We start from the raw sequence: 240,398 nt of genomic DNA, 5'->3' as shown, positions 1-240,398 counted from the left end.
AAACAACACAGGATCACTATTCTCCAAATAGTGATTATTATTTTAATGAATTCTTATAACGTTTGAGTCGTGGGATGATAATCGTTTTAGTGAAATATTAAATTAAATAGGTCTAGGATTAGGCACTAGATGTCAGTATTTCATATGAATTTTTTTCTTTTTTTTTTTTTTTGTTTCGAACAACAGTACTAGTCTACCTTGTTGTGCTGTATATTTAAATTGACATTTATCAGTGCAAGCCATACTTAAAAGACTTAAAAGTATCAGCAAACGTAACGCAGATACATTGTACGCACATATCGTCAGGCTTCGTTCCACACGCCCTCGTTTCCGGAAGTGCAACCAGTGCTAGTTTAATGGACAAGGAAGGAATAGTTGTTTAGGTTCATGTTCCGTCACACTTGGATAATACCCTTATTCTGACTTTAGCGGTAAAGACCTCGAATTTAAAATATGCCTTTATTTGCCCAAAACTCATTCGATCAAGATGTGGGTAAGTCATACGTTTGTTGTGTCGGAATAATAGTTGAAAAGCTAACTATACTAAAAGCTAGCATTAGCTTAGCATGACTTGGTTGTATATATCTTGAAAGTTGTACTAACATCTTAAAGTTTCGTCAACATTATCACATGTCGCAGTTTATATGTCCCGATTAGAAGGATAAATTCTTCTGGCTATTAAATGTCTCGCTAACGTGTATTGATCAGTTTTTGTCGATTAGACATGTCAAGGTTGGTAAGTACATGCTAATACAGGCAAATAAATGATACTCTGATTGATATGTGTCTTATTACAATAACAACTTAGTCAGAGTGCTATGGTGGGGTGTATATATAATATATATATATATATATATATATATATATATATATATATATATATATATATATATCATAGATGAGTGTTTAAATGAATCATTATATTTTATTATCATTAATAAAATAAATTCCATCACTTACCAATGACACTGAACTGGAGCACTTTTATTATTTTATTTTTTATTTCGGCTCCAACACTATTCTTCAGGTGCCTTTTTAATATGCCACATACACAGGCTTAATTTGTGTCATGATAGAATGAATGCCGGATGTAATGTACGTTTAATTTTTGCTCTTATAGATTCTCTATAAAACTTTAATTGTATTCCAGATGTTCTTCAAGGCTAGTGGAAAATTCAAAATCATACTATTAAAACAATAGAATACCTTTTTACAGTTATTGTACAAACATTGTATGCTATATTTAAATGCTCACCCTTGGGATAAATATCAGTTAGAACCATGGCATGAGCACTGTTTTATGTGACGCAAGCGCCAGCCCAGGTGCTTTGGGCATCACAAGGAGGTCATTCGGTCAACTTCCGCCTAGAACCACCTATTTGGATCTGCTACTTAACGTTAGCCGTGGAAAGCAAAGTGTGTCCCTCTCTCAGGGCTGAAGTGGAATTCTGCCGTTCTATTTTGGCAATTTGTCCCTTCATTGTTTTTATATACTGTATATTGCCATAACTATGCCATGTACTGTGTTGTGTCTATTACAACAATTATGTGACGACATTTACAGCTGTAAAGCTTTAACCTTATCTGGATAACAATCCGTGCTGATTGTTGCCGTCTGTTGTTTGGTCTCATACTACTGTTTCAGTGAAGTTGCCAAGTTACAGTAAAAAAAAGAAAAAAAACTTGGAACTTGGAACTTTTTTGTAAGCATTGTATGCTTACTCTATATTGTAGCATCAGAAGATTTAAAAATGAAATGTCATCATATTATAAAGTTCATGTTTCATTAGGACATTTTTGGCAGACCTTTTGAATGACTCATCATTTAGCGGTCATTACACATGCAGCTATTCTTTGATGGTAATTTGCTAATATTGATTAGAAGGTTGACGAATTGATATCATTCCTCCCTACAATGACTTGTGTGTTATGTTTTATGAATATTTATATCTCTGGTACACTGGGATTGGCAACACAAATGTGTTGGAAGAAAAGCAGCTGAGAGCTCAGTTTTCTCACTGGACCATATGTATCCTTGTGTGCCATATTTCCAGAGAAGGCAACCAATGAAAACAACACAACAGACGACTGGGGACTCATTATGGACATCTGTGATCGGATTGGAACGACACCCAATGGGTAGGTTGGCAAAAAACTTGAACAGTAGCATTTGAGCTGTCTTGTTGTAAATCGGCCTGCACATGTTTGTGTTATAAGATCTAATCCATTTTTTCTGTTTTGTTTTCCAATAGTCCGAAAGACAGTCTGAGAGCCATCATGAAGAGAGTTAACCATAAAGTGCCTCATGTTGCCATGCAGGCCCTCAATGTAAGTTTGCCACAGGATGCAGCATATGACACTAGAGTTAGTATTGTTAGTAGGTCATACATGGCAGTAATGAGATGTACTTGTTTCTAATCTTAACTTTGTCTCGTCTTTCTGTTATGACAACTATAGGCAGTTATTACTGTCCTATGGCGCTTTTAAATTTACTGTGTGTGTGTGTATATAAGCCACAATGCCAGGCTGCAATAGATTTTAGCACAGTCTTTTTAAGCACTAATATGAGCAATTAATTTATATTTGGTTTGAAATCAAAGCAACATTCGTTGATGTGCAAGTTATCAGTGAAAATAAATCAATATCAATGAAGTTGTTATAATGTATGTGGTATGAAAGGGTTTAGTGCTTTGATCCAGTTAAAATGTTCATAGCTCACCACAGCCTGTGCCAGTCTTTACAGTCCATATTCCACTTCACTGGGAGGCTGACCTTTATTTTGGCATGTTGTAATAGCTTCTGTGCCAAACTTCTTTGGAGCCAAAGCTGCATCAACATTTTTCTTTATTGGACTGATATGGACTTCTCATGAGAGCATCTTTGTATTTGCTGCGTTGTATTTAGCAGAAAGCTGTCTGCTCTCCCAGCACCTTCAAAAAGCTATAATGGTGGTGACATGTCTCAATATTTTAAGCATTTCACTGTCTTCAACTTTTTTTTCTCATGTTTGCCACTAAGTATTGTGCCCTAACCGTGTTAGACTACTCTCTGATGTAACTGTCTAATAAGTGTTTTGAACGTAAATGGAAACCATTAAAACTACGTATTGTCCATGTTTTGCAGTTGTTGAGTGCTTGTGTATCAAACTGTGGTAAGATATTCCATCTGGAAATCTGTTCAAGAGAGTTTGCCAGCGAAGTGCGGACTGTATTGAGCCGGGTGAGTATGACAAACGCTCTGCAAGTAGCATCAATTAATCAGCTATTTGCCATTAAGATCGAAACAATTAGCTTAGATATTGTGAGGCTGGATTCCATACCAGCTACATACAGAGCCAAGCGGGTTGTGTTAATATGAGGAAATCTGAATCTATTTTCAGCCTGGACATATTTACAGTAATTTCTATTTCTCCCCTTGACTGGCTCTGTGGTTCCAGCACACTAAATAAGCATATAAATGAATGCTCTGACTAGACATAGCAATTGTTGCATGATCACTGCAGACTATACAAAAAACACCTCGAAGGTTGAGCCTCCTATCAGACAGAGCAGCCTGTTGGTCCAAGCAAAATTCAAAATTTGTCGAAGGTGGAACCCCCCCTCCTTACTCTTATGCTTCCTCAAATGCTAACAGACATTTTTATTTGTTGAAGGCCCATACGAAGGTATGTGACAAACTGAAGGCTCTGATGGTGACGTGGGCAGATGACTTCCAGAAAGATCCTCAGCTTAGTTTGATTGGTGCCACCATCAAGTCTCTGAAAGAAGACGGCATCTCATTCCCCTCCCCCATGACACAGGTATGCTGTCATTCCCACAACTTTTGTTTTGTGTTCTACCTGTCTATTTTAAAGTATAATTAATGTTACTGTTTTCTCCCACTTTTTAAAAATTGTATGATTTGCAGTGGTTTGGCATGGAGCGTTTTTCATGACTGTTTTAGACACACCTGCTTCTTTATTCCTGTACGGTATTGAGTTAGTCAGTGTTGCTACGTCACTGCTTCCAGTTGAAGATTTGAAAGGGGTCAGGTTGTTGGCAGGACTGTTTACCTTTTTGGTCAGTGCATTTGTCTTGTGCAATACCAATGACATGCTTGATATATAATGTTGTTGTTTTTTTGCTGTTGTGGTGTTGATGTATATCTGCTGCTTCATTGGAGGTGAGGCTGAATCACTGCGTTTTTAGACGATAGGAAATGCTTATTCAAAAACTAAAATCAGTGTGCACACTTTTAAAGTAGCGAAATACTACTCAACTACTAAGCTTTATATGCTAAAGTCTAAACGTGTGACATCTGTAAATATAAAATAGTAATTTGGAAGCTTCTCATTTTTGTCAGTCCATTATCTGTTTATTAAATTGTGTATCTGAAACAGACAACCATTAAATATTCATTTTAAGTAGGTCTGTGAGAGTAATCAGGATTAATTAATTACTGACAAAAATAATCGATCCAAATAACACAGATTAATCGCGTATAAACAGTTTTTCTGGGAGTGTTGCTGTTGTTGCAGCAACTTATAGCTATTACTCCAAGCATCATCCCTGGGCAAAACAGAACATTTCTAATCAGTTGATTCAGTTCAGTCTATGTTGGCGTTATTACGCTGTATGTGATTTTCCTGACCAGCTGACTAAACATGATGAATCCTGTTGGACCTCAATACCATTACCATCCCCCTCGTATGTCAATACTTCTGTTCACATCGCATCGACAATGAAAGTGTGAGAAGTGATTTTTATGTTGCATGCATGATAGAGTGCTCTTAGTGACCAAGAGCACATAGATCTGGTATGAAGGAATAATCCTTGTAAACAAGTCATCAATGACACCAACAGAACGTGCACACCACACGTGTTCTCAAGTTTGCAATAGCACAGACAATGTAAACCATCGCATTAGCCACACTAGTCACACTACCAGTTGCTGTTTGCTCAACAGCGCACAGATTAAATATCATGCCTGCTGCTGTATGTGACACCTGCTCAGCCTCTCCCACTTTGTTAAATAAAGTCATCAGCACAATGGCTAAGTATTTTAGGTAATTGATTTATAAATGAAGGATATGAACAAATGTCTGAACAAAATATTCTTTTTACATCGTTTCTTAAAGTCCAAGACAGTCTCCTATAGATATAGTATCCTTAAAAATAATACAAATTCTAGATCCAAATGCCAAACTGGCACAAATGCCGAAAATGTTTCTATCTCCCAATGTCAAAGAATCCTCAAAAACAATTCCCAGATCCAGAGGCTGATCTGGATCACCCTCAAAATTGAATCACATACTTCCTGAATTCAAATCCACCCATACCTTTTTGAGTAGAGGTAATGGTCATGGCAATCAATAAATAAGCAGAGTTCAATGGGAGTTTATGAGAGACTGTAAAAGTGGGTGCTGTAGTTGCTATAATTAATTGATTCCTTTTGCTTCTCCTAATGCGGCTTAATAAAGATATTATAATTGGACATTATATTTTCAAGAAAAATGGAAACCAGTTCAAAAGAAGTAATCCTCTAAGCGTCATTTTAAATATAGTGTTATCATTTGCTATATCTATAAACCTTTACAAGCACTGTGTTTTTGTGTGGTGAAATCTCTAACATTAATGTAATATCTCTGGTCCCTCTTTAAAAATGCTGGAAACTGACAGATAAAAATTAATCTGCTTTTGAATTGGTGGTGCGGAATGTCAACATTGAATTTGTAGGTTGTTAGTTTCACATGAAATAAACAAAAGTAAATGTACATAAAGTCTATGCAAGCCCAAAGGTTTATACCGTGGAAGATTTAATTATGAATAGGTCCTCTGTTTTATCAATGTGTGGAATTCGGAGCTAGAATTAAAAAGATAAAATGCCACTATAACTGCCCTCTGGGTGTTTCATTTAGTGTACGGCGTTAATTTCACAAGCTTATTACATAATTAAATAAAAACACATTGCCTGGTACCATCCTCCTGGAGTCCAGACAAACAAATTGCATTCATTAAAGTGGAAACAGTATTATGGTGAAGGGCATTTATAACTCTTCTCCCACTTTCAGTAAAGTTATTATTTAAAAATAAGCAGTTTATTTCTTTGGGGTATGGAGTAACTTAATAAATTGCTTGCAGCATGGCAGAAATGGAATCCACAGAAGAAAAGTCACTACATTCTGCCATAAATGGAATACTGACACAAACAATGAATACCAATTGCAGTTGGTGCAAGAAAGAATGAATGTATCTTTCATAACAATGACACATGAAACAATAAAATCCTGTCATGCCATGACACTCAGAACCCGTCAACAACAATAACACCTCAACTAGGTGAGCAACTATGAGAGATTAGCATGATGTAGTCTAGTGACTAGTCCTTGTCTTCTAATGAAGCACCTCTAACCCTGAGGCTCAGTAACTGGCTCATGACAAATTCGCTTTTAAAATAAGCTTGTTGAACTCAACAGGGAGAGAAAGGAAATGATATGAAACCCATAATGATGCAGGTAGCAGCAGTTTTTATATGTAAATGAAAGCATTGCTATACTTATAGAAAGGTACTTCTGTATGAAGGGTAATGAGCTGCTGTTTCATGAACTAAGTGTCCTCCATTTTGGGAACGGTTAATTGGACCTTCTGCCGTCTGTGTAGTTAATGTGACCCGCTGATTAAAAATAATGTGTTTTCGCAGCCACTCACCATTAATGGAATTCTGATAGGAATGGAAATCATTTCCTTTCAGGACACACAAATGTTTCGAAATGAGCTCTGTATTTACCAGTTATTCCACCTAGTTGATTCTTTTGGAAGAACAATAATAAGGTATTGAAGCTTCAGCTGGAACACACCTAGAGAGTATTGGAGAAAGTGAATCATAAATCTTGGTTGCTTTTGGAGTAGTGCACTCGGTTTATGACTTTGGATTTAATGGAATTATATTTCTGGTTCACTGAACAGATGGATAGATAAGAATTAAAAAATAAAAAAATGTCTGTTTTTCTTTTACCGAATGAATATTCTGTGTTTACGAATGTCCCGTCTATAGCGGCTTATATACGAGCATCCTTTATTGTCAAAAATAGAGTGGCAGTGACTCAAGTGGCACTACTGACTCACACAATCTATTTTCTCACCACAGGGTTCTAACTCAAAGGTCAGCACTCCTGTTGTCAGCAAAGCTTCTGATGATGACGACTTGGCTAAAGGTACTTTAACTTCAGGTCACCTACATGATGGTGCTGTGATTGTTTATGGCCAAGAGAAGATATTCTAACAGACTTTATTTTTCAGCCATTGAGCTGTCCTTGCAGGAGCAGAAGCAGCAAGCAGAGACCCGGCCAATCATCTCTGACCCGGTCAACTACACAAATGGAGGTGTGGTGCAGGAGGCCAGGAAGGTGCGGGCGTTGTATGACTTCGAAGCTGCTGAGGATAATGAGCTGACCTTCAAGGCAGGAGAACTGATTCTGGTTCTGGATGACAGGTAGCACCTGAATAATGACTCAGCTCTATTTCATGCTGAAAATGTCAGTTATTTATGTCTCCATGTTTCTTTCAAATGATGAGTCATGCTTTTCTTTGGAGCACTCATGATGTCTTCTAGCGGTCGGTAATTCAAGGGCGCTTGTGGTGAAAAGATATTTGTACTTCTTTCCCCACAATGTTCTGTGTGCCCTGGAGAAGGGATGGGACATGCTATCATATAAAATGAATAATGTTTTCATTCTAGAATGAAGCTTTTACTTCAAGATAACCAACAGCCTCAGGGTGTGTGTTTTTTAGCAACAGAGCAAGGTTTAGCACAAAAGATGATGAAATCCGTGAAGACCTCGGCAAGTAGTTAGCTGCATTATTCGTGTTATAATCTTCTTTAAAATCGTCATGTTTCAAGAACTGAGCTAATCAATAATGTACTGAATCCTTATATGTTCATTACTGAAATCAGAAATTGCTTCATTTGTTTTCATTTTACATCATTTGGGCTTTTAAACAACAACAACCATTACAGTATATATATATTTTTTTATCTTGGTGACAGTGATCCAAACTGGTGGAAAGGAGAGAACCACAGAGGAGTTGGACTTTTCCCCTCCAACTTTGTCACAAGCAATTTGAATAATGAACAGGAGACGGGTAAGTGTGAGAATTTAATCTTTAACGTACAGTTGACTCTCTCTGAAAGGGCAAATGCTCCTCATCTTTACTTCACTGAGCTACTCATTTTAGAACTTAATGACTTTTTTCCCATTGCAGTGGCTTATATTGAGAATACGAGCAGCCCAGAGGAGACTATTGTGGAGGCCATAGCAGAGCCTGAGCCTGTTTACATTGATGAGGTAATTCTTCTGTATATACCAAATATATAGAATATAAAAATATCATCTATATATAGATGAAATGTTTACTCGTTGCATAATACACCCATTGTGTATTATGCAACGAGTAAACATTTCATCTATATATAGATGACTAAATATAGTGACTAGGTGTCCTAGTCACTTGGCCTGGCCACATGTGAATAAAATCAAGCACCTAGGCATGTTTTAACAAACATTTGTGAAAGAATGGGCCGCTCTTAGGAGCTCAGTGAATTCTAGCGTGTAACTCTCATATCTGCTCACATATCTGCCACCTGTGCAACAAATCCAGGCGTGAAATATCCTCACTCATAAATATTCCGCAGTTAACTGTCAGCTTTATTATAAAAAAATGCAAAAGTTTGACGACAGCAACTCAGCCACGAAGTGGTAGGCCATGTAAACTGACGGAGAGGGGTCTGCGGATGCTGAGGCGCATAGTGCAAAGACGTCGCAACTTTCTGCACAGTCAATTGCTACAGAGTTCCAAACGTCATGTGGCCTTCAGATAAGCCCAAGTACAGTACGCAGAGAGCCTCATGGAATGGGTTTCCATGGCCAAGCAGCTGCGTCCAAGTCATACATCACCACACAATTACAATGCAAAGCGCCGGATGCAGTGGTGTAAACCACGCCACCACTGGAATATATAGCAGTGGAGACGCATTATCTAGAGTGATCAATCATGCTTTTCCATCTGGCAATCTGATCGACCAGTCTGGGTTTGTAGGTGTCCAGGAGAATCGTACATTTCGGACTACATTGTGCCAAGTGTGAAATTTGGTGGAGGAAGAATTATGGTGTGGGGTTGTTTTCCAGGAGTTGATAGGAACATTGTATGCGTCAGGATACCAAAACATTTTTGACAATTGCCTGCTCACAACCTTGTGGGAGCCCGCTCCAACCAGTGCACAAAGCAAAGTCCATAAAGACATAGATGACAGAGTCTGGTGTCTGTGAACTTAACTGGCCTGCAGTCCTGACCTGAGCCTGATAGAACACCGAATTAGAGCTCAGACTCAGAGTCTAGCCTACTCCACCAATATCATTGTGTGACTTCACCAATACGCTTTTGGAGGAATGGTCAAAAATTCCTATAAACACAATCCTCGACATTGTGGACAGCCTCCCCACAACAGTTGAAGCTGTAATAGCTGCAAAATTTGGACCAACATCATTTTTTCTTTGTAATTGCATGAATTCAAGCACATTGCCGCTCATTTTCCTCATTGCATTTGTAATTTTTCCTTCAGGGAAAAATGGACCAAACACTGACGTTTCTGCAGAATGCTGACCCAGCAAATCTGGACCCCGACTCCCCAGAGTTGATCCAGCTGGAGGGTAGGAAGTAGTGACGCTTGCATTTTCTGCTTTTATTCTTAGGTCTGATGTGTCTGATGTAAATCTATACGACTGTACCAAAAGGTGCGTGTGAGCAGATGAACCCCATGATTGATGAGAGGCTCCAGGAGATTGACAGGTAATCTGAGGATTCTATATCCTTCCACATTGTCCTTTGTTGCTTATGAACAAGCAACTATTTATCCAAAACTGTGTCAGTCTTAATTGGCTTGTAGGATCAATGGACAGTGACCTAAACAAGCCAAAATTAGGGGAACAGTACACTGTCGAAGTATTTTAAAGCAATAATGAATTGCGTTGTTAAACAGACTGCATTCTTTAAAATGTGAAATACACACCCACAAAAAAGGTATGGTAGAAGCATGATACATACCCGAGTTGACCATACTACTGTATTAACAGAGATATTAATGAGTCCCAAGTCCAAAGAAAAGTCTTCATAACATTTCTGTAAGAACAAGTTTTCTTTGGTTGTTTTTATTACTGATATGACTTTTTTTCTCTACTCTTTGAGCTGTGTAACATTTTTACTGGCTAGCTCTAATGTTAAATATTTGCACTACAGTGGTTTATTAGATGATTTCACATTTTAGACTTCTTCTCTACAAAGAAGGCACCTAAATAAATTCCCCCAACCAAGTCATAATGCCACTCTTTGCTATGAAAATAACTTGTGTCAGTATACCTAAAACACAACATAATGCATAATGCAGTTTTTTCGCCAATACCATCATGCCAAATCCTCATATTTAAATATTGTTTGAAAGTGGTGTCGTAATAAAAACATGCAAACATAGTTCAAAATCTATTTTGTTAATGTAGGTTTTCCATTCTCAAAGACGTTTGCATTAAATATTTAAAGGCTCTCCATGGAACAGTTAAAACCACTGGGTTAGAGCTCTACCCTTCTCTTTTTTAAACCTGCCATAGAGGGGAGGGAGGGTGCAGTCTGCTCAAACCCTAGATAATTGTATTTACAGTCCCTGTGATGCTGCTGCTCCGCCCAAATAACCAGACTGACAAATACAGAATGGCTATTTCCAGATGATGGTAGATTTTATTTTACACTTGCTCTATATTATTTTTAGAATATACAAACACTATTGTACTATGAAATGCACGTTGCAATTGTGTTGTATTGAGAAAAAAAAACATAAGTAACTGAAGTCAACTAAATCATGTTTAGAAGAACAGACACTACTGTTCTACTCCAACATAGAGTGGTCATCTTAGTAACTGATATTCAGCAGACTAGCTGCATGCCCGTAATCAGACTAACAATGATACCTGAACAAACCTTAGGGAATGAAATTTAGTTTGTCTATGACTGGTGGGATTTAGCTTCTTTTAATAGTTAGTTTTTATCATCAACAGTGTTTGGGGCCTCCTTCTCACTTTCTGTTTTTTAAATCTCATGTTGAAACTCATTGTTTTAGTGTTTCTTTTCACCAAGTCAATTCTTTTTGCGTAATTTTTCACCTTCTAAATTGGCCATTTAAAATTATTGAATTGGAATTGCTTTGGGAAGAAAAATGGACTCTGAATAGTTTGGTTGTAAGATCAAATAGATGATGCATATTTCAACTGGAGAACACACTCACACTCGAGAACACACTTAAGCCTGTGGCCTCCTGGCCCTGCCACACCACCCAGCTGAACCTTGTTGGGTGCCATTCTAAGCTATCTTAATTCATATATCACTTATTCATATAGCAAACAGTACTGTTAAGGACAAGGTGGGCTAGGAATATAAAATATTATCAAAACAAATGTCGCAAAAGCCAATATAAAATTCAAATCATAAAATAAGGTGTGTGTTTAGATGAACATTGGTTATAAAACGTCATCCAATGTGAAGTGAGGGATGTGGGCTACTAACTGAAGAGGTCCTGTCTCGCAGCTTTCTTTTCAGTCCAGGGATCTCAAGGAACTGCTGGTCAGAGAGTGGGGCAGGACATGGCAGGCTTGCTGTGGAACCGTTCACACTTGTTTCATGAGAAACAATGTCTCTATGTTGAATATTTATTTCAGGGAGATGCCTTCCACTGGCTAATGGAAAATGATTTCCGCCTCTAATACTTAAATCTTTTGTACTTTTGGCCAGTTTATGAAGGACCATGAATGTATGGAAAAGTTTGTTTAAACAATTATGACTGATATCTATTTATTCAGTATTGGGGATCAGATCTGACAGGAGACTCTTGTTACACTCTTTTTGGTGCTAGTTGATTTCTATTGCTGTTAAATCTGTCAGTTTATGTGTTGCAGGAAGCACTCTGAGCTGTCAGAGTTGAATGTGAAGGTCTTGGAGGCGTTGGAACTTTACAACAAGCTCATGCACGAAGCACCATTCTACTCAGCGTACTCAAAGATGCAGACACAGTACGCCCCAGCTGGTGCAGCTGCACCCATGCAGGTCCGTTCTCAAAGACTTCATTCCCTTTCTCATCAAAAGGAGGGAAATTACTGCTGCAAGAGAAGAGTTGCAGTCAGATATTATTTCTGAACAGTTTTGTTTTATTCATGAGACTGTGACCCATTTCAAGTAGATGGTATTAGGTAGTGGACACAGTAGTTTCGCGAGGGTAACTGCAGTTTCTCTCTACTATAACGTTTCCACCAGTTTGTAATGAAATAAAATTGACATATTTTCAATTAGCATTTGAGATAATAAGATTAATAAGTTAAGTAATAAGTCAACGCACTCATGACAATTGTCAATGAAGAATCTTACATGAACACAACAACCATGAGCCTTTCTTCTATTTGGTATACATGTGTCAATTTGCTCTCGTTCATCTGCAAATTATTAATAAATGAAAAAAATATATTCAACAAAGGTCAGTTAGATGGTAATAAGAAGGAAGAAATGTTTTGCTGACTATAAATGACCACTTGTCGGGCAGACGCTGATACTGGAGCTGCTGATCCAGGGGCTAATATAAAGGACCGTCTCTGTTGCTTCCCCCAGCCGCGATAAATACCGTGGGGTCATTTTACTCTAATAAAATGACGGCCAATAGCACAGCAGCCAACCTCTCTGTGTCCTGTCGAGCGTGCTGAGTCAATAAACCGCAGCGAGAAGTCATGCATAATTAAAGTGCTGCTTCATCCAAAGCTTGATTGGCAGTTCAAGTGTGAAGGCTGGAGGTGTTGAAGGGAAGGTGTTTGACTCATCATCACTCCACACTGCTTTCTGTCCACTGCCCTTCATATTTAAGTCTCCCACATCCACCTCAATTATTCCTGACCTTTTCATGTCACTGAGCTGCAACAAGACTTCTGTTTTGGTCTATTGGTTCTATTGATCACTGAATTTTTTACGAGGTGAACCCACCTGCTCTGATTTATTCAGTTTGTTTTTTCAGTGTTATATGCGTCAACATATTTCATCCGCCATCACTGGCGTTCAGCTGGACCTCTGAAGCACTAGATTTCTATCCTGACAGCGTTAGCCATTTCTCCTCCCTGGAGAGGCAGATGCTGCATCTGTCTTTTTTCTCTGCTGATTGATGTCACTTCCTCCTCAGAGATTTAGAGAAGTGTCCTCTTCATTGAACAGGTTTGCTGTGGGGACTAGTGCTGCCTCTTTGTTTACCCATCTATCACAAATCCTCGTTTTCATGACAAGGTTTAAATGCCCTTAAAACATCCAACATTATTCATATTGTTGAGTCTATTGAAAAACGATAAATCTACAAAGACATGTAATATAACACCTAGACCAAGATGTTGAAGAAAAAAATCTGTAGGAAGGAATCTCGAAGGAAATCTCAAATGCTTAAGACTTTGGTGAACCAGATAAACCAGATTGGTGCAAAAAAATAAAAATAATAACTGTAACCTGAATGCAGTTCATTTTCATAGGCATTGCAATTATGCTATGTTAGTGTTATATAATACAATTCTAAATCACTTGTAAAATAGAATCTAAAAAAGAATAAAAACATAATTCTATACATGTTAAAACTCAAAGCTATCCACACTGAATAATGACATGCAGAAAAATGAACAAGATAAATAAAATCATAAATGTTAAATATTGTTAAATAATCTGCATCATTTACATGGTTATCATCACGAATGTGTGACCAATTCCTTTGGCAAATGATGTACAGACATGAGCTGTAAGAGATTGTTCAGGGCAGCACTCCATGTTAACACCACAATTCTCTCTTGCACTTCCAAAAATGTTTCAGTGGAATCTTGTGATGTAAGGCTATAACTCAGATTATGTTTATTCACAAAATAGAGAAAATCAAGAACTTGTACGCTTTGTGTGAAGTTTAGATTCATGCACAGAATTTCAACAGGCATTAGTTTTTCTTTGTATTGCTGTTTGTTTGTGGCATCCGAAAATAAATCCAGTATTTGCTGTGCTTTCGCCTCAAGAAAACTACCAGTTTAGACTTGTGTCTTGTCTAAACTAATTCAGTTCCACTCGTGGATGTAGATGTGATTCGACACGACAGGAGGACCGTGAGGCTGTTTCCTCTTTATTGACTGTCAAATCTAGTTTTTTCAGGATTATAATTTCCTGCTGCTGCAGCAATTGCTTATAGACACAGATATTATAGTGAAAGTGATATATAAATCCAGCATGCTTCACTTTCCTGTACCTGATGTTGTGCTGTGTGTAATTATTTTTTGCCGTTATCTGGATAGATTTTGCAGATGGATTTTTATCTTCAGTATGTTTGTTTTAAATACCATAAAATATAAATTTGGCTAAATATGTATAACTAATATCATGTGTCTCCATTACTGGGATTGTTTTAGGGATACTTGGGGCCATCTGGAACATCCTACATGTCCCCAGCGATGCCTCAGGTTGCAGTTTCACAGCCCTACTCTCTGCCTAATGACCAACCCGGATCTCTTCATGTTATGACCTCCAATGTCTCAGCTCCACCCAACAGCCAGGCCCCTCAGCCCTCGTACATGAGGTGAGAGACAAGACTGAGTGACATGTTTGAACTTATCTTTTTTTTTGTTGTAAAACAGCCATTTTGTCCTCTGATCTGACAAACCTACCTTGTTGCCATTGACCTGGTGTAAAACCAGTATTAGTTTTGTGTTCTCCAATTGTTAATTGTAGATGCAGAGGGGTGTCTTGTGTCTTGACTACTCTATCTCACACACAGCGCTGCTGTAAACACGCAGTACATGGGCCAAGCCCCTGGTGCTCCATATCCACCCCAGGCAGGTGTGCCCATGGACATGTCGACCTACAACAACGGCAACATGCCTCCCGTCTCCTACCCCATCAGTGCCCCCCCTCTGCAGCCCCCGCCTCAGCATCAGCAGCAGGCGTCATATTATCAGCAGCCTCTTTTGTGAAAGTCATCAGCACCTGAAATGGTCTTTCCTCTTGTTCATCCACGTGTAAGTGATCACTGAAGATTTGGGCTCTGTTCACGTGTACATCATGAAACACAAATGCATTATTCGCAGTATATCATCACCACTTAGTCTTACAAATGAACGAAGAGAGACAACGTTCCTCACTTTAAAAGACGAAACAGTACATGTATACAAAATGAACGTTTGTGTCCATAATGTTAGTAGAGAGCAAATGCAAGTTATGTTGATGACATGAGATGACATGAGACTTGTATGCACTGTTTGGAATGACACGATAAAAACAACATTTTTCTCATTTCTATACTCTTCATCTGTGCAGAGCCTGTCAGCGGCAGCTGCCGCCTGACAGTGACACTGAATAATTTCATCAGCATGAGCGCCATATAATATTTTGTTATATCCACATGACATATTGAAGCTTTTCTATGCAAAGATTTACTTGTCAACATGAGTTTTGTATAGTAAAATATTGATGTTGCACTGGTATGGTCAACTCCATTGATTATTATATTCACCATCTCAATTTCAACTCATACTCTGATTTGTTTGCGTGTCTGTGTAATACCAGTAGAATTCTTTTAATTGAGACATGTAGAAGTCACCAGCAGGAGTCTTGAGAGCTTCCATAACTGCTGCAATTCCACTCAGTCATGTTTGCAAAGGGCCATCTCTGGTTGGTTTGGTGTTCTTAAGTCTGACCCAACAACACTATTTGATTCTGGTTCTTGCTTCTTCTTTAGTGTTAGTGCAAGTTAGTGTTCGCATACTGACTTACTGTAGATATATAGGACAAGATTTTACTTGTGTTATGGGTGCGGTTTTGTATAATCAGGAATCGTTCTCTCCTCAGCGTGAAATACAGTGTGAGGCAACTGCTGGATTATTGACTCTAGAGCTCTCAGAAGTCAGATTTAAAAAGGTTCCGCACCATCTCAGAATCAGGGATAAATCTATTTTGCAGAGGCCACAATACTTACTCAAACAAGGATGAATGACACAAAGGTCCCGGTGGATGTTTTCCCCCCATTTTAGTTTCTCACTCAGATCTTCCTTCAGGTCTGCTTTTGTTGACAGTGATGTTTAGTATCTCCATCATCGTGCCTTTTCATTCAACCTAGGTTGCTATGTCACTCACCTTTCCCACAAGTTTGGTCTGATACATTCATTAAGTCCAAGTGTAGCGAGTGACCTCCAGCTAGGTGCAGAAGAATTGACCCTCGTCTTTCTTCCACTTCTTTCCCCACCAGCACCCGCCTATGAAGGTCATCTGAAGTGCTCCTTTTCATTATTGATCGTTATTGACGTCAAATCACTGCCTTGCTTCACCTTCTATTCTTGCTTTTCAGATATTTAAGACAATGTGTGTGTTTGAATATGTATATTCAAATTTGTGCTCAACCATTGTCATTGTTAATTCCAACTTCCATTCTTGGCTTGAATAATTCCATGCAGCAGCATTGACTTGAGGTTGTGCTCATGTGTTCATACTATCCTGTACTATATATATTTGGGGTGGGGGGGCTTTCATGTGCAACATTTCTATGTCTGTGTGTGTTTCTGAACTGAACAAACGTATAGAGCCAAATGTGGGCTTTCTTCGGTTTCATCAAATGCTGCTTTCAGTTAGTCAAAGCTGGTGGCAGCCTCCCACAACGTGAAGTGTACACCTTGGTGGGTGGTTTTATTGATATGGAGAGTGCACCTTAGCTTTGTAAATATTCATGTACCGCTGGATGCCTTCTTCTATTAAACAAACAAATCTTTGTCTCAGATTTGGCTGGTTATGTGTAATAATGTGCATTTTAAATATCCCATGCAAATATCCTCTGTCTGAAATTAGACTCCTGGTTTTCTAACAGCATCCTTCAAATGTTCTTTGGAATAAAAAAATGAATGCTGACAACAAATCCTCATCCTTTATTTACCACACTCACCCTTTGCCACACGACATGCTTAATTAATAAGCTTGGCCTTTTTATACTTCCTGGTCTTTACCATGAAAAGATTATCCACTAGGGATCCTCCCAGTGTGGATGTGTCCAAGGCCCTGCTCTCCGCAGGCCTGACCCCGCCACCCCATTATTTACAGGATTAATTGGAAATTACACAGCAGGTGACCTTGAATGCATCATATGTGCACAAACAAAATGCTTCAGGGGCCGTATCATATTACTGTGACCATAGGAAAGAATCCAGCTTAAGAAATGCAATTTAAGCATGCATTGTTTGCAGTAAGCATGTTTGAGTTTATTTTGTTAATTTCTATCTGTGGACAGTGAAGTCAAACATAATTGCTGTTTTTTATTTTATTTTATTTTTCTTTACATGCAAAAGCAAACATAAAAGCTCCAAACCTCCTTTGGGTTCTAGTTCCTGGTCCATCTTTTATTATTATTAATATTATTTAGAAAATAATGACAACACTTTGTTGGCTACAGTTTTTGTATTCAGTTTTATATGTATATTCATGTACGTCTATATTTTATTTATTTAGTTAAATATAGAATTTCAAATAGAGAGTAAAAGAGCCATTAATACCTAACGATTATTTAAGGCTGTCTTGTGAGCCTGAGATTTCTGTGGTCACGTGAATGCAGCATGAGTTGAGCAGCGAGAGGTTGAGGGGGGAGGGAACAGGGAGGTGCGTTCAAATGTGTATCACTTGTTCTGAAGAGCATCAGCGTCAGTTCAGCGCGACTGTACAGTTACACGCCGCTGTCAGCGCTACGTTGCCCCTTTCCCTCTCTCAGCTCAACCTAAGTCAAGCTGGAGCCGTCGGTCCAATGCCAGAAGCCGGAGCAGCAGCAGTTCCAGTGGGGCGGAGCGGAGCGGCAGCCTCCACCCTGGACCGACGAACTGGCCGAGATGTCCCGCCACATCTACACTCGGCACGGGGTGGCGGATATACAGAAGCCCGTCTTCCAGGTACGGACCGTCTAGCCTTGTCCCCGTGTCCATCCAAAGTGTCTTCATTTTCATTCAAACAAGTGAGACAGAAACAAATCCCACTTGTGAATAATTAGAAGTTATGTTTTTAAAACGCAATGAGATCTTTTTGGCTAATGAGGAGGTCCAGAGAAGTCGTTAGTCAGGGTAACGACAGGTGCTGCAGCAGGACTACATGATTTATGTTGCCTAAAATGATACCTGGACTCAATTATTCAACACACAGGGCCACCCTTCAATACCGGGGCTTGACTGGAAATCCATTTTTGACTCAACACCCCATGTCTCTGTAGCAACTGCAGCCGTTTCTAACGAAGTTACCAGTGTAAATAAATGATTGGTTTAAATCACATTCACACATGTATGACAAATTATACTAGTATCCTGTTTATACAGAAAAAGAATGAAGTATAACCAGCAGGTTACTAAGTATGAACATCCTAATAGCCATGCAAGTGTATGTCGTCACAACACAAGAGAACATAATGCAGTCTCACCTGTTTACATTTATAAGACATCTCTAGAAGTACAGACTTGCTTGTGGCTTTTTTTTTTTTAATAGATATATTCCTCCTGATTATCCTTCACTTGCATCATAGTCATCCCATTGAGAGCCGAATGTGGTTGGCTTGGACTCTTGTTCCCAGGACACAACCTGATCTCCGAAAGCAAGGTTGCTAATTGGACAAATTCTCCTCTGCACAGCCTTCAGGTCTGACTCTCCCCGAGGGCCTGAGTAATTGTCAGAAGCATGAGATGGATGTTTTTTATCTTCTGACCGGGAGGCGACAATATCACATGTCGTCGGAGTAATTACACCCGATTGATTTGCTGTTCAGCGAGAGCTGGTTAGAATGGTTTATTTACAAATACTGAAGTCGAAAATAAAAATCTGTTTTTAAACAGAAACCTCAGTCGTCACTGTTGGTAGAAAAAAAAAATCAATAGTGTCCAAGGTGATTTCATGTCAATTGGAGACTAATAAGGCGCTGATTTACTGGAGGGTTGTGTGCACTGCTTGCAAACTGCTCTTGCTATAAACTTTTTTAGCGTCAAATGTCTGTTATGTGATGCCCCTTGTTGTGGTTACATTTGATCTGCGTTATAGTGTTATAAAATACTGATTCTGGATTCTGATACTGATTTATTTTGTATTTAGGTCATCCAAAGCAGGGAGTGTGATGAACTAATTGGTTTACTTTAGTGCAACAATAGTGATATACTTTTCAAGGAATTTTATTTGTAACCAATCCCGAAATGTTACTGTATACCATCTATGCCATTGATGCCATTGTTCTATCTGCTGCACTCTTCTCCCCTTCGGCGACTGGTCATTCGTCATTTTACATGAAGTGTACCTCATTAGCTCCTCAAGTGCGGAAACAAATCGGCCGTATCTGAAAGTAGGTCAGCTACCTGTCCTTCCCCGCAGTTTTGACGCTGAAATGATTCATGGACTTTCATCAGCAAATTTCATGGTGAGAGAGGAAGAGACTGGTTTAGCAGGTTATAGCAACGATGACCACAAATTCATAAATAAAGGTGGCTTTTCCAAAATTATGCGTGTATTTCAATGGACTAACTTAGAAGTGATGCGATTTAGCTTTTTTCTTCTTTTGGATTTTTGCACATTGTATAATATTGATTCCAAATCAGTAGCTCTGTCAGTCACATTACCAGCTGTGGTGATCTTCGTGCGTGCGTGCGTGTGTGTGTGTGTGTTTTATTGGAGCTCCATAAATGCCACCTGCTCTCTGAATTGCAACACATTGACAAAATAATGTAGGGCAATAATATTTGGGGATAAGTACCCTCCTCACTGATTTTATTATTGTCATTGTTGCAGCTTAAAATTCTTGTTTTTTTGTCTTTAAATTGTATCAAAAGGAAAATCCAACAGCAATGAACAGAAATGATGAAAAATGAATATTGTCAATATGGATCAAGGTACTTGATTGGCTACAACTCAAATGAGCTTACGAAAGACATTTTTATAATATAATAGAAACCTAAGGGTGGGCGATATGATGATGGTGACATGGTATCAGATTGTGAATGATTTGAATGTAGCGAACAAGCCGGTCGAAAAGGCAACTTCAAGTTGTTCTTTGAATCCTCTAACTCTAACACACCTTCATGGCAGAATGACAGTGTTCTTTTGTCTGAGCAGCAAAGTCAAAGATTGTTTGCACCGCAGAGCTAACGGCTAGTGACATCTCACTTGAAACCTTCATTGACACTGTGTTTGTTCAATAGTTAGCCTATAATTACAGCATCCCCATGTCAACACTCAGTAGAATTATTTTATCTACAGTATGAATGTTAAACATTTATCTTCCCAAAACTAAAATAAAAGAAGGTACATTAGGACCTCAGTGCCCATCTTAACACAGTGCAAGATTAAGGAGTCAAAATGTTTTTCCTGGCTAATAATCCTTGATAGGATCTGTTATGATGTCTACTTTGTAGAAGATGAAAATAGATATTTTCTGTTCAAAATTGTTAAGTGTGCATTTTCATTTGACACTTTTAAAAAAGCTATTTGGTGTTTTGGTGCAATGCTGTTAGAATGACTGTGTTGATGAAAACAAGTTCCACGTCTGTTGAAAGCCACAGTTGGTCCCACAGTTTTATGCTGCGAAAATGATCTTTATCAGTGTTTTTTACCATCTGTTATGTTTACATTCATCGCACATGTTGGCAAAAAGGACATTGTGGTTGGACAGACAAATTCAAGTATGAAATGAGAGCCCTGTTTTGCTACACGTTGAATCTCTGTACTGCCAACTCAGCTGTTATCTTGTTCACTGGCTATGTTTTCTCGTGGTTCTGCCCATTCACCATGCATGTTCTTGAACGTAAAGCCTCAGGAAGTTGGGTTGTCACCTTAATTGACTTCACCACATTTAAGGTTTACTGGAGTGGTTGGCATCTGGCTGTGAAGTTCAGGGCTTCAATAAAGCTTTGGCTCTTTTCTCAGCAAGACAGGGTTAGTTTTGAAAAAGTGAAGCCACGAGCAGAACTTGTTGAATGATGGGACCAGGAATGTGAGCCAGATGAGAGCATCAAAGATTTCATTCCATAAAAACAAAGTTAAAAGTTTAGTGCTGTTTCAACCCATTTTTCTTTTTGTTCAAATCAGTGAGCTGGCTTGCCAATTTTTCATTGATGATGTTGACATATTTTGATTGTCAGTGTTTGTAATGTTTCTGATTGATGACCTACAACTTTATTTGTGTCCTCCAGCAGGCTAACAGAGGAACATACTCCAGACGCAGTCGACTGAAGCGGTCAGACGGGAGCACCACCTCTACTAGCTTCATCCTCAGACAGGTTTGACAAGTCTTCTGTCTAAATACAGTCCATCTGCTCATATTTACAGTCTGTCTAAAGGGAATCAGCTCTTCCAATGTGATCAATGAATGAATGAATGAACAAAGAGGGTTCAGCACAAGTCACCTGTCCGACTGTGATATGTTTTTGTTCTTTGACTGAATTGCTTGAATATTTGTGTTGTGGTTGGTTTTCACTTTATAATAGGTACTTTGTCACTACCTGCATTTGAGAACCCCCTTTTTTCACTTCATATCTCTTCTCCAAACAGAGCAACAATGTCTCAGGAGATTCAGCAAATTAAAATAGATCAGGTCAGATAGGTTTTTTTTTTTTCCTTTTGTGGGCGTGCTGACAAAGGTACACACCCCTTGTCAAATCTAATAGCCCAATGTGATTTATGATTGTCTCAATGGTCAGACCTCTGGAGGCAGTATCTAGGTCATCTTGTGTGTGTGTGTGTGTGTGTGTGTGTGTGTGTGTGTGTGTGTGTATGTGTGTGTGTGTGTTTGTCTTTGTGTCTGTGTGTGTGCTAGCATGTGTGTTAACCAGTGTGTGTGAATGTCTATCACCCAAAATAGAGTTTAACCCTGTTAAACTCTATTTTGTCTACTATGTGTTTGTTGTGTCTTTCTTGCTTCAATCTCAATCTTGATGTCAATCTTGGAATATTCTAATTAAATGTGGTCAGTTTGTCTTGGACTAGACTGTGTCATTAACTTTGATACCTCAGGGATGGTGCAAACAGGACCAGTAGAGTAATCAGCCATGACTCTTGTGACCAACACCTATGAGTTCATGTCTGGAAAAAAAATGATCTGATAGCAGAGGAAGTTGTATTTGAATACTTATTTATATTTTTCTTTTTTTTATGAATTAGTTTTGTGGATCTCAAACTTTTTTCAACTCATAAAGTATTAAAGTGTGCATGTTGTGTATCTTTAATGTCATTGATACTCTATGTGTCTGTGTTGCCATTGGCTGCTGTGACACATTGTGTTTCCCCATTGTGCAACTAACAAAGGACATCTAATTTAATCAAATCTAATCCCCTGACAAAGACAAAGAATTTGTTGTTCAACAAATCAACAACAAAATATTGCATTTGCTTACCTTCTTCTTGTCATTATTAATGAGCACATAAAAATAAGTAAAAGCTAACCTTTGTTTTTTTTTGGTCTGCACTCTTGCAGCAGGAAGGTTGCAGGTTACATACCCGGGTCATGGAGTTTGCATGTTCTCTGCTCGGTTTCGTTCCACAGTCTAAAGACATGCTCAGTAGGTTAATTGGACACACTAAAATTGCCCCAAGTGTGTGTGTGAATGGTGTGTGTCACCTTCGATGGACGGGTGACCTGTCCAGGGCGTATTCCTGTCTCTCGCCCAATGACTGCTGGGATAGGCTCCGGCACTCCCTGAACAGGACTAAGCAGTGGTTAACTGGCAGTGTATGTATTCTGCTATTGCATTTATGCTATTTATTATGCATATACAGTATATTTCTATAGTTTTTGTACCACATGAAGCGTATACGTTTTCTCTGGACCATTCAAGCACCAGTACTAGATTTGGCCTCTCCAGTCTTGAGGTGGACACCTAGCTGAACACTTGAGACATAATCTGAATACAATAATAAACAAATGTAATCAACCACGTTTTTTTCCTCCCACAAACATATGTGTGGACCATTCATTTGAAAAAACCACTGGTGTGTTGCGAAATCATTTTCCACTGTCAATTGAGAAATAAATAATGATCATTTCATATTTTTCCTGCTTTTGACTGTCTTTGACGTGGTTCATCACTTATTCCAAATAGAGTCAATATTTCTACTTCTGCTATCTATCTATGGCTGCAGACATTACAGAAGTCAATAAAAATAACGGCAAGGAATGAACACAAACTTGTCAGCTAAGAGAGTCAAAATGACCACCATAGCCAGCTACAACAGTACAGTAGTCCAGTTGTTGGACAGAACTTTTGCCCCCTTCATGAATTACTGAATGTTTGCTTCTTACACTGTTGTACTTGAGAATTGCATGGTGGCTGTGTGGTGTTAAGACGACAAAAGGATCTGGCATATTTAAACATTCGGAACCATCATCCCCTGCTATCATCATCACTGAAGTGACTCACAGGAAGCAGGAATTGTTATTGCTGACACTTTTGTCTTACTCATGAGGGTCCTCCTTCACGATTCATGCTGTGGTTTGTCATCAGGAACATGGTCTTCGTCAGGTGAGAAGAGGAGCAAAGGGCTTTCTTTGATATACTCATGTAGCCATGGTAACGACCGGTGATGATCAACTGCACCCCTCCTCCTATTCTTCTACAGAAATGTCCGCTCTGTTGTGAACAATACAGGGAAACAAACTAAACACTGATTTCTCTTCAACAAGATCTTCTGAATGAAAATCCGGGTGCCACATATGTAGTTGTTGAAGCCTTGTGTGTGCACTGTTATACAAAGGACTGGAGGTCATTTCATTTCAAGCAAATTAGGGTCAATGAAACCGTTGCTGCCCAGTGTGACTACAAGAAAGCTCAATTAGGACGCTGAATGCATGTGACTGCAAGACAGTAATTACAGCACAAAATCTGTCACTCGTCCCATGATACGGATTTGTCATTTAGCCACAGTTTGATTTAAATAAAACCTGAACTTCATTTAATCGGATTAGGCCCAACAGACATTTCACCAGCTTCTGCTCTGAATGACTCTTGCTCTTGGATGCTGATAAGTTATATGAGAGGCCAGATGTTTCTCTTCATAGATGGAGATGCTTGTGCTGATTCTGGGTCAACATCCATTGTACAGTAAGCTGATAGTGCATGGCCAGAAAACAGATGTTCACCCTCAGAACCGAGAATTTTATGATGAGATAGTATTCTTTGTTTATATTTATCAGACATTCTGAACAAACAGACAGAAAACTGAACATCTGACCAGTGGAAGTTAATGATGCCCTCAACTGTGATTAAAATGACCATGTGTTTATTTTCTAAGGTTTGCCATCATGGCTGGAATTTGTCAATATGATGCATATCCCGACACAGGAGTGACAGTGTGGTGTATTCCAAGTACAGTGAGATACTGTAATCTTGTCTGAGCTAACCATGCTAGCTGAAAGCTACATCTTGTCTAGGTTTGTTGTGTTCCATGGATATTTGAGTCCAGCATGGCACTTTTTGTCAGTGCTTCATTGTATATATGTTTGAGTGTATCAGTATTTCTGCTACCCCAACTTTGAGCAATATCTTGAACATCGTCATTGCTCAATAATATTATAATATTAGCACCGGTAGTTAGTTTTTTTTTTTGGATTTTGTAGTGCTCTGAAGATGTGTCATTAGTGAGCCAATGTGGCAAGTATCACAAGTAATGTCATTGATGGGTATCGTGAACATGGTCATTGGTGAGAGACCCATCGTGAGTTATTGCCTATAGAAGCTTGTAGATGCATCAGTTCTCATTCTTGCTTCACATGGTCAGTGGAACGCTGAGAGGAACAAAACACCTCTTCATATCAATTGAGCCACTGAAGACTGAGATTTTATGAGTGACGTTAGTTATAGCTGAGGAAATTAACCAATATTAGGAGTGAGCTTGTGCCCTCCTCTCAAAAGACTTCTCTTTAACCTACATTTCCTCTTTGTATGCCTGTAAAGGGTCACTTCACAGACCTCTGCACTCAGTTAATCTTTGTTATGTAGGTCAGCGCTGTTTAATTCTTGAATTACTGCTGTCATAGCTGACCTGCTGCTGGCAGGATGTGACAGTCTCAGCTGTCAGTCTTTCTCTTTGAGACAGGGTGATGATCGCAGCTGCCCAGTTCTGCTCTGTGTGTGATGAGGAAATGTCTCGGAGGAAACACTGATGGATGCACTCTGGCTTAACCAAACACATGGGACATTTGTTTCTTTTCCTCAACAAGGAAGTCATAATCACAAAACAACATACTGAATTTAAGATGTTCGAATTGATATGTTAAAAAATCTATTTGCCTAGAAAATCTACTTCACTACGATTAAATTAGCGCAATCCAGCTGCAAAAAAGCTCACAATCCCACAAAGCTTTGTGTTCACAGTACATGAAACAACTCCAGTTGTAAATCCAGTAGTGAAGTTATATGTGCTGTGTCCTTCCTACGCCAGCAGAGGTTGCTATTGTACCGAGTTGAGCCTCATTGGACCTGACACTCGTAACATTTGTTCGTATGGGTTTTTTCATCATCGTCCAATGTACCCATTTTTGTGATAATTAACGTAGTAGTATCCTTTAAGATTTACGCATTACACAAATTATGACTTCGTTAACTTCCACCTGAGCTCTTCCATTTCCTTCCAAGTCCAGTGACATCTGCATTTGAATGTTTGACACCCATTTTTTTGACTGCCATTTCTCATTTTCACAAAGACTCTTCAGGTATTAGCTTTACACAGTAATAACAAACACCAAAGACATTGACCGATACAGTAGAACATGCATTCATAGGTAAAGATTAGTTGTCACGATTAAAATCTACAGATTGCTATTCATCATTAAGTAAAATTGATTTTTAAATTTGCTTGTACAGCTGTCCTGATCTCCACAGTTTCTTTGTTTCATTCTTTTTTCAAAATAAAACTACCAGGTACGTTTTGAGACGACAGCCTCAAATCAAATCAATCCAAATTCTATCACTGGTATTATAGTATTAAATAGCCGATTGCAAAAGACTTAACTAGAATTAATTACAATATTCTCTGGTTTAATTTTAATGATTTCTTGGTCTGTGATCTATCCTTAATGTATCAACAATTCAGTTAAATGATCAGCAATGAGGAAATCATGGTGTAGCTCCAGTGAACAGTCAAAGTATTTCTGTGATAATTTAAAGGCATTTTTATCTTTGCTGTTTAAACAATAAAATGATTCGGTTTCACATATCTTTTATAGGGAACATGTACAAGTATAAGGTCCAATTAACATAAAAGGTTTTATAGCACTTGATGTGGGTCTTTAGATGGAGAACATTTTGCATTTGAGCTCTGCCTGTGGGAAGAAACTAAAATGCAAAATCTTCTGTCTGCTTGTTTTAATCTGACGGATCTGCCTTCACTCTGGGAGCGTAGAATAGAACAGGCTGTGAGAGCTGAATGAGGTCTTGATGTAGCAATGTAGTAGCTGGCTTTATGTAGTCTGCCAGGAGGAAGGTCTTTCAGGGGTAGTGGCGTCCCAATTAACAGGTTCTGCTGCCCTCATCACCTGCTGCAGGCTCTTTGGAAGATAGTAATAGTAAGTCAGGTGGCTGTCTTTTATTGACTGGCAGAAGTTGGTGTGTATGTGATGGGAAGACTCATATCTGATGGGCTTTTCCCACTTTATGGGATAAATATTATCCAGATGAAATCAGTCATGATGCATGCACCACGGAACTGTAGCCTCCTTGTGTATGGGGAGGGAACAGGGCTCAGGATATTGTCTGAGCACCTTTCTGTCAGATTATACTTCTTGACTTGTAGTTAGTTTTGAGTCCCCCTATGACTGTTTAATCAGTAAATCTGACAAAGCTGCATGAGGCTGTTATCAAAGGATGTGTTGACCTGTAGGCAAACTGGTGTTGGTCCTTGTCCTCAGGGTCTTCATATTTGATATACAGGAGGACGTGTCTCAAACCATTTTAGGCGTGAGGGCAACATGGCTACTGATAGGATGTTTTGGTTAAAAAAAAAAAAAAAAAAAAAAAAAAAACACCACCTTTTCCTTAACACATGGTCTGGGGCCCATTCAAGGAATACAACTGATTCATTACTGTGATTACTAATTTCTGATTTCAGAATTACTGATTTTGTTTGTGTTCAATAACCATACATGTAAACAAAACATAACCTTGCAAAATGACCATGTGATCAGTGCAAAGATAGTTGTCACTGAAAAGTCCAGCCAGCAGCAGAACCAGGTGCAAGTCATATTCATCAAATTTACCAAAGAAAAAAAGAAGAAATAAATACCCTTGATGCAAACTGTTTGGAAAAACTTCACGGCATGAATACAATTCTGAGGAATATAATAAAATATAATAAAACAACGTCCAAATATCAGTACACATTTTCTTTTTCATAAACTCTAAATAAGATAAGTAAAGTTTCATTGAAAGTATTGTCATAAAATTTTCTAATTCATTTTAAAATTGAGCAGTTTTTACTGTTGGGGGCGCCATCACCTTCTTTATCATTATTTATTTTCAAGAACCCAATTTTCAGCTGTCAAGTCAATTCAGTGGCGCACTACTGCCACTATATGTGGCAAGTGTTTTAAACCTGAGCGTCTCGCGGCCCTCCAGGAGGTGCTCGCGACCCAACCATGGGCCTCAGCTCTATGGTTAAAAATCACTGTTCTACATGTTTTTCCTTCTCAAGCTGCTTCAAAAATCATTTCACTTCAGCCTTATCTTACTGATTGTTCATCTTGATTGTGTTGTACAGTCTCGCTGGCTTTTGGCGCGTCTCCACCAGAGTGGTTCTCTTCTATCCAAATAACAACACTGTTGCATTCTGAACCTGCATGCATATTGGTTCATGTGCGAACTTTATTCTTCGCCCATTGGTTTATTGAGGGTGAGAATGTAAACCAGCCATGTAACAGAAACCATGACCTTGTAGCTCTTTACCTCTCCTACTTTAACTTCTCTTTTCATCACTCACCACCATGTTGCTCATGTACTTGAAGAACAGACATTTGAATGACAACCACAGTTCCAATTGGTGATCAATTTGACCATTTTGCATACGACTGTAAACCATCTGTGCTACTGGTGTCCATGTATTAGGTTCTAACTGCAGTTAAAAAAAAACGAAGTTCATGGAGGAAAAATAAGGGCGTGGACAAATCTCTCTCCTGCTGACAAGACCTTTTTTGCCATAAGAAGGTATTTTATTTACTGCACATTAACATTCAGAATTGCAATCGTCTTATTAATTTCCAGGGTAAAGTATTTTCCAGTTTACTTACACTGTGGTTCGTTTGCAATCTTTGGAATGGACTTCCACAGCAAACTAAAACTGTTGACTAACTGATAAAGCCATGGAAGTTACGCAAAGCTCTTTTTTGCTATAAATCACATGCATACTAAAAAGCATGCACATTATGAGTTTAGATTCATAATACACGTCTATGAAGCATGCATATGCAATTTGTGCACCTGACATACGCATTCACACACAAACGTGTCTTTCTATCTTAGTTCGGACCGTCATTGCCATAATGCTCTCCCCGTGACCGTCCAAAGCAAATGGCTAAACTTAACCTTCACTCTTAACCTAACTTAAGCCTAATTGTAATGACCTAGTTATTTTTTAAGTCTTAACCCTCAAAATGAGGCTTAACAAAGTGAGGACCGGCAAAAATGTCTTCACTCTATTGGTTAAAAACTCATAGCAGTTCTCACAAAGGCAGAAATACTAGTACACACACACAAAGCACGCCTCATCCACACATGGCTTCTCTCTGCTTACTGGTGTACAGTCTGCAGACCCCCCACCTCTCTTCCTCATCCACAGCCAGCCAATCGGATGCCTGGATCCCACCTCTGTCATCGGCTTGTGCTGGAGAAAGGGATTGGCTCGTGTGATGTGAGCAAGGAAGGCAGATGGAATGCCAAGTGTGCTCTGCCTCTGGGACCAACCGGGCTGCCTTATAATGGAAACCTACTCCCTGTCAGCTCGGGGGCAATAGCGTCCAATTTCAGGAGGTACACGACTCCACCTTCTTCTGCCCTGCGCAGCACCATTCCTCTGGCTGCTCCGAGCTGTACCTTCATGTGGACTCTGGTGGGCTCTGTCACTCCAACATCTTCCATCCTTTCTGGAGCAGGTTGATCTCTATCGAGCAGACGTTGCTATTTTTTGGGATTCTCGTTCCTCAATGTACGATAACTTGTACCTGCATGGATTTGAAGACTCTGAGGGGGTGAGTGCAGAGTGACTAAGGGGATTCCTGTGAAGACACCAGTTAGTGGGCTCCCTAAACTGGGGAGTTGGGACCAGTTGGGGGAAGGGTGTGTGTGCAAGTGTGTGTAGATAAGAACTTGTTTCAAACTCTCACCAGCCTCATCCCTGTAACTGCCGTCTCACTGCAGCAGTGGCCGCGGCTGTGATCCACTCCTCATCATTTGTTTTTTACACTTCAGTCAATGAGACTATTATCATCATCAGCTCATCATCTGCGCTTGAGACAACAATTCACTCTCAGGTTCATGTCACGAGATGAAATAGTTCCCTTAGAAGACTAGCAATCGGGACTCAGCCATGGGGTTGTTGCATTGATACTGGAAGGCAAACATTTTTATTGACGACTTAATGGTAATTAGTAACCTATCAGAAAGATCCTCACCGGGGCAATAAATGCAGATTATTGCCGCTGCTGAAGATTAAAACAACACATTCCTCATACCTAATAGCACTGGCTGCTGCACTTCTGCGCAATCTGTGGCAGTCATCATTCACCATATTTTCCTAAATGCTGGAGATAAATACCAATACTATCAATATGATGAGAAGATTTCCTGCATTAAAAGTTTGTCAGTTAAAATCATTAAAAAAAAAAAAAATTGTGTTCATAGCAATGAGAGCGACTGAAGTTCATGAGAAGGGTTTTTTGTCATGAAGTATGACTGTATTATCTTTTTTAGTTCCTGTGATTACAAGTTTTTTTTGTTTGTTGGTATTAGGATTTTATATCTGCTGTGTTGCAGATGATGACCTCATGCCATCATATTAGCACTTTAGCTTTGTGGTCGGAAATAATTTGTGATCCATATGAATTTTCTTGTCATGAGATTCTTAGTCATTCATTGATGGCAATGTTCTTCAAAAAGAGACAGATTTTTCTTTTATTTTGGGAGTCATGTATGGTAATGAATATGAAATGTTTTATTTTATAAGCAAATTTGCATGGAATCTTTATGTTGCTTTAAAGTTCCTGTTCGGTTCCTCAATGCATTGCCCTCTTTCACTGGAGATGATGGTTCATGGAGATTTGTTAATGCAGGTAGAGCCACTCCATACGAACTGGCACCACTTCAGAACTCCTCAGTTGACTCATAAGTATCCGCACTTGTGATGGTCTGGACTTATCAGGCCTGAGTTTTTGTCTTGACTTAAACGAGAGAGTGTTTTGCTGTTACTAAGTAAAAATGCGATGAAGGAAGAAAGGTGGGATGAAGGAAGGTAGGAAGAAACGTTTTTGGCTTCCGGCTTCATCATAGTATCTCACACACTATATTAATGCCTGATTCACTAGAAATGTGGGTCCATTTGTTCTTCTCAGAAACGTGATCACATCCACACATTCTGAGTGGCCTGATTCACTAAAGTACTCACAATATTAAGCCAACTCTTGTTTGATGTGTTAGAATATGAAACTCTGAGAGCACAAACATCTAGATGATTTCATTTATTATTTGTGTTTATTATATTGTATATTATCTTTTCACTCTTGCTGTTTTTTTCGTGGTGGTTTTCAAAGAGCAGTGTCTTTGACATTTAAATTGAGAAAGGAATGCTTTTAGTTTGGAAATTCACGTCGATCTGTGCAGAGCAGGCAAGAAGGATACAGATGACAGCGCCGAGACAGCCATGTGCGACGGGATGGATAAGACTTGAGTGTGGCAGGATAGATTCAAGACCAAGCACTCAACCATGCAGGATAAGGAACCTGCCAGTGCGTGTTCACAATGGCCGGGTTGTGGCTCATGAAGATGTCCTCTCAGATGTACTTATGGATTTGAGTCCTCCTTTGTAAATTCGATCTTTGTAAATGACCTACGGATTAGGGATTGTTGTGCGTTGCTGTGAGGTGTTTGCTCTGGCCTGTTCTGGCAATGCTATAGGAACTGGTGACTGTTGAGAGACAGTGTGCCTGGCTGGTGTGCTTCCCAGCATTCTCCCTCTTTGTGGACCTAGAGTTAGTTGCACAAGAAGGCAGTTACTCCGCCTTCTTGTGCCTTGTTCAGTTTGGAATTAAAATTGTTCGATCTTCATTGTGTTTGCTTGGTACATCTCTTTATGTTGTGTTGTGTTTTGATCATGGTAATACTGAAATGGTTCTCCATACTCCTGGAGAGTAGAATGGCACTTGAGAGAGCCTCTGATTTCCTCTCACATTGTGATTCTTTTTTCACCCAGTTATGAGGCAACATTTATTTTTTGATATAATCCACAATGAGCTCAGCTGAGACCACAGGGGGCATGTGAAGAAGAGCTCCCAGTGAAGCAAGGCAATACGATATCCAAGCAATGATCTTCATCCATACCTTAATCTGTAAGCGCTCAAAGGCTGGCTGGTTTTTCCGCTTCTGGCGTGACAGCTCTGAGTCGATTATGCAGCCAGTTCCAGTTGCGGTCTGGAACTTTTGTCGTAGGCCATGCACTTGCTGTTTTTCAATGGAGATGGTCACTTGGAACTTCATTTAAATTCTATATAATTTAAACAAAGCTACAGAACACCACCAAGATCGAATGCCTGCTAAGATAGCCCATTTCCAACCAACCCTCTAAGTTTATTGAAATATGTATGTCCATTTTGGAGTGATTGCGGCTACAAACGTTGACTGACTGAACAAGAGACCCTTGCATAGCCCTCACTACTCCATGATTGGTGTAGGTCACAAGTGTAAAACAACAACACATCTAAATTTCCTTGAAGGAAGGAGTTTTTTCCTCCCGAGGAGCATCATAGTCCAGTGACATGCTGTCTAAGTGACTCACATTTGCACCATTGGTGGACCATGTTCAGACCCTGTTGTGTCCAATCAAGCCAATAGATGGTAATAATAGAAAAACATCATCATCAATATCCACTCATCATCGGTGTTCATCCGTCTCAACAGTGGCTCTATTTGCTGTAATCCCTACTGCTTGCTGTATTGTGTCCACTGTTGTGACCAGGGATTAGCTGCTCATGTTTGCACTGCAATTAGCATTGATCATTGAAAAGCTTTCAAATGGACCCCATCCAATTTACTCTTACATGATTGGCTTTTATTTTAGTCTTGTTTGATACATGTGCTTCCTAAACCTTCATTGCTGCGTCTCCATGAGCTTGACTAGGTAACGGCACACACCCGGAACCACACAGCAATGCTGCATTAAAGCGCCCTGCTTCCAATTAAGTTTGCAGAACGTCTCTTAGCTTGCAGATCTTTTCCCTTGATTCTGTTTGTGTTTCCCTTCTGTCCAGTGGCAAGATTGGTTCAACTTTCTTGCTGTCTGTCTTGTTTTGTCATCAATAAAATTAATTGTTGAAATTTACTGTCATGGTCTGAGATGTGGTGCGAGACTGCGTCTGTTCCCTTGTCACCCTACATACTTCAGTTCAGTCTGTTATGGATCCTGACACGTTTCTGGAACATTTAAATGACTATTGGATCTGAGTGGACTCTATGAACATTACCGTCATTTTGTCCACGTCCAAGAAAAATATATGTATATGTATAATAAATGTCAAAAATATGTATTGACATAGGGAGGGGGAGAACCTGTTATCACAGCATCTCAGTCCAGAGAAGTCGTACTGTACGAGTTAATTCAGTTAAAAGCTCCTCCAAATACTTTGATTAGTAGATTGTGGGATTGTTGTTGCTGCTATTCCTGTAGCCTGTGTTGAGTTTCAGCAAAGCAGCCATATTTATCGATGTTAATATAACTTGACTGTGAAGGCTCAGACGAGGAGAGGAGGCCAGGTAAAGGAGTGTGTGGACATGAAAATTAAGAAAAACTTAATTGATGTCCAGTATATAAACACATGATGAACAATTACGTGTGCCGTATGCATGTATGCAGAATGGACAAATTCAGGTTGGCAGGCATTTGATATCCTCATTTACATATTCATGTATCATCATGTTACCTCATGCCATAATTAATCGGAAACTTTTGATCATAGAGAACCTGTGTGGATCTTGGGGTCCTTTTCGTCTTACACTTCAGTAGCTAAACTAAAACATGCAGTATAATTTATTTATTTATATTTTTATTGAGCATATTTACTTAGTTATTATTTATAGTATACTCTCAAATAGAGAACAGAGCCACTGTTTCCCTCAACTGCATTAGTGGATTGGGACAAAGAAAGCGTTGCATCACATCTACTGGAAAGTCGCTGAGGATGCTAATTGAACAAGATGCGTGTGGATAAAGAAGGTGTTATCAGAGAAACTGATGAACAGAGCAGAATGCAGAGTAATACATCATGTCTCATTCCTGATGTCAGGCAGTGCTTTGTAAGCATAATTCCATCTCCCCTGAGTGGCACCGTATTATGTGTAAGCACGTGTTTTGTGTGTCATTGTGTATGCAATGTATAACCACTTACCCAGCATGGGCTGAGCTTTTCACTTTGTCACTCCGTGTTACTCCGTGTTTCGGGACAAGCAATTCAGTGCTCTGTTAAATGTCTTAATCCTTCCAATAGTTTCATTTTGAGTAACTATTTCATAGCCATATAAAACACTATGTGGCATTGAAATCAAACTGTGTTACCTTTTCATTTAATGTGATTTGCACAGAGATAGACAAGAGATCTTACAGAATGAGCTTTATTTGGTGTATACAACTACATGGAATTCTGTGCCGGCAGATGGTCAGCTTAACTGTAAGAATTAGTGGTGGGACTTTAATGGGTTAATTACGATTTATTAATTGCAACATATTTACGATTCATGAATTACAGCAAAAGAATAATTTAATTTAATGTAACAGTTTCCTCTCCAGACAACACAGAACCTTTGCAAGTGCACGAGTTCCTGGTCCAATGATCACAATAACGCACAAGACATGTCGCAGCTAGGATGATAACAACAACAACAACAAACATGGAAGAATCCCTGAAAAAAAGCAAACAAAAGCATCTGTTTGCTTTTGTTCAGGGATGTTTATCGCTACAAAATGGCCAGGGTTTCCACTACTCTGAATATATTTGAAATTCTTCAAATATTTTCAACATTAAAAGCGCTTTAGTTTAAATAAGGTTGTATAAAAACTTGAATATAGTAACCCTTGTGATTTATTGTGCTATTGTCAAACTGATGCAAAATAAAGAATATTTTGTTGTGTAAATGTATGTATTAGTCCATCAATTGATTCAGTAATATACCAAATTCATTCAAATTGAAAAATGTTCATATACCATTAAACTGCGATTAATTACAAATTATCTAATTAACTAGATTAATTTTTTAAATCGAATCTCACCCCTAGTAATAATATAAAGCATGCAAAAAAAACCAAAAACGCTTAGTTCAGTTCCCACACTGGTGACAGCCCCATCACAGTTTTCAGTGCAAGCAGAGTAATTTAAGAAAGAGCTAAATACATCTTTGTGGGCAGTGGCCCCTTGAGAGACAATTAGAGACAATATGTTGTGAGTTGACTGATATTTAGCATGCTTTGATGTTAAAATTGTGTTGCCTGTGATAAACTAAGTTCCGGTGATGAACAAGGAGTCACTTTTCACAATCAACTCCTACACACATCTGTGTGCTGCTTGAACTCTGTTAACCTGGGAATTTTGTTCATAAGGGGAACAGCATTTTCCCTTTTTACTCTTCATTCCATATGAATATGTGGCTGAATGGATATCATGAAAGTCATGCCTTTCTGATGTGAAATACAAACAGTTGATTTCTTTCTGTCCTTTGAAGGTGAACAGTGAAAGTAGGACTGCTGTCATTATATGTGCACAGTGAACAGCTTTGATTCTGTGACATGAAAGTAAATAGGTCATTAAAATTCATGAGCTGATTTATGTAGTATATCATGCGTCACATTCATGTTTGCAGCTCTATGTAAAGCTTTTTTTTGCCGCAGGCTTTGTTAGCATGGTCACTGTACAAGCATATATTTTGTTGCTCAGACATATGCTGTAAATATGAACTGACAGCCAAGCGGATGGTCACCCAGCTGAAAGCAAATGACGAATGAAAAGCATCACTGTTATTACTAGTAGTACTCAACTGGGAGCACAGTAAGCGATCTTGTTATTATGTTTTAGTTTTGTTCATATTTTTCCAATATTCAAAATGTACACTTTAATTGTAAAATCAGGATTGGGAAAGCTTTTCAATAATCTGTGAGACTACATGCTGCAACAACCATCATCGTAAAATTCCAGTAAAACATTCCAAAGCTTTGTTATTTCCTCTTTTTCATACTAGTGATTTTGGAGTTGATTTAACAAGCTATCATTGGCGCATGATAAACAGAATGTGCAGAATCCACAAACCACAGATAGCTGCGCATGAAAAACAGGTGCGAAGTGTTGGAGACACATCTATTTGAATCAGGCGTTGCAAGATTCCTAATTTGCAACATGATGAGTTTGGCATGAAGTTAATTTTATGAACTGTTTCACAGACACAACAAAGCCTTGAGCACTTTGGACAATACAAAAAACAGGATTATTTTAAGAACTAAAGTGACACACTGGTGTCTTTCATGCTGTCGGAACGCTGTCCACCCCAAAGCACTCATGCTCTCTCAGAATGTGGACTTTAGACTTTTCTAGGCCTTTTGAGTAAACTCACTCTTACAGAAACACTGAGGAAATGCATGAAATGCTTTACTTGACAAGTTGTGCGAAATTCAACTTGAATCAAATAAAGCTTTTTAAACCACTGACTTACTTCATGTATTGGTTAAACCTCAACTACACAACTGCCTCAGCAACTGCGACACCACACTAAAACGTTCCTTTTTTTGCTTTATAGCTTTTGCTATATCTGGGTCAAATGCCTTTTGACGATAAATATAGATAAGTATTTCGCTCCTGTTTTGTTTCTTTCTGAATTTTCCTCATAGGTGTCTGTGTCAGCCAGAGGAAAGCAGGTGGGTGGATATGCTGGTCCTCCGAGCCACTGCCACTGACTTGTAGCTAATCAGGTGTGTGGGAGTGGATGATTTACAAAGCAGAGAGGTCGACTGTAAGTGATGCTGTGAGGCTGATCTTTAGCATCCATGCACTTAGTCCCAGAGGATCCTGCATACATACACACATTTCTGAGGAATCACCTTCTAGTTTTCTGATCGGTTCAGTGTCCTGGATCAACAATAGATTCTTGATTCAGACCTACTACTTTTGATAGGAGAGAATTCAATCTAAAAGATGAAGTTCATATTTTTTATGTTTATTACATGGAAATGTGTCAAAGTCATAGCAGTCTCAGCGACACCCAGCAAGTATACTCACATACACGTATTCCAAACAGACCTGGAGACCGTCTCAGGTGGAAAGGCTTCCGACTGATTGTTATGTTGCTCAGTGGTACCTCCCTTTGTTTCTGTGATCAAGAATCCCCACAATAAATTAATCAAAAGTGACACAGCTAAGCACTTGAAGAGATCTTAGATAAAGGAGGATCCTGTCACTTTTTTATGTGTATTAATCTGACCAACATTTTTTCAGATACAGTTTAATCAATCAATAAATCAGTGTTTCCAATGACTTAATGAGGTGTCTGCATCTTTCTGAAGTTGTCAGTTCTTTATCTTGTCTGTCTTTGATCCAGCATGTGTGTGTGCGTGCGTGTGTGTGTGTGTGAGCTCTAAAGTCATTTACACTACAGAGGCTTCACCGTCACAGTGAGGTGTTCCTAGCATCAGGCTATTCATCCAAATATAGGTCCCCACGGCACGGGGTATCCCTAGGAAACATCCACACGTAATCACAGGTGCCTGTATAACCCCTCTGTATTCCTATATTTGACCAAGTATTGAACTTCGTCAAATGATGAAAATGAAAACATGTCGGGGAACTACTCTCAGCTTCTCCTCATGTTCCCCAGGGCTCAGCTGATTCCTATACAAGCCGACCCTCTGACTCAGATGTTTCCCTGGAGGAGGAAAAGGAGGGTGGGAAGCAAGAGAGGGAGCAGCAGGCAACTGTCCAGCTGGAGAGAGCAAAAGTAAGTGACTCCAAGAGCTGTCAATACTCTCTTTTGTTTCTCTCCTGTAACTGCTTGTGTTTGACGGAGTGACTTATATTGGTAACAGTCATCTTCAACATTGTTAAAGAAACAGTAATAGGTCCTACAGTTCATTTTGCAGTTGCAATCGACTGAGGCAGAACAATATAGCAAATGTGTGTCGCAAGTGACTGGGTGAGCAACCTAGTGGGGAATGTAGCAAGAACATGAGGTAAGGGAGTAGAGTAAGAGTATTTGTATACATTGGTCCCAGAGATGGTAATGAATTCATACAGTATAACACTGAGTTGGTGATGACAGGGTTGGTGCCATGGATTAAAGTTAACAGACAGACAGTGGCAGAGGGACTAAGTCAGTCGGTTGAAGAAGGAGGAAGTGATTTACTAAGATTTGGTGATTTGGTTAGTGATTGATAGGATTTGTGTGTCACTCAGTCACTGAGGAGTTTGGTAGTTTATTGAGTGAGAAGCACTAAAGTAAAAATGTGTGAGAAGCAAACACAGTTGCTTAAAGCAACTATTCCTTGTCTCTTCTGACCTCCAGACGAAGTCTGTGGCCTTTGCTGTGAGGACAAACATCAGCTACTGCGGCGCTCTGGACGAGGATGTTCCTGTTGCTGGAACCGCTGTCTCCTTTGATGCCAAGGACTTCCTGCATATCAAAGAGGTACGTTTCACTCTCCGTTGATCTTATTACATTTTCTTCCCCCTCTTGGTTCCTGCTCAAATAATTCTCCCCTTGTATGTTTTTGTTCGTTAGTTAGCAGTTTATTTGGATTGAAACGTGATTTCTAGCACTCTTATTGACTTAGTTTTGATGGCTTAATTTCATTTCAGAGTAACCACAAAAACATGTACAATGCCTCAAGTGTTTCATTTCAACCCGGAACAGAACGATTCAGTAATGAAGTTACTGAAGTGTAACATCATCAGTTCACAGGTCATAGAAGTAGTCAAAAAAATTAACACGTAGGAAAGAAGTAGAAGATTGCATGGTGAACTGTTCAATAAATCAAAAAGACACTCTGTGTTGTATAGCTGAGAACTACTGCTAATCCACCTGCGGGAATTAAGTTTGTCAAATGGCTAACAGATGTATATAATCTTTAAGGCAAAGCCTTGTGAGGTGGGAGGTTTAGTTGGAGCTGAAAAGATTCAACACACTCAAGGGCAGTCATCTCACCATCACTACTTTTGGGACCAATTTCTTTTAAGCTCTGCAGAGGGAAATCTGTTTACAAAGAGCTATGCAGGATTCTCTGTATCAAGCTAAGCGGTACAGGACAAAACAGGAAATTAAATTAACAAAATAAAACCAAACCATAGCATGATGGCCGGCATGGGAGGCAGAGGGAACACCTTCCTGATCGATGGTGACTGATGAGTTTTTACGTGTCTTTTCAGAGCAATTTCCATGTTTGAAAACAGAAATACTCAAAATAAATACTCAAAGAATACAATTATTGATGTGAGAATAAAATACCTTCAACCATGGGAGATGACATATTGCAACTTTGTTGTTTTCGTAGCATAAATCTAATGTTTTAATATCTGCAGAATAGCTCAGAATAGCTGTAACATACTTGTAAAGTACGAATAAACGCAACACATCCTCATCAATGTCCGTATTCAGTGAGGTGAACATTTTTTAACTTGCATGTGCATTGTCCACTATCCTTGAAATATAGTGTGGATCATTATTTCCCCCTGTGTGTTGATCTGAAGACTTAACATATTGCAAATTATGCCGTAGTTCATTCACCATTTTGCCTCTTCCGTTCTGATGGGTGCAAAGCCTCTTTTTCCATTCACTCTTGACTGAGGAAAGACAAGAGTGACAAAGTAAGGAAATGAAATGGGGGAAAAAAAGAGAAATGGGCAGAAATAAAGATGGATGTGTATATACTGTATATATATATATATATATATATATATATATATATATATATATATATATATATATATATATATATATATATATATATATATATATATATACATAGTTTCCTCATTTCTCCTGGTATTCCTTGCAAATGACATTGCATTCGCAGTGGCTTATGTTTTCATTCACTTGCTTCTCTGTGTTTCCCGTTGTAATCCCTGTCAGAAGAATTCATAAAATACATTACAAAGGATTGGAGTGAAAACGAGTTGCTGGTAGTTGTCTTGGTGTACTATAAATGTGATTATGTTTACTTTGCTTCCAGCTCTGCCACACGCAGGTCTCAGCCTGATCACAAAGCAGCTGTGGTTGGGGGAGATGAAGGTCTAATTCCAAGGGAAATCACAGCATTTGAAGACAATGCTTTGAATAATTTGATATTTCTTTTAGCCACAACACAGAATTGATTGTCTTACATGACGGTCAGACAACAAAGACATCTAAAAACTAATTTTCTCATTTTTTAGATGAGTAACCTCTCCTCAGGCATCCTGTGACTATAGATGAAGAGGTCTAGAACCACTTGCCTGACCTGAAGCGTTCCTGTTTGCATTGTGTTTTATTGATCATTTGCAGAAATACAACAATGACTGGTGGATTGGGCGTCTAGTGAAAGAAGGCTGTGAGATTGGCTTCATCCCGAGTCCTTTGAAATTGGAAAACATCCGACAGCAGCAAGAACAGAAGAGAGGACGATTCCATGGGTGAGTGAGGCAGGAGTTGTGGAAGATACATGGGGACGCGAGATGGAAAGGGTGACAGCAGGAGGACTAGCAGGGGAGCTGTCGAGGGAGGTGGGATAAAGAGCTTTAGATGATCTCAGGTACACTTTTTGGATGAGTGGAGAGTGACATTGTTGAGTTAGCAGATTGTGAGGAAGTGGGGTGGACGTGTTCCAAACCTTGTGTAGTGTTCAATCTCCTCTAAGCTTCTGGCCTCTGGCCAGCACTCTTTTTCCATCAGATGGTGTGAGGTGGACCAACGGCTGAGGAAACATATTCAAAATGATGTTTCCAATGAAATTAAACAATTTAACAAGATCAGAATTAATTGTTATAATATTTTGATTTGATTTAAAATTATCTGGTGATTTTGGTTGCATTAGTTAGTTAGGCACTATGATCTATTAAAGTTGTCATTACAGCATTTGTGAAGTTTATGTACATGTTTATTTTCATCAATAATATTTTTGTAACCAGTCTCATCAGACCTAGTACACTTGTTGGAAGAAGCTGTTAGTGCGTTTTGCTGCATTTACTCAGACATCTAGTTGAATAGTTCTTGTCTTTCCTTTTCACAATTGAGTTCAGGCATTGTCTGTTCAATTGCAGAAGCAAGTCCAGTGGGAATTCCTCCTCCAGTCTGGGCGATATGGTCTCTGGAACCTTCAAACCAAACCCTAACTCAGCAGGTCGGTTCCCAACTTGTGACATTTCCCAGATCTGTCGGGAATGTCAACTAACTGGTGTATCGTTACTTTCATATCTAATGTGTGATGACTGTGTGGACTTTACACACATTTACGTAATTGCTGTGTTTTGCTTTCATTTTTACAGGAAAGCAGAAGCAGAAAGTGGTGAGTGCAGCAATATACTTTATTATTATTAAAAACATTTGGACAAATACTTGGGGGGTACCTAACTTTGATGCCGGTGACAGTTTGTGGTTAAATACAACGACAATATACGTAAATTCAATGTGATTTCAGTGATCTTCCTACATGAGTGAGTGTTAAAACATCGTTGCCTGTCCACTTCTTCAGGCTGAGCATGTTCCTCCGTATGACGTGGTTCCATCCATGAGGCCAGTCGTCCTGGTTGGACCATCCCTGAAAGGTTACGAGGTGGGACTGTCTTTGCTTGGTTATTGATTCTGAGTCAGCCAGTGACACAGCTGAGTCACTCCCATGGCACGACATCACAAATGCTTCACCTCGCGTGATGCATCCCAGCAGAAACAGAAGTATCTGCTGAATAATTGGTGCTTTATCATCAGCAGAATATTTCTCATGCATAGATAATCCTTGAATGCCAGCAAGTGACAAACCAGAAGGATAAACTGCGGGTTCTGTACGACTCCAAATCCACACATTTTTGGGGTGGCAAGTTTGCAAGCAGCATAGTCCCAACAATGACTAAATGAAAAAAAAAAAAACAAACAGGAATGTCTTTTTAACTTCCACCCTTAGTCGGTTGTCATGGAACTGAACTCCTCGCCTCCCATTCTGTGTTGCCATAGCAACAGGATTGTGGATAAAGTGTGTCACTCTGAGAAAATGGAGCAGAGTTGGAGATTATAGCAGAGAATATTGAACAGAAATTAAAAGCATTCGCGGAAGACAGTTTATCCCATTAGACAACTAAATTGGCTTGTTGCTGACGGAAGTGCCAAGAGTGACAAGCTGATCCTGTGAGTGTGAGTACACTTCAGACCTCTGCACATTTTGACGATATAGTGACGTTTATCTGCCATGATGAACTCTTCAGGATCAACTTGGTCAAAATGTAAAAATCTTTTCGGACGAAAAGGGTGCTGGCAGAGGACGAAGGATGTAGGAATAGAGGGAAGGAGAGGCAGAAAAAGAGAGGAGACATGGGTCAGTTAAGGTGATGAACCATACTGATCATTAAACATTCACACGCTCATCTTTGAAGAAGTCATAAGATCCATTTAAGTTCAGTTGTGGACTTGCCACACGTATTCCTCTTGTCTTCAGTTAGGGTTTTAGAAAATTAGGGTAATTAGGGTAAAATTTAATCTCTTTTTGAATTTACTAATTCACTTGGCATTTATTTTCCCTCCACCTGACCTTCAATATAGGTGTCAACTCCTGTTATTGACAAGTAATTCATTAAAATGTATTGGCTTTATGATGAAAATCACTGTTCGGACACATCAGTAGTCACTCATACAGTATTACTTGTCTAGCGATTAACTGGAGTCTGAAAAACTGTGACAGTGAAAGTGGATTTGATTGTGGTTATGTATGCCTCACCAATCCTCTTCTGCGATTGGTCCTTTTGTCAATGTAGGTGACAGATATGATGCAGAAGGCGCTCTTTGACTTTCTGAAGCACAGATTTGATGGCAGGTGAGTGTCTCATCTACAGTAGGGCATCATGCTCCCTGTTTAGGAAGCGTAGATCAGATGTCCTGGATTGGACATATGTTAGACACCAGGTTCTGCACTGACCCAAGTGTGCCGAAGAAGAATGAACAATATGAGCATGTGATAAGAAATGAATGATGATAATCCTTTGATGACATATTTTTTTTAGTTTAGTCATCTGAGCGTTAAGTCTTATAGGCTGTGTGATCAACTAATAAATGACTCCCTGTTTGATTCTCATGCAAACAAAATTATAATCATATATTGAGTACCACCAGTTAGTCACCCGGTAAGCTATTTCTAAGTTTGATTGAAAACTATGGTCCATTTTGTCTAAATTGTCTAGACAAGACAAGTCTAAAGTGTTGCATCTCGTTGCAGGATTTCCATCACTCGGGTAACAGCTGACATATCATTGGCCAAGAGGTCAGTACTAAACAACCCCAGTAAGAGGGCCATCATTGAGAGGTCCAACACACGCTCCAGCCTTGGTAAACTCTTTCACTCAATGATGTGCACGTCTGGCTGAAGTAGAGACTCAATGTCTGTGTAACAAAAATCTGAACTCTCAAATCCTTATCCTAAAGAAACATGTGGTGTTTCCCCTTGTAGCTGAGGTCCAGAGTGAAATAGAAAGGATTTTTGAGCTGGCCCGGTCCCTGCAGCTCGTGGTGCTAGATGCCGACACCATTAACCATCCAACGCAGCTCATTAAGACCTCATTAGCGCCCATCATAATCCACGTCAAAGTGTCCTCACCTAAGGTAGGAGCACGGCACTCACCGCAGCACAAGCTAAATAATAGATCACACTTTTAGGGCTTTGAGAGCTCAACAACTAGCTCTGTGTTGGCCACTATAGGGTGCAATGTCCGATTGAATTTTTCTTTTTCATATCCTAGTTATTTACACTTCAAAGTAAAATGTAACCAAACCTACTGACACTGATGCTTTATCAGTGACAGGCTTTATATTGCCTGTATGGATTCACTGTTTGTTGTTTTTCCTTTCAGCCATTCATAAAGATATGTATTTGGGTTGTTAAGTTAGTATGTTTATATTGGTGAAATGAGACACATTTTAATTAGCTTACATTACATTGCCTTGATACGAATATTAAAATAAACAGTTTGAGTGATGCATTGAATGATTTAAGGGGCTGATGTTCATGGCGGCACAAACCTGGCTAGCTTCGCTGACATGGCTCAAGGCTTACCTCATTGTTGTTCGTTGTCATCATCTGAAGAGTGAAACTTGCCCCAGTCTTTGAAAAATAAACTTGTTGACTACTTGATTTGCCAGGAACAGTGAACAGTGTCACGTCTGATCAATGGCTGAATGGAATGTTTTTTTTTTTTTTTTTTTACAATTTCATTATTCAAGTGATGAGACATTATATTTTGCCCTTTTTTCCTTCTTGGAGATGCCGATACCAGGAACTCCATTTTGATAACGCTCACCTTACTATTTGTGCTGTACTCAGGTCCTTCAGCGTCTGATCAAGTCTCGAGGAAAATCTCAAAGCAAGCACTTAAACGTGCAACTGGTTGCAGCCGAGAAACTGTCCCAGTGTCCCTCTGTGGGTAAAACGTTTCAGTTTACGATTCCACAGGCTCGTGGTGATGCAGGAGCCCATCCATTTTTCTCTCCTCTCACCACAGGATATGTTTGATATAATCCTGGACGAGAACCAGCTGGAGGACGCATGTGAACACCTGGCGGAATACCTGGAGGCCTACTGGAGAGCTACACACACTTCACTGAGTACACCGCTCAACCCTCTGCTGGGCCGCAATCTGGGCTCCACTGCCCTCTCACCAGTTCCAACTGCCATTCAGGTGAGTCATATTAAGTCCCTTTGTTGACTGTTTGTCTTTAACTCTGGGTGTGTCCGCATTTATGACTGCACCACTGGTAGACGCCTTTGTCAAGGTCTGACCTGTGTGTCCGGCCGGTCTGATCCAGAGGTGCCTAGAATTGATGTTTGAATTGCGACGTAAGTGGGAGATCTGTGTTTACATTTTTTATCATGTCGGTGCCAAAACATCTCAGTTACAGGGAGGGACAAACTGCCCTGCTACCTGTCTTGAAATGTAATACGCATTTAAAGGGACTTGGTAATCTGTTTTTAAAGACAAAAACAATCAAAAATAATTTGAATAATGAACTGAATTTGTGGTTCAGGGTACTTCAAGGGTATATGGGAGATTGGAAAATATAGTTTGAGATATAGTATAAAATATAATTTGATCTTCACATGCCTATTGTTTCTGACTGGAGGTTATTTTTTCCACACACAGCTTTGGTTAAGTTGTTTTGATTCGTACTTCAAACTGTTTAAGACAGTGATTGATAAGTGGATCTATGTGTTCATCAGGCTCAAAGAAACCGCAACAGCCAACAAGACAGTTCAGCTGTCGAACGCCAAACCTTAATGCCAGCTGATGAGAACTACCAGAACGAGCGGGCGAGGAAGAATCGCAACAGGCTGTCTTCAAGCTCGCAGCACAGCAGAGACCATTCACCTCTGGTTGAGGAAGACTACCAGCACCCCTACCAGGACTCTTACAAGCCCCACCGCAACCGACTCCAAGATTCCAGGCAGAGGTTGTGAAGATGGTGACGGCGCTTCAATTCCAGCTGCAACGTTGACCCCATTATCCTGTTGGACATGGATCCTGCCAAATAAAGCATCCTGCGCTTTGTCAGAGAACGCAAGGGCTGGATTTAACAGTAGCACAATAGTAGGGTTAAATAGTAAAGTTTGTTGGTTTTAAGATGCTCCATGTTTGTTTGTGAAAGGTTCTTCTGAATCAAGGTTTCACATGTGATGCTGTAGCGTGCAGGAGAGCACTCTAATGCTGCTTTCAGTTTTGAGGTGAGGAACAGCATACACAGCTTGATCATGCGATTGTTTAGATTGGAGAAGCTCATTATGAGTTTTTAACGCCCTATTAAGGCAAGCTGATTTAGAACTTTTAAATGCGTAAAACTTTTCGGTTCATCTACCAGGTTATATCTTATTACTACGTCATTATTACATATGTCTCTGGTGCCATTTGTTATCAATCATGACAGAACATAACTCGCAAACTCTGGATGAGAATAACATCAGATGCAAAAGAAACAAGAAGACTCTTAGGCATGTTATCGATGTTTCAGCCATAAACACATGTAGCTCGCTAGTCTACTAACTACAGATGGCGTCAAATGAGGCGATTGGTTTAATTTGAAAATGTTTTACATGTAAATAAAGTCGAAGTTACTGAACTGAAGGTCGCAAGACTGGACTGGACTGGTACCATACATAACTCGGTAGATCTTCAATAACTTATCCTTTGTCTGATCAGGGATTCCTTCTTTTTTTCTGTCCCCAGTCACTCAAGCCAGGTGAGAGAACCCAAAACATTCCAAAGTTGAGATAAAGATGTTATTTGTCTGTCTCGTGGTGGGTCAGCCCTCCTCCATGCTGGGTACTTGTGGAAACCTTTCCATTGAGAAGCAGCGGCACTACTCAGTCTCCATCTGGATCCAATTTCTGAGTAAAATAACACCTAAAAAATATGTATTTTTGCTGCTTGCTTTTCTATATCTGATAACAGGGGAGCAGAGATTTTAAAAAGCTATTTTTCACCACACTGGTGTGTTAAAAAGAACACTAGCCTCTGCTGCCGTGTGTCTCCGTTATGTGACCCATCTCAGTTCTGTCTATTGCAGTGACAAGATGATGATGATAGTTCACATTTTAAAAGCATCACAATTACAAAGATAATACAAAATTTTAGTCAACATGTTTCCTTATTGACTTTTCATTTATTGATTTATCTACAAAATATGGTGGCATTTCTAGTTGTTTGAAGAGTCAAAGACAAAAATACTGCGTGGCAATGATGCATTTGTTTGCGTTTGCGTGCAATGTCATTTTACACTGAATGGAGTAATGAAATAAATTTCGGTCATAGTGTTTAATGGTTGTTTTTTTTCACATCGATATATATATATATATATATATATATATATATATATATATATATATATATATATATATAGGGTTATGTCAATGACGGTACTCACTAAGAATGTGTGTGTGTGTGTATGTGTGTGCCAGGTGAGAGAAGAATGTAAGTATATATATGTGTGTGTGTGTGTGTGTGTGTGTGCCAGGTGAGAGAAGAATATATATATATATATATATATATATATATATATATATATATATATATATATATATATATATATATATATATATATATATATATATATATATATTATATAAATTAAGGCAAAATATAACAACAATGACGTTAAACAAATTGTTTCGCTTTCAAATCTACGCCTCGTTGTCATTTGTAGTACGCATGCGCATCACTGACAGCTAGCCAGTGTGTTGACCGCAGCCAGCTGATTCTAGCAGCTTCGTGGTTTGTTTTCGTATTTTTCTCTCCTCATGCGAGAACAATGTATATTGTGGTTTGTAAGCGGATAGCCATTTGAATTTGCCATTACTGTACGTATGGCAGTGTTAATAGAATGTCGCTGTTCGCCGTATTTCGAAGCAATTTTCCAATGTAGCTGGTTAGCTAAAGTTGATAGCACAGTGTAGCATCAAGGCTAACTAGAATTCCAACAAGCTGGCTCATAAGCTCGCTGTTAACCATGGGAATACTTTTTACAAAGTTATGGAGGCTTTTTAATCACCAAGGTAAGAATGCATGTTTTTTGTCTGGAAATGTGAAAATAGAACACAGCTCGATGGGTTTTTCAAGGGCCCCTGCGAGAAGATTGACAGCAACAATTAATATTTTTGTTCATGAAAGTAAATCAAAAGACTATTTAAAGGTCGACGGTCTTACAGCCGTCTCTGTGCTTTAATGCAGTGTTGTACACTGTTATGTTTCCCTTTGAGCTCTCTAGAAGGAGCAGAATGAATAATAAACCATTTGTCCCCTTCTCAAAATTGTTTTGATTTCTCGAATATTGCCAGTCACTGCTGATTTTAATTAGCCAGGTTTTTACCAGTCAACACGCAAGTCTATTATGGAGAAGTCCTGGCTAGGTTGTATTGAGTATTGCTGGTTTTGGGATTGTTTTAGGCAGTGTTTTCACTGTTGAATCCCGCTAAACTAAGTGTGCTAATTAGACAAACATGAGGTTATTTCTGTGAAACTCTTTGCAAGTGGAATATTATTATTAAGGCAAAAGCCCAGCGAGGAACATGATGCCTCATGTGATTTCATTTTTCCTTCTTAATAATGTTTTTAATGTCTGATTAAAAAAATAGATTAAATGATACATATTTCATTGTTAAAATGTAACCCTGGAATTTTATGGCGCTCCAGATTCCCATCAAAATGAAACTCTTTCTCACCCCAACACTTCTTTCGAATTTCCCGTCACTGTGGCAAAGGAAGTAAAATTGTGTGAAATAAAACTCATCAAGTTAGATTAGTGTTGTCCAAATCGTGTATGCAATGTATAAATTAGTCTGAAGTTGTGCATTGAAAACCTGCACCACCCGATGCCTTGGGGACCGGTTAGAAGACCTGTGCTCTGTTGCTATGGGCAACCACCATCACCATTTTTCACTGTAATATTTAAATTAAGTGTTACGTCTCATCCGACAAGTTTTATATCCTTAATGATATAATTAAAGCAGAACATACTTAAATAAAGAATTTTGTCTCAGTGGTCTTGGAATACCAGAGGACAACATGCTTGACATAAATCGACTTTTAGACAGCAGGACACAGCGCTGATACATTAGTCAGCACAGCTATTTATTGTCATTGTTTATTCTTTCAGAGCACAAAGTTATCATTGTGGGCCTGGACAATGCTGGGAAGACTACCATTCTTTATCAGTTGTAAGTAACTACTGGTACATGCAACATATATGTAATATGTTTACTGAGCAGCACTTAGCAGAGAGCGCTAACATGTTATGTTAGCACAGTTCAGCTATGTGAAATCCTGCAATGAGTCCTTGGTACAAGTATTAAACTTGTGTGTTTACCAGAAAACAAATACAATGTTGCATCCTGCCGCCATCATAATATGGGGGAAAATGGATTCTGGGCAGAAATATAAATGTCTAATATTTTCATGAAAAAATTGAGCTATATTTCAGAATCTTTTTTTTTTCTTCCAGCCCTATAGGTTATTGTCATTAAGGATGCTCTGGTCGATCGTGATTTTTTTGTGCATGTGCTTATTATATATTTAATATATCATTTAGCACTTGACAGAGCACGGAGAGTTTTGCAGGGTCTGGAAGCCGAGACTGCTAGTTCCTCCGCAGCAGGCTGTTAGCGCAGCAGGCTGTTTAGCGACTCCCGCAGGTCTGAGCATGACATTCAGAACACTAAGCTAATTTCCCAAGAAATAATCATTAATTTCACCGAGCTGGATGAGCAGCCTTTTTCAGGTGTCATTTATGTGGAGACGGAAACGACCGGATCCGTTGCCATTATGGAGTTGGGTGCAGCGTTCACAGCGCCACCTGAATCTGAAACTTTTGAAAACATCCGGAGTGGAAACTCTGATAAATGCAGTGCTCTCTGTCTCGGAGTCCCGCTGCAAGCGGCTAGTATGTAAATATTTCACGGACATAGCAAAGTCTCAAGAGATTCACCAAACTGCATAGTCTCGCATCAAATGTAATGTTTTTCAGTTGTCCTTTTGACGGAATAGTTGCTGCGTTCATCATGTTTTTGTTTTTTTTCCCTATTTTTTGCCTTCTTGAAGAGGTATAATAAAACGTGCCTGAATTAAAATGATTTAATGGTTCATCTTGTAACATCATGTACACAGAACGTCTCATCATTTTGATTACAAATTCATTGTCAATCCATGTGATTGGTATCTGTGATCGGTGGTGATCGGCACTCTGGCTGATCAGTATTGGTGATCTGCGGCAAAAACCCTGATCGGAGCATCCCTAATTGGAATTATATTTTTGTGAAACATACTGTGCATGTACATTGAAATTGTTTGACCTTCCTTATTTTTGTGTAGTTCCATGAATGAGGTGGTGCACACGTCGCCTACTATTGGAAGCAACGTGGAGGAGATTGTGGTCAAAAACACTCATTTCCTGATGTGGGACATCGGGGGTCAGGAGTCTCTGAGGTCATCATGGAATACATACTACACAAACACAGAGGTACTAGAGGGGCATTAGTGATGCGTTAGGACATAGGGCATTTAGACACAATGCATGACAGGGAATTTGTTCTGAAGAAAAAAAGAACCAATAACAATGGGTCGGTTATGTGACACTATTTTGGTTTCGAAATCACAGTTATGGCGCCGCAAGGTCCTGAATACATTACCGCTAACCTGTTGTATCAATTGGTTGGAGCAAGACAAATCTTTTTGTTAGCAGCAGAAACTTCTGGGCAAGCAAGCGGGAAAGCCAGCTGATGTCTTTTGTTGCTCTTGCAACCTCCAAGTCTATCTAAAACATATCATATATCAGATGGCACCATGCTGGCAAAATGTATTGGGATATTATTTACAGACCATAGCCCCAGCCTTTCTCGCCCAACCGCTAAAAATCATAATAGGATGCTTCTAAAAAATGAAGCCCAGATTATTTAATGGTTTGAGAGAAATAATTGCTCTAGCAACTGCAGGTCACATGTTTCCACTGTTATGTGAAAATGTATGGGAGAAAAAATTCTGCCTAAGCTCCCAGTGACTCTAAGACCAGGATGATGTGATGAATTTAGTTTTCTTTTTATGCTTATGCATATGTCTTTCCTTATATATGACTTATTAATTGTTTCGGTTTGTGTTATACCTATGGAACCCTTGGATCCTCATTTTTGAATGTGCTATGAAATGTGAATTATTATTATTGTCCTAATAATTAGTGATTTAACAATTCTGTCTCCTCTGTCTAGTTTGTAATTGTGGTGGTGGACAGCACAGACAGGGAAAGAATATCAGTGACAAAAGAAGAACTGTACAAAATGCTTGCACATGAGGTGAGGTTGTTACATTTCTGTACTTCTGTACTTTTTGTGCTCTGTACATTGTGGAATCAAGCTTTACCAATAACAAGTCATAACCCATTTCTCCCATGTTATTCCGTAGTTCACTTTTATTTTTGTATTACACATTGGCCTTAGTAAATGTGTCAACTTGGTTATTCATTTTTGACATCCTGTAGGATTTGAGAAAGGCAGGACTTCTGATCTTTGCCAACAAACAAGATGTGAAAGGTTGCATGTCAGTGGCGGAGATCTCACAGAGCCTCCAACTGACCTCTGTGAAAGACCATCAGTGGCACATTCAGGCCTGCTGCGCCCTCACTGGGGAAGGGTGAGAACTGTGTTCTTCATAGCAATGTTTTTTCTGCCTGTGCTAATAAACAAGTGGATTAATGCATCTATTTATGTATGTGACTTAAACATTATTAATCAATCTTCTTTCCCACCCCCTCTCTGTCCCTGCACTCTTACATGATGATCTGCAGGTTGTGTCAAGGTCTGGAGTGGATGATGTCACGGCTTCGTGTCAGATGATGACTCCTATTTCTGCCTTGGAGCCTGCTGTCTCTCTTTTTCCTCCACAAATGAACTGAGCAATAGGATGGCAAGTGTTCTCTCCTGTCCTGTGAAGTTGGCACTGTCTGAAAACTCTCTCATATTTTCTTTTTGGTGATAATTTATTTTATAATAACGTCTTAACTCTGAAAAACAAACTTTTCTCCAAAATGTGACTGCAAGAAAGATTCCCAAATATTTTAAGTTGACTTTTCTGCACGGTTTTAGAAAAACACTAGTGTCGAGTTTGAGTCTTGGAGCCAAACTGGGACTATCTGTTGAGCCTGTGTGAATCCAGCCTTGTGGCCTTGCAGTATTGCCGGACTGGCTGTGGTACTTTTAATGCCTCCTGTGTGTACAGTACAAGTATTCTCCTTAAATGTGGTGCCTGCAGCAAAATGATCAAGACGCAAGTCTTGACAGTGACTGAAACAAACCCACAAGAGGGTTAAGTAACAAGTTTGCCCTTGACCTTTTTTGTTTATAAATTCTGGGTGAAATAAAGTGTTTTTAACTGTTCCAGGGAATTCTCCTCATCATGAGTGTTTTTTTTTCCCAGGTTGTGCTTGTGCTTTTATGCCTTTACCTTGAAATGAAATGTACTTATTCTGGCTTATTATTTTTTTATTTTACAGAGCATTTGAAGAGCAGAAACATGATTGAAGTGGGTAGAGCAGGAGAGGTAGAAGGAAACCACGTCATACATTGAGCAAAAGTTAGTGTAATCTTTTGTTAAAAACATGTCATTCACAATGAGCAAAGATTATTGTCAATCATTTATTTATTTTTAAGTAACTCAGAGAATCATGGAAAAAAAATTACTTAAGTTGAGGAGCAACTACTGAGCTTTAGTTGTTGGTCTTTGTATTTTCACCTTAGTGATAGTTTAATGTATATTAGACAATATTTAGCATTTTTTTTCGTGCAGTGGGTGGTGGGACAGTCCTGCCCTGCCATGTTCTGTAAAATAATGTGAAAATTAGTGCACCCTTGCAGACAAAGCTTCCTAAATCAACCCCAAATTAGAATTGTAAAAGCCAAGAAGAATTGTGCCCCATTGTACTCAAAATCTGGCTTTCAGTCCTTTTTTCATTAGTATGCGTCATGTTTCATTTTAAGCAGTGTCGCAAGGGATGAGGTATGAAAATGGCTGTCAGTGTCTGTCCTTTGAAAACATTTAACTAACTCCTACTAACTCCTCAGTCACCACCTGTCAGTATTGGGGTTGATGAGAAAGTCTCCGGTAAATCTGGTCTTTTCCAAGTTAATCACACGGACAATCAACCCAATAAGTAGGGATGGCCTCGACATTGCCTTGATGTAACGCATCACAAGACTCAAGACCGGTTCATTTCCAAGACCTTTAAACGTCACCATCACATTCTATGAGTCATTTTACACCCAGTAAGTGCTGACTTGTACTGTGAAACAGCTGTTTACAAGATCTGCTTTCACACTGAAGGAACCTTCTCTTTGATTAAATGGTTTCAGAATGCATTCAGAATGCTTAGGTTCTAGGCACCTTTTTAGCCTTGTACCTCTGCCATGTGTGAAAGCTGACACCAACTCGGAGGTAACAGAGGAGTCTGGAGGACTGTCGGTAAAGATAGTTGTTTTAAACCTACTTTTTCATTTGTTGTAAAAATCGTATGTTGTAAGCCTTTAATAAAGAGACATTTAATTATGAAAACCTATAAAACAATGCTGAGAATAAGTAATGTATTGCTTAGAAAATGCAAGTATGAAAAAATAATTGAAATCAACTCAAGAATGACGCAGGGATGGCAGAGCTCCAATATATACAAGCAGGACAGTACTGATGAGCCTTACTAGCAAAATACAATGTTATCCTTACTTGTTTACTCTCCCCAGACTACTGAACAAAGCAGCATATCAGTTATTCAACCATCCAAATTTCTGTCTGCTTAGTGGTTTCATAATGAAAATCAATGAGTTGATTTTGTTACAGATAAGTATTTCAGGGGTTGAAGAAACTGTGTTGAAAAGGGTTTGTTTGATAAGTGTAAAAAAAAAAAAAAAAAAAAAAAAAGAAAAGTTGGGTTGACCATTGAACTTGAATCATCATCGGTATAATCACGTGTATGAGAAATGACAACGTGATGTTGATTGTTGATTGATTGTTGTCATTTCCATGAGTAATCAGGATGCACCTTCAGTCATGTCTTTCAGACGTCAATGCTTTGATTTTAGCATTGATGTCAAGGAAACAAACACCATCAAAACAACAAGTGCATCAGCATCAGTCTAACAAATCTTTTATTTAAGGCTCATTACGTCAGTGTGGTGTCTTATGGGACAGCTGCTTGTTTATTGTGCTACAGCTGTCGCGTTTTCAGTCATGTTTTCCTGTGACAGTGTCATGTAGCTTCTTTCTGAACTCAAGATTGGACAAAGGTAAGTCCGTCACTCTACTATTGTTAAGTACAAATGCAAATACAAATTTCAAATATAGTCGTCTCTCTTCAGCTACTCCTCAGTGCTGATTTCCAATATGAATTATACTTTTTTTTTTTTTTTTAACTCACAACAACTTCACAATATTTTTGCGTTTAATGAAAGGTATGTGTAATTAACAAAAAAGCTTGTGAGAATGATTTTATTGATGACCAGAAATTGAATATAACAAATGTATTTTGTCTCACCATTAAAATTACATTATGCTCTTATGTCATTGTCAGTTGTTACCACTGATTGCTATGGACACATCTTCTTGGAATGTAATATTTTCCTTTTTGTACTTCAAGCTCAAAAGCTAAACTTTTGAATTTCACATTCGTCATTTATGTTTGGGTTTCAGTTGGGTGATGACTGTTGTGATTTTAAAAACAAGACAAAGCAAAGCTGAACGAATATTTATATCAGTCCCACATCAAACATGCGTACACCAACGATCCGTCATCTTAACCTCATCTGGGGGATCGAAAAGTCACAGAGAGAAGGACATGTTTTTATAATTCCTTCCCCTTTTTTGTATTTTGATATTTGGTTGTATTTAGGGGTTTCTTAATGAAATTCACTTTGATTTCCAGGGTTGTGTGAGAAAACTTAAGTGTAGATAATTTGACGCAGTAAGACTCTGTTAAAGATCACTTTAACAGAGTCATTAATCTTTGTGAACGTGTTGTTACACTTCTTTGTCCATTATTTGATGACTTTAAAAAGTTTCTGAGCGTGTAACTCTCAGTCATTATTCCTCATTCCTTGCGTCCTTTGGTAATGCGGCACTAGACATGATTAGCCACCTCTGGGTTTTGGTTTCCTTTGTACCATCTTGGAACCGAACTTTCGACTTCATAGAGAGCTAGAACAGCATGTATAAATTAATAAACACTCAATTGAATGTAAATTAGGGAGGATTTGATGCTACTCTTTACTTGTGGCTATGACAGTTACTTTCAGTGGCACAGCTGCAGGAGGAGGCAAATAAAAATGGAAGTACACAGTGTTGAACTTAAAAATTGTAGGACTTTTTTTTTAAGTTGAGAAATTAGTTTTAGGATTAAGTCTAGCTTGTAGAATTAAGTCTAGAAAAGAACTGCATGTTCCAACCCAATACAATTGTTTAAAATTGGTTTTAATTATTGTCACTACGCCATCTTCTTATAGATCATATAAAATGCAATAACAATGTGTTTATTGAGGTTGTTAATGAAAGGGAGAGTGGATACATGTGTTGCCTTTTACCATTCAAATGAGGTCAGACCTACAATGATGCTAGTTATGACAGGCTAGCCAGGATCTCAGGCTGCATCACAGGAAGAGGGTCATTGCCGAGAGAGAGCGAGCAGGAGTCTTTCAGCTGCTGCTGTCCATCTCGTCCCCTCGTATCAACCTAGCTCAACAAGCTGCAGTGATAACACACTCCAGGGCATCATTCAAATAGAGATTCATATCAAGTCTCTCTCAAATATACACTAGATGATTAACAAAGTGTCAAACGTTCCACATTTATGTGATTGAGTGTAATGTTGACCTGGTTCCAGAGCAACCCATGGTCAGCAGGGGATTGATCTCGGGACGCCCGGAATCCCTCTGAAACTTGTAAGAAGCTGCATTTACATTCTAGTTGGAATTTATTTTTTCCCACTTCTATATACATTTGTCAACATTGCCACAAAACCTACCCACTCACATGGGATGGTACCACTGTCAGGATCCCAATGCTAGTGCCCCAATGCCTTCCTCATAACTGGACCGCTGATGCATTAGTCTCAACAGGTGCTCTTTCTGAGAGTCTCACCAAGGTATATTTAGATTTTGAAACCTGAGAGCAGCGGCCGGTGATTGGTTGTGTCGTTCACATGATAACCTGGGTTGAAACCGCAGCTGTGTGCTGTCGCCCAGCGTTTCTCTGGAGGGAAGCTGGGGAGGCTTTGGCGGCTTGGGAGACCTTTTGACTCTATATCAACTGGTAAGCAAAGAAAAATAGGATATACATTTGTATCCACATTTCCCAAAAACTGCATGGCTTTCCATAATCTGGGATGTTCCTTCCCCCCGAGCTGATGCCCCTTGGACCTTGGATGACACCTGACTGAGGATTATATCATTTGAAGATTCGGCAGCGCATTTTTGTGACCTAGAAGACCGGAAATTATTCTTTGAAGCAAGCTCTGTCTATTTTCTGGATTCTTTTTCTCAGCAGAAGACTAAGCATCTTTTTTCTCATCCAAACAATATGGCTTGCTTTCCTTCATCAGCAAATATTTTTTTTCTCTTCCGTCTTGCTGTTAGAGCAGCACATTTTGTAAAGAATTTAAATTGAGTGAAAAGAAGCGCAAAAAATAGGTGGTTAGTGTGTCGACCTATATTTAACCCGCAGCCTCAGAAGGCATTGCATCTAAGTTTGCTAAACAGAGTCAACCAATCAGGATGTGGCATTGGCTTACATGTCAAATAGCTGAACGCTGTTCTGCAGCTGTCACCAACCCTCACCCAAGAGGCTCCGCTCTCTGAGCTGTGTTGTGGCAGGCAGAGGTGAAGGGGCGCCTGTCACACATTCAAAACTAGAGGCCTGTCTCATGCACCAATCTTGCTCATCTGATCTCATTTGTGTCATTGCTGATTGATAGTTATTGACAATTGTGCAGCGGTCATACTTTACATATTTGTTTTACTTTGTTTAGGCTTGAGGCCAAACACAATTGTCAGTTTTAAGACCCTAGCGGATGGCAAGTGAGGAATTCTCATTCAGGATTTATAACGACTATTTCTGGTATGTTGAAGAAGCCGTTGAATCTAAAAGTGTGTTTTAGTTTTTATGTCATTCGTTCGCCTCCCTTTGGTCTTGAATAATGGCAATCCGTCTTGAAATAGATGGTTTTAAATCCTAACTGAACCATCTGTTCTTCATGTAGAACTTCTAAAACCTTCCCAAAATGGCGGAAGTGGTGGAGGAATACGAGGAATATGAGGAGTATGAGGAGGAGTTTGAGGAGGAGGAGATTCTGGACGAGGTAAGTGGCTGCTCATTACCTGAGATTTCTAAATTGGTGGTTATCCAAGGCAGGTCCAGTCTGAAGCCCTATGAATAGTTCACTTGATGACGATATTCCCTCCAGCTAGTCAGCAGTTCGTAGAAGCAATGGATACTGCTCAAGGATACTGTTTCAGATCGACATCTTCTGATTACCCTTACTTAATAGCTGTAATCGTGTTTTAAAACTAGATCACATTTCCAAATACACAGGTTCATAACACATTAGTTATCCAGTACAGGTACCACAGTGGAAACACATCATTCTCAGATTTACATTTTTTTTTATCACTGGTAATTTTAGTTTTCAGTAGTCACACACATCTCACTTTTCAGGACACAGTACTAATATTTTTAATTGTGTTGTGAACAATTTCCTGTGCTGTAAATTGTCTCCATGTCAGTGTCCAATGGAAGAGTGAAAACAGAAGGGTGGAAGTTTAATCCCCTATTTCCTGGTGAAATAGGATTAAAGCCACCCTGGAAATAATTCATATTTATGTTGCTGATATCTTATAGGGGAGTCTAAATGATACGCTTTGGGTCGTACACAGCCAGTATCATTCCACTCCCTGTATAATGTATCAACTGTTTCACTTGATTTGTCATCTTTACTGCTAAGATGTAAATCAGCCTGGGAGGTGGGATGAATGAGACGAATACACTCTGATTTCACTCATACTTTCATCTACACTGTGGAGAAAAAGTGCATTTCTTCTGATAAAGACATCTTCATATTTAATCTAAAGAATGGAGAGAAACATAGTGATGCTTCAGTATTTATAAGCGACATCATTGCTTTTTTGTTCATATGTTTGTACCTACCTATGGTGCGTATGAATGTTATGGAAAATGGTGGAGGGCTAAGTTTTGTCTGGCATTCAGACAAATTTAGAAGCTGACAGCTATGGCAGAGTAGGAGCACGAAGAGGAGCATGGACCCTTTGGATGGAACCTATAAATGAAACCCTGATAATCTGAGCGATTAAAGCAGTTTAAATTCTAAAAGTTTTCTTCTAGTTTGGGACATGTTCTGTTGAACTGCCTGGTTTAATGGATAGTTGGTGCAGCTAAGCAGCGATGTATGGCTTGACAGTTTTGTGTCATAGTTTATAGTTTATAGGATTATAGTTTAATCCTTACAAACTATGGTTCTCTCCTGTCTGTTAGATTCAGATATTGAAGGCTGTCATAATGTGGATTAAGGTGTTTGAGATGTTTTTTCACTCAGCTCTGTTACCTTTTATTAGATGTATCATTTGGTTGGTGAATAGTCTTTGGAAAGAATATAGTTTTCAGCTATGCCATTGGACAGATTGATATGGGCCATTTAATTAGTGCAAATAAATGAAAATGCTTTATTCCCTTGAACAAATGATGAGAGTAAATTATTGATTATTAAGCTATGTAACGAATGAAGAGCCCATGTGTACTGAAGTTGGAAGTCCTTTAAAAGCATCATCCATTTAATTTAAAAGGGATTCTTCAGAAACTATTAGCGTGTCATAACCAAGAAACACGGTTAGAAAGCAAATGCAGTTTTAAATCTTTCTAACTTAGGTGAACTGACAAAGTATTTTCATATGCATTCTCATGTTCTCCTCGTGAGCACGTGGGTTTTCTCCAGGTTCTCCGGTTTCCTCCCGTATCCCAAAGACATGCTCACTGGGTTAATTGGACACTCAAACATCGCCTCTAGGTGTTTGTGTGTGTGTGAATGGTGTGTGTGCCCCGCGATGGACTGGTCCGGGGTCTATTCCTGCCTCTCACCCAGTGGCTGCTGGGATAGGCTCCAGCATTCCGTACCACCCTGAACAGGACTCAGCGGTGGTTAATTGACTATGTATGTTACCTGTACTGGTAAAGTCTGATCAGAAAGTGGAGCCAAACTCAAGAAGAAGAGCCCATTGCTCAGGATAATCTATAGACAGACCAGAGAACACTAATATTTCTCCTATAGTAACAGATTTGACATTGAGTAGAATTTGAAGGACTTAAACAATGAATGGCACCAGAGATGCAGCTGTCTCTTGTGTCTCATAGAGACTTAATTAAAGTGTAGAAACAATTACATGGAATACAGAGCTGTGGGAAAAGTCACCCTCAATCCTATAAAAGAAACTGTGCTGATTCTCCTATAACTTGCTGAAACCACAGAGTGTGTCCTGTATTTATAATAGCAGATCACAACGGAGACTGTCACTGAGCAAACCTCTCAGTTCCATCAGGTAAAACATCTCCTCCCATGAGACAACAGTTGAAATGGACTCTTCTTTATGTCTTGACAATGGTGCAAAAGGATCTGTGTGCATGATTATGTTTGCCATTGGTCCTCGCAAGGTTGTGCTTTTTCTGAAGCCTTTGAATCTGAGCTGTTAGTTAAAGTTTAAAATGCTGCATGAATAAGTTTTCCCACCAGTGTTTATATTGCTAGTAAAAGATTAAGAATAGTTCCTGACATATCCTGTTGTAGCTGCATGTAAGTATGCCATTTTCTTGCCTGTCATTTAGTTATCTTGCTTTTAATTGTGCAAACCAGTGTCTTCAATTTTCAGCCCTTGCCTGCTCATTGTTACTTAAATCTCGTGTTTTCAAAATAATGTTATAACGGGTGTCTTATAATGAATTTTTATTTATCTTGAAAGTTGTCTGGCCAACTGCCCTTGTATAAGGACTACCTGTCGGTGTCTTCCAATATTACAGACATAAAATGTGCTATTCTTCAGAAACTTGACTTCTATCTATGAAGGCTGATCGAATACCCTTTTTTTTAACTGAGTATGTTACTAAGTGGGATGAAGCACCACATGCTACAATATGAGATTTTCCAAAGCCTGAAACCAAATATATCTCCTGCAGCGTGTTCTTGTCTGTGGACTGTTTTTAGCTGAATATGCGTCAAAAACCACTGAGGAAAACTGACAATCTCACCTGATACCAAAGTGACTCCTGAGGTAAAACTGAAGTGACAATGGCTAAGAAAAAATTGGCAGCCTCCTTCTCTTTTGTGTTCTGCCATTTGCTTTCGTCTTTAGAAAAAATCTCACATATATTGAGATATACTGAGGGAACTAGTGTTTCACTAGTGTTTTACTTGCTACATAGATGCTCGGACGATCCCATATTGTTCGTAGAACACTTATACCAATACAGCAAAATGCGTGTTACACTAATATTAATTCAGTGCAGAATATCAGGCTGTACTTCATCACACACCTTCCATGTAATCGTTATACTTACACAAGTTTAACAGCTTAGCTCAACTCATCAATCAGTTGGACCAGTTGTTGAAAGTATCATTAAGTTATTAAAGGCAAGTAATTTCAATTGCATTTCATTTTGTGATATCCAGATGCATTATTTATGTCCAGTTCAAAGTTATGCCCTACAATCACATAGTTGGGGTTGTGCTGTTTTTTTTTTTAACATAATTTTAATTCATTGTGTTTTCCTCGACCATCCTGCAGTCCGGCTTGCCCACCAGAAGAGTAAGAAAGGCTGTGAAGGTGGATACTTCCAAGTTCATGACTCCTTACCTAGCTCACAGCCAGAAGATGCTGGAGCAGTTCAGCCACGTAAGTAACAGCTTATTGCTTGGTTTGACTTTCATTTTGGTTTGTGTGCTGTTTTACCCCAAATGGTTCTTATGTGAACAGAATAAGTACCGGCACGCTTATGACATGTCCAGAGGGAAGCCTCCTTCCATCAGCACTGACACACCAGAGATGCTGCGTATCAAGAAGGCCCAGGAACAGCTCAGTGAGGTAACATACACAATGGGGAAATTGTTTTGTGGTGACTTTGTTGTCTTTACTCATGGTGACTATCTATCATTCAGTGGTTTTTTTCTGTCATTCTATTTACTTACTTTTATTTTTTGGAGGGTTTCGGGTTCGGGAACCTATAGCTTGTGTGCCAGATGTAACTCTTTCTCCATCATGACTCATCGCAGTTTCTCTGTCTTAATTTCAATCTGTCCATTCTGTTTGGCCACTTTCATCTAAGCATTAGCAGATAGGGTGCCCTCAACAGCAGACTCAGTAATGGTGACTTCCCATGATGCTCTATATCCCAGTCAACCAATCACAGTCATTCACTGTATGAAACTAAATGACATATGAACTACTCAATAAGGACCAAATCCTCCAACCTGGATATCGGTTTCTTTCCATCTGCTGTTCACACTTCCTTGAACCCTCTCTGACCCTGGCTTATGGACACCAGAGCAGTTTTGATTGTTCATGTGCCCTTCAGACGCCCACCACTACAGTTTACCATTGTCTTTGCGATTTGTCTTGTTTTTTCTCATTCTGATTTAATTCTTACAGGTTAAGTACCGCATGGAGGGTAACAAGGTTCGCACCACCAGCATGTACGACGGCGAGGCCAAAGAGATCGCCCACGTCAAGCATGTTTCTGAGCTCATCAGCAAGGTGAGATACATACTTTATTGTGACTGGTTAGTAATAATTAACGCTTGACCCACACAACAACTCACACATTCATGTCTTCAGGTCCTGTACAGACAGAAGTGGGATGAAGCCAAAGATCGCTACCTGCTGCCTCCTGATGCTCCCGAGCTGGTCTTGGCTGTGAAGAACGCTGCTAACTTCAGCAAAGTAAGCACCGCAATGACAGTTTATTAGGTTTCCAGTTGGACTCTTAAATGAATGTTAGAGACCTGTAAGCTGAAAAACATATTTTTTTAAACATTGCAGAAGCTCTACTCAGAGGACTGGAATGAGGAGAAGACTATGTTCTACCCATATAGTGACAGCCCAGAGCTGCGCAGGGTGGCCAAGGCTCAGGAGGTTCTCAGTGATGTGAGTTGACAACATTTGTAACTATTTGTATTAATTCATTTTATTGTGCCCAATAATAAAATGAAAACAAGACAGTTTAATTGCATACATATTTTTCCCATTCACGGCAAAGACAACCAAATATTGTCTCACTTATGGTCTCCACAAAATATCAGAGGCATGTCAAAGTAACATCTCAATCAAGGTACAATGAGTCACAGTGCTGAGCTATTATTCAATGGTGCCCATTTTTTGTAATGAGAAGTGGCAGAGAGCCAGGTTTTTTTTAGGTTTTTGAATGATGCTCCTCTGTGTTAGTGTGCTAACACAGAAAGGCCTCCAAGTCGGGCAAACTCAGGCAGCATGGCATGGATACTCTAAAGGAAATTTTTGTTTCCGTTTTTTGGGTCCTGGCATGGTAAAGCCACGCCTTTGCATTAAGGCCACAGTACTCTCTGATAAGTGTCATAATTGATAGACTTATTGATATTGTTATTTACCATGGGTTTTCCATGGCAGGACACCTTTATGAGCCTGCTTGTCCATCAGTGATTTTTAACACATTATGAACTAACAGCATCAGTAAAATTTGCCCCATCTCACGGGGCAATGACTGGAATCTATCACCACTGGGCGAACATTAATGACTTTGCACACATATTTACACCAAAAACTTACCAGATATATATATATTTTCATCATTTTTTTGTCCATTTAATTATTTTTTAAACATTTTTATTATTATCTGATCTTATCTAATCTAATATTATCTAATCTTAAAATGCAGTTATCTAATTTCTTATGATTAGATATTTTTTTTGTGATATTTTGCATGCCACTTGTTGTTCTGCGTGGAGAGAATCATAAATAAATCTTCAATTGGAAGGTTTCTGTTGTAAATTAATTTCAAAGATAAATTGACTGAACATCACCAAAGCTTATCCTGTTCATTTTCTTTGGATGTTTTTGTTGTCTTGTGTCGTGCGTCTGAGTTAGCTGTAATTCTAAAGGAAAAATCAAAACCCGATTTCAACATTGGTGTGTGCCATCACAGGTTCAGTACAAGAAGGGGCACGATGAGCGCAAAGCCAAGTACACCTCTTTGCCTGACCCTCCTGAAGTTGAGCTGGCGAGAAGAGTGGCCGATCAGCGGAGTGATGTAAGAAAATCTACAGTTTTCCAAAGGTTTTGCCCAACAGTCATTGAATGAGTAACATCAATGATAGCAAATTACATACCAAAGTATTAATGGCTTACATTTACAGTATATAACGATACCCAAAGCTCCTTGCATGACCATCATTTTCTCATGACACATTACCACTTGTGGTGGCTACATCTGCGCAGCTGCCAATGTGCACCACAAGGTCCCCACCAATCACCACAATGATCGTTCATACACATCTGAGTGATTATATTCATTGGACATTTATATAATTTTACTTTTACAAATTGCTAAAGATAGACTGTAAGAACGTTCTATGTATTTTGTTAGCAAGCACAGGTGGTAGGATAACTAGGTTTTAAAAGCAGTCTCTCAGGGAGAAAGAAATAGCACTCTATTGAGCGTCCAGGGTACAGAGAGGCCAAACAATCCTGAGCTCCTGCTCAGAATAACCACTCAGCTGCTCTGTGGAATTACTGACCATATCATGCTAAAGGCATAGTTCAACAATGACATGCATTCAAACGATTACCATATTCACGTTTTAATTCAAACCATGCTATCAGAGCCCGTAATTTAAATACATCACAAAAATGAGGTGTGAGCAAATGTATTCATTAAAAACAAACGTCGCTCTGTCTGTAGGCAACGCAATATATTGTTGGTGAATGAATATATGTGAATATGTTCCTTGTCATGTTTTTAATTGGTTTGATTTACTTTATCAAAAGAAGACATTTTTGAGAAGGATTCATCGAAGCAAAGGTCAAATTTGAATCTGTGAAAGTTTTTCTTGTTTATAAACATGCATTGTATGCATTTATGGATCAACTTAATTGCCATTGATCGTGAAAATGTCTGTTTTCTTTTTCCACAGCTGAAATACAAGGAGGACTACAACAAAAATGTGAAGGGTCAATGGTGTGAGACCCCGTACTTTGACGTGGCCACTGCCAGGGTAGCAATGGAAAACTTAAGTGATGTAAGATCCTTATCAGACATTCAGTAGAATGTTATTATTTTGTGGCACATTTTATCGTTGTGACTTTTGACTCATTTTATTTTAGAGAAGATACACACAACACCATGAGGACACCAAAGACCAAATTTATTTCATGCAAACAGAAACGCCTGTCTATGAGACAAACAAGAAAGCACGCATTGCTGCCAGTGAGGTGAGTCTTTGGCTCAACTACTGCATTGTTTTTATAGGAATTATCTCATGTGGAAGACATCAGAGGGAGATGACCTCTGTCTCTATGCAGCATGTGAGTCATCTCTGACACGGACACACAGTTGCTGTGCCCTCTTGCAGTATGACTTGGTGATCCACTGTCAGTTTTTTGCCACTGCAGTCTTATCAGGACATTCTTGCAACTGTATTAAATTCTCCCACGGTGATGAATCTGGGCAATAACCTACAGACTTTCTTCTCCATCAACAGGTCCAATATAAGAAGGAATATGAGAAATCGAAAGCGCAGTCGGACTACAACACGCTCCCTGCCACAGAGAATCCTCTGCTGCGACAGCTACGTTACGCTGGCACAATCCTCAGTGATGTAGGCATATTATGCCATATTCGTGTGATTTATTATATTGTTCCAAGGGGAAATGAAAAAAGTGGTACCTAAATCTAGCCGGGATAGACGTCAGACCCGTTGATCCCTTGACTCTGTGTTGATGTGTTTTTTTTGTTTTTTTTATTGTATGCAGAAAGTGTACAAGTCCAACTATGAGAAATCAAGAGGCTTCAGTATCAACTACTGTGACACGCCAAAGTTCCAGATGGACTCAGTTCTCAAAAAGTTCTCAGATGTAGGGACCTCTCATATTTTCTCTCATTCTAACTTGTTGTATGCCCTGTTTTAATCAATCTTTCTTTTAATAGGCACAATACAAAGAAAAGTATGAAAATGAGGTGAAAGGAAGTTATATTGGCAGCTATGAGGATGTCTATATGCTCCACTGCCAAAAAGTAGAGGAAATGAAGAACGATGTACGTTCCTCTCAATTTTCCACAATCTTCCTCTGCTCTGATGTCTATTTCAACTTATTGATGTTTGTCTTCTCAGCAATTATACAAAGCGGAATATGAGGATATAAAAACAAGGTGCTTCTTCCCTCAAACAATCACTCCTGAATATGAAGCCTGCAAAAAGCTTAATGCGTGCAGTGACGTGAGTAAAAAAAGAGTCTATTGACCTTTTTTTTTTTTTACATTGTAATTGTTTTGTAATCACATGCATTTATTGACTCTTTCAATTTGGTTGACAGAAAGTCTATCGTCAACATCCAGACCAAGTGAAATTCACGCAAGTGGTGGACTCGCCGGTGCTTGTGCAAGCAGCCATCAATGCCAAGCAGCTGAGTGACGTACGTGCCTTTCATCATTGGCATTTATGCAGCAGTCAACTGTCATTGCCTCTAAAATCTGATAGGAAATAACATGTTGCTCATGCCCTGTTCATATGATCATTAGCTTATGTGTTCATTTGAATATCTTAGATATGATAATTAGGTAAAGATCTGCCCAATCATCCTGTCTCTCTGTCGGCACCATGGAAACTGGAGAGGCCTTTCTCTCTTGTATAAATAACAGCGCGCGTTCACTTGGCCTAGAATAAACCCTGTGATCAGAGCCAGCTGAAGGGGAGGCGAGAGGAATCGTTGGGTTCGCTCTTTTCAAGTTTGCCGTTACAATGCTGCTCCCCTGTGGCAGATAAGAGAATTAAGGCTCACTGCTGCAGCCGACCCTAAGCCTTATATACATAACGACATAACTAGGTAGACGTCTAACAGCCACAAATGATGTTTTTTGAAGATAATGTCTGCTTTTCAGCACATTAGTTAGTTTTTGTCTAACTACAAAATGAGCTGTTCCCCACCTGAAGTCAACTTGTATCTAGCTGCCAGCTGTATCCTTTAATGCTGTCGCAAGCTTTTAACAAATGCAGAATGGCTTAACAACATTAGGTCACAACTGAATCCCATGACACTGCTCACTTAGATGCAAACCAGGGTAGTCTAACTGTGGTAGATAATGGACCCAAGGTCAGAAATGTTCAGTTAATGTCACTCATCTGTGTTTTTCATTGCAGCTCAACTATAAGGCCAATTATGAAGAAATGAAGGTCAAAAACAGTCTGCCCCCAGACTATCCATTCTTCATCCAATCCAGAGTTAACGCTTTCAACATCAGTGAGGTATGTCATCTCAAAATACTGAATACATTTATTTATTTGATGACTATTCTCTTGATTTATGCCCTTTTTTCCTCTTTAGAACTGTTATAGGTACGACTGGGAGAGATCCAAGGCAAAGAAGTTTGAAATCAAGGGTGATGCCATTCCAATCCTTGCTGCCCGTGCGCACACAAACATTGCTAGTGATGTGAGTCTGCTAATCAGATAAACCAATCTGAATCATCTTTGCAAATTCAACTTCATTTTTTATTCTTTTTTGACAGGTAAAATACAAGAAAGAGTACGAAAAGAACAAGGGACAGATGGTTGGAGCTCTCAGCATTAATGATGATCCCAAAATCTTGCACTCTGTTCACGTCGCCAAAATCCAGAGCGATGTAAATATAATTTATCCCTAAATATGATCCTCTTTGATGTCTCTGAAGGTGAAGTGACACTGGAATTGTTATCTCGACAGCGTGAATACAAAAAAGACTACGAGAAGATTAAGACTAAGTACCACACACCTCTTGATATGATGTCGATCACCTCGGCTAAGAAATCCCAGGCCATATCCAGTATGGCCGGCTACAGAAGCATCAGCACCAACTTCTACCTGCCATACGACAGCGTGCTGCTGGACCTGGCCAAGAAAGCCAACATTATTCAGAGTGATGTAAGTCAACAAACTGATGCCTACATGAGCTCAACAGTACTGTATGTCTGAAAGTGACAGTTCTTTTTTAAACATGTTAAATAAAAAGTTTAATCATTTTATGTGTACTTTTTGTATTTGGTATGTATAATAAAGTATATTATATGGATGAATATAAAGTTAATATTATGAAGATAAATAGATGATATGACATAAAATACACCCATTGCCACAGTGATTTCATATGGTTTCAATTTATACTGAAATTTCTTTCTTATCAAGTCTTAACTGACATGATCTCATCTTTTCTTCAACAGAATGAATACAAGTCTGACTACAACACTTACACAAAAGGTGCACCATGGGTGACCTTTGGCTCTATGGAGATTGAAAAGGCCAAGACCGCTGCTCGTATCCTGGATGAGGTATGCTCATTAGTACTCAGCATTGTCACTATATAAAATGTCGTATTTAATAACTCTTAACATATTCCACAGAAAAAATACAGACAGCATCCAGACACAATCCCTTTCACATCTATTGATGACCACCCGATCATGATGCAAGCCAAAGTCAACCAGCTTCAAAGAAGTGATGTAAGTTTTCAAATAATTGTTTACATTAGAACATGTTAGTTCTCTGAACACAATATGACTGTTTGATAGTAAAAAAAAAGTAGCAACTTGCCCTTTTGTCATCTTTATATTCTTGTTTATATTAGTGTCATTATTCACCTTTCACCTGATCCGAATGATCTGAATCAAACAAAGTTTGGGTGATGGGGTGGTGTTAAGCATGACTGGACTTTGAATATGTATTTGTAAATTAAAGTCTGCTTTCCCCAATGTTAGTGTTGCTGAAACAAAAATGTAACTTGAGTGCATATAATGCTTTTATTCTCAACTGATTTACACTAATTATTTTGGCAGTGTTTTATTTATGTATACCATTTATGTGTATGTTTTAGAGATAGTTGCTCTGACACAAAGACAGGAAGTTGAATTTGAACAAGATGAGAAACAAGTATATAATTGGGACAGCTCATGTAGATTATAATTATTATTATATTTGGTTTGTAACTATATCATTATTTACTCAGACAATGTTTAGAAAAAAATAAATAAAAGAAGGCATTTATTTTGCCTCCAGACGTTTCTGTATTTTCAACTCAGGATTAGGATGGTAGATTGACATTTGGTGGTAAAGAAAATGCACAATCAGGTGTTCGTTATTTATTACAGTAACGTCAAACATTTGAGGGATAACAAATTAATGGTGGACTCCTGTTTTTCGTCCTAGATTTTCTACAGGAGAGGCCTGGAGGAGATACACCAGAAATACTCTCTACCTCCTGATGTCCCTGAGTTCCTTCAGGCCAAGTGCAATGCTTACAACATCAGCCAGGTAACTGAGATAGTCATAGAGTTGTGCGCAGTGCATTGTCTCAGTTTATGTCGCATCAAAATAAGGGAAGTTACTCATTCTCTTCATGGTTTCAGAACTACTACAAGCAAGCCTGGCAGGACTTGATCGCCAAAGGTTATGACCTGAAGCCTGATGCCATCCCTGTGGTGGCTGCCAAGGCTGCCAGACATGCAGCTAGTGATGTAAGTTCCCTCAAACCTTATTGTACTTTAGATACATCAGCCATATTTGCGCTTCATTGCTAACATTGCATTACTTGTCATTCAGGTTCAATATAAGAAAGCATATGAGAAAGCCAAGGGCCACCATGTTGGTTTCCGCAGCCTCCAGGACGATCCTTTACTGGTCCACTACATGGAGGTGGCCAAGATGCAGAGTGACAAGAACTACAAGAAGGACTACCACATGGTCAAGCTGAAGTTCCATTCGCCGGTTGACATGATGAGTGTGGCCCATGCCAAACATGCCTCAAAAGTTCAGACTTTTGCTGGCTATAAACAGCTCCACCATAACTACTGTCTTCTCCCTGATGCCATGAATTTGGATCTTGCCCGCACCATGAACTTCAACTCAAGTGATGTGTGTTGATTTATTAACTCCCAAATGAATCATATTATTAGTCATGAGGTTCATCTCAAAGTGCTATCTCTATTTCTTTAGTTCAACTACAAGCAAGATTATGAGGCATCGGTCAAGGGAACAGGCTGGGTCCCCATTGGTTCCCTGGAGGTGGAGAAAGCAAAAATGGCAGCATCAGCTTTGGATGAGAAGAAGTATAGACAACACCCTTCCAATTTCAAATTCACAAGCACAGCTGACTCCATGAGCATGGAGCTTGCCAAGACCAATGCCAAAATAATGAATAATGTAAGCAGAATAAGAAAAATCATGTATATTTGTTTTTATAATTGGAATGAGCAGTAACTTTGTTACCATGTGCAGAAAGAGTACAAGGCCAGTGGAGAGAAGTTCATGCACACCTATCACCTCCCTGCTGACGCTCCAGAGCTCATGCAAGCCAGGTACAATGCAGTCAACATCAGCCAGGTTGGTCTTTACGCTTTCATATTTTTCTTTATTTCTTACAATGTTACTGTGTCTGTGTAATGGTTTTCTCTATTTGATGTAGAATTACTACACTTATGCGCACCGTCAAGATATTCTCAAAGGACATCAGTTGAAGGAAGACGCTATTCCCATTGTTGCAGCAAAATCCTCAAGAGACATTGCCAGTAATGTAAGGAATGAAATTTCCTTTACATATATTAATGTTAATTTCATAGATATGATTAAACGTCTTTGATCTCATTTTTAGTTCAAGTATAAGCTGGCACATGAGAAAGCCAAAGGTCACCACGTTGGCTTCCGCAGCCTCCAAGATGATCCTTTGCTCGTCCACTACATGGAGGTGGCTAAGCTGCAGAGTGATAAGAACTACAAGAAGGACTACCACAAGTCCAAGCTGAAGTATCACTCCCCAGTGGACATGATGAGTGTTGTCCATGCCAAGCAGGCGTCTGCTGCTCAAACTATGGCTGGGTACAGGAAGATCCCTCACAATTATTTCCTGCTGCCTGACAACATGCACCTGCAGCTGTGTAGAGGCATGATGGAAATTCAAAGTGATGTATGTTCAATGTAGTACAATGTTATAGGAAATACATATGAATGCACACTGACCCTTACTTGTCTTTGATTCCCCACAGAATGTTTATAAATCAGATTACGCTCAGTTTTATAAAGGTGCTGGCTGGGTGCCCATTGGTTCACTTGATGTTGAGAAGGCCAAAGCTGCCAAAGCTGCTTTGGATGAGAGGAGCTATCGTCAACATCCCAGCGGACTTAAATTCACAAGCAAAACTGATGATATGAACATGGCCCTAGCCCTGACAAACTCCAAGCTGTTGGACAAAGTAGGATGCTACTTTACTTTTTTTTAAACACAGTCATGAAATGCATGGCAATCTTGTAACACATGATTTAATAATGTTCTCTGTTTGTAGGCTTCATATAAAGCTTCAGGTGAAAAGTTTATGCACACATATAATCTGCCAGCAGACAGCCCAGAATTCCTTCAGGCCAAGTTCAATGCCCAGACCATGAGTGAGGTGAAGAAACGTGTTTCTTTTACCACAAGATGTGTCTGCTGAATTGCCATCTATACGTTCTTATTGTTTTCTTTCACAGAGTCACTACAAGCACAAGTGGCTTGAAGACATTGCCAAAGGATACGACATGAAGCCGGATGCTATTCCAATCCTTCATGCTAAACAAGGCAGACATATTGCCAGCAATGTGAGTGAGTCTTAAACCATGTGAATGCATTTCTTGTATATTCAAAAACATCTCCCTCGAAGCTTCTCTAATTACTGTTATTTTCAGGTTCAGTACAAAAAAGAGTATGAGAAGGCCAGAGGCCACCACGTTGGCTTCCGCAGCCTCCAGGATGATCCTCTGCTGGTCCACTACATGGAGGTGGCCAAGTTACAGAGTGACAAGAACTACAAGAAGGACTACCACAAGTCCAAGCTGAAGTATCACTCCCCAGTGGACATGATGAGCGTGGTTCATGCCAAGCAGGCGTCTGCTGCCCAGACCTTTGCTGGCTACAGAAAGATCCCACACAACTACTTCCTCCTGCCTGACAATATGGAACTGCAGCGGTGCCGTACCATGAACACACAGTCAAGCGATGTAATTATCCCTCAGAAAAACTGAATACAAAGTGAAAACACTTTATTGTTAACCTTTGGAACACTAAGGAAACAATGTTATGTTTCAGAGCGATTACAAGTCTGAATGGAACAGCTTTGTAAGAGGCACCGGTTGGGTCCCCATTGGTTCACTTGGAGTTGAAACCGCAAGGGTTGGTGGTGAGATTCTGAGTGAGAAGCGGTATCGAACTCATCCATCCAACTTCAAGTACAGTAAGCTGATGGACTCAATGGACGTAGCCTTGGCCACTGCCAACAATCAGATCATGAATAAGGTAGACATGATCTGAATCAATATTTCATCAGTACAACAACTCAGCATCTGCATTAATTATTTCTCTGATTACTTTTTTTTCATAGAAAGCCTACACATCGGCTTGGGAAAAGGACAAACTCACTGTCCATGTAATGCCAGACTCACCAGAAATTGTCTTGGCCAAGGCTAATGCGATCACCATGAGCAATGTATGAATCCTGCTGACTAATATATTTCCATATTTCTATGCTTTTCTGTGACCACATGTTCCTTTTATTCCACAGAAACTTTATAAAGCTGGTATTGTGGAGATGGCCAACAAGGGATACAATCTCAAAGCAGATGCCATCCCAATTGTTGCTGCCAAACAAGGAACACATATAGCTAGCAATGTAAGCTGAACAAAACAATAGCCATGTTCAATGTGATCAGATGTTAATAAACAATTGTTTTCTACAGTTCAAGTACAAGCTGGCACATGAGAAAGCCAAGGGCCACCACGTTGGCTTCCGCAGCCTCCAGGATGATCCTCTGCTGGTCCACTATATGGAGGTGGCTAAGCTGCAGAGTGATAAGAACTACAAGAAGGACTACCACAAGTCCAAGCTGAAGTACCACTCCCCAGTTGACATGATGAGTGTTGTCCATGCCAAGCAGGCGTCTGCTGCTCAAACTATGGCTGGGTACAGGAAGATACAGCACAGCTATGCTCTCCTCCCAGATGCCATGAACCTTGTGCTTGCTCGCACCATGAATGCCCAGGCCAGCGATGTACGTGAAAATCATCTTTACATACCAATTATTTTTGTTGCCACAATCTAGATGTCTTTGAAGCATAGCTCAGAGCATATCAATGATGTACTTAGGAGATGCGTTTTCCTCCACAGTGTGAATACAAATCAGACTGGAACACCTGTGTGAGAGGCACTGGGTGGGTGCCAATTGGTTCACTAGGTGTTGAAACAGCAAAGGTTGGCGGTGATATTCTCGCTGACAAAAAGTATCGCACACATCCCTCCAACTTTAAGTTCAGCAAGCTTATGGACTCCATGGATTTGGCTCTGGCTACTGCTAACAACCAGATCATGAATAAGGTATTTCTGTCGTCTATATTTATTGACATTTTTGTTTTTTTATTGACGTCAACTTTTTGTGGTTTTTCTTTGTGTTCTTGTGTGTAGAAAGCGTACACTGCTGCTTGGGAAAAAGACAAGCTGACCGTCCACATCATGCCAGATGCTCCTGAAATTGTCCTAGCCAAGGCTAATGCCATCACCATGAGTGATGTGTGTAGTTAACAACACATGTAATTTATGAAATGTATGACTTGGTTACATGTGAATGTCTTTCACAGAAACTCTACAAAGCTGGTCTTGTGGAGATGGCCAATAGGGGGTACAACCTTAAGGCCGATGCCATCCCAATTCTTGCTGCAAAGTCTGGCACAGCTATTGCCAGCAATGTGAGTGATCGACACCATACTTAGCCTTTACTATGGAAAGACCTTTTTTCCAAATCTTGTAATTCTCTGTTTGCATCACAGTTCAAATACAAGTTGGCTTATGAGAAAGCCAGAGGTCACCATGTTGGCTTCCGCAGCCTCCAGGACGATCCTTTGCTGGTCCACTACATGGAGGTGGCCAAGTTACAGAGTGACAAGAACTACAAGAAGGACTACCACAAGTCCAAGCTGAAGTATCACTCCCCAGTGGACATGATGAGTGTGGTTCATGCCAAGCAGGCGTCTGCTGCTCAAACTATGGCTGGATACAAGAAGTTGATCAACCACTACACTGTGCTGCCCGATGCTATGAACCTTGAGCTTGCTCGCAACATGCAGCTCATTGCCAGTGATGTGTGTATTTTGACCACTAAATAGAAACAATTCGTATTCGAGTGTTGCTACATTGAAAAGCCAATTACTTTTTTACCTCTTGCTTCTGTTTAGAACCAGTACAAGAGTGAATATCAGCAGTACATAAAAGGAACTGGATGGGTTCCCATTGGCTCACTGGATGTGGAGAAAGTGAGGACAGCAGGCCTTGCGCTGAGTGAGAAGAATTATCGTCAGCATCCTAGCAACTTTAAATTCACTAAGGACATGCACTCTATGGATCTGACTCTTGCCACTGCCAATAACCAGATAATGGATAAGGTATATCCATGGAACAAATATTTCTTCATTTTTATTAAGCATGATCTGACCATTTTTTTGTTTGTTTTCCAGCAATCTTACACCAAAGCCTGGGAGAAAGACAAGACATCAATTCATATCATGCCTGATGCCATGGATGTTCTTTTAGCAAAAGCAAATAAAGTAAATTACAGTGAGGTAAGCACTTAGCTAATGTTCTAAATGAGGTTTGTTCAAAGTTTATTTGTATAAAATCACAGATGGTTTATTATATTCCCCCGTTTAGAAACTCTACAAATTGAACAACGAGCTGTCTAAGAAGAAGGGCCACAATGTCCGGGCTGATGCGATTCCGATTCAGGCTGCCAAATCGTCCACTATGATTGCCAGTGATGTAAGTTACACTTGAAAACTCATATTTTCTCAGGACTGTTTACAATCCAGACTTATTGTCCTCTCTCATAGTACAAGTACAAGGCAGGATACCGTAAGCAGGTCGGCCACCACATTGGTGCCCTCAGCATCCAGGACGACCCTCTCCTCATGCTGGCTCTGAACTCAGCCAAGATCGCCAGTGATGCCCTGTACAAGAAGGACTTCAACAAGTCCAAGACCAAGTTCCACCTCCCAGTTGACATGATGGCCTTTGAGCTGGCCAAGAAGAACCAGATCCAAGTCAACCATGCCAACTACATCACTCGCCTGCACAACTGGACCTGCCTGCCAGACTCCAATGATGTGGTTCAGGCTAGACATGCATATGACCTCCAGAGTGATGTAAGTATCACACAAGGTCATTAATGAATTAACTAAGTAAATATTTTTACTTGACTTTTTACTGATAACCTTTTTTAAAACATCAAATTTGCATTTTTTCCAGGCTGTGTACAAGGAGGAGCTGAAGGTTCTGAAGGGTATTGGCTGGGTGCCCATAGGTTCACTGGATGTGGAGAAGTCTAAGAAAGCTGGCGAGATCCTGAGTGAGAAGCTTTACCGTCAGCATCCAAGCAACTACAAGTTCAAGAGCACCACTGAAGACATGCCCATGGCCCTGGCCAAAGCCAATGCTCAGATTATGAACAAGGTAAGTGTTCTCATGCTTATTTACACTTGGCATTGTATTCTTTAGTACAACATTGTTTAGGGTAGACCTGATCCCATATTAATAGCTGGAGTCAGATCATTTCAATTCTTATTTAAATGAATGACACATTGTACTCTGGATTCTGTCTTAATTATTTTTAAACAATAAATAAACCTCAATTTTACAGTCAGCCTACACCCAAGCCTGGGACAACGACAAGACCTCCATCCATGTCATGCCAGATGCCATGGATATTCTCCTTGCCAAAGCAAACAAAATCAACTACAGTGTGGTCAGTGTGAAACTCCAAAGATTTTCATTCCTGTCTAAATAATGCATTAAATAATTTCATTCTTTCAGGAGATTGTTTGTGGTCTAGTGTTGACTTTTTTTCTTTCTCATATAGAAAGCATACAAGCAGGCAAATGAGGATGCCAAGAAGAAGGGCTATGACATGCGCAACGATGCAATTTCCATTATTGCAGCAAGGGCCTCCAGGGACATCGCCAGTGATGTAAGTGCTTGAGTTTGTTGTGCACTCATCTGTACCACTGCAGACCTCATTTTTTCAGAGTAAAATAAAACTGTTATTTCAAATCTCTAACAAATACAAACGTCTGTGACTGTTTTACTTTTTATGCTTGAACGCTTTGTAGTGTTAACAGTGTTTTGATGGTATACTGGCCAGAAGTACATTGATCATTTATTTCTTCCTTCAGTACAAGTACAAGGCAGGATACCGCAAGCAGGTCGGCCACCACATTGGTGCCCTCAGCATCCAGGATGACCCTCTCCTCATGCTGGCTCTGAACTCAGCCAAGATCGCCAGTGACGCCCTGTACAAGAAGGACTTCAACAAGTCCAAGACCAAGTTCCACCTCCCAGTTGACATGATGGCCTTTGAGCTGGCCAAGAAGAACCAGATCCAAGTCAACCATGCCAACTACATCACTCGCCTGCACAACTGGACCTGCCTGCCAGACTCCAATGATGTGGTCCAGGCCAGACATGCATATGACCTCCAGAGTGATGTTCGTAAAATCTTTTTTATCATTCATTCTTTCTACATTGCACTCTTTAGTCTTACTTTTAAATCAGATTGCCATCATGTTCTCCAAATGCCAATACTTTTCTTTGTCGTCAGGCTGTGTACAAGGAGGAGCTGAAGGTTCTGAAGGGTATTGGCTGGGTGCCCATAGGTTCACTGGATGTGGAGAAGACTAAGAAAGCTGGCGAGATCCTGAGTGAGAAGCTTTACCGTCAGCATCCAAGCAACTTGAAGTTCAAGAGCACCACTGAAGACATGCCCATGGCCCTGGCCAAAGCCAATGCTCAGATTATGAACCACGTATGAATTCCTTTCACATGATGTTTGATCTCAATTTTTCATAAATCATAGTATAATTACATGCTCACTGGTATTCAAATGGTATTGGTACTGGTATTCAAACTGGTGTGCAAATGTTCCTGCTGGCCCCTGCAAACATGTATGATTGTTGTTATGTAATTATTGCAGAAAGCCTATATTGACGCCTGGAATAATGAAAAGACCAAGATCCATGTCATGCCTGATTCTATGGATGTTGTTCTCGCCAAAGCCAACAATGTCATCTACAGCGAGGTGCGTCAAAGTTTAACTGTCAAATAGGCTATTTTGTGGAAGTAAAAATGCTTATTGTCAAAAACATGTCATATTTTAATATTTAACAATGGGAAATATCTTATATGGCAAAACAAAATCTATGTTTGTGTCTGTTTGTACAGAAAAAATACAAGCAAGCTAATGAAGATGCCAAAAAGAAAGGCTACGATTTGCGAAATGACGCCATTTCCATCCTTGCAGCCAAGGCTTCCAGAGACATTGCCAGTGATGTAAGAAGTTAATTCTTCACGGCTAATATTTGCAACACAATGGAAACACAAATATAGCAATTGAAGTTTTCTTCTTTTCCCAGTACAAGTACAAGGCAGGATACCGTAAACAGGTCGGCCACCACATTGGTGCTCTCAGCGTCCAGGACGACCCTCTCCTCATGCTGGCTCTGAACTCAGCCAAGATTGCCAGTGATGCCCTGTACAAGAAGGACTTCAACAAGTCCAAGACCAAGTTCCACCTCCCAGTTGACATGATGGCCTTTGAGCTGGCCAAGAAGAACCAGATCCAAGTCAACCATGCTAACTACATCACTCGCCTGCACAACTGGACCTGTTTGCCGGACTCCAACGATGTGGTCCAGGCTAGACTTGCATATGACCTCCAGAGTGATGTAAGTATCACACCAGGTCATGGATGGATGGATGAATGAATGAACAAAAACAAATCTTAGATCACCATTTTCAAAACATCAAATTTGCTTTTTTTCCAGGCTGTGTACAAGGAGGAGCTGAAGGTTCTGAAGGGTATTGGCTGGGTGCCCATAGGTTCACTGGATGTGGAGAAGACTAAGAAAGCTGGCGAGATCCTGAGTGAGAAGCTTTACCGTCAGCATCCAAGCAACTACAAGTTCAAGAGCACCACTGAAGACATGCCCATGGCCCTGGCCAAAGCCAATGCTCAGATTATGAACCAGGTATTCAATTGCAGCGTGGGGTTGATGAAAAAACCCCCTCATGTGAATGCGTTGACCCTTGTGGCTATTTATCATTACAGAAAGCATACACTGAGGCCTGGCACAATGAGAAAACCAAGATCCACATCATGCCTGATGCTATGGATGTTCTTCTCGCCAAAGCTAACAATGTCAACTTCAGTGAGGTATATTCAGAAATCTTTTATAAAATTCACTACCTTCTCCTTTGTTGTTAAACCTTGCTGTTAACATCAATCAAATGTGTGTCTTTGTAACAGAAACGTTACAAACAGGCTAATGAAGATGCCAAGAAGAAGGGCTATGATATGCGAAATGATGCTATTTCAATCCGTGCTGCCAAAGCCTCCAGGGACATAGCCAGCGATGTAAGTGCAGTTTTTTTTGTTTCTGAAACATTTCCATTGTATGGCATTGAAACAGACTACTACTGTAGAAACAAAAAAATATTATCATATATTGTTAACAATTATTGCATTTTTTATAAATCTATACTGCATTTATCATTTATTAAATTTCTCCACCAGTACAAGTACAAGACAGGGTACCGTAAGCAAGTTGGCCATCATATTGGTGCTCGCAGTGTCCAGGACGACCCTCTCCTCATGCTGGCTCTGAACTCAGCCAAGATCGCCAGTGATGCCCTGTACAAGAAGGACTTCAACAAGTCCAAGACCAAGTTCCACCTCCCAGTTGACATGATGGCCTTTGAGCTGGCCAAGAAGAACCAGATCCAAGTCAACCATGCCAACTATATCACTCGTCTGCATCAGTGGACCTGCCTGCCAGACTCCAATGATGTGGTCCAAGCCAGACAAGCGTATGACCTCCAAAGTGATGTAAGTGTTGCCTCTCCAATTGTCATATATGACTTATCCTCATACACTGACTTGATGACTGACTTTCTTCATAGGCTGTCTACAAAGCGGATATGAAGTGGCTCCAGGGATTAGGATGGGTCCCAATTGGCTCACTTGAGGTGGAGAAGGCAAAGAAGGCAGCAGAGATCTTGAGTGAGAGGAAATACAGGCAGCACCCTAGCACTGTTCCTTTCACCAGCACTGTTGATGCTATGAGCATTGAACTGGCAAAGAACAATGCTTTGACCATGAACAAGGTATCAGAGTTATCTTTTAATAACAATGTTTTACGGAACCTATTCCATTGTTATTCAGATGTTGTGTTTTGTTTTCTAGCGGCTATACACTGAAGCATGGGAAAAAGATAAGACCAAGCTTCATATCCAGCCGGACACCCCTGAGATCATACTCTCTCAACAAAATGCCATCAACATGAGCAGGGTTAGTGTGATTGTCTTTTTTCCCAGGATAGACTTAATTGTATATGCTAAAAGCTAACCGTTTAAACTTAACCTTTACAGAAACTATACAGAGAAGGTTTTGAAGCCACCATAAAGAAGGGTTATTTCCTGCCTCCGGATGCAGTCTCTGTGAAATCTGCCAAAGCTTCCAGAGATATCGTCAGTGATGTGAGTTAACTCATATTCTCCCATTCATGCTTGATCAAAGATTTAAAACTAAACATTCAGGAGTTAACCCTTGTCTGCTAATTCCACCAGTACAAATACAAGACAGGCTACAGGAAGCAGGTTGGACACCACATTGGAGCCCTCAGTGTCAATGATGATCCTCTGATTGTGCTGGCCCTGAACTCAGCCAAAATTGCCAGTGATGCCTTGTACAAGAAGGACTTCAACAAGTCCAAGACCAAGTTCCATCTGCCAGTAGACATGCTGAGTCTTGAGCTGGCAAAGAAATGTCAGATACAGGTCAACCACGCAAACTACATTACTCGCCTTCACCAGTGGACCTGCTTGCCAGACTCCAACGACGTTGTACAGGCCAGAAAAGCCTACGACCTTCAGAGCGATGTGGGTATTACAGAGGATAAAAATACTCTTATATGTTGTACGCTTGTTGTACTAACTATTAATATAATTTATATTCTATTAGGCTGTATACAAGGCTGACTTGGATGAGATTGTTGGTGTGGGATGGATCCCCATTGGTTCACTGGATGTTGCTAAGGCCAAGCATGCAGCAAATATTCTCAGCGACCGCCTTTATAGAGAGAAACCAGACAAACACAAATATACCACTGACATGAGCTCAATGCCCATGCTGTTGGCCAAAGCAAATGCTGAAATCATGAACAAGGTAAACAGTTCTATTCTTATCTTTTCAATATCTACTCATTCATGAGTTTATTTCTTGTGTTTGTTTCTCATTTATTTCTTCAGAAAAATTACATTGCTGCATGGGAAGCTGACAAAATGAAGAATCACGTTTCCCCAGATATGCCTGAGATGCTGCTCTCCAAAGCAAATGCTCAGAACATAAGCAAGGTATCATTATCATGTTTAAACTGAGGCTAATTGTAAAAGACATGAATTGAATGTCTTGTTTAATTACAACTTTTTTATGACTTCCAGAAACTGTACAGGGAGGCTGTTGAGGAGATCTTCAGAAAGGGTTATGATCTCAAAGGCGACGCTGTTTCGGTTGTTGCTGCAAAGCATGGAAGAGAAATTATCAGTGATGTGAGTAACAAGTGACCATCCACATGTTTTCTGTCTTCTCACTTGTATGCATAATTTGCATCTGACACAATACTTTTGTTTTGTCTGTACAGTACAAGTACAAGACCGGATATCGTAAGCAGGTTGGCCACCACATTGGTGCTCGCTGTGTTGAAGACGACCCTCTGATCATGCTGGCTCTGAACTCAGCCAAGATTGCCAGCGATGCCCTGTACAAGAAGGACTTCAACAAGTCCAAGACTAAGTTCAATCTTCCAGTTGACATGCTCAATCTTGAGCTGGCCAAGAAATGCCAGATCCAGGTCAATGACTTTAACTACAGAACCCATCTGCACAATTGGACCTGCCTGCCAGACTCCAATGACGTGGTCCAGGCCAGGAAGGTCTATGACCTTCAGAGTGACGTAAGTAAACTATTGCAGATGTGTATTTTTTTACTGGAATTGATCTGCATTGTCTTTAACCCGTTTCTTGTGTTACAGGCTGTATACAAAGCTGACATGGAATGGATCAAGGGGACAGGGTGGGTGCCTATAGGCTCACTGGATGTAGAAAAGGCAAAGAAGGCAGCAGAGATATTGAGTGAAAAGAAGTACCGTCAACATCCGAGCAACTTCAAATTCACTGCCCAGACCACTGACATGCCATATGCTCTTGCTCAGGCCAATGCCCAGATCATGAATAAGGTATGTTTTTCTTCTCTTTTATCCAACAGTATGAAATGACTGACTTTTAATTATCTACTTTCAGAAAGCCTATGTTTCTGCTTGGGAGTCTGACAAGACCAACCTTCATGTCATGGCTGACACACCAGAGATCGTCCTCGCCAAACAGAACAAACTCAACACCAGTCTGGTAATTCATGTTTATATGACATTAAAACGGTTTTCCTGAGTGATGGCTGTGCTACTCAGAGCCAAGCAGACTGTGTTTTCATTTTTAATTCATGTTTTTTCAGAAATATTACCGTGAAGGCTACATGGACACCATCAACAAGGGCTACTACCTTCCCAAGGATGCAATCTCAGTTCTGTCAGCTAAGGCCGGAAGAGACATCATCAGTGACGTAAGTTTGATTCAGTTTCCTAACAATCAAACTGCGTTTATGAATACTCACTAATTGCTTTCACATTTCGTAGTACAAATACAAAGCTGGTTTCCGCAAGCAATGTGGCCATCATATTGGCGCTCTCAGTGTAAATGATGATCCGCTGATCATGCTGGCAGCAAATGCTGCTAGGATCTCTAGTGACAACATTTACAAGAAGGACTTCAACAAGACCAAGACCAAGTACAATCTGCCAGTGGACATGCTCACAATAGAACTGGCCAAGAAGTGCCAGCAGCAAGTCAATGACTTCAACTACAGAACTCATTTGCACCAGTGGACATGCCTGCCAGACTCTAACGATGTTGTTCAGGCCAGGAAGGTCTATGATCTACAGAGTGATGTGAGTATCTTTGGGACATTTCATGAATATCTTCAGCATCAGAAGCTCTGAAAATTAGGTGTAACTGCTTGAAACATGGCATTATTGACATGTGAAATCTGTGTTTAAGGCTGTCTACAAAGCTGACCTGGAGTGGCTGAAGGGATGTGGCTGGTCCCCCCAAGACTCTGTGGACGTTGTCAAAGCTAGAAACGCCCAGAATGTTCTTAATGAAAGGCTCTATCGTCAGCCGCCAAGCACTGTCAAGTTCACCAGTGTAGTTGATCTGCCAGCTATCGTCCTGTCCAAGCAAAATGCTGACAACCTCAGTGATGTATGTATCAAACAATATGTGGTTTGTGGGGAATAACAACCCATTTTTGCTATTGCTGTATATTATTGGTTATCACAAAACTAATCTGTTTTTTTCATACTAACAGAGAAAATATAGAGAGGCGTGGGATAAGGACAAGCTCACCATCCACCTTCCATCTGACATCCCTTCTGTGATACTTTCCAAGGCCAATGCAATCAACATCAGTGAGGTATGTTTAACGGGGTTCATTCTATAAAATGATTGCTCTCAAAATGATTTTTTTCACTTTATCTTTGGTCGTGTTTGCCATGTTTGTTTGCTCTCCACAGAAACTTTACACAAAGGACTGGGATGACCAAAAAGCCAAAGGGTACCAGATTAAAGAGGATGCCATCTCTGTGCTGAAAGCTAAAGCCTCCAGAGACATCATCAGTGATGTAGGATGAGCTCCATGATTATGAATTGTATGCCATCAATGAGTCAATAAATTAATCTTTGTTTTTGTAGTACAAGTACAAGACCGGATACCGTAGACAGGTTGGCCACCACATTGGTGCTCGCTGTGTTGAAGACGACCCTCTGATCATGCTGGCTCTGAACTCAGCCAAGATTGCCAGCGATGCCCTGTACAAGAAGGACTTCAACAAGTCCAAGACTAAGTTCAATCTTCCAGTTGACATGCTCAATCTTGAGCTGGCCAAGAAATGCCAGATCCAGGTCAATGACTTTAACTACAGAACCCATCTGCACAATTGGACCTGCTTGCCAGACTCCAACGACGTGGTCCAGGCCAGGAAAGCTTACGACCTTCAGAGCGATGTAAGTGGCCTGATTTAACATGATTTAAGTCAAGTTTTCAAGTTTAATTTGGCGCTACATTAAGAACATGACACACTGTCTCCTCAGGCCGTATACAAAGCTGATATGGAATGGATCCGTGGGTGTGGATGGATGCCACATGAGTCTGTGGAAGTGCTGAAGGTCAAAAACGCACAGAAAATCCTTGCTGATGTAAGTCCAGCTTCTGGATGGTTTCATTTTTCATGTTGAAAGTGTTAAACTTGGATCTTTCTCCTTGACAGAGAGGCTATCGTGTCAAGTTGGATGAACAAAAATTCATTGTTCCAACTGACAGGGTTGACTTGGTCTGTGCCAAGAATGCTGCTGCTGCCCTTGATGAGGTAACTGACTGCTGATATCTTTTTCTTATGTCTCCTAAGGCATAACAATGAAACAATCTTAAATGACTGCACATTTTAATTTTTATCCTAAAATTCTTCCTAGGCCAAATATCGCGAGGCCTGGCACCAGGAAAAAACAAAATACTCACTGGTGGAGACGCCAACAATTGTCACTGCCAGAGAGGTGGCGAAGAATGTCCATCCTGTGAGTAAAAGTGTGTGATATTTTTAGGAATGGGGAACATAATTAAACAAAACAAGTGTTGTTTTTGTTGCAGAAACTGTACACCAAAGAATGGGATAAAATTAAAGCTACAGGTTACTTCATGCCTGGAGATGCTGTGGGAATTAAGCAGTGCATTGTAACATCTAAAGTTCAGAGTAATGTAAGTGCATTCACCTCTCTTTAGAATGATATTGTGAACTACCCTTCAGATTAAGTCATCTCTGTCTTCTTTAATCTCAGCATAAATACCTCGAGTCATACCGCAAGCAAGTTGGCCATCATATTGGTGCTCGCAGTGTCCAGGACGACCCTCTCCTCATGCTGGCTTTGAACTCTGCCAAGATCGCCAGTGACGCCCTGTACAAGAAGGACTTCAACAAGTCCAAGACCAAGTTCAATCTTCCAGTTGACATGTTGCAGTTTGAATTGGCAAAGAAATGCCAGATGCAAGTCAATGATGACAACTACAGAACTCGTCTGCACCAGTGGACCTGTCTGCCTGACCAGAATGATGTCATTCAGGCTCGAAAAGCCTACGATCTCCAGAGTGACGTGAGTGGTGTCAGACAAGACAAATAAACGTGACTCCTTTAATGACTCTGCCTAAACCTCCTGTGATATCTGTTCTTGTCTTCAGTATGTTTACAAGGCTGATCTGGAATGGATCAGGGGCTGTGGATGGATGCCAAATGAGTCTGTGGATCATGTAAAGGTCAAGAAGGCACAGCAGATTCTCAACGATGTATGTATGTTCTTCTAAGGAAGAACACATGTTGGCTATTCTGTATCCAGCTCTTGATTTCACCTGTCGTGTTTGCAGAGACTTTACACCAAAAATGCCAAAGAATGCTTTGGAAAATTCACCCTGGTTGTTGACCGTCCTGAAATCCTATTGGCTAAGGTTAATGCTGCCAATCTCAGTGATGTGAGTAAAACTTTAGTTCAAGAAAACATAATCAGAATAATGGTACACCTAAAATTTAAATATTATTATACATATTTTTAACAGCTGAAATACAAGGAGACCTTCAATGCCGAAAAGGGCCATTACATTGGTTCAGAGGATACTCCTCAACTGGCCCACAGCAGGGAGGTGTCAAAGATCATTAGTGAGGTAATGTAGAGCCTTTTCTTCTATCATTCTTTTGTTTTATATTACAGTCTTTTATCAGTTCTATATGTAATAGCACGTTAATATGCTGTTTTACTACAGAAAACCTACAAATCAGCCTGGGACAAATCCAAAGCTACAGGATACCAACTGGACCACGAATACATCCCTCTTCTGTCTGGAAAGAAGGGCAGAGACATTGCTAGTGATGTGAGTACTCAATTTCAATTATAGTGGGGATAATATTTATAATATTGTGTAAAATATTTTATTCCGATCATTTTTTCTGTTCAGGTTAAGTACAAGGATGTGCATGAGAAGGCCAAGGGCCACTACATGGCTGGTACTTTGGTGGACTTCCCTGAAGTGATACGATGCGGCGACCAGGAGAAGAACAAGGGTCTGGTAAGGGAGGATCTTTTTTTAAAAATCTTATAAATCTTGTCATGCAAAAATATATTGAATAAAAATCTTATTCTAAAATGACAGATATCTTATCAACATTAATCCACAATGAAATGAACAATATCTCTGTCCAAATTTACAAAGATGATCAACAGATATTGTATCACTGACACCATATGTTGTGAATGTTTTACAGAGGCTGTACCAAAAGGACTATCACCAATCTAAGACCAAGACGCACCTGCCGCCTGACATCATTGCTAACCAGGTTGCAAAGCGATGCCAGGACATGCTGAGCGACGTCCTCTACCGCACATACCTGCACCAGTGGACATGCCACCCCGACCAAGAGGATGCCATCCGAGCTCGCAAGACCAATGAGATTCTCAGTGATGTGAGTGAAGATTTGTTCTTGCTACTGATCCTTCGATGTGTGCTGCCTACATCATACATGAACAACTCACTTTTGTCAAGTCATTGTTTTAAATTGTTCCCAGGCTCACTTTAGATAGTTCCTCTCTCACTTAGATGAATAACATTGAAATAAATGTGCAGGTTGATTTGTAAATCTCATATTTTAATTTGCATGTCCAAGTGTTTTTTGTATCTTCTGTCTCTTCTGTTTTGCATCTTCTGAATTATTTCTGTCATTCTATATTCCCAAGTCAATTGATTTAACTTTTTTTATATATATAATAGGTCTTCTACAAGGAGGACCTAACATGGATGAAGGGTATTGGCTGTTATGTGTGGGACACTCCTGAGATCGTTCGTGCCAAGAAGTCCTATGAGTTGCAGAGTGATGTAAGTCATTAATTACTTTGAAACTATTTTCTGCTACTGCATGGGATTTAGAGTCAGATTCTGTGTTTTTTCTCCACGCCTTCAGCTGAAATACAGAGATGAAGCCAAGAAGGAATTCAATAACTATTCCATCGTGACGGACACTCCTGTATATGTGACGGCTGTACTGGGTCACACGTGGGCCAGTGAGGTAAGTGAACTGCATTTTAATGAAAATAAGTACATATTTTGCCTGATTTGTCCAAATTGTCTTATTTATTATACATTAATAATATCCACAGCTGAACTACAGGGAGGCTTATCACAAGGAGAAGCACTTGTACACCACCGTTTTGGATACATATGATTACGCCAGATGCCACAACTTCAAGGAGTTTTTCAGCAACGTGAGTTCCCCCCTTGTATTTCCAAGTAATCGTCTCTCACTTTGGATAGCACACTACTTTTTCCTCAATTAATGAACAATGCATTGTTTCTGTTTACAGAAAAAATACACTGCCACCTGGGATAAAATCAAAGCTAAAAGCTACCAAATTCCACATGACTCTCACGCTTTGCAACATGCTAAAAGCCAGAAGGTCATTCTCAGTGGGGTAAGTGATTAAAAAAAATTTAATGAATACATCCAACCACAAATTCAGTCCTTTTTATGTTCCCAATCAAACAAATGTGACTTGTTTTGTTGTAGGTGAAGTACAAGGAGGACTATGAAAAGTTCAAGTCCCTCTACAGCCTACCAAAGTCCCTCGAAGACGATCCTGCCACTGCCCGCTGTGTTAAAGCCGGAAAACTGGTCCTTGATGTAAGATTCAGTTCGCTGATTTTAATGGAGGAACTGTAATTCTTTTGTAACATCTAATTTGTGATCACTTAAATCATCTCTACAGCGTCTCTACAAAGAGAACTACGAGAAGACCAAGGCCAAGAACCACATCCCACCTGACATGCTGGAGATCCTGTCGGCCCGCAACACCCAGTCCACTGTTAGCGGAATTCATTACCGCAAATACCTGCATCAGTGGATGTGTCTTCCAGACATGCAGATGTACGTTCAAGCACGCAAGGTCAATGAGCAGCTCAGTGATGTGAGTATCCAACTCAATAATGATATTATGTGGCGGCCGTTTATTATTATTTTTTTTCTTGTAATCATTATTGTGTGATGGTGATGAATTTAACATAGGACAAAATATTGTTCAAGCCAAAAGTTGAGTGTCATGTCCATCCTCCTCAGATCTTCTACAAGGATGACCTGAACTGGCTAAAGGGAATCGGTTGCTATGCCTGGGACACACCGGAGATTCTGAGAGTCAAGCAAGCTGGTGAAATTCAAAGCGAGGTCCGCCCAACGAATCGAATGACTTTAATTACATGACTTGTATGTTTTATGGTCAGTTTGGGTCAAATATTGTTCTTTCATTTCAGCAAAAGTACAGAGCTAAGGGTATCGAGGCCTTCAAGGATTACTCGGTAGTGACCGATACCCCGGTGTATGAGACAGCTAAGCAGAATGCTGTTAACCTCAGTGATGTAAGTACCTCTTTTTCCCAAAGCTCTATTGGCCTCTGGAACTCCAACCACTTATCAGTTCATTTCCTTCTTGTCCTTTTGTTCAGCTGCACTACCGTTATGATTACAACACCAATGTAAAAGGAACCAACACATCACCGGCTGTCACCGTGGAAACAGAGAGAGCACGTCTGGCCAACCACATCCAGAGTGATGTAAGAAGTTTATTTGTAATACAGCAGCAGTCAGACTCTTATACTATCGTGTGTAATGTATAATGATTCTGGAACTTATTGCACATTATCATAAGCAAGTCATCAAATGTGAATCTCCATTTGTAATATTTTTGGTTTGGTTTAGTTTATAATATATACTGTCTTTGTGGTTCATCTACTCATAATAACCATAAAATATAAATGTCATCTCACTTTTTCTTAGAACTGGTACAAAGAAGCCAACAAGACCTTCATGCCGACTGGATATTCACTGCCTCATGACACTCCTCTGATCAAGCAAGTTAAGCACAACTCGCTTGTTGCCAGCAACGTGAGTCTCATCTGTTGTAAATAATCGTGAATATGTCCTGGTCAAATATTTTAAAGTTGAATTTGACTTAATTTCTTTGTCTGTGGTGACTAGGTGAAGTACAAGGAGGCTTATGAGATGATGAAGGCCAAGGCCTACACTCTTCATCCAGAGGGTGTCAACTTTGTCAATTCGAGAAAGGCTCACAAAATCAGTAACGATGTAAGGGACCATACTGGATATAAGTTCCCTCAAAGGTATGCAATCTCTCTACCACACAATCTTATGTGAACAATTCTTCCCAGCGCCTATATCGCGAGGCCTACCACAAGACAAAGGACAAGATCCACACAACATATGACACTCCTGATATCAGACAAGTCAAGATGAACCAAGATCACCTGAGCGATGTAAAACACATTTCATTTCATTGATGTTAATTTGTTTTGTCCTTGTTACTACTCACCTTGTCTATATCGCTCTCCATAGTTGTGGTATAAGGAGAAATACAACAGCACCAAGGGCCAGCTGATCTCCATGCCAATCACGCCTGAGCTTCTTCACTGCTACCATGTTAATGAAATCACCAGTGATGTAAGAACCTATCAACTTTGTATCCTATATGTAAAACAAGTGTTCTCTATAATCGTCCTGTGCTTTTAGCTGAAATACAAAGAGGATCTGATGTGGCTGAGAGGCCTTGGCTGCTTCCTGTACGACACACCAGAGATGGTCCATGTCCGTAACATCACCAAGTACAGGGTATGTTTTTTGTTCCTTTATTTGCGCAAGTCACTAACTGTGATTGCAGTCACTTATATACAGTTTCTGATCCTTTAAAGACAAGCTATCCAGTGGAAGCTAAGAAGAACCTTGCCAACTTCTCTGTGGTCCTCGACACACCAGAGTATAAGCGTGTGACAGAGCTGAAGAGCCACATGAGCAATGTGAGTCACTTTATTTGCAGTATTATGTTTCTACTTTGTATCATGAGTTTCCACCTCGCCTCTTTACTTTTGCTTCAACACAGCTCATATACAAAGCTCAAAGCAAAGAGGAGATGGCTCGTGTCACATCAACCCTGGATTCTGTGGACATCAAGAGAGCCAAATGGGCCCAACAACTGACCAACAAAGCAAGTGGTGCCCGAACTAGAAGCTTGAGGTGTAGTGAATGTTTAAATGTGACTTAGTTTTGTCCCACAGTACTTGTACACTGACCTTGCTGCTAAAGAGAGAGCCCACTTCACACAGGAGATGGAAACTCCGCACATAAGTCATGCCAGGAAAATGAAAGTCATTTCCAGTGAGGTTGGTACCTTTGTTGCTTTTGATTTATTGATACATGGATGCTAGAAAAAATATACGGGAAAGTATTGCTAATTTGAATATCTCCACAGAACAAGTATAAGGAGCAGTATGAAAAGATGAAGCACAGGTACACTGCCATTGCTGATACACCCCTGCTCATCCGCTCCAAGAAAGCCTATCTCCAATCAAGCGATGTGAGTATTCTTAAGAGTGCCAATGAAAATACGTTAGTAGTTTTCTCTGCTTTCTAATATCTAAATAAAGGTAAAATGCATTGTTATAATCACATTCCATCAGACTTACTCCTGGATTACTCTGGGTTTACATGCGCAAAAAAGAACTAATCTCAATCACATTCGAGTATTAATCAATAACCTCTTTTTCTCTTCTAGCTGCGCTACAAAGAGACCTTTGAGCTGTCTAAGGGCCACTACCATACAGTCAAGGATGCCCTGGACATCACATATCACCGCAGAGTTACGGACGATATCAGCGAGGTCTGTCCTGAAAATGAGGCTGCACAATATAACTGTTGTTGACTCATCTCATTTGTCTATTACAGGTCAAATACCGAGAGAAGTACATCAACTCTCTGGGCACATGGAAGTCCATCCCCGATCGCCCCGAGTTCTTCTTCAGCAGGATTGTCAGTGACAACGTCAGCTCTGTACGTGTGGATCGGGTTTTAAATTCTATGCAGAGGAGCAATCAAGCAGGGTAAAACATTTGATTACTCTCTTAGGTCAAGTACAAGGAAGACCTTGACTGGTTGAAGGGAATTGGCTGCTTCGTATGGGACACACCTGAGCTGGTGCTGGCCGAGAATAACAAGAGCCTGTACAGTGAGGTGAAGTGCAATTTTATTGACAGTCACTTTTTGTTGTTGTGGACTCACAGATGTTATCTGTGATCTGTGATCTTTATTGTTGAACTAATGTAATGTGTTATCTTCAAAACAGAGACTCTACAAATCTTCCTTTGAGAAGAACAGAGGAAACTTCAAGTATACTTGTGACACACCTTTCTTCCAGGCTGCCAAAAATGCTTCTACCCTCATCAACGATGTAAGATCTGGTTTTCTCCATCACAGTTTATTTATTATTATTTACGGAAGAATCAGCTAATTTACATATTCACATATTGAAATACTGTACGCTATTGATGATGAGCTAATCATGCGTTTTCCTGTGCATTCCTTGCGGGGCTTCCCTTTCAGTCAAACAATGAAATCTTTTGCTGCCTTTCTAACTTTCTCTTCTTCTTTTTTAAATATCACTGCCCTTTTTCCCCATTTGTTTTTATACATGCCACATCACTTATCTCAGACTACAAACATTTTTTCCTCAATATTTAACTGCCTTATGACGTTCTGAGCAGAGAGCCTACAGAGCTACCTATGAGAAGACCAAGGATAAGTTCACAATTACCACAGATGATCCTAGGTATCAACTGGCCAGGGCAAACAACATGATGAGCCAGGTAAACGTCTCGGCCATGTGGAGCGATCAGCCTGCATCCTTCGCTACTACCCGATCAGATCTTCCTGACCTCTGATCCTGGTGCATGAGGTCAATGACAACAGAGCATGGTTCAACTTTTTGTCGACTCAAATTAAGCAACTGATTTGAGTAAGGACTGTTCAAACTGAGGTGAAGAATCATATGGACACAGTGCTTCTTCACACTGGGCTTTCTGCCTTCGGTCCTCCTGTGACACTACTGTTTTTACAATCCTTCTCACCTTTTGCATGCCGTGTGTGTGTGTCTGTATAAATAGGTGTTGTATAAATCCAAAGCAAAGGGTCTGCTAAAGAGCGGTTGCAATGAGCTGCGCCGCCCTGAAATCCTCAGAGCCCTATTCCAGACCACTATTGGCAGTAAGGTAACTAGGTGTTGATAAAACTCTCCACCAACAATACCATCTCTTATATGTCAGTGTCACGCTTTGTTTTTGTCATTGTGAATTGCTGATGGAAACCATCATTCATCCCATCATACGTTTTGATGCTTTCCTTCACTCATCGTTCATTCACCTTCACTGACTCCCACCGCATTGCTTCAAATGAATTATTGTAAACTAAAAAATAATGTACCACAATCCCCATAATAGTCTCAGTTAGAACAAAGTAGACGATCGACAATTACTTCCTACATTTCCCATCAGTAGTTGCCACAGCAAGTTAGCGTCCTTCAACAAACCTTTAACCTCATTCAATGTCCAAAACTGTTACCGCATCATTGAACTAAACTCCAGCATATTCCTTTTTTCAATCATGGTTACATGGTCGGTTTTGACTTCATGAAACTAATACTGATACTAACAGTTTTCCATGCATATATTTTTACGTATGACCTGTTAAGTGCATCTGATATGATCCTTGCATGAGTGTGGTGACTTGCTTACTTTACTGTAAAAAATTAAGTTAGTGAAGTGTTTTGTCTTTAAACTGTCCATTAGGCAGAATTCATCTCATGATCTTGATATTATGTCTTGCTATTCTGTATTCTGCAAAAAAAAAACAAAAACAATACAATATATTTAAATAAATAAACTGTCCATTTGAGATACATTATCTCACATGTTAATAGTGGAAGGAGATGTGTATTTCATCTTTTTTGTCAAATTATTATTATTAGATTTTAGATTATTTATTATTAGATTAAATAGGTATCAAGAAATGTATTGTCAAATATTACACTGGTAACTTATTTATTTAGCCACTGAATTAGGGAAAAGAAGCACTTGTGAGTGATTCATGATCTTGGTGATATTAACTTTGTGTATGTTCTGCTTCAGTGGCGTTATCGGGAGCAGTATGAACGTGCAAAGGATAAGTTCACTTCGGTTCTGGAGACACCCGAGTATGAGACCCATAAGCGCAGCAAGAAGATCACAGATGTAAGTTTTGCCTGCACCTTTTTTATTTCTTGGGCCTGTTTATTGAATGCCCTCCAACTGTTTACAATTACTTTCAGATAATTTACAAGATGGAGTACAACAAGACCAAGGCAAAGGGTTACACTTTGCCCTATGACACCCCTCACCAGAACCACATGAAGAAGGTTAAGGAGATCACCAGCAATGTGAGTAGCCAGCTTACACTAAGCTTCCAAATTAAATGATATGAATCTGCTACTTCATTTTTGTTTCTTTTCCCACTTCCCAGCTAAAGTACAAAGAGGTGTATGAGAGGAGCAAGGCCCAGATCAACATGGACCCTGAGGCACATGACATCCGTGCCGCTAAGGAAGCTTATAAGAACATCAGCAATGTAATTACCGAATGATGACTGTTCATTTTAAGAAAGGACAATGTGTCATTGCTCATCCTGGATTTTTCTTTAGCTCGACTACAAGAAGAAGTATGAAGCTACCAAGAACAAGTGGATTTGGACTGCAGACAGACCGGACTTTGTCAATGCTGCCAAAAATTCCCTGCAACAGAGTGATGTAAGCTGGAGCTCCCACTTTAAAGATTCTCCTCAATTTTCACCTGGTCACACAATCTTAACTCTCCTCTTTGTTATTACCCAATGATGCCTTCTCTCTACCAAATATAAACGTGACATGTGATGGTGTGATTTGTTTCCTCCATATTTACGCTGATGTTACTCATATGATGTCATATGTTGTGATTTAACTTGCAGGTTGAGTACAAGTATGACAAGGAGATGATGAAGGGCTGTGTGATCCCAGTGGTGGACGACAAGTACACTGTTCTGGCCATGAGAAATGCCGAAATGGCCAGTGATGTAAGTTGTCCTTAAATATGTGACAAAATGGTTAACATCCTAAGATGATGTTTTGAAAATATCCTTCATTGGTCTCATGCATTTTGCCCTCCAGGTGAAGTACAAAGCAAAGTATGAGAAGGAAAAAGGCCACTACATGCCTGTCCTGGACACTCCCCAAATCCTCCACTCCAAGGCTGTGCGCACACTGGTATCTGAGGTGAGACTGCAAGTGCTGTTTTTAAAATTATTAATATTACTGCCTGAACCCAATGGCTATGTTCACTGGATGACCCAAAACAATTCTCTCCTGATCATCTCATGATGTTGCACCTCAGAGCAAATACAAGGAGGCCAGTAAGAAGGACATGCAGAGTGGCTCGTTCACCACATTGTCTGAAACCCGTGACACTGCACACAGCAAGTCGGTCAACAAGCTCGTCAGCGGGGTACACCTGAGACATCAAACATGTGCTCCATTGTCTATTAAATGTTTCTTACATTGTGTAATATGCTCAACAGATTGTGTACAAGGAGAAGTTCGAGAAGGAGAAGGGCAAGTCTTCGTACAATCTCATGACTGTGCCACCAGATGTTCAGCATGCCATGAATGTGGCCAAGAGTCAGAGTAATGTGAGTCAGCAGATCATTTTGTTTCCACGCAGCAGTGACAAAGCACAATAAACCAAGTAAACCGTAACCACCAATACTGAAAGAAATGATAATTTATCATCTTTTCTGATTAAAGGGATGCATGTGTTTTTTCATTTTAGTGTTTATTTTTGAATAATTATTTCAACGTTTCTAGGCTGCTGGTCCCCAAAACACTTTTACGTTTTTTGACACACGGACAAGCCTCCTTTGATGAATAATGAAAGTCTGTTTTATGAGACCACATTGTTTATGTATATAATGTGCTCACTTTCTCTGCATTTCACAGGTGAACTACAAGAAGGATGCCAAGGCCAACCTGCACTACACCACTGTGGCCGATCGCCCCGACATCAGGAAGGCTACCCAGGCTGCCAAACTCATCAGCGGGGTAAAAATTTGATGTTGCATTCTCTCATTCATTTTGTTATTTTCATAACTAACTTTTTTGGAAAGTGTGATTTTTTTTTTTTATACCTCTATGTGTACACATTTAAGTCGCAATTAAAAGCGGCTTTGGCGTACTTAAAAAAAAACTAGTACGATTTTCTTTGTAGCAGTCAAAGAAAAGAGGAAAGATCAGTATGTAAATTTCACCAAACAATTTCTTGCCTTAGGTTCTCAAGGGGTTTTCTTTATATGAGTGGAACGGCATTAGCTAACTTGTTCTTTTCTCTCGTGCACCGCAGATCGGCTACCGTGATAAGGCCCGTGAGGAGGCCAGCCGCGGGGGCTCACTCACCCACCGTCCTGACATTGCTCTGGCCACTGAGGTGTCCAAACTGACCAGTCAGGTAAACTAAACTGGAGTTGAGGAAATACATTCCCCTGGATTCTGTTTTATGCCATCGAGGATTCTTTGGAGTTTCAAAAAAGGAGTCACTGATTCTTGGTCTTGGTTGATAGATTTGTGTTAGTAGTTGCTTACTAGAAGTTCATTAGGCCTAACTGCTAAAGCTAGCTGCTCCACTTTATGGCTTCATCTCTCATTGTATAATCCGCGTCCTTATACCTTAATGAAAGTAGTTTTTCATGCTTATTAACTGCCATAATCACAACCTTGTACATGTTTCATCTCCACCCTGTCGTTATCCGTCATACTTTTTCTTTCCTTTCTAATCCTTCTCACTGTTCTCTTCTCAAGTCCTCCATAATACTGTCTTTGTGTTCTCATCCCACCATCTCACTGCGCTTTATAGGTGGAGGCCATGCCCTCCCTCCATGGAGCTGCCTCCTTTGATACCCCCCAGATGCGCCACATTAAGAAAATGAGTGCCGTGACTAGTGATGTAAGGAGGTTAATGTACCCAGACTGAAGGGCTGAGTCTACATGTCTGTCTTTACTGTCTGTCACCTTCTGGTTTCACTGTTGCACCACAGACTACATTACACGCTTCCATATGCTGAGCATGCCTTAGTTGCATTAGCGTCTAATATCTTAATGGGTATCTCGGTATTTCACAGTGTGTATGGGTTTGTTTGTGAAAAAGTTTGAGACACCTGATTTCTTTTTGTAAGTGTGTACATCCAGTACATCCAGTACTCATTTTCTTTAGACAGTAGAGCAGTGTAAACTCTGTGAGTAATATATCTATATTGGGTAACGGTTGCTCGGGAATGAAGATGGTTCCTCTTATTGAGGAACGTCTTTGTGAAAATAAGATCATATATGTTTGTCTTTACTGTTGATGTTATGACACAATAGAAGAAGAAATAAAATGCAGCAGCATGCATTTAAAATAAGGACCACTAATAAGTGACATAAGTGACTAGTAAGTTGACAAATATAATACATATATGACCAAGACAACAAAATGTCACCACTAAATATGAAAATGAGAAATCACATTTATATTATTGGTGGTATTCATTTCTCTCATTCACTCACACACGTTTAAAGAATATTACTGAAAAAAATGAATGAGGAAAACTATCCTCAAGACTCCATATGAAGTTTGTCCTTGTTTGTTTCAACGTATCCCAGATGGAATGAGAAATGACAACATACTCAGTATTGTATAACAAGGGATGAAATTCAAAGTTCAAAGAGTATTTGTCTACTCATTTCTTTTTATACAAATGTAGGTATACATAGTTCATACAGTTTCTGACATCACTCCAAGGACATCTTGCTCCTCTGACACCAACCTGCATGTTGACCATCCTTTCAGGTGAAATACAAGGAGAAGTTTGACAAGGAGGTGAAAGGGAAGAAGCCGCAGTATGATCTGAAGGAGAGTAAGATTTATCAAACATTGAAGGACGCAAACACTCTGGCTAGTGAGGTGAGCTCTCACTGAACATATCTATAAATGTTTCCACTCTTGTATGGTAATTGCTTCACAGTTTTAGTTTGAATCCACATGTCCTTATATTTTCTATATATTTATCGCTGAAATCAGGTGATGTTACCTAATCCAAGGTGCCTCTGACCTTTGATGTATCATCAAGACCTATTATGAAAATGTTTCTCTGACAGAATGTAATGGAACATAGCCTACAATTGTAATAGTCAACTTGGAAAATGGACATTAGACTCAGAATGACTTTCAAGGTTCATATATGTGTGTGAACAGGTGAAGTACAAGGGTGACCTGAAGAAGATCCACAAGCCTGTGACTGACATGGCCGAGTCCCTCTCCATGCAGCACAGCCTGAGCACCAGCAAGCTGTCCAGCAACGTAAGACCTTATACGCATTTAACCCACTGGAAAGCTTCAGCTCTTGGTTAAAGTCTGTCCTCTTGGACATGCTGAAGTAAATCTGACCGCAGTTTCTGTGTCATCAAGCATAAAAACCATCATGACTGTAAGTCAATAGTCATGTCATCCTCACTCTTCATCCATACTTCATTGCATCTGCTAGTGACCTTTCCATGCCCTTGATGAGTTCCTACCCCCTCCTCCTCACTTCACCTATAACCTTTATTATGTCCATTTCATTTAATTCAACTTAAAAAATACAGTCCTCCTTATTAGCAAATTAAAGGCCATTTAACCTCCATTTCTTTGCATTCAATTTAGTGACATGTCATGTCACTGACATCACCCATATTAATACTACCAATTTGTCTAATGATGCCCAAGAAAAGACTTTCCTTGTTCAATGAACTGAGTTTTCTCGGCTGGAAATCCCCTCCTGTGTAGTACGTCTACAAGAAGAAATTTGAGGAGAGTAAGGGTCACTACCACATGATTGCTGACACACCAGAGCAGATCCATCACAAGGAGGCGACAGAACTCCAGAGTAACGTAAGTGAGGAGGACGAGGGGTCAATACTCACCACATCCTCGGCTTCTACATTTGGCCATTTCCCCACTTTTTGCCACAGTTTCCCCACAAAGCTCACTGCTGTCAGATGTCGGCCCGAAGTTTTGTGTGCTGTAAAAATATCCCAAGCAGAAATAGCAAAACCTCAGTACTTTACATATCATTAGTAAAGTCCTACAGACGTGAACATTCATGGTCTCAACAGGTTTATTTATTTCAATAAAAATGTTAACTTTTTATTTAAAATCAATACAAAACTGATGCTGTTACTGTTACTGTTGGCACAGCTTTACCAAAAAATCTAATCAGAATTCCCTTGTGTCCTTTCATTAAACAGAGTATAACAAAGTTTGTAACAAAGTATGGCCACTATCATTCATCATGTTTGTATCTCAGACGGCACATGCAAAGTGACAAATGGATTTTTCAAATATTTATGAACTTGTCTCTTCTTTGTAGCTGGAAAATATTTGAACCCCTCCTCTATCCCTAAGAGTTTGTGTTTTGGCTCAGGTGAAGTACAAGGAGAAATATGAGAAAGAGAAGGGCAAGGCCATGCTGGACTTTGAAACGCCCACTTATGTGACGGCCAAGGAAGCACAGCATATGCAGAGCCAGGTAAGCACATCTTGTCTCTTCAGTGTATGGCTTGCTACAAAACCTGTTCATAATGCATTTAAAGCAGGTTCAATGCTTCTTGTTTTATTTTGAAACCTGTTTGGGACAGCATTTCTTTTTACTTTCAGCTCACAGTTTCTATAAATGCGAATAACGGTTCTATGTTGTTATGATTGTACTTTCAAATTATTGTATAAAATTGTAAGATTGTAAAAAAATAAAAATCTAATACAATGAGAAAAGCATTGAACACAAATATGTTGACAAACAGATAGATTAATATAAGACCAATTGTGTCTAGGAAGACTGTTAAAAAAATCTTGTTTCAGTAATTTAACTTTTCAGTCGTAGTAGCTGCCAAATATTTACAATAAAAGTGCAATCTGTAATACACTGCTATTGTAAAAGAAATGAGGAGGAGGTTGATGATGATGATGCTGGTAATGCTCAGGTTTGTGTTCTGTTGTTGTCTTAGCTGCATGTTGTGATCTGAGTTCTGTCTGTTCATCCTTGTGGCAAATAGAAAGACTATAAGAAGGACTTTGAGGAGTCCATGAGGGGCAAGAACCTCTCGGGCTTGGAGGTCACCCCTGCCATGATACATGTCAGACACGCCACCAAAATAGCCAGTGAGGTAACTGAAAGACATTTGATACCTGACACGCCCCCGTCTCACTCATTCTCCGTAATCGTACTAAGATGGCATCAGTACCCATACCACCTTTTGTTCCCTGAAAACTCAATATTTGTTTTGTTTTTATTGCCTGGGTTTACGCCCATAATCATTAATCAGACCACAGTAAGTTCCCTGAGCTTATTTTGTAAATGACCTCTGTGTTCATACCTGCATCCTGTAACATCGACCATCCATCTCCGACAGTTTGACACAAAACATGTTCGCATGCTGTTTTTGTTCTCTGATGTAATGATGTTCTGCCAAAGTCACTGATGTCTCAACCCTGCTTGATCTGTAATGTCTGAGAGGCCCAGTGACTTTGAGCTCTACTGGATTGTCTGTCTGATGGTCTTGGCCTGGCCTGCCTTGTGTGTCTCTTCTTCTTGCATCCTGTAGAGAGAGTACAGGAAGGATCTAGAGGAAGGGGTGAAGGGTAAAGGGCTAACTGTGCTGGAGGAAACTCCGGAGCTCTTGAGAGCAAGGAATGCCACTCAAATCCTGAGTGAGGTATGATAAACAGAGGGGTGGTGGAGGTGGTCTCTTCACATCAGTCATCCGAGTCCTTACTCCATTCACTAAACCACTATGTGTCACTCTTCTTGCCCCTGCTGACTACATCACTAATGTTGAAATGCTCTCTCGACCATCTGCCAAAAGTGCAAAATATGTATGCTGACTCAGCAACTCTTCTTGTTTGTTTAACTTAATGGAATGATTTTTTCTCAGATTGCTCCACTGTATTATTGACTGCTTAATACTTCCACAGGAATTTCTCACTTTTTAAGCATGGCACTACTGTTAAAGAAGACCAAGAAGACAAGTTTGACCAACTGAAAATAAATACTCTTTAAATAAATAATATTGACAAGAAATTCTTTAGAGCTGTGGATGTGGAGTGAATAGGTGAAAAATACAGAACATACAGAATATTTCATGTTTATATATGTCTGGATTAAGTAATCCACAGACTTCAGGAGGATAGTTGCACCAGTGTAAAATAATTTCTCAATGGACTAATCATTGTGTTGCATTTATTGTACTGCATTTGAGTTTATTCCAAAAGCTTGCAACACTCCCTGTAATGCTGCATGTCTGAAGATGCATGATTTTGGTTTCATGTGTTGTCTGTTGTCTTGTTGTGGTTGAATTAGAACTGAAACATTTACACTGATTTGACGCCAGTTGGAATACATATATATTTTTCACCACAGTTTTGCTTTCCAGATTGACACAAGCTGCCGTCCACATGACCAAGTTGGTCTTCTCTAATAGATTCCCCTAAACCTCCTAACCGTCTCCACTCTCCCCTCCAGGCTTTTCCGTTTGCCCAGTTTCTTTTCATTTAACCATGTTAGCCATAGTATGTCGATAGATGAGTCCGTCCATTGAAGACAAAGATTGTCTCGTCTGACTTTTTATTGGTGTCTGTCACAGAGAGAGTACAAGAAGGCACTGGAGCAGGAGATTAAGGGCAAGGGAATGTTGGCTTTGGCTACAGACACCCCTGACTTCATGAGAGCGAGGAATGCTACTGATATCCTCAGCCAGGTTTGACTTTTGATTTCTTTGTGTATTTAGAGACCTTCTCTGTTGTTGGTTTCGCATCTCGAACTGATCAAGCTTTATTTTCTTCAGTCTAAATATAAGCAAACTGCTGAGATGGACCGAGCCAGCTACACCACTGTCATCGACACCCCAGACATCATCCATGCCCAGCAGATGAGGAACATTGTCAGCCAGGTGATTTATGGGCTCATGCTTTTCCAGGATTAAGAAGTCATGGTGACATGACTGACCAAAACAAGACTTTAGTTAGCAGTGAACTTCCTTGCGTACAATGTTTCACCCATAGATTTGATGAGACTATGTTTATTCTTCCCCGCAAAAAAGAAAGATACAAAGTTACAAGTGCAGAAATGTCAAACATGCCCAACAATCAACAGTGTGTCTAGTCAGAGCAAAGTTAAGGATGTTTCCAAAAATATTTGAGATGTCAAGTCATGCTTTAATTCCATGTGATCATGGTTTCCTTTTTAATTTGCTGATCAACAGAAAAAGTACAAGGAGGAGGCTGAGAAGACCATGTCTCACTATGTGCCAGTTCTGGACACCCCAGAGATGCAGAGAGTCCGTGAAAACCAGAAGAACTTCAGCACTGTAAGTGTAGCCATGAATCAACATGCATTTTGGGTCTTCAATATCATCACAGCCCATTTTCAAAACGTCTCTGTTTTCTGTGTTTGTGTTGCTAATGTTGCACATACATTCATGCATGTATGGAGCTGCTTTGTTGTTTCTGTGACTGTTTTGTTTGTTTTTTCTTCAGTATTTTAATGTAGCTCTAGTATAGTGACCTTGCCTTGTGTAAACTCTTGAAACTCTTGTTTTCTGCCTCCCATAGCTTCAGTACCAGAATGACCTTAAAAACATAAAGGGAAAAGTGTCGGCTGTAATCGACACACCAGAAATGCTTCGTGTTAAGGAAAATTCAAAGAATTTCAGCATGGTATCTACATCCCTTTATATTTTATTTAACATTTTAATATCACATCTCCTTTGGGGATATCATCATTTTAACAAATTGCCATCCTTTTATTGTGAAATCACTCCTAGAGGAAAAAATTACTTTCCTAACTTCATGGCCTCATGTAGTTTCAGGCAACTAATTTTTGTGGCCATCATGTTCCACTTTGGTTCCTCTTCATGTTGGTGTGTTTCTCACTTTCATGTGTGTCTGTTAGACAGTCGTGTTTGTTGTAGTTTTGTTGTCTTCTCAGAAGATCAGCCCATTTACATCTGGCTGCTGGTTTTACTCCTCATCTATGTTAAGATTCAGTACAAAGAAGAATTGGGGGGAGGAACAGCTCTGCCCGAAACCCCAGAGATGGAGCGAGTCAAACAAAACCAACGCAACATAAGCACGGTACTCCACTGAGTCACCCTGCCCCCCCATCAAATCTTTGAGTCCCTACCACCCTGAAACTTCCTCTGTAGCGACCATGTAACTCCTACTTTCCCAGTCTCTTATCTGCTGGTTTTGAGCTCACTCTGACTAACTTTTAATTCAACTCATCTTTTGGCACATTTTTTTTGTCATAATCATGTTATGGCTCATGGTCATCCTCCTTTTGTGCCATCTAGTTATTGAAAAGTGGTCATAATGAAGTGAAACAAATCCCCATGCTTTCCTTCCATCAATTATTTTCCCTGCACTGTATTCTCATAGTAGTTGAGTGGGTTGTCAACTAGGACCGGGAAGAGAAGGGAGATTTGTTTTTACTTTTCCCTTCAAACATTCTGTTCCGATTTATTTTCAAGGAGGTAATTATTTAGAGAACTGACCGTTTTACATTGATAAATTGCTAATAGATCACAGCCATTACAAAAACCATTGTAATGTTGTTGTGTACACCTAAGTGTGTCGCTGCTCAGTGCCTGTCTAAATCAGTGAAAAAGTGAATCTTGTTCCTGTTTCATGGCAAGATCCAGTACAGAGAGGAGCTGGGAGGAGGAACAGCTCTGCATCACACCCCAGAGGTGGAGAGAGTTAAACTAAACCAGCGCAGCATTCGCTCCTTACTCCACTGAGTGACTCTGCTTTCTCTCACCCTTCCTTATCCTTAGTAGTTTCTTAATTACCACGTTTTTTTTTTTTTTAAACCGATTTTATTTTCTTTTTCAAACAGGAATACACACATGTTGATTAGAAAAACCAACAATACATTACGAGACAAATAGCAAATAGAATTAAAATAACAATAAATACACATGTATACATATAAAATACCAGCATACAAGGAAATATTTTAAAGGCGCCAGTTTCCACATTGCAGACAATTAATCCGTATGCAGTTCACAAGTTTGTTTTAAATCAGTGGTTCTATGAATTATTGCGTGTACTGTAAGTCACAATGGTCCACCTTAACTGCAAATCATCTTTGCCGCAAGTCATGAATTTAATTTCTCTCGTTTACATCCGGATCTTGTAATATAAGAGACTTTATGCTCTGAAAGTATTAAAAATACTGGCAGGGTTTCAGTCCCTTTTGTGGAGGTGCACATCATCTGCCATTATCTGAATAACCACTTCACTAACTGACGAACGGCTAACTTGTTTGTTTGGAAATATTAAAAGACGTCAAGGTACCCTGCTACGTATATAATACAGTTCATTCACCCTGTTGCTGTGTCTATGTCTGTGTGTCCGTGTGTTTAAAAATGTATTGTGTGTTTGTTGCTGCGAGAGTTCGTATTGAAATCTTGTTCCGTGTTAAGATTCAGTACAGAGAGGAGCTGGGAGGAGGAACAGCTCTGCCCGAAACCCCGGAGATGGAGCGAGTTAAACATAACCAGCGCAACATTAGCTCGGTACTCCACTGAGTGACCCTGCTCCTGACCCTCATCTGCTCCCCCAAATATTAATTGTTCCCTTACCACCACTTTAACGGTTGACTTCAGTTTTTTCTCTCTCTCAGTAATTTACTAATTTGATATTTATGTGATAAGATGTCTTTCCTGCCCTGGTTTAAATATGTATTCTTGGAAACATAAAGTTATTTGATCTTGTCTTTTTGCGCATCAGGGAAAAGTCGGACGACTGCTAATAGAAAAATGCTAAGTAATGTAGCGGTCAGACGACTGGAGAAGAGAAGGCCAAACTGCTAGTTCATAGACGTGAGGAGACAACACGCCTGTGTTGGTCTGCTGGAGAGATGGTTTGCACCATCCACTGCACTTGTCTTTGTAGAGACAGACAACTGTCATTTAATATTATGCGTAGATGAACGTCACAGTCATCTAACATCACATGATAATCACATTGCTGTTGTCTCCTCACTTATAGCCTCAATGAAACATTATGAGGTGTTGCTATTTGATCACGTACCATTTACGTAGGTTTCTCAGGAGACCTTTCTCTGCTTTGTTGTGTATCTATGTGTGTTTACTTACGCACATATATGTGGTCCCGTGTGAAGATCCAGTACAAGGAGGAGCTGGGAGGAGGAACAGCTCTGCCTGACACCCCTGAGATGGAGAGAGTTAAACTAAACCAGCGCAACATTAGCTCGGTACTCCACTGAGTGACCCTGCTTTCATTTGCTCCCAAAAATCTTTATTGTTCCCTTACCACCATTTCAAACAGTGGACTTCAGTTTGGACTTCAGTTTCACAGCTTTTTTACCTTCTCAATAATTCTACTAATTCTGCAATAGTGTTTGGTGGCCTGGTTTAAGTGTGTGTGTTCTTCTGAAGAGATATGTTGCTTTCTATTGACGCATCACAGCCAAAAGTGAAGAGTTCTGATTTGAAAATGTTAAATAACCTAAGCCTGTGTTGGTCTGCTGAAGAGAGATGGTTTTCAGTATCCACTGCACTTTAAGAATGCAGACATCTGTGATCTTTTATTTTGAGGTCAAGAACTTAACATAGTTGTTCTAAGCACCCTTCCTCTGGATTGATGTGTTTCTATGTGTGTTTACTTACGCACATATATGTGGTCCCGTGTGAAGATCCAGTACAGGGAGGAGCTGGGAGGAGGAACAGCTCTGCCTGACACCCCTGAGATGGAGAGAGTTAAACTAAACCAGCGCAACATTAGCTCGGTACTCCACTGAGTGACCCCGCTTTCTCTCATCTGCTCCCTATATTCTTGACCGTTCCCTCACCACCATCGTAATCGGTCTTGATGTTGGTGTTTTAGCTCTTAATTCTAGTGTACAATAATTCTACTAATCCATCGTGTCCCTGAACATGCCAGATAGCTGTTAACGTGTCATCTGAAAAGGATTCTTCTTCATTCCTAGCACTTCTTCCTAAACTGTAAAGATCTATATTATTCTGTCGTCGTTGTCGTCTTGAACACACCTCCACTACTGCAGTGGTGAACATGACTTACATCCCTGCGATCATCGTCCAGTTTGGCCCAACTTTGCTTCAGACACTTGTTGTTGCTGTTTCTCAGCAAATGTGTTGAGTGTTTCTCAACATGCCATTGTTTAAGCCAGAAGGTGTTCTGAGAATGCAGACCTCCAAGCTGCTCGTCTCCCTCATCCAAAATGATTGTCCTACATTTTAGTTCCATTTAAATAGCGAGATATCTTTTTACTGTTTGATTTATGATTGATATTATGGATAATCCATTTATCAGTTCACATTCTCGATGTCATAGTAGTGTCTTGTTTTTGCTGAAGATTAACCCAGACGTCCTGACGTTTGTCAACACAGACCTTGTCTTGTCTGACTCTGTGTACGACTTGTGTGATGGGCAGATTCAGTACAAGGATTCTCTGAGTCAAGGCACAGCTATACCAGACCTGCCTGAGGTGAAGCGGGTCCGAGAAACCCAGAAGAATATCAGCTCGGTAGAACACCAGTGCTGCAGTGACCCTCTCCCTCCTCACTATCTTTCCTCTTACTGGCTCAGTGTTGAGTGCGGAGCCCCTCCCCACCCCGTCCTGCATCCTAACTTTCCTAAGTTCCATGTAGCTGCCCAGGCTCCCTCGACTCAGGCTGACATCGACTCTAAACTTCCTGCTCATCCTCCCAGAATAATACCCTCCTTTTCGCTGTTTCTACTGCTTGTCCTCTTCCCCCTGCTGCAAGAGTGTTTCCACCATGTGACATGTCTCTGCTGTCTCCTTCAAAGCTGCAATACAAAAAGGAGGTGGGACAAGGCACGTCCGTCCCAAAGACCCCGGAGATGGAGAGAGTTAGACGCAATCAGCAAAATATTAGCACGGTACTCGGCTGACCCTTTGAAGTTCTTTATCACGCCCTTTCACCCATAAACTAGTAGCTCTCCTCTTAGCTGTGTCTAGTTGCTAGCTGTTTGTACCAGGCCTATTCAAGCTGAGCCCAGGGGCCATATGGGACCCCGGACGAGGCTCCTGGCGGCACGTTGCCGTGAAAACATATTATCTCTTCTTTTAGTAATTCAGATTTATGACTCATTTTTAATGGACTGAATATTGGAGTCATAATTAGGTCCCATATTTGGGTGTCTTTCATGGTCCGCTTTAATGGTTGAATAGCCCTGGTCTTTAGTGTCCACTCTGCGGTAACACCAGTGACCACAACTCCCTGTTGCTGCTAACATGAGGTGCCTCTTCCTTCTTCCCTGGAACAAGTGTGTGTGTGTTTGTCTCTGTGTGTCCTTGTACTTATACTTGTAAATGACGCTGTCTTCTCTCTCTTCATCATCTCCTGCTCCAAACTTGGCCCTGGAAAGATAAAATACAAGGACAGTATGGATCGAGGCACAACCATAGCCGACCTTCCAGAAGTGAAGCGGGTCAAACAAACCCAGAAGCACATCAGCTCGGTAGTTGACTTTCGTGTGCTCCTAACAGTGGACAGTAGCGTTAGTGACCATCCACCACCTCCGGGCTTTAGCCCTGCCATCATCACCTCTCCTCTGCTAATCCAGCCGTCTCCATCCAGCCGTCCCTCCTCTCCATTTTTAATCTTCCTCCACCAGCCATCACCTGTGCAGTCTTTTCTAACCCGTTGCAAGGCTTATTCTTGGTTGGTCGCTTCTTCACAGCCTGCCGATGTGTGCGAAGAGTGCGTTTATCACAGGATGAGCACAGATGAGTGTGTTGTTGGAAGTGTTGCACATACACAGTCACTCTCAGTCAAAAGCACATTGGTAACCAGCAGATGATGAAAACCCAGTTAGTCTAGTTCAGCTCATGAGCTGTCTCTCAGGAGGTCCGTTGACTGTGTGACTCGTGGAGTAGTAAGAGGTGACATGACTCCTGCTGCCTGTACAAGACCCTCTCTGTCACAATGATAACATTGCACTGTAGAGACGGATAGCCATCGAAAGTGTGCACTGACCTGCAGTCATTTGAAGGAAAACATTCTTGTTTTTCGATGCTCTAGATCAGATTTCTTATCAACAGTGGTGCTGCAGTATGGACAGATAACTGTGTCCAAGTCACTCCGCCCGTCACTAACTTGAGCGAGGATTTTGGCCTCGGCTGTGCAGGTGTGTCTGTGTGATCCGTGTGTGGTGTCTGACCGGCTCCTCGGGCCGTCTGCTTCTGCCCTCCAGGTCATGTATAAGGACAGTTCCGCCAAGGGAACGCCTGTGGTGTTCACTCCTGAGATGGAGCGGGTCAAACGGAACCAAGAAAACATTAGCTCGGTATTCTGGAATCACCCCCTGAGACTTAACCCTTCCCTGTTAATGGCATTAATTCTCAGTGCACCGACTTCACACTAACCTCTTCCAGCTCCCCCACCTCCCACTGCAGTCTGGGATGTGTCTCTTCTGATTCCCATTAAACCCGCCCTCCTAATTGACCTGGTCTAGTCTCCCATTAATTCCCCAAGTCCTTCTCGCAGTAGATTGTCTTCACACCACCTCCTGGCTGTGCTGTGGACGCTAATGCTAATCCAAGTCTGCCGCTGGTCTGCTCTGCTCCTCATTCTGGGCCTCTCTGTTCTGCAGGTGCTGTACTCGGACAGTTTCAGGAAGCAGGTCCAGGGCAAGGCTGCTTTTGTTCTGGACACACCTGAGATGAGACGAGTCAGGGAGACTCAGCGCATCATCTCTGGAGTGAGTCTACTGTTTTTATCTTAGAGAGACCTTCTGTGTCCGCCCATGTATTCTCTCCTGGTCAGGCTAGCAGGCTTTTATTTTGAAGGGGCCTGATGAAACTTTGCATGATGTCTCGCAGGTCAGGTACCATGAGGACTTTGAGAAGAGCAAGGGCAGCTTCACCCCCACCACCACTGACCCAGTGACTGACCGTGTGAAGAAGAACACCCAGGACTTCAGTGACATCAGCTACCGCGGCATCCAGAGACGTGTGGTGGAGATGGAGCGGAGACGTGCCATGGAGCATGACCAGGAGACCATCACCGGTACGGAGTTAAACTCTTGCAGCTTCCTACAGTCAGATGATCCTCAATTAAGCAGACGTGGTCTCCTCAGATCTACGTGTGTGGCGCACAAACCCTGGCTCTGTGTTCGACTATGACCCTGCTGAAGACAACATCCAGTCCAGGAGCCTGCACATGATGTCCGGTGAGGAGAGACCAAACCAACCTCTACATCCTCACACACACGTAGGAACAAGCAGTTACAACCACTCAGGTGAAACAGTGCAGAGAAGACACGTTTGAAAGACACAGTTCATCCATAATAACATTGTTTAACGAATCACTTTCATTTGAAATGAGTTGGTCAGCGGGACCTAGCAGAACCACAAGTGTACAAACATTTAGCTGGACTCTGCCCTCGACTGAGTGAACTACGAAAAACTACGTTTGGTTGTTAGTGTGTACTAGGATGCATTCACAGTGCTGTTCTTCGTGTCTGCCATTTTTGATTTTTTTATCATTGGTCTTCTTCAGTCCAAGCTCAGCGCCGCAGCAAGGAGCACTCCCGCTCCACCAGCGCCCTCAGTGGCCTGGCTGATGAGAAGTCTGAGGTGTCCCAGGACGCTGACCACCACATGTCCCTCTACAGCAACGGATTCATGACCACTTCCATGGGTAAATACTCCAAACTCTCAGTGTGAGCAGTTAAGCTGGTGCAGCAGTGTTGTCATGGTGACCTCCTCCTGCAGGCTACCAACATGCCAAGACTGTGGAGCTGCAGCAGAGGTCTTCTTCTGTGGCTACCCAGCAGACCACCGTCTCCTCCATCCCCTCACACCCCTCCACCACTGGGGTAAACACTCAGTCCTTTCATCCATCTCCAAAGTTGAATGACAACTGACCCCCCTCTTGTCCTGCAGAAAACGGTGCGTGCCATGTACGACTACTCTGCTGCCGACAACGACGAGGTCTCCTTCAAGGATGGAGACGTGATCGTCAACGTTCAGTCCATTGACGAGGGCTGGATGTACGGAACCGTGCAGCGCACCGGCAAGACCGGCATGCTGCCTGCCAACTACGTGGAAGCCGTTTAAAGAGACGCCACCCGCCCGGCATCCCCCCCCCAGGAGGTGGGCGAGACCCATCCGCAGGTCCTCCAGCGACCCCTAATGTGGCTTAGTGCAATGTGTAGTTTAGTGTGTCTGTGTACTGAATGTTTAGTTTAGAAATGCTGCTGTTGTTGCCTGTGGATGACTGAACACCGAAGACACTTAAGCAAGACCCGTCGCTGTTTCAGCTCTAGAACATCCCGGCCTTCAACTTTGTAAATCTCAAAAACATTTCATATGTGAAAGCATGAAGAATGGAATTGAACCAGGTCAGGAATGGTGGAGAGCAATACGAGTTGTCTGTGTGAATAATCCAACAGGAAGATGTCCGCCTTCTTCTTCTCCATGATCAGACCACTCTTGATGAGAGTTCACGAAGACAAGCCCCTGAGTCCCCCCTCAGTGAAGTGTGTTTTTTCCCTGCAGATGATCGTGCTGTAGATGCCGTCTGCATTTACTCAGTAACTCACTAATAAAGCACACCCCAGTCCTCTGTGCCTCCTCTTCCTTCTCTCTGACAAATCTCCATATTGTTGGATGCTTGATTACATATGAGTCACTGTTGGAAAACACACCTCCATGGCATCTAGCGTGCGTCAGTTTACTCATGAGAATGACTACCAAAGAACCAAGTTATATCCAAAAGTATTTATTCCCTGACAGAGGTGTCTAATGCAGAGCTCTGGGTCCACAACTACGCCAGGCGTAGCCTTAGCCTTAGCTCAAGTGGTGTAGAGTGACAAAGACTCTCTCTGGCCCTGACCCTTTTATACGTATTAAATTCATCTTGGTCTTGTCTGATTGGTCCTGGTCTCTTGAGGTCCGGCTCCCATGGTGCCAGATTCCAAGTCCTATGTCAAATCCCCTTGGTTTGGGGCGACGTTGATGCACTTTAACAAAGACGGTCCATTGTGGGTCCTCGTCCATTCTTATTGCTTTCACCTCTGTTTTCCTGTCGTGTGCACAAAAAGATGCAAGCAAGTTTATCCCAGTTGGGATTTCCAGCCTCAAGGTGTGTCATCCACTTCTGGCTGGATCAACAGCAAGTCTGGAGCAGGCATCAGACGACCGGTCAGGAGTTCCTGACGTGTGAGCCCTGTTCGACGAGTACTGACTGACTGGCAAAGTGCCAGTGGCAAAGCCTGAGCCCAATTCATGCCAATTTGGGTGCAGGTCTCTTGCCAATTTCTATTTCAGGTTCCTGTTCATACGTTCAACATGTACGTGGGATTGTGGATGATATACTAAACCCAGTCTCAGTCTGTGCTGTAGCTGCAAGAATAACCACACAGACCAAGGAAAGAAAGCATGTCTCTCACCGTCTCTCTCTCTCATGAGATTGGGCCCAGCGGTAGTGCCGCCACGACTCATGCCACTGCCTCTCGGTATAGAAAGGACCTTGTGCTCTCCACATTTGATTTAACACTTTCTCTTCCTTGCCATCTGTAGCTTTTTTCCTTTGCCACTGCAAGATGCAACGTCAAGTGCTGCTCCTGCATCCCCATCACTTCTTTTCTGCTCCTTTCTGCAAACATTCTCAGATGGTGAGCGACGTCTCTTTTAAAATAGCCATCAACATTTTCTATCAGATCAATTCAATTCACCCTCCTCCTCGGGTAATGCTCCTATTAGCGCCATTCTACAAACTCCACGCACAGAGTTTGATTTTGTCGGATGAGATCCTGTGTTCTCAAAGCTTTGCACTGATGAAGATAGGTGCTGGGATCAATGCTCACTCTAAATGGAGGCAGCATTCCTCGCTGCACTTCAGTTTTGGGGCAAACAGGGCAAATTACAGGATAATTTTCAGAGGACACCAGGTGGCGCTATTGGTATAGAAATGATGTGAGGTTCCACTGAACACTAAGCGCCATCTGGTGGCCTCTGACAAACAGGACGCTGTTTGGCGAGATCTCGTACTGAGTTATGAAACTTCATCTGTCCGTGACTTTCTTGCGTCCACTTGAACTTGTTTTATTGATTCGATTGTATTCCATGTTCCTTAGAGAAAACTAAGACTATTCATTAAACAGGTTTAAAAACAAAAAAAAACGTATTTCAAAGTCATCTAATTCTACCTTTCTGTTCACATTAGGTGTCAGCAGAGAGCCTCGCGTCATGAACCTAAACTCCAAACAATCGGAGGGAAAGCCTTCAGGAAGGCTTCATGACCATGACTAGTGCTCAGCTCTTAATAAGTCAAACAATCCAACCAATGGTAGACTGCATTATAGATATATTCCATGACATCAAACACACTTGAAGCCTAAGGAACATTTTAGGAGTTAAACTTTGAACAAAAATAATTGGACTGAGGTTTCATCCAGTATTGAAACCAAATGAACCAAAGCTGTTAATCCAACAGGTTAAAAACCCAGACAAATCAAACATGTTTCAACTCAATAGACGTTTATTTTTTTTTAGACAATTTCAACATTGTTTTTTTTCAGTGAGTTTTCCATTGTGTAATAAAATATTAAAGTGCCTTTAAAATACGAACAAAAACTTTGCAGAAAGTTCCTAGAAACGGGGATGAAACTGAGTTGTCAGCAGACAGTAGAAGCTTCATCCCTCAGCCAGAATCATGAAGCTTCAAGTCGATTCACTCTGATTGTCAGACGCAATTCTAAATAAAGTTCCAACACAACACTGATGAGCAAAAGAAGAAGCCTTCTTCTGACCTCCACAGCACCAGATTGTTGGTCCAGTCTCCTGGTGGCTCAGTTTTTTTGAAATACAACTTTGCTTATTTGGCATTAAAATTGGCTCAAAATGAATGAGAAACATTCAGGATTCTACAGCTCCTGAAGAGGTTTAGTCACCATGTTGGTTTGGAGCAGGACGGCTGGTTCCACACTAAACATAGTTCCTGGTCAGTCTTGGTCCTGTCATCGGCCTGTCTGCTGCAGCGACAGCAGGCACGCTCTCTGGTGATACTGCTTCTCTCTGGCGGCAGCCATCTTGGACGGCAACTCCCCGGGCTGCTCGAAGAAGACCACCAGCGCCTGTTCAGTCAGCAGCGATGCCAGGATCTGAGCGTAGCTGATGGTCCACTCGCTCTCTGCAGCCACTTGGCTTTGTGCCGCGTCTGCTCCATCTGGACCCGTCACCTGTGACTCCGCACACTGGGCCCGGTGGCTGGCCTCTCCGATCTGCAGGACCAGGCTGGTCACCGTGGCGATGGCCTGGAAGAGGTCATTCTCCTCCGGGTCACCATGGAACAAGCTGTAGAGCGTCTTACAGAACTGGATGAACTCTCGCTGTGGAGGAGCCAGAGGAGTCCTCAAGGTTATGTGAGCGTCAAAAAAGGTGAAGGCCCTCATGATATTGGAGTCACGCACCTGGTTCATGAGCTGAAGAGGCTTCTCCACTTCCTTCTCCTTCTCTCTGGCCAGATCTTGCAGCATCTGCTTCAGCTGCTCCTGGTAGCCCTTCACCTTCTCTCCATCACCTGTGAGCAAAACACACACATGAACAAGTCCAGACTGGAGAGCTGCAGCATGCCACTGTGGGACCCACCTGAGGGCAGAGAGACATAGAGAGGTCTGCTGGTGGACACCAGGGGGCTCTTCATGAGTGAGGGGTCGTCATCGTTCTCCGTCAGAGCTGCAAGCACACACACACACACACACACACACAGACCTCAGCCATTTTGACCCACAAATAGCCGCCTGCTATAGAGAGGTACCTGGAGGGATGTGCAGACGGTACAGCAGCCGAATCTTCTCACTCAGCTCTCCACAATACATCGTGTCTGGGAGAGAAAGCCAGAGTTTTAAAACACACGCAGACCAGTATGGATGACATCATCATTGGGATGAATTGGCAATGCAATGGCTGCCTCAGGAAGAACATGACCACACAAAACACTCCAGTGTAGGTCCCCTCACCCAGCCAACCAGCGAACTCCCTGAAGGTGACCAGGTTGTCCTGGTCCTGGTCCAGCAGAGTGAAGGTGCGGTTAGCGAGCGTGTCGGCGTGCTGGTTTGAGCCTCCGGGCCAAGGGACCAGCAGCCCGTACAGGCTCTTGAACTGAGGTCGGTCCAGTCGGTACTGTCGCTCCAAGTAGGTGCCTCCTCGTCTCCACGCCGCCGCCTCAGCAGCCGCAGCCGCGCTGGCATCGCCCCAGTACAGGCTGATCAGGTGCTCCGTCTGGTTTGGGGGGGCACGGTTAGGGGGGCACGGAGGAGCCGGAGGGAGAGAGGGAGTACCTTGAAGAGGTCGTAGACATCTGCCAAGATCTCAGGAGAGATGGAAACCTCTGGAGTCACCACCCTCAGCTGCTCACACACAGAGTGGGACTCATCATCCACACTTTCACTAAAACATCAGCCAGGGTCCCACTCACAGCGTTTTCCTTGATGGTGTCTTCGTGAGCCTGCAGGACCAGAATTCGGTGTCTACAGCGAAGCCTCTCAATCTGCCGCACCGTCAGGTCCCCAAATTTCTGAGAACAGAGGGAACGTTTCAATCCTGAAGAGAAGACGAGGCGGGACGCATCATTCTCTCACTTCATGGGACTCGTTGATGAGGTCGCTGATGTTCACGTGTCCCGGGGCAGCAAGGTTCGGGCTGCAGGACTCGCCGTCAGTCGCAGGAGACAGCTCTGCACTTGCAACCTGCTCCAGAAAACTGTCACGGCATGACAACAGTCACACAGACCAGGAGACAATGTCATGCCTCACCATGTTGGAGGAGAGAGCTTCTCAGGCGTCAGGACCCTTCCATCATCACTTTTACACCCGTTTATTATTATCATGACTCCTTAGACATGAAAAACAGCCAGCTCCCCAAGAGTGTACTTCATGCCCCAAAAAACAACAGTAAAATTTGACCCCTTAGGTGTCCCCATAACTTTTTTGATACACAGATGGAGAAGCAATTTCTCCTCAGTTGGACAGCGTGTTCAACTTGCTGTTGACTTTTATTTTATTTATTTGCACTCACAACAGCTGACCAAAACCAATCATAATATCTTACGCTGCCACCACGCAGTGTATGCTGCGCCACTCTGAGCATGAAAGGGTTCAATTCTGATCCAGTCATGACAAAATGAACAGAGCATTAAACACTGGCAACAGCTGAAGCAATATGACAACAATAAAATCTTACTATGGATAAATGCAGTGTTGAGAGATGAGAGAAGGCCTCAGAACGTTCAACTTCAGAGTTTAACAGTGAAAAACGGTGAAGACAAAATAAAGATGAAAATAAAATGACAGAGGGCATTTTGTGTGACTTTGTTTGGGTTTACAAAACAGACAGACTGGGATATAACACTGCCCCCCTCAGGTGTGAGGGTGAACTGCAGGTTAGTTAGACTGCCCTGAATAATGGAAGCGAATTACTGGAGTCTGTCTGAAGAATTCAGGCTTCACCATCAACTGCTGCAGGTGTGAAGGTGACGTTGACACTTACCCGTTGAGGATCATCAGTGCCTGACCATCGTCGGTGCAGGTCAGCAGCCGAGAAGCGTTGGACTCCAGCACAGCCAGACCCAGCTGGAAGATGGACTTGATTCCGTTGAAAAAGAAGCAGTCAACCACACGGACGGCGCTGTGAAAGGGAAGGACGCTGAGGAAGAGGGTGAGGAACCAGGACAGGGAGACGGAGGAGAGGGTGGCCAGGTCCGGGAAGTGGTCAGCGAGCTCTGGAAGATGCTCTCTGATTAGCTGCTCAAACACAGACTGATCCACCTGAGCACCTGCAGGAGACACCCGGGCCTGGATTTAAAACAAGCTCAGAGGTTTGACATCTTGACAAGGTTCATGAAATAATGACATCAACCCTGAGCCCTGAACTCTCACCGATGACCCGGCGGTTGAAGTAGTCTGGCAGCATCCTCTCACAAACCGCCACTAGCAGCCAGAAAGCTTCTTCCTCTCTGGCGTAGAGAAGCAGCACCGACGCCAGAATGTTCATAGACTGACAAGAGAGATGGAGCAGAAGCAAGACAAGGTTTTCAATAGAAATGCATGACGGGACAACCTGAAATGTTCCAAACTCAGAAACCCAAAATCCAATGTGCCAGATGTGTGAAGGCAACTTGTCCAGCTAACTATTAATGCGAATACACATTCTGACGACAGCCATATTTTGTAACTCCAAAGTCACTAAACAGAGCAAGGCAGGGCAGAGTGGGACCTGTGGTCAGTGCATGTGGTATCTAGAGAGTTGCTGTGTGTCACAGAGCGTCACCACAGAGGAACAACTGCACCACCTAACTTCCCATCACGGCCACTTTCCTTGCGTTCTTCTGTAACGCTGGATTAAATAAAGTGAAACATAAGGCATGTCAAGTGTTGACAATGCTGCTTGTGCTACTAGTGACTGCTTCATGCTAAAGTGTGTTGTGGCCACCTTCACTGCGGGAGGAAGCCACCTCAAAATCTCTGGTCAGAGACCCCCATGATGCTGCGCCTCTAAAAAGAAAGCTAAGCTAACTATACTGCGAATACTTGGCCGCCACCTTCGATCAGTTGAGGAAGACCGACCAGCATTTTCTATCTGGGATGATCAGACAAGCTCCTCATTTTGAGAGGTCAGACAGGCGTCCAATAGGTTCAGGGGTTCTACAGAGGTGGAGCTCACCTGGGCGAAGAGCCTATCAAAACAATTTTTAGGCGCGAGGCGGTGCGAACCAATCGCGAAGCCTGTTAGAGGGATTGTCGTGTTGTTCGTAGAACTGAAGTTACATTCAGATGACTGTTCATGAGCGCGACGAACAATGTGACGTCACACCAAGACAATCTGCCTACTGCGCAGCTGTAAGCACGACCCCCTCATTATTGCTACTGATGCTAAGCTAAAACGGTTGGCAGCGTTTTCTGCAACATGTCACAGAAAAGGACGTGCTATTTTGGATGCCAGAATATCGCCTCTCTACATAGCTTCCCCAAGGAACCTGGATTGAGGCGACAATGGGAACACTTTATTTCTCCGTTTGGTAAAACTAAAACTCCTGGGTCGCTGTACCTGTGTTCGCGTCACTTTAAGGACTCAAGTTTCGTCAACAAAAAGCAGTTCGACGCTGGATTCTGTCAGCGACTCGTAGTGAAGCGGAACGCTGTGCCGACTTTATACGGACCGAATAGGGAAGCCACATCTGAGGCGGTGAGTTTGAAGTCAGCCGCTGCGGAATACTGACAAACGCTGATGCTGCGCCGTAGTAAGTGCACTGGCAGAACACGAGCCTGTTTGGCGTGAGTTTGAGGACATCTCGAACTGGTGAGACTGGCTGTTTCCTACAGACACACGGCGTCACATCACCAAATGTGTGAGTGTGAAACGGTCGTTTATATCGGACCTCACCCCAGCTGGAGAGCATTACACACACGGTCACTCACTCTCTCCCCGACTGGTTCTGGTTTGACCTGACTACAGCACAGGAGGAGACAGAGAGGCTGCTCTTCACTCAGTGAGAGAGAGAGAGACACACATGGCTTAGAGCAGCACAGTGCGTCCAGGACACAAACTGTGTCCCACAATAGTTATATAGCATCAAAGAGACTTCATTTACACGTCAAAATGGAGGGCGCTTCTGTATTTCGGGGGCAAGTAGCAACCCTAGTTATAGTCGTTTATTTAATTTTTACGTGCAGGATATTTGCAACTCCTCACTCCTCTGTCTCATTTAGAGTACTTCGCAGGATGGTGTGGAATATAACCACGAGCTGGGTTACAAAATCTCACATAGGCGGCAGTTCAAGCCACGCACGGTGTCAATCGGAATACAGGTTGACATGTCGCTTTCTACAAGTACAACTTTGCCACTGAAGACCTGTAAAACTGAGCAGGACCATATGAGAAGTCAAGGTCAGTTTGTCTGAGAAACAATTTGGTTAAAATCTCATCCAGCATCTTAAATATATTAAATATGTGGATCATATGTGAATCATGTGGGGTTTCATTCATGAGTTTACTTTCTTTAGCATACAATATGTATCTGATGGAGATACAAAGTAGTCAATCTGAAGTGAAAGGTCGCAGAGGAAAGTTAGCAAACAAACAAATGAATGCAATGATGCATATTCTAATTGTCTTATTGTTAACAGTGTCACAGGCTTGTGTTGGCACGGAGGACAGGCTGGACACAGAGCCTGAGTGCCATGGACAAGAGTTCCACTCTGCAAAGAGACCACGCCTGGAGATAAAAAAGGAGGAGGAGGATAGCTACGAACATGACAGCAAATCTTTTGTGCTGCAACATGAGTCGACACACAAGCCTGGAGAGTCAGTGATGGAGCATTTCCAACTGAGGCAAGACAATTAATGTTCCATAAAGCTGGTCTGCAGTATTCTGTGTTCTGATATCTCTTCTATAATCTCTTTGTTTTTTATCTTTAGTGACTGCGGGATGGGCTCGCCAACACATTACAACGACAGGAAATACATTGTTTTCGAGAGGTGTTTGAGAGCGCTCTTCCAGACCTGCCCTGTGTGTCAGCGTGACTGTGAAGTTGACCAACTGCGAAAGGGGACATTTGTAGCATTCAAACAACTTTGCCCAAACTGTCAGTTCTGTAGGAATTGGCAGAGTCAGCCACTGACCAGACAAACGCCGGTGGGCGACATCATGATGTCAGCAGCCGTTTATTTTACTGGTGGATCGTACACCCAGGTAGACAAGGTATAACGCTGTTAGTGTCATCTCGACCCAATTTAATTTACTTCATACACCTAATGTCTTTTTTTTCTCTCAGACAATGAAAGCTATGAATATACAGACCCTTCAGACCGATGAGTTCAGACAGCATACACGGAACTATCTGGAACCTGCCATCGTCCACAAATGGAAAACACAGCAGCGAACACTCACAGAGCAACTTCAAAAAGAAGGCAAAGTTCCTATTGGTGGAGACATGAGAGCGGACTCCCCAGGTGATGACAAAACCATCCTTCATGGTTGTAGTCAAGCAAGAGTGATGAAATGTGTCATGTGTACAGGACACACATTTGGCAGCTACACAGTCATGCACCTGGATAGCAACCAAATAATTGATGTTCAGCTGGTTCAGGTACCCTTTGATTCCTTAAGATAAAAATCAGAGTAAATCTTAATCAACCTTTTTTTGTTGTTTTTTCACCCAGAGAAATGAGGTTGGAGGAAATGTGAACATGGAGATGGAGGGACTGAGAAGGTGCTTGAACTACCTGACCAAAAACAAAATCACCGTGGAGCACATGGTGACCAATCGGCATACACAAGTTCAAAAATATGTGAGGGACAACGACATAGAGCAGTACAATGATGTCTGGCACCTGGTGAAGGGTAAGAACCATCACATTTGCTTCATCTCAAACAACGTAAGGAGATGAAATATTTAGGGATGCTCTGATCAGGGTTTTTGCTGCTGATCACCAATGGATTGACAATGAATTTGTAATCAAAATGATGAGACCTTCTGTCTTCATGATGTGAAAACATGAACCATTAAATCATTTTATTTCAGAGACGTTTAAATATACCTCTTCAAGAAGGCAAAAATTAGAAAAAAAACCTTGCAGAATGCAACAACTATTCTGCCAAAAGGACAACTGAAAAACGTTTAATTTGATGTGAGACGTCGCAGTTTGATGAGTCTCTTGACACTTTGCTATGTCCGTGAAATATGACGCATCACAACAAGCGGGGCGACATCATGAGATGTCGGTGACCGATCGATCAGAGCATCCCTAGAAATATTGAAAGTGGCACCTGTGTACTGTATCTCGGCAGGTTTGTCCAAGAAGCTGGAGAAACTGGCAAAATCCAAAGAATGCCAGGTGGTTCGCAAGTGGTTGCCAGCAATAAAAAATCACATGTTCTGGACGGCTGTGACATCGGAGACAGGACCAGAGAAGGTGGCCAAGTGGAAGTCGCTGCTGAACCACATACAGAACATTCATACACATGATGACCCACTGTTCCCCAAATGTGCCCATCCCGAGCGAGCCACAACAGACCCTAACAAATGGTTTAAGCCAGGTACACTGCAGAAATCCTTTTGTCGTGCCATAACAGAAACAGTGATAAAGGAGTTGGAAGTTTGGTGGCCTTTTCCAAATTCCGCTGCTGACTGCCATTTTTGCGACAGGTTCCAAGTCCACTTGCCAAGTTAAAAAGCTTCTGTTAAACAAAAAGGTCCTGGAGGATGTGGAGAGACTCAGCAGTAAACATCAGACCTCGGCACTGGAGTCTTTCCATCAACTGAGACTAAGGTTTGCGCCAAAGAACGCTGTCTTCTCCTACACTGGAATGCTCTGCAGGTAAGGACCTCACTCGCACACATCTGCCATACCTCAGTATCTGTTCCAAAAAAAATCTACCTGAATAAATTTGTGCTTCTGTAAGTATATTGCTGTTTCCATTTATTTTAATATTATGACACAGGCTGTACCTGGCTGCGCTGCATTATAATGAGAACGTGGTGCGGAATCAGGCCTCCACTCAACAGGACACAGCGAGATACAGAGTGTCTTTCTCAAAGCACAGGAAAGGAACTGTCAAGGCCCTGAAGGAAGCACCAACGTATGGTAACTACATAGTAAAGAGTCATGTATTTAGAAACATGTCATAGATAACATTATGTTAGCATAATGATATTACCACATAGCTACTTATTCCCAAATAAGGTATTTGGGAATAAGTAGCATCATTTCAAAGACGGTGGAAGTAAACCTAATTTATTCCCTTTTTATTTTTATTTTGTTGGAATAATAAAGTGTGTGACTCTAGATATCTAAAAAATACTTCTTCTTCTTTAGATTATGCATCAGATCTGATGAAACTCGTGTTTGAAGAAGTTCTCCTGGAGCCACATAAATTCATGTCTGAGCTGAAAGAACTGAACATCACAGATACCCAAAGTGCACAACTGGACAGTTTGTTCAAAGAGGAGCCTGTTGACAGACTTGTATCCCAGTTCAGTGGAGAGTTGGAAAGAACTCATCAGACTGACGACACTGAATGGGAAGTTCCTCGTGTCTAAGAAATGCCATACAACACCCGCAAATAAAGCTGCAAAAACCCTGTCCCATTTGAAAGACAGACATGGTGTCTAATGGCTTTGCAAGTCATTTGTTTGCCATAAACTGTACATCGAAGACCCACATCGTCGCTCCTGAAGAGCTTGTGCGTGTTTCAGGGTGTATACAGATTCATACAGTTTGGTTCAAACCCTGGCTACAGTTGGGTGGCTCTGGAACCTGGTAAAGCCGCCTCAGTTTTTAAACTGTTATACATTACTGTATTAATGACATTAAATTTATGCAACGAAATGACACTACATTGATTTTCTCTCTGGTACCTTTTGTTACATTTGGTTTGTGTTGTGTTTTTTATCCCAGCTGTTAGACTTAAATTTCCCAATTGGGGATACATGAAACAATGTCAATCATAAACTGGTTGATGATTTCTCGTCCATTTGACAATGGATGTCAAAAATGAACAGACGAGGTTCTATCTCAGAGGTTCTAATTTCTATTAAATACAGCCAGCTCACAAATGGTGATTGTCACTCACCTTATCAACGTCTCTGCCGCACACGTTCTGTCCAGAGGTAGAAGCTTTTGTGTGTGTTCACCCTCACGGTCGGATGGCGGATCTAAGTGTATTTGTGTATTTTGAACGCACCACATTTCACCTGTTGAGTTTCTCATGTGGGAACCAGAGGCAGGGTGCAGTTTTACAATTGACTCCTGGCTGATCACAGCCGAGTGTGTGGCTGGGGAAACGAGATTTCAGCCACCACAAAACAAAGCGTTTCATTTATGTGTTTCAGTGTTCCCTATAGGCCACGTGAGAAAGTATGAAACTCTTGAAATTGGATCCACAAGAAAACAGAACTATAATGAAATGTTTCTTTAAAAAAGACTGTATAGTGTTTAGAAGCTTCTTCTGATCCTTCATACCTGACAGTAGCCAATTTTGGGGTTACGGTGAGCATAAGCAGTCAGGACGCGTCTGAGGGCTGCGATGCCAGTGGGGTTCTGGAAGGCTGGATGGTCAGGCAGGGATCGGTGGAGGTCACGCTCGATCTCCTCAGTGGCCAGGTTACTCTGACCCATGGACTTCTGGACCAGAGAGGAGTAGTAGCCCTGGTGGGAGTCCAACTCAGATGTGGAGTCTATGAAACCAGAACAAACCACTAATGGTTCAGGTTTTGCCATTTTGAGCTGTACGTTTTAGCCGTGTCATCAGTCTGTACACAGACATGTCAGAAGCTTTGAGCTTGTTATCCTCAACTACTTTTCCTTTCCTGACTGCTCTATCGGTGAACATATCATCAGGTAATTGTCATGCGAATATCAATTCTTGATTCTGGCCTCTGTGGATGTAGCCTCATTCCTCACCTGAAAATGTCATCCACAGCTCGCCTCGAAGTGAGTCGGGAATCCCGAGGGCAACCAACCTCTGGATCTTCTCTGTGCGGAACATGTGAACACCACGACCAAAATCAGAGAAGTGGTCTTCCCACAGCCTCTCCTTCACCGTCTCCATGTTCTAGCAAAAGACAAATAAAAGCTACTGCAGAATGCATTCAAACAAAATTCAGAGTCCAGTCAAACAATCGGTCACCTTGTTCCCATCAGGATCTGGCTGGCTTAAACTGAACGCCGTCATCAGAGCTTCACTGTTGACGGTGTTTCGCAGGACCTGCTCTTCCATCTCATCTTCATCTGAGCAGCCGGCATCATAGTAAAAGGTGTAGTATGTTGGTGAGCTCTAGAGGAAACAAAGAACAGCAGTCTTACTTTGATTTTACATTATATTAGATTAGATAAAAATCAAATTACTACTCAAACAAGTAATTTGAAACAAAAACTTGAAATTATTCTGCCACGTTGTTTTCATAACCTGATCCTGGGTAGAGATAAAAAACAAAAAAAACAACTGTAGCCGCAGACCTACCACAGTTTTGTTCTGCCGGTGGCTACGGAACATAGACTGTTTCCACTGCAGCGATCTCAGTCTGGAGTTGAGCGTCTCCACCAGATCATCTCTGTCCTGCAGCTCGATCAGCTGGAAGGCCTTTTTGGTGCGAAGGCTGACAATGACGGGATTTGGAAGAGCGCTGGTGCTCTCCGCCTTCTCTATGGACAGAATCTGGAGAGACGAGAACCTGTGTGCTTAGGTTGACCTTATCCAAGTCCAGTGAGAGGTCAGCGTGCTCGCCACGATTGTATTCCAAAAAAATGGACTGCTTCTTCTCAGACAGCTCGGTTGAATCATGAAATGACAAGTTCTGCCATTTTGTAGAACCACACACAGCCTAGAACATGAGGTGCCACCACTCTCACCAATAAGCTACGGTGACTTGAAATGAACCTGTTCCCATGATTTTATTGAGCAGGGTCACATCCGACCAATGAAATTACTAGGGATTGCACTATACCACTTTTCCACATCTGATACCAATACTGCAACCTTGATGATCGGTCTATCCCGATCCGAGACCTTCTACTTGTCATTCAAAAAGTTAATAAAAAGTTAATGTTTATGGATGTGAACTGCTAAACACACCATTGAAGTTGTGCACACCTACTTTGGTTGTATTAAAACAAACACATTTTAATGGCATGAATAAAATGCAACATTACAAAAATATAAACCAGTACGTGTTTGATGCACCAATCTAAAAGACATAGGGAGCATCGACATTGAGCGCTTCAATGTAAATAAACAGCTGCATTTGCATTGGTCTGATTTGACAAGTCCAGTTATATTATCATTTTATATTGGACACATGATGTGAGATCAGAACATAGTTATCAAAATAGTTCAGAATTAACTTAAGTATCCTCACACATTTTTAAGAAGGACCACAGAAATCACGACCTATGTACGGCACAGAATGCACAGCTGCCCCTGAGGCTTCTAGGTCAGTGAACAGATTTGCATGTCAAATGGATTCATGAAGAGATATGCAACTGCAACGGTGCAACCCTCTGCTTCAAAAAGGTTATGTCAAGAAATGTATACCGGTAGTCATATTCCTCACGTTTTATTATAAGGCAAAAATAGCTTGAAAACAGTTTACGCACTTTGGCTCCGATGTGTTGACTTTAACCTGCCATGGTTTGTCTCCAAGCTGGGAAACTCCTTTTTTGCCTGCCGGTGGGTACCTCTGTCTCAACCGTTCTAGCTGGTGTTCTCTGTCCCAGAAATCCAACCTGCACCTGCACCTGCACCTCCACTGACCACACGATTCCTGGACCCACACTAGCCACTCCCCTGGGAACCTCCCCCATGGCATCAGAAACCCATTCCTTGTGACCTCACCATTAAACTCCAAGCTTTGATTCCCAGTTTGAGTCCCCTGCTTCAAAATCATTACAGAATAATGGACAAGAACAGTAAAGAACACTGAATATCGTTACAAACAAACAATGTTTTATGTTATATTTAGATTATTTAGGTAGATCATTGGTCATTCTGGTCTGGTTCTCCCCTTGGTCTATTATTGAATGTTTGATCCCCTTTAAACTGGCGTTTTTCAACCGGGGTGACTGTCAGGTGTGCCGTGGGAAAATGATCCAGTTTCACCTCATTTGTCCGGAGATAGAGGTTGGCGACATGATGACATTAAACCGTGACAATTTGAATGTGTTGACGATCTACCAACGTGAGGAGATCACATGGATTTGGTCACATTCTTTCAATACACTATAGATCTATATTGATGCGCTGAATCGTCCGTCAGTCAAAGCAGCGGTGTGCAGTGCTCCTCTTCCCACACACTCACAGCGATGAAGCTGGTCTGGCCTTCACGTGTTTCTTGTCAGACCCGCAACGCCGAAGACTGTCTGCAGTGCAGAGCTAACAGCTAATGTGACGTCCTGCTTCAAAACTATATTGACACTCGTAGACTGTCAAAAGTTTGCTTTGTGGTTTAAAAGTCGGCGAAAAACTAAATCCATAACAAAATAAATGCATTCCAAAATGTGAAGAGAGAAACTCATTGTTTTTAAGAAGCAAGTTCAGGCAAAGAAGGATTTGTCTGGAAACCGAAAGCTACAGTAACATCACGCAAAAGAGAAGTGATAAGATCAAAACAGTTATTAACGGTTAGTTGCTATTTTGCCCAGCCCTTTCTGGAGACATTTAAAAAAAAAAAAACATTTTCTGCAATTTGTTTCTGCAAATAGCCTGGCAAAATAACTACCGAGTGTCAGTAGCTACAGTTTTTAACAAATTAAATGGGATTTTCCATCGGACTTCAAGCACAATTGCGCTTCTACAGAGGTTCCTTTGGTGGTGTGCCATGGGGTTTTTGTGTGTCGTGGCTAAAAAGGGCTGGAAAACACTATTCAAACACATGAAACACATGAAGACAGCATGGAGGTACCTCAGTCAGCGGGATGAGCAAAACACAGTGGCCCTCCTCCCGACTGCAGAAACACAGGTACCGGTCAGTGGTGTACAAAGTTCCTGCAGTGTGACAGCGAGCGTGTGGCGTCCACACTGAGCACGAGGCCACCTCGTGGAGATATTCACCACGAGGAAGACGAAAGAGAGCCAGAACATATTCTCTCAGAGCCTGTTCTTCCAGGATCCTGCAGGGAGGAAAGAAGTCAACACTTCATCTCTATTAATTAAATCTTGTCTATCAACCATGGAATCATTTAAAGACTGGCTGAGTGAGAAAGTCATTTGACAGGATGATGTAAAAGCAATACCTCATCCGAAGAACACATCTTTTTCCACTCAGAAATTTTCATTAACAATCCCACCCTTAAAAGAATGAGTCACATTACTTCCACCATAACCTCAAATTTCAACTCTTCAAAATATCATACATGCAATAATAAGTACTTTATAGATGGTAATAAATGCTGCCCAATTTGCAGTACAACTGTTGTATACTGTTTTGTCAGTGCTCTGACTGTATTTTTAGCTAACGTTTAAATCAAGTTTCAAAAATGTCCACAGGAAATGAACAAGAGCAAATGCTTTCACATTCTGGTTGTGGTTGATTTTTGTGTGAACACTTCTATAACATGACTGTGAAAGGCCACTGTGTCTATTACTGAGAAAGCCCTGCGTTTTGAAGTCATACTCATGAAGTCCGACAATAATTTGACTTCCACGTTGTTTTAAAAACACTGCTGCTCAAATTTTGTTTTCATTTTTTGAATTTAAAGCCATCTTGGCAGCCTTCTCCCGCTCAATCAGAACACCATACACAAGCATATGGTGTTCTGAAGAAAGTGGGATCCTGCTTCATGTAATTTTCATGTGCAATCTGTCTCCAGGATGTATGAGAGAGAATTGTTAGTCCCTCCATCCAGCACGGGTGCAGGCATAGGCACTGTATTTGGTAAAGAGGAAAATACAACTTAGTCACTTTGGGATAAAGGTAACGTAGAACGCATAACGCGCTATAGTGACGGGCTGACAGCAGATTTTCATTAATAAAAGGAAAGAATACAGGATGGAAACACATACAGTAATAGGATTACTACATCTATTTGAAGAGGAAGCTGAAGTTCCACCTCATGTTAATTACACCAATATTCAGATTGGTTACTAACAATCGGACAATTTCTATGAATCAAACATTGCATACTCTTATTTTGCTCAACAGCGGCTGATAAAATGTTGCACTAGAATTGTCCCACAGCAATGTAACCTTCTTTTGTAATCTTTCATCAGTTAGTGATAAAAATGACAGGATTTGTTCAGTTGATTAGTAACCACAGCACTTCAGTCACAAACTGAAAACCAAACATGACTGTGAAATATCCAGCTGCTGTGAGAGACAGATACTACGACTCAGATACTGGAGGATTTTTGTTTGACACAGGAAAATGCTCAGTAAAGACATTAGTGGTTGCAGAGACTCAGCAATGATTTCATCTGATGGTTCTGTGCATCTGACTTGGACAGAACATTCATACATGATTTAAGTTCATCAGTTCAATGTTTCAAATTATTTTCATCTTAGCGAAATGTGTGTCGGGACTTTGGGCATTATTCATAATTGATTGCTGTGAAGTCAATGAGGTCCTTCCCACACACACCGCTGCTGTTGACGCTCAATGAAATGCGTCCATGTAAAATAGTGAACCCACTATTGTAAAGTGAGCAATTTGTAGCCAAAAATATATATGTGGATGAAATAATCTCTGATTTACTTGAGTCATCTCATCAAACGCACTGGTCATTCTCGCGTGACCTAGCAGAGGACAACCGCTTTTCACATCCACCGTTCCTGGTGAAAAATGACAAGTCAGTGCCCCCTCTGCACCTAGTGTAAATTGGGGGTTACACATAACCGCTGTTCAGGAAAATATGGACGTGAGAATAAGGAGCAGAAAATTGTAAGAACTGTTCTTCGCTCTGCTTCTTTTCCACCTCTGAAAACTAAGAAGAAATGTTGGCTCCACCAATGTATCTGAAGCAATATAATGTAATACACAGAAATGTCGGGCTGATGCGAGCAAAATGAAATGAATGTCCTCAGATCAGACAAATTGAAATAATGCATTCATTCATTTTCCCTGGAAAAAGTCTTGTACGAGCCTGTTTCAATCATCTCAACTGTAGTAATACTGTAGATACGTAACAGGCACCAAAACATGAACCAGTACATTCTTTGCTTTGCATGCAAGTATACATTTGCATTCAAGATTCTCTGAAAAGAATCTCTGCTTACCTCTTGGTGATGCGTGTGGGCTGCTGCAGAACTCTGTCCAGCTCCAGGCCTTCGCTGTCCAGCAACCGCCTGAGAGCAATGTCAGCCAGCTGACCTATAACCCCAAAGGCCTCATCCAAGTTGAGGAACATGGAGAACTCCCTCTGCCGCTGCCGTGTGCTGACCCTGATGGCCTCGGTCATGATTCCGGTGGGGACCCGCTCCAACCGTGTCACCTCAGCCCAGGGGATGACGAACTTGACTGTGCGACAGAGAGGTCTGCTTTACAGGGTGTGATGGTCAGCAGGTGCCCAAACATGAGAGGCATGAGAGCTTTCTAAACAATCTGAGGATAAAAATTCAAAACTTCCTTCGCAGTTAAGGGTTCACACTTAAAATGAGACGAGGGAGAAAAGTACCGGTTGTTGTGATTAGAATAAACAACCACGAAGATAGCAGCGTCTGTGAATATTAAAAGCATTTCAGTAAAAGCAGCATGTTTACAACAATTTTGTAGGTTGTTCTCTACATGATTATACTTGACGTCACTGACATGTTCTGTGTTTGTTCACACATAAGGTGAGCGGATACAGAAACAAAACCCACTTCAGACACTTCTTTTGATCTCATTGTTACATTCTTCACTGCGATAGAAATAAACTGCTCACCTGGAGGCAGGAAGATAAATACAAACCAGTTTGTCTGCTACAGTTTTTTTTTGTTTTGAGCAACCAGTCTCAATTGTGTTCTGTAGCGCCCCCCGCCCCCCTTCTTCTGCGCAAACATCCTGCCGGCAGTGTAATCTGCTGCCCTCGCTGCCGTAAGCCAACATGATGGTAATCCTGTTTAGGGTAACTGCCACAGTGTCTGTCATTATGGTCCATGAAATGGGAAAAGATGTCTTTACTATTTACAGCCTTTGTACTAATGCAAGCGTCTTCAGTTTCTCTTCTATCTTGCGCTCCTTATTGATGCTGGTTCACAGTGTATTAGGTCTGGCACGCATACTTTTATGAAAGCCTTCATGTTAAGAACCCGTAATGTAAAGAAGTGTGGAAGACTGCGCAGACCTTCCTTGCCCAGCAGGAAGGAGTAGAAAGCCATGTGATTGATGCTCAGGTAGAGGAAGCCCTGGCGAGGCACTCTTCCCTTCCAGCAGCAGCAGGAGTAAAACGTCACCAGCTTCTCTGTCGAAGGGAGACCGAAGTGAAGCTCAAACTTGAGCAGAGCTTCACGGAACTTCTCCGGGTCCTCCTCCTGAGCAGCCTGTCGACCTCGAACTTCCTCAGCGATGAGACCCTTTTGGAGCAGGTAAAAGCGGCAGCCATTACACTCATGTTTTAGAGTTGTCATGTTCAATGTCTTCTGCCTACTTTAACTTTCCCTTTGACAAAACTGGCGACATCCTCCTTATTCTCAAAGACGGACAGAGAGTGAAGCAGGTTGTGAGACAGCCAGTCCCAGTGTCGGTTCACTTCCTCTACTGCTGCCCCTGTGGAAGAGACACAACATGACTCTTTTATTATATCCACAAGCTTCTCAGAGTGTGTGCTGAAGTTTCTAGATGATTTGCTATATATTTTCATGAGTTTATATCTAATTTATATACTTAATCATTTACCACTAGCGATGATCCAGCTGATCTGTGAGCCAGGAATCTGAAGGAGGATGCGGAAAGGTGTGACTCTGGCATTAGAGTCTAGCACAGTGTCTAGGGCCCCCACAAGGAGACCTGAAGTGATAAAAACATACTTTACTTAAGTACGTTACTTGAAAGAGATTTACCTGGTTAAAACTACAGTCCAGTTTAAAAAAGAGAAAGGAACAATGACAAAACACCACCATAGAATCACTGGAGGGTCAATTACAAATCAATATAATCATTATTGTCATAATATAAAAAAACTATATATATTGAAGATAAATGAAAACATGTTTATTAGTATAACTGTAAGCGTTTGAGGGAACACAAATCCAGGCAGTGACGACCATTGCTCAACAAAATTTCCCACACGTGACGGAAGAATCCAACCCATTGTGTAAATACTAAATTACATTTAATAAAGAACTTCCTGTGTGCAGCAGCAGTCAGGTGACTGAGTCTGACCCATCTGTGAGGTCACAGAGTCTTTAATGTCACACTTGTAGTTCAGTAGCTCATCCAATGTTGCTGTTCACAACATAAAGTTCAGCAGCATTACGCATTATTTAATAAAAAAAGCAGTAATACAAAGCAATACAAAAATTCTGCCCCACAACCTCATACTAGATCACTTGTCAAGCAGCTGACTCGCTGTGAAGTGAAATAATAACGTCACTTGAGCGACCCGGTGTCAGTCCACCCTTCAGTGAAAATCCCTGCAACAAACTCAGATCACCCTTCACATTTGTCTGAAAGCAACTGCACTCTATCCAGCGGCTGATCCCTATTTGGCTTCAGCCCAAATTGTAAAACATTTCTTCCAATGGATGTCAAACTGCTTGAAACTATACTGCATCCCAGCAACAGAAAGCAGTCAAAGAGCTTTCAAACTCAAACATTCCAGAGTAGGAAGAATCAACATGTGATCCTCACAGACTTGCACCCTTGTTCATGACACCATGTTTGTTCTGGTGGTGTTGTTTCGGGGCCATCAGCAAATACTTCCTGTGGTTGCAGAAGTAGAACTAGATGCACCTTGTTTGTCTACTAGTATGAAGCAGCAGATGTTGAGCTGCCCGGCCGTGCCCATATATCCTGCTGCTAAGCTCGAGCTGGACGCCCACAGGAGTGCTCAGCTTCTGCTTTTTATCTTTAAAGTTCCCGTAAAAGATTCAGGTTACAACAAACATCAGGTTGTTTTAAAATGAGTGAACATGTCATCAGCTGGAATTTGAAAACAGCAGTCACATTTAAGCCTAGCAACAACAGGTCGCCAGACAACAATAAATAAACTTAGAAAAGGTCAGAAAAGGAAAAGATCTCACACAGCTTGGCTCGCCTGCTCATGTGGCAGTGAGTGAAAATCTTCTCTCCTTTCTAGACTTCAGACAGGTAAATTAACAGGCTATGGTAACGAAACAATACACTCCTCCATGACAGTGAGAACTACTATCCATATTACAATATAAAATGCAAATTTGAATCCTTCAAGAACTGTATTGAAAAATCTTAAAACATGGATTGTTAACAAGGACTAAATGTATTAATGTTCGGAGAAGATATATTTATTGCTACAACGGTAGAAGAAAATTGTGGCATAGCCTTCAATCATTATATCACACCACAGCATTAAAATAACACCAGTTGGATATTAGTGCAAATAAAACTTTGGATTACATTGCGGAAAAATAGATGACTATCCTAAATGACTATTCCTGACTCAGTTCATAAACAAATTAAATGACTCACAATGGCTTAATACCAGATGAAATTGATGCAGTCAGCAGTCTCAGGACCAGCTCAGACCTTCGGCTGCCAAGACTTTTCTTCCCCAAGACGCTGTGATAGCCTCTCAACATGATGAGGTTCTCACTAAATGAGAACATGCGGCACTGCAAGCTACCAGGTGAAAAACAAACTCCCCATGCTTCATTTCAGAGGCTGCACCACGTTTTCGCAGAGAACAATATTACGGTAATCTACATGATATGAAGATATGCAGAAAATGAACTTCTAAGCCATTAAAGCCAAGCATGTCATGTTTGCTCTGCTACATTAAAGTTAGAGCACTATTTGTTTGGATATGTTTGTGTTTTGTTGACGCTTGTAATTAAAGTAAGAATGTACAAACATTGTGAGAAGACATATCTAGAATGAGAACGATTAAAAAATCTTAATGTCTTTGTTAATTGGACGGAGATGGGAAAGTACCATTCACGCAGATATGTCTCTGGTATGAGTCGGGGAATATGCTCACCTGTTGTTCAGAAATTCCACAGCACAGTTATGTAAATGGTTAACAGTGACAACACACCAGGACTTGACCCTCTTCTCCTCTTACTATGGAAACAACTCTAACAAACACAGGAAATTCTGTTCAACGATCACAAAAAGAAGATGTGTGTCCTCACACAGATTGATCAATCCCCACTGGAACTAAAACTTCTGACATTTTCAAAAGAGGAAGTGTGGCAGAAAGGACCCACAGCCCTCTTAAACAATTTGCTTGACTCCCAGACCTGCAGCAGACATTTTTCTTTCTTTCAGGCAAACTCATATCATGTCCAGAATAAATTGACTTTTTTGGGGCAGAAAACATGTTAACAAAATGATGTTCATGTCTTTGTTTATTTTACACCAGGGCTTAAAAATAACTTCAGAAGTGACAATGATCTTGTATTCTTTGGGTACTTGTGCAGTTACATAATTGTTTATTTGCAACATCTTTAACCAACTTGGTGTGAAACGTTTCTCCTGTCATTTTCAACATATATATGAAAACACAGAGGCTGCACAAGAATTTGTCGAGACGAAGAAAAAATACTGATATATCTACTCTGAAGAATGTGATCTTTCTGGAGTGTACAACCACCTCTGGCCCAGTGCGGCTGGGGCCATCTGTAACCCCAAAACAATTAAGAGCTGCTGAAAATGAAGAGGAAATGAACTCACAGCCAGAGATCAAGAAGTCAGGAAGCTAATGGCAGTTGTGGTCAGTATCTATAAGGGTATTGCGTTTAGAAAGACATGCCTGAACAAGCATGACTGCAAGTAAAAAAAGTAAATAAAACTCACGGCACCTAATAAAATCCTGTTCTTGAATAAGCTTGGTACTTACGACAGTTGAAATAAAATGATCAACCTTATTATTATTTGTTCAATTACATTAACGTGTTTTGCGAAGTACAAAAACGTCTTATTATAATCGTGTTGCAATGTTACAATAGTTACATTATAATGCAGTTGTAACAATATACCGCTAAAGGTTTCCAGGTCATTTATCCATAAAAATATGGGTCAGAGTCACTTGAATGATGTCACTAATGCTGACAGTCAAACGAACTTTTTTTTTTTATGAATGTCCCTCCTATAAACGAGGCACAAAGATGCAAAAATGAAAAGACTGAAACAGGAATATCGTAATGAGTGCAAATACGAAGCGTGACTTCAGTTTCTAAGCCATTTCCCCTTTTACTTCTCACCTGGACTCCTGCTCATATCTTTCTCACGCCCCAATTCTTTATAAAACGCATGATTTGAAGTACCTGTAATCTTCCCAGTGGACTCTCCGTGTCCTCGCCGTCTCTGCAGCAGGAAGAAGTCGTTGCTCCTTTCTGTCACCCAGAGCTTGAGAGCGTTTTTCAGCAGAACTTCCTCCGGGTTCAGCCACATTTCTCCAGGCAGGGAGGGACCAGGAGAAGCCCTCCGCCGTTCGAGAGGCTGCACGAACCGTATTTCGGATTCTCACCACCTGTTTTCGGGACTACAGCGGCCGGGACACCCCCTGTAGCAGCGCGTTTTGAGCCTTCTCCACGTTACTCCAGCCGACTTCTCACTTCACGTCCTCTCACACCCGATTTACAGCAGCTGTACACACCGACCTCCACGATCGTCTCTGTGACAGGACATCTCACTCTGCTCGCTTGTGTGGTGTATGTATTGCGTGTTGCACTAACCGTATTTAGGATTCTCACCACCTGTTTCCGGGGCCACAGCGGGGCTACTAATATATATATATATATATATATATATATATATATATATATATATATATATATATATATATATATATATATATATATATATATATATATATATATATATATATATATATATATATATATATAATTCATTTATTTTTTGTCACTGGTCCAATGTCTATGATGAACGTTGACAATACCGTTCAACAATATAAATAAAACATCAAATTCATATTCATACAATTCAGACTTTGGTCTGTTTTTATGTATAGCGTAACGCAACAGACCGGCGCCTAGTCCTTTGAATAGAGAAGGCAGAAAAAGGAGGGAGTGTGATCTCTGTTTTAGGACATTTTCCCACCTCTCCTAAATTCTGATTGGAAGATGGAAACACAGACTTTGCTGTGATTGGTGACTTGTCCAGACCGCCGAACAGATGCTTCCGGTGACAGATATAAGTCGCACAGGGAAGGAAAGGAAAGCAAAGTCCATTTGGACTGCAGCAGATATGAGCAAAGTGCTTGGGTGAAAAGATTAAAAAAAAAAAAAAAAACGTATGCGAGGGAAGAGCATAGAGAAGACGTTAGATAGGAAGAAGCAAATACACAAACTACTAAACAGACAACACATAGTCTTTATAGAGAGGCAGGCAGACAGAAATATGACATAACTGAACAAAAAACATTTTTATCACACTTTTTTTATTCATCAAACGACATCTTATCAAATATTTCCATATGAAATTATGAGAGGAAGGCCCCTGTCACAATCTCACACAGATGTAAATTATATAAAATCTAGGGGTCAGGCATTGGTCCGACATCGGCTTGAATACTCGTACACATACAATGCATTTTAAGCTATATAAATCTTTTGTTGTCGAATACCTGTATAGCAGAAAAAAGTGTGCGGATGTAATATAAGAAAATATGATGACATTGTTCAACTTGGGTAAGAAAAGGTTGTTTGCTGAAGCATTTGCAGGTCTAGAAGACACTATTTTGCCTGGCAAGGAAGTAATCCGTTTTCTTCTTTCGCATGGGTTTGAAGAGGATATAGAAGAAGATGGAGACGACACTCAGGAAAATGGATGTGGCAACCGTAGCAACGACCACCCATGTGACAATGGAGTCTGGACAGAGACAAGAAGAATTAGTCTCACAGCAAAAGTACCATCTAAATACTACGAGTACTACATTCGTTTTTCAGCCGGTGTGCACAGCCAACTGACAGACTGTCAGGTGTGCCGTGGGATATAATCACATTACGCCTCATTTCTCCGTAGATTAAGGTGGGCGATATTCTGCACAGCTAACAAAGCTAACGGCTAACGTGATGTCTCAAACAAAAGTTTATTGACGCTCCGTGATTAAAAAGTTAGCTAAAAATTAAATGCAGAACCAAACAAATGGGCTTCAAAATGCGAAGAGAGAAAGAATAATTGTTGTTATGAAGCAAGCTGAGGCACAGAATGTCAAAGGGTTCAAACATCCAAACTAGTCCTCAGGCCTAAATTGTTGGATTGTTTTTCCCCTAACTCGGACCACTGACTTCCAAGTTAGTATCAAAAATACATTGGGATTGTCAGAAAATCGAAGCAGTTATTTAAAATAAATGAATAGATGATGATATATGTTTGCCATACTGGCCACCCCTTTTTCATGCCGAGTGTGTCTAACCAAATATTTTAACAAATTAAAAGGGATTTTCTATTGGAGTTTTGACGAAACACAATTGCGCTTTGTCTGAGCTTTCTTTGATGAGGTGCCTCAGGATTTTTTCAACAAACCAAGTGTGCAATGGCTTAAAAAGGTTGGAAAATACTGCATTAGAGAACCTTCATCACATGAAGAGGCATGTTTTGACAGAGCTGCCTACCTACCTTCATGCATTTGCGAGCTACTCTAACTGCACCTGAAGGGCTACTCCCTTGGTCTCTATGGGCTACGTGATGCACACACGTTGGTGACCCCTGATTTGGAGATAAGCTGAAAGGCCAACATGTCTGAGTCCACACATGTTGGCCAACATGAGTCAGTCCATATGAACAAATAGCCTGCATTTTAGACAGTTGTGCTGGCGTTGTTCAGCTCAGACATCATAGAACAGGTCTTAGGTTGTAGTCGAAGCATGCAAAGAACTATTCCCATCAAGAGAATCTTGTTGACAAGTGAGTGAGAAAAGGATTTAAGTCACTGATCAGTCACTCATCCACTCATCAGTGGCAAAGCTTTATATGAGGAGTAGTTGCTGGATGAAAACAGTCACATGTATTACCATGCAAATTCAGCTGCATGACAACTTCCTGTTTTCCTGCTGGATTCTGGGCCACACACTTCAGCTCTGTGTTCATGTCTGCATCTGACAAGGCGACGATGATCAGCCTCATTTCAATCCGGCAGCGGTCAGATAGCCACGTCACCCTGGATGATTGAGAGACGTTTTGTCATCAGTGGACCGTCTCTGACAAGCTTTCTACCAGCTTCAAACACATCAACTGATGCTCTGCACAGTCACTCCTTATTCAGTAAACCTTCACCTGCGTCCCTCCAGAGCTCGCCCGTCCAGGTAAGATGACTCCACTGATTGGCCATTGACAAACCATGTGACCTCCGTAGAATCCACCTGCTGACATCCAGTATCTACTTGGCAGAAAAGTTCCAGGCCGGAGCCTGAGTAAGGTTGGTGTTAGACTTCATGTACATTATTTAGATTAGATAGTGCTTCATTCTTTCAAAAGCAACTAGGTCGACTCTCACCATGGGAACCCTCAAACTGAGTTCCGTTTTGAGGTGAAATAATCACTGGGGGTGTCACAGAAGGTTCTATATAAAAAAAGAAAAAGTGCACAGAATCAGTACAAGCAATCACATAAACCAAAACATTGCAAAAAATAGAAAAACAAGCAACGTTGTGCCAATATAATGAACATTGACATTAGATGTAGCTGTGAAACAGAAGTGGGGAATTGCATATTGTAATGGAGAGCATAAAAACAATGTGGATTATTTTATTTTAAGCATTTTATTTTAAATACAAATCACATATTTAAAAAAATACAACAACTAATAGATCATTTGCAGAACAAAATAAATAAAAGACAGAGGAAACGGGAAGCACCAATTACACCTATTTAATTCAAGATTTTGAGGCAAGACTAAGAATATTTAATTCAATTGTAAAATGGATAAAACAATAATTATCATTATTATTATAGCTAACAATGATACATGAAAATACAGGGTTGGACAAGAGCCAAGGTGAACAAGCAAAGGCAATCATTCAATTGTGAGTGACACACAAGTACATCTCTGTTCTCTTTTGACTGCCTGACCAACAATGGCCAGTGAAGCTCAAATGAATCCATCGCAACAGTTTCATTACCTAAACCTCTATAGAAGGAGGAACACGTGCACGAGTGGTTGGACTCACTGTGAGGCTTGACGGTGGTTCCAGATGGGTCAGGAAGGGCGCTGCTTGATGTTGGCTCTGGCTCTGGAAGGTCATAAACGAGATGAGATTTTGGACCAGCAGGGGGCAGCCTAACCTCATGAACTACTGCTAGACTACTGAAATTTCTCTTAAGAGAAACACTGAGTGGAAAAACAAATATGGGAAAACGCATATAATTTCTGGTTAAATGTGAGCAAAGTGGACGTATCTCTGTCAGAATCGCCCTCTCTCCCCACTGGTGCATCTGCTGTCCACTACTATAATTAAGAACGGTGCCATGACTACTGCTATTTATCCGACTGATCGCTGTGTTACTATCAACACTGCTACTGAAGGGACTTCCTCTGCGCTCAGCGCAGATGAATGAACAATATTGTAACAGACTTTCTATTTTGTAAGAGTACTTTTTGTATTTTCATGACACCCACCTTCCACATGTAGCAGAATGATCCGGCTGACGTTGTATCGCCGGGCACTGATTATCACTTGAACCCGGCAGCTGTAGAGACCTGCATCCGAGGTCTTCACCGCAGGGATAAGCAGGTTCCCTCTGCGATGGTAGAAGGAGCTCAGTCGGTGCCGAGCAGGAGAGTTCTGTTGCAAACACCCTGCAGTTAGACATTTCATCACAGACATTTGCTTTAATAGAGTTCTCCACTCACACTTGACCACTGGGTCGGCTGCTCCGTCCTGTTGAAGGGACCCACTGAGGGACATCTTAGCGTCTGCTTATCTCCCACCATGACTTGGATTGGATACAACAGTTTGTCCACAGATGCAGAGGCTGTCTGGTACACATGCACTGTGATGTTTCCGGTGACGCAGTAGCTTTCATTTCTATGAGCAGACAAGAGCAACTTTGTTATCATACATCATACAGCAATCTAAACATAAAGTGGGCTTCACCTGGCCCAGGCCCACTATGCGCTTCTGAGTGGAGCGTTTTGAGACAACATAAGGGCAGCGAGCAATTAAGGACTACATTCATTTGAATAAATATGGATTGATCCGTGACTATTGGCACACATGGTCTGTTTGAGCAAGCAGGAGGTCAAGGGTCGAACATGTACGGCAAAGCTGACTTCCCCTTATGAACATAACTGTGCGGCCGTGAGATGAAGTTGCGCAGTAATATGGCGATGAAAATGACCATCTGAACACTTGGTGATGTCTACACTACTTATTTATTTATCTATTGTATTTTCTGTTTTTTTCCTTGCTTTGAGGCAGTGTGTGTCACTGTGTGTAGCTTGACCTTCTCTAAATCATTTGAAAAGCAACATGACAGTAAGGCTGCTGTGTCTCTTCCCTCCTCACCTGTAGGTGCAGGTGTACACTCCAGAGTCAGAGGCCAGAGCTGGGAGGAGCCACAGCTGCTGGTCATGCCTTTGAACCCGCCCAGCGTGCTCAGACTCAGCTGAGCTGTTGGCTCTGACAATGAGATATTTGGCTGTTCGGGGGGCAATTTTTCGAACCTCTAGGACACTCTGGAAGATGGGGAAAGAGAGGATCATGGGCTCACTCTCCACTCTGAATAGCTCCAGCTCGGACTCCACCTGGTAGCACCCGTCTGCAGGAGAAACAGCCACTCAAATTTGACTTCATATGGAGACAATTACTGACAGCAGAGAGGACTTCACGCTACATAGATTATCATTCTCAAATGCTGCGTGATGCTACAGACGCCTGACAGTCATCCAACATCCTCATCACTAATTACTTATGAGTTCATTAAGTTAGTTAGTTCATCAAGAAACAGTCCAGATTTTTGCTTTAAAACCATCAATTAAAAATCAATGAACCCCAGACCATTCTAAACACGGTATTCCTCTAGAACAAAAATGAGTCAAAACAAATCTCTGCTACGACTCGAATAATTCAAAATCCATTTAAAATAATAAAAGCAGCAGGTGATCTTACCATTCATGGGTAGGGGGGGTAAGATGGTCCGTCCATCAGCTAGTGTGAAGGTCACAACAGTCAGTAGCAGTGCCAACATGTCTGTGCTCTGCAGGGACACAACGGGTAAAGTGAAGCTTCAGTCCAGTAGAAAAATGAACTCAACCCTGAATTACTACACAAGTGTAGTGCTGACATCATGAGTCACGTCGCTGACACACCCCCAGATACACACGGATTTGACCACGAGCTTCCATCATCATCACCACCACCACCCCCTGTGACTCACAGGAGGCTAGGATATTAGCATCAGAGTTCAGCATTATTAATAGTACGATTCAGGATGCGAAACCTTTAGGGCAAACGTTCCGAACGCCACAATAACAAATTAAAATCAGAGTTGACTGAAAATGATGGAGACGATGACAGATGCATATGTATGTGTCAGTGTGTGGTTGTCTTCATACGTGTTGCGATGGACTTCCAAACATTTGTAAAGTTTGTCAGGTTGTCCCAATGCAAAGCAGCTGGGACAGGCTGCGCCAGTAAATCTGCCATCCAGAAGGAGGCAGTATGAAATGAGGGCTCTCCTTCTTCTTCATACCCATGAGAATCAGCGCCGCAGTTTTTGTTGCTTGTGCACGCAAATGACTCCACAGACTGTCAACATGAGCTGGCATAACCCTCTACCACAGATTCCTTTAGAAGTTCAACATTCTAAAGGAGACAACTGCCAATATAAGAATCACATTTTTAAAAAGGTGTATGGCACCATGTATGGAAAACCTGTGCACACTACACTAAAACCTTAACACACTGATACAACAAAGAGAAGCCATAATTACTGATAACGCTGTTGGAGAAGGCTCCACTCTTCAAACGTGTCTCTCTACCTTATTCATGATTCATGTTGCTTCATAACCTCCACACTAGTTTCATAATAACGCAACACATCTGCAAACACAACACATAGTGTTTTCCAGTTTTAATATTTGTTGTCAGTTTCATCAGCCGTCAGTTTAACAGATTATCTCACTTTTTGTCGACTTCCCTTTCTTTGTTTGCAACAGAGGACAGCTGCGTCCACAAAGGAGTGGACAGACATCACTTCTCTGTCTAAATATTTGCTCTGTTTTGTAAGAGGGCAGCCCCATTCATAAAAGTCCAGGAAAGCCTGTTTTTGTGAATGAAAACGGAGCAGATTTCTGTTGCTTTTTTGTTGCTTATATTTGATGCATCATTCCCCATGATTTAACAAAAACTTGTTTAACAATTTTACTCATACATTTCAAGGTCTGAGGCAGCTATAGTTGTCCCTCTCAAAAGTGCATATGCTGATGTGAATCATTTGAAATTCATATGAATCTCTGACAGTGACAGAGTCGAATTATTGTTGGAAGGTTTCTAAGCCTGGATTCAAAGCATCAAAGACAAGAAGTGAAGCTGGCGAACAAGCAGGTGCTAGTACTCACTCTGTGGCGGAGGGGTCTCATCCAGCTCAGACCTCAGAGGACTGAAAGAAGTGGTCAGTATGTATGTCGCCATCGCCCTTTTCAAGCTCCGCTCCTTCAGTGGCGGAAATTCTCAGGTTTCCCAATTTAACAAAATGTACTGTTCGCACAACCTACTCACACGTATATAATGTGGGGGTGGGGGTTGGGGGGGGCTAAAAGATGGCCCCTGACACTACTTTTCTTCTCTGATATATTCATATTCACAAAGACTTTGTTGAACGTGAGACACCCAAGTCACACCAGGATGCAAAGACACGAACGCACATACCAATACATGCACGTCTAAACGCACATGCCCTGCTGCCGACGCTTCCTCTTACCTTGTTGCGAGGTTGCGTCAGTATGTCAAACATGAGTCGAGTCTCTGTGACGTAGGGTCATGTTTTGCTGGGAAGAGTGCAGGAAACCAACTGTGATGCTGGATGGTCAACGTCCCGCCAGTCAGTCACAAGCTTCAGTAAACCACTTGTTTTTGTTTTTAGAATTTTGTTTAGAAAGATTCACACAGGTTTGAGAGTGTTCGACTCAAGCTCCACTCGATATAGAGTTTCATCATTTCAGTGTACATACTGTATCACTCATTCATCTGGGCCAGCAGGCTCCTAGTTGATATGTTAAATATTAGGTACAATAATCCTGGTCATTCTTATGACAGCTTAAGCAAATTATAATTTTCACCGTTTAATAAAGGTTTGGACAGAGAGGAAAATGAAAGTTTTCATTGTTTAATATTGTGTAAATATTTCTGTGAATGAAGCATGTATTATCAGAAAAATATGTAATATTAAACACATTTTGTCAAATGTATTTTGAGTCTTTGAAAAATCCACGTTCAAGGGCATTAAACACTACAATATTAAACATTAGAATTTTGTAAATGTGCAACACACCTTTTTTTTTACAAATCATTTTTGGTTCGTCATCCAAGCTACATTCATACAAGCTATGTAAGTGTCCTGTTTCTATTGGAGCGTTTGTGTGTGTGTGCAGACATGTGAGATCTGTTCCATTTCTAATAAGACACCTCCCTCCACCTTGTTTAAAATTACTTTATTCAAAGAAAAAAAACTTCAGGAAAATACAGGAGCTCCTGTGGAACACAGAGGAAATAAGTTAGCGTGGCAGAAACTCACGCTGCCTGCTGTCTTGAGCCTGCAGGGAACGTGACTGCAAAGTGAGAATTCCTGAAATGAACAGCCAGCGTGTTCGTTATTACCCCTCATTCGGTTAATCAGTAAAGATTTGGGACATGTTAAAAAAATATACAGAAAAGAAAATATCTATCGAAACCAGGCTCAGACATGAGAAACATACCGTGATGCACATTAGTGGAAGCAAACATTGTAAACATGATGTCCAGCGAGAAAGTGAGCAGAAGAATACTCGACCGCTGCGGTTGCATACGAACACCGACTCACAGAAACCACAGAAACTATAGATCAGCTTCTACAACTGAGGGTTACACCTTCATTCAAGTGACTTAGAAAACAAAATGATATTAATTAGTGGTTCATAACAATAGTTTACAGTTTTAAATGTTGCCGTCTTGGCACTTTTCCATCAAGCTTTTTTTCTTTGCTTTTTTTAAACAGTTTAAGTCTCTCGATAAATTCAATACAGCATTTCATCTGGATGCAATAAAGCGCTCACGCACACGCACACACACACACACAGCGTAACGACTGCACACACAGACCTCAGACGTACAGACAGTGAATACTGATGTGTCTGCAGAAACACGCACGTTTCATTATCAAATGTTTCGACAGGAAGTCAGGTATAGTTTTCTCACTGAAAAGTGCTGGGGGGGAAAAAGAGAAAATAATAAAAAATGAGTCAGATTCTAACAGCATTGTTTGTTGTTGATATCCAGTCTGGATCTGGGTAGACTGCAGAACTGTGTTCATGGTTCTGGGATCATCAAAGCATCAGGCTTGGACCGCCACATCTACAGTACCTACATTCTCCACAGCGAGCGCAACATGAATAACTCAAATGAAAGAAGGAAACCACTCTGCTGACCGGCGTCTGCACACACACACACACACACACTCATATATCTTCTTTTAAATAATTCCACATCCGACTATTCACAGCAGGTCAAGGTTCTGGTGTTGCTGGTTGGGTTCAGCCAACACACCTGGAAAGATTCATGAACCTGTATTTGTACATACAGTTGTCTGGAGGACAAACACACACCTCACACTTGTGTGGTTCAGAGTAGGCATGGGTCGATGTGTGTTTGTGTGTGTGTGTGTGTGTGTGTAAATTTGAACAAAGACAAAGTTAATCCACTTAGTTACACGTATGTTTAAGGAATAATAGAGTTAAACAACAAAAAAAAAAAACTGTCTGCCTCACCGCCTCAGCTCTCTCACCCGCTCCACTTGTCCTAAACATACACACCCACTTCCGGTCAAATACCACCAAACACGACTTACGGAATCATTTTCCCCACCTGAAGGATGTTCTGTAACATCTCATCTTCAGAATGGACCAAACGGAACATCGACATACACGACTGTAGCATGAATACAACACCCAGATCCTCAGTGGATCCCGTGTTTAGAGAAGAGGGGTGGGAGGGCGGGACCACTGGTAGATGCGAGGCAGCAGGTAGTTGCAGTACTATTGGCAGCACTTGTTCGAAGGCCCCCCACACACCGGCACCAGGAGGACAGGAAGCGATGTCGTCCATGGTCTCCGGTAATTTCCCCAGGAAGCCAGGGTTCACATGGAGTGAGAGGTTGCGGTTTTCTCCTCAGAGACCAGACTATTAGACCAGAGATAAACGGAGGGTTTCAGCGATCCAGTGCTTATGAGGGCGCAAGTGGAGGAGGAAGAGGAGGAGGAGATGGGTCTGTTGTGGACCTCTACCAACTGAGCAGGTTGCTTCGCCCCAGAGTCATGAAGTAGACCTGGCTAGATCCCCCGGAGCGCACAGAGGCGAAGAACACCTGAGGAGAAAACATCTGCGTGAATGACGACTTCATGAGATCCATACTTGCTGCATGCCACTTCATAGCTCTTGGTTAGTTCATGCATTCATGTGTCTTCACTCCAGAAACGAGAAAGCAGTTGTTGCTCATCATAAGCCTGGCATTTCCAAGATGTGGCAGTGGCGAGTGTGTTTTTGTGTGGCCTGATTGATAAGCAAATATGTACAGGTCTTTCATGAAAAGAAACAAAAAAACACAATTATTTTTTTTAACCAAGTTTGAGCGTTTGACCAAGTGAAAACGAAAGAGATAAAAATAATAGATATAACCTGGAACAACCAAAACCCTGCTTATTCAGTCTATCAATACTTTGTTTTAACTCAGCATTTTGGACTTGATCCCGGGTGCTCAGCGGGTGGTGAGCTTCTCGCCTCAGGCGACTCGGCGCTAGATGTCGGAAACTACATGTACAGTGCGACTCCACACAAACATGATAGATGCCGGGCAGTAAAGGGTCTGATCACTGTCTGGGCACACAACATGGTTCAAAAACAACTTAGCAAACTCCCTGAACACTGAGGTGTGCAGCCGAACTAACTGATGATGACCCTCCGCAACAGCTATAACGGAATGTGGTGTTTCACAGCCATAAGTAGACATTAAAAGTGTGTGACTAGGAGAGTTAAGGCTCGCCATTTGTTTTTGCTGGTTAGGTTTAGGGTGAGAGGTTGGGGAAAACATTATGGCAATGAGAGGACCCCACAAAGAAGGTGCGACAAGCCTGTGTGTGTGTTTGGGCTAACCTCCACACACTGTCTGGCTCGTACCTTGTCATTTCTCTCACACAGAAACTTGAGTCTTTGGGCTCTCTTGTGCATGAAGACCCCATCCAGGTGTCCGGTCTCCACAGAGCGGATCTCAATGGCCTTCTCACCCCAGCCCATGATCTGGTTGGAGCGGATGTATGCTGCAACAGAGATGGAGGTTTGAGCAAGTCGTGAGACGCTGGTTTCTATGCACAGACTGACAAACACGTAAATAGAAACAAACCATAACAGACACCGGCATGATGTTGAGTCACTCTCTCATCATAAAGGAAGATAAAACGCATTCCTTTATAGCGTTATAAACGCACATTGGGGCTGTTCCCAGAGATGCACTGCAGTTTGCTCCCATAATACAGCTCAAATAACTTTGCATTTTAAAGCCATGAAGTCTACATCACCTTTCATGAGATTGTAAACGGGTAGACCAATGTGCCTTCTCTTTTGGTATTCTCCTGAAATTAAGCTCATGGTTTTTATTATATTTTCTCATTGTTTATTTCCTTCATTGTACTTCCTCACGACATCTCACTCTTGTTTCCGAACAAATGCTTTATTCTGATAGTAATCATGGTCAGAGACTCACACTGTCTGCAAATGATCACATCAAACCTTTGACTTGAACTGACTTGAACAGATGACCCGAGGAACCCAACCCAAGAAAAAAGGTCCTTATACTGACCCACTGAGGTGGGCATCTCCCCCCACTGCAGCACCACATCCTTGGTGATGCGTCCATAAGTGTTGACGTAGACGCCCTCGTCCTCATAGCACACCAGCAGCTCGATGCCGTCAGTGTTGGGCAGGATGATTATGGCATGAGATTGGATGTTAGTCTGGATCTGCAGAGACACAGTGCCGGTTAAAGATCCAGTTCATTCATTCAAAGGACAATCCAGTGCCCAACACAAAAATGGATGAAGAACCATGTGAAGAGAGGCAGATGTCATTTAATAAGATAATGTCATTAAAAAAAACAACATCCTGCGAATAAAAACAGTTATCAGTCATCTTCCAAAACACCACAGACCTGCTGATATGTGGCCAAAAAAAGGAGACATCACAGTGACTTTTGCTTTTTGGCGTGAAATGCAGGAGATGACTGAGTATTTCAGAGAAGTGACACGGAGAACTTCCGTCAAAGGTGAGATTTTGTAATCTCAACAGAGAGTGCTCAATGACACATCTGAATTATAAATTGGACACTAAAGACATTCGGTTAAAGGTATTTACTAGAAAGTGCAGAGTGTGCACTTTATTAAAGAAGTTCCTAGTTAGAGTCTATTTTAGTGAATAGCTGTGTGAAAATGGTGTGATTCACCAGACTCATCACAGCATCCAATTTCAAGTGAAACTGATGATGAAACAGCACCACAGAGAACTCAGAAATACACAGTAGCTGAAGTCAATGACAAAAAGTTCTGAGGATTTTGATGGAATTCTTTGGATGACTGGTCATCAAGGGTAATCTTTGCGCCAACATAGATGCAATCTCCTATGTCACACAATATCATGAATCACATCACTTCAGACGCACCAGCGACATTTCAGACAGGAAGAAGCTCTTGACAAAAAGCCCTTGACAATTCCCTGATTTTGCTGTTTCTTATTTGCTTTATTTTACACACAATGTTATGATGTGCCAGCAGAAAATGAATTTAAGTGGTTTGTTTGAAACTGACTGAACATTAATGAATCATAAGGTTGGTTTTTAGTTGAGCAATTAGGGTGTAGTCATCAGAGCTTTAGATGATGAGCTTTAGACTAGTGATTCTCAACCCTAGGGCCGGGGCCCATGATTGGGCCGCAGAAATTTGTTGTTTCACACCTCTGGGCCTTGAGACGATTTTAATACACTTAACACTTTTAATAACATGACTTGCAACTGGTTCTGCAGCTGGTTGGAATTTTCCATGACAAATACCTTGATGCTGATCGCATAGTTTCAAGTCATTTCACAAGGTTTTGGTTTGTTTACATGTATGGTTATTGAGCACAACTGATATCAGTAATAGTGAAATCAGAAATCACAGTAATGAATCAGCGCTATTCCTTGAATGGGCCCCACACCTATTTGCTTTGGAAAAGGTGGGCCCCGGATCAAAAAGGTTAAGAACCTCTGCTTTAGATACAGTGTTTCTGGAGAAATATTTAAGGACCGTGAGTGTGTGTGTTTGTGTTCTCACGTGTGTTGGTAGGTAGATGTCATAGACTGCACCGGAGTCCACATCAACGGCATGGAATCCTGAGCAGGAGCCGTAGATGACCTTTAACCTCTGGCCTTCCTCTACAGTGAGGTCAACCAAGAGGGGCTTGTGGACAAGGTCTCCGAAAGACTGCAGAAGAGAACATGGTTTCATTGATGCATGAATTGGACACACAGACCTTCTGGCAATAAACATAATCATGTTACTGGTATGCTTATATTTTCGTTATGAATAAATATATTAAATTATTTATTCTTCCCTATTTATTTTTACTTAAATTGTTGGAGTTCACCCCCTAAATAATTTTTATACTGGAGCTATTGTGTCTGATTCCCTCAAGCTAGTGAAAACAATTGGCTGCACCTTGAAGGAAGACAGCAGTTCACAATGGAGGCACATGTGGGAGGAGAGAAGAATGAAAGAATGTCTTCAGGAAGACTGAAAACTTTACTTGGAATCTGTTGACTTTTGAGTCATCATCAAGGGAAATTGAGAACCAGGAAAAAATGACTTTCTCATTAGATCAACAATTATTGGGACACTAACCTCACTCTGAAGGATGGAAGTATTTTGGGGTTTAAATGCCACATGTGTCCAGAAAGCTTCAAACACTGCAGTATTTTCAATATCCACACAAAAACAGAGGCCAAGACAAGCCTCAAAAAAGGTGGTGGCCAAAGAAGTTACATATTTATATTGATATTTGCTATATTATTTATATTGATATTTATTCATGTTCCAAGAGCCAGAGAATGTCCACACGAACCAGGTCGTCGGGTCCCCCGACCTCGACTGCCACCTAGTTCTCTTTGCACCCGACCCCTATGACTCCCTCTGCGGGTGGTGGGTCCGCAGGAGGGACGGCCCATGTCGTTCATTCGGGCTTGGCCCGGCCGGGCCCCATGGGCAGAGGCCCGGCCACCAGGCACTCGCATTCGAGCCCCAACCCCAGGCCTGGCTCCAGGGGCCCCGGCTGCGCCATGCCGGGCGACGTCACGCTCCTTGATGTTGTTGTTGTTTTCATCGGGGCTTCTGAACTGCTCTTAGTCTGACCCGTCACCTAGGACCTGTTTGCCATTGGAGACCCTACCAGGGGCATAACGCCCCTGACAACATAGCTCCTAGGATCATTCAAGGTACACAAACTCCCCCACCACGATAAGGTTGCAGTTCCAGGGGGACCGAGGTTGTTCGTAAGCTCCTCGGTGGTAGGGCCCCGGGGGTGGACGAGATCCGTCCTGAGTATCTGAAATCCCTGGATGTTGTAGGGCTGTCGTGGCTGACACGTCTCTGCAACATCGCGTGGCAGTCGAGGACAGTGCCTCTGGATTGGCAGACCGGGGTGGTGTGTTCCAACTACAGGGGGATCACACTCCTCAGCCTCCCTGGAAAGGTCTATTCCAGGGTACTAGAGAGGAGACTTCGGCCAATAATCGAACCTCAGATCCAGGAGGAACAGTGTGGTTTTCGTCCTGGTCGTGGAACACTGAACCAGCTCTATACCCTCCATCGGGTGCTCGAGGGTTCATGGGAGTTCGCCCAACCAGTCCACATGTGCTTTGTGGATTTGGAGAAGGCGTTCGACCGTGTCCCTCGCGATGTCCTGTGGGGGGTGCTCCGGGAATATGGGGTGCGGGACCCTCTGCTAGGGGCTGTCCGCTCCTTGTATGACCGGAGAAGGAGCATGGTTCGCATTGCCGGCAGTAAATCAGACCTGTTCCCGTGCATGTTGGTCTCCGCCAGGGCTGCCCTTTGTCACCGGTTCTGTTCATCACTTTTATGGACAGAATTTCTAGGTGTAGCCAGGGGTCGGCGGGGATCCGGTTCGGGAACCACAGAATTTCATCTCTGCTATTTGCGGATGATGTTGTTCTGCTGGCCTCAACGGACCGGGACCTTCAGCATGCGCTGGGGCGGTTTGCAGCCGAGTGTGAAGCGGCCGGGATGAGGATCAGCACCTCCAAGTCTGGGGCCATGGTTCTCGACCGGAATAAGGTGGTTTGCTCTCTCCAGGTCGGTGGAGAGTTCTTGCCCCAAGTGGTGGAGTTTAAGTATCTTGGGGTCTTGTTCTCCAGTGAGGGAAAAGGGGAGCGTGAGATTGATAGACAGGTTGGTGCAGCGGCAGCAGTGATGCGGTCGCTGTATCGGACCGTCGTGGTGAAGAGGGAGCTGAGTCACAAGACGAAGGTCTCGATTTACCGATCGGTCAACGTTCCCACCCTCACCTACGGTCACGAGCTTTGGGTAATGACCGAAAGGATGAGATCGCGGCTACAAGCGGCTGAGATGAGTTTCCTCCGCAGGGTGGCTGGACGCACCCTTAGAGATAGGGTGAGGAGCTCGGGGTGGAGCCGCTGCTCCTCCACATCGAGAGGAACCAGTTGAGGTGGCTCTGGCATCTGATCCAGATGCCCCCTGGACGCCTCCCTGGGGAGGTGTTCCGGGCATGTCCTACTGGGAGGAGACCCCGGGGAAGACCCAGGACCCGCTGGAGAGATTATGTCTCCAGTCTGGCCTGGGAACGCCTCAGGATCCCCCGGGAAGAGCTGGAGGAGGTTTGTGCGGACCGGGAAGTTTGGGCTTCCCTGCTCCGAATGCTGCCTCTGCGACCCGACCCCGGATAAGCGGCAGAAGAAGGTGAAGGTGAGGATATTTATTCATCTTGCGTGGCGTACTAGATTTCTTGATGTTTTCGTATAATTTGGAGACAAAAATTTAATTAAGAAACAGAAGTTCTAGTATGTTCATTGCCGTGTCAACAGATTCAGTAAAAATAGTGTCAGCTCTTGGCATATTGGGGAACATAATTACAGTTTGATAAAGGTTTTGATTGGCATACGTCACACACATTCACAATTCACATAAAGAGATCACAGAGGGAAGAGGTCCACGAACCTTGAAGGCCATAAACTTGTGGTAGGGTTTGGGGGCCCAGGCGTAGACCTCCACCGAGTTCTTCAGAGCCAGAACTAAGAACTTGATCCGCTCGTACTTGACTGAAGACACAGAGAACAGATGGACACTCAGAACAGATGTGTGTTCAAAAAGAAAGGACAGCAAACTAATAGCATTTTGGGAGTAAGGCAGACCTGGGCAAAGTGCGGCCCGGGGGCCAAATGCGGCCCTTTGACTGTATTTATGTGGCCCTCCTGGAGTCAGAGCAAAACTATAAAACTGACATTGTTGTTGTCTCTGACATTTTGTCTTATGGATTGTTTTTTGTTTATTATGATGTAACTGAAACATAACCTTCTTGTTTAATTATTTTTTCTAAATCTTCTCTCGTGGCTATTTTAGGAGCATTTCTTGTCAGTAAGTACATTTTGAAATGTATGAGCCACATTGACAATCTTTAAACGGAATGTGGTTTAAATTAAATTAAACACAACAAACCAACAGTTTCTATGCATTTTTACAGTGTAGATTCATAATCACACATGATTTTTATTTTCAATTTTCTCTTGTCCTCCTCTCTTTGTGTTTGACGGCCCTTCTCAACGGTCACAATATATAACCCGGCCCCTTGGGAAATTTAATTGCCCACCTCTGGAGTAAGGGGTCACAGAAAATGAGACATTGATACCTTGTATTGGCACAAATGGCACATTTTTATAGTATGCAGGTTCCGGCTCTGGCACAGCACATACTTATTATTATTAGCAAAAATGATGCGATGACCACAGTGTCGTGTCAGGATTCCTCAAACTGCCATTAGGCAACAGTATGAATCATAAGGAAACTAGAGTGTGGGTGAGATGAGCGGAGTTTCCTACAGGAAGTGGCAAGACTGCCACTTTTGCCGGGACACCCAGGACTCTTTAGTTATTTCAATAAAAGGATTTACGTGGCCAGATGGGGCAACACTGAATGTAAATGACAGCAACCACCACTGTCAGAAAATAATACTGAGCTGACTAATAGTGAGCAAAAGAAGAAAAAAGCATATGTGAAAGCAAGTGGATCTGCCAAGGATAGTTCTTCCCATTTATAGGATAAATTATTGCTGAAAGGCAGGAGGAGTGCAGCCACTTATAAAACTGTCACCATCCCTTTTCTACAGAATGTAATGCTCTATTGCCATAAAAGGGGGAACTGACACCTGCACAGCTTCACCACCATTCAATAACCAAATAGTAAAACAATGAACTTCCATACTTATTGGGAAGTCTGGCAGCCATCATCTTCCATTACAGGTGCTTCACAAACCAGCCTTTGGGACCTACCAACTTTATAATGGACACAGCCCTCCAGATCCCCCACTGTGGTCCAGCCTTGTTTCTTCTCCACTTCTGGGTCGTTGTGCAGGATCTTGTTCCTCAGCCAGGACAGGTAGTAGACCCTCAGCTTGTTCTTCTTGCCTGTCCCCAAATCAGAGGCCCAGGTTAGGTAGGAACTGTTTAGATTATTGCCTGTGTTCATGTGAGTGTTTTATGAGGATGAGAAGAGTCACGGTACATGAGCAAACACGACCACTGGTGCACCTCTCAAATGTTGACATGGCTTCACTAGAACTATAGCTGAACAGAAATGAAGCTTTCGGGCTAATACTGGCAAAACGGATGTACATATGCTGAAGCCTGAGCTGCTGAGGGAAACACAAGTCATTACATAATTTAACAATGGGTTGAAATTGGGAAGTTCTGTTCCTTAATCTGTTGAATTAATTCATTAATATGCAATTCATTATTTATTAATATCAATATTATGAGATTGACAATAATTACGTATTCACAAGGACAAAACTATTAATACACTAACAAAACGACTGACAGCAAATCTGCTGACTTGAGTGGAAACATGAACATGAGTTGATCTACAAGTTACTGATTAAGACTGATTACGTAGACCGTGGTGACACAACCCACGTCTGTGTGACTGGCTGCCACATGGAGGAGACGGAACCCGTGTCTTTAACTGCCTGCCATCATGGAAATATTTTCATGTTGAATGCACAACCACCACACCAAGCAACAGTTTACTCAATATCCGCTTGTCTGGAAACATTAGTTGTGACACTTCTGACTGCACTGTATATATGTGTGAGGGAGAAACTGAGAAAGAGAAGTCAGAAAGAGGATTTGGTCTGTGGTCATTCGGCAGGGGGGTGGAAACAATCACAATAGGACAGAAGGACAGCCGAGCTGTGCCTACCTGATATAGTGACCAAAACATTGAGGCCCTCCAGAACGTCCATCTGCTGGAAGCGTCGCCGGTTGATCAGGGGGTAAACCTTGCCCTGACCGCTGCGGTCCAACAGCATCAAACCACTCTCTGTTCCCACCAACAGGTTGACTCCTGAATACACATCACAGACATGAACTGCTTTTGCACTGTAGGAACCAAGATGCTTTTAGGAATGATTTGACAGATTTAACAGTTTCAGTTCGCAGAGCAGGAACAAAAACAAATGGGTCTTAGAACCATTTTAGCCCCGATTCAGGAGCAGAGTCTGTCAGAAAGTTCCACAAGAACCATTTTCTGTGATTAGATGATACAAAGCCCCTACTGGCACATCTGCACTTCCTGCACTACCAGCTTTTAAGCTTCATTCAATGTAAACAACTTCATTTCACTTAAAAACCATGCTGACAATGGCTAGCAATTGGTGGACTGATGAGGAAGTTACAGCACTTTTGGCCGTTTACGCTGCAGAGAAGCTGCATCCAAGTTCTGAAGGTTCACAGTGAAATGTAAAAATACTTTCAAAAATCAACCAAATGCTCATAGACACTACCATTGACCACAGCGTGAAGCAATGTAGGGAAAAATTAAAAAATAAAAACAATATTTTAACAACAGACATTGGATGCTGAATTAATACGACACAATGATCTACTGTGAAGACCTCTACTGAAAGGCAAGTGGACTTCACATGGATGAAGGTGAGTCCACTCAAATGATGGCAAGAAAAACTATTTGAATAACTCCATTATATCTTCTGAATGCGCAATGCACATATTCATTGAACAAGATCGAAGAACGGTAAATAGATATTGACACAATATAATGCAAGAATTTCAAAGTACCTGTCATTAGACATTTGAGATTAAAAAGTAAAATGATGTGTTTTGGACTGTAAAATAAATGTGAAGACGTTAATTGAGTTTATTAATCGATAAATAATTTTACTGTTTGTCTCATCCAGAAAAACACTGAAACATTTCATACCAAGATATATGGTTTGAAATAGGTGTCACATGCGTGATATGAGCTCACTGCAACATCAATGTCATCAAGTTTTAATCCAATACAATCTTAAACAACCTTACATGTCCATTTAATTGATGAAGTGACTTACAAAAATTCACACTGAATTCAGAGATTCAGAGGCAAAGTGGTCCATTTCAATAGGGAATATATCACAACCTGTGGGGTCGTCTAGTTTCTCGTCAGGTAACATCCAATACAGCCTTTCAACTCACGAGTCAGAAAATGCCATTCAATTTTGTTTTTTTATCCTGTGATAGGGGAGACTGAGGGTAACTCAAACGTAACAAAAAAAGAAGCTTTATTTTTATATTAACCATCAACCAAAATATACATGTCAAATGTCAGACAATATTTCACAACTACTATATAATATAATGCAGAGTTTAATTTAGCTTTTATTTATTTAGAGCTTCTTGCTAAAGACGACTAGCATAATCCTCTGCTCTTTCATTTCATCACACCACAAGGTATAAATATATGACACAAGTGAATTACACAAAAAAAAAGCACAAATATGAATGAGTGAATTTTTATTTTTCCTATGGGTTTTGTTCGTGGTTCCATATACTGTAAAAGTCTGAATACAAAAAAAAAATCAATACAAAATAAAAGCTCTTATTGTGGACTATGAAGTTCAAACTTCAAAGCAACAGCTTAGAAACTGGAAAGATCAAAGCACAATGTCGCCCTCAGCTGGTGGAATAGAAATTTCCTCTCGTTTTCCATTGACTTAATCCAATATCCCTTATACCATCCATCATCCTCTACCAATAACACATTAATAACACACAAAAGAACGGCTGAGAAGATCGTTGGTGTCCCTCTTCCTCCACTCACGGACTCGCCCGATTGCAGGTGACCCCACTCACCTATCGCATAGTCTCTTCAGCCTGCTGCCGTCTGGGAGGAGACTCCGAAGTCTCGGTGGCAGGATGGGCAGGCTCAGGGACAGTTTCTTCCACCAGACGGTCAGGAGACTCAACTCCCTCCCTGCCCTGCCCACACTCACACCTGCTCCCCCCTACTGACTGCACCTATATGCAAGTCACTTTCACTACTCCGGGTCGGTGTAATGTGTAATCTGTAATCCGTAGTCTGTAATGGTAATTGCACCACTGCAACTCAGGGTTCTGTTAGTTGTTTAGTTATTTATTTCCCTTATTTCCCTTACTTAAGTACTTGCATGCAGATCTTATAGTTTATATTCATATTGTATATATTTCTACTGATAACTGCACTGGGAGGACTGCAATTTCATTTGTACTGGATGTCTTGCATTTAGTATTTATGACAATAAAGTTGACTTGACTTGAATATTATTTGTATAATATATTGTATCATTTAATATTATACTCACCCCACAGCGCAGCACACAGGATCTCAGAGTTGAACCTCTTCTTGTATTTACGGATCTCTGGTGTGTCACTCTGCGGACGGGTGTTAACTGGGTTCACGTTGACCACGGAGCCTTTCCGAGAAGCATCAGCCCTCAATGCCTCAGCCAGCCGGGGGTCGTTGGCATAGCCTAAAAGGTCATAGGGAAGGGCTTAGGTAGGGCGGTTAGTGTAGGTGGGAGTGAGTCAAATGGGCAATATCAGAAATTTAGAAAACATCACATTACATTTCAACACTTTATCAACTAAGTAGATCAAGTTTAGAAAACTTTAGCATTAATATGACTTCGTGAGAAACAATGCCAGCAAGACTTTGTTGTTGTTTTCTGGCAGATAAATAATTTTTAAACAAAGCTCTAGCACAGCATGAGTGGTCATGCTCACACTGACATGTTTATCTCCAAAAAAGTGGATGCAACCATGCCAGGATTTGGATTACAATTGACCAACTGTGTGTTAAGCCCTGGCAGCATCAACAGACAGTCCAGCAGCATCTGTCGCTCACTTCATTGTGTTATCACGATCACGCTTCACAATAGTAATTATTGCACTTCTAATCATCACATTTAATGTTGTGGAGACGACAATGCTTAATTTCTACCCCAATATAAAAGGCAATATTACAAGGCAGAAACTGAGGACCATTGGATGATTGCAAATGGATTTTTTGAATTTACTTTGAATTTAAGTAAATGTGAGATTTAATTTCTTCACAACACGATTAAAAATGTACAATAAGATCATCTGGAATTTTTTTTTCTTACCTTTGGTGACAAAAACACTGATTTCTTTATCATAAGTTCATAAGTTCTAAAAAAGGATTTTCAAAGCTCATTCGATATCAGGCGAGGAGGGACTTACCAACATTGTTGAGAGCGCTGCCGGTGGACGGAGACACTTGGAGGAGGCGTGGGTCGATGAATGGAGTGAATGAGGAGGACGACTTGTGTTTCTGCATGTTATTACTCGACTGACTCTGGAGAAGACAGACTTCAGACTTAATAAAAGCAATGTAGAAAGACGCGTTGACATGGACAGATGTTGAAAGAAACTGATTGAGCATGCATGTGGTCCATCTGACTTCACTCATGCAGTCACAATGAAAGCAACTAAAGAAAACAATGTTTGAGGATAAAACACAAGGAAACACCACTTAACTAAATGAATGTGCCGGAAAATATACTTGCCAAGAAGTGGAGTTGAATATGAGCTATTGTCATGGGAACATTACCAGTTTTCTGAGGAGGCTTGTAGGAATACCATTTGGATTTAAATGTTTGGAAAATGCTTGCAAAAACCACAACGGGCCTCGAAGGACGCATCAGCCAAACCAGACCAGGACTCTTGTGATTGTAAAAACGAAGGAAGGGAATAGAAATCTTGAGGTAAAGAGTTGTTTGTGCCCTCTGATTCCCTATAAATATCTATAATAAGCACTTGAGTAGTAAGTATTCTGTCTTGAGTCCTAAAATTCTGATAACAAAATAATTACCAGCGACAAGAAGAAACTCCAGATACTGGAACAGATTATAAATGAGGACCAGTCCACATTCTCACGAGAAAACTACTGTTTTACACATTAATAAATGGGAAAACATCCCATTACCCATCAGAATAGAGTCAGCAATTTATTGCTGTGTGCTCCTTTTCCCATGTGCTACAATATCAGCTGGCAACCAATTGGCTACACACAATGGTGACAAGATAATGAAATAATCATATAACGTCTTATGCCGTTAAAAAGTGAAACATCCACAGACAGACGACCACTTCACGGCACTCTGCGCCAGGGCAGCTGTGGCTACAAATGCAACATACCACCACGGGAGTGACTGGAGTTTGATTGGATAATGGTTTCCATAGGCGCTTTGGGGGTTTAGAAAAGCGCTGTATAAATCTAAGCCATTATTTTAAAAACATTACTTCAAGCCAGAGCCCACATACCTCAATGAAGATGCCCAGCTTGTCCAAGGGACTCTGGGGTGACAGGATGGGGCTGGCAAGGCTGGAGGAGGAGGGGGAGTTGGATGCTGAGGAGGAGGGGGAGGAATGGTGGCTCTGCTGGATCAGATCTGGTAGGTGGTGGATGCGGACAGCATAACCATTCCTGTCTGAGTGCGGTGAGGGCAGGTGGAGCTGAGGATGTTGATGATGGTGGTGGTGGTGATGATGATGTGGAGGAGGGCTAGACGTGTGGTGACTGAGACCTGGACTTGTCATTGAGCCGGGACTTGGATTGTAGCCGGGCAATAAGCCCAGACTCTGGTGGGGATGTCCCAGACTGGGACCGGGCCTCTTTTTGATGTCGCCTGTGCTCTGGAAATAGAGAGAGGGGTAGACCACTTTGGCTCTAGCTGCGTTCCTGACGAGCTCAGGAGGAGGGAAGGTGTTAGCTAGAGCAGAGACACTACAGTGGCTAAGCTACAGGTGGGCACAGAGCTGCTGTTAGTCTCTCACATGTACTCAAAGAGATTTCTGCTTCTACTTGAGGTGTGTGACTTCTAGGTGAGTCAGCGTCGTCTGTGTTAATATGTTCAGCTCAGGGTGAGCCGCTTTATCCACAAGACTCAAGAAAAACTGAAACAATGATCATGCAGGAGGAACACAATGGATATGAATGAACACAAAAAACAACTGAAAGGTGTTGGAGCAGGACGAGTTTGCCCCAGGTACCTGTCTGACGATCAGTGTGCTGTCTTTACAGGGAGTGGAGCCAGCATCGCTCTCCCCTTCGTCATGCACCACCATGGTCTTTGCAGAATCAGACTCCCCGTTACTCAGCTTGGAAGTGCTACATGAAGCACACAAGTCATCAACACTTGGATCAACAACAACGCATTGGTTATTGGCCATTGGCCATCCACATGTGCTGTTGCTTCTACAGCAACAACGATGCATGCATGACTTCATCCAACCTGCTATGCTACAGTGTTACAGACTTTGGGAAACTCAGGGTGTTGAGGAGTTCTTCACTTACACAGCTCTAGAATCCTCCGGACCAGATGTTGACTCGTCTCCTCCCTCCTGGTCCACCTCTTCGTCATCGTCATCGTCGGTGGTGTCAGAGTCTTCGCTGGATGATGAGTAGTCGGTCACCTTATTGGGTGGACGAATGTCATCTGCCGCACGCAGCTCTTTGGCCAGGGCGGTGAGGTCCTGAACGTCAAGAGCAGAGACACTTGTTTTAATTGCACACAGCAAAAAACTAAGCCTCTGACTCGCAGTGATGAGAGCATTCTTAACAGTTCAAGCAGGAAGCTGTTGGGAGACGAAGAACTGTCATATTAGTGAGCCAGCCAATGAGAAGCCAGCGTTAGAGCAGCAGAGATGAAGCGAGGTCAGAGATGAGCTGCTGGAGGGATTGTTAGGCCATTCAGTCAAATCATAGGATCTTTAGTGAAAGATGGAAAGCTACAGGAATCTGGAAAGAAATCCAGTGAGAAGGGTGGTGAGTAACGAAGGCTGCCGCCCCATTCAAGAGAAGAACAAGCAGAGAGCTCTTTGGTCAGTGAGTCGGTAAAAGCTTCACACTGTTCTACATCGAACCCGACTAGAACACTACTGCCTACTCTGATCTGGTTCTCACCGCTGGTCTGCTGGACCTGACCAAGTCCCTCCTTTCCTCTGCTTTTTTCTCAGGTCTTTGGAGGGGGGAGCCCTCAGACTTGGATGATGCTAAGAAAAGTGGAGGAACGTGGTTAAATAGTCAGCGCTATAGACAGGGTCACTAATTCATCTCCAGTAGGTACGTATTTGTTGATTTGTGTGGACTCACAACGGGCTCTGAACCTCTCTCCAGAGCCACTGTGAGAACTGGGCTGCGAGCCGGAGTTACTGGAGCTGCTGGAGGAACTGGTGTCTCCACTGCCACTGTTACTGGTCTGCCTGGGAACCAGTTTCTCCACACGCTCCCAGAGCAGTCGAGGCTCTGCTGCACTGCAGGGCCAACAGACACACTATTCAGGACAACAAGTGCTAACACTGAAGAAGTGCAGCATCCAATGAAGAGTTCTCAAGTCAACATGCAGCAGGGAAAAGTGCGCCCCCTGTGGCTTCCAATTTTCATCCTTTATGAATTAATTTAGATCCATTTATAACATTCTCTTAATAAGCAAAAGATTTCAGCCTTTTTATGCACCTTAAATAGATATTCAGCATCATAAAATGAATATCATTCATTTGTATCTTTATAGTATCTTTAAAATGTCTATAACAGAAAAACAAATACCTGTGCATGTTACCATTGGGGGAATATTTATATTTTCTAATTATGTCTTTTTTTGTTTAGAAATGCTTAAGCAAGTTAATAAAAATGAAATCTTGAAAAAATCAATTTGACTCCAACACGTGTGTACAGAGAAAAAAACATTGTCAAAGAGACAACAACGGAATTTCACTTCAACAAAAGAACAAAATCTATTTCATTAATAACAGAGATGCTACAAGTTAAAGCTCACAGAGAAAAACTAATAAAACTGCAGGTTCCTAGATGGAAAACAGGACTCATCACATCCCCGCAGTGAAAACAACCTGACTCGAGCCTGTCAGTTACCTTGCAGTGCTACGGGGTAGTGGCTGGCAAGTGCCGTGGCGCTTAGGCGAGTCTCGCCTAGAGAGCACGGGGGACCTGGATGTTGTTCTGACAGGAACCTTTTGTGGCAACAAAGGGGAGCAGTTGATAGAAATAAGTACAGGAGTGATGTCAGAGACAAAACATACCACAGCTGACACAAAATGCACAGGACAAATGTCACATTTGCACTTGGGGTTTATGTACTTTACACATGGAGACTGCGAAACACTTCCTGCGAGAAGTCTAAACTCATGTTGATTTCAAAATGTGAACCTTGCAGCCTTCATATCATTTCATGTATTCACATAGTGTAAAAGAGCATTAAATTCATATACAAAGAATCTCAGTAAACAGCTGGTTAAGTAAAAGCCCTGAGAAAAAAAATAAACCATCACACCTTCAAAAAAACTTTGCTCCACCACTTTATTGTAATGTATATTCTGCCAGGTTGTAGGAGTAAGTATTTAGTGCTGCTTCCCTTCCTACTTGAGAGAAGAAAAAATAATCTAAAACTTAATATAAATTGAATAAAATCTAAATCCTACATTTTAGAAGACTAATCACAACTGATTCAATTTGGAATACATATTCAAAGGAAATTCTGGTAAATCTATTTTTATATTAATCTACAAGAGAATAGAGGAAGAATTTTTTCGTTGCTAAACATGTCTACACTTCCAAAATAGATATTAGGACAACAAAAGTTACAAGTGTTGAGAGGTCCGACTTTATTATGAACGTAAGGTCTTGGAAAAAAGTGCACCATAATTACGGAAGCTGCTGCGCTCTGTCTTACCCTCGGTGGAACCTCTGTTGGAGTGCTTGGCTCATGGGGTGAGGGTCTGGGCAGGGGGTTGGGTGGCGGGTCAGTGCGTGCAGGAGTGGATGATGGTGATGAAGATGGGGAATAATGATGATGGTGGTGGTGAGGCTCTTGGTTGTTGCGCAGATGCAGATTTTCAAAGCTAGATGTGAGCTGCTCGTTGAAGGAGTGAGAGCGGGAAACAGCATGTGGAGTGGAGACAGAGGAGCCAGAGGAGGCCACACTCATACTGCTTTTTAGCACGGACACATGGGGGCGCACCTTTTGGATGAGGAGAACATGAATAAAACAAATGTTGTGGGATTTAAACAAGAAAGAACCAGTCAGGCAGGGGGCTAATATTGTCTGACTAAATTATCAGTGTCCATACTTCAGATTCCAAAGTATGCATGATAGTGATCAAATCTATCCATTATATTGCCACACGCTCAGTCGTCAATCGTCACTTCATTTCAGTATTCTGGCAACCCATTCATAACAATTACACTAAAACACACTGATATAACACCATGTCTATCAAGACGATCAGCAAGGTATCAATAAAAGAATCCACTGATTCCACAAACCATCAAAATATGCATTCAACTAGCAACCAAGCAACCAGTTCAGTCATAAAAACAATGAACAAGCAATCAATTCGTCCTCAAATCCTCCTTAAATCCTCCCCGTCATATATCAATCAAACAATCATCACATTCATGCATTACTTTTTAACTCCAGGGGAGACGCCCAACCTGCATGGTTGTGGAACAACTTCGAAAATTACCAGGTGATGAGTGAAAAAAGGAAAAGCCAACGGGATCGAGATGTTGTGTTATTAATATTATGGGATGTCTGAGGTTGAATCCAATAAAAACATGAGGAATGATGGGTATTAACAAGGTGATGTCAGATGTTATGAAGAAATTAAACGAAACAGAACATGACTGATGTCTGTAATTTTTATGACTGCAACGAAGGTGAGTCACATCATCATTTACGGATGCCTTTTGATCAACAGGACCATGTGAATGTCAGGCAGAGAATTTTGTCTAGATGTCAGCATTGAGCATCACAATTCGTCCTGATTGAAATGAACATTTGTCCTGTTTCATAATGCATTTTTATCCGATGTGCTTTCAAAATAAAAAATCCAGTCAGCAGTGCAACCTGTGAAGAGTGTCACATCGAGAAAGGACAAGCAACGGTACTTGAACACTAAATACAAATGGCCTTTGAGTCATCAAGGTTAGAATTCTGGAATAAGAAATTTCTGATCTCTCAAACGCAAGAGTACAATCCAATACACAGGCAACATGAGAAGTCAGCATTAAAAACATGTTACAACAACAACAACAGAGCAGAAAGGCTTGTGATAACAGGTGAGCAAACAGCAGGCTAGTATGTTACACTAGTATAAAAACAGCTAGCAACAAAGGTCAGACAGTTCAGTGGCAGAAATGGCAACCTAGCAAGTCAGTATATAAAACTGACTAGATCGATATATAAAAACAGTCTAACAAGAATGAACAACAATTCTGGAACCTGCTGGAGCATCCTAATTCTGGGCGTAAAAAAACCCCAACAAAAGACAGTGAGTGTAAGTATAAGTAGAGGATACCTGTGCCTCACTGGGACGGTGCATGGCTGGCGTCTCTGAGGACGAGTTCCCGTTGGGGTAAGAAGACTCGGAGCGTGGTGGCACGGGTGGTTGCTGAGGTTTACTCTGAGCAGCTTGAGGTGAACCCTGGATGTTCTTCCGGTATCGCTCATCAGCCTGGACACAAGCAAACAACATCATAAGTGGCTTGAGCCAAAGAACCGGAGAGGATATGAAGTGGACACAAACATTCATCACAGACTGTTAGTTGGCTGAATTAGGACCAGTCAACTGAAACATCCCAGAAGGCCTCATCAGAAAGAGTCAGGCTATAACTAAAATGTTACTACCACATTCCACCAGAAGATCCGTTACCAGACCAGAAAGTGTCTCATGCAGAAAAGGGAAGAACTGAAGGTGAAGTTAGGACTGTTAGGATGCAGCTATGTTGCCTTAAACAACAAAGTAGCGCAGAATTTGTTCATTAACAGAAGTTTGGTATAAATGAGTCAGTGGTTTTCTGGCCATCAAAATCAAGAGCTTGGACTCAATTTCACCAGTTTCCCTCAGGACCGAACCAGTCCACTTTCATACTGGCTTAAATGGAACTATAGTGGGACGCACTAATAAGGTTCCACTCAGGTGGACATAAACAGCACACTTGCAAAATGGCAAGTTGCTCCGACACTTACTGACACTGTTTGTTTTCATTCAATTATCAAGCATTGGGCGGCTTGTGATGATGGCATATAAGACGAGAACGTCGGCTGCTGCTGGTATGTAACGAATACGTGTGCATAGGCTGACATGCTTAGGACATGACTGACTGTAGTCTGAGTTCATGCAGCTCTCTCATGCCAGAGCTAACAAAGCATATACATAATTTAATTCAATTTCCTGTACTTCCTCAACATCCTTCTAATTTTGTAAACAGAGAATATGTCACACCCGCTGATGACGTCATGGTTTGCAAAGTGGAACCAACTTTTGCAAGTTTGAGTGTCAAACCAACTTTCTACGTTCGCCGGCTGGTTCAAAATTTCATCCTGGAAAGTGTGAAGCGGCTCTGAAAAGGGCTTTTATTTTATTATCTTTTTATTTCTGACTTTTGTCAGGTGACTGCGACTGTTTAAGTGGGGAAAGACATCTGATAATTCCAAACTGCTAACTTCTCAGGGGTCAACAGAAGTTGTTATGCATGGCGAAATATACAGGGAAAAAAAAGAGACTTGCAACATCGCCGTTCTGGTTAAATGTTTGATGCACCAGAGAAACTGTGAAAAGAGCGTGGATTTCAGGAAGTGTTAGAACATTTTCAGCTCAATAGAGAAGCATATATGACCTCCCAGTAGCCAGCCATCAACCAAGCACACAGCACACCCCAGACACTGGGAGTGAACTCTCCAGCAAACCAAACACGTCGGCAGTAAGTGGGTCAGTTTCAGGCTGCAAACCTCTTTGCTTGGCTCGGAGTCGAGGGCTGAGCCTGGCGGGTTAGAGACAGGGATCTGTGTAGCTGTGGTTTCCTCCAGACTGGTACTTGACTGTTCAGAGTCCGTATTCTGCTGTGGTGCTACTGCATCTTTGCCAGCACTCTTCGGCTGTTCCAAAGCCAAGGTTTTGGTGTCCTGTTTGGCACTCAAGTCTAAATTCTGGTTCTGCTGGATGGACAGCAGGTAGGCCTGCTCCTGCTGCAGCTGTCTCTGGAGCTTCTGGGCTTGACGCTGCTCCTCAAGCTCTCGCCATTTATACTCCTGAGCAGATGTGGGCTTCAGTTCAACTACACAGCCAAGACAGAGCTTTGTGGTCTTTTTGCATGAAGATCATATATTCCATGTCGCAAACTTAAAGCAATGTGTTGGCGCAGGTAAGGAAAGAAGAGGTTTAAACTAGTAAACCATCCAGACCTGCCTCACCGTGAGTATTTGACATGGTAACCATGAAACAAGACACACTCATATTTGTTCAGGGCACCTTGATAACTGATGGGTGCCCTAATGAGTATTCATGAGCACTTGAGTTTTTAAGCATTAACTTTGGCAGTCAAGTTTTAAAGCTGACTCAACCGTTTTTATTCACAATTCACCAGTAGCTGGTCAGTCTGTACGACCCCCACATAAGAAGAGCCATGTTACCTTCGACTAAGATAAACCGAAGCAGAAAAGCACATAGGAGTGCATCCACTGAGTTATTACTGCTCACTTGAATAGTTCCAGTCCAACAGCTTTTAAAAATATGACCACTAAAGAATGATAGAAAACTTTGCTACCATATGTTGTGTGAGCAGCCCTGTTCATTCAAAACTCATCAATATTATATATTCTGATCACCAGACTCCAAACACATGAGCAGTGGAAGTAAACTACAAAGGAACTCAAGAGTCTCCCGAAGGCAAAACCGCCAACAATCAACCACACCAGTCAAAAGACATGATGCTGATTAATAAACTGGTGTGTAGGAGAGAAACATTTCTAAGGCTGTCGGTGGCAGTGATGACTCACTCAATGACAAAATCAAGTAGCCAGCTCCTGTCATCACAAATGCATTCTCTCCCAGCCCAGGAGAGACACATTTTAAATACATCCTCATATACCCCCCCAAATATCCTGATGCATGTTTAGATCATGAGACATCTGTAAACAAGAGAGGGGAAACCCTCACATCCTGCTTAAGAACTGGTTTCCCACTGACATTATCAGTAGTAGTGGGAACTTCATAAACATCTCCACCTCCCAAGAGGAGTTGCAGAAGGCTTGTTTGGAGACTCTCCTGAGACCTACAATGTAATCTTCCATTCCACCCAGACTTGAGCAACAGAAGCAGGATATTGTGTGTAATGGACAAATGAATGAGCCAGTAAGACACAGATGTGTGTTTAAAATAGTGACCTGGGATCTACAAACTACTACAAATAATGAGACGTTGTTGAGGCTCACTTTACGGACAGAATAGGACGAAGAATAGCCCTGATCATCACAGTTCAGACCATAGCAACCAAGCCTCAACCATGGGAAGAGACGTCACGATGAGAAAGCAGTAAGAACAGAAGCAGCCTGATTGGGTCTGTAATTTAAGGCTACTCTGCCTGGTCCATCATTCTGCCTTCATCCTCACATCAACAATCTCATTTCTACCGCAGCCATCCACACAACAAACAATTTAGAATCAGAGGTGTCCCAACTCTGCACATGGACAACCTCATATGTTACAATACTTATGGAGGAACTCACCAGCAACATGGCCTGCTCATGCAGCAGCTGCTGCTGCAAGATCTCAAGGTGTCGCTGCTCCTCCTCCAACTGACGACGAATGTACTCCTGTCAACAGGAAGATCACATTTAGTTTGCATAAGTCAATGATTTGCTGCATAAACTGTAGTAAAAACACTTCATATAATATGTGTAATGAAGAATATGTGACACTGAATTGTGTTCAAAATCAATGAAGAACGCTTTTTGTTTTAACAACTTAAGGGTTCACTAAGAACAGAGATCATTCACTTCTGTGTGCTTTATTTCAGCAGATTCAGATCAGTCGACCGATGATCGCTACCCAGTGAATTCGTAACTTACCACAGAATAATTATTAGAACTATTTCATTTGGTTTGTGGTAACTGCAGGCGAAAACTTTCCAAGAACCAAAATAATTTGTATAGAACAGAGACAGACTGAATGAACCGAGTAAAATAAATATTTAGGGGAAAAAAGTTTTAACGCAATCAAATATCAGTGTTCTTCTAACCTTTAAAGTGCCATTGTTGCAAAACTGCGACGGGCAGCATCACATCGTTTAAACAAGCCCAGCCTAAAATATGAAGCCTAATATAGTTCCTACTTCAAACAAGCATAAGGTAGACTCTGCAACTTCAATCTGAGCACCATTTGAGGCCTTGTTTCTAATGAAAGCTTACAGGGTGGCTGTAGTCATGAAGTAGGAGCATATCAGAGAGCAAGAGAGCTAATTTGACTGACTCAGATTAAAGAATAATATTCACAGAGTGATGAAGATTATAAAATAGTGAGAAAGGTAGCATGACTGTGAAGAAAAAAAGGGAAACAGCAGCAGACGCAGTTAAAGCTGTGAAACGGCTGCAGTGGTGTGCCCAGTACCTCGTGAAAGACAACAATGATGCCCATTTATCATCACTGTTGGTTGAGAGATGAGACAATGTATCGCCATTCGGACAATAATCTGTATATGTAAGCTATGTGATTAACCAGCGCTGCCACTTGGTAATGCCATACAAATTTGAGTGAATTTACATCCATCCCCAACTTTAGTGCTGAAGAGTCTTCATTTTTACAGTACACATTATGTCTAACTGTTTTCAAATACCGCCTTTTGAAATAGTGTTATCAAAGTGGAATATTTCATTGAAAAAACTTAAGTGAATCCGGTGTATAAAACATTAACTAACGTAGAGCCTTATACCTGTTCCCGGTCAGCTCTCCTCTTTTCCTCCTCGGCTCTCCTACGCTCCTCTTCCTCTTTGCGACGTCGCTCCATCTCTTCGACTCGCCTCTTCTCCTCCTGCTCACGGCGCCGCTGCTCGCGCTCTTGCTGCCTCCTCATCTCTCGCTCACGCCTTTGTTGCTGCAGGAGAACACAAGACAAATTCACTAACTTTTTTTTAATAACTATGCTGACTGACATTGACAATTTAATCGCAGAATGAATGTAAAAAGTCTGTAAAATGAACAGTTGGAAGCCAAAAGACTGAAGTGTAAAATGAAAAAAAGGATGTTACACTTCAGTCCTCCTTATTTTTTACATCAAGCATCAAATCTAAGCATTAATTTCCATGTACAAAGAAATTGCTGTGACAAAATACAATAATGTGTACTTGCATGAGTTTTGTCAAACTGAACAGCCTAATAGTTTTTTTCAGTTTTTTTAGTTAGCATTTAGCAGCAAACAGAAAACACAATGCGTGGAGCTGGGTACAGATTGTTAGATTCACATTTACACTGTACTGTCAAAGAGAATGTTTCTGCTTCAAACTGTAGCGTTTGAGTATCAAGATATGGTTATTGTGAGTTCTTAAAGCTGTTTTAGAGTAGAAATACAAATACCTCAAGTCGATGAGCTGCAGTTAAAATGTCAGCATTTCCATCAGAGCAAAAATGAGATCATCATTTAATCAGAGCTCAAGCCTAAAGTCTGACAGGCAGTTATCTAGCACTTGACCTTCTAATCAGACGAATGAAGAAATTACACTGATTTATGCATGTCATGCGCTCAAAAAACTGTTGCAGCAACTTGCAAAAATGTGACAGGTGATGTTTTACATGACTCAAGATTCAACAGGAGTGAATCCATCAGAGGAGCAGCAATTCGGTGCATCAATTTCGTCCTCTAGCTACATTGGTGGACTCCACTTCATGCTCATGTACTGTAGCATCATTAAGCAAGCAGCTGGAGCAAACACATGAGAACAAAAACAAATTCTTGCTTCAGTGGTCAATTCTTGCCAGGTGTTGGACAAACATCTGTTGTTTAATCATCACGTCTGTGAATATTTTTGAGAAAAGAGGCGAGCAAGTATGCAGTCCGGGAGGTTGGCAAGCAGTACTTTTCAAGCTTGAAATGTATATGGAAATAAGGCAACTAAGTGCACTACTTTAAAATGTGTATTTTCTTGAGTAAATTAAATCACCACGTGACTCCAAAGCCTAACATTAATACTACAGGACAGTACTACTTGGAATACATTTTGCTTGACCATCACAAGAACAGATTTTGGTTTGGAGAGGGTTTTCTGTAAAGTTAAATTAATAAATAAAAATACCTAATAAATAAGAATCACACATTTAGAGATCCCTGGTAATAACAAAATTATGCTAACCTATAAAAAAATACTTGTTATTTTTTCCCAGCTTGGTGTTTCAGATGTACAAAATGGATTACTGTTTGAAGTCATTCACCCTCTTCTTATCTTTTTTATTTATTTAGATATTATTAGTATTTGTTGATGTGCTACAAGATGATATGGTATAATATGCTATAATATGCTTTTAGAGATAAATAACTTGCAAAACACGTGGCAACAAACAGTAGTGATCTATAACAAAAAAAAATGGTGTAAGAATGTTGGAGGGACAAAAAAGGAAAATGTATGCGATGTAAAACGTGCATAAATACATGAACGTAGTGAAAGTAGTTGAGCAGAGAAAGGTTAAAATTCACCTCACTAATTGGGCAGTCAAAAACGGATACGTCCTGAGAGGCACAAGAAGACCCACTATATTGTTGGATGTAAATTAAACAAGCTATCCTGAACCAGATAAAGATTTGACACATTTGAATGAAAGCTGAAATGCAATTGATGGGAAATGGCTTTTGAACTGTCAGTCTAATCTTACAGATATCAACTGTTTTATTCACTTCATAAAGGTCATAAAAGCAAATAGCAGCTGTGGGGAAGAATGCACTTGGAACTGACATTGTAAAATGAAAACAGACTAGTTTCCATTTTTGTCCTCTTTTGGAGACAATGAGAGGAAAAGCTATAGACAAAATAACACTAATCCTCAAAGATGAAAGATAATGGCATTCTCAAACACATTCTTTGGGCAATCATTGTGACACTCTGCGTCCCAAATTTTGAAGTGGATTACATAAAGAAATCTAATCTGTGTGCTGACGAGGACAGAAACTCCCCCAAGGCCTTCACTGCAAAAACTGAGACGAGAGGAACCCAAATCAAATTGTGTTTAAGGCAAGTCAACTTTCCTCAGGGAGGGAGATTGAGTGGGAGACTGATTTGGGTGAAGTACAGTTTCTTGTATGGCTTCATCTCGCTGTCAACCTTGATATTGGGCTCCGAGAATTGGGGCTCAATGTTCCCTCCCAGTAGTACTACAGTATTTTTCCATATAGTGTTTTGTTTGATAAGCACAACAAAACTTCACTGATGATAAAAACATGGTGATTTTTCTCTTTTCTCTCTATCTATCTCTATCACATTGGTGTGTGCGGTCACCATGTCCTACTTTTTCCTGCTCCCGCTCGACGAACAAGTCAAAACAATTGTCAGAAACCAAAAGAAAGTGTTAGCTCTTCCTGTCGTGGTGTTTTATTGTAATGATGTCACAGAGGAGCAGTATGGAAGCTTCATCAATAACTAACTTGTTTCAGAGGGAGAGTATTTTTAGCCCATCTAATGCTTTCTACTCAGTTCCCTGGACAGATCCTGGTCATGATGCATGAATAATGTATACATTGTGTGATAGGACTGGGAAAAAAACAGTCACATTAGATTAGATTAGATTATACACAATTCAGGAAAAAAGACACATTTTATCGTTATTATCTCTGCTACTGTGATCTCATTGTATGTTGAAACATCCCAAACTTTGCATTCTCATAAGAATTGCAATTCTTATTTTCTACGATTCAGAAACAATTTAAAATGTCCCAAAATCTTTAAAAAGAGGCGTGTTCTGGACACACGCACTGAAAATACCAAAACAAAGATGGTAGACAAAGAGATCATGTCAGCTCCATCTTCGCAAAACAAATTAAATTCAGGTTATGTTTCTGTTAAGCTTGTCGCCTCTCTGTGCAGTTCTCTGCTCACAAATGAGTAATAGGCATGTCTATGATAGATCACATACAAAAGTAATATTTAGAATTTTTATGTTTTTTTCACTTTCATACGACTGAGTTAAATTATTAGTTTCTTGTGCTCATGTTGTTTTGTAGTGGTACTGACATTAGTTTATTCTGTGATTATGATTTGTGTCAAAAGAAATGAGTTTAATAAGCACAGTGTCCTCACCTCCTCCAGTCGCCTCCTCTGCTCCTTTTGCTGCTCGATACGTTTCTGTCTCTCCGCCAGCAGTTGCCTCTTATACTCTTCCTGTTCTCGGAGCTGCTGCTCCTGGAGCAGCTGCTGGCGGCGCAGTGCCTCCGAGCGCTCCTTGTTCTCCTGTTGAAGCCGAATGAAGTCGCGGCGAAGGGTGGACTCGCCAGGAACATTGACAATGGAGCTGCAACCAAAACAGCCATGTTTAGCAGTATTATAGTAAGGTTACGTTTACTAAAGTAAAAAAAATAATTGTACCTTTAAAAATACATTTACATTGGTCAATAGGTATTCGATACACATGATAAAACTGCAGTTTTGTACGATAAGTAGATAGCATCATTCTTGGAGAAGGGACAGAAACTTTTTATCTCTATATGACATAAATTTTCTTCATGAATTGATGCTAAATCATAGAAGAGTGTCACACTGAAGCTGTGGAAAAAAAATCAGATCTGCAACTGCAACATATTAGATGAGATTAGATAACCTTTATTCGTCCAGCAGAGGGGAAGTAAGTCAGCAGTAACATTTAAGACATTGCAGACAGAGAGTACAGATTAAAAACGAACCCAAGCAACAGTAGCACATGAAAACACAAACATGCCTGACATTAGATTAGATTAGATTATGATTGAACAAACAATACATAATGCAGTTAAAATAAAAGAATTACACAAAAATGAATATATATGCTCAGAAAATATTAGGAAACAATTCAATATAATAATAATAATAATAATAACAACAAGCCCCTATGTAGACACTGCCGCTGCCATGGTCCATCAATGAACAAGGACGTAGCACGGCATGAAAAAATGTCATCATAGACAAAAACTATGTCTTGTACTCCACTCCAAAAATGTTTTGACCTCTCCCTGATTGATTCACGGTTGATGGTTGATGAAAAGCTCTTACCTCGGCTCGCCTTCCTGCTCTGATGCCTCCTCCTCCTCTTCTTCACTGCCGCTGTACTCATACTCAGTCTCATCTGCAGGAAGGCAGCGTGACAAATTACAACTCATTTTATGCCAACAGTCATTTTGAACTGCTTCTGCTAAAACATCACCCCACGTTTGTTTCTTTTGAAAATTTTATGAAAACCATAGTATTTTCAACTTAGTTATATCCTTCGTTATTTTGGGTTTTTTTGGGTTGGGAGGCTACATGTTAATTTACAATATATATTCATTATAAAATTATGCATTCACACGTATATTTTGCAACATAAAATCCAAGGAGAGGCTACAGCATCAACATTGACATCATTTGTCAAATACCCTTTTTATTACTCAACATTGGGACACCAAATGCTTTAAAAACTCAACGATAAAAAAAATCACATCTAACCAATACTCCATAATAGTTTGAAAGAAACGTTACCAGTCAATATTTCAAAGTCACAATCATATCTCTATCTTGAAGCGCATGCATGGTGAATATTTTATGGCAAATAAGCAAAGACTACAACTTTGTCTGTCCATATCAAGTTTAGTTAACTTGACTACATCAACTGTTTTCACAGCATCTCTGCAAACCTAGTTAGTTCCAGCAGCCTCTTCACACAGTATAACCTCACCCTTCTCTCCACGCTTCTTCTTGGTCCGGTCGATGTGGTCTTTGAGTTGGATGCGGACCTGCCTCTCGTTCGGCTGGTCCCGGATGAAAGGGTGTTTGAGCAGCTGCTCAGTGGGGGGGCGCTGCGTGTAGTTCTTGACCAGGCAGCCTTCAATGAAGCTGAAGAACTTCTTGGACCTGTAAAGATCCAAGAGACCAACATTTATCCTGTTTGTGAATTCAGCCAACTGATATGAGATGTTGGAAATCAGCAAACCATTTTTTGGACTTGAGCCTGGGTGGGGGGTTTCTGGGAATGAGGAAGAGGGCTCTCATCGGATGCATGTCACACAGCGCTGGAGGGACACGAGAGAGAGTGAGATCAAATCATGACAATAACTGACTACATTAAACACATCACTTGTTGCACTACAGCTATGAAAGCACATCAGACACAGAGCAGTGAGACATGCACTCACGTGGAGCCCCCTCGGCCATTTCTATAGCGGTAATTCCACAAGACCACAGGTCGCTCTGTGAACACACAAGTCAAACAAGAAGGAGTCACATTTTTGCCACTTCAAACTGGCGTCAATCTTCATACTGCAGATATTTAACTGTGAAAATTATTTCAGACTCATTTTAGGAAAACTAGAACTTTTTAAACCTCAAAAACATTGGCGTGAACATTGGTGTTTGGTTTACAACTCAATTCATATAAAGCAGATGTTTGACATGTTTCCATTTTCAATACTTGCTTTTGTTTAGCATTATTAAGTGTTAGACAGGCATTTCTGAGACTCAACTATTATCAATTCTGGTGCAAGCCTGTTAGTATTATCAGATCCTCAATGAGATCATCATCATAAACATCCCCATCTGCTCCAGTGACCATCCAAAGTCTCCTACCAGCTGGACATTCCTAAAAAAAAAATGTGATCTAATGTCTAATGAAGATGACACTAAATCCTAATAACATTAAAATTGAACTACATATTGAGCATTACTTGAGTTTGTTCAGTTAGTAGTTCAAACATTTCGATTTATTTACTATATTGCAATAACATTAAGTCTATATGTTCCAAAAAGGGCTGCAGTGGTTTTTTTTTTCAATGCAACAAATACCATTGTTAATTTTATGCACAAAAGGGTCTTTTATGCTCGCTATGAAGCAATCGCACTACATTGAACACACTCTTAAATTACAGTACATTTTCAATACTTGTCATACATGTTCTTACCCTGTAATCGTAAGTAGCGTCAGGGTTCTCATCGCAGGCTATGACCTCTGGAGCCATCCAGTATGGCGTTCCGATAAAAGTGTTCCTCCTGCCAACTGTTCGGTCCAACTGAGCACTCACACCGAAGTCCACTACCAGGAGAAGCAGAAGGAGATAGGAGATTCATTGTAAATCCTGAATAGTAATGTGGATGTACAGCACATCCAACAGCCGGACATCTTGCATGGTCTCTACTAGTTCAGTGTTTATTTGAGATAATGTTGCAGTGTGGACAAAAAACAGGTGTGCACGATCCAGATGGCGCTGAAGAGTGAGTGTTGGCGAGTGAGAATAGAACTGGAGAGTGCAACAAGTGTTAACCAAACTATCTCAAATTTTCTGTTACGTTATTTGACTATTCACTCATTCAGCAAAGCAGACTTGTACCTGATTGTTTATTTATTTAAGTGAGGCTTTAGGTCAAGCATTTTAAATTGTATTCAGCTTCGGCTACAAATTTTCTACTACTGACTGAGGTGACTGGGTTTATGGGCCCAACAGCTATTGGCAGATAAATCAGACTGCAACGGATTGTGGCATACTAATGAATATCAAAATGAAGAACTTGTGGCAACCGTTCAATCTCACTGTTTTAATGATCCCTGTTCGTTCCACAAATTGCTGATGTGCTTAAAGGGGTCACGTCAACAACAGCACGGTCACAGTACTGGAAGGAGGCCACATGTGCCTTTCTTCCTGTTTTTTCGCTTGTTCCTGTCATATCATCTGTGGCGCTGTCAAACATTCTATCAATTCCCTCCTTTATTTTGGCAGTCTCTTCACATTGCTTCAAAAACATGAACGGCAAATTCAAAACGCCGCTCTGACACAATATTTCTAAAGGCACTCATGAGTCATGCTGTCACACAGATGTGCTGATTACAGTGTTCACATGAGCGTTGATGACAATAAATCATTTCTAATGTTGTTTACATGTCATCTCGTTATTGACGCATGCCAACCTCATGTACCAGAATCTCCCCAGAGTCACAGAATATAATCACAAATATAATCTTATCACACACATGCCGACCACTATTACACAAATATATACAGCACGTGAGTGTGCGCAAGTACGCCCAAGAATCCTCCTTTCATAGAGTCTTATTTTAACCTCAAGAATAACTTATGTAGTTGGTGCACGGTTGTGCTAACATTGCGCAGCAAATATCACAGCTAGTGACTCAGAGTCATGTGTCACTGGCTGACTACTTTTTACTTCTACATGCTGTGGTGCCCGCCGTCTCTTGTTAGCTACGGCTAGCACAAACTCAACAGCAACATCCTCCGCTTACCCAGTTTGACCTCAGCGTTCTCAGTCAGGAGCACGTTCTGTCCTTTAATGTCACGATGAATGACGTGATGAGCGTGCAGGTGAGCTAAACCCTGCAGACAGAGCAGAAACAGAAGACATCAGTTCACTTCGTTTCACTGTAGTGTTGATGGTCAAGGTTGTAAAAGAAGCTCCTGACCCGCAGGATCTCTCGGGAAATGTAGGCAATCCAGTCCTCTTTCAGAGAGTTCCCTTTGGTGTTCTTCACCAGGTCTGTGATGGAGCCCGCACCACAGAACTCCATCACCAGCTGGAACAAAGAGGAGGAACACACACTTCATCATCTTGCCAGTGTGCTCACATCTGCTAAATATGTTACATTTAGCCTAAAAGGCTTCCTAGTTGGTTACTTATCCATTTTTAAAGTATTTTACAAACATCTGGACAAACATGTGGTGAAGCTTTGAGGCAGAAAACCAGGGAAAGGGGCTTTTCTGTAATTTGTAGCACAATTTAGCAAAAGAGAAGGAATGAAACACATTGACCCTGAGGAGTTAGTGACATAATTTGATGCTAGTTGCAATTTATGTGCATATATATATATATATATATATATATAGAAAAATCGGTGAGTTGTATATCATTACAACTCACTTTAGATGATGACTGTCCTGTTAACGAATCACACCATATAATTTATATATGGTATATATATATATATATATATATATATATATATATATATATATATATATATATGGTATATATATATATATATATATATATATATATATATATATATATATATATATATATATATATGTAGTTGTAATGATCACTTCTGATTATGCTACATGCAGTAAAGTGAGACCATTGTTGTTGACTGAGGTTCACTTCAGCAGCTGGACAAACAAATGCAATTGGCTCTGATGATCTTCTCAGACTTGCTGAGTCATAAAAGCAGGTCAACCAGCGCAATGAGCAGCTGTAAATCTCCAACTGTTTTCCTCTGCTGTTCCTTTTTATCAGGAAGTCGCTATGAATTTGCCCCACCTTGTTCTGGCCTTCAATTGCTTTATTAATTTTTAACAGGCTTATAACAGTTAAAATCTGGTCATCCAATTTACAAGTTGAAAAAAATTAGAAAATACATGAAAAAATAAAATAAATAATAAAGCAGATAAAAATCGGAAACTCTGAATATTTGTAGCAATTCCAGATCATCGTACAACTCAGACAATCAAAAGTTAAAGTATATGATAGCATTTAGATAAATAAGCTTTAGAAATGCAAACTAATTACAATAATCTGAACCGAGAGTCGAGATAATTATAATTGTAAACACAATGAGCAGTTTATGAATTTAGCATTAGAAGGACAAAATACAAAGCTGCAGTTAACACGTGATCAACGGCAAATAAATCACACATTTAGTATCTGTTCTAAACGTACCTTCAAGGAAGATGTGATCAACACAAGAGTGATCAATAATGCTTCCCTCATGCAAACAATTCTTCACGAGAACAACTCAACATAACAGATAATGTCAAGCCTAAGAGGCAGTGAAAAGGTTCACATGCTAAAAGTATAACATTGTAAAAATTATTGGCCACTCTTGTGCTGATTAAATACTTACTTTAAGTTACATTTAGAATAGATACAAAATGTGTGATTAATTTGCAATTAATCGTCAGTTAACTCAGCTTTAGTGCGATTAATTGAGATAAAATATTTTAATGTATCCAAAACTCTAAACTACAGTGGATAGATTTGGTTTTGCAGACAAAATGAAAAATGGTAAAATAATGCACGTAACATTTTATGAGATAAAGGTAAATATCCTGAGCTATAATGCTCAAGTATAGATGTATAGCAAACTTGTGGCAAAAAGTAGGGACACTAAACTACATTTATAGAAAACATTATAGGCAACAATATAGGCATTTCAGCAGTAGGGACTCACCCAGAGCTGGTCATCATGGCCTGGGGGGCTTTTCTTGATGAAAGCTCCATAATAAGTGGCGATGTTTCTGTGGTGCGAATATTTCTTCAGCATGTTGATCTCCAACTTAATCTCTTCCTCTTCATCCTGGTAGCACAGTGGCTCATTAGAGAAACTTGGATTTACAAACACCAACCAAACAAACGTTACTTTCTTTCTTGGATCAATAGCCAGTAATGTCGAAAATCCTTCCTTTAAACTGACATTTTAAATAAAAAAAAATTGATTAAATAAGATGTTACATTGTTGCATTTTCTAGACCCACTACTTCACTCAAAGGTCAATTTTTCAGAGATTTCTCAGAGACAAATCAAATGCACCCCACGGTCTTGTTAGAACACTGTTTTAAAGACACTACACTACAGCACTCATGACATTTACTTTTCAGATACAGAAAGTAACCTAAGAAGACAAAATAAAATACTGACATGAGAGTGAGACAGCTATTCCCACATACAGAATAATACTTTAATAAGATATGTACAATATTTAGAGCTGGTATCAGTGTCAGAACATGCAGAAAGAGCCTGAGATTCAAGTGATAACATCACTGACTGTTACTTCCTCTCAGACTCAGGATATTGCAACAGACAGAGGTGCAGGGCAAGATGGAGTGATTGCGGTTGGATAGTGTTTGTGAACACTTCTTTTGGTGGAGTCGGTAAGTTCCCTCTTGTCTCCAGTTGGCCACAGTCTACGTGATGTGACATTTGGACTGTGTCCATTGCAGAGAGGATAAGCAGCCATGATGTGTTGCGGAGTTTCTGAGGTAGCTGAACGATTGTGTCCACAGAGGGGATCTGAGCTGGTGATTTCATACACAGCGCATCACCACCTGTTGACTTTATCACTTCACAGCCCATGAAAAAACTAGAACAATGACAAATGAAGTTTGTCGGTTCCACATGGTCAAAGTTACAGACAGCAGCAAAGTGGAGAACCTAATTGAATGTGTTCAGCACTTTATTCATCAGCACACGTGGGTAATATTTTAAGACACCACCCTGCTTGTAGCACCAATAAAAATACTCCTTTACTGCCAGCATCAATGAAGAACATATCATGGATTCAGTGTTTTAGCCCTCTGCACTAATTCACCCTCACCGTTGCCAAACATTGCCTTTGGTACCAAATGAAGGAAATGAGGTGAACAGACAGGTTGAAAAAAAAAAAAAAATCCTTGGATTAGTGCACACCCGCCATAACTCACATTGAAGGTTAATGGGTTTTGTCAAACACAACCTGCCTTTTCATACCCACTGTTTCATTAACAATCAATGTCAAACTGAACATATTCTTCCAAAGAGTAGCCGAATGAATACAGACATTCATTATCATCTTGAGAAATTCTGCAATATCCAAATATTATGTGTTACGAACGAAATGGAGGAAATACGCTGGTCATAGTTTAATGGTGTCATGATGGACAGGTGCTTTCAAAACCCTTTAATGGTTAGATAATGGAGATTATCCTGTTGCAAAACCTCCTACACCAATGAAAAGTTCTTTACAGGAAAATCTTTATTTTCTGTCATCTGTAAAAGATGGATTCTAAACATACATACATTGTTTTTTTTAAACCAGTAATTAAGTTATTTTAAAGCACATATTACTAATACAATTAACAGTAGTCCAGTCAGATTACTTTTTCGCCTGAAGGTTGCTTTTACCAAGGTTGCTACCACAGTAAATTTCTAGGCTTTGTTGTTCATAAAAATATACAATTGATTCCAACTAGGACACAGAGCAAACAGCTACAGTCATTCACCAAAAGCACAGTTGTGAAATGTGAGATACGAACTGCCCTTCAGACCCGTTCTGAGAGCAGATGTCTCGCTGTTCAGACCGATATATATGGGACGCATAAGTTAATTCCCAAGTTCACACCTCTGTGTGTCCGGGCAGAATGCTGACATCTGTCATGCCTGTGCACGGAATTTGCATTGAACGATTTCACACAGTGAAAAAGTCACCAGAATGAGAAGCAATAGGGGCAGGGGTGGATTCACTGCAGTAATGAGGTTGTGATAAAGCGCAGTGCCTCCATTTGTCAGAATGTTTTTAACAGACCCCCAGACTCTATGTCAGACTTACATTTTCTTCATATAACCTTATAAGGGCCTCCAAGGCTCAGCTTATCTATCATCTCTTCACATATGCAACAGGAAATTAAATGTGGGTCAGAGTGCATATGCTGACATATTTGGGTAGATTGTGGACATTTGTCCTCAGAACTCACACTTAAAGGAGCCATATTCTGCACATTTCATGGACCTTAAAAGAGGTGCACTGTAGTACATTTCTCACAAACAATATTTGTAAACCAGTATTCCAGAGGACCCGCACAAGGCGTCATGGCGAGATTTTGAAGTCAATAAAATGAATAATAGCATAATATTTAGTGCATATGAACACAGTGACCACTAACAGCAATTCTTCATGTGAACATGATCTGATAAAGAAGACTGAGAGTTGGGATGAGAGTTAGTGGGATTATCAAATCATTTTAAAGACTGGCTCTTTCCAGAACTGGAGGAATATTCTCTTTCCTGTTGTTCTCTCATTCTAGTTTTCAAGAGCTGAGATGCTCAGCTGAGTGCTGAGTCTTCAACTGCGGATCATTTTCTCCAAAATTAACTCAGGTGAAAGCCACTTGTTTGTACGGAGGAGTGTTAATTTAACTCTATATATTCCGTTCTGATGTGAGACTGATAGTCCTCTGGAGTCGTCTCATTGTGGGGTGACGTGTGGCAGAACTTGGGGCAGAACTAAAACTGAAATGGCAGGGGCACTTACAAATCATATCAGGGCGTCAAAATCAACTCTCAGACAGGACAAAATGTATATTCATTACCCAATCTCTGACCTAGTAACAGAAGTATTAAAAAAGGAAATCAGTTTCAATTCTAGGCGCCTAACTATAGCATACAAAGTATCTATGTGGTAAGTTTGCACGGACCGTACTCCTTCAACTCTGACTATCTGCTGCATTTTCAGTTAATATTCCCAATCAGGCTTGAGGAAGCCAAGATCTGCAGCACATGAAAAAGTGGACGCCCTCCTGTATCCACAGCAGGACGCCCTAAATGTCCGACTATTAGTGCCTGCAGAATGCTCGGTATCCACATCTTGTAAGTCAACACTGGGAACGCACTGTGACTGACAGGATGTCTGACGCTGATGACAGGAGGAAACCACAGATAAGTTACAAAAGTAAACTAAAAGTAACTTTTTAATCGCTGCTCCCCAGTGCTGTGCAGCGAGCTGCTCTGGGGAGCTAAAAGCTAAAAGCCTGCTCTGAGCTTTGACGGCTAGTTTATGGAGAAGTTTATGATGATCTGTGCTCGGCAGGCTGATGATGCAATGATGCATTGCATTTCATCACAGCAGACTTTATATAAATGTGTTTTCCCTGCACTTTTAGAATAAAAAAAAGATGTTTTGCGCCGCTGGACTCAGTGGGCCTGTCATTTACACTTTTGCAAGAAAAGAGAAGGTCTAAATAGGTTGCAGATGCGGTTTGTTGGATATGTTCAGGTGAAGTACAATACAAGGGAAACACGACAAATCTCTCCAAGCGACTGTCACCTCCAGCAGTGCTACCGTCGTTAAATATTAATGACCGTTGTTTCTTTATTAGAATGATTGAAACTGAAGAAATGTTGGACTTATTTTGATACCGGTCTCCTTACCTTGGAAAAATAAAAACTACAAGTAGACGCTAAACCTACTGTTTAGCCTCTTTTTGTTTTTCAATTTAGAAATATTACAGTATTAATGTAAAAGTGTCTGTTGTTGTTGTGTGTTTGTTTGTTCATACTACTTTGTGTACCAATTCTTGACAAAGCACTATTCTTGTGAGGACCATATGACTTTGTGGGGACATTTGGCTTGAACCCACGAAGGTTAAGCCTTAATTTGAGGATGACAACTTCAAGATACTTGGGTCATTATAATCAGGTGTGAGTGTGGTCTTGTTCAAGGTTAGCCATGTGTTTTTGGACGGTTAGGTCTAGGGTGAGAGGCAGGGGAAAGCATTATGTCAATGAGAAACCTCACAATTTCTCCAAAGGATAGAAATACAAGTGCACACTGACAAACACGGTACAAACTCAGCCAAACATTAACTTGAGTACTCTGGAGCACTAAATAATCATGAGGTTAAACACAACCGTCATTTTCTTGATACTATGTATACATCTACATTTCATTGTTATTCCTGACATTCACAATGGTGGATTAAAATGATATTCATCTTGAGGTAAACAGCAATATGGAATCATGGAGTGTGCAATACAATACTAATGTATGTTAATTCATGGTGCAATGTCTTCCTTATCCAACGACTCATGTACCATGATAAACCAAATATAAATGCATGAAAGTATCTTGAGTTAGGTTTATCCCCCAAGGGATGATCAGAATCCAAAAATGCATTGCATTTTTTTTTCATCGATGCAGGAAAATGTGATTTTGTGTTAGAGTTTATGGAAAATAACACAATGAATGATATACTAGCTTTACTTATAAATAATACTGTACTACAGAGCATTTGGTTGTTTCGAATTCATCAAACAAAAAAAAATTCATCACCTCTGTGACGTCCATGACCTTAATGGCTGCCAGTTGTCCTGTCTTGACATGTCGACCCTGGAGACAAAAGAGAGAGAGAACTTGAGCAAAGTCTCAAAGGAATATTCAATTCAGTGTGCAAAATATCCCTGGTCAGAAGTATGGGCAGGAACAGATCTTGGTCTGTTCATGCCCATTGGGAACAAAGCACCACCACTTTCTTGAGTCAACGGTTACATTGGCAGAGTGAACATACACAGCGTCTCAGCGGGGTCATGAAATCTAAAAGAACAACATTCACAACATCACAATTGCCCCCACCATAGAGAGTCCAAACTCAGAGCAGTGGAAATTATTCACGGAAAAACGAGTAGCTGTGGGGGATTAAGTGTTTTTTAAGAAACCAACTTCTTGGAAGCGGGATAGGATGCGTAGTACTGGTCTACACAGAACAAATCAAAAGTGCTCATCAGATTGAACCTCCTTTATAAATTGTAATGAATGACAAATAAGTTTATAATCTGTTTTTATTTGATGACCTATCACATGAAACAAACAAGTAAATGCATGTGTGCCTTAGTTTTGTGCTTCCACTAAGTGTCTGAGTCTGCTTCCCCGTGTGCATCAACAGCTGCATCTGTAAATGTGTGAGTGCAAATGTTTATCCATGCCTGGTCAAATCATCAGTGGATCTTTAAATCTATATAATAAAAACAAACCTGAGCATTCATTATTTGTGTGTGCATGTGTGTGTGTGCCTTAAGTGCGTATTTAGTAGTTGTGTGAACTTTCCTAAAGTGTTGCTGTGAGTGTAGGTTTCAGCAACAAGCACGTTTCTCTGCATGTACCTTTGGAATTGTGAGTCTATACAAGTTTCTCCTGCACCACATGATCAAATTTCCTCAGCACAAATGGCAATGGTGACACCTGAGCCTCTGAAAAAGTCACTATGCTCCACAGGCAGAGCAATGACATAATGTCTTTACCTATTTAGTTTTTGCCAAGAGGGACGTGTTTGTAAAAGAGTATGGGGCAGTGAAGGAGGACGAACCTGTGGGTTAACCAATGGCAAACCAATGTCATGAGTAATGACGAGAAAGGTAACATGAGGGCAGCAGTGGTGTAAAAAAATAAGAGGCAAGCTAACACAAGCAGGCTTCTATCAGATTTAAGTGAGCATCCGTCACCCACAGGATCTGTTGAGTCATCATTTTTAAACTGCACTCGCACACCCAGAAAGTATCAGTGACAGCTTCACATTGACACGCATTTAGGAGGCAAAACACGTAGTAATTACCAACTCCCAACTGTAAGACACACAAACACCCACACGCGCAAAGACAAACATGCGTGCGCACACACGTTTGGATTGCCATCCCTGTAGGGACATTGGGAGGTTGCGCATTGGCATAATGCTTTCCCCAGCCTCTTACCCTAAACCTAACCATCCAAAACAAATGGCTCACCTTTACCATGACTCTGAACCAAACTTAAACCTTTTTATAATCACCCAGTTATTTTGAAGTTCTCATCCTCAAATTGAGGTTTGGACCTGTGGGGACCGGCAATAGGTCCCCACAAGGTAGTATAAACAAGCCCACACACACTGCCTGACTGTAGATGGAAAGGAAAATATTGTGCTTCAAGATGCAGCTTTAGGATAAAACATGATTCAAGGCTGAATCTGAAGTGAGACATGGTCATCTCTGTTTGGGATCATTATAAACAAAAAGGGCAAATTGAGATAGATGTTTTTCCCTATTGCTCTGGCAACAAAAACAAAGATGTAATAATACATACTAGCAACAGCATCTTTGCCACTGAGCTTGATTTATAGGCAGTGGACAGAAAAGGTCCCTGTCGGTATTTGCATGTTGAGATTAACTAACAACAATTGACAACTGATTGACAACTAGCAGTCAAAATTAGACAGACAAGCTCAATTATTTGACATTTGCAAGATTAGAAATGGATGAATTTAAACATGGCTAACATGCATGCACACGTGATAAACATTTTAACAAGCTTTGTTTTGAAATGTGTCATATTGAACAAAAAGCTACAATTTTCCAAGCCAAATGTTTTAACCAAACATTTCCAGTACATGGAACTACAGGGCCACTGATGCACAATCATGTGGTTGCTGCTCACTGTATGGAATGAGGCACTTTAAATTATAATGTCAGTTAGATTAATCATGGCAAATGACGCTCAAGACAAGGCTGGAGTGTGTGTTGGCTTTTTTGTGCGCCCTCTAAAAGGTGACCTCAGAACACAGACGGCAATAATTACAAATCCCTTTGAACACAAAACGGTTGCAATGACATCATCTGCTTCGTCTCTGGTTCCTTTGTCCGCTAAACACACACACAAACGCACACCACCAGTCTGTCTGTCTGGGAGAACATGTGACAGGTTCAGTTTGCAGTCCATCTTATCATTATATTCAGAATTGTAACAGCATTAACAGTAACATGTACCAAGTATCAACAATTGGTTTCTCTGTGTTATGACTATACTTTAATGTACATTTTCAGTTACCCACGGCTTAGTCCTGTTCAGGGTAGTACACGCGTAGTTCTGGAGCCTATCCAGTTAATGTGAGCGCATGTAATATTTACTGTATCAATATCAGCCACAGCATCACAACCACCAGTCTAGTATTAGGTACTTCCATCCTATCGCCTGAGCTCCATCCACACCACACATGAATGGTCTCCTTTGTGTGTTGAGCAAGCGCAACCAGCTGTCTTACTGAGCCTATCGCTATCAATGATTTTTCACGTGAATGAAAGGTATTGACCGATAGAATAAATACAGGGCGACAACACTAGGTAAAACAAACAATGCAAATATGGGGTTATAATGAGCCACTCAGCTGAGGTCTGTTCTCTCTGTATGTTATCACATTGTTAGTTGGACAGAAGCTTGTACAAAACACAGCAAAAACATTATTGATTGTATTACAATGAGAAAGTAACCACACAGAGTTTAACTAAAGGAATGTGTGACTGGGGATTTAAGTGACTGTGACTATTGAAACTATTAGGGTCAATTTCTTTTAAGTAGCTTTGAGAATCATCACTTTGGTGCACAGTTACAAGAGAGGTGTTGTCATCTGACTCCCATGACTTCCAGTGTGCACAGACTCATCAACATTCTTGTTCAAGAGTGTGTCTGTGTGTGTGTGTGTGTGTGTGTGGGTGTGTGTGTGCGTGCCTGCATGCGTGCGTGAGGGTGTGACAGAGTTTCTCTGATTGTGGAAAAGCCCACAGGAGCCATCTGTCTGGAGAGCAGTCACTGTTAAGCTCACATGCTTAACTACTGTGTATTCATTTTTTATAATGTCACAGCTTGTAAAAACATTCTTTAACACAACAATAGTGACCACACCCATTCAGGCAAATAAACACTGAAATAGCCAAAAGCTGCAGAGAATTTTGGACAGAAAAAAATGCTCCGTCAGCAGACCAACAAGGAGCTCAGGGTCTAAAAAGGTCACGTGACGTGGCTCATGAATAGTGTGACTTTTCCTGCAGACACATAGGGCATTTTTGACTCAATTGAAAGTGAGGTATAAAAAAAGCTGTGGCATGAAAATTTGTGAAATAAACAAATGACGAAATAATAATCACACTCAGTGGTTTCTTCCAACTGACTTACTTCCGGTTCTCTGTTGGATGCGCCAGCACGGTGGATTTTTATTTACTTAGTCATTTATTTACTATAGGTTTTTCAGCACAATTTAAGATGAGTCAGACATTTCATTTCTTCAGAGTTTCAAGCAGTCTCAGAGCACATTAGTGTCAGAGCTTCGTTTTCAGCAACCTCAGTGTGAGGGCAATACCTCAGCACCCAAAGACATTGCCGAACATTTATGCTGGTGCCTATGGTAACAACGACAACCTTCGTGGAAGAAATGTTGGGAAGACCGCAATTCAAAATCAAGGTAGTTAATCAACGCATTAATAACAACATTTAAAAGGGTTTATTCAAATAAATGTGATTTAATTGAATAAAACTAGAGTGTAGTTTGTCATTTTAAAAAATACTGTAACTGAATTTCAATTTATTAACATTTTGCAAAGATCTGCCGTAACTAGCATCCTATAATGTAGATCACGGTGGGATGTGTCATATGAGTTTGGAGACATTTTACTGCATTTATTTGATGTTGTTGATTTGATGTTCTCTGGTTCACAATAAATGTTAGGCAAAATTGAGGCTTTGTTCAAGTATCATTTGCCATTTTCAATGTGACCCCGTGGGTGACCCTCTACAAGGTCACACTGTGCCTATTTTTTGCAGTCATTATTTTTTTCCAACTGTCATTCATGCTTCAATCCGACTAACTTCAGATGACTGGACAGATCATTGGTGCTTCCGATGAACTAACATTATATAATGCATTACATAGTGTCACACAGGGATTTTTCTTTTGTTTTCATTATTAAATGACACTTCAAATTAACACTAAAGTCATGCATGAATCCATCCTGAAGATGTGTGCTTATACAATGGAAGGTCATAGAATGCAAGGTTCACCATTGTCAATCAGGCTTTTAGCTGGGAGGGTATCTGGGCGCCTGAACTGGTCCGCCTGCCTCGCCTGCCGCGGGAAATTCTGGTGCTGGAACCAGAAGTAATGTGTGTACTGCTGAGCGCACGCGCACATGGCTATATCGCAGTTTGAGTTTACTTTTAGTTTTGGGGTTTTTTTTCAGCTTTTGCTGAACATTTGTTTATGCAGTGACTGACCAGATCAGACAGAGACAGACCGGACTGTGACAACATGATGACATCATTATGCGATAAACACGGGTGCACGTCAGTTTAAGTTGAGCAGCGCATATGCTTGCAAGTAAATGTCAGTTGGTAGAACTCACGCATGCACGTTACTAACTTATGGTTCCAGCACCAGAATTTCCAGATCAGGCTGTGACACCGAGGACGCCCTGCATGAAAAACACAGCTGATACAACTGCACGCTTATCTTGCATAAATGTATGAAAGAAGATGAACAAAACTGGTGTCCATGAAAACAGTGTTTCCGTCCGGAAATTTCGCTGAATATCGACGAATCTCAACCCTTTTGTAGCCATACTGGGTGGCCTGGATGGGCCTACCAACCATACAATTCATTGATGACCAACTAGCACCAGGCTGACCTCCCTTCAAGCAGATGCCTCATCGTGATCTGAAGAGCATTCTTATTGAGATGACAGGTGCTAACCCGAGAGTTCAGGCAGGGCACATCATTTTCCCACCAGCTGTCATGCCCTTTAGCCTAAAGGGAAAAGGGGCGATGATATGGATGCACTTCAGGTTGAAAGGAGAGGTTTGATGACTGGTAAGTAAAATCAAAACTATTTCTGCGAATTCATCATCTAGATGACATTAAGATAGTAAATTCATATTTCCAATGAAACCTGCAGACTGAAAAACAGTGAAGTTTTGTCAGAGCTTGTGAAGCTGCAGCATTCTTCTTTGGACATGCTGAGGAAATCCAAAGATTATTATTTCTACTAAATAACTAAATATACAAAGGTTCTTTTACGAGCAAACATTATTATTTAATAGCGGTTGATCAGGGGAGCAAGGAGTCAACGGAGATTGAATGCATGTGTTGGTATGCGATGTATGCGTGTCCTCTGTGCATGCATGTGTGTCAGATAGAAGCCAGATAGTACTAAGGAAGAGGAAAGCTGGACTACTTCCCCTGAAGGAAATGCCAGGGGAGTCAGCTCATTCTGGATGAGCCCAGACACACATACAGTTCAGATAAGGCATCTTAGAAATGGATTTCCATTTCATACCGCTGAAAGTTCATAAAATATACAATGTGACTATTAATGAGTGTGTGTGATTCCTGGGACAATGTGTTCTTTATTGGACCCCTCTGGACTTCCAGGGGGGAGACATGAGGCCAGGTGCAAGCACTGGTAAACACACTCAACCAACCCCCCACCCCAAGATGCAGCAAGAAAAACATGTCGCAGATAGAGGCACGCGCAGTATCGAGTCAGAATGCCTTGGTGAGCCTGGATCAGAAACAAATGCAGACATATTTCATAACATTAGTTGGCGAGGAGGGACATTGTTTGCAAAGGATCCCAGATAAGCCAAGTTGATATAACCGCTGCTTTCTCTCTCAACTTGCTTCTCACCTAGGTTCCTTTACGGTAGACATGACTGACCTTGATTTCATGATTGATCCCTGCATTTAAAAATATGGCTTCATATTTGTGCTATGAATTAAAACATGTAAGAACTCCTGAGGTAATCATCTGGTATCCCGTTAAGTCAGAGGCCTGAGCTCTCGGCACAGTGGTTCTGGAGCTGCATGCAGTTCCTGTATGAAGCTTGGAAATACACATAAAATTGTAAATTAGCTAAGCTAGTCTGCTACATTTATTTTTCTTCTGGAAACAAGATAATTTCATTTGAAAGATCGAGGACATGGGATAAAAGTTTTTTTTGTATTATTATTTTGCTTCATTTCTTATTTTAATTGTATTTACTTATTTAGAATTACCCATCCACTGTAATGGCTTTTAAATATGCATAGTTCATTCTAGCAACTATTATAAGGTATATTATCCAAATTTAAGGTTATACATATACGAATCATAGTTAGTTTTTAATATAGAGAGTTAGAGTACAGCTTTAGGCCAGTTCAAATTCAGTTCAGTTGAATAACAAAAAAAGTAAATGACAAATGACATTTTCTGATGATGAGGAAGAACAGTTGACAAAAACATGTTTCTTATCTAGACCGAGAAAAACTGCACATGTTCAGGTTGAATTAGTTTCATTGAAGAATATTGAAAAAAATGTCCTGAGTATATAGCAGTAAGACTGGGGCCACAAATTGTTCATTCATGTTACAACAGGAAGACAAACAAAATAAAAAATATCTCCTAATGTCCATAACTAGTAAATAGGGATGGTCTGATCGATCAGTCACCGATCATGATCGGCCGATATCATCAAGAGATTCACCAAACTGCGACGTCTTACATCGAATCAAATGTTTTTCAGTTGTCCTTTTGACAGAATAGGTGCTGCATTCTGCAAGGTTTTTCTATTTTTTGCCTCCTTGAAGAGGTATATGTAAACGTGTCCCAATTAAAATGATTTAATGGTTCATTTTTTCACATTATGTACACAGAAAATCTCATTTTGATTACAAATTCAAAGTCAATCCACGTGATCAGTATCGGTGATCGGCAGCAAAAATCCTTGGAGCATCCCTACATGTAAACGTAAATAATAATAGAAATAAATCTGTGATCTTGATTTTGCTCAATGTATTCAAATAAATATTACATTTAACTCTAGACTGGATATTGTTTAAGTTGTGAGTAAATCTTAGTTAAAGAAAGTATTGTGTTGAGGTTCGTGTCCGACAGACAGTGGAGGTTGTTAGATAACAGACATGTTTTCGGCTTTATTATGCTGATAAACATCTGATGTTGTTAACAGACATATTTGCTTAAATGAATAATGCTGCGCATGAGGACAGCATGGAGGAAAGACACTGATTTTTGTCAAATTACTGAATTATTTTATTATAATTACTGATTACCAGACTATACGTTGATCATTTCTGACGTCTGGATCTGTACCTCACTGATGAAAATCTTCTCGATTGCCAGTAATCTCTTTTGTGTCGTGAGAGTGGTGGGAATAAATCAAGAAGGATCGTATTACGCTGCCTAATTCCAGTATTTCCTGGTAAAAAAAAAAAAAAAAAACATGACAAGACTCTTTCATGTTTAGTTTTGGCTGTGAAATGCCACATTCTGCTACAGCCGTTGCGGAGGTCCGTCATCAGTTAATAACTGAGGTGATGAAGACTCGTACTGATAAGAAGTGACATAATAATAAGGAGGTCAAGCCGATGGAGGGAAATAGGTTGTCGTGCAGCTAACTGGATTTGATGATTTGAGTTTGAAATTCAGAATCGATTGATCGTCATACTGCATCAGAACAAAAGGAATCAAGTGGTGTGAAGGCAGCATTGTGACAAAAAATAGATAAGGCAAGAGTCATAGCTGAAAAATTCAGAACAATGCAGGTGTCGTGTTTGACAATAGTTCTCAGGGGCTGTCCAGGTGTGAAAGCTGTCTGTGTAGCAGTTGTCAAAACAGCACAATAGAGAATATTTGCTGGTTGCATGGACAAGACAGAACAAATTTTAATATTAGTAAGTACTGCGTAGGTGCCATTTCGGTGTTAAAAAAAACGAAGACGGATCCAAGGGTTGACGCATGTGTCGCCCCATGTGAGATAGTGAGCGGACACAGCTATTTTTTTTTTCATTCCCAGTCAAAAGAGTCAAAGATTTAATATCAATGTTTCTTTGTAACAATTATGCAACACCATAATTGAGGAATTCATGAATTCCAAAAGCTGTTTGCAAAAGGGAGAAAAATGTCAATGACAGTGTTTGGAGATGTGAAAGTCATTGTTGCTAAAGGGACCAGAAGTCAGGCAATGAAAATGAAATGCTTTTACTTTATCTCAACCTCAAGCCGACCTGGTAACAATGGGGATATTCAGTGACACAATATTGCACCCACAAAAACAAAACGATACAAGAAACTAAGTTTTAATTAATTGCCAATTTCCAAAATGCCACACAATGTAGTGTGCATTCCCAACTTGAAGTACAAGTGCATCCAGTGAACAAGAGAGACGGGTTGGTAGACAGGCAGCAGTCCATACCATAGTGGCTGACATTGGATCTAGTAGTAGGAAGAGTGTGACATTCTAGGCACTCGTGTAATTTTCCATAACGTAATGTTCTGTCACCCCATTTTTAGACACACAAGGCGGACAGGCCACCAGTGAAAGGGATATTGCACCTAACCAGGCAGACAAACCACAACGTCTGAGACTTTCCAAAGGCAGATGGGGAATTGCTGAGTCTCTCAAAGGTTAGACCAGACGTGTGCATTAGATGTTTTCAAACACTGCTATGAATCAAATAAAATTGGGCTTGAAATAACCGCCATTTCTCACAAGTTTGGCACTAACTGCATCTGTGAATAAATTGTATTACTCCATAAAAACATAGTACACGACAAGTTTCAATCCAGAACTCCTGAGTCTGGGGGCTAAAGCTTTCCTCTTCGTTAATAGTTGTGCCAGTGTCATAGGTGTGCAAGTGTTATCGCTCTACATAGTATCAGGTTTACGTGGCAGTAGCTCTTCTGATGGGCTTCCCAGGAACCACTTGCAAGGCGAGCTGGTGACATCAGAAGGAAAGGCTAATCCTCTCCTCACCATCCTCAGCAAAGGGAGGCACCAGTAGCTCCTCTCCAAATATTTGGAGTTTCTCAATAGTCATTGAAATATTCCTACTGGACTCCATGCTTAAAAAACATGAGCTGGGCCTTGATCACAGACCATGCCTGACACTCAAAGATGACCAGACAAGCTCCAACTGGGGGCGCTAATCCAGACATTCCAACCTCAGCACCCCTGAGCCTAGCGGATCAGTCAGGAAAACACAACAAGAGGCTGAGCCATTAGGCAAGGAAAACAAGGTCAAGATGAGGAACAGGACTAGAACCGGAAAACTGTCAGGTTGACTTCTTCCAGCTCAAGAGACAAGTTTACCCTCAAGTGCTTTGAAGATTTTCAGCAAAACAAGGAGGTCTACACTGATGTTTTGACTCGCCAAGGTCTAGTGAAAGAAGTCATAGATAAGATACAAACCTGATGACAATGCACTGAATATTTTTTTTTCAGACAGTCCTAAAACAGGAAGTACAGGAACACAATTACATAGTGAGGATTAAGCTTGAATGAAGGAAAGCATCACCTGTGTTTCAAGAGGGACGAGCCCAGAGAGGCTCATCAGTAGGGGTACACCGATCTCCATTTTTTTTGGCCGATTTCCCCATTTCCCCAACATGCCAATGCCTATTTTTTAAGTTGAATAACCAAAACTGAAACAAAATAAAACAAAAAAACGCCATAACAATTATATAGGATTAGGTTGGTTGGAGAGCTAATTCATATTGAATTTACACCTCCCCATGTGGCCTAAAACAACCCTCTTGATCAGAGGTTGAACCGCAACATGCATCTGCTCAGAGTCCAGACGGCAACCACATCACTGTTTTGCTTGTTGCGCTATTGTGATCACATGATGTTGCTGACTTTTTAAGGATCCGCAGGAAGCCTGATTTACATTTCTTACCAAGCATGATATGCAAAAGCAAAAAAAGTAAATGACATTTTCCATTAATTACACAAATCTATAACCTGACAGACCGTTCCTCTTTTCATTGACTACATATCCAGGGAATGAGTATCAGTAACAACAGAACACGGCTGCTTGTCCAAAACAATGCCCCATTAGTGGTTAGCACCGGTAAGCATTTGTTTGTTAGCCTAGTGCAGCTCTAATTTGGAGCAGTTTTTCTGAGGTCAAATGTCTTGTTTTTATGCTGCTTCTCAGTTTCAGTTTCAGAAGACTGACGAACGCTGCACCCGACTCCAAAACGGCAGCGGATCCAGTCGTTTCTGTCTCTGCAAAAACGACACCTGAGAAAGGCTGCTCATGTAGCTTGGTGAACTGAATGGTTATTTCTTGGGCAAATAGCTTAGCGTTCTGAATGTCACTATCGGACAAGCGGGTGTTGGTAATAGGTAGCTGCGCAAACAGCCAGCTGCTGAGGAACCAGGGGTCTCACTTTCATGAGCCCGGAAAACTCAACAGGAGCTTTAAATGACATATTTAATTTTAACGCGCTTCGCTGCACACCAATTTCCCGTGCATGTGCTGCAGGATGCAAACTTTAAAGGACAGATAGAAAGAATCTTCACCTCAGACTGCTTCATTACTGTGATGACTGATTTCAGAATTAGCGATTTCATTCGTGTTTAATAACCATATAGGTAAACAAACAAAAACCTAGTCAAATGACATGAAACCATGTGATCAGCACAAAGATATTCGTTATCGAAAAGTCCAACATGCAGCAGAACCAGGTGAATTTACTAATTTAGTAAACTAATTTATTAAAATTAACTAAAGAAAAAAAGAAAAAAAATACCATTGATGCAAACTGTTGAGAAAATTGGAAGAACTGTACGTCATTAATACAATTCTGAATAAATAAATATGATAAAGCAATGTCTAAATACCCTAAAATATTTTCTTTTTCGTAAATAAACTCTAAAGAAGATAAGTAAACTGTAATTGAAAGTATCACCATAAAGTGTTGTAATAAATTTCTAAAATTGCTTCAACAGGTGAATAGTTTTTAACTGTTGCCTTATCATTTTTTTCTTTTCAAAAATTCTTCATAGTTGGTAACTATCACAAATTTGCAGCTGTCAAGTCTATTCAATGACACACTACTGCCACCATACGTGGCATGTGTATTAAAACCGAGCATGTCATGACCCTTGAGGCCCAACCATGGGCCTCGGCCCAATGGTTAAGAATCACTGTCCAATACCATATTCTGATGTTGCATTGTGATATTTACATGTACCATCTTTCCAAAAGAAATGTATTCTCGACAGCCATACCTCACGCAGAAAGCTCTGGTTGGGCATCAGTGGTTAAACTCTTATTTTGTTTAGGAGAGTTGGGGATATTAAATCTACTCCTGATCCACTATGGGTTTCCAGACAACAACACACTCCCTGCTGCAGAAGCTGCTCAGAGAATATGCTGAGAAACAAAAGAAAAGATCAGTGCATTGCAGGGGCATCTGAATAATCCACAGGGTCTACAAGCTGCTTAAACAGGAAACTGACGCTGGGCTCAATCAGAGTGAGGTCGAGCCTAGCTATAGTGCTAACTCAATTAGCTCATTAGCCACGGATGACTGTGTTTTTAGCCCAGCTGCTCACACGAGTGAGAAATATGCATAAGACGCCTTATCGTGTCATGGGAAAATTATTTAGTGTAAATGCATCGATTACAACATCGCAATTTTTTACCTAACTTCAATCCAAAAATGACAACCACAAAAGCATCATATTGCAATATCATTTTAAGTCCATTGCATCTGAAAGTATCCAAGAATTTTCATACGCGCCTTTTTACCACATTGCAGCACTGACCGCCATCTTAATGTAGTGCCCTGTTATTGTATTCTTTTAGCGTACTTGTGGTGTTTCTAAAGGTGACAGATGACATACATGACCAAACAACACTGAGTTTTGGTAAAAGAATGACAAAATGAACAGGATATGGAATAAAATTAAATGAGAAGTCCTGATAATAATAGTGCTGAGTAATGTGCCACACAATCCACCAGCCACCAGGTTCTTTCAGCACAACTCCTTACACTGAACACGATCGGCCAGTCAGCCGTGTGGCTCCATCCAAGTGGAACTGCAGCATGTGTGTGTGGTCGGCCATGTCAGACGTGGCTCGTTTTGATGGCATACGTGTGCTGTGCAACTCAGTGGCGCGTCCACTCGTCCCCCCGCCCCTTGTCTGTGTTGTGTCAAAGAGGCCTGTGGCCTATTTTTCTCCACCACTGATGCAAGATGGCCACTCCTCCTGCACTTAATACACACTGAAGCGCTGTGGACCAGCTCTGAGGCGCATCATCATACTGAAAGGGGAATAAAAGTTATTTTTCTTTGATTTTTGTTTCTTTGATTTATTTGCTTTAAGAGTTGCAATGTTTTCTACACACTGTTGTTCAGTCTTATTGTTATTTAGTAGGTTCGTGTAACTAATCTAAAAAACAAAGTGACTTCTGTGTGTGATTCGGTTGAGGATAAAAAAAAAAAATCGGCAATCTGTATCGAACAAAAAAAATGTGTGGCCCTAGGTGAGACTACCATATTATGTTAATTTTTTAGACTTTTAAATTGACATTAGATCCCAGTGAGCACTACAGTGAGTTTCCTTAAAGGTCGACTGTGTAACAATTTCAAAATCTGTTTCCCGTTCACAAAAATATCTTTTCATGAATAGATTAGATTAGATTATTTACCCTCAGCCCTATCCATTACTAGTATTCCTATCGTCTTGATATCTTATATTTGTATCTGCATGAACTGGGGTAGACGCTCCATAATCATGCACCATCTTAAAATACTTTGAGCAGTGGGGGGCATGAAACTGCTCCGGCTTTTGCGTTTTTCGCAGTGACATGATAAGGTCAGATGTTGCTAATGCTTATTGCCATGACACCAGACCAAGGAAGTCTGAGAAGGTAACACAGAGGACCAAATTCCAGCATGGAACTGTCATAGGATGCCATCTGCGCAACAAATCCAATCCAAGTACAGTACGCAGAGAGCTTCATGGAATGGGTTTCCATGGCCGAGTAGCTGCATCCAAGCCATACATCACTAAGTGCAAAATGCAAAGCGCCACCACTGGATTATAGAGTAGTGGAGATGTGTTCTCTGAAGTGATGAATTTCCGCTTTTCCATCTGGCAATCTGATGGACCAGTCTGTGTTTGGAGGTTCCCAGGAGACCAGTACATTTCAGACTGCATTGTGCCAAGTGTGAAATTTGGTGGAGGAGGAATCATGCTGTGGGGTTGTTTTTCTGGAGTTGAGCTTGGCCCCCAAGGCACTTTGAATGCTTCAAGATACCAAAAGATTTTGGACAATTCCATGCTAAATTTTGGCAACAGTTTGGAGCAGGCCCCTTCCTCTTCCAACATGCACAACGTAAGGTCCATAAAGACATGGATGACAGAGTCTGGTGTGGATGAACTTGACTGGCCTGCACAGTCACAGAGTCCTGACCTTAACCCATTAAGATATAGCTGTAATAGCTGCAAAAGGTGGACCGATCATATTGAACCCCATGGGTTAGGAATGGGATGACCCTTAAGTTCATATGTGAGACAAGGCAGGTGAGCAATTGGTAATATTGTGTATCTTAGCCTAGGTGTAACTATGGATCAACAGAAAGGCACAACTACAATAAAAAAATGGCAAAACGGAGTTCCAAGCAACAAGTCAAGGAGAGTAAATACACCCCTCATTCACAGAGGCAGGGGCGGGCCAAATCCAAACCACTGGAACTCTCCACACTGGCATTTTTATCACCTCTTCAAAAGCCAATGAGAGTAATGAGGGGGTTTTTGAGATGGGGGGTGGTTCTGGTAAATATAGGCCTCGGGGATGGCAAGGAGTGAGGTCTGAAGAACGTTTCAAATTCTTAGTGGCCTGCAATAAAATAGAGCAACTCCTTTTTCAGCTCGAGGAAGGGTGAGGCACAGTTAATTAAGACTGGGATGTTTTAACCGCCAGTGAAGACACACAGCTGCAAAAAGAAAAGGGGTAAAGCTGGCGGGGACGCAAAGCGAGGCCTGGATAACACAGGACCACTGTTGTTGGTCTCCAGTTGCTCTTTTAAACCCCCTTTAAGATTCTGCCCGTTGCCACGAGTGACAGCAAGGCGATACTATGTCTCAAGCAATCTGAGAAACCTATTTTAATAAACAAATTCACGAATTGCTATCAATGACCCTTGTCAATGACCCTTAATGTTATGCAGCAGATATATATAATTATTGCATCAGTTGTTTTTTTTATTTATTATTTTAGAAATACCTAAACCCTAGAAATACCCTATATTGCTTTCTGTGATACAGCCTCTATCCCAAAGAATGTTTGCTCAACTTGCACTACAAAATGTTTGTATTATATTGTTATTAGGAATGCTCCGATCGATCGGTCACCGATCGCGATCGGCCTACTTCAGCGTGATCGGTTAATGCAGATCACTACCTACATTGCCGATCATAACAACTCACGTGTGACAGTCGGCGCTCTGATGCAGCCCGCTGGTTGTGATGCATCCGCTCCTCCCTACTCGCTGCTCACTAGGCGGCAGTCGTGAAGCAGCAGTCTGCCGTGAAGATTCTTTCAATCTGTCATTTAAAGTTTGCATCCTGCAGCACATGCACGGGAAAATGTGCACAGAAGCACGTTAAAATTATGCCATATAAGGCTCGAGCAACACCTTAGCAACACCAGCCGGTCCGAGCCTAACATTCGGAAGGCTAAGCTAATTGGCCAAGAAATAATCAGTAATTTCAACAAGTTGGATGAGCAGCATTTTTCAAGTGCCGTTGATGCGGAGATGGAAACGATGGAGCGATGGATCCATCGCTGTATTGTTGTCATGTGCAGTGTTCGTCAGACACCTGAATCTGAAACTTTTAAAAACGTCCGGCGTGGAAACTTTCATCAATGCAGTGCTCTCTGTCTCGGAGTCCTGCTACTAGTGGCCAGTATACAGGTAGGTATATTGTAATGTAATAAAGCAGGACACAACTATGCATTTAGTTGACGCATGTTTGTTATCAAAGTTGACACGCCCACTTGTTCTCACTCATCATCCCAAAGAGTTAAACGCCAAAAAAGGATGGACAGAGCACTGTGACTGTCACTGTGATGTTATGAACAATGTTCAACAGAGTGCAAGCTCAACTATCACTGTGGCTTCACTTTCATAGTTTGCGATATTACACGCCACTTAGAGGACTGGCATGTGTCCTACGTTGATTTCAACTTACCCTGGAGATGTTCACATGCATCATGTTATCTTTTTATTTTGCTATTGCACATTTCTAGACTTGACTAATGGATCTTGTGCTTACATCAACGTTTATAGAAATTTTTAGTTAAATCCATTAATAACCTCTTAAGTTATGTTGCTAATAGTGAGATAAGCATCAGCAAAAGCATAGTCTCCTGAGTGGAGATCAAAATAAAAATCCAAAAGAATTTCTCAAAAGAACTAGACAAACATGGGAGTTGTACAGGTTTTATTGTACGGTAATACTGTGACAATGGTCTACAACAGGCTTTTAGCTAGAGGGGTGTTTCTCTCTCTGCCTCTGTAATGCCTCAATCATAGTCTCATCATATTTCCATGAAAAGGAAGGTTCTGCGTAGTATTTTCGCTGCGTCTCAACCATGCACGGGAACCGGAACCTTGGCCACCGCAGACGCCATATTTGTTTACTGGCCAAATCTCGCGGTGTTTCAAATCTCACGATTCACGATTGGAAGGAAGAGTGACGCTATCAGTCGGCTGTTTGACGCTGATTACAGGAGGAAAAGCAAGGTACGTTCAAAACTTGAAATAATTGTTTACGAAACGAACTGAAAGTCTTTTAATTGGACGAGCCACATGACGACAGCACTGCATGGAGTTCATGCAGCATCTGTCGAACAACGTATGAACAACTTGTACATATTTTATTGAGAAATATTTACAGTTATTGCTGTCCTTTTTCATGTAAAGGCTATAAAACATTTTCCAAACCAAATCTTTGTGTGAAAAATGAAAAAGACAAGACAGACGGCTTCTTCCTGAAGGAAAAACAGGTCGGAATTGTTTTCTGATGGAATGTTTAAATGTGTGAAAGTTCAGAAAACCATCACAGATTCAACTCTGTGCCTGTCTTGCATCACTATACGTAAGAAGATGAACAAAACTGTGGTCAAGATAGCATCTAGTAAGGGCAATAATTATTATTTTTAATCAATCAGAGTCAGAAGTAGAGAGTCCCATCCCTTCATCAGATCATGAGAGCGAGGAAGAGGCTCCATCACCACGAAAGAAGAAGAAGAAGTGGATTTGCTGATTTTGACTTTGCTGCTGCTCGAGAAATATACCTCCAGACCCTCAGGTGTTTTCTACATTGTGAATTTGTTATTGTGCCAACATTTATGATATCTGATGCAATATGTTTGGTTTTATAAACTTATGTTACTTTTGTAGAAATATATGTTTACAGCATTTTTTTTTTTACACAGCAAGTTATGTTAATGGACAACATTTGTCCTGGTGTGTCGTGGAGGGGGAATGGGCTGGGGGTGGAGTTATGGGTTGGGGCTATGGACGCCCTCTTAGCTAAAAGCCTGGTCTACACTACCTTTTCCCACTGACAACAAGGCACACTTGAATGTATGTCAGAATATATCATCGTATCTGCTCAACATATAACATTAAACTCAGCAAATCCAGTGAGCTGCCAGTTTTTTTTTTGTTAATTCACAATTTTATTAATCTCAGCACAGTGATGATTCTTGTTAGAGTTGTGCCACAATGTTCCTTGTGACAACCATGACACAAACAAAGACTCTAGTAGTAATTATGTCGAGAAAGCGCACATATATACGCCCTGTTCCTCCCATTCAAATTGCCTAAACAGCTAATATACCTTGTGTCAACAAGTTTGACCTGCATTTGTCCTAGTTGACGTGGTAGGAATCACAAACCAGTTCACAGCAGCTGCAGTGAAACCTCCAGCCATGCCAAAACACTGTGCAAACATATATAGTTAATGTGTCTTCGTAAGTTTCTCATTTAGGGTTCCTCAGTGTAGCCTGAAGAAAGCTCTGGGATTATGAGTATTTTCAGTGGAAGCTTTAAGTCAACAGAAAGCGAACAAACAGCCTACTGACTGTGCTTGTGACAGCTGCAACACTGTAAGCGATCATTACATTTCGAAGGCATAGTTTCAATCTGCACTCTCCTCTTCACTGAGACATAGTGAGGGCTACACAGCACATCTTGAAGTAAGACACAAGAATGTGAGCTTTTAATCGGTTGCACATCCTCATGGTTGGATACCGAATTCCAAATAGTTACATATCCTTGTTAGAAACGGATCGTTTCATATTCAGTTGTCCTACATGCGCCGAAGCTTAATCTGGTACAAGAAGTTATGATGCACCACTGCGAGCAAGCAGCAGCAATAACTCCTCCTCCAGCTCAACACACTGACCCACAATTCCGCTCTGCTGCTGAACACTAAAAATAGACCGATTTAACCTACAGTGAGGGAGGGAGAAGAAGGCGGGGAGAAGAAGGGCAGAAAGATGACGGCTAAAGCAGCAGTGAATTCTTGAAGCCGTTTTACAGCAATACGTCAGTGAGACTTGTCATTCCACTGCCCTCCAGACAGTGGTGAGGAGACTTCTGATGCAGGTTCAGGTCACTGCAACCACAGAAGTAATAAGGGGACAGCAGGTAACAAGATAAGCAGACGTCCTACTAAAAAAAAAAAAAAAAAAAAAGGTAGGCAATAAAACCAAAATGGGTCAGAATGACACAAAAAAGTAAGATAGCATATCTGTAAACTTAATGGGTAACAGATGTGAGGCTTTTGAGGAAAACAAGTTAGGTTTTGTAAGCAAATTAAGCATTTGCAATGCTCTTTGTTATACTGCACATGCTAACCATTGCCAAAACTGATCTTGTCTGTTCAAGCTCTTGATGCTGTTAATGATGAACAATAGTTTTACCAGTAGTTTTTTTTGTAAAGAAACTATGCATATGAGCTCTGTAGCTTCTCAGCTTGACACCATGGTATGCTACTTGCTAGCTGTCACCAGCTGGACTTGAATAACAATGTGATCAAGGATGCAAGGAAAATATACTCACATTCTAGTTCTGGAGTTGCTTCCCACTCCCTACCAAAATGAAGATAGAACCAGATAGAAAAACAAAGAAGCAGAAAGGGGAGTTTTTGACATTAATTTAATTGGTGACAATAAAAATGCTATTTTTTAATCATGAGAAGTAACTCTTTTTCCAATGTGCAGCTGTCCTCATGCGGTCTGTCTCTTCTGATATCCGGCCGGATGCACAGCTTCATTTCAGCTAACAACACAATTTTGTAATTATGATGTTTCTTTGGGTATTATTCACAACAACAATGTCCACTTCCATAATGCGTTGTGCGTTTCCCACTTGTTTAAATGTTTCCTCTTCATTTTAATGTGTTCGAACACGTGAGATTCCATCTTTAAAAGAGGCCATTATTGTGTTTTTGTGAAGTAACTTCTTTTTTGGCTGGAGGGCAAAGATGGCCAAGGTAGGGACCAGTTTTTTACAGCACTGCACAACACCTTTCTGCAAAAAATCATATATTGACTGTCACCATTTGGTTTGTTCTCACTGACTAGAATTATGTTTGAGATCAAAAATGTAGACAAGACCCGGGTTTCCAGTGAAAAGTAAGAAGTGGGTTGAAAAGATATGAGGCCTGACTGTGGTGACTTTTGTTTGTGAGCTGTGATCATACATATCTAAACTAACTGGAAGAGGAAGAGACGGATTGTCATCAATTCAGTTAATGTCAAAACTTTCCACTCTGGTTCAATGTCTTGATTGGCTGAGATTAAACATTGGTTCCATGCTTAGTTTTGCTATCGATGTGAGGGGAAACTCAAAAATTGAATGCATTCCCCGACTTGATCAATGCTTCTGTCCTCTGTTAGTATTTGCTCTGTCACTCACAGGAGAATTGAATTCAGATATGAGATGCAGAAGCCAGAGAGAGCAAAAACAGCTAAGTCCTTCGTTCTGCTCTGGTTGGTAATCCTCTCTGCCTGCCGCTTCATCTGACAACACAAACCCTCAGGATTACAACGGAGCAGGAGAGACAGATTTTGCTTGACGAGAAAAAGAACTCTTGTGTATGGGGGTCTGTAGTCAGGTAGGCCTGATCGTCCTTGGTTAATGCTTAACCTGAGGAGTCGCACCTCTGACTTCACTGTGCACTCTCTTGAACCACATGGTCTGACAGACGGCTGGTTGACCTGACCAGCGGTGAAACGGCATCAAAAAAGGTACCCCCCAAAGTGTCAGTCTCAGACAGACAAACATTCAGACTTAAGAGTCACTCACGACCACATCGCAGTTTAACCAGATGTCTGGAAACAATAATGCACTTAAGAAACTCATTCATTATCAATGAATAACACAATTTGCCCAGCACAGACACAGATACCAAATCACTGGTCAAATTTAAAAAACAGAGTTTTCCAAATATTGAGGTCAAAGTCAATTCCAAAGGGTAGCGAGCGAAGAAGTCTGTATGGAGAACTCAGAGGATAATGTCTTTTATTTCTTCAGGTTCCACTCGCTTTGAAAAATAGCATTTATCAATACACACAGTCAGTCACAAATACACTTAGTGAGTAGGTAGAACATACTGTCACTCATCACAGGCTCGGTTGTAGCCTGAAGATATTACAGGTCTGTTGCCATAAAAGAAAAACTGGAAGGAGTTTAAAAAAAAAACAGAAATTATTATTATTTTATATTATTCAGGCAGTAATTTCCACAAATTGTCATCTCCATGTTTCCATCATTGTGAGTCACACAGTGGCTGGGTCATCTATTTGTCCTATTGCGTTTATGCAAATAGGACATATGCGTTTATTTATTGTGATACAAGCTTATAAATAGGACATTTTCAAATGAGAGCTATTAATAAGAATGTTGCAGCCCGATGGAAGTGCAGTACTCTGCGGTATCCACAGACATGTCCAGGCAAATCTTTGTGTTGGCAGCCTTTCTGACATACTAACATGTTAGTTAATGAACAGGTGTTTTCAGGTGCCAAAACCTGTTTACTTCACTGACAAACAAACAGACCTCATCCAGGACAGTGTGCACACAACAATAATAGAAGACTTCTGATTCAAATTTCAATAGCAGGTATAAAAATTACATCAATTACACAATCATGGTGGAGCTTGCATTCTGGAAACGTGAGGCACATGAGGCTCACATTTATGCACCCTTTTCTGTAGTACACTTGTTTTTGCATGGTATTGGTATAAGAATTAGATTTGATTAGATGCCTTTATTTGTCTCACAGTGGGGGAATTCAAACAGTGTACTTTCTTTTTAAAGAAACTGATCTCTATAATGTATTAAAATAAGTCTATCTCTAAAATACTGAAGCACCTGTGAAGTAGGAATGGGTGATATGGACAAAAAAAATTCTCATTGCCGGGATTTTTTTTGGCAGTATCTCGTGTACGATATTCGCCAGTGAGCAAACCGTGTTGGACACCCTGGGAATGGAACAGAAAAATAGTTTACAAGGCAAGGAATATAACTGTCTTCAATTATGTTCATGGGCCCTTTTAACACTTAACAAATATCCACCACATTAGCTGCACTTCTAAATGAATGTGCTGCATACAGTGCATGAGAATGAACAAAGAGAACAAAGCTTGTGCAGTCACACTCCTAGCCTAGCCTAACTTTCTTCATCAGTACAAAATGGTTACTTTCTCACCGTTAACATCTGAACACACCCACTACAGTAGGTGTAAATTATTCGTATTTGCAAACTGTCAAATATCTAAGACTCTCTCTTTGAAATAACTTTTGTTTGCAGACAGTAGCAAAAAGTAGATAAAAGTCCCCAAGTGCACTTTTTATGTGTTTTCAACCATGTCTGTCCTGGGACTTTTCTCTGTCTGCCTGGCTACAGAAGGAAGTGCTCTGAAAGACTCTGAACCAATAAAACACTTGGTTTCTAGTCAGCTGGTTAAGGATCAGTGCTTCCAGCCAATCATTTGGCGTAATTTGTGGTCATGTGACCAGCTGACGTTTTTTTTTTGAGCAGATGAAAACAAAAGCAACTGACTGTTGTCACAGCCAGCTGCCTAGAGCTGTGCTGTGTGATGGTCAGGCTGGAATATCCCAATGCAGACAATGTGGACCAGTAACTGTATGGTTTCTACAGTTGACAGTTACAAAATATTTTCAAAGGTCAATTTCCAATATTATTAAAAAGCTTGTAAATGGACAAGCAAAATTACAAAATATAAATAATAAAATTAACATGAGCAGATTAAAACAAACCACAATTTCAATTCCATAATTTAAACTGTGATTAAAATAATTAACAAGTCAAGATGTATTAAGGGTAGAAATGTTATTTGAGGTACAACTGATAAGAAAGATGTCAGCATATGAATGCAAATAGTAGCTTTTAAAAATCTGCTGTGTATTGTAATTCTGATCATCTGATTGTGGTGACATCATCATGCACATATCGGTGCCAACATGATATAAAAAGAGTCTTGGGGATACATGACATCACAGAATATCAGCCTGACCTACTTCCAAACGAAGTTACTGTGATTTTGAAGAATAAATAGAGAAAACTCAAGCGCTTCTAGAAAAACAGGCAAGTTTCCCAAAGAAACGTAAGTTGCTCAAAGACAAACTTCACCTTGACATCACCAATCTGGTCTTTGGGACCCCTTAGCACATTGCGGCCACCGCCAGTAGTAGCTATGTTTCCTCTGCCCAGATGGCCATCTATACAGTAACTCCCCCACACCTGTTACCCCAACATTGTCAACCATGTCCACAAAAGCTCAGACAGGCCAATAACGGAGATTAAGAAGCCAGACGAGACACAGGAAGAGGTGGGGGGGCAAGTAATAAGCCACCAAGAGGGACACATATCAGAAGATACTCTGGTGCTTATCAGGTGGGGTAGTTAAAACACAGACAGCACAAATGGCACTGTGAAAAATGCCCACGGAGGGATTACTTCGAGGCTAGAAAACAGCTGACATAGCAATGATGAGTACTACTGTAGTGTACAAGGCAATGGAAAGAGAGTAATCACAAAAAACAAACCAAATAAATAAAAAACCTGTAAATCCCTGACCTGACCATTGTAAGTGGTCCACTAGAGCATCAAAGCCATATATATATATATATATATATATATATATATATATATATATATATATATATATATATATATATATATATATATATATATACACTAGCTTGCACCTCAGGGCACATGATGTCCAAGTAGCAGCCATTTTGCCGTCAAACAGGGAGCCATTGAGTGCTTTTATCGAACAGAAGCAGGTCACTGATAACAGAAAGAAGGAGCCTTTTCACAAAATGCGAACTTGTGCTGTGGAGAATCAATAAGGTCGGAGACCAGGGGAAAAAGAGCGACAGAGAGGGAAGGCCTTCTAGGAGCACTGGACATGCATGACTGATGCTATAACTCTTTGAGTGCACTATATGTGGACTTAAACATCATTGTAAAAATATATAAATAAAGGCAGAAGAGAGTGATGTTGAAGCGTTTGGGAGTACAAGCAGACATAACAAGAGCTGATTTAAAAGAAGCTTCACATCTACAGTTCTACAAGCCGAACACAAACATCCAGCTCAAGTCTTCCTTCCTCCCACTTGGTTAACTATAACATCAAGCAGGCTGATTGTGTAAGGAAGACTCATATGGTTGTCTGTGTTCAACAATGTCCAAGCAAAGCATCTCCAGCAGACAAAAATAATGTCTCACTAGAGGAGCCACCGCAACTTCTGCTTCATCTGGTACAGGGATTGGTGCTTTTAACAGACAGCCTTAACAATAAAAAGCATAATTAAGGTAGAAAAGAAATCACAATCGAACGATAAAATATAAAACCTATAAACCCAATAAACCCTAATGTTTTTTGTCCCCAGGAAAACACTTGACTTGGAAATATTAATTAGTAGAAAGCCTAATCTGCTCAACCCTGCTTTGTCTACTTTTTCATTTGTGAATTGACTCGAATAGTGAGTAGAACGTTGGTATAGTGTACGTTTGTGACATATATCATATCAAGTTCTATTTTAACATAACCATAATCAAACAGAAAGTAGGTAGCTAAACTTAACCTCAGTTTTCATTCCTAGCACAGTGAAACAAAGACTTGACATTCATCTCAACAATATAGATCAGGACTGTGGCGTCCTTGATGGGCATGCATCAAAAACAGAGAGTGAAGTTGCTGCAGAAGAGTGTGACTCCCCAGCAGCAACAGCAGCAGCACAGTCCCTTCATCCATCCACAGTGAGCCTCAAACAACATGACCCAGATACAGTGTGAGGCTCTGTGTCTTATTTTTAGTTCTACTGTAGCCATCTCTGAGCTGGACACTTTAAAACAGAGCTGTGAAAAGTGTTGCAACTGAGTGGCATGTACTTTGTGTCCATTTAAGCCTCCATAATTACTCAATACATATGTCTATGTCTGTTTAATGAAACACCAGAGTGTCATGTTTATTTCAACTTCAGAATAACAACACTAGCTAGTATTTCCAGATGTTAATGTTTAGGGATGCTCCGATCTGGATTTTTGCTGCCGATCAGCGATCCTGATCAGCCAGAGTGCCACTCACCACAGATCACCAATACCGATCACATGGATTGACAATGATTTTGTAATCAAAATGACGAGACCTTTTGCGTACATGATGTGCAAGAATGAACCATTAAATCATTTTAATTCAGACATGTTTTTATATACCTTTTCCATGAGGCAAAAACCAGAGAAACCTTACAGAATGCAGCCTCAATTCTGTCAAAAGGACAACTGAAAAACATTACAATTCATTGTGAGACGTCGCAGTTGAATTGAAAGTTTTCGTCTCCGGGTAAACGACACCTGAGAAAGGCTGGTCACATTTGGTCATATTTGTTTACGGGCCAAATCTCGCTACTCACATTACGTTATTCACATCTTGCAATTTGCCCACACTCGCATTTTCATTGGTCGATGCGGCATGGAAGAGTGATGCTATCAGTTGGCTGATTGATGCTGATTACAAGAGGAAAAGCCAGGTAAGTTTAAAACTTTAAACAAGTGTTTACAAAACGCACTGAAAGTCTTTTAATCCGACGAGCCACATGGCGACAGCGCTGCATGAAGCGCTTGTGAGAACGGCACTGAGGAGTTTATGCAGCATTAACCAAACAACGCATGAACAACTTATACATATTTTATATAGAAATATACAGTTGTTGCTGTCCTTTTTTCATCTAAAGGCTATAAAACATTTTCCAAACCAAATCTTTGTGTGAAAAATGAAAAAGACAAGACAGACAACACTCGGCTTCTTCCTAAAGGAAGAAACGGTCAGAATTGTTTTCTTGTTTGAATGTTTAAATGTGTGAAAGTTCAGAAAACCATCACAGATTCACAGCTGATACAACTCTGTGCTTGTCTTGCATCACTATACGTAAGAAGATGAACAAAACTGTGGTCAAGATAGCATCTAGTAAGGGCAATAATTATTATTTTTAATCAATCAGGGTCAGAAGTAGAGAGTCCCATCCCTTCATCAGATCATGAGAGCGAGGAAGAGGCTCCATCACCACGAAAGAAGAAGAAGTGGATTTGCTGATTTTGACTTTGCAGCTGCTCGAGAAATATACCTCCAGACCCTCAGGTGTTTTCTACATTGTGAAATTGTTATTGTGCCAACATTTATGATATCTGATGCAATATGTTTGGTTTGTTTGGGCGGGGCATGTGGGCGGTGCTATGGACGCCCTGTTTCAAAATCCTAGCTAAAAGCCTGCTCGGTGATGTTAATAATTATTTCTTGGGCCATTTGGTTATTATACCGAATGTCACGCTCAGACTGGCGGGTGTTGCTAAGCGGGAGCTGTCCTTAACACTGCTGTGGAACCAGTGGTCTCACTTTCATGAGCCCGGAAAACTCAAAATCAAATGCTGGCGTGTTAAATGGCGTATCTCATTTTAACATGCTAATACTGCTGCTATAAATAATAGTTAAGTTCAAAATGTAATGAACCATTGACTACTGCTGCAACTTGTCACATCACTGCTTCTGCTTCTTTTCTACAACTGTCGCTAATAATTGTTGTTCTAAAACTAAGTAGCAGGTACAACTTTTAATCCTTTAGTATCTTACCTTATAGTAAACTACTTATACTAAACTACTGTCACTACTACTGTACTACTACTACTCATACAAACACGACACGTTATGCCAAGCTGTTACTCAGGATACCAGATAAGTTCTGCTCTCATACTGCTACACCTGATGCCTCTCCACTCGTGTTATTTCATTACTAGCACCACACTATGATGATATATGGCTATGATGATATTAGTGAAGAGTCCTTTTGCCATGAACAGTTCCGAGTCGGATCCTAATGTGCGAGCACTACCACGTCTACAGCATACCACCAGTCCTGCAAGTACAGGTGCATTTGTGAGGCTGCAACAAAAACCTGATGACAAAGCATAACCCGAACACTTGACTACTATTAATGTATGTACTTAACACTATTCTTTGGGGAGACAATGCAATCAGAACCAGTTTGAGTAGTTGGCTATTGGACAATTAATCCACATGATCAAATTGGGCTGTTGGAAAGAAAAACAATGCCAACCAACAGCCAGGAACACAAAGCAGGTCAACTTCTCCATCATATATAGAGGCTGGTTCCTGTTGCTGTTTTGGAAATGTCACAGCAAACAGGCTGCAAAGGAAAGTTCCCAATAGAAATAAAACGTGTTTAACTGCTGTTTTTTGTTGTCGTTGGTGGCCGTGCTTCACTTCCTATTCTGTGAAAGGTCACCACAGACACGGCTAGCATTCCAGTTTGAATAGCCGGAAGGCTGGCGAGCTAGCTTTGCATGAGACCATTCCCACTGATAGCTTTGTAGTTCTGCAGCCTTCATCAACCTCTGTTTAAAAATAACCGAATGCAGAGCCAAAATTTATAGGAGAACATGAAATGAAGAGTTTCTTGATAGGGACAATGTGTTAAATAACATAAATATGATCATTTCTTGATCATATTTGCCATCTAGCACTGCCCCAGGGGTAGCCAGGGTCAGGAAACACTCAAGACATTATCTCACTTTAAAACAAAAAGCAAAGACATGCCAACAAGACACGCCATGACCAGAGTGAAAATACACACACACACACACACACACATTTATATGACAAAACCACTCAACAAGAGACCTGGATGAAAACAGACTGGGAGGAGGAACTCTCTGGACACATGCTGCGCAGAGACACATGGCCACTGTGGACGGACAGCGACAGTGCATCGGCCCACTAATGACATGCTGTTGGTGGGGAACCACACCCTGTTTCACTCGATAAGAGATGGAAAAACATGCCTCTCTTCCTGTTCCAGTCAGAATGAAGAGCAGGGCAGGAAGCTGTACTTGCCTGAGTGATTCTCATCAGTTAGACTCGTCATACATCATCCATGCAGTCATGATCACAACTATAAAGTAGAATTTTTGAGAATAACTATGACTTCGATCGTATGCAGAATAAGTATTGAAAATGTATTAATTTAATGAGCAATAACATTGTTTCGGACTATGCAAACATGATAACGTTTAGCATAAAATTATTCACTCAAGCCTTTGTGCAGTATGAAACGACATTCAGAGAGAAAATGGAATAAAGAAGCCAAATGAACATTTTCTGTTGGGGTAGGGGCATAGGAAGGGTCAGTCGTTTTCTTGTGGTTTTCCACCTTACTAAACACAGTCCAGTCAGGGGTCTCATCTGTCCTTTTGGTCCATTTGTAATGAAGTGTGACTAGTGTGTAATAACCGCTCAACCTCATCAGACACTTGGTTTCCACGTTCCGGTTGTCATACTAATGCTAATCTTCTTGATTGAGCCTGCACATACAACATTGTTTGTTGCCAGAACATTAAAACGTCACTCAAAGACTTAAAAATTAATTTTTATTGACGAGATGCAATTTAATTTGATATTTAATCTCCAAGCTTTTAAGCTTGAGTCATAAACAGAACACACCTGATGATCGTTGTTACTTTGACAGGGCGGTAAATGAGTGAATCCGTGAATCCAGTCAACTTGTCATTTGACACTATTTCGTAGATTTGAGGATCACAACTGAAAACTCATGCAAAGTAGCCTTATTCTGCAGAGTCTGAACTTAGGCAGCTGAGAAGTCATACTGTATCATTCACCCATTAGTTGTGGTTCATGAGCAGACTGCTCCAGGTCTTTCATTATCATGACCAGCATCCAACGTTTGCTTTAAAAGGAACATGAAGAAAAATAAGCACAACTTAATATTCATTTGAACAGTGACAAAATGGTCTGAAATAGAAAAATCTGCCAAATCCCAATTCAGTTAGAGTAACGTTTTGTTGCAATTTCCAGAGTCTACCTGTTCAAGCTTCTGGTCATGTTTATTTTTACTAAAGGCTCTCCATCATATTGTGCAAGAACAATAACTGTGTAAAATACAGGACGAAGTTGCCTTTTATTTGGAAATGTAATGTAAGAAGAACAGCAATTTATTATGTCAAAATAAACAAGCAAAGTTGAATACAACTGCATACTTCATGCGACAAAATGCAACACTGTACGTCAAGCATTCACTTCAACAGTAGTTGAAGCACAGTTGACACAAAGAGGTTGGCGAGCACTGGGTGAAAACTGCACTGTTGCCATAGTATTCCTAGAATTAATCATCCAGGTTGGGTCCAATGTGGGCATCAGTGCAGTTATAAAACAAGACTACATGTGCTAGCATACTGGGTGTCCACATGTAGTTGCATGACAGTCCATGCAGAGTTATCCACCGATGGCTGGCACAACACTTGATACTGCAGCCGCATGCCTTTCAATCTATGCTCCAGACGCCTTTGGAGAAACCTTACACTGAACAAGTGAAGTGACACGCAGCTTTTCACAACTCCTAACACCCCGGAAGCAGGCTTTTAGCTAGGAGGGCGTCTGTGCGTCTACAGAAAATGAAAAAATGGACGCCCTATTCTCAACTAGCTTGGCCGCCAGATGCCGCCATATACCAGCGTAATCTTGCGGCCAAGTTACGGTCGAGAATCGGCCGTCCATTTTTTCATTTTTTGTAGACGCACAGACACCCTCCTAGCTAAAAGCCTGCCCTGAAGTCATTACATATTGCTGCCGCCCACATTCTTCATAAAATCCTTCAATGCTTTGTCCTGACGTCTGTTTGAGAAAGAAATACATCACAAAAAGAAGCTTCCAGAGACAGACGTAATCATTTTGGCCAAAAGTGTATAGCAGCAACAGAAAATAAAGAGCATGTAGCATTACATGTTAAAAATGTACTTCCTGGTTGTACCAAAGCATAATCTGGAAATCACTGTACTCTCAAACATCAGTAACATGCGATAGATGAGGAGCAAAAAATGAATAGTGATTGGAACATTTCTGAACAACACAATCATTTCCACATCCCTCGGGAGAGTGTTTAACTGATAAAGTAGGAGACATCCATCCGTGAAGTCGGTGTAATTACTGCTGTGGTTTGAAGCTGTGTCGAACAGAAACACTGTGCCTTAAAAAGTGGGCCGAACTATTTCCTCCAGGAGGTGGGGGGATTCCAAACCCACAAATAATGCGGTTGTACCCTGAAGTTCTGACATTTCCTGACATCTTCATATATCTGTTCTGACTAACATCATTACTGGAGCAACTACTGGTTTCTATCCATGGTCACAGATACACTAGATTCAACAACCACTCACGATACTACTTTATTACTACTACTACTTTACTTTCCTACTTCACTATGACTCTTTGATTAAAAATGCAGCCAGAGGTTTCCGATCTAACATTCACCTCAAAGACACTCCAGCTAAGCACTCTCTCTGGCAAACGATAAGCCTCAAGTGCACACATGGACACATCATTTTTCTGTTTGCAAAGCACGAAAGGAAAAGAAAAAAGGCAAGTCATCCTCATAGGAACGCGCATGGCACATGTGCTTATGATTCACTTGATCCTGAGGAACTAAACTCAAAACGTCAAGGTTCATTTATGTTCCAGTATTTCCTTCACCACGTGTGCCCAAGCGTTCATGCAACATCACCACCACTGCCAGAAATAAACAGGGAGCAACTGAATCAATCCTGGATAGTGTTTTTGGAACAAATTTGATACAAACAAAGGATTCATGATGAGACACTTCATCATGTGCATCCGTCATCTGCCGCCTTCAGGGCATGGCCTCAAAGCTGTACTGGCTAACTTTAACTGACAGTCATGTAGTTGCCCCGGACCTTCAGCTTGCTGTGAGTGTGTAACCACACCTGGACAACACACTGCCCAGTGCTTGATTATGCACCAAACATTACTGTTGAGGCAGAAAAGTCTGGCTTGTAGATGATGTGGCATTATTCAGACTAAAATTTTGTTGCATTTTCTGGTTCAAACACGCAGTCATACAGACACTTTGACTCTCTAGTCATCTGTGGGAGTGAACGATAATACAATGTTAGGGGGAGAGACTAGAGTAGATTTAGACTATGGACAGAAGCAGTTCCAGGAAACAACGCATAAGCAAATGTAGACGGTTAAGGTCAAAAATAATACACGAAGAGTTATGAAGGGCTGCGGCTAAGTTCAACGTGTGAAGAAAAATGTGCTACAACTTCAGATCAGTTGAACAGCAGTACACAAGCTACACCTGTAAGTGCCGTTGCAACGCAAAACAATGAAAAAGAGCAAGGTTTGTGCTCTTTACAAGCACTGCTGCTTCTTTCTGTTTTATTTAGGGTCTGATTTGTGATTATGAGTGAGACGTGAGACGCTGGGAAAATACCAGTTTAGGTTTTAGCTATGTTTCTCAGCTGATTTTGTCAACATGTACAATGTAGACTGATTATGAGGACCGTGAAAGATATACAATGTGCCCAGTCGTTGTCCCCCAGTCAGAGGGAAAGAAATCTTCGGGTGACCTCTGCCTAGTTTTAGCTTGTCATCACAACCATCGTGAAATGTTCCAGGAGTGGGGCTGTGGCGGTGCACATTAGACTGTACAGGGTTGCCATGGTCTCGTCAATGTACAGGAATCGCTGTGACTGTTACACAATCCATCTACTACGATAGACAGCAGCCATCAGACCTCAAAAAAATCTATTCAAACCAAAAGGTTTCTCTTAACAGCTTATCCTGTTTGATCCAATAATACTTTCACAGAATGTGACCACAATGACTTTAAAGCAGTCGCACCAACACCACTTCAAGGTTTCTCCACACAATCTAAAGAACAGATTTTCATTTCTCGATCAATCTTTCAGCCAATATCTGAATCTCGAAATGAAAAACAAAGAAAGACGATGGGCCGCACGAGCAGCTCTCCATCAATTGCATTTTCCGGTGAGCCTGTATGTGTGAGAGGTGGGTGGATGAGCAGGCCTATCCCCAGTAATGCAGCAGCACAGAGCCATTCCAACTCAGAGAATGCTGGGCACCAATGCGCAACCATCACCACCCAATGGCGACCAAGTCCATCAGCCTGGTCAAAATGTGTCCGTTTGTCTTGATCGGAGCGATGTGAGGCCTCCAAGTGATCGGAGCTATTTTACAAGGGTGTGGAAGAGAGGGGGAGGAGGAGGAGGAGGCTGGGAAAGAGGAGGGCCCTCGGGGACCAAAAGAGGTGTAAATGAAGGATGGCTGCAGCAAACCATCGAATAATAACGGATGTTATTAATAATAATTACAAGACAAGATGTAGAACAATCCAGCACGAAGCATTTGAGGCGGACGGGGAGGTGATGAAGCTGGAACTAACCTTATAGACTTGTCCATAGGTGCCATTTCCAACCACTTCCACCAATTCGAAAATCCCAGCCGGGTCCTGTGTCAAACAAACACGGTGTTAAAAGAGATTCGAGCACTGGAGGCTTCTCTGCAGGAGCCGGCTGCTGCTCTTGGTAACCGCCTCCTACAGCACACTAATACCAGCGGACGACATTCAGTAAAGGGCTTCGAAGGAATGTCATCGGCGTCCAGGACCACTGCTGCTCTCAGAGATCTCGATGGTTCACGACGGACCACGGTTGGACACTCACCCGCAGGGATGCCAGGTCTATATCGACCAGGCTTTTAGCCGGAGAGTCGTTCGCCATTTTCGCTGAAAACGGTGGCAGGCGGGAGGAAAAGCGTCGCGTTCAGAGTCCCTTCAGGCGAGCGAGACGTGTTTCATCGTCGGCTGGGAGCGGTTTTGATTCCCGGAGCCGTGTTTTCAGTCGAGGCGCCCTTTTCTCGCTGGTGTGGTTCAGACAGGAGCTCCGCTGTTGCTACATGCCGACCGACTGAGCCCGTCTCTCTCTCTCTCTCTCGCTCTCTCTCTCTCTCGCTCTCTCTCTAATCTGTTTTTCTTTCTCTCTCAACCGCTACCCCTTTTGCTCGACACATCTCTGACCTCTCGCTGCATCTGCACTCGACCTCTTTTTTGTTTTCCCACATTCACTATTGGTCTTTCTTGCTTTTGTTTTCCTCCCCTCTACCTGCCCCTCCCTCCCACTCACTCTTAATTCCCCTTGCATTATATGAAGAATATCGGCTACGAACAACCATCGGCAGGAGCATATAATGAAAACTCAAAACGACACTGTTTTGTCGTTTTTTTCTCTCTGTTTCTTGGATGGTGGGAGGAAATCCGAGTGCCATATGTTCACGATATCATTGCCCTACGTTTAGTTTTTTTTTTTTTTTTTAATATATTTCATGTTAGATAGTCAGAGTGCCATGGACTGATACAAACATCAGATGGCAGTAACGCTACAGTTTTATTGATTGAGATACATGAAGAAGAGACCACTGTGTAATGCATGAGAAAATAATCAAAACATTGATACAGCCATGCTTTTGTATTACAATAATTCCACATTGTGTGTTGTGTTTTTTAAATTCAAAACCCCAAGTTTTCTGGCTGTTTTAACTGGAACTATGATATTTCACCCGATCTATTGGGAATGATTAGGGAAATATGTTGGACAATCCTAAACCCTAATGAACTTACAGAACGCGAGAATGTGTTTGTCTGTTATAGTTACAAGAAAACACGAACAAACAAACAAAGAGAGCCATCATAGATGGCCTCCATCACGTGTTACGGCTAAACCTGGTCATCTGTGACCAGTCACTTTCTCATCTCTACCGGTCCACACGTCCAGCTAATGGTGTAGGAGAACACTTCCACACAGGCACAATAAATAGTAAGGCTGATAAGAAATGTACTGGACAACTAAATCGTGTGCAATCCATTTTGCCGGTTAGACATGTTGAGAGGAGATACCAGGGCATATTAGACTAATGATGCTGGAGGTAGAGACACCAAAGGTAGAGACACCAAAGAAGAGCAAGATGAACAAAGGCTGATCACCATAGCAACACCATCAGAACCAACTCCTGTTGGTTTGGCCTGACGACCTTCAGTGCTGCTGTGGAAGGGTCTGATTTATGAGACAGGCCTTGAGTAAGTTATTTGGATGTTACAATAACTATTTATTCATGTCAAACAGTTCAGTCTTTCAAGGTGAAGTTAATCATCCATCAAACGTTAATTTAATTTAGTATTTTGCAGTAAAAGTGCCGTGCATCTGTTGGGGTAAAAGGCCAAAACACCATCCCGTGGTGCTCAACTGACAATGGAGCCGCAGCACAAGAACCAGGCAGCGGCTTATGTAGAGTTAGCACCGTCCTGGGGTCAAAAGTCTTTCTTAAAGACAGTTCCTTCCGAGGAGCCTGGGTGACTGGTACTGACCACAGCAGGTCACATGATTTGGTACTATAAAAAGCTCAGATACAAGGCTGGTGGTCATTATGTTTTAGCTGATTAATGTCATTATTTACCATCTACGTCCACCATTCTTCATACATGCCTCTGTTTCTTCTGCGGGTGAACCCCGGATGAACGACGCTTCAAAAGCGTCTACATCATGCGAGCAACACTGCCCCCATGTGGAAGATGGAGCTTCGCGCGTTACTCAATCGCCAAGCAATACATTCAATGTTCCATCCCAGTGTTGCACCAGAAGGTTTGGAGCTGGTATTTCAAGTGTCACTGGCACTCAGAACAATAAATAAGTGAGTTATCTACAATTAATGTAATGAAAGGAATAGCTGAAAGGCTGAGAACAAAATAAATCTTTGGACTGACAAGGAGACACTGATCCTCAGTCCCTTCATCTTTTGAAATCATCTTTTCTGTTTGAATTGGATGAATTACTGCTGGACCAGCATTCATTGTCATGTCATTTTGAGTCAACTAAACTGCAACCTGACTCACTGATCCCCAGCAACACCACAAGACATCACAAAAAGATCCTAAGTAATGCATCATTAGAGAGGAACTCTCAAAAGAAGACAGAAAACACAACCACTAAGTGCATACTTTTTACTTTATTTGCAATAAAAAATATCTATACAAGATCTCCCTTCACAAACATACCAGGGAAATGCAGCACGTGGTGAACCCCACTCCATCGTTTCCAGAAACAAAGAGCAAATGACTGCAAGGGGGTCACCAACATTTGGAAGGACAGAGAGAGAAGCAGACAGACCAAGGGCTCTTGTACATGAACACCAACATCAGAACCACCTGCCCACCTCAATATTAAGGAAGACTTCCTTCATTTTTCTTCCCCGCCCCCATTCATTACGTCAGTGTGGGAGACCACTCCCATCATTTTAAGCCAGGATCTCGAGAGTAAAAGCCTTGTAACTTTTCACCCAACTGAACCTGCATTTCCACCTGTCTTACATTCTGAGGTACACTTCCACCTCCTACCATTCTTTAATGATTACCAGGTGAAGTGCAGAGTCAAATAAGACTTGCTTTATTGAAGTCTCTTGGAAAACTTGAGCAGGCCAGATCAGAGTGAGACGGAGTGATTCAACTTCTCTCCTACAGGAAATGGTCCATCTATATAATAACTATTATGCTTGTTAGATTCCATATGCAGTGACTGATAACCCACCCTTTAACTTTCTGTTTGTCAAGTATCCGCAGTGGAGCAGCTGTTTGGCTGTGTTCATGTACAAGTACTCAAGACAAGGAGATCGAGAAACGTTAAATTAAACATTTAAAAAGGCCTCAGAGTGACAGTAATGTACATATAAACCAAAGAAAGACCACTGGACACCTCAAATACCCACCCCAAAGCTCACAGATCTTCCTATCAAGTCACTTTCTCTTGATACTTATTTTCATCCATAAAAATAAAAGGAATATCTGAAAATGTTAAAAATGCAACACAGTCAAGCAAAGCACACTGGCCTCAATCACACTGATGTTAATGAGAGAGGGGAAATCAAGATTGTTAAAATATATTCTCAGTTTGCTACACTGCTCAAGATGCATCCTCTTACATCTTCAGGCAGAGATTGTTGTGTTACAGTTGGACTTGAAAAGCAAAGAGAAGAGTCAATCGTCAGAGCTTGCTGACTTCCCCATAGATATGCTACAAGAGGACAGGACGGGTCCAGAGTCCAACGTTTGGATTTCACTTCGATGATCAGGCAGCAAACACTGTCAAGTCTGGATCGACTTTCCCTCTTTCAGGCCGATTGAGGTAAGCGACAGCTGCCGACTGGAGCATGGATCTCCAGCGTGAGTCACCTCCATCTGGAAGATTGACCTTGACAAGGGGACTCTGGTCTTGTTGCTGGGAGGAGAAACTAACATTCATCTTTATGTTCTTCGACCGTATTTCACAGAGGGAAGAGTTGAATCTGTACAATGGTGCGTGTCTGTAAGGGCGGGGGGCATTGTTTTGTTAGTGGGGAACTCTTTTTCTCCGTTTACCATCTGACAAATCAGTAGTGAAGCTAAGCCATGATTGGTCACTGGTTTGGAGCAGTTAGATGACAATGAGAGAGCTGAGTGGACAGACATTGCAGGGGTGAGCTCCGGTCAGCAGCCTGAGTCAGTCACGGGCTCAGACAGAACCAGAGTGACAGACTTGCTAAGTCAGAGTCTTAGAGCATCCAAAATAAAGTGACCTAATGTGGCATCTTGACCAGGGGATCACCGTGGCCTCTTGCGTGTGACAAAGATGAGGACCCTGCGGATGGCGATGAGACGGTCCTTCAGCGAGGTCATGGCCAGGATGGTGAGCTGAGCACGATTCTCCAGTGGAAGGACAGCTAGGAGCCACCAGCACCAGGCAGGACCACTGTGACTGGCCTGGGGGACACAACAAACAAAATGTATTCAAAACTAAGAGATCTTGACCCTTATCTCATAATGCATCATAATTACAGAGATAGTGAATTCCACTTTCAGCAGCTGGAATAATACATGACTAACAGGCCTGTCTAAAAGTCAGTGTATTATTCCTTCTGTGGAACAGTAGAAGGAGTTTAATTAGATTTTATAACAGAATGGGACTGCACACAATCTAACTACTACCATGAAAAGGTATTGATGGAATGAAAATATGGTTCTGTTCATTCCAACGCTCCATATCTTATGAAAAAGAAGTTCCTTCAATAACATTAAATATAATTTAATTGTCCCTTGTGTAAATTAGTGCTTCTAACTTCAAGAATATTTCACTTCATCCAGAACTTTCAGACTCATTTCCAATCAGAATACAGTCTGCATCAATCAATATTAACCAACTTCCATCTGGGTCTTCACACCTGTGGCTCAGGGTCCTTGCTGGGCAGGTTTCCAAAGTGACTAAGGATCTGACTCTTCATGTTGTCTTTCAGTGAGGTGAACCAGTTATTGGCCTGCTCGTAGACGGAGTCATGCAGCTTCAGCAGCTCCACCAGCTCCTCACCTTCCACCTGAGGTCAGAGAAGTCATTAGGCAGGCGAGCAGGCAGATAGACATGTTGACCCACAAATCCCAGGTACCAAATGAGAAATATTTTAAGGACTATGTGGAACGGACTGAATTAGTAGGTGTAACAAAACATCCAAGAACACAGCAGTGATCAGGATGGTGCAGATGTCATATCAATTTTAATATCGAAATCTAGCATAAAAGCCACACCTTGTTGTCCTCCAGATACTCTATTTTGGCAGTGTGGTATCCGTCTCGCTGACCGTGACTGAGGACCTTAAATCTCGACACACCGACAGTATCCACAACAGATCGGCCGTCAGGAAAGAACTTCACATCTTGAACCTGAAACACAGATGGTGTAACGCTCAGAATTAAATGAATCAACGTTTCAGGGTTAAAGGACAAACTTCTGTCTGTCCTAAGCAACTGACCCGCAGCATGCACCCATAGTCAGCAAAGCCTTTGAGCTCATCGGCGATACACATGCCAAACTGCTTGGTTCCCGTTTCCATGGAGCGCCGGATCATGAGCCGGTAGCGTGGCTCAAACACGTGTAACGGGCAGGGGATGGTGGGGAACGCCATTGTGCACACAAAGATGGGAACTTCCTGGTTCAAACTGAAAAAAAGAAGAGCAACACTGAGTAACGCTGAGATTTCTGAAATAATCGTAAAACCCTGTGTAATTCACATTTATGCAAAGCTGAATAACACAAAAACATCTTACTTGGACAGTTCCTTCATCTCTTCCTCATGTATTTTCTTCCTCTCAGCGAGCTCATCGCCAAGGTAACGCTGAAGCACCTCCTCCATCAAAAAGGTCTTGTTGTAACCCCTGGTGGCCAGATACTGTAACGACACAACATAATTATGAATTTCAATGAGATTGATGCACAATCCTAGTGGAAGTGTATTGAATATATTTAGAATCTGAAAGCATAGGCTTCTTGAATGGGTGCTTGCAGAAGTTCCACATATAACCAAGAAATGTATGGTTTTATTTCATATATAACATGTACGTTGAGGCAGCAAAGATTGAAAATTGCAACCCAAAAATCACAGTCATTTTGCATATAAATAAATCACGTACGCACTCATACCTCAGACAGATTTTCCTTGCACAGTGGGCAGTTGGAGTTGTGGTCAAGGCAGCGTTCAAGACACTTGAGGCAAAAAGTGTGTCCGCATGGAGTGGCCACTGGCTCATAGAACAATCTAGAACATAAAAGTTCATACAAGTTTAGGAGGGATAGATGCAGGTCTGTCACATACATGATAAAATACCATGAGGAAAAGTTAAACATTGCAAACAAAGCAATTTTATAGAAAATGTGTTTTCCCCACAAGTCACCAGAAATTAAAATAAAAAATACATCATCCATATGAAGTACAGTGGAGTGATAAACAACGGGAACGGGAAATGTGTCATAATAAAAGACCAAAGGTCATCATCACCTCATACAGAGGGAGCACTCCAAGTCTCCACTGTCTAGTAGCTCAGCTGGGACCACCTTTCTCCCACAAACAGCAACCACTTGGATGCCACTGGATTCTCCTTCTGCAAAAAATATGTTGAGCTTTTTATACATACATAGATGAGCTACAATGGGACAAAATGTCTTGTCTTTTGTAGACCAAATGCATGTGTTCTCATACTGTCTACATTCAAGTAATGCAATACACAGCAGGCCAGATATCAGGAGATGCAGTTCCACAGCATCAGGCCCATGTATAGTATTTGAAAATGACAGAGTATTTCTGTGACTAAAGCTTGGTGCAATTCAAAACAAGATTCCCTGAACAGCAGAAAAAATCTCTTACCTGGTCTAAGCAGTTTGGATGGTGGGATGAGAGCTAATGAGGTTTCATCTTCACTGTGCTTCCTCTTCAATCCACCTGGTGGGGCTGGCAGAGTAGCCAACACATCAGCTAAACTCTTGGTTGAGCTCTCGTCATGCTCTGGGTCAACATTGGCAGCTGAGGGAATCAATGAGCTGGACGAAGTTTCACCCATGAAACCACTCTTGCTTGAGTCCTGAGCATAAACCAGACACAATCATGTTAAGTAACACTGGAGTAAAAAGCATTACGTGGTTTAAAGCTTTGTTCCCCATTTATCATAACAGCTCAATTTAGCTGAACGAATAACAAAAAACAATTGAATAAACATTGTTTTATTTAATTTTATGAATATGAGGGATTACAAGGCAGATGACTGTTCAGTGGAAAACAATAATCGGATGTTGAATTATTGTATGCTGGTTGTTTGAAGTTTGTGTTTAATATACATTTCATGCAAACTTAGGAGTAGATTTTATCAGCATAGATTTAGTGATTTAACAAACTGCTAAGCCTTATATTTTAATGTGTTCCATTTGTACATGTGACATTCGGAGTCATTTACAGAACATCGAGTAGATTGAATCATAAATATGGTAAAATGAAAAAGGTTCTTACTTAAACTCAAGCTATAGAAGTGAACTTCATTAAAAACTGTTAAAAGTGGTGAAGCTACTACTGATGAGAAAGTAGTGATACAGCGAAAAAAACGTGAATTACTTTTATCAGTAGACACTAGATGTACTGGAAGACTGAATGTGGTTCTCAGTGCCTCAGTGTCTCAGTGTCTCTCTGCCTTCAACAGAAATACATCATGGGTTTACAAATGGTTTCACGTCACTTTTCGTGATAGGGGCAAACTTCATCATTTAATCATTTCGCAAAATCACCAATGAATGAGGATTAAAACTGACTATTTGGCGTGTTGGTAAAATCACCTGTGAAGAGCAGCCAGGTCTCATTGCAAGCGGTCTCAGTGACCTGAGCAAGGCAGTGGGTTTGATGAGACGGGTAGCCATGCCCCCATGCAGAGGGTGTAGAGGTGTCGGCATATCCTCATTCTCAAAAACTGAAGAAAACAGCTCGCCAAGGACCTGGAGGATGAAGAATCTGATCAAAAGCGCTCTGAACAGAAAGACTGTGTAAACCATACGTTCACGTGCATTCACTCTTGCTATTGACAGCAACACTTTTTAAAGACAAACTTTTACACCAGGACACAATAGTCACAAAAAGAAGACATTCATTTGCTTGAATTGATAGTTTAAACTCATCAACAGTCTCTTACCCTCTGGGCTTCTAATTTGACTTTCCCAAGGTCAGGTTTGAGAGCCAAACACAGCAAGTACTCTTGCAAGGCCTCATCATTGCGTCCAGCTTTAATCAACACATTGGCTTTTAGGTAGTGAGCCTGAATAACACACACAAAAATAACAAAACACAGTTCAATGTATTGTGTCTTCAATGAGGACAATGTTCGAGTTTTACCTATACTTATAGAATTGCACACAAAACCTAATAAAAAATACATTCAATATGGTGGTGAAATGTGTTTGCTTAACATGAAAAATGTAAATAATTAAAGCAATAAGAAAACAACACAAAAACATTAATTAAAAACACACCTTTGTCCATTTTGGTTTTATTCTGCAGAGCCTGTTGGCATCCTGCCCAGCTTTGCTGAAGTCTCTCATTTCCATGTACAGCTCCGCTCGCTGGCACAGCAGTCTGCCTGAAGAGGGCGCTGTAGGAGAGCACATAAATACCATCAGGTCAGTTGCCACACAGGCAAGGGCGTTTTTTCTAGGTCTTACAGAAGTAGGCCAGCAATGTAACACACATTTAAGGGTACTATGTAACTGATGAGTGTTTGCCGCTGAGTTGGGGCAGTGGTTGGTGTTATACAACAACACTAAAATGCATCATGTTCTAGGTCGCTGCCACATAATGATGCCGTTACAAAGCCTAGATCTTAACATAGACATCAACTCATCTAGCCGCCTACCAATACGTCCTTCTATGTCTTCACAATTGTTTTTTCACTCACAACAGTAGCAATCGCACAACCAACTTAAATTTGAAGTGAACTATATCTCAAGAGAGTAGCAGCTGCTGCCGTGCTGAGACCTGCTGGATCCATTTGCATACCAAGTTTGTACACTGCGTTCTTGATCACTACTTGATACTGACGTCACACTTGTGTAACCTTTTTCTCTTTTCAAAATCATAGAATGTTTTTATATAGACATTTCAAAGACACCAGGTCAAATCACGTGCCGTTTCAACCGACAAAACCATCCTTCTGACTCCTTTCTAAAACATTTCATATGAATGATCAAAATGAAGTCTGGTCAATTTCTGGCTACACTACGTTTTAGTGCAGCCTTGTTCACTCATAACATTTAAACTTTGATGGGTTAAGCATCCCAAAGACCAGGGAAGCTGATAGCCGGAAGAACTCATCAAAATACCTGTAACACATTTTATAACCACAAAACATCACAAGCTCTTGTACGCCTACAAATCCACAAATGTTGTCTCAGTGGCATTTGATGTTTGTTAGTGGCTCATTAACTATTGTAAAACTATAATTGGGAAAATAAACATCATGAGGACGGTTGAAAGTCCAAGCAGACAACTGGCACATGGACTGCAACTGTGGAATTGTACAACCTTTACATGTCAAAATTATTTTGAGTCATTGCGAACTGACATGCTTCACGCATTAAGTGAAACACGACCCAATAGATCTTAGATAGGAGTTAATTAATATTTAATGGCTCGCTTGTTTAAAGTCCCAGCTACCCCTACAATCTTAAATAGGATGTTTTAAGTGGGTAACTTTAATGTATTATTTGAGACAAATTCAGAATACACGATTCAGTTACTTTTAACAACTGCTATAAAACACATACAATGCCTAGCTGAAGTAGTGAAGAAGACATGTACACTCCAATATCTATGACGTTTTTTGGACAAACTTGATTCTTTTTCAGGGTATAACAGGGTAAATACTCCAGTTATTACATTTGCTGTACTGAGTATACAATTTGAGACAGCGTCTCAGTAAGGTGTGCCATTGGAAATGGCCCAGTTTCACCTAATTTGTCCAGATAGAGGTGGGCGATAAGATGACATTAAATCATGAACAATTATTGCATGTTGCTGATCTACTAATGTGAGGAGATTATGTGGAGTTGGTTGCATTCTTTCTATACACTATAGCTCTATGTCCGTCACTTGCAGCTCAGCGGCGCTAGGTGCTCCTCTCCAAACATACTCACAGCAAAGAAGCTGGTCAAATGTGCAACTCTGAGTTATTAAACATGACGCAACTCTAACTTCACCACATACACCTTCACATCAGAATGATGGGGTGCTCCTTGTCAGACTGCACCGCAAAGGTAACAGAGCTAACAGCTAACATGACGTCTCCTTTCAAAACTTTGACACTCGTAAACTATCAAAATTTGCTCTGTGGTGTTGAAGATGGCTACAAAATGGAGACGCAAACAAATGTGATGAGAGATAGAATGAATGTAATAGTTTTGTCCTGAATTACGCAAACTAGAATTAAGTATGACTAACACTGACCAGAAACTTTCAAAAAAATTGAAACAGGTATTTAGTAAATTAATAAATCATGGTATATATTTGGCATATTACCCATCCTTTTCTGGCAACATCAAAACACTTTCTGCATTTTGTTTCTGCCAGTAGCATGCCAAAATACCTGGGTGTCACAAATTAAAAGGGATTTTCTACAGGACTTTTGACTAAGCACAATTGCGCTTTGGCCAAGGTTCCTGTGGTGTTGTGCCTTGGGATTTTTTTCAATGAACAAAGCACGTTGTGACTTAATAAAGATTGAAAAACAATTATTTAAAATACCAGTTGAAGCATCAGAATAAAGATAAAACTTGTTCCGACTCATTTGTTTCATAAGAATACAATTTAATTTTTTTTTTATTTTTGATTGATTGACTTATTAATAATAATAGTTTGCCATTATTCTGTCTGATTCAGCCAAAGAAACATAATACCAACATGTTGTAATGACTCAGCCACTACAACAGATCATGATCATGTGTTCGAGAGTGGCATAAAGCGGAAAGACACCAGAAGGCCTCCCAATGTGTTTGTTGGGAAAACACCGGCTGCCTATTACTAATCTGTAGCATGATTGATTCATACACACTGTTCATTCAGACCTGAAAATGACTGAGGATGTGCCCTCTAAAAGGGATAGAATGGAACATACCTGATATGTTCAACAATTAAAACCAAGATTACCAATGGATCTATATAATGCAGACACTAAATTAGTCAGTAATGAACCACCAGTATGTAGGGCCAAGATTAAGAGGTCAAGCAACACGAGACCTGTGATAAATTAAACACACAGAGAATGGTGCCAACAGAACATTGAGTTCTGTACATACAGTGTAAGTCTCAGTTGGATAACATAAGGGGTCAGTGTGCGCTTCAACCATTCACAAAGAGCCAGTTTGACCCACATATGACCAAAGACATTTGTGATACATAAGTTATGAAACGTCATCATAATTGTAAGAGAGTAAGGTGGGGTTATAACCAAAGATGATTTGAACATGTAATAGCTTACAGAACAAAAGAACAATTATATGTTACATTGTGGGGTACTTGACACACAAACCTGATTTCATCCGTTCCATGAGAGTTATGTAAGAAAAATGAATTGGGTATGAGCACAAGATTATTTTAGGTAACATCTGAGGGTGGTCATATAACACACGACCTGCTCAGAGCCAAGTAATGGGGAAATCGCGCCACACTCTGGTGACACCGGGAATGACATACGGTAAGGGAAAGTAGGTCACATTCACTCTTCACAGCAATGTTGGTTCAATATTTCACTGCACACATTTTAGAAGCAAACACGTTTCTTACCTAAATCCAAAGCTGCATTGTACTTCTCCAAGGCATCTGCGAGGTTCTGTTTCTTCCACAAATCATCTCCCTCAATCCAAAACTTCCTGGCTTTGCTCTCAGTTGAGAACAGTTTGTCCAGCAGTCCACTGAGAACCACATTCAGTCTTCGGCCATTGGGCAATGCATCTTTTTTGGTCAACTTAAGTTTGCAGTGTGCACAGTCCGATATGGAGTCATTCTCGATACAGCGTTTACAAAAAGTGTGTCCACACTCCACAGTGGTGGGCTCATACAGCAAACATTTACACAGACGACATGTGAACAAGTCCAGGACTTCATCCTCCACACAGTCCCCATCACTTTCAAAATCATCTCCACCGTCGTTGTTGTTCAACTGTCCGTTTGGGGTGCTCGAGATGCCCAGCTCTTTCTCACGAATGGTCCGGGCAATCGTCTCCACAAGAACGGGAAGCTCCTCGGGGTGCAGTTTACTCAAATTGGCTGCTGTACAGTACGAGTCGAGCGCCTCTGATATTCGCCCTGCTCGGGCCAGAGAGTCTGCCTTTCGTAGACACAAACCCCGGTCAGGTTGCTGGAGGTCTGCTAGCTGTGAGCTGTAGATCTCAGCCGCCAAGCTGAAGTCCCCAGCCCGGTTGGCCTGCTCGGCCACCTCCAGCATCTCGGGACATATCCCAGGTGCTCCAGGATTCGAGAGGGGGTGGACGAACACCTCACTCAGGTGAGACATAACTCCCGTGTCCATGCTTCACGAATATATAGTTAGCCTAAAAGAGGCCAAACAGCAATCTACCCTTGACTCACTATTATTCATCAGAAATGAACCCCGATCGGATTCAAAACAAACAGGACGCATGTGTAGGAACAGCGCCTCCGTGTCAAAGTCCCATTAACGCTACGGCCTGCGCACAACTACGCCAAAGGCTGGGGGTAAATGCTTAGATTCGGACACTATATGGGATCACTTGATGAGAATTTGTCCATCATTTTAATGTGAGGACAAAAGTTGGGGAATCTCCGTCGCTGGCGTTAAAAAAACCAAACTATTCCGACAGTTATGCTAACCGATAGCCCGGAAGGTAAAATCCTCTGGGTTTACCAAGTAAGAAGCTTAAAAAGCATTCTGTGTACAACACTAAATCGCATTTTATACGACACGCGTATGTTCATGATATGTATATTAGAATGTAAAACACGAAATGTGTGTTTAACGCTATCGAGCTCGCATACGAAAGGCTTCTGTTGGGTTGTTTTTATGTAAGAGACTAGCTAACCCCCTCACCACAAAACGCCGCTCACCGCTATCGTTCAGACAAGTTCTCCTTCCACCGTCGTACAAATTAGATTCCATATACGAAAATATTATCGCTGGAGCATTGCGCCCATGGAAAACCGTGCTTTATAGCTAGGGTAAAGCAAGGTGTCGCCAGCCAGTTAGCCTCGACTCGGCAACCACTCTAGTTTTCTTGTACGATTCGCCAAGGCAAAGCGCACAGCGTGTCACGTGACGCACGAGGAGCGCAACTATTGGCTAACTTCTGTCTGCCTTATATAACGCAATGCTATTGTATAACCTCTTATTGACAACACACAATATGACAACAACAGTCTTTTTGCAACTTTTTTTCGTATTTTCCTTATTAAAATACGTCTTTTAAATCAACGCGAAGGCACAAATGTTGCATTCATGTCATCTTAAAGGTCAAGTAATTGAAACCACACTGAGAACTAGTTCATTCATTTATGTAATGGTTTATATAAGCACTATTACTCATTTCCAGGCATTTTAAGGGGAAAGTGTGGACATAGTAACAACAACTGACTCGAACAAACCAAAGGGTCTGGCTAGATACTTGTCACAAAGTTGCCTTGCAAGAAGTTATGAATCTGACCCCGTTCAGAGAGCTGAGTAGGACGGGACAGAAGAGTTGTATTCTCTGGCACAGGACCTGGAGCCTTAATAGAAGGCAATAGGTACTTCTGCCTCCTCCTCTGAAGGAAAAAAAAAAAGATAAACTGGTTTCAAAATGTTTCGTAAGTGTTGTACAAAGAGGCATTTAGGTCACATACTCCTTTTTATAGTGATCCCTTGCAAAAGATCTTCAACAATATCCCTTGTCACACACAAAAGCCAATACATGTTTGTATATATATCTATATATATATCTATATATCTCTATATATATATAGATAGATAGATAGATAGATAGATAGATAGATAGATAGATAGATAGATAGATAGATAGATAGATAGATAGATAGATAGATAGATATACAAGCATATATTGGCTATATACACACACACACACACACACACACACACACACAGTCAGATGTCAGAATTAAATTAAAGTCACGTGTCAAATTCCAAACGCACTGTCACGATTTCAGATCAGAAGCTCAAACACAAGCCAAGTCTTCCTCTGACTTCAGCACATTCTCCTGAATAAAGGCCAAATAGGAGTTGGGTGTTTGATATGTTCATCTGAGGAATTGATTACACTTGGATACATTTATCAATGGATTACATTTCTTTTATCTCAATTAATCAGACTTAATCGAGGTGAATTGACTTGCAATTAATGACTTTTTTTTCAAATCTGACTTCAGCTCTGCTTAAGAGTCAGAGTAAAGATGCATTCTTCAAGTTGGTACGGTTTGAATGTTCTTCTGCAGACTAGACCTGCAGGTTTTTGATTCTACAGCCAGTCAATTTCATAACATTGAATTGAAAAATCTGCCCATTTACAACCATTCCATCCATTAATTGCAAGTTTTGATGTGGAACTACCAACAATCAACCTGGAAATAGAGGAAAATATTAATAAGCAATGCCTCTATGATATCTCCAAATTGATTTAAGTTTTCGTTGATACTAAAATACATTGTGTCACTATTGTCATTATGTGAGGTACTTGCATCATAACAATTTATGAGCTTGAATATTACTCATCTCAGGCAGGTTCATGTGAGCCAGTTACAGTTGTTGTCCGCATCAACTACATGAAGGACATTTGTTTCATGTTTAAAAATGTCCAACTCAAATTGCATTCAAATTTGGCATTATCAGTATTATTATTTGTACATATAGCACCTCTCAGAGTGACTTCTAAAGCTAGGTGCTTTCACTGAAACTAAACAATGTCATGTTCTGCATTTATTGTGGATTTTAATTTCTCATTTCACTTTCTGTCTCTCAATCTGCTAGACCTTAAGGGCTAACCACTGTTGGGATACACCAGCAGGCTTGTGTCTTCATCGTCTCAGTGGCTGCAGTGCTATGTCAATTTATCCTGCTATCATAATATTATTCTCTTTGTTCCTCTTGTGATTATTGCTAACTTTTTGTCCCTGGATGAATTACTATGCATGTCCAAAAGGGGCATGAGAGAAAAGGTGAGCACATTGTGTGTGGTGCACCTCTGTTATTCTCATTTTTCTCATTTCTCTTTTACTTATTTTTTGTGACCATGTTCCCCTGGTGACTGCTTGCATTTTGTCGTCATGACAGTGCGCCGGCCACTGTGTCTCTTGTTGATTTTCAGAATTCGCTCGATCTGTTTTTCATTCTGGGTTCTGTGGTTGGTTTGTTGTCTGGAATCATTTTGAACTTGGAGTTTTGGGGGTTCAACATAATTACTTATGAATTTGTTTATTATTTACTATTAACATGTTAACCTTTTCAGTTTGCCCATCTCTCTGGAGTCATTTATCAACAGCATTTGGGCTCCTCTCAACCTAAACAACCTGAATAACTCATTAATTCCAAACCAAATACTTGACTCTGAAACAGCATTTTGTACCTGTTATACCGTTCGATGAACTTACCTGTGTTGAGATTGAACTAAAATTTTAGCAATTCAAACTACAACAAATTAAATATTCTGCTAAAGAAAGATTTCCAATAAAAATGGAAGTATAGCTTAATGAGAAATATGCTACTGGAACAAGACACAAGTGGACAAGAGTGGAGAACATGGAACTGATGAAATGCTACGACACAAGCAACTCCAGAGAGAGGGGATATATGGGACGAATGTGGGACCTGTGAAACTCACTTCGAAACTCAGTACCAAGGTTAACAAAGAAACTGCTGGTTAGCCCAGTGTTCCAAAATCCCTAACAGAAAACTATCACAACTAGAGATCAATGAAATAATGCAACAAAGCTACGGTGAGGGGCAGCCACGGACCAATACAAGAGCTAGGAAGAAGGAAGATTGAAAATCAAGTCCAAACCCGGAGCCTCTGAAGAATACCAAAGCCAATGACCTTCGAAAGATCTACTAGGAGGGGTGGTTCTTCGTTTTTTAGGGAGAACCATCTCTACTAAAACCGTCACTGAGACCAACAAGCTGACTCAAAGTACAGCAACAGTCAGCATTGGTTTTATTGTCATTATAAAGGCAACACAGAGACAGCCAGCGAATGGAACTTGTGGGAATCATGAGATTTTACTTACGATCATATTCATCGAGTTATCTGCTATTGAATAAACTGTTTTATAATGCTTTGTCTAATAAAAAGATTGAATCCAACAGATGATAATGGGTAAGGTAACCTCAATTTGATCCAGTATGAGAGGTGTGTGCGTGTGTAGGATAGTGTGGATGGAAGAGTGAGTTATGAAAGGCAGGAATCACCTGGTACCAGATCTAAGGAGGGACCCAGGAGACATCCAACCCAGAACCAGTCCAAACAGCCTGATCTAAGCCTTAGTTTGTGGGGAAAAACATCTACCTTCCGCCAACTGGAGGAATGTCGAAGATAAGCAACCTCTTGGACAGCGATGGGTCAGGAGGATGAATTATGGAGCCAGGCAGAGCCAGGCAGAGCCAGGCAGAGATGGGACGAGTCATTCAACCAGCAAAAGCAAGCCTATCAGAGGAGTGGACCGGTTTATCTGTTCACAGCTTTCCACCCAAAAAAAGGCCAGAAAATGAGCAACAATAAGAGGATTCGTCAACATCGCTCCAAACCAAGGGGTGTTGACACAGATCAGCTTTGGCACCATGGCAATGGGCACCACAAGAGACCAGGATCCATCAGTGGAGACTACACCCCAAGATGAACTGAAATGTGTATTAAAAGGGTCAGGGTCAGTGATAGTCTTTGTCACTCTACACCACTGGTGCTAAGGCTAGGTCAGGCATAGTTGTGGACTCAGAGCTCTGTTAGGGAATACGTTAGACTCCTCTGTCAGGGAATACATTTTGTTTATTTTAACTTGTGGGTTTTTAGTATTAATTCTCACAAGTTAACAAACACACGAAAGATACAATAAAGGTGTATATTCCTACAAACTGCAGAAAGGGAACATGGTGCCAAAAAGTACAACAACAAGCTCATACCTGAAGCACTCTAAACTGCCAAGCAAAGGCTCTGGCCACGCATCTGAAAAGATATACCCAGGAAGTAGAGGCCAGGACAACAAACAAGATGTTCTCTACTCTAGCAGCCAGGGTGTCTTCCCAGTAGCAGGGAAGACACAGCAGCCAGCCAAACCCACCGAGAGTTGAGATGTAAAAGTATTGGAGAGGCATATGGGAAAGAGAAGCATCACACAAGACCGATGCTCAGTTGCAAGTGGACTGGCTTAGGAAGCTGACGTGAACACCTAGCAGCACAGATGAGCCAGCTGCTAATGCACGGGACCCCACAGAAGGGCCCCCTCACACCAACGACCACCCAATAACCTGTCTCAACATATATATATATATATATATATATATATATATATATATATATATATATATATATATATATATATATATATATATATATATATATATATATATATATATATATATATATATATATATATATATATATATATATATATATATATATATATATATATATACATATATATATATATATATATATATGTAATACCCTCTGGTATGTGTCTAGTTAGTCAGGGGTTCATCTTACAGCAAGCTAATGACCCAAAGCATAAGTCCAAGCTATGCCAGAACTATCTTGCGAAAAAAGAAAACATGGAGTGGACAGACTTAAACCCCATTGGTCTCCAGACTTAAACCCCATTGAGCTTCATTCATGAAGCACCCAAATAAGAGGATGGGTATAATAGCAGCGGATTACTGGTTGTGCTTAACAGGTCTCTTCTGCATGTACTCCTCCTCCTCTATTCATTGTTGTATAACTGAGCTTCCCGGCATCAGCCGTTTCCTGCAAGTGCACATCGCCATCAGCTTCAGCACGTGGCTTCAGCATCATTCAGGAAAACACATGCAGCCACATGACCTGCTGCCTGCGTGCGTTTACAGCAGCAGCACACATACACACCTGCTCTGTATTTTAAGTGCTTCCTGAATGAGGTATCAGAGAGGGCAATAGCAACACGTGAGAGCTGTGTCTGCTGGCCCACACACAATAGAGCAACCTGAAACTACTGAAGGCTTGAACCAGAAAAGAAGAAATGAAGGGTTGCTTGGGATCTGAACACCAGAGACAGGTCATGCTTCTACCTAATAAGTAAAAGATCTGCTACAGGAGACGGGGACGACAACAATGGCTGATAGCCCATCCCCACCGCTAATCTCCAATATCGGTAATGACTCCATATTGGTTTTTAGATACAAGGTAGCCGGGCCTCCTGGACAACTCTGCACCTCCACTAACAGATTTTCACGCAGAATGGGTGAAATTATGAAGTCCCCTCTCACTATGGATGAACGGAACTTTGATGAAATTGAGGGTTTTGGTCTCCAGTTATGCCAACAACCCCCTTGTTCCAAAGATGTCAAGTCCAAGTGCAGATGTCAAATCGATATTTAGTGAGGGAGGGGTAGTGCCACGAGTTAGAGGTTGCAGTGTCCAAAACAAAACAGGGGGACAGCGAGATGTTTTACTCGCCATACTTCCTAGTTCCCAAAAAATCTGGGGTCTAAGACCTGGATCCTGGATAATCCTGGATCCACGATTACTGAACTGCTACATTGCTCCTTGAGTGGGATACAGTCCCGCTCCTTGGACTAGGGTGGGAGGAGGGATTTCAGAGGCTGCATGGAGATGAGACGTAGAAATGTGGAATGTAGGATGGATGCAGAGGGAATCAGGTAGCTTTAGTCTGACTGTAGTCTTGTTTATGATCTTCTCCACTTTGACAGCTTTTGGGACTCATCCGGAATTTGCAGGTCACAAGTAGAGAGCCAGACCTTATCGCCCCGTTGGTACGAAGGGGCAGGAATCCTGCTCCAGTCTGCCACTCTTTTGTTGCGGTCTAAGGTACGGGAGAGGGGAACCAATTGCGGGACCAGGTCTCCCGGCAAGGTCGCAGGAGGTGGTTCACCGAGGGAACGGTGCTCTCTGATTCCTGGGAGGAAAGAAGTGGAGGCTGGTAACCGTAAGCGACCATAAAAGGAGACATGCCAGTGGAGGATGAGGTGAGAGCGTTTTCCATATTCTAGGACCAGGAGGTGGGATCCTGCGCAGACACGCATCTTAAGGCCGATCTCGATTGGTTCTTTCGGTTAACCCATTAGACTGAGGGTGGTAGCTGGACGTTAGGCTGGGAGCTGCCCCCAGGGCCTGTAGAAAGGGGCGCCAGACTTGTGAGGAAAATTGTGGCCCCCTGTTGGAAACCACAAACACAAATGATGTGGCCCGGTTGACCACAATATAAACAAGCTTTGGGAGTGTGTCCGCGATCAGTGAACCCTATTTGAATACCAGAGTGGATGACTGTCGATTATCCAACCATTTTCACCATGGTGTTTCACCGAGGCGCCAGCATAGCGGGAGACCTGCGTGTGGCGATAAGAACCAAGGCAGACAACCGTGTCAGAAACCCTAATGGAACCACTCAGTCTAATAACGACAAAAACACCAATCCAGAGACTAAGAGTCGGCCAGTAGTAGTTATCTGAATGTAATTGCAGTTCTATGAATATGTGCGTAGCACTAAGTGAGCACTCAAAAGGAGAAGAAAGGTAATTTTCCTCCTCTGAGGTTAGTAGATGCTAGTTTAACACCATCAATATGATCGAAGGTTGTTCTGAGGTGCAGTACTCTGGGGAAATAGGATGGAAGTTGCTTAAATCCAGATCCTAATAGTTTTTGTTGTGCAGCCTGCGTCTGTGAGTGGAGGTCTGTTGTTATGATGCTGGCTCCCTGAAACGATCGCTGAAACGATTTACAAAATTTATCCCCAACTATAACTATAACTATTACTGCAAGAGGTTGTCCATGCACATTGCAATTGAACTCCATATACAGCTTTGTGTACATAGAGAGTAACATGAATGAATAATACTCTAAATATATATAAATAATATATATAAATATAGATATATAATATATAGAAGTGGGATAATGCATTAACTGAAAGCAAGGTTGATGGTTGAATTAACTGTGAGTTTGCTCTTTTAAGTGAGATTTATAACTGCAGTACAAGTCTGGAAGCAAATTGTGCTTCTATTTGTGACACTTATCGTGCAATATATTGTTATCGAAGTAAACAAGCCCAATGTATCGTGATTTGATTTGAGGTCATATCACCCAGCCCCATTTACCACCACGGTACTGTTCTTTGTGTTTTTATGATGTTGCTCAATCTAGCCAGATTTAGGGACACTGCCGCACCATCTTGTAGTAATACAACAAGATTAGCCATTTCAGCGAGAAAAAGAAGGAAGGAATGCTAGAACATACACAGACACAAGAACAAGGACAAACTTATGAAACAGAGACACCGTTCCTCAGTCAGTCTCACATTTGAGAGTGTGACCCCATATGGTCACTACATTACGTGTTGAAATACAACTAACGTCTTGCCAAGGCGTAAATAATCAGGTTTTTTTTTTGCTTAAATATATGAAAAAATATAGAAGAATGGGTGGAAAAAAAATTAAAACGGGAGTCAACAGGAGTTCATGCATGTATGCAAGTTACAAAGCATCTCAAAATTAGCCTACATCGTGACACAAAACAAAGATTGGCTGACCACAACAATCGTCAGACATTATTGGAAGCAAAGGTTTATTGCAATCCCCCAAAATGGACTGGAGAAAAAAGTACAGGGCAGGTTGGACATATGGTGTAAAATTTCTGAAGTGCATGGATGGCTCATAAAAGCTTGAGTTCATGTGGCAGATTGTTTTGAGATGCCTTCCCTAAAGGAAGTTCTGCTATCAAAACTGACTGACTGGCAGGAAGTATTTGTGGTTTATATCATTATGGAGCTGAAGAAAGCAACAAGGAAATATTCACGGATACCTGTCATTGTGTGCTGAGTGGTCAGTGCGTTTTTTTTTTTTTTAATTTTATATTTTTTAAACTCAAATGACGGATGACAAGTAATTCAGTATCGTTGACAGTCATAGATCGCCCCATACTCCTCACATTTTATATATGACAGTTCGGCTGTATGATTTATTGATTTATTAGTCCAGTCATTTCAGCCCCTAAACAGCGGCGCGGACAGAGCCTATTTTGTGCCTTTACTCCTCAAAACCCCGCGTCACTCACGCAGCCAGGGTCGACGCTTTCTGTGTTGTGTTTACTCTAATTGTCCACTAGATGGCACAACAGCGCAAACAAAGTATTAAGCATGAAAGAAAAAAAATAGTCGACCAGTGTCTGGACAAGAAAAGGGGTTCTTTGTGAAATAGGTTCTTTGTGTCATGATTTTGACTACCAACACAATCAAAGGCTCTATATAACAAACAGTTCCAACGGACATCTTGGAGTGCCAGGTGTAGTCCACTACAACACCTGAGACAACTGTCTTGCTGTGAGGTCACAGACGGTGGTAGAGAGAGGTTCAAGGTTTGAAAGAAAAAAAAAAAAATTATGAACATTTATTTCAATCCCTCTGCTACATTGCACTCGTTTTGCAGAACTGTTAACACAACTCACTGCTTGATACTCAATTTCCAAATGACCAACACACTCCGAGCAAAAGTATACAGATGTATGACTATTATTTATGCTATTTTGCCAAATGTCTGGCACACTGTCACGTGTGAAAACCACCTTGGAACTTTGCAGCCTAAGCACTAAATTAGCCAAAGGTAAGATGTTGGTCTGGAGTACAATGGAAGAAGCAGAAATAGTGAGAGTGATGGAGCTAGAGGCAGATGCCATGGGTCATGAGCTGCTTTCTGTGGGTGAGGCAGGTTTCAACCTGACTAAACAAGGAGATGTGGCAGGAACATCATTGGACACCATGCCATAGTCAATGACCCAAGACAGTGTGCTGGTAAACTATCTATGTGTGCAGCTGTAAGATGGTGTTGTTCACCATCATGCAACCCTCGGCCAACACTGCAGGCATTATCACATTCCTGGACTCCAGACAACATGACATGCTCACACATGTTTAGAGACCAGAACAGACCTGATATATCAGTTTCCTCAGAGTTACCTTGATTCACATTTAGTTTACAGATCACCAGTCCTCCTTGCACTCAACCTCCCCCATACTCTACATTCTTGAACTCGATTGAAGAGTTATTTTCTGCTTGACACTGGAAGGTCTATGACCATCATCGCCATCAACATACTATTTAGCCCTTTTATAGCCAAAGGAGGAGGCATGTGAGGATATGGACCCGGCGTCATGTCATGCCACAGGATATTTTCCCTGCTGTCTCGGACTGCAAGAAATTGCAGGTGATATGGATGAAATTGTGTGCCCTGATCCTGAGAGACGACACCAAGTAGACTTTTGTGTTTTTGTTTTTGTTTTTTTTGTTTTGACAGGAAAAAAAAGTTTTTACTTTGATGTCTGTAACTTTACATTAATACTTCGGACCCCTGTACATTTATAGAAGTAAGACTACAGCAAGGCCTCAAACTGACTGACCAACTACCTTATGCACAGAGAAAGCAAAACCCAGATGTGTTTTTTACTCATATCATCCATGTGTGTAGTTGGCATATTACGCTTACTCATTTGATGACTTGCGTTACATGTTTTTGATAAAAAATAATTTTTTAAAACTAAAGTTTGAAGTTAAGCAAGTCCCTTTTGCAAGGGACCTACAATGTGTTGTAGGTTTGGTGAAAGGTTTTCTTATATGTGCGTGGAGTATTCCTGCCTCTCGCCCAATGACCGATGGGATAGGCTCTAGCACTCTGCAACCCCGAACAGGACCAAGTGATGATTAGCTGAAGATATATGTATGTATGAAGCATTTTGCAAAAATGTCCAATTGTTAGCAAAATTATATAAAAAGTCAGAAAAAACTGTAATTGATATATTGCATTTGATTCAGTCAGTATTTGTTGAGATTGAAAAGGAGCATAGTGAAGAATAGTTCTTATAATTTCTGCCTCTTATTACCACTATCAGATTGGTGGTTGTGTTTAAGTCCACCTTTGTGTGTGTGTTTGTGTTTGGGCTTGTTTGTCCTGCTTTGTGTGGACCAATTCTTGACATAACACTATGCTTGTGAGGCACATATGACTTTGTGGTGACATTTGGCTGGACCCCATGTAGGAAACACACCTCCAGTGTATCCATTTAGTCGTGGGAATGTATTCCCTATCAGAGCTCTGGGTCCACAACCATGCCTGATTTCGCCTTAGCTGAAAATGTGAGTGACAAAGACTCTCTCTGGCCCTGACCCTTTTATACACATGAAGTTCATCTTGGGGTATAGTCTGGTCCTGGTCTCTTGAGGTCCGGCTCCCATGGTGCCAGATTCCAAGTCCTATGTCAACTCCCCTTGGTTTGGAGCGCCATTGATGAATCCACTTGTTCTTATCCATTTTAAGTCTTTTTCAGTATGAAGCTGTATGAAGCACTTCTCTGATTGGCTTACTTCTGCTTGTTGACTGGCTCGTCCCATCTCTGCCTGGCTCTGTAGTCCATAATTCATCCTCCTCACCCATCACTGTGGATGGTTAGCTTCAGGCTGAAATTCTGGGGAAAGCATTATGGCAATGAGAAACCTCACAATGTTCCGACAAGGAAAGAAATACAAACATGTGTGTGTCTGCAAACTTGTTTCGCTATACTTGTGGGGAACTATTCCTGGAAACACACCTCTTTGTGGGGACATTTTGCTATTTGGTGCGATTTGTGGAGACCTTTTGCCAGTCACCACAAGATTAAGCCTCAGTTTGAGAATTAAAACCTCAAAATGTAGTCCTTTGCATGTTACCAACCTTCAGGAAGATGGAGCGCTCCCTGTTGCCAAGGGTAGGTGCGACTCCGTACCAGGAAAATACAGCTGTAGTGACGCTTCAAGTCATGGTTAGAAGTAACTAAATCAGAAGAAGAAGAGGTACAGCAAAGAAAAAGAAAAAGAAGACATATGGGGTTTATTATTATTTGTCTATAAATATTTAAATGTACATAAGATTAATTGTCAACAAGCGTTGTGATATCCACAAATACAAATTTAACTTTGTAACTTTTATTTTGATCATTCCAAATTAATGTCACAAACATAATTTTCAGATTTACTAAAGCATTTTTGTTAGCAGATGAAAAACAAAAGGACTATTTTTAGACCACCCTCTGAGCTCCCGTGCCGTCATATATTGATGTTGGGAAAGTTGCCTTTTGCGTCCGATACTGACAATAAAGACAGCCTTCTGCTTCGCATGTTGATGCATTGGCAACGCCACTTGTGAAAAAGGGATCATCCATACTTTCTGGCCTTAAAACGTGCTACGTAAAGGCCGTCAAACAACCATGCGTTTTAGTCGTGGTGACTGTCAATAAGGAGGTGCGGGGGTTATAAATAAGACAATCAAGTCTCCCTGCGACATTCCCGCACCCCTGCGCGTGCTGCTCATCTCATGAGTCTCAGCTACATGAGCTACATGGGAGTAAAACATGTTTTTTTTCCCCTCCCCCCGCAAATGATGCCTACGCGCCCGCATGTGACGCTCCATGAGGCCCGTGCAACACACAATCCACAATCCACGCTGCCCCACCTGGAAAGCTTTACCAAGAAAACGTTCTTTCAGTCCGCTGAAACGCCTCACATTTTACGCTGAAGGCTCTCCTTTTTTATCCGTATAGTATATAAAAGTCTCTCCAATGTCAATATACTGTATTAGGCCTTTTTTTAGCCTGATCACCTCAAACAGAAAGGGGCAAATGCAAAAAGTATGTCTCACTCAAGATGGATTTGTGAGAAAAGATAATCAGGTGCAAGGAAGAAGCCTTGGAATGGATAAACCAATAGTGAAGGCCGTTAGGTGAAGCACGTATTAGGTAGAAAACCTTTATTGAAGCAAAAACAAAAACATATATATATATATTTCACATTAAAAATGAGGACACATGGAAATTCCTCACTCAGAGCTGAGTTATATTGAGAAAGATGTAGAATGTCCCTCATCATGAAGCTGAAAATGAATTGGATCATGGGAATGGGAGCGGTCTCAGCCCTCTTGCGAGTCCAGAATCCTGGTGAGTCATTCATCAACAGAGCTGTCAGGACTCACACCTCTAGCCCCTTCATTTGTACTTCCACCTAACCAGAAGTCACTCTAATAAGTACATGGTTGTACCAAGCTAATATCACACTGAAAAGATCAGATGTCATGTTCAACTCAAGTATGAACTGTAATTGGACAACGTCTAAGTGACATTATCTGAAAAAAAAAAAGGTCACACCGCAAAGTCAAGTGTCTTGAAATCTTTGATATGATGTCCTCAGCCAGCTTGGTAGTTTGTAGTGGTTAGTTATTCCTGGACCATTGAATGCTCCTTGTTGGCAACGGTAGCCAGTTCCAACCATCTGGTGTCATGGATGGCAATAAAGGATATTAAGTTCCTGTGTACTATAGTTGGTTTGATGCAATGGACTGTCAATTCAAATATATGAAGCCAGTGACACTGGATGTGTACAATGCTTTAGCTGCTGAAATCCAAACATGTTAGCATGTGGATTCACAGCGTTTAAGGAGTTGTAAATGTTTGTGGGTAAAATTAATGAATCATACCTTACGAATTCTAAAGGTAGTCAGCTCTTTTCATTATATATTATGTTTTTGTTTTTTTTTTCCAAATTGATGTCACAAACGTGCAGAGGGAAATATATGGATGAAGTATGATGCAACCGAAGCAAGATAAACTCCAGGTATTTCGTTCAAGATTCTAAAACGACAGGTGGACAAGATAATTCTTACGAGTATTTGACATCTTTGTGTGTTCATTGTTGCTCTGGGACGGACGATTCATCACACCGTTGTTGTTTTAGTGTGTTGTAATCTTTTACTGCTCTCTTCAGCGGGACCAAGGGTTATTAAGAGCACAAATCAAAAAGCCTGATGGATGTTGAGGTGATGACCGTGTCAGTTACAGATCTATCAAACATGTATTTTCACCAGTCCACAATGAACACTCCTCGAGACGGACCATCATATATAATCTGAGTCAGAATGAAAAGCTGCCAGCTCAGCACAAACAGTCTCATGGGCTGTAGAATCAAATGAACTGTTGTACACAATTAAATTACTGTATTAACAAAAAAGAGCTTCTAATTTTGAAATCACACAAGATCATTTATTTTCAGACCTTGAAATTTTGACTGCATGTGGCTCCAACGTGTTTGATAAGCTGCTCAAGTCATTTTTTTTTCATGATACTGTATAATGACAGTGATGACACTGTTGATGCTAGTCTTTTTTTTTTTTTGCTCATTGAATTTTCATCTCGTCTTCATCTCATTTAAACTAGAATAGTAGAAAAGCATTCAGAGAGCGCAGCCCTCCGCCAAGCAGCTTCAGCCCGTTCCATCATAATCGGGCTGCTTGGCGAATTATTCGAACAAATCCTCGATCCAAATGCCACACAAATGTTCCCATCTCCCAATGTTGAAGGATCATTTCTAAAGAATACTGAGATCCAGACGGAGATCCACAGGATCGCACCATAAATGGAATCCTTGTCTCATCTCACATATTTCCTGAAAATTTCATTCGAATCCCTCCATAACTTTTTTTGTTATTTTGAACACAGACAAACCAACGCCATCAAAAAAAAACCAAAAAACTCTCTGGTGTACGAAATAAGAGGGACATTTTAAAAAGCATCTGGACTGATCAGTGGCAGATGAACAACAACCCCACCATGAGTACATCTGCTCAAATTAAGGTATGTGAGTAATGTGCCGAGGTGGTCTCAGATTAGTTATCAGCGGCTCCCCTCACAACTAGGGTGCGTTGGTGCTGTCTGACTCATGCGCTGACAGCTGGATGTTTTGTTTTTTGTTGTGTGTCTCTCCACATGCTCTTGCTGCTCACAGAACAGACGTAGATTCAAAGCAGTTTATTGATTCATAGGTAGCATTGGATCATAGAGATGGCAAACTAGTCTCATTCAAATTGACGTAGCAGAGAGTCACTTGGATCTATGCAAACTTGAAGTGAATGCAGGGAAGGGAACTTCATTCACATTGGCAGGATGTGAACCTGCAGCGACAGAATAAACTAGGGGGGATGATCTGGCCATATTTGTTAAAGGGGACCCCAGATTCTGTTTATCATCTGCAGTAATCAAGTCTCATACTAATAGAGTAGCTTCAGATGAAAATTATTACAATTATTAAAATTATAACAATTTTGAATTTACAAAATGGCTGCCGAGCTGAAAACATTCCCTTCACATTTAATGACTCACAAGGACTTCATAGAACTACAAACATGGGGGATGAAGCATGCCTGTGGGTCCCTTCTGGTTTCAAATGATCACAAATATCAATCACAGATTCAGCATTTGAAGCAGCTTCATAAACACTACTCACGTGTCCTCCTGGCAAGACGTTATTGCTGCATTTCCACAGGCAAACTAGTGCAACAGCGAAACCACGTGACGCCACATGAGCTCCTGACAGAGATGCTGAATGATGGGTGCTGGTGCGGTTCAGGCTTGTCCTCATTCTTGTCGTTGACACCATAACCAATTTTTTTTAGCAACTTAAGGGATAATCGCTCTCTCCCGTACTAACCACTATATCACTGTGAAATTGCTTGCAAATCTAAAAGTAAAGTCTGAATCGAGTGATGTTGAACAGACATGCATGTCGTTGTCACAATAGTCACGTTAAAGTCAATTGCACATTGAGTTTTAAAATATCAAATTTTATCCACACAAACCAGCCTAACAAGAACAGCAACAATAATGGTAATAATCACTGCGTGTCTATGTAATAGCACCTCACCCCTCGACACCAAATCTAATATGGCCATGACTCAACATGTGTCCTGAATGAGGGGTGAAAGTGGCGCCTACAAAGGCTATGGTTATTAGCTTCATTATTGCTGCTAGTATTTAGATTTCAATATATCTTGTATCAGTTAGCGAATGCACAAAAAACCTAGACGCAGCTGTTGGCAGTTGAGACGTGATGTTGGTGAGAAAAATGTTTGGCCATTTCCATCAAGTCATTTTCATTGACCACTGCTGTGGACAACTTTTTTGAAGAGTTATTTTGTTGAATTCAATACATGAGCAAGAACTGAATTAGCAGAATATGTGTCCAGCCAACATGGAAATAAAATCAACTGGAGATTAATGAGTAATGCTTTCTGGAGCCTGCGTGTTTTAACACTCCCTCAGCAGCACTTGAACGGCATCGACCAGGGAGTGACACAGTGGCTCTGCTCAAAGGTGAAGGCTGCTTGCGGGGGGAGCTGAGTTATGGGGTTAATAAGGAGGAGAGCATGAATGTGTCAGACCACAAAGTGATGTGCAGTGATGTGCAGTGCCTCATTAATGTTGCAGTGAAGTAAACAGCTCAGTGGCAGCAGGACCCTTCATGAGATCACATGTCTAATGTGTCACCTTGCTGCTCTGTCCACTAGCTAATGAAAGTTAATCTTAATATATCCTGTACATTAATCATTATTCAACATCAATTTGCCATAGCCACAGTTAACTTAAAAAGTAATTTGATTACTGCTGATACTTCCTTATACTGTAAGGGAACCAGGAACCTATGCCAGGATCCTGTTTGTGGGATTCAGCTCTGCCTTTACCACGATTCTTCCAGCTCTGCTCGAAGACAAGCTTCGTCAGCTCAACGGGTCTGACTCCCTCTGTAGATGGATGACAGACTTCCTGACCAGCTGGAGTCAGCGTGTGCAGCTGGGGATGACTGTCTCCAACACTTGGAGCCTCAACATCGGGTCTCCTCAGGGCTGTGTTCTCTCTCCATGGCTCTTCTCCCCATACACTAACTGCTGCACCTCCAGCCACCAGTATGTGAAGCTGATCAAGTTTGCGGATGACACCATCATCATCGGGCTCATCTCAGATGGAGATGAGTCGGCTTACAGGAGGGAGGTGGAGCGGCTGGTGTCCTGGTGCAGCCACAACAACCTGGAGCTCAACGCCCAGAAGACAGTGGAGATGGTCATAGACTTCAGGAGAGTAACAGTTTCTCTCCCTCTCATGTTGGCTGGTTTATCCATTCCTATTGTGGACTCCTTCTGCTTCCTAGGAACCACCATCACTGAGGACCTCAAATGGGAGCTGACCGTCAGGTCCCTCATCAGGAAGGCCCAGCAGAGAATGTTCTTCTTGAGGCACCTGCGAAAACTACGACTCCCTCCAGGGACAAGTGCAGACTACAGCGCATCGTACGTTCTGCTGAGAAGGTGATCGGTTGCAGCCTGCCACCTCTTCATGACCTGTATGTCCCCAGGATCCAGAGACGTGCAGGTGGGATTAGAGCCGACCCTTCTCACCCTGGTCATGGACTGTTTGTTGCTCTTCCCTCTGGCAGGAGGCTACGGTCCATCCAGACCAGAACCTCCCGTCACAGGAATAGCTTCTCCGTCAGACTGTTGAATTCGTGAACAGCCTTTGTTATTTTATTTTATTTTATTTGTTGTCAGCACTTTATTCCAAAGCACTTTCCTAGTTGGAGGGCTCCCCACTGACCATGGCAATACATTTGATTGTGATTGTGATTATGATTCTGAACTTTGTTTCTTTACTGATTATTTGTTTATAAGGATGATGATGTATCATGACATGATTTGTTAAATTAATTTAAAGCCAGGGTGTACACCAGCACAGCATGAGCGACAAAACGGAACCCTCAGGGGTCCAGGATAAGGTTTGGAATCATTTTGATTCAACCTGTATATCTTACCTTAAAACTGTGTACTCACTAAATCTAACTTCCCACTCAGCTGTGGGAATGCCAATTTTTCACTTGGACATTCTGGATTGACGCATCAGACCTGAAAATCACACAAAACAACAAATCAAAGGTAATTATCTTCATAAATAAATTATTCTCTCACTGTGAAAGCCATGTATGTTTCACAAACCGTATTGATTATATTAGATTGGTTATAATGCAATTGCAATACCAATAGAATGCAAATAGAAGCAAATAGAATGTCTCTCAAAAACACAAACATACATGCATACATGCACATGTAAAGCGGATGTAAGCGGAATGTTGCTGCACCACAGGAGGAGGCATTTCAAAGACTGACAACAGGGTGAAGTTCATATCATAAGCCATTGGCCCCCAATTTACACATTATACAGAAGTGGCAGAAGGATGTGTTTAGCTGTCATCATGGGTCAATGGAGAAGTTCAACCATACCACAGCTCCCGACATTACTAGAGTTGGAGAAACATGCAAAGTCAAAACAACAACCTACGCCTTTGGAGCACCTGCTTCAACCTGGTCAAAGTGTGTAGCTCCACAGAGAGGAGAAAGAAGGGACCCAGATAGCAGCCGGTTGCAGACTATAAGTCGTCAGATCAGCACATAGTCAGTCGCTATCTAGAATCTGACGTGGCTTGAATCTAAGGCCAGATCTTAGCTGTGTATTAACTTGATTTTGCTTCTGCAGGCATGATCTGGACCACAGCCGTTTTGAATATGACAAAAGGCATGCGGCCTGGATTTGAAACTGTTGTACTATATGTTGTGCACCATACAAACAACCGCCATCATTCATAGTACATGCAGATGAAGGACAGTTCTTCGTTCCAGCAGTCATCACTCAAGACACAAAACAACAAACAAGACAAAACAGCGTCATACTCACACAAACATTCTTGTCAGTAGACACCACCAAGCCCACGCACATCTCCCAATGAACATTTTGGTTTTTGATACTTGAGATATATTTTTTTGTTTGTGATTTGCACTCAGAGGATAAGCATTGACACAACCTCTTCTGCAGTCACAGGGCATTATACCACACATGAGTAGGTTCATCATCTGCTCTCACCTTTATTAGCGTCACTCAGGGAACACTGCCAATCGGAACATACGACAGTCACAAACAGTCTTACTAATGAAAATAGTAGCAGGGAGTAACAATCACTGTGAAATGTTGCTCTCGACACCATCAAACTGTGGGACACTTTTACATCAGTCAATGTTGCTACAGAGTGAGTCGCACTAGTGGAAGATGTGCTTGTAAGCCGATTATAGCAGCTTTTGATTAGATGGTTTATCTGTTTACTTGTTGCAGTCATTATTGTTGCTAGTATTTTTTATTTCACTTTCTTGATTGTAGTACTAATAGACAATAAAAACAAGACTGTTTATATACATATACACAGTGGCTTGAAAAAGTAACCCTTGAACTTTCCCACATTTTGTCACGTTCCGACCACAAACATATATTTTATTGACATTTTAGATGAAAGATCAACATAAAGCGACACACAATTGTGAAGTAGAAGGAAAATTATACATGTCTTTCTTTTTTTTTTATGAAAAACTGAAAAAAAGTAGCGTGCAAAAGTATTCAGCCCCCCTGTGTCAATACTTGGTGGAATCACCTTTCGCTGCAATTACAGCTGCAAGTCATTTGGAGTATGTCTCTACCAGCTTTGCACATCCAGAGACTGGAATCTTTTCTCATTCTTCTTTGCAGAACAGCAGATTAGATGGAGAGTGTTTGTGAACAACAGTTTTCAGATCTTGCCACAGACTCTCGATAGGATTTAGGTCTGGACTTTGACTGGGCCATTCTAACACAGAAATACGTTTTGTTTTAAAACATTCCATTGTAGCTCTGGCTTTATCTTTAGGGTTGTTGTCCTGCTGGAAGGTGAACCTCTGCCCCATTCTCAAGCCTTTTGCAGATTCCAGCAGGTTTTCTTCCAGGATTGTCCTGTATTTGGCTCCATCCATCTTCCCATCAAATCTGACCAGCTTCCCTGTCCCTGCTGAAGAAAGGCAGCCCCACAACATGATGCTGCCACCACCATGTTTGACAGTGGGAATGTTGTGTTGAGAGTGATGTGCAGTGTTAGTTTTCCTCCACACATAACGTTTTGCATTTAGACCAAAAAGTTCCACTTTGGTCTCATCTGACCAGAGCACCTTTTTCCACACGTTTGCTGTGTCCCCCACATGGCTTCTGGCAAACTGCAAACAAGACTTCTTATAACTTTCTTTCACCAATGGCTTTCTTCTTGCCATTCTTCTATGAAGGTCAGATTTGTGCAGTGCACGACTAATTGTCGTCCTATGGACAGACTCCCCCACCTGAGCTGTGGCTCTCTGCAGCTCCTCCAGAGTTACCGTGGGCATCTTGGCTGTGTCTCTTATCAGTGCTCTCCTTGTTTGGCATGTAAGTTTTGGTGGACGGCCATGTCTTGGTAGGTTTGCAGTTGTGCCATACTCTTTCCATTTCTTGATGATGGATTTGAACAGTGCTCCATGAGATGTTCGAAGCTTAGGAAATCTTTTTATAACCTAACCCTGCTTTCAACTTCTCCACGACTTTATCCCTGAGCTGTTTGGTGTGTTCCTTGGACTTCATGATGCTGTTCACTGACCAGTGTCCTCTTAACGTTTGAGGCTGTCACAGAACATCTGTATTTATACTGAGGTTAGATTACACACAGGTAAACTCTATTTAATCATTAGATTATTCAGCAGTCATCAAGCAACCTCTGATGGCAACTGGTTGCACTCAGAGAAAAGGGGGCTGAATACTTTTGCAAGCCACATTTTTCAGTTTTTTTATTTAAAGAAAAAAATGGAAGTCATGTATAATTTTCCTTCTTCTTCACAATTGTGTGTCTCTTTATGTTGATCTTTCATCTAAAATGCCAATATATGAATACTTTTTCAAGCCACTGTCTGTATATATATATATATATATATATATATATATATATATATATATATATATATATATATATATATATATATATATATATATATATATATATATATATATATATATATATATATATGAGACAATGTAAATGGCGCGATAAGAGGGAAAACATACATTGACTTCAAACATGAGTATGTACTCAAGAACATCATGCTTAAGTAATATGTGGACACACTATATTGATCTGAATTGTAGGGACCCAAATAGCCCTCCAATTATGGGATAACCCATTCAACCACTTGTTGACAAATGTGCAACACGGCCTACAGGAAGAATGAGTGTGTAAATATAGTGCAATAAATGTACATTATGAATTAATAAATTAGAAGCAGAACACAGACAGAGTACGAGCCAGAAGCATGATTCCCGATCTGGTAGAGATAAGATGTACTCAGCACTGGAGAAATCTTGCACAAGAACAGTGAGGTAAGCTGACATGGAGGAATCTATGACTCGCTAAGACTTAATGAGACATGTTGTCTGTTTTAGGTCAGTCATATTCACTCACACTGAGGAGTCA

At 41.1% G+C, this 240,398-nt stretch overlaps 9 protein-coding genes across 70 annotated transcripts; 5 read left to right on the top strand and 4 right to left on the bottom strand.

Moving 5' to 3' along the window:
- Positions 1-219: 219 nt before the first annotated feature.
- stam2 (signal transducing adaptor molecule (SH3 domain and ITAM motif) 2) lies at positions 220-16,977 on the top strand. Its single transcript, XM_053877667.1, has 14 exons — positions 220-493; positions 2,055-2,139; positions 2,253-2,328; positions 3,124-3,219; positions 3,653-3,799; positions 7,126-7,192; positions 7,278-7,470; positions 8,026-8,120; positions 8,241-8,323; positions 9,598-9,685; positions 9,770-9,824; positions 11,975-12,122; positions 14,486-14,652; positions 14,851-16,977. The coding sequence occupies exons 1-14, from the start codon at positions 454-456 to the stop codon at positions 15,044-15,046; spliced, it is 1,536 nt and encodes a 511-aa protein (XP_053733642.1). The 5' UTR covers positions 220-453; the 3' UTR covers positions 15,047-16,977.
- Positions 16,978-17,699: 722 nt separating this feature from the next.
- cacnb4a (calcium channel, voltage-dependent, beta 4a subunit) lies at positions 17,700-46,311 on the top strand. 3 transcript variants are annotated; one of them, XM_053876757.1, is made up of 14 exons: positions 17,700-17,995; positions 21,266-21,349; positions 37,172-37,291; positions 37,856-37,978; positions 39,830-39,957; positions 40,585-40,664; positions 40,810-40,829; positions 41,016-41,096; positions 42,286-42,344; positions 42,744-42,853; positions 42,975-43,126; positions 43,845-43,940; positions 44,023-44,199; positions 44,739-46,311. In XM_053876757.1, the coding sequence occupies exons 1-14, from the start codon at positions 17,936-17,938 to the stop codon at positions 44,973-44,975; spliced, it is 1,527 nt and encodes a 508-aa protein (XP_053732732.1). In that variant the 5' UTR covers positions 17,700-17,935; the 3' UTR covers positions 44,976-46,311. The 3 variants fall into 3 exon arrangements, with proteins under 3 accessions (XP_053732732.1, XP_053732730.1, XP_053732733.1); XM_053876755.1 differs by having other exon boundaries at positions 21,263-21,349; XM_053876758.1 differs by lacking the exons at positions 17,700-17,995; positions 21,266-21,349 and adding an exon at positions 28,206-29,301.
- Positions 46,312-46,735: 424 nt separating this feature from the next.
- arl5a (ADP-ribosylation factor-like 5A) lies at positions 46,736-54,359 on the top strand. Of its 2 annotated transcripts, XR_008416002.1 has the most exons (7): positions 46,736-47,063; positions 48,164-48,224; positions 49,375-49,522; positions 50,265-50,348; positions 50,534-50,685; positions 50,840-50,958; positions 51,545-54,359. XR_008416002.1 is itself a non-coding variant. In XM_053878205.1 (6 exons), exons 1-6 carry the CDS (start codon positions 47,018-47,020, stop codon positions 50,886-50,888), a joined length of 540 nt encoding a protein of 179 aa, XP_053734180.1. In that variant the 5' UTR covers positions 46,736-47,017; the 3' UTR covers positions 50,889-51,538. The 2 variants fall into 2 exon arrangements, 1 of the variants encoding a protein (XP_053734180.1); XM_053878205.1 differs by lacking the exon at positions 51,545-54,359 and having other exon boundaries at positions 50,840-51,538.
- A 54-nt stretch (positions 54,360-54,413) lies between these two features.
- Positions 54,414-107,157, top strand: neb (nebulin). Of its 45 annotated transcripts, none has more exons than XM_053878203.1 (143): positions 54,415-55,341; positions 56,057-56,145; positions 56,288-56,386; positions 58,590-58,634; positions 59,874-59,981; positions 60,063-60,170; positions 60,735-60,839; positions 60,921-61,025; positions 61,125-61,229; positions 62,263-62,367; positions 63,251-63,355; positions 63,441-63,548; positions 63,818-63,934; positions 64,089-64,190; positions 64,264-64,371; positions 64,448-64,552; positions 64,650-64,748; positions 65,474-65,578; positions 65,658-65,765; positions 65,842-65,955; positions 66,036-66,233; positions 66,530-66,637; positions 66,710-66,808; positions 67,512-67,616; positions 67,712-67,819; positions 67,905-68,216; positions 68,298-68,504; positions 68,580-68,684; positions 68,767-68,874; positions 68,953-69,264; positions 69,344-69,550; positions 69,641-69,745; positions 69,825-69,932; positions 70,020-70,331; positions 70,420-70,626; positions 70,712-70,816; positions 70,892-70,999; positions 71,067-71,378; positions 71,495-71,701; positions 71,789-71,893; positions 71,962-72,069; positions 72,151-72,462; positions 72,556-72,762; positions 72,835-72,939; positions 73,028-73,135; positions 73,207-73,518; positions 73,622-73,825; positions 74,013-74,117; positions 74,232-74,339; positions 74,545-74,856; positions 74,970-75,173; positions 75,342-75,446; positions 75,590-75,697; positions 75,781-76,092; positions 76,192-76,395; positions 76,476-76,580; positions 76,674-76,781; positions 76,941-77,252; positions 77,327-77,530; positions 77,610-77,714; positions 77,795-77,902; positions 77,993-78,304; positions 78,387-78,590; positions 78,674-78,778; positions 78,866-78,973; positions 79,066-79,377; positions 79,456-79,659; positions 79,724-79,828; positions 79,932-80,039; positions 80,113-80,424; positions 80,534-80,737; positions 80,844-80,948; positions 81,049-81,156; positions 81,227-81,538; positions 81,626-81,730; positions 81,802-81,900; positions 82,004-82,105; positions 82,179-82,286; positions 82,367-82,678; positions 82,764-82,868; positions 82,947-83,051; positions 83,136-83,240; positions 83,340-83,447; positions 83,532-83,642; positions 83,839-84,036; positions 84,342-84,446; positions 84,532-84,636; positions 84,728-84,832; positions 84,932-85,039; positions 85,135-85,248; positions 85,334-85,531; positions 85,681-85,785; positions 85,872-85,976; positions 86,063-86,170; positions 86,394-86,501; positions 86,595-86,702; positions 86,786-86,890; positions 86,970-87,074; positions 87,144-87,242; positions 87,323-87,427; positions 87,511-87,615; positions 87,686-87,790; positions 87,880-87,984; positions 88,183-88,287; positions 88,353-88,457; positions 88,533-88,637; positions 88,750-88,854; positions 89,567-89,671; positions 90,587-90,688; positions 90,766-90,873; positions 90,957-91,061; positions 91,135-91,239; positions 91,437-91,541; positions 91,636-91,740; positions 91,859-91,969; positions 92,043-92,153; positions 92,461-92,562; positions 92,861-92,965; positions 93,371-93,460; positions 94,343-94,456; positions 94,748-94,852; positions 95,318-95,422; positions 95,955-96,059; positions 96,583-96,693; positions 97,132-97,242; positions 98,170-98,283; positions 98,371-98,475; positions 98,788-98,892; positions 99,137-99,241; positions 99,566-99,658; positions 101,011-101,103; positions 101,712-101,804; positions 102,246-102,338; positions 103,005-103,097; positions 103,382-103,474; positions 103,964-104,056; positions 104,792-104,884; positions 105,191-105,298; positions 105,420-105,606; positions 105,677-105,769; positions 106,099-106,239; positions 106,314-106,417; positions 106,485-107,157. In XM_053878203.1, exons 3-143 carry the CDS (start codon positions 56,309-56,311, stop codon positions 106,656-106,658), a joined length of 19,284 nt encoding a protein of 6,427 aa, XP_053734178.1. In that variant the 5' UTR covers positions 54,415-55,341; positions 56,057-56,145; positions 56,288-56,308; the 3' UTR covers positions 106,659-107,157. The 45 variants fall into 45 exon arrangements, 41 of the variants coding, with proteins under 41 accessions (XP_053734178.1, XP_053734137.1, XP_053734136.1 ...); XM_053878162.1 differs by having other exon boundaries at positions 104,792-104,929; XM_053878161.1 differs by having other exon boundaries at positions 58,587-58,634; positions 104,792-104,929.
- Positions 107,158-109,084: 1,927 nt separating this feature from the next.
- Positions 109,085-129,815, bottom strand: LOC128765917 (TBC1 domain family member 8). Its single transcript, XM_053877161.1, has 20 exons — positions 129,479-129,815; positions 125,913-126,023; positions 125,665-125,783; positions 125,362-125,590; positions 124,313-124,553; positions 122,003-122,210; positions 119,566-119,760; positions 119,233-119,379; positions 119,007-119,157; positions 118,566-118,780; positions 112,481-112,598; positions 112,092-112,377; positions 111,185-111,305; positions 111,022-111,120; positions 110,885-110,953; positions 110,564-110,825; positions 110,362-110,427; positions 110,193-110,279; positions 110,015-110,124; positions 109,085-109,933 (listed from the first exon to the last, which is right to left on the bottom strand). Exons 1-20 carry the CDS (start codon positions 129,603-129,605, stop codon positions 109,562-109,564), a joined length of 3,333 nt encoding a protein of 1,110 aa, XP_053733136.1. The 5' UTR covers positions 129,606-129,815; the 3' UTR covers positions 109,085-109,561.
- Positions 113,422-117,955, top strand: LOC128765918 (uncharacterized). 3 transcript variants are annotated; one of them, XM_053877164.1, is made up of 11 exons: positions 113,422-113,786; positions 114,311-114,488; positions 114,728-114,932; positions 115,020-115,302; positions 115,376-115,553; positions 115,620-115,690; positions 115,764-115,944; positions 116,392-116,640; positions 116,750-116,921; positions 117,046-117,188; positions 117,420-117,954. In XM_053877164.1, the coding sequence occupies exons 1-11, from the start codon at positions 113,508-113,510 to the stop codon at positions 117,641-117,643; spliced, it is 2,163 nt and encodes a 720-aa protein (XP_053733139.1). In that variant the 5' UTR covers positions 113,422-113,507; the 3' UTR covers positions 117,644-117,954. The 3 variants fall into 3 exon arrangements, with proteins under 3 accessions (XP_053733139.1, XP_053733138.1, XP_053733140.1); XM_053877163.1 differs by having other exon boundaries at positions 115,376-115,690; positions 117,420-117,955; XM_053877165.1 differs by lacking the exons at positions 115,620-115,690; positions 115,764-115,944 and having other exon boundaries at positions 117,420-117,955.
- Positions 129,816-130,608: 793 nt separating the features above from the next.
- Positions 130,609-137,191, bottom strand: LOC128766075 (interleukin-1 receptor type 2). Of its 3 annotated transcripts, XM_053877433.1 has the most exons (11): positions 137,100-137,137; positions 136,738-136,778; positions 135,287-135,374; positions 134,684-134,936; positions 134,029-134,203; positions 133,795-133,960; positions 133,346-133,408; positions 132,673-132,738; positions 132,453-132,585; positions 132,191-132,336; positions 130,609-131,045 (listed from the first exon to the last, which is right to left on the bottom strand). In XM_053877433.1, exons 2-11 carry the CDS (start codon positions 136,756-136,758, stop codon positions 130,900-130,902), a joined length of 1,257 nt encoding a protein of 418 aa, XP_053733408.1. In that variant the 5' UTR covers positions 136,759-136,778; positions 137,100-137,137; the 3' UTR covers positions 130,609-130,899. The 3 variants fall into 3 exon arrangements, with proteins under 3 accessions (XP_053733408.1, XP_053733406.1, XP_053733407.1); XM_053877431.1 differs by lacking the exon at positions 136,738-136,778 and having other exon boundaries at positions 137,100-137,191; XM_053877432.1 differs by lacking the exon at positions 137,100-137,137 and having other exon boundaries at positions 136,738-137,087.
- A 1,851-nt stretch (positions 137,192-139,042) lies between these two features.
- On the bottom strand, positions 139,043-207,655 carry LOC128766228 (mitogen-activated protein kinase kinase kinase kinase 4-like). Of its 11 annotated transcripts, XM_053877709.1 has the most exons (32): positions 207,280-207,655; positions 207,000-207,065; positions 175,842-175,898; positions 171,210-171,335; positions 169,446-169,556; positions 169,269-169,359; positions 167,935-168,065; positions 167,173-167,227; positions 166,971-167,049; positions 166,716-166,891; positions 166,055-166,127; positions 165,110-165,320; positions 161,761-161,922; positions 160,559-160,645; positions 158,783-159,082; positions 157,350-157,505; positions 155,723-156,010; positions 154,906-155,003; positions 154,129-154,289; positions 153,940-154,028; positions 153,331-153,509; positions 153,027-153,144; positions 152,298-152,669; positions 151,215-151,329; positions 150,317-150,484; positions 147,901-148,044; positions 146,973-147,107; positions 145,645-145,745; positions 142,729-142,878; positions 141,225-141,384; positions 140,546-140,685; positions 139,043-139,736 (listed from the first exon to the last, which is right to left on the bottom strand). In XM_053877709.1, exons 1-32 carry the CDS (start codon positions 207,334-207,336, stop codon positions 139,653-139,655), a joined length of 4,440 nt encoding a protein of 1,479 aa, XP_053733684.1. In that variant the 5' UTR covers positions 207,337-207,655; the 3' UTR covers positions 139,043-139,652. The 11 variants fall into 11 exon arrangements, with proteins under 11 accessions (XP_053733684.1, XP_053733675.1, XP_053733676.1 ...); XM_053877700.1 differs by lacking the exon at positions 158,783-159,082 and having other exon boundaries at positions 150,317-150,505; positions 152,298-152,774; positions 207,280-207,654; XM_053877701.1 differs by lacking the exon at positions 158,783-159,082 and having other exon boundaries at positions 152,298-152,774; positions 207,280-207,653.
- A 1,940-nt stretch (positions 207,656-209,595) lies between these two features.
- Positions 209,596-220,260, bottom strand: lonrf2 (LON peptidase N-terminal domain and ring finger 2). Its single transcript, XM_053877712.1, has 12 exons — positions 218,777-220,260; positions 215,473-215,591; positions 215,136-215,258; positions 214,786-214,941; positions 213,830-214,043; positions 213,464-213,566; positions 213,109-213,223; positions 212,736-212,857; positions 212,441-212,627; positions 212,217-212,351; positions 211,859-212,008; positions 209,596-211,400 (listed from the first exon to the last, which is right to left on the bottom strand). The coding sequence occupies exons 1-12, from the start codon at positions 219,519-219,521 to the stop codon at positions 211,242-211,244; spliced, it is 2,328 nt and encodes a 775-aa protein (XP_053733687.1). The 5' UTR covers positions 219,522-220,260; the 3' UTR covers positions 209,596-211,241.
- Between the last annotated feature and the right edge of the window lie 20,138 nt (positions 220,261-240,398).

The sequence above is a fragment of the Synchiropus splendidus genome, chromosome 10 (genome assembly GCF_027744825.2).
Source record: "Synchiropus splendidus isolate RoL2022-P1 chromosome 10, RoL_Sspl_1.0, whole genome shotgun sequence".
NCBI classification, from domain to species: domain Eukaryota; kingdom Metazoa; phylum Chordata; class Actinopteri; order Syngnathiformes; family Callionymidae; genus Synchiropus; species Synchiropus splendidus.
This window is presented reverse-complemented; position numbering and strand designations above follow the sequence as displayed.

Coding starts and splice junctions, on each gene's coding strand:
- LOC128766075 (XM_053877431.1), bottom strand. CDS start 137,132: ATGTTTGACATACTGACGCAACCTCGCAACAAG. Junction 134,937..135,286: donor ACCCCCCCTACCCATGAATG/GTAAGATCACCT, acceptor TTTCTCCTGCAG/ACGGGTGCTACCAGGTGGAG. Junction 133,961..134,028: donor AGCCGACCCAGTGGTCAAGT/GTGAGTGGAGAA, acceptor TGTTTGCAACAG/AACTCTCCTGCTCGGCACCG.
- cacnb4a (XM_053876755.1), top strand. CDS start 17,936: ATGTCCCGCCACATCTACACTCGGCACGGGGTGGCGGATATACAGAAG. Junction 40,830..41,015: donor GAAAGCAGAAGCAGAAAGTG/GTGAGTGCAGCA, acceptor CCACTTCTTCAG/GCTGAGCATGTTCCTCCGTA. Junction 44,200..44,738: donor CAGTTCCAACTGCCATTCAG/GTGAGTCATATT, acceptor TGTGTTCATCAG/GCTCAAAGAAACCGCAACAG.
- LOC128765918 (XM_053877163.1), top strand. CDS start 113,508: ATGTCACAGAAAAGGACGTGCTATTTTGGATGCCAGAATATCGCCTCT. Junction 114,489..114,727: donor GGACCATATGAGAAGTCAAG/GTCAGTTTGTCT, acceptor TATTGTTAACAG/TGTCACAGGCTTGTGTTGGC. Junction 116,641..116,749: donor TAACAAATGGTTTAAGCCAG/GTACACTGCAGA, acceptor TTTTTGCGACAG/GTTCCAAGTCCACTTGCCAA.
- stam2 (XM_053877667.1), top strand. CDS start 454: ATGCCTTTATTTGCCCAAAACTCATTCGATCAAGATGTGG. Junction 2,140..2,252: donor ATTGGAACGACACCCAATGG/GTAGGTTGGCAA, acceptor GTTTTCCAATAG/TCCGAAAGACAGTCTGAGAG. Junction 3,800..7,125: donor TCCCCTCCCCCATGACACAG/GTATGCTGTCAT, acceptor TTCTCACCACAG/GGTTCTAACTCAAAGGTCAG.
- lonrf2 (XM_053877712.1), bottom strand. CDS start 219,521: ATGGACACGGGAGTTATGTCTCACCTGAGTGAGGTGTTCGTCCACCCC. Junction 215,592..218,776: donor CAATGCAGCTTTGGATTTAG/GTAAGAAACGTG, acceptor GCTCTCCTACAG/CGCCCTCTTCAGGCAGACTG. Junction 212,858..213,108: donor GCAAGGAAAATCTGTCTGAG/GTATGAGTGCGT, acceptor GTGTCGTTACAG/TATCTGGCCACCAGGGGTTA.
- LOC128765917 (XM_053877161.1), bottom strand. CDS start 129,605: ATGTGGCTGAACCCGGAGGAAGTTCTGCTGAAAAACGCTCTCAAGCTC. Junction 119,761..122,002: donor TGCTCATCCCGCTGACTGAG/GTACCTCCATGC, acceptor TCGTCTCTCCAG/ATTCTGTCCATAGAGAAGGC. Junction 112,599..118,565: donor CCAAAATTGGCTACTGTCAG/GTATGAAGGATC, acceptor CTCTCTTGTCAG/TCTATGAACATTCTGGCGTC.
- arl5a (XM_053878205.1), top strand. CDS start 47,018: ATGGGAATACTTTTTACAAAGTTATGGAGGCTTTTTAATCACCAAG. Junction 48,225..49,374: donor ACTACCATTCTTTATCAGTT/GTAAGTAACTAC, acceptor ATTTTTGTGTAG/TTCCATGAATGAGGTGGTGC. Junction 50,349..50,533: donor ACAAAATGCTTGCACATGAG/GTGAGGTTGTTA, acceptor GACATCCTGTAG/GATTTGAGAAAGGCAGGACT.
- LOC128766228 (XM_053877709.1), bottom strand. CDS start 207,336: ATGGCGAACGACTCTCCGGCTAAAAGCCTGGTCGATATAGACCTGGCA. Junction 153,510..153,939: donor TCAGGTCCAGCAGACCAGCG/GTGAGAACCAGA, acceptor CTTGACGTTCAG/GACCTCACCGCCCTGGCCAA. Junction 148,045..150,316: donor CCTGTGTGCTGCGCTGTGGG/GTGAGTATAATA, acceptor ATGTGTATTCAG/GAGTCAACCTGTTGGTGGGA.
- neb (XM_053878160.1), top strand. CDS start 56,309: ATGGCGGAAGTGGTGGAGGAATACGAGGAATATGAGGAGTATGAGGAG. Junction 82,869..82,946: donor CACAGCAGATTCTCAACGAT/GTATGTATGTTC, acceptor TCGTGTTTGCAG/AGACTTTACACCAAAAATGC. Junction 83,448..83,531: donor GCAGAGACATTGCTAGTGAT/GTGAGTACTCAA, acceptor TTTTCTGTTCAG/GTTAAGTACAAGGATGTGCA.